General features: G+C 48.9%; 6 protein-coding genes and 2 long non-coding RNA genes across 17 annotated transcripts; 3 read left to right on the top strand and 5 right to left on the bottom strand.

The window, feature by feature from the left end:
* The first annotated feature begins 62,801 nt into the window (after positions 1–62,801).
* On the top strand, positions 62,802–70,191 carry LOC120372437. The gene is made up of 3 exons (XR_005584964.1): positions 62,802–63,205; positions 68,123–68,391; positions 70,079–70,191. It is a non-coding gene; the product is annotated as an uncharacterized LOC120372437 (long non-coding RNA).
* On the bottom strand, positions 65,974–82,406 carry LOC120372438. 2 transcript variants are annotated; one of them, XR_005584965.1, is made up of 3 exons: positions 82,044–82,406; positions 79,053–79,128; positions 65,974–66,409 (listed from the first exon to the last, which is right to left on the bottom strand). It is a non-coding gene; the product is annotated as an uncharacterized LOC120372438 (long non-coding RNA). The 2 variants fall into 2 exon arrangements; XR_005584966.1 differs by lacking the exon at positions 65,974–66,409 and adding an exon at positions 77,802–77,909.
* Positions 82,407–103,128: 20,722 nt separating this feature from the next.
* CRYGS (crystallin gamma S) lies at positions 103,129–111,150 on the bottom strand. Its single transcript, XM_039487574.1, has 3 exons — positions 110,771–111,150; positions 107,609–107,851; positions 103,129–103,475 (listed from the first exon to the last, which is right to left on the bottom strand). Exons 1-3 carry the CDS (start codon positions 110,789–110,791, stop codon positions 103,203–103,205), a joined length of 537 nt encoding a protein of 178 aa, XP_039343508.1. The 5' UTR covers positions 110,792–111,150; the 3' UTR covers positions 103,129–103,202.
* On the bottom strand, positions 107,715–137,287 carry TBCCD1 (TBCC domain containing 1). 8 transcript variants are annotated; one of them, XR_005584500.1, is made up of 10 exons: positions 136,759–136,865; positions 135,799–136,187; positions 133,523–133,678; positions 131,391–131,757; positions 129,972–130,158; positions 129,316–129,813; positions 125,716–125,873; positions 116,724–116,980; positions 108,216–108,359; positions 107,720–107,851 (listed from the first exon to the last, which is right to left on the bottom strand). XR_005584500.1 is itself a non-coding variant. In XM_039487571.1 (8 exons), the coding sequence occupies exons 2-7, from the start codon at positions 136,132–136,134 to the stop codon at positions 125,744–125,746; spliced, it is 1,674 nt and encodes a 557-aa protein (XP_039343505.1). In that variant the 5' UTR covers positions 136,135–136,187; positions 136,996–137,287; the 3' UTR covers positions 116,342–116,980; positions 125,716–125,743. The 8 variants fall into 8 exon arrangements, 5 of the variants coding, with proteins under 5 accessions (XP_039343505.1, XP_039343506.1, XP_039343503.1 ...); XR_005584499.1 differs by lacking the exon at positions 108,216–108,359 and having other exon boundaries at positions 107,715–107,851; XR_005584501.1 differs by lacking the exons at positions 107,720–107,851; positions 108,216–108,359 and having other exon boundaries at positions 116,342–116,980; positions 129,316–129,437; positions 129,632–129,813.
* Positions 137,288–137,566: 279 nt separating this feature from the next.
* DNAJB11 (DnaJ heat shock protein family (Hsp40) member B11) lies at positions 137,567–159,893 on the top strand. The gene is made up of 10 exons (XM_039487573.1): positions 137,567–137,783; positions 138,851–139,007; positions 147,058–147,155; positions 148,509–148,641; positions 150,347–150,489; positions 151,072–151,154; positions 153,067–153,124; positions 154,887–154,998; positions 155,394–155,553; positions 159,518–159,893. Exons 1-10 carry the CDS (start codon positions 137,716–137,718, stop codon positions 159,580–159,582), a joined length of 1,077 nt encoding a protein of 358 aa, XP_039343507.1. The 5' UTR covers positions 137,567–137,715; the 3' UTR covers positions 159,583–159,893.
* A 5,741-nt stretch (positions 159,894–165,634) lies between these two features.
* Positions 165,635–170,016, bottom strand: PROCR (protein C receptor). The gene is made up of 4 exons (XM_039486917.1): positions 169,698–170,016; positions 168,774–169,013; positions 167,419–167,700; positions 165,635–167,122 (listed from the first exon to the last, which is right to left on the bottom strand). The coding sequence occupies exons 1-4, from the start codon at positions 169,750–169,752 to the stop codon at positions 166,896–166,898; spliced, it is 804 nt and encodes a 267-aa protein (XP_039342851.1). The 5' UTR covers positions 169,753–170,016; the 3' UTR covers positions 165,635–166,895.
* A 30,651-nt stretch (positions 170,017–200,667) lies between these two features.
* Positions 200,668–249,877, top strand: PFKL (phosphofructokinase, liver type). Of its 2 annotated transcripts, none has more exons than XM_039488392.1 (22): positions 200,668–200,829; positions 216,823–216,896; positions 219,640–219,717; positions 223,908–224,097; positions 224,980–225,145; positions 225,410–225,454; positions 225,976–226,084; positions 230,011–230,106; positions 230,203–230,295; positions 231,135–231,260; positions 231,754–231,818; positions 234,483–234,546; positions 235,668–235,814; positions 236,133–236,203; positions 238,347–238,434; positions 241,417–241,569; positions 243,693–243,857; positions 244,889–244,950; positions 246,756–246,867; positions 247,316–247,415; positions 247,933–248,038; positions 248,550–249,877. In XM_039488392.1, the coding sequence occupies exons 1-22, from the start codon at positions 200,736–200,738 to the stop codon at positions 248,695–248,697; spliced, it is 2,352 nt and encodes a 783-aa protein (XP_039344326.1). In that variant the 5' UTR covers positions 200,668–200,735; the 3' UTR covers positions 248,698–249,877. The 2 variants fall into 2 exon arrangements, with proteins under 2 accessions (XP_039344326.1, XP_039344327.1); XM_039488393.1 differs by lacking the exon at positions 200,668–200,829 and adding an exon at positions 214,252–214,339 and having other exon boundaries at positions 248,550–248,697.
* A 21,682-nt stretch (positions 249,878–271,559) lies between these two features.
* CFAP410 (cilia and flagella associated protein 410) lies at positions 271,560–282,311 on the bottom strand. The gene is made up of 7 exons (XM_039489979.1): positions 282,095–282,311; positions 279,525–279,543; positions 278,462–278,508; positions 275,262–275,491; positions 274,236–274,407; positions 273,650–273,743; positions 271,560–272,805 (listed from the first exon to the last, which is right to left on the bottom strand). Exons 1-7 carry the CDS (start codon positions 282,256–282,258, stop codon positions 272,677–272,679), a joined length of 855 nt encoding a protein of 284 aa, XP_039345913.1. The 5' UTR covers positions 282,259–282,311; the 3' UTR covers positions 271,560–272,676.
* Between the last annotated feature and the right edge of the window lie 3,167 nt (positions 282,312–285,478).

Raw genomic sequence — 285,478 nt, 5'->3', positions numbered from 1 at the left:
ACCCCTTGGAGAAAACCACTATTTACCTCTCTCCATTCTGAAAATTGACCATTTATTCCTACCCTTTGTTTCCTATCTTTTAACCAGCTACTAATCCATGAGAGAACCTTCCCTCTTATCCCATAACTGCTTATTTTGCTTAAGAGTCTTTGGTGAGGGACCTTGTCAAAGGCTTTCTGAAAATCTAAATGTACTATATCCACTGGATCTCCTTTGTCCACATGCTTGTTGACCCACTCAAAGAATTCTAGTACTTTGGTGAGGCATGATTTCCTTTTACAAAAACCATATTGACTATTTCCCAACAAATTATGTTCATCTCTGTCTGACAATTTTGTTCTTTACGATAGTTTCAGCCAATTTGCCCAGTACTGAAGTCAGGGCTTATTGGCCTGTAGTTGCCAGGGTCACCTCTGGAGCCCTTTTTAAAAATTGGCATCACATTAGCTATACTCCAGTCATTTGGTACAGAAGCTGATTTAAATGCTGGGTTACAGATGACAGTTAGTAGTCCTGCAATTTCACATTTGAGTTCCTTCAGAACTCTTGGGTGAATACCATCAGGGCCTGGAGACTTATTACTGTTTAGTTTATCAATTTGTTCCAACACCTCCTCTAATGACACCTCAATTTGGAACAGTTCCTCAGATCTGTTACCCAAAAAGAAAGGCTCAGGTTTGGGAATCTCTACTGAGCATGTAGCAAAGAATCCTGTGGCACCTTATAGACTAACAGATGTTTTGCAGCATGAGCTTTCGTGGGTGAATACCCACTTCTTCGGATGCAAGCATCCGAAGAAGTGGGTATTCACCCACGAAAGCTCATGCTGCAAAACATCTGTTAGTCTATAAGGTGCCACAGGATTCTTTGCTGCTTCTACAGAACCAGACTAACACGGCTACCCCTCTGATACTGAGCATGTGTGAACTGAGATTTTTCAAAGCCTTATAACTTGACCAAAATTGGGTTGGGGGTATGTGAATAGTGAATAGCACATCTCTGACACCAGTGCAATCTCCCTGCCAAATTTCAAGCCCCTGCTCCAAGCATGGAAGCATTAGACCTTCTCAATGAAACAGTCGTAAGAATTTTTTTAACTTGGATAAAAGAACATATTTTCCTCTAATCTCATTCTTCTAAATGGCTGCCATTTTTGCTGAAAATTTCCCCGAAATTCATGCTGAGACCGATGCCTGGCATGGAAAATTCCAGCCCAAACAGTTCAATTTTGGCAAAGTTATAGCAACTGAAAACAGGGTCTTATAATGGGAAGCCTTAGGCGACCTTAACTATAGGGTTGCTGCAAACTCCGCCTACAATTATAGCTTAGATTCTAAAGCATCCATTGGGATAACAAACATATTGACAGTGATGGTATTTGTCAATGCTAATCACAACAAAATCAGAAACTCTTATGACCAGCAGGGACAGATTTTGGACCAATCCAGAACTGCACTCAGAGTAGCTCAGAAGAGGGGGGAATGCAAACGTGACTGTAACCTACCTTTATGCCTCCTACCATCAATCTCAGCCCATCTGTCCTACTGCTGAGTTGGCCTCCTAATGCAATCTAGAGCTTCTCTAAATATTCCTGTTGCCCATGATCCCCAGGGGACATTCCAGTCCCCAGTGATTGACCGAAGGTAGTAGCATTCAAGCCATGCCCCCTTCCCCTTGGCCACATCCCACATATTGAAGACTGAGGAGGCTGTATGCACCCTGACAATTCTTCTTGCACAAGCTGGCTCTCCAGCTGCTATGGGCTGCCCCAGTGATGCAAATCAACTGTAGTGGAGGGGAGGAAAATCAACTCAATACAAAATTCAAAAGTCGCCTCCACCACAGGTTTTGCTGCTGTCTGGGCGTGAGTCAGCTGTGCTCTCTGTAAGTGGCTCTGGCAGATCCTCAGCTTTAAATGAGTCTGAAGCTGCTTCTGCCTCACTCCTCAAGGCTTTTCAGAATACTGGGTTCCTTCAGCTTCACAGCAAACCTTTGGTGCGCTGTGCAGACAGTGAAAGCAGACGCCACTTACTTGAGTGGGCTTCTATTCAGGCCTTATCTGAGTGCCCGCTAGCCTCCCCATTCAGCCTATCTGCAGCTCTAGGTCTTCAGCAGTCATGCTTGCATTCATTGCATCATTCCAGGGGGCACTGGATTTTGCCCTTAATGCATTTGTATCAATTATTGAAATGTTCACTGCTGGGCATTGGGAGGGAAAAAAAAAAGGGAAATATTTATCCCAATGTGGATCTGCAGCTGTACTGATAAGCTGATGGCAGGGAATGGTTAGTGAGAACCCAGGGGAGATGCGTAGGTGACAGTAGGCACACACATAATGTTCCAGTGGAGGCTTCAGGGACATTCCCCTTCCTTGGACATCGGAAACTCCATTAGAACTTCTAGTCTCTCAAACCCATGGAACTTTCTTAGCAGTGCCCACTGTACATTTTTCATGTGGCCTACATGTGCGTGGGGCAGGGACAGTTTTCTCTACGTATAATAGACCTGTGGGAATAATACGTAACAAACACTTACCTGACAGTACATTTCACTTCTTTTTCCAATACCCAACTGAGTCAATGGAAGGACTCCCCTTGATTTCAGTAGCTGCTGGATCAAGCCTCAGTTGCAAACAGATCATTGTGTTTTTTTCTCAAATCAATTATTCCTTAAAAATTATTCCATCCAGTTTTTCCTGAATTTCATTTACTCAGTTGTTTGGTCTATGAAATTGAACTCTATTCCTTACCCTGTGACTCTGTTCTCTCATTAAATTGGTGTAACCCTCACAATCCGGTTTTAAATTCTGTCTCGGTGGGCCTGGAACGTCCAAGCTGCACCATTTTTGTGCATTTAAAACTTGATCATCCAAAATTTAGTGGATGGTGAAAATAAAAGAGGCGTGATCACAGCCAAAACAAATTCCATTAAAAATTGGAGTGAATATCTGCAACATTTATTTTGCAGTATACCCTGGCTCTGATATGTGCTTAAATGCATGGAGGGTACAGTAGAAAATTGCTGTAACATTACAGATGGACAGATCAGTTTAAGCAAATGAAACCACGGCCCAGTGCTTTGCCCATTTCCTGAAACAAATGTAACATTATATTGAAGATTGGGAGCCCATCAAACATGGCAGCCTCTCTTCAGGACCCATTACTGCTCCTTTCAGTTTCCTGGCACCATCTTACGAAGTGCATACACCATGTCCAGCACAATGGGGCCCTAACATGACTGGCTCGCTGGACTCTACCCTAATATGCACAAATATTGAGCGAATTGTAGCAGGAAAGAATTAAGCTGATCCAGCCCAGATAAGTGGCCCAAAGAAGAAAGGGTAAAATATGCCCTAAGCCTGTGGTTCCCAGTCTTTTCTGGAGTGCAACCTCATGTTACCACAGAACAGTTCAGGATGCCCCCTGCCATGTAATCATAACAAAAGGAAGAGGGGTCATGACCCCTCCAGGACCTGATCAAAACCTGCAGGTGAAGACCCCTCCTAAAACACTTCACTAATCCAGAAATTGGCCTAGCTCCTCCTCAAACCCAACCTGCCTTCCCTGGAATCACAACCTGAGCAACTCAACCACTGCCTCCCCATCACAGACACTGGGCACCTGGGTTGGCTTGTTAAAGAAAAAAGCAATTCAGACCAGTCAGGAGAGAAAATAAAATAAAATGTTTTAACCCTTCCTGATGCAGGGAAAGGAACCACACAGCTATGATGGGCAAAAGTTACCATCATAAACTCAAAGGGCCTGATCCTCAGCCCTAGATCCGGCTGTGAGCCCTCTCTCCAGAGCTTCCAAGGCTGGACTAATCTGCTGAGGTTTCCTGTTATATTACTGCTTCCTCAAGTTCTGGGAGAGTCCCAAAAAATCAAGCAATGCCCACATGGGGGGAAGAGAAAGGGTGTTCTCTACCTGCTTCCATTACAACACACCTAGATGCCATTTGTAGTGACAGCAGGGAAACAATTTTCAGACAGATGCATGATTTTCAAGTTACTGGTGTCGTTATTGCTCTCGGTGGCGTGAACATCAACTCTCCTTGATCCTGCAATATGTAAAGTTAAGTCAACTTGCTCAGCAACTATGGAGATCTGCCACTGAAGGCAGTGCTATTACACTGGCAGGGCTAGGTCACAGGGACTCCAATATTAGTGTTCCTCTTGAGCTGTTTATGTAACCCACTGATGAGTGTGTGCCACAGGTCCCCCTCTCCTTCATAGATTCCAAGGCCAGAAGGGACCACTGTGATCATCTAGTCTGACCTCCTGCATAACACAGGCCACAGGACTTCCCTGTGTTAGTTCCTGTTTCCAGTCCTATCGCTGTGCTTGAACTAATAATCTTGATTTTAACATTGCAAGTGATGGAGAGAATCTACCCCACCCTGGGTGAATTGTTCCAGTGGTAAACTGCTTCACTGTTAAAAATTTGCACCTTATTTCTAGTTTGAATCTATTTAGCATCAACATCCAGACTTTTGTTCCTATTATACCTTTGTCTGCTAGACTGAAGAACTCTATTATCAAATTTCTGTTGCCATGTACATGTTTATAGGGTATGTCTACACTTCAAAACAAGACCCACAGTAGCAAGTCTCAGAGCCAGGTAACTGGCCTAAAAATAACAGTGTACATCAGGGGTGGCCAACTTGAGTCTGAGAAGGAGCCAGAATTTACCAATGTAAATTGCCAAAGAGCCACAGTAATATGTCAGCAGTCCCCCCCCCCATCAGCTCCCCACCCCGCTCCCAGTGCCTCCCAACCACCAGCAGCCCTGCCAGTCAGTGCCTCCCCCTCCCTCCCCGCACCTCCTGATCAGCTGTTTCGTGGCATGCAGGAGGCTCTGGGGGGGGAGGAGCGAGGGCACGGCAGGCTCAGGAAAGGAGGTGGGAAGGGGTGGAGTGGGGACAGGGCCCATAGAAGCACCAGAGGTTGAACAGTGAGCACCCCCCGGCACATCGGAAAGTTGGCACCTGTAGCTCCAGCCCCGGAGTCGGTGCCTATACAAAGGGCCACATATTAACTTCTGAAGAGCCTCATGTGGCTCCAGAGCCACAGGTTTGGCCACCCCGGTGCAGATGTTCCTGTTCAGGCTGGAACACAGGCTCTTAAACCTTCCCGCCTTGATTGGTCTCAAAGCCCAGACTCCAGCCAAATGGGAGCATCCACACTGTTATTTTTAGCTATGTTGCAAGCCCCATGAGCCCGAATCTGTTGACCCGGGCTCTAAGATTTGCTACCATGGCTTCTGCTGAGGAGCCTGCACGCACACATACAATCACTTGGATCTGAAAACGTGTTCAGAGTGACCTAGACAAATTGGAGGATTGGGACAAAAGAAATCTGATGAGGTTCAACAGGGACAAGTGCGGAGTCCTGCACTTAGGAAGGAAGAATCCCATGCACTGCTACACACTAGGGACCGAATGGCTAAGTAGCAGTTCTGCGGAAAAGGACCTAGGGTTACGGTGGACGAAAAGCTGAATATGAGTCAACAGTGTGCCCTTGTTGCCAAGAAGGCTAATGGCATATTGGGCTGCATTAGTAGGAGTATTGCCAGCAGATCAAGGAAAGTGATTATTCCCCTCTATTCTGAACTAGTGAGGCCACATCTGGAGTGTTGCATCCAGTTTTGGGGCTCCCACTACAGAAAGGATGTGGACAAAATGGAGAGAGTCTAGCAGAGGACAACAAAAATGATTAGGGGTCTGGAGCACATGACTTATGAGGCGAGGCTGAGGGAACTGGGGTTATTTGTCTGCAGAAGAGAAGAGTTGGGGGGATTTGATAGCAGCCTTCAACTACTTGAAGGGGGGGGTTCAAAGAGGATGGACCTAAGCTGTTCAGTGGTGGCAGATGACAGAACAAGGAGCAATGGTCTCAAGTTGCAGTAGGGGAGGTCTAGGATGGATATTAGGAAACACTGTTCACTAGGAGAGTGGTGAAGCACTGGAATGGGTTGCCTAGGGAGGTGGTGGAATCTCCATCCTTAGAGCTTTTTAAGGCCCGGCTTGACAAAGCCCTGGCTGGGATGATTTAGTTGGGGTTGGTTCTGCTGTGAGCAGGGGGTTGGACTAGATGACCTGCTGAGGTCTTTTCCAACCCTAATCTTCTATGATTCTATGACTCACATGCTCACTGCAACTTCAAGTTTTCACGCCATAAGAGTGAAATTTGTGCAGACTGCTTGCAAAAATACATTCTGAGACCACAAGTTACATGGCATCCTCTAGGAAACTTGAACTCGTAATTAATCTACTGCAAGTGTCCTAGACCCAACAACTCCACATTGCCTCTGTCCAGCAGAGCCAAAATAGCAGCCGTCAAGCCATACCTCCATCACTGCAGTCTCTGGGACAGCTCAGAGCACCAATGCAAAGGAGGCTCTAGCATACGACACACTGAATGCACTCTTTCCCAGCTGAGCAACCAGGAATAGCACATTTCCGCTCCATAGCCTCCATGATAGCAGAGTGGAGCAGGGGCCTGACTGCAAAACACTCACCGGACTATTGAAATAGAGCCTTTTACTATTATGCCATCTGAAAAATGACAATGGAATAACTGCCCTTAAAGAAATCACTCCAGCAGCCTGTACTCAGCGCAGGTGGAAACTTCCTGCCATAACCAACTATGGCTGTGTAAACAGACACAAGGGTCACCAACAGGGAATTGAACTTGGGACCATCAGTGCCAAAAAGCAACTAGACCCCGCCCATTGAAAGAAAAGAGAAGAACTCCTTCAGCCAGCCTATAGCAGTAGTTATTGGAGGAGCCACGAGAGAGGCCCATGATCACATGCCTTCCGCTCCCTGTTAGACATGCTCATCCTGAGCATCTGAGGTCAAGAGGAGTCAGGTCCTATCAAAGAGTCACCTGGTCATCACCTGGTTGCATCCCTATCCTGGGTCTCAGGTTACGAAGAGCACTTGCCATAGCATACATGCAGACAGCAGGAGCAGCCTCACCTACCCGAGAGGTCTCAGCCAAAGTCACACACCCCTAGTCTCACCACCGAGGTAGTGGTGCAGCACGCGGGGAAGCTGATGCACACACAGTATTCATGCAAAACAGTAAAACTCACATAGGCTTAACAGTAAGACTCAGATACAACATAAGGGAAAATCCCCACTTTGTCACACTTCCCCTGAACAATCTTACTCTGGAACTCTATTTCCTCAGTCTGTGCATTGTCTATCAAAACTGACAAACTTCATGCTAGCTACTGTGTATAAGAACGCACTCCTTAGAGAGTTAATCAGGAGTCTTTTAATCCTGGAATTGTTGGCACTTCCTCATAGACTTTATGGCCAGAAGGTACCATCATAATCAGCTAAGTCTGACCTCCTGCACATGACAGGACACAGAACCTCACCCACCTACTCTTGTAGTAGGCCCAGAACCCCTGGCTGAGGTACTGAAGTCCTCAAATCTTGATGTAAAGACTTAAAGTTACAGAGAAGCCACCATTTAGTCTAGTTCAAATGAGCAAGTGACCTGTGCTCCATGCTGAAGAGGAAGGCAAAAAATCCCCAGTGTCTCTGCCAATCTGTCCTGGGGGAAAACTCCTTCCCAACCCCAAATATGTTGATCAGTTGGACCCTGAGCATATGGGTGAGATCCACCAGCCAGACACCTGGGAAAGAATTCTCTGTAGTAACTCAGAGCCTTCCCCATCTAGTGTCCCAGCTCCCATTGTAGGAGATATTTGCTAACAGCAGTCGCAGATTGGCCATATGCCATTGTAGGCAGCCTCATCATACCACCCTCTCCATATATTTAACAAGCTCAGTTTTGAAACAAGTTAGTTTTTTTGCCCCCACTGCTCCATGTGGAAGGCCGTTCCAGAACTTCATTTCATCGTGAGTATGTGGAACATTAATAAGAGAGGAATTACCAGACCAGATCAAACCCGTGGACCACCTAAGCTATGATCTGTCACTGACAGTGGCCAATACCAGCTGCTTCAGAGAAAGGTGTAAAAAATCCAATAATAATCCATTATGGAATCATTTGCCCAGGGTGAGGAGTGGTTTCTTCCTAAACCCCACTGCATGAGGATTTGTATCCTTTCCAAAACTCTTCTTTTTAATCCTTAATATTGCAACTCTGGATACTCATGTTATCCATATAAATGTCCAGTCCTTATTTGAAACCTACTAAGCTCTTGGCTTCAGTGGACAATGGAAATGAGTTTCCTGGCTGCTTGTGTGTTATCTCTCTACTTTAGAAAGGCTTTTTTACTGTCTCACATGACCTTCTATAAACAAACTAAAGAAATACAGCCTAGATCAACTTACTATAAGGTGAGTGCACAAGTGGTTGGAAAAGCGTACTCAGAGAGTAGTTAAAACAGTTCCGAATCCACCTGGAAGGGCATTTCAATTGGGGTCTCATAGGAATCTGCCCTGGGTTCAGTTTAAATGATTTGGATAATGGCATAGAGAGTACACTTATAAAATTTACGGACGATACCACACTGGGAGGAGTTGCAAATGCTTTAGAGGACAGGATTAGAATTCAAAATGATCTTGACAAACTGGAGAAATGCTCTGAAACAAATAGGATGAAATTCAATAAGGACACAACACTTAGGAAGAAGTAATCAATTACACGCATACAAAATAGGAAATGACTGCCTAGGAAGGAGTACTTCAGAAAATGATCTGGAGTTACAGTGAATCACAAACTAAATATGGATTCAACAATGTCATACTGTTGCAAAAAAAAGCTAACATAATTCTGGGATGCATTAGCAGGAGTGTTGTAAGCAAGACATGTGAAATCATTCTTCCACCCTATACAGCACTGATAAGGCCTCAACTGGAGAACTGTGTCCAGTTCTGAGCACCACACTTAAGTAAAGATGTGGACAAATTGGAAAAAGTCCAGAGGAAAGTAACAAATATGATTAAAGATCTAGAAAACATGATCTATATGGAAAGACTGAAAAAAATGGGTTTGTTTAGTCTGAAGAAGAGAAGGCTGAGGGGGCATATAAACAGCCTTCAAATATTTAATGTCTGTTATAAAGAGGAGGAGGATCCATTGTTCTCCTTAACCACTGAGGACAGGACAAGAAGCAATGGGCTTAAATTGCAGCATGGGAGATTTAGTTAGACATTCAGATAAACTTCCTAATTTTCAGGGTAGCTAAGCACTGGTACAAATTACAAAGGGGTTGTGGAATCTCTCTCGTGGGAAGTTTTTAAGAGCAGGTTAGACACACATCTGGCAGGGATGGTCTAGATAATACTGAGTCCTGCCTCAGTATATGGGTCTGGACTAGATGACCTCTCAAAATCCCTTCCAGTCCTACGACTCTGATTCTATGTGGAAAAAAAACAATAAGGAGTCCGGTGGTACCTTAAAGATTAACAGATTTATTTAGGCATAAGCTTTCGTGGAGCATCTGAAGAAGTGGGTTTTTAACCCATGAAAGCTTATGCCCAAATAAATCTGCTAGTCTTTAAGGTGCCACTGGACTCCGCATTGTTTTTGTGGATACAGACTAACACAGCTACCCCTTGATATGTGAAAAAAAGTATTTCCTTTTATCAGCTGTAAATTTGGTCACTAGGGACTTTAAGTAGTATGCAGTCTTGTGACAAAGTTCCTCCTCTACCTTGGTGGGTCCTGTGCTTATTGGCGGATTTACTCGCCTCACAGATTCACCATGTGGATTGGGAAACAACCCAGAGACCTCCCCCTCTGGTAGAAGCCACAGTCCAGGTGAATTCCTCCTGTGTCTGGTCAGGAGTTGGGAGGTTTGGGGGGAACCCGGGCCCACCCTCTACTCCGGGTTCCAGCCCAGGGCCCTGTGGACTACAGCTGTCTATAGTGCCTCCTGGTACAGCTGCATGACAGCTACAACTCCCTGGTCTACTGCCCCATGGCCTCCTCCCAACACCTTCTTTCTCCTGGTGTCTGATAATGCTTCCACTCCTCAGTCTTCCAGCAATATGTCTTCTCACTCTCAGCTCCTCGCGTGCACACCACAAACTGAGGTGAGGTCCTTTTTAAACTCAGGTGCCCTGATTAGCTAGCCTGTCCTAATTGATTCTAGCAGTTTCTTAATTGGCTCCAGGTGTCTTAATTATCCTGCCTGTTTTAATTGGTTCTAGCAGGTTCCTGATTACTCTAGTGCAGCCCCTGCTCTGGTCACTCAGGGAACAGAAAACTACTCATCCAGTGACCAGTATATTTGCCCTCTACCAGATCCTGTACCCCACTGGTCTGGGTCTGTCACAATTGGTAGACATTTGAAATCATAGCCACTGCTTATGGTTAGGGTGATGTAACTTCTTACATGGCATTTCCTTGAATAACAACACCAGAGTCAGTTACTAAACAAGTGTTACTTTGCACATGATCCCACATATACCAACTAGACTGAGTCACAACTGACATGACAATTCATGCACCTCTAGATACATTTGCCTATAGGTTATCTCCAGTTGAACTTCCCTTGATTAAATTTCTTGTTTGAATGGAGATTCTGCTTAGTGGGGATGATGGAGCCCCCCCCCTGCCTTTGCCACAAGGCCCTGCCCCCTGCTCCTCCTCTCCCTCTGAGGCCCAGCCCCCTGGTCAGGCTGGAAGCTGGAGATGGTTCCATGGTAAGAGCTGTCCAAGGAGCCCAGGTCAATATGGGGAGCCCCAGACCCTCCATCTGCCTTGGGTGTCATGCTCCAAGGGGCAGGGACATGGGACAGGAGCTGCTTTCAGGTACCCCAACTCCCTCCTCCCCCCGCGCGCAGGGCAAGTGGAGGATTCAGGGCTCCCCACAGCAGCCCAGGCTCCCTGGGCAGTTCTTACCATGCCCTGGCTCCGTCTACTGGCCTGGCCAGGGGGTCAGGCCTCAGGGGGAGGAGGAACAGGGGGCAGGGCTATGGAGGGGGAGCAGGGCTATGGAGAGGGGATGGGACTCCTGCATGTGTCCCATTTTTGCATTTGGAAAAGGTGGTCACCCTACTAGAGCCTGAGGTGTCTGACCCTGGTATCACCACCTTACACGTCCCACCTGGGCAGGAGGCCTGGGACGTGTAAGGAAGAGGCTGTGAACTTATCTGAGTCCCAGAGACTGTTATTTGCAGTGTCCCCATGCCCCTCATGTGGGGTTCCTTGTCCCTTTAGCCTTTTCATTTTTCCCCTTACTTGTTTCCAGTTAATGTTTAATAAATTGTATGTGGCTTAAACTAGGGCTGTCAAACAATTTAAAAAAGTAATTGCGAGATTAAAAATATTAATCATGATTAATCGCAATTTTAATTGCACTGTGAAACAATAATATCATATCCCAAAATATTTAAATAAAAGGTATTTTCTACATTTTCAAATATATTTATTTCAATTACAACACAGAATTCAAAGTGTACAGTGCTCACTTTATACTATTATTTCTTATTACAGATATTTGCACTGTAAAAAAAATAAACAAAAGAAATAGTATTTTTCAATTCACCTCATACAAGTACTGTCACGCAATCTCTTTATTGTGAAAGTGCAACTTACCAATGTAGAATTTATTTTTTTACATAATTGTTCTCAAAAAGAAAACAATGTAAAACTTTATCACCGACAAGTCCACTCAGTCCTACTTCTTGTTCAGCAAATCGCTAAGACAACCACATTTGTTTACATTTACTGGAGATAATGCCACCCACTTCTTATTTACAATGTCACCTGAGAGCGAGAACAGTTGTTCACATGACACTTTTGTAGCCGGCGTTGCAAGGTATTTATGTGCCAGATGCACTAAACATTTGTATGTCCCTTCATGCTTCAACCGCCTCTTCAAATCCTGTTTCCCCATCAGCCAGAGGGGGGAACTGAACTTGGGTCTCCCACATCCCAGGTGAGTGCCCTACCCACTGGACTAAAAGTTATAAGGTGGGCACCTCGTCTGGCTGGATTTTTAACGGGGCCCAATCTAGTAAGCTGCCTCTTGGCACCCCTGTCAGATTAGGCTCTGCAAGCCAGCCAAACACCCGTCTTCCCCTGGCTTGTCAGTCATCCTGGAGCTGAGGTGGGAGATAGGCGTCCATGTGCTTAGAGGATGGCAGCAGCCCAGAGGTAGAAGCAGAGGCTGCTTTCATCCTGAAAATTTAGGCAGCAAGTGAGTTTGGGCGCCTACAGTTTCAGTGGGAACTTGTGGCTCGCAATGATCTCGCAACTAGGACTGTGGTGCCTAACAGAGCAACTGGAGTGCCTAAGTCCTTTTGCTCATCTAGGCCCACCAGCCATCCTGTAAAGGGACTGAGGTCAGGAGGCTTTGGGAACAAAAGGAGGTGAGCATGTCATTAAAGACTGTATTTTGATATACACACACACACAAGGGGTTGAATAAAGGTTGCATAGGTTTCCTCAATTCTTTCAGGTCCTGACATGTGAGGGCTTGACTTTGCAACCTTAACAATATCCTTTTAGTGTCCTTTGTGTGTGATCAGAAATAGCTAGATTCGGGATTGGGGTATTTTTGTAATTCATGTTTGTTTCTCTGTGTTTGTGTGTGTGTGCGAGCAAGTGAGTGATCTGTGTGAGTGACGGTGTATGGTGTGGTGTATGTGGTGGCTATAAAGTAGGGATGTGGACGATCGAGGGACGGAAAGCCAACCATGTCCAAGAACTAAGCTCAGCAGTTAGTGGAGAGGCCTTTGGTGTTAGAGCCACCAAAGCTTATGCTGGGGGCATCCCCCATTGCAGGACCCCACTGGTGACTCCTACCGCACTGCAGCTGGCCTGGGGGCATGGCTAGGGAAATGGGAGACATGATCAGGGCTTCCCTGGGCTCTTGCAATCCCCAGCGGCAGTAGCAGCCTTGTGGGGCCATCGTCAGCCAGCAAGATTTAGAGCCACCAAGGAGACTAGCCCAGTCGAGGGGAGGGCAAAGGGGGTGAACGCTCGCTCCTGATTCATGTTGTGTGCTCCTCAGTGCAGCCAAGGATCGGGGATATAATCATTCCAAGAATAAATATGCCTCTGTAGCTTTTTCTGCCCATGGACTAGAGCAGGACACATGGCGTAGAACACGTCTGCAGAAAATGCCTCTTAACGGGGCTCTGTCAGAGTAAGGAAAGCTTGCGCTTAACTTACCATGGGCATTAGGAGTTACACTCAGGTCCTTAGAAATCTAACTGCGTAAAGGCTGCCAAGTCTCTCTAAGCATCCGCCCCCCCACACACACACACACCCCTCATCTCATTGCCAGGAGATGTGCCCATGTGCTCTCGGAGCAGGACATCACCGTTCCACGCACACCCAGGGAGGAGACAGCTGCTCAGTTATCTGTGCTAACTGTCATTGTGTGCCCAGCTTGCATGATGCTGGGATATGTAAATCAAACAAAAAATGACCCCGTTTCCGGGCTCACTTGAAATGTAGTGTCTCCGAAGCGCTCCATTTAGGTTTAATAAAAGCGATGGCATGTTGAGTAACTAGCAGCAGATGGCTGAAAGAGCTTCACAGGGCTGCAGGCAATACACTTTGTTGCCACCTAATTATTTTGTCCTGTCCAAAACAGGACACGGTACCTACTCATCACACACCGGAGGGGACAGCCCTCGGCATTTTGAACTTGATCATTGCTATGTGCTCATAAAGGTTCAAGCAAGTGATGGATGTTGCAGGCTTTGGGCCCGTTCCTGCTCCTGTCACAGGCCACAATAGGTCAGTGGGAGCAGGACTAGGCCCTTTCCTCCCGACCTTGTGTACAAGACAAGTGACCAGCTGCAATATACAATTTCCCCGGAGTTCTCTGTGCAATGGACTATGCTCACCCCTGGGAATTCAATGGAGGCTACACCATGGATTAATCTAGCCCAGTGGTTTTCATTCTAACAAGGAGCAACAGACAACTACTCCCTGTGCTTCAGACTCCATACTAGACCCGGCCTTGCTAGCAATTTGGGAGGCTCCCAGCCGCAGCGGGGCTCCAAGCTACCTTGAAGGGAATGGTAAGGCCATACGTTGATAACTGTTCCACTCCGGCCGCATGCAGGACAAGAGGATGTCTCGTATCTAGGCTATCTACCTCGATCTCTATAGTCAGCATTTGTCACCCAGCTGTACCCTCCCCCTTCAGCTCAGGGACAGAAGGCTGGTTCAGGAGTCTGAGAGCTTGCCAAGGGTGATGGCCCTGCAGTGACCAGTTGCTCTTCTTGGGCTAAAGGCTGTCTGTCTTCCCAGGACCAGACTGTCAACTGTACTGAACCTGTGAGTGGGGGCTGCGCAGCATGGATCCCTGCACTCTAAGGGATGCCTGGATAGAGCCACCAACTTGATTTCATGTAGCAATTGGAAAACTGGGCCCCAGGAGAGCTGAAAATTGTCACATCCCGAGAACTCGTCTCTGCCACAGGTGTCCTCCACAGAGCGCTAACTGCATGAATCGGTCATGATTTAGCAGGGTTGCTGAGAGAAAAGCACATTGACACTTGTGACACTAATAATAATTATAATAGGATGGAAGGATCTGTTTTAAAATACTGTGAGGCGGTATTTCATAGGCTGTAGAACTACAGGGCACCGCTCTTCAGTGAGGAAAGGGAAGCACATTCTTATGATTAAGGCACTGAACTAAGACCCTGGGTTTAGTTCCCTGCTCCATCTCAACCTCTCTGTGTGACCTTAGACAAGACACTTTAAGGCCCAGATCTACAAAAGGATTTAGGTTCCTAATGTCCATGGATTTCATTGGAAGTTAGGAGCCTAAATACCTTTGTGCACCAGGGCCTTAATTTCTCTGTGCCCCAACTCCCTACTGAGAGAATAATGTTTCCTTTGTCTATTTAGAGCATATGCTCTCTTTGTGGTATGCACTGTCTGTTACTATGTGTACGTACAGCACCCAGCACAACAGTTCTTGAGATTCAAATCACAGTAATTCAGCAAGCTGCTGCAAGACGATGGGAAAAGAGCTCTTTTATCTGATGGTCATTTCAAATGAGGGTGTAACCCATGTAGTGCACGGAGTAAGGAACTTGCTGCGTGTTGATTAGGGCCAAGCACAGCTGTTTGTACATTTCTGGGAAGTTTATATGGATGATGCTTGATCTTGCCAGGCATGGCGCACTCCTTTGCGGTTCTGATAAGGTGAAAGGTGCTAACACCACACAGGAGTTCTGAGCACCCTGCAGGATCGGGGCCATGGACATGGAACTGATATAAAAAAAGACTCATATGCCAATCTGGCTCGTGCATGTGTTTTTAAAACCACAAAAGAGCTTTAACCATTCTTTCCAGCGCCAAATTTAAACAGCTGGGACTCTATCGCTGGTTGTTAATAAGTCCCATCGCCATGACACCGAATTTAAACAAGCTCACAGAATATGACGAGGTGATAGCTGAGTGCCCTGTGGCAACGGGGGTCCCTCCGGTAAAAAGTGGGAAGTGATCGAGGCTGGAGTGTCAAGCCTTTCCTCAATAGAACTCAAAATAATTGTGCTGTTGTTTGGCAGGCAGTAAAATTCATGGTGGACTATTACATCAATGGCAATATAATGGGGAACACTGCAGATTTTAAAAAAAAGCCAGCCAGTTCACAAAAAGAGGCCATTGGCAAGGATCCCTGCAGAGTTCCTAATGGGTTTGATTTGTGGTAAGAAAGGCTGACACCTGCCAGAAAGAACAGACAGAAGGGAAAATAAGAGTGAAAGGAGGAGAGAAAGAAAGGGAGGAAAAGAGAAATGTAGAAGAGAGGGAAAGACAAAAGGAAGAATTGGAGAGAAAGGAAGAAAGAAACTGCCCATGGATTGATTTGTGTATTTAGATACCCAAGTTTCATTATTTCTGGTCTATTTATTTTCACACTAATGAAAGCTCCTGAAATCACCTGGAGGCACAGCCACTTCTGTTAAGCCAGGAGGTCACTAGTTGGTTATGTTAAGAGAGTGGAATCTCTCTGCATTTATCAGTGCAAGCAAGATGCAAAGAGGGATCTCAAATTTAGGAAATGGCTTCAGTTTTCAATCTTTTAGAAGCTGAGCTGCCATTCATATGAGTATCTCCAAGGGAGGGTGGAAGTCCAAGAATCAAGGTGGTTGAGCACATCATCCCATCACTGCTGGAAACCAAGTGTTAACTCCAGATAAGGACTCCAAACAGTTTGGTCATCGCACCCATGAGCAATACGCCACCACTGGATTCCCATTTAGGTCCTATTTTGAAAACCTAATTGGGGCATCAGTGGGGTGGCTTTCACTCTGGTATTATTAGTACTATGATGGATATTGCTATAGCAGGAGATCTGATTTATAAATCTGTATTAAACACTCCTTTATGTGATTGCTGTATGACTAGCTTCTACTATAGTGTCTACTATAGTGCCCAGCTGTACAGTGCCAAAGGCATATCTGGAGATCTAGCTAAGGCAAACAAAGGCTTGTCTCAAAAATTAACTAAAAACTAATCACTCACACCAGTAGAGTCTAAGGCCAGCCTGGACAAGTTGGGTCACGTAGTCTGACCTCCTGCATAATACAGGCCAGAAAGTTTCCTGCCCCGCCTCCGTGATTCCTGAAGTAGAGGGGATTATTCTCCACACCCTGTATGGAACACTATGGAGCCCAGTGAGTTATGGTTGAAGTAGAATGTACCTTTAGAAAGGTATTCCAGTTTTGAATTAAAACACATTAAAGTGACAAGGGATTTACCACTCTCCATGCAAAGCTCTTCCAATGGTTAATTATCCCAACTGTTTAAAAGTTGTATCTTATTTCCTTTTGAAATTTATCAAGCTTCATTCCCTCCGTGGGATCTTGATGTGTCTTTGTCTACTAGATCAAAGAACTCTCTAGTCTCAGATATCTTCTCCCTGATAGGCCACAATCACATCACCTCTGAAACTTCTCTTTGATAACCTAAATAAATTGAGCTCCTTAAGTGTCCCTGTAAGATGTGTTTTCTAGATCTCAGGTAGCTCTTCTGTAAGCACTCTTCAGTTTGTCAATATTCATCTTAAAGTGTGGACACCAGAACTGGACACAGTAGTGATCTCACCAATTCTGTATGTGGAAGTAATATCACCTCCTTGGTCCTATTCAGTATTGCCTGTTTAAGCACACAAACAACATACTATTTCTTTTTGCCTTAGAATGGTGAGCACTTGTTAAGTTGATTATGTACAATGATTCCTAAAGCATTTTCAGATTCACTGCTTTCCAGGATACATTTCCCTATCCCACAAGTATGTTCAATCTTTGTTCCTAAACATTTGACCTTCCATTTGATGAAATTAAAGCACATGTTTTTTATCACATCTGGATTACCAAGTGATCCACGTTGCTCTGTGTCAGCGATCTGTCCTCATCATTACTTTGTCTACAAACTTTATAAGCAATGATTTTGTATATGCTCATAAGTCATTGATAAAAATATTGAAGAGTTACACCAAGAGCTAGTGGGGTCCCATTAGAAACACCCCGACTCAGTGATGATTCCCCATTAACAATTCTGTTTTAAGATCAACCAGTTAGACAGTTTTCAATCTATTTCATATATTAATAGATTAATTCATAGATTAATTTTACATAACTGATCATTTTTTAATCAGGATGTTGTGTGGTACTAAATAGCTGGTCAAAAAAATCCATCAAAATAATTTCTCTATGGAAAATTAGGTTTCCACTAAATATTAATTATTTATTTATTTATTTATTTATTTATTTATTTATTTGCAAAAGTGACTCCTTTGTTGCTGAAAATTTCAACTTTTCATTGTCAAAGAAAATGCCCCAAAACAAAAAATAATCTTGTTTTGGCCAAAACCAGAAATATTTTATCTGAAAACCAAAAGATTTTTATTCTGAAATGCTGTTGTGGTACTTCAAGAGAGTTGTAATTCAGAGGCCTCATGTCCCCATTTTTCTCTACAGGCCAGACTCCCAAGATGGACTTCATCTCCCATGAAGCATCATGGCCATGTAACTGTACTGCCATGATGTTCTGCCTCCCTTCACCAAGAGGAGACACTGTGGTGCATCATGGGAAATATAGTCCAACCTGGAAGCCTGGCCTATAGAGGAGAATGGGAGCATAAGACACCCAAGCTACAACACCCTGTAGGCACCACAGCAGCATTTTGGAATCTAAATATTTCAGTTTTCAAATATTTGTTGAAAACAAAATTTTCTATAGAGGAAAAAAACATTTTCTGACCCACTCTAGTCCAACATCTCACAGAAGTCTAAGCAGATTCCATCAACACAGTTACCTTTATCATCCAGGCTTGTAAAATTCTTAGAGAAGTATATAATATTTGACAGGATTTATTTTCCATTAATCCATACTAATTGGCATTAATTATATTTCCATCCTCTAATATTTTATTGATAATTTATCAATATTTTATTGATAATTTCATTATTTTACCTGGAATTGATTTCAGATTAACTGACCTATAAATATATGGCTCATCCCATTTGACTAAACTTTGACTTTCATCCAATCTTCTGGAATTTCGCCACTTTTCCAAGAGTTATTAAAACCATCAGGCCAGAGAGCTCCTTGATAAACCTTTTAAAAGTGTATGTGTGCAAATTATTCAGAACTGTTTGCTAATTTAAATTATTTTAACTTTACTAGCTGAATGACTAGGAATAGAACAAACATCATCATTAATATTGGAATAGAAAATATTTCATCGTCATCATTGATATATCCTCTAGTTAGATTCCACACACAGAACAGAAATATATATGGAACAATTCTTCCTTTTCTGCATCATTATTAACTATTTTAATATCTCCATTTGGTAATGGACTTATACTTGCTTAGATTCATTTTGTTCCTGATTAGAGCTGTGCTGAGAATGGAAATTCCATTTAACAGAGGATTTCTTTCTATCTTTGAGTTTTGTTCCAGTTTGGAACAAATTTCAAACTGATCAAAAGATTTCAATTTTTGACTTTATTTTATATTATAATATCTAATATACATTAGAATGTTTTCCCTTTTTTCATTTTGATTTTAATGGAACTGCATTTTCTGACAGAAAACTGTTACATCAAAGTTTTTCCAATGAGTTCTATTCCTGATACATTAAAAATGTCCTTTTTATTGTCCTTAACTCTGTTTGCCATAGATAGTTCATGGATATCTTTAGCTTCCCTTATCAATGTCATACATTCCTTAACTTCTAATTATATTCATTATACTCATTCTCTCCTTTTCCATAGCTGGTCAGGAAAAAGGTAATCACAGGATTTTCCTAATTTCCATGTTGTATTTTAATAGCCAAAGAATGACAATTTAATTTCAATCTGAATTACTTTTATTCAGAAAAATCAAACTGAAGTCTCCATGAAAGAGCACAGTGCATGTCTCCTCTTTAACTTAAAGCAGCATCTTTGCCTAAAAAATGGCAACTGCTCCTGCAGACTAGCAGACACCATAGAAATTTAAAGCTGTGAGAAAACAAGATCATACCAGTTATATATCTACACAAACCACCTTCATGCTGACTTTTATTTTGTTTATTACACTTAATCTTTTGGGAGGTCTGTGGCTGACACCACCTATCATCTAGGGCATTTGGCACTACCTCTTCTGCCAGTTCCTCATCTCCATTTTGAGATGCACCTTCTGTGGTAACATTTACACTTCCATCATCTTCAGATCAACAGAAAACTCCATTGTTTTCTTTTTCAGTAAGTGCACAAGACTGGATCATACCCTTCAGTCATAAATTATGTAGATCAGAAAAAAAAGAATAATGGAACTGAGGTTATATAAAGAGTTATTTGCATTGAAGGGATGAATCCAACTTTAAATTAATAGATTCCAAGGCCAAAAGGAACCACAGTGATCATCTAGTCTGACTTCCTGCATAACACAGACCAGAGAACTTCCCCAAAGTTATTCCTAGAGCAGAGCTTTTAGAGAAACATCCAATTTTTATTTAAAAATTGCCAGTGATGGAGAATCGACCATTACCCTAGGTAAATTGTTCCAGTGGTTAATTATCCTCACTGTTAAAAATGTGTGCTGTCATCATTATTTGGGAATTTGTGTATTAAAATTTCAGAACATTAATTTATTTAACAGAACCATTTAACAGCCAGTTAGTCATCACTCTAGAACTTGGTAAATTTATGCTACTACTATCTCCATTAAGCAATGGTTGTTAACATCCACTCTCATTACGCTAAGTCAGATTTGATGGAGATGCCCAGTTTTAAACAACTGTCGCAACCTAGAATATGCTTTATTTCAGTGGTTCCCAAACTTTAACAACCTGCAAACCCCTTTCACTAAAATGTCAAGTCTCATGAACCCCCTCCTAAAAATGAATATTTCCAGGGATTTTCTCCCTTACCTGAGGATAAAGTACAAAAGCAGGGATCTTGGAAGTATAAAATTTGTTTTTATGACATGCTTATTACACACTATTATTTATCATTACAGTATTTTATTACATTATGAAAACGGCAACACTCTTCCAAGATCTCACTTTTGCAGCTTGTATCACTTTGATTAAGCCTGTTATAAGACAAGGTTTCATCAAGGAGTATCAGATGTGAAACAGCATGAAGGTACCGTATTTAAGAAGCCAACTCAAAGAGTTCCTCCTACACAACATTCAGGTCTTGAGCAGTCCAAGCAAACAACGCATGTTACACAAAGCTTAAACTTGTTCTTCATAATAATTTAAAAAACAACACTAGCTGCCTATTTAATTTTAAAAAGAGCAAAAACAATCCACCTCCCTTTCAATTTCTTATAAGGCGTCTTGAAGTTTAAATCTCCTCAGTGTGATAGATATACTTGCTTTGATCTGCATAGCTCTTGGAAGTCCCTGGGGCTCCAGGCTGCTGGCCCTGTGGTGCCTGGGATCCCTAGGGACAACTCTGTCTGCCATTAGAGAATTTTTTCCCAAGAACCCCCTGTAACATTTTGTGAATCCCCAGGGGTTCACAAACCCCAATTTGGGAACCACTGCTCTATTTTAATTTGCATATATATATATATCTCACATCTCATCCCAAAGCATACTTTACATTATATACATCAAAACAGCAAGTTCTGGAGTGCAAGACAGCCACAAATAGGAATATGTGATACTACATGTCAACAAGTGAGGGGAAATTTGGTACAATATTAGCAGGGCAAACCACTGTTCTTACAAAATGCCTCATGGGCATGGAGGTATGTGCACCGTCTCTTTAAATCTGTACCCCTAAGCTGGGCAGGAGGGACCTTGGAAGGTTCTAAGAAGGAGTTCTGCACTGAAGAAGAGAAGGAGAGAGAAAGTAAATTTAGGGCCAGTACTGTTTTCCTTATTCTAATAAAGTTCCTTGTTCAGTGTGACAGTGTTCACAAGTCTGGTGATTTTATCACAAGTCTGGCAATATTTGGTGTTTTTCTTAAAGCCCTCGTTCCTGGAGTCCTCTGCTGATGTGAGAACTTCAACTTCCCTTTTTAAAACATGTGTTGAAAAGCTTGAACATGTGACCCAGTGGCACCCTAAAGCCTAAAAAGACAGAAGGAAATACAAAGAACCCTTTTTTTAAAAAAATCCCATGATTTTTTAAACCAAACTCATGGGTTTTGGATGCTTGGGGTTAGCGACTCTGGGGAGTAACAATGGAGATAGCTAATGGTCACGGAGATCAGAAGGGTGATGGTAGGACCCTGATCAAACCCTCTGCAATTCAATCTGGCTGTCACAGGGTTAACTGGAGTTACTGTGCTGTCCCAGGCCTGTAGCTTCTGTTGAAATGATAACAAAAACATTTTAGCTTTAACAAATGAGGTATTTTTCTGGTAACCTTGTGATCATGTTCGTGATTAAGTGGGTGTTTCTCCGTATTGTCCGAATACTTTCAGTAGGTAGCAAACGCTGCTCTGTATTCTCCCTTCAGAGGACCTAGGGTGTAGAGAAGTGACATTCAAGAAAAAAAGGGAATGCCCAGCCCCGATGAGACTGAGCTTGCTGCTTTCCTGAGCATTTGGCTCTGCTCAGACCCCAAGAGACAGCCCCACATTAAGGTAATAGGCCATTCCCCAAAATGAGCGGGTCTTGTGCTCTGCCAGACCTTACTCTGGTAAGGCACTTAGGAAGAAGGGACAAAAGTGCCATCTGAGTCTGAGGGCTCCCAAGCTCAGGTGCAGCTGCTAGGGTGCTATTGGGATCACACAGCTGTGCTTGGTCTGCCATGGCTTTCCCACAGAGAGACTCATCCATGTAACCCCTTGCAGCTTACCCATCCAAACTGAAAGAAAAATAAACACAGACAGACACTAACGTGAGAGAACAAATTATTTTACACAATGATCTTAGTGATGACCGATGGCATCAGCCATTAAAAGCCAGCTCAGTTCAGTGTCTCAGAGATGAGCCTACAATGCTATTCTCCTGGGTGTTGCTCTTTTCCAATTACTTTCATAAACATGTGAGATTTATTATTAAAACTGCCACCTGAGACAAGCATCAAGTTGTGAACACTGCTACGGTGAGAGTACAAATTGCATGTGAATTACACTAGATTTGTTACTCCGTCTCACCAGCCCCGTCTGTTGGTTTGTCTCATCCAACCGTTTATGTCTTCACTTTTAGACTGTCGGCTCCACGGGGCAGGGCCTGTCACTTACTCTACGCTTGTACAGCAATGAGTAAATTGGGACCCAAACTTTAGATGATATAAATGTGAAACAACTGCTCCCTCCTGACCCTAACAATCCTGGTGAAATGCAAATTTCACAAACACACACGCCCATCAAAACTAACTTTATTATCTCAGGAGCTGGCATATGACCGGTTTCACAGAAATACATTCTTTCAGCAGGAGAGGAGCACAGTTATGAGGTCTTCTGCCAGATTTTCAGAATATCTCAGTTCCACAGACCAGTTCTACATTTTGAATCCTATTATCTGGCTAGAGACCAGATGCTGCTGATTCCAAAACCCGTACCCAGCACATTAATAGCCAAAGCAGTATTCAGGGCATATCCTGGTCCTGAGAGCTTTGAACTCTGTCTAGGGCAGTGCTTCTCAACTTATTTACCATTGTGGGCCACATACACAGCTCTCTGTGTTATGTGGGCCGCATCCACACAATATATATACAACCTGTGTGACCCCTGAGGATGTCACATGGGCCTCAGCTGTGTGTTGATTGGGCCACAGTTTGAGAACCACTGGTCTAGGGTCTGTATGGCCCCCATCTCCATAGTTTGTGAGAGTCTCTCTCATAAAGCAGCATGGAGGTAACCAAGAAAAGCAGAAAGGTGGGTAAGGGGTGGATACCAGGGCTGAGCACAGGATTCAGATTTACGTCTAGTCCATATTTCAGTGCCCATAGTTAATAAACTTCAACATGACAGTGGGGAAAGTCTCCAAGTTGCGGAAGCATCTGCCATGCTGCCTTTCCCAGCTTCCCAGAGCAAAAGAATGTTTACAAACCCAGCACTCACAAGCTTTCTACCAACCCTTTGTAGGCAAAAACGAGTGTTTTGAAAAGATACATTTTCCCAGGTCGCTTGTGGCAAGTATGGCATGAGCCACGAGGCAATGCAACACCCGGGGCAAACATGATGGCTCCCTCCCCAGAGTCATGAAAGAGAATCACCATGGTCACCCCCTCGGAGCTGAGACCTGGGGTGCCTGCAGAGGCACTTAGCACACTCAGAGGGTGCGTGATTGCCATCTAGTGACTACTGACACATTCCAGCCTGCGATGCATTTGCTCGGGTGATGAATCCATAGATCCTAAGGTATTTGACAGCTTTCCAGTGCAATAACCATCGAGCCTAATGGCAGACATTGATATAATTACCCTCCTTCCCATCTTCCTATTAGGAGCTGTCAGTTTAAATGTCTCTCTCTTTTGGAGCAGTGAGGGCATGTGAGGATCAGCGCTTTTCACTCCACCAACCCCGCCCAGTTATTGGGAGATGAAAGATAGTGGCCCTCCAACTTTGGAGACATACAAACAACTATGTTTTTTTTAACCCTTACGGAACATATTAGGTGTTTCCCAGCTCCTGCCTCTGCTCCTGGATTGGAAATGGGTCCCAAAGGCTTCACTCTGATGAGATCAGTGGCAGAATGTATGAGGGAGACACTGGAGCGGGGGCCAGAGTCTAGCATGAGATCTCTGTTCGTGGGAAGAGAAATCACTGAAGGCCCATGCAAGCATTACAAAGCGCACAGCAAACGCAGCCCCGTGTTCATCTGTAAGCAGGTGAACATTCATAAATTCCAAGGCCAGAAGGGACCACAGTGATCATCTAGTCTGACCTCCTGTACAGCCCAGGCCAGAGAACTGCATATTAATCTCTACAACAGTCTGCACCCAATTCCCTTCCCTCCCCCCTTCCAAAAAAAAGTGAGTGAAAGGCACCAGTCTTTGCCATTACCAGCAGAATAAACAGACGTGAAGCCTCAGTCAAGCCATGCCAACTCATCAGAGACTTATCAGAGAGACGAAGTGTGGGACCAGCTTCTGCTGAAGAAGAGCTCAGTGCAGCTCAAAAGCTTGTCTCGCTCACCACCAGAAGTTGGTCCAATAACAGATGTTACCTCATAGATCTTGTGTCTCTAATATCCTGGGACCAACATGGCTACAACACCACTGCATATTTCTGAGTTATGCCATTCCATAAAAAAGGCTGGAAGAATTTTGAAAGAGTGAGAAAAAAACTCTCCTTTCTCTAGCTCCGGCACTTTAAAAACATGTCAGTTAATTAGAAATTTGATCCCAAATTCTCCAATCAATTTCAGGTGGGTAGATTTAGTTCTGGCAAAGTTGGAGGAGGATCAAAGTCAAGCATATTATTTCCCAGGTGGCCCAGCAGTACATAGGGCGTTTGCATGTCAGTTTCCATTTGGATGAGAAATCAGGGACATGGAGTAAGGGTATTTTCCTAGCGTAATCTTTTCATTTACAATAATGGACAGCAGTCCTCTTTGCCTGAACACCTGCAAGAGCAAACCAACATGCAGGCAGCTTTCCTTTTGCAGAAGTTTTGGGCGTTTCTACTTTATCCCAAGAAACAATTCTTTGCCTCCTTTTCTCTCCAGCAACTGGCACAGACTCTAAGCAAAATGCAAAGTCTCTCTCTCTCCTAACTTTGTCCAAGCCCTCCAGCTCCTGAGTTTGAAACATAGGAACTCCGTTATCTCCACATTCCTCTTCTTGCTAGGGGGCTCCAAGATTCTGCCCCCTTCTTTACCTGCCAATTGGGTTTTACAATACAAAGGAGCTTCAGGTTACAGCTACAGAATTTCTAATAGCCTGAATCAAAATTGTAGTGTGTATAAATTCCAGGGGTGGTGTCTGCAGAGCTTCATATTTCCTTGAACTCAACTTTTTGCCTTACGAAATTTACACATTCTATACGACCTGCTTAATGAAGAGGTTCACAAACTCCTCATCTAACTCAAGGATTTCTCCAGAGTCAAGAGGTTTCAAATGAACAGCAGTGGAATTAGCTATCCAACCTTCGCAAAAATATTCAGATGTTCTAGATCCCAGTGAGCTCAGAAGAATGAAATAAATCTGAGTTTCTACCCCTAATAGTTCTTGATATATTAAAAAAGTTAGAGGACTTTACCAAAAGTGAACAAGGTTCCTTTTTTCACAAGCTCTCAAAAATTCCTGGTTTGAATTTTTACAAACTTTTCCCCCAAAATGATCTGGTACCAAGAGATCGCAAATGAGACAGTTCAGATGGAAAAGAGAGGGGTTTTGGTTTTTGGTTTGGTTTTTTTTTAAATTAGAAGGGGAGTAAGAAACTCCTTCAAGTCAATGAAACTGCTCACATGAGTGAAGTTATGTGCATATAGAAGCATTTGCGGGATCAGTGCCTTAAAAGATAGGTAGATATGAGACAGGATATTTTTGTAAGGGTTGAATGAGTCATTTTGTGTGAAGAATCCTTTTAAGATTATGCATTTAATAGGATTCTAAGGAGCCATCAGTGCTAAAACAGAAATGTAACTGTTCAAGGAAATTCAAAAGACATTTTAGAACACACTGGATTATAAAGTCCTTCCACAGCTATTTGTCAGAGGTTTTTAAAAAACATGTTTTTAGGTATGTTTAATTACATCATATTTAGGAGGCAGTTGAGTCTTGAAATTACATTCTACAAAAAAAATCAGGGATTTAGCAAATGAATGCGAATGCTGTCTTTGGAATCCTATCGCACCAAATTACTTTGGTTTAAGCATTGCAGTTGTCAGCTGAGAATTTGTCATTTACCAAATGGTGTCCTTTAGCCACCTATAAAATATCATTCATATAATGAACCTGGGTATTTTACTGGTAATTAAAATCCAAAAGCAATTAGCCTTTTGTTTATTTCACTTGGGAATATGACTCAAAGCTAAATGACTACCAATTATATATATATATATATTTACACTCACACACCCAAACTCAGGCATAGGTCCAGATGTCTGAATGATGTCCTAATTAAGTTAAACAAAAACATTGCCATATATATATATACACACACACACTTTATTATGAGTTGTACTGTCCTTGTAATTCATTTCAAAGATCTAAGCAGATGGCAATTAGGGATGAAAGAATTGGTTCAGTGAAAAACAACTGGCCTGAAACTTTGCCCAGAACTCACACTGGAACTAAGATGCCAATCCTGGAACCGGTGCAGGGCCAAGAGAAGTCAGGGCTAAGAGACTACCCAGGTGGAAGCAGTTGCAGGATTGAAGCATAAGGCTGGTTTGAAATTTGAAAGTTTAGCTGATTGGTTCCCAAGTCCCAGTCCCACCAAAGTCCTAGAGACTTTCCAGGTCCTGAGCTTTTCAGTAGCTTTTAAACATCCTGCCTAGTGTTTTGTCTCCCCATCTCCCACCCAACTCTTATGTCTGCATTTCCTAGTTACAGTGAGGACCAGAAGCAGCATGTTCAGGGAGAAAACACTAGGTACCTAAGGGCTCTTTCATCTTGCAGAACAAGAACCATTGGCTAGAAGTAAACATCAGACAAATTCAAAGCAGAAATAAGGCACGATTGTTTTTAACAGCAAGGGTTATTAACTGTTAAGAACATAAGAACATAAGAATGGCCGTACCGGGTCAGACCAAATGTCCATCTAGCCCAGTATCCTGTCTACCGACAGCGGCCAATGCCAGGTGCCCCAGAGGGAGTGAACAGAACAGGCAATGATCAAGTGATCTCTCTCCTGCCATCCATCTCCATACTCTGACAAACAGAGGCTAGAGGCACCATTCCTTACCCATCCTGGCTAATAGCCATTTATGGACTTAACCACCATTAATGTATCCAGTTCTCTTTTAAACACTGTTATAGTCCTAGCCTTCACAACCTCCTCAGGTAAGGAGTTCCACAGGTTGACTGTGTGCTGCGTGAAGACGAACTTCCTTTTATTTGTTTTAAACCTGCTGCCTATTAATTTCATTTGGTGACCCCTAGTTCTTGTATTATGGGAATAAGTAAATAACTTTTCCTTATCCACTTTCTCCACATCACTCACGATTTTATATACTTCTATCATATTCCCCCTTAGTCTCCTCTTTTCCAAGCTGAAGAGTCCTAGCCTCTTTAATCTTTCCTCATATGGGACTCTCTCCAAACCCCTAATAATTTTAGTTGCCCTTTTCTGAACCTTTTCTAGTGCCAATATATCTTTTTTGAGGTGAGGAGACCACATCTGTACGCAGTATTCGAGATGTGGGCGTACCATTGATTTATATAAGGGCAATAATATATCCTCAGTCTTATTCTCTATCCCTTTTTTAATGATTCCTAACATCCTGTTTGCTTTTTTGACCACCTCTGCACACTGTGTGGACATCTTCAGAGAACTATCCACGATGACTCCAAGATCTTTTTCTTGACCATTGGAACAAACTACCACAGGAAGTGGTGGATTCTCCATCTCTTGATGCCTTCCAATCCAGACTGGAGGCCTTTCCGGAAGATGCGTTAACCAAACACAAGATACAGGGCTGAATACAGAGGGAATCGCATGAAATACTATGGTTACACAGGAGGTCAGACTATCTGATCAAATGACCCTTCTCCCTTGAAATATATGAAACTATGAAACAGCATGAGACAGGGTGCAAGAGAACTCCCTTCTTCCCTGCAAAGAGAAAATTAACTCCAGCTGAATTCCCCCATCTCTTGCTCAGTAGCTAAGAGTGGAGGTCTATTCCAGACACAGGAGTGAGAGAAAGTCTTTGGAGAAGATCAGGCTTTGCACCCAACGAACTGGGTTAAACTCCAGACTGAAGGCATGTTCTGTACCTTTTGTGGCTATGTTGATCTGTTTAAAGTTCTTGTTGTAGGAACTGCTTCTTAACCCTCAAGAACATATTTTTATTTTTAGGGAGAGACCTTGCTAATGTAAGGGGACTGTTGTCCCCTTACTAACACTTAGTGGGGGTGTTTTGGTTGGCGAGCTCCCAGTACCAAAAGGGGAAGGGTCAATGGGAAATCAGGACCCTGAGACTGACAGTCCCCAGGAACAATGGGGAGAAGCCAATGCTCCAGGTCAGCCTGATTGACAGGGCGGGCAGGCTAATCAAGGAGTCAGGAGGCCAGGAGGGTCCCATCCTTTGTGTGAGCTGGAATTGCCTGGGTCAGACAGCGTGGGGCCAAGCTAAGGAGAAAGCAGAGGCCCAAGCTGAGCTGGGGAGCAGAGCTGTGCTAGATCCAGAGAGGCCAGAAAAGCAGCCCAGGAAGCAGGTCAGTGCTAGGAGCAGAGTCACAGAAGCAGCCCACAGAGAAGATCTGTCCTGGGAGCAGAGCTGTAGCAAACAGAGGGGCAGAGCCACAGAAGCAGCCCAGGGAGCTGGAGGCAGAGCAGCAGCAGCCGTGCTGAGGCAGAGTGGAGCTGGAGCTGGAGCTGGGGCTGGAGCAGTCTGGAGCCGGGTGCAGTGAGCAGCTGGAGAGAGCGAGGGGGACCCTGGGCAGTGGGCCCAGCACAGGGAGATGCCCCAGCCAAGAGGCCTGGCAGGCCAGACTTGGAGGGGGGATCGTAACCCCGATGAGGTGGACGCAACGCTGGGAAGAAGGGTCCTGCCACCTAGAGCCTGAGAGTGTGTGGCCACCGCCAGAGCACGTGTCCGACCCGCAGCATCCCTGCAGCACAGCCAGGGCCTGAGAAGGGGCCTGGAACTTGTGAGGAACAGACTGAACTTCCCTTACGTTCCAGAGACACTGTGAAAGATATAGGTTCCACAAAAGAGACCAAAAGGAAGATGAAACAGTTGTACAATTTGTAGCCATTCTAAAAAAGCTAGCAGAACACTGTGAATTTAAAGAAATGTTACATGATGCCCTGCGTGACAGGTTAGTGTGTGGCCTGTACAATGAAGCTATACGGAAGCGCCTACTGACAGAGGCTCAGCTTACCTTACAGAAGGCTGTTGATATTGCTGTCTCCATGGAACTGGCTACAAGGGAGGCACAATACATCGGTGCACCCCCTAGGGTGCAAAAAGTGTCACAAGAACGGACCCACAAAACTGTGCAGAGTCAAGAATGTTACCGCTGTGGTAAGCCAGGACACCAGGCATCAGAATGCTGGTGTAAGGACCTGGTGTGTCGACACTGTGGCAAAAAGGGACACATTGAGTGTGCCTGTAAACAAAAGAAAAAGAGGCCTGTGGTCTGGCCGACAAAAAGAGGAACCTTGCATACTCTAGAGCAGACCCAGGATGATCAAGGAGACACCTCATCACAAGAGGAAGTGCCACTGCATGTTTTGTCTTTGGCAGCGGGCTCACATGAATACTGGGTAACCCCCTTATTGGAGGGCAAACCTATACGCATGGAACTGGACACCGGTGCAGCTGTCTCGCTGGTCTCTGAGACTGTGTATAAAGAAAAGCTACAGCATCTTCCGCTTAAGGCAACAAAAACTGTTCTGAAGACGTATACGGGAGAAGCTGTGCCCATGGTGGGCACTATTGATGTTAAGGTGGAGCTCAATGGACAGGTGGCTAAATTGCCACTGTTTGTGGTGAGAGGTAACTACCCAGCCTTAATGGGTAGGTCTTGGCTTGGGAAGATTCAGCTGAACTGGGCAGAAGTGCACCGGATGACTAAAGAAGAAACCAGTCTAACCCCTATTCTAAGGAAACATGCTGCTGTTTTTGGAGATGATTTGGGAAGTATGAAGGGAATCACTGTGACATTGAACATTAAACCTGGCAGTCCACCAAAATATCTGAAAGCCCGAACTGTGCCATATGCCATCAGGCCAAAGGTTGAAGCAGACCTGGAGCGCCTGGTCACCAATGGAGTCCTAATACCATTTACTCATAGCTCATGGGCCACTCCTATCGTTCCAATAGTGAAGAAAGATGGCTCTCTCCGGATTTGCGGTGATTTTAAAGTCACTGTCAACCCAGTGTTGTGTGCAGAGCAATACCCGCTTCCCCGCATCGATGACCTCTTCGCAGGCCTGGCTGGGGGACAAAAGTTCAGTAAGATTGATCTGAGTCAAGCATATTTACAGATGCATGTCGATGAAAAGTCCCAAGAGCTGTTGACTATTGTGACTCATAAGGGGCTTTATCGATACTGTCGCCTACCCTTCGGAATAACATCGGCTCCCGCCCTGTTCCAGAGAGCTATGGACCAGATCTTGTGTGGCTTGTCAGGAGTTCAGTGCTATCTGGATGACATCCTGGTCACTGGAAGAAATGAAGAGGATCACTTAAAGAATTTAGAGGCTACCCTACAAAGATTGGAAGAGTATGGCCTACGAGTTCGCAAAGACAAGTGTGAATTCTTCAAGCCCTCTGTTGAATATTTGGGACACATCATCGATTCTGCAGGTCTTCATAAGGCCCCTGCAAAAGTTAAAGCTATTGTGGAGGCTCCCCCACCACGAAATGTAAGCCAGCTGCGCTCGTTTCTAGGACTACTGAACTATTATGGAAAGTTCATCTCACAGTTAGCCACACTGCTAAAACCACTTCACGAGCTCCTTGGGCAGAACAAGGCCTGGAAGTGGACTGAAGCCTGTGATGTTGCATTTAACAAAGCTAAGGATGCATTGTTAAATTCTGAAGTTCTAACGCACTTTGATCCATCCTTACCCTGCAATTGGCCTGCGATGCCTCCCTTATGGAGTGGGAGCAGTCGTGTCACACATTATGCCTTCGGGAGAAGAGAGACCTATTGCTTTTGCTTCACGCACTCTAAGCAAAGCAGAAACTAACTACGCCCAAATCGAACGGGAGGCATTAGGAATTGTTTTTGGAATTCGGAAGTTTCATCAGTATCTCTTTGGGCGAAAGTTTACTCTTCTTACAGACCATCGACCTCTGACATCAATTTTTGGACCCTACACAGGCATTCCCCCATTAGCTGCTAGTCGTATGCAACGTTGGGCATTGTTACTTTCAGCACACACATATGAAATTAAATATCGGAAATCCACTCTGCACGGCAATGCAGATGGCCTCTCGAGGTTGCCTTTGCCGGTCAAACATCAAGATAGCGCCCAAAGGAAATCTTCTACTTTGAACAGGTAGAGAATACACCCATCACTGCTACTCAGATAAAGAAAGCAACTCGCGTTGACCCAGTATTGTCCCAAGTTATGGACCTGGTGATGCATGGAAAATCTCGACAAACCTCTCCGGTCTCATCCGACCTTGTTCCCTACATGTCCAAACGGATGGAGTTATCGGTCCAATCTGGTTGTTTGTTGTGGGGGAGACGTGTCATTATTCCACCACCACTGAGATCACAGATGTTAGAACAGCTACATTCCGGTCACTGTGGAATAGTGCGCATGAAGGAAATTGCACAAAGCTATTTTTGGTGGCCTGGATTGGACAGCGCTATTGAAGAGAAGGCAAAAGCTTGTATGTCATGTCAGGGTGTGAGGAATGCACCCCAGTGGGCACCCCTACACCCATGGGACTGGCCTGAAAACCCGTGGCAACGTATTCACGTTGACTTTGCTGGCCCCCTTGAAGGAAGCAAGTTCTTGGTGGCAATAGATGCCCATTCTAAATGGCCAGAAGTCTCTATAATGCAGTCCACTTCTGCAGAGAGTACTATCCAAAAACTACGAGGACTCTTTAGTCGTTTTGGTCTGCCAGAACAACTTGTGAGCGACAACGGACCGCAGTTCGTTTCTCAGGAGTTTCAAAATTTTATGAAGACAAATGGGATACACCACATCACGTCAGCACCATATCATCCGTCCACCAACGGATTAGCTGAAAGATTTGTGCAGACAATGAAAAACGCTTTGAAATCAGCAAGGGGACAACACTCCCTTCAAAAGCGTCTGGATACCTTTTTACTTTCCTACAGAAACACCCCTCATGCTACGACCCAGGCATCCCCAGCCTTTCTAATGTTGGGACGACAGCTGCGCACTTGCTTTGATCTGCTGAAACCTTCTGAACCCCAACAAACTGTGCAACATCAGCAGCAATATCAAGTCATCAGACGGGCACCCAGAGCAAAAGACCGAACCTTTAGCCCGGGACAGCCAGTTTTGGCTCGGAATTATACTTCCAGAGCTAAATGGGTCCCGGCCACAGTCATCACTCAAACAGGACCTGTTTCCTACACAGTCCGGACTGCAGAGAATGTTACCTGGTGGCGACATGTAGATCAGCTGTTGCCAGGTCATGCCAGTCCTCAGGACCCATCTGCAGTTGAGGGGTCTGACTTCACCTCTTCTGGTGAGGCAGTGCTCCTGTGCCACAGAGCAGGGTGACATGTTTTCCTTTAACCTTTCCCATTTTTTCCCTTTTTAAAAAAATTGATTGCTGTTTAATAAACTGTATTTGCTTTGAACTGTATGTAATGATCAGTGGGTCAGGGAAGTGTCCAGTGCAGAGAAAGCACCCCAGAGTGGGGACACCATAGCCCCTGCCCTAAGTGACCACAATAAGGTTGGGGGTCGATCCCCCAAGTAATCCCGGGCCCAGACTTGTTGGGATTATGATGGGTGGGAGGGGAGCCCTTGAGGTCAGGCAGGCCTCGGGGTAAAGGGAGTAGGAGTGAGGACTGAGATCCTTTCACTAGCCCATTTCACCGTGGTAGTGTATAGCCAGGAAAGTTCCCCACAATAGCGGGACCATTCCCCCACTTACACTAAGGTGGTTTTGTTTTCTGTTGAGTAATCTCACCAGTTTGCATGCAGAACAAAAATACTGCCCCAAACGCTCTTCTTGCACTGTAGGATGTCCGTCCCAGCTGGAATTAGGAAATATGGGAAACCTTTTAAGAAACCATCAGCCCAATTTCTAAATCAAAGCATTTTGACTAATGTCATTGATGGGCAAACTTAAAAAAGCTCAGTTTGAAAAAGGGCCATTTACAGTGCATGTGCTTGAACAGTTGCTCTATTTCCATGGCCTCCTAGTCTACACTAGCGATGGAAGTTGGTCTAAGTTATGCTACTTAAGCTACATAAGTTACGTAACGTAAGTTGACGTAACTTACATCGACTTAATGCGGTGTCTACATCATGTTATGTCAATGGGAGACGCTCTCCCGTTGACTTATTGCATCTTGACCAGACCTGCTAAATCAACGCCTGCTGCATCAATTGCAGCGGCGCAGATTTAGCCCGTAATGTAGACAAGTCCCATGACTTCACTGTTATTACTATAAAATGATCCTTGTGTGATCTTGGGTGTAAGGAAATGCTGCGAGGGGGACGATCCCAGAGCCCAGGCTCCAGCCTGAGCCAGATGTCTGCATTGCAATTAAACAACCCCTTAGCCCAAGCCCTGAGAGCCCATGTCAGCTGACACAGGTCAACCATGGAGTTTTAATTAAAGTGTAGACATACCCTGAGTGCGTTCAGATTCTTGGCTTCTGATTACCTCACATGGACAGCAATCCCCTTCTGTTCTTTGCATCTCCATTCACTCCCTTTCGAATGGCCTGCTTACCAATGGAGAAAACACTGGCAAAGGCATCTTTGACACATATGATGCACTGAGTCGCAGGCAGATTGCCACTTGACTCACTGCCTGAATGGGTACATTAGGTACAGGGTACATCACTTACAGGTGGTAATTTGGGTTCCAGGTTAGCTCATACACAACTAACAATATTTATCAGTCAAAGGAAAGAGTTTTCATCAAAAAAAAAGTGAATCATCTCTCATTAAACCACAATCCCCCAACAAACAAGAAAGCTAATGCATCTGTGCTGTTTAGATGGGAACGGAGCATGGCAAATACACCTTTACTAGGTGTAGCTCCCCATTCAAGGGTACGTCTCTGCATACGCTGAATACCAGCTGGCTTGCTGCGCTGCCTGCTGATGTTCTTAATTGCTCCATGTGTCGCTCTAAGGAGGTTCTTGGAGAGAGCTGCTTATTTCTATTTCACCTTTCAGGACTGAGCCATTATTGCTCCTTTTGCATCTCGCACCTTTCATTGTTTCCGATGGCTCTCCACACTCCCGAATCTTGGCCAGTTCACATCACCCAAATGCCCCTCCTGCAACAAGCGTCTCCACCCCTTTCTTCACACCACTCCTGAATCATTCTCCCGCACCCTGCATGCCACAAAGCTCTTCCTTCAAATCCCTCCTCAAAATTCACTCCTTTCAGCTGATGGAGCACTGCCCCGGACCTCACTCCACAGCTCTCCCCATGTTTGAATAAGCTAGATTAATTGATTAAAAAAAATACCAAGGGGTCCTCACAAGATGGGCATGTAAGAATAAGCATACTGTACCCCTTCTCACTACTGCAACACGCTTTCCCCTCTCCCAGCCTTTGTGCGTCATCAGCCCTTGCTGTGTAATTACTAATTCGGGCCCCAAAGAGCTAGCTCCATGTGAGATGATCCCCACTGGCTGTACGGAGCCCCACCGATAGCTCTAGGGTTCTGCGTGGGGGCACAGATCCACCAGCAGAACACTCATTGCAGGACTACGGCCTGGAAGGGTGGATCCTGCCATGAGGTATCTATTTGTAAAGTGCCATGTGCACCCTGTGGTGCTGGATCAATCATAGCAATGTATAGAAACTGTTGCTCTCAGATTCTGAATACATAATACCTGAATGCATATCGGAGCAGAATAATTCTGCACTAAATAGGCATGTACCTACCTTCCTGGGTATGAAAGGACTACACAAGCTACTTTTGGACCTACCAGTTAATAACTAGATAGTACCAAATACCTGTGTATACCCTGTGTATACCAATGGTGCACCACATACAGTACCTGTGAACATTCTTATAGAACTGCCAAGTACCTTGTACCTGTGTTCTTACCTGTACTGTACACACTAACCTGTGTATTTTACCTGTGTAGTTAACTGCAAATTTGCCGATAAAAATCAAATGGCCAATTTCTGCTCTCAATTCCCCTGATGCGACTCTGAATTGCACAGGTGCAGCTGGGAGTCTAATGCGAGTCAGTATGAAAAAGGAAAGGAAACACTGGAGATTCTGAAACCAAATGTAAATGCTGTTTAAGGCTGGTGCTTCTGGTTGATCCTGAGCACCCAGCTAGAAGCCAAATCCCTCCCATCTGAGACAGAACTGAGACTCAGAGGGTATGTCCACACTGCAATGTAAGCCCAGGGTTTGAACTCAGGTTCAAGCCTAACCTCCCTTCTGTCTATACACAAATCACTCTAACCCAGGTCTTGCACCCAGGGTCCCAGGATCCCACAGGGGTGGATGGTCCAAGCCTGAGCCATGCCAGGATCCAGTGTTCAAGCCCTATTGCTTTGCAATGTAGATACAGATCCACTAGATTTGTGCTCTGGGAGTCTGCCAAAAATCCCATAGGCCAGCTTTCTTTTTCCTCTAGACAGTCAACTCTGATGGACAGTCAAGCTTTCCCACACTGCATCATGAACAAATGGCTAGAGCAGCCACATTTTGGGAGGGTGCTAAGAAGTCTGGGATAAAGGTGGTTGAACTTGGACCTACATGATGCAGAGTAGATGGTGGAGATCCAGGGTTCAGCAATTCCTAACCTGGGGTTACAAATGAGTTTAGGTGCTCGAGCCCTAGGTTAACAAACCCAGGGTCTGTGTTGACAGAAGCGGGGTTAGGCTTGAGCCTGAGTTCAAACCCTGGGATTACCCAGCAGCGTAGACATACCCAAAGGTAATCATTACACGGTAAGTGAGGGTCGGGGGTCATCAAAGATTAAAAGTGGTCAGTGGGAAAAGTCAAGTAGAGCTGGTTGCTGTTGGGTTGATGCTGATGTTGAAGTCCATTCCTATCTCAAAGACAAGACAAAACAGACATGTGGACAAGGGAAAGAGAAAAGGAAGTGCAGTTTCTGTCTTTCTCATCTTCACTCTAGTTGCTGGGAAATTATTGGAACAGCCCAGGACCTTATTAGCACCTTAACAACTGGTCAGTTTGACCCCTTCTGGTTAAGGTATTCGTTGGAGCTTGACTTTCTGGTTACAGAGTTGCCAGAAGGTGGAACATAATAATGGTCCATCTAGCCAGTGTTCTGATCAGACAGTACCAGCTGCTTCAGAGGAAGGTGCAAGAAACCCTGCAGAAGACAGTTGTGATACCCTAAAGTTCCTTTCTGGCCCCCATTAGTTAGATATTGGTTCATGCCCTGAAGCATGAGGCATTAGAGCCCTTCCAAAACTGAGTTTTGTTTTTTAAATCCTTATTAGTGTAACCAGTGTCGGGATGAGCTCTATCCTGACATCTGGTGGTGAATTGTGGTGAGTTGTGGAACAGAACTTCAGGGGCTGATCTTGTTTGCATAGGCACACCCACCCCGCTTAGCATGAGCCCACAGCAGCCCAAATGGTCACTTGGGCTGCTGTGGGATCCCCAGTTTCTCTGTTATTGGGGCAAGAAGAATAAAGTGTTGTTACCTTGATTATGTGAATCAAGTACAATGAAACTGTTCTATGACAGAGGGACTCACCATCAACTAAGTAGCACTCACTAGACAAGGGACATGGTTTCCAAAACCCAGTGAATTGAGAGTGGCTGGGGACAGGTATTTATACCTGATGGTATAAGCCCTTTTGAGAGCCTGAAATACCATGCTGACCCCCCCCCCACCCACTGTGGAATATCAGAGCTAATTTTCAGAGGGGTAGCCGTGTTAGTCTGGATCTGTAAAAGCAACAAAGAATCCTGTGGCACCTTATAGACTAACAGACGTTCTGCAGCATGAGCTTTCGTGGGTGAATACCCACTTCTTCAGATGCAAGTGGTGCCACCACTTGCATCTGAAGAAGTGGGTATTCACCCACGAAAGCTCATGCTGCAGAACGTCTGTTAGTCTATAAGGTGCCACAGGATTCTTTGTTGCTTTTACAGAGCTAATTTTAGTTCCATTTGGAGTCCAGTTACAGGCTGCTGAGCTGAATTCACTGTGGGGATACTGGTGCACCAGCATTGAGGCTCCCTTACTACAAGCTGAAATTGCTGAAAAGCTAAAATCCCTGAGTCCTGTGGGGAGGGGCTGCAGATATGTTGCTGAGCAGCTGGCGAAGCACAGCAGTTTGTGGAGTAGCTCGTGGTGAAGGCTGCAGCAGAACCCCATGGAGCGGTGGGGCAGTCGGCCTTGGACCATGTAAGGTGCCCCTTAACACTGCTGTGCCCCCCCCCCCAGGCTGGGAGGTAAAACTCTGCAGATAAACTTTTGAACTCTGGGGCTGCACTGACCAGGGACAGAGACTTTTGGGGTGTTGGACATTTGGGACTTTGGGTGATTTTTTGGGTTGCTGGACTTAAGACCCTGAGGGGAGAAGGACACTGCCAAACTTACTTGGGGGTGGGTCTTTTGTTCATGGTTTGTGTTATGAATCCTATTTGTGGTGTTTCCCCATCATAATGCCACATTGTTTCCCTCCTTTATTACCAGGATTTTGCTACACTCAGACTTCGTGCTTGCAAGAGGGGAAGTTTGCTTGTTAGAGGTGCTTGAGGGGTGGTATGTAATTGTCCCAGGTCACTGAGTGGGGGCTCGAGCCGGTTTTGCATTGTGTTCTTGAAATGGAACCCCTAGATACTGAACCTGGCCCTTGTTGCTGCCAACTCAGATGGGCAGAAGGGTTACATTAGAATAAATATGTATGCTCCTGTTAGCCATATAAATGTCCCACCCTTTTTTGAAACCTGTTAAATTCTTGTTCTCACATGTCACATGTCTTGTGTCAATGAGTTCCACAGACGCAGAGGATATGAGGGAGATTCCCAAACCTGAGCCAAACTTTTTAGGTGACAAATCTGAGGAACTGTCCCAGATTGAGGTATCATTAAAGGAGGTTGTGGAACAAATTGATAAACTAAACAGTAATAAGTCACCAGGGCCAGATGGTATTCACTCAAGAGTTCTGAAGGAATTCAAGTGTGAAATTGCAGGACTACTAACTGTCATCTGTAACCTATCATTTACATCAACTTCTGTACCAAATGACTGGAGGATAGCTAATGTGATGCCAATTTTTAAAAAGAGCTCCAGAGGACACCTCAGCAATTACAGGCCAGTAAGCCTGACTTCAGTACTGGGCAAACTGAAACCATAGTAAAGAACAAAATTTTCAGACACATAGATTAGCATAATTTTTTTAGGAATAGTCAACATGGTTTTTGTAAAAGGAAATCATGCCTCACCAATCTACTAGAATTCTTTGAAGGGTTCAACAAGCATGTGGACAAGGGGGGTCCACTGAATATAGTGTATTTAGATTTTCAGAAAGCCTTTGACAAGGTCCCTCACCAAAGGCTCTTAAGCAAAGTAAGCAGTCATGGGATAACAGGGAAGATTCTCTCATAGATTGGTAACTGGTTAAAAGATAGGAAACAAAGGGTAGGAATAAATGGTCAATTTTCAGAATGGAGAGAGGTAAATAGTGGTTTTCTCCAAGGGGTCTGTACTGGGCCTAGTCCTAGTTAACATATTCATAAATGATCTGGAAAAAGGGGTAAACAGTGAGATGGCAAAATTTGCAAATGACCCAAAACTACTCAAGGTAGTTAAATTCCCGCAGACTGCGAAGAACTACAAAAGGATCTCTCAAAACTGGGTGACTGGGCAACAAAATGACAGATGAAATTCAATATTGATAAATGCAAAGTAATGCACACTGGAAAATGTAATCCCAACTATACATATAAAATGATGGGGTCTAAATTAGCTGTTACCACTCAAGAAAGATCTTGGAGTCATTGTGGATAATTCTCTGAAAACATCCACTCAATGTGCAGTAGCAGTCAAAAAAGCAAACAGAATGTTGGGAATCATTAAGAAAGGGATAGATAATAAGACAGAAAATATACTGCCTCTATATAAATCCATCGTATGCCCACATCTTGAATACTGTGTGTAGATGTGGTCACCCCATCTCAAAAAAGATATATTGAACTTGGAAAAGGTTCATAAAAGGGGAACAAAAATTATTAGGGGTATGGAATGGCTGCCGTATGAGGAGAGATTAATAAGACTGGGACTTTTCAGCTTGGAAAAGAGACTGCTAAGAGAGGATATGATAGAGGTCTATAAAATCATGACAGGTGTGGAGAAAGTAAATAAGGGAGTGCTGTTTACTCCTCATAACACAAGAACTAGGGACCACCAAATGAAATTAATAGGCAGCAGGTTTAAAACAAACAAAAGGAAGTTTTCTTCACACAACACACAGTCAATCTGTGGAACTCCTTGCCAGATGATGTTGTGAAGGCCAAGACTATAACAGGGTTCAAAAAAGAACTAGATAAATTCATGGAGGCTAGGTCCATCAATGGCTATTAGCCAGGATGGGTAAGGAATGGTGCCTCTAGCCTCTGTTTGCCAGAAGCTGGGAACAGGTGACAGGGAATGAATCACTTGATGATTACCTGTTCTGTTCAGTCCCTCTGGGGCACCTGGCATTGGCCACTGTCGGAAGACAGGATATTGGGCTGGATGGATCTTTGGTCTGACCCAGTATGGCCGTTCTTATGTAGATATTTTGTTTTATCGGATGGAATTTGTCAGGTTCCATTTTCATTGAATGCCCCCTAGTCCTTCTGTCACAAGAAAGGATAAAGTGAATCAGCCATTCATTATTGTGTACTCCTCCACCATGTTCCCTCTTACTGAGTCCTCTCTAAGGTCAACGGTCCCAGTCTTTGACATCTCTGTCCATATGGAATTTTTCCAGGCCTCTGAATCATTCTCCTCAGCAGCATCGGCAATCCCTCAATTTGAGGATGATCTCTAGCACAGATTTACATATGGGTCCTAAGATGAGTCAGGACTCCGATCTTGGCACGACAGATCCGACCGCAGTAGCCTGTCTCTGAACCTTGAGCATAATAGCCCATGTGAGGGCATCACTCAGAATCACTGCAATATTTTAAGATGGCAAATCCATAGAGGTTTGCACCACTTAATACATTAATAGGAAAATAAACTCAATTTCCCCAGGTTTTCCCAGGTGTGATCTAGCCACCGTGGCGATCGCAGCCTTTTTCTGCTTTCCTCTGCGTCATGTGCTTGCAGAAACTCTCCTAGCTATTCTTAGCATGCGCAGAACCATGCCCAACCTTGTCATAGCAAAATCCAGTCTCATGGCTTAAAGAAGCCATTTTCATTCTCTGTTTTTCTTTTCTTCCTGGGCTTTTAATTTCAGAGTGGCCTCCCCTATTGTCAGATATGCCACAATGCATCACAAAACTGGAGCATGGGATGAGACCCCTTCAAAATTCTTCTGTGCTTTGCCCCATTCTTTTCTAAAATGCCCATCAGTCCCATCTTTCTAATGTTGGGAATAAAGCAGTAGTTCAAAGCACAGAGGTAAGGAGCAGAAAGCAACTGGCTGTAGTAAGAGCATTATGGGTGAACATCCCCCCTGTGCAGAGCCAGCATAAAGCCAATGCATTGACTAAGCCCTATTTTGAAGGCTTAAGTGCAGCTTAAATGCCACATAGACCTGATGCTACCACTGGGGTGAATTTTACCTTCGGAGAGGAAACTTAACCGCAGGTTACACCATCAAAGCGCAGAGGGAGAATTCCTGTTTGTCTGGCTCCACAGGAATCCCAGCAGCGCCCATCCCAGCGCTCCACAGGATATCCCTATCCAAGCACTTTGCCAGCACACAACCCAACATTAGCCTTTAGCAGCCATGCTCCCGCCTTTCTGTGTTCTCCTTCCACAGGCCCCAATGGGTTCGTGGAGATTATCCAAATAAGAGATGCACCCACACAAAAGAAACCAGTAATGGGCAAACCATACATGAGTCCTAGAGTCTGGTACCCTGTTTTTGTCAGAACGCCCGTCATGTCGGATCCTGTCCTCTTTTCTCTGGCTTCAGGCACCTCCGAAAAGCTCGTTTTGCACTCTTCTTTGACGGAACAGGCAGTAAAAGGAATCCAATCAAATAATCAAAAACTAAAGAAAATAAAAATACATGTGCAGAGCCCCTCTTTCGAACACTCCCCCTTCGAAAGGATAAAATCATTTCAATTTTGTTCTGTCTCATTCACTTCCCTGCCCCCTCCCTTCCTAGGTATATATACATATCTGTATATTTATAGAGGGCTTTTTTATTATTTAGTTAATATGAATTACAGGCCTCGAGCATCCTCCCCTCTAAACCCAAAATGAGGAAGCTTTTTTTTTTCTCTCTCTCTTTTTTTCCCCCTCTTCTTTTCCCCTCACCAACACGATTTACATTCTCAATGTAATGTATTAAAAAGTTGACAGGGCCGAAAGGATTCACATGATGTCGCTAAGAAACCCAATTTCCATGATGAATTGCCCGGAGCCCCTGAATCACAAACCATTTTTTCCGCTGCTCAGAAGTTGATTTTTTTTTTTTAAATCTTCTTAAAGCTTCTCTCCTAATCTTCGGCTAGAAGAGATGGGTGAAAGGATTTTTTTTTCTAAACTAAGGAAAGTATTAGCATCTTGGTTGTTGTGCATCAAATTTGAAAATGCAAGGTTAGTAATATTTCAAATCGGCTACGGTCCAAGCCACTTGATAAGTATGCTCTCTCTCTCTCTCTCTCTCTCTCTCTAAGTTTCTGTTGGCAGAAGTGCAGAGCTATTGCAGCAGTTCTGTGTGCGTGCATGGTTGAAGGAAGATTCATACACCTGCCCTTCCCCCTCCTTCAGATACAGCTGGTTTCCAGTCTAAGAAATACACTAGTCTGCACTTGACTGGTCTCAATTCAACAGCCCAACCCTAACACCAGTCCATATTTCCACTTGGAACAATATTGACCTCATTTGTAGGGGCTGGGTTTGGCTCCTTTTGCTAAAACACTTTGCCCCAGAGGGAACCCCCCCTGGTTATTTCTCTTTAATGAACTCCCTTGCTACCAAACAATGCACAAGGTGAAAGCTAGTCACTTTGCCCCCTCCAGGGAGACACCCAGCCAATCCTAACTACAGCTTCTTTCAGGAAAACTCCCTGCCTGCTTCTCCTCCTTCCCCAGCACACAAAAATCTAGAGCCAATTGGTGCAGCTGCCTGACAACGTGGACAAAATAAAGGCAGTTTTCCTTGCCCAGCACTGTGATCATTGCACCAAGGCATTCTCATCCCCCATCAGCTCTAAAACATGCATAGAAAGGGCCGGGACTACTCAAAACCATCGCAGTTTCCCCCAACATGCAGACAACAATGTGCATTCAGAGCTATGGCTGCTACCAAACACCCTGGGGTGGCCTCAGGTCTAGCCAAACCTCTAATCTGTCGTGAGGAACGCTCTAGTCCCATCTCGAGTGCTTGGCCTCGATCCAGGAATCCCTGGATGAAGTGCTCTGGCCTGTGTTAGGCAGGAGGCCAGATTAGATGATCACAATGGTCCATTCTGTTTTAACATGAAATTATGGCTACACTTTGACCAGGGGTGTTGATAGAATATTGGTTGGTCTGTTTTTTTAATCTCCCAACATTCTCTCGGTCTTACCCAGACTGAGCCTTGGCCGGCCAGCCCTGGTCCAAGCCTATCTTACCTTGAGCCAGCCATTTTGCTGCATCAGCAGCCTTGAATGGGAAAGCACCACAGACCTGGGTATCATTGCCTGGCAAAGACATCACCGCTCCTGTCCCCTTATCAGCATGTGAAGTAAAGTAGGGGATCCTGCAGCAATGGCAGCCAGTCAAACAGGAGCAGAGACATTGCAGAGCAAGCCCAGCTATCCCTGCTGTGAGCCCAGGGTGTCAGTCACAGCTCATGGCTGCATTACCGGAGGCGGTGCATAGGGCTAAGAACCAGCATGCACACATGACCCTCATCCATCACTCCCAGGAGAACAGCAAATACCACCAGAGCTCTTCCTTCCCGCATGCAGGCCTAGAACCAGATGGACAGAGCGAGAGAGCCTGAGATGCCAAGGTAGCACCAGAGCTACATCACCACCACTTCTCCATAGCCCATGCTGGCGAGATTGTCAACACCGAGCACTGTTCTCTGGAGTGAGGGGCTGGCCAGTGCCTCCTTGAGCCTAGGGAGGCGATGGCCAGGGACCCAGTGTCCACACCCCAGCATTGACCAGCCACAGTGATAGGAATCCAACCAACAGATGATGGCCCAAAGCACCTGGTGCCTCCCTAAAACTCCAGCAAGAAGGATCCTGTCCCCACTCGATTTGCCTTTGGTAAGGAGGTGTCTGTTGGTTATGTGTTTGCACAGTGCCTAGCAAATGGACGACAAAGCGTAGCACCTCTAGGCACTGCTGCAATAATAATGAATCCCTGGTGTCACCTCTATGCATAGCACCTCCAGGCAAGCCCCTCCTGGCTCCTGGGGGAAGAGGACATGGTTGGGGTGCATTTGTGCGCCATCTACCCTGGCTGCTGAAACCGTTCCTGGGAGCTTCAGCCCTGAATCAGCTGATGTTGGGGATTGGCCCAGCCACCAGCCAGCCAGCTCCAAGATTTGGGGCCACAACATTGATATAAAGCTCCTTTGCCAGCAGACTGGTCCAGCACAAAGCACAGAGCAAATAGCCTGGCCTTCTGGATGCACCAAAGCAGAGCGTTGTCCACACTGGAGCCAGCTCATCCACAATTTTACATGCAAATCCCTCACACCGAAAAAAACTCAGCTCTGTCCCAGATGCTGGCGGCCCCGAATCACCAGTATGCCATCACTGGCGCGCTTCTGCTGCACGGGACTTGGCAGAGGCAAAGGGTGGAAACACAGACCTTTCTTTGATCTCGCCCAGCTACCGCATGAGCATTCATGCAGTCTTTCAATCATTCAGCCTTAGCACAAGTCTCATGCCACTAGCAGCCTCAGGGTCCTCCTACTGGCCGCATCTCTCCCAGGTGATGTGTAAGCCAGGCTGAGCTATGAGAGCACAGCTGGAGAAGGGCACATGCAGGAGCTATCGATGCTCAAGGACCACTGATCATTTTACTGTCCCACTAGGCCATTGATAGAGTCATTTGGAGTCAAATCGCCTGGGGCATCAACCTTCCTGGGGTGACATCCTGACATCAGGCTGTGAACCTCAGAGGAAGAGAAGAGAGGTGGGAGAGAGATACACCGTGTAACTAGCCAGCCCCCTCCCCCAGAATCACTCACTGCCTGAGTTAACAAACCCACTCTCACTCCCACAATTAGCCATTGTAATCCCTCTGCTCCCCCAGGGCTGGCATGTTACACTGTGGACCATGAGCAGAGCCATGGGACCCAAAAAATTCCCTGGCCCTTGCTGTGGGTCTCCTCCAAGCTCACGCTCCAGGTCAAACTTTCCCCAGTAGCAGAGCCAGCTCCCCCAGAGGTTCCCTCTCAATGGCCAGACTGCTATTTAACTCATTCTTCCCCACTCTCTGCCCACTCAGCCACATAATACAAATACCAGGTCAGATCTCTGCCAATGTGAACTGGCTCCACTCCATTCTCTGCTGTGCTGCGCCAATTACACCTGCTGGGAATTTGGCCCACAAGTAAGCGAGCAGAAGAGAGAGGGGTACTAATATAAACAAGTATCCAGCCACCCACCATCTGGAAACCCTGCCCCCAACACATCCACCACCCAAAATAGACAATCCCCCCAGCTACTCCGTGAACATCTGCCTTCCCTCTCCACTGATATTACCTTTCAAGATGCTCCCCCCTTTGAGTGCTGACCTTTGAATTTAAAAAGCATCCTCTTCATCCCTAATCCACCTCCTAACTGCCTTCATCCCCACATCCAAAGCACAAATCCAAAATACAGGCCAAATAAATAGCATCTGTTATGGCCTTGATCCATTGTTTTATTGACAAGCAAAAAGATTTCTAATAGATTAGTGATGTGCAATTTTCCTGTGCAGGAGCCAGGCTGGTTCGACCCAGTCAGGATTATCTATGTGATTTCAAATTCTGTATTTAATGGTTATTTCAATTGGTTTCCCTGGTACTGAGTGCTCACTGGTCTGTAATTCCCAGGATCACCCCTAGGCCTCATCACAGCAAACCACATTAGCTACCTCCCAGAATAGCAGCTGATTTCAATGAGAGATTGCATTGGAGCTATGCAGGACTGATGCTGGGGAGCCCCTCAGGAGCGTCCAGCTGGGCAGGCTTAGGAACTCCTAAAGCTGAGCCCTGCTCCTGCAATCACAGATCCAACCTTAGTTTAGCCCCCAGTTTGCGGTTAGCCAGAGGGGGCGCTATTCAGGGATCTCCTGTGCAGAGCGCCGCAAGCCAGATTTAACACTGGCAGTATGGATACAAAGTCAGGATGAGACAAGAGCAGAACGACTGGAGTTTGTTCCAGTGACACTCTGAAAGGATGAATGCCTGGATGTCTATCCAAGCTACCCAAGCCTATGGAGACTCCTGTCAGACCTCCCTACATAATCCCACCCCACCCCACAGGAACTGGAACAGACTTTCTCCCCACACAGCCCTCTTCCTCCCTGTTGGTGTCTGTCTAGTGCAGAGGCCCAGTGATTTGCTACCTCACCCTCTCTACAAGCCCTGTGAAGCTGTGATGCTCATCACACTGTTCTGTTTCAATCCCTGGCTGGCATACATGATCACCTTCTCCCACACATCCTGGAGAGTGCAGCCCCAAGCCCCTGGCACCTGTTTGTAGTTTGAAGGGGATAGGCCAGTCCCAGTGCCTTCACCAGGGCAGACTTCAAGCATTCAGAGGACCCTACTGTACAGCCCTGAAATTGGAGAGCCCTTGTAACAGGGCATGTAGGAGCACCACCAGCTTGGAAGTCTTGTGAAATGTCTACAGTATCCAATGAACCTTAGCTACTCTCTGGGCATCTCACACCATGGGGCTTGGTGTTTTTGCAGAGGTGCAGTGCTTTGAATAACTCCTGAGCAGCTCCCTGCACTGGGCTGGCTGAGAACACTCGCACCGAACTGCTGCCTTGCAGAAGGCACCATCCCTCTGCTAAACCCTAACCGCTGTGCCAGGGAGCCCTTCAGGCTCTTACAGCCCTGCAACAGCTTCTTTCCTCACCCCATATACCAGCTGTGCCCTAAGAAGCTTGAGAGAGACAAACACCACCCCATCTGTGAGGCTTGGCTTCCCACTAGGATCACAGTACATTCCAGTGCATCCCCTGTGCAGAGGGGAAGCCTTGCGGGCTAGACTGGACCCACTCTAGGTTATCATTAGTCTTTATCCCAGTAGCACCCCAAGGATCAGGATCAGGGCCCCCTTGTGCTATGTGCTGTACGTACACAGTAATGGACAGTCCCTGTGCTGAGGAGGGCACAGGTTAAAATAAGACAAGAAGAGGCTTGTTTAGCAGAATGCCGCTGTGAGTGGGAGAGGCAGCCGTTGCACTGAGGGGGCAGAGATGGATTCAGGGAAGGTCTGTGGTGTATAAAGAGTGCCATGCTGAGGTGCCCAGAGCTGGGGATCTGTGAGCATAGTGGGCTGGAATACCTCTCCCTGGTCAGTCATGGGGGAGAAGTCCTCTCTTTGTGATTGAAGGGAGCATGGCATGCTGGGAAATGCAGTCCATCGTGGGAGCCATAGTTGTAGTCCTAGCTTTGTGGGCTATACATAACCAGCGCCCTTCTGGAGGAACCAGGTATGTTTTATGCTCTAATTGTTTCTCTGTATAATGTGTGATACAGCATGGCCAGAGGGCAGCAGGAGAGGGTTAGAAGGGAGCCTTATTCCCTGTAAGGGGAAGAAAGTTTGCTATAGATTAATTAGAGCACCTGAAGCCAATTAGAGCACCTGAAGCCAGTCACATGGTAAAAACCCCTGCTTCAATCAGACAGTGTGGGAGTTGGAGCAGAGAGGATTGGCGTTGGAGCAGAGAACAGTTTGAAAGGAAGCAGAGGACAGTTTGGAGAAGTGCTGCGGTGAGCTAAGAAGTCCAAGACCCTAGGTAAAGGGGCACCTGGCTTGTACAGAGGGAGGGCAGGAAGCCCCCCATAAGCTGAAGGGCAGGAAAGGGAAGTAGCCCAGGGGAAGGAAGTGTCAGTTCAAGTGGTTTACACTATCCTCAGGGCCTCTGGGCTGGGACCTGGAGTACAGGGCGGGCCCAGGTCCCTCTCTCTCCACTCCCCTCCTCTAGGACACTAGTGGGGCAGTTAACATTCCACTGCAGGGGCAAAAAATGGTGCCCTGAACCCCCACCCCAAAGAAGAGAAAGCGCGAGACCCATCAAAATAGTGCTGGCAATTTGCCACAAATTATATTGGGATCACGCTTCTGTGGGTGGGTTTGGCTGACGCAGTGGGACAGGTTACCCATTCCAAGGACTTATTCACTGGTCACACTACATCAGGCTGCAACAGCTGGAGTATTTGCTGAGAGAAGAACATTTGGTAATAGGTGGAATTTAGTTATAACATTTAGGAATTGTGTGACTTCTTCCCTTGGACCGAACAGGCACCAATCTCTTACAAGAAGTCTGTAAATCCCTGATCAGTTTGCTGATACAGACTAAAAAGGCTACCACTCTGAAACCTGCCAGAGAACTAGCACATTATATGTTCCTTTGGACAAGGCCTCTTATTCTATTTACTATTTGTCCTGGCAAATACACCTTCAGGGTCTGATCCTCCTCCATGAAACTGAGAGCTTTGTCATTGATTTCAGCATGCATAGGATCAGTCCTTAAGAGCCAGAGCCTCAAGGTATTTAGGCACTGACATCCTATTGAAACCAGTGGAATTGAGGCACCTAAATCTTTTGAGGATCTGGACCTAAATGCTGAAGGATAAAATTTTCAAAAGCCCTTAAGTGATTTATATGCTTGGGTTCCAGTTATTTTACTGTGACTTGGGTGTCTACGTCACTTAGGGGCTTTTGGAAATGCCCCCATAATTGTCAAACAGACACATTTGAAATATTGGGGTCTGGGGTGAGGCATGTGAGAGGGGGCTAGAGTAGGCCAGAGAGGCTGTGCAGGCCAGCAGCCAATCAGGAAAGGGCTTACTGAGAGCCAGTGAGGGCCAAGACTGGAGACAGCCAATCAGGGCTCAGCTTGGCCCTATATAAAGGTTGCCCAGAAGTGCAGCGGGGAATCTGTCCTTGACCTTCATGGGGGGGAAGGTCTGTCTCTAGAGCAGGAGATCAGCACCTAGGACAGCGCAGTGCTGGGCAGGCTCAGGGGAGTAGAAAGGAACCTCAGCCACTACCTGCCAGGCTGCAGGCCCTGAGGGAAGGGCATCTACAGCTAAACCATTTACTGGAGCAGCAGTTTGGTCTTAATGCTTTGGTTGTTCTGGAATCACCATATCTGTGAAAAATCCTGGAAAGCACTGATGAATCTGACAGGCCCTCTCTTACAATGTTACCAGTGAGAACAACAGCCTAGATAACTTGCACTCCTCATGAAAAACTTAGTGGGGAACATTCTTCCTGTATCCCCATGGAATTAACATTGGCCATAATATTAAACTATCCTCCACCAATCTATGGTTATGGGTGACTCAGAGGAAAAAAACCTGTAAAATGTAATAAATTCTCCCCATGTTTATTTAAGGCAAGCATAAAAGAAGGTGAGGACCACTGGTGGTACAGCAAACCCTTGATTAGTTGATACATGCTCTGGGACTGCCCTACTGAGAATGGTTTGAGAGATATGGGGGTTTTCAATGGGGATATTCCTTTAGTATCTAGTTAGGGCTGGCAGGGGTAAAATTAGGCCTTTCCAAGCCTCAGAAACTGTTTCCTCTGTGCTGAACTTGGAGCCAAATGGCTTTTCTTGCCTATGTGGAAGCCTTCTTCATTTCTGAAGAGCTGAGGCTGGTATAACAACTGCTCAGAAATGGCAGCTCTTGAATGGCTCATACGCAGACAACAGCAAGAACCTGTAAACATCTGTGCCATGCAACCTTCATCTGCCCTGGGCACAGGTTAACCGTCACCTTTCTTTGTTTGGAATTCACTTCCCACCCCACTGTCCAAATCCAATCACATTCAGCCCTTCCCCCAAGGCTCATCCATTCTGCCAGGCATTTGAAAATGGGGGGGGATGTAAAGGTGAGGAATTGCTGGGGGACGGTTCCCCCTCCTTCCCCACAGGGCATACACCAACAGCCCCTGCTGCCAAGCTCCATCCTTCAAGGGAAGCTGTTCTTTCTGCCTTGCTGCTGTCCCTGCTCTGGCCAGCCCACCCAGTTCTCTCCCTGCTACTGGTGCAGGGCTCTCCTGGTCTGCGAGTGCAGAGCTCAGGGACTACTGGCTGCTGCTGGCCGCTCTGCAAATGCAGCAGCAGCCCCTAGCGGGCAGCAGGGAAACTGTAGCAACTCCATTCGGTTTCCAGCTGCTCATGCTTTGGCGAAGCAGCATGTAGAAACCGGGTTGTTTGCACCCTTCCCAGAGGAGTTGTTACTGGGGATTGCATTCCACTAACAGGATAAATGGAGGGTACAAATGCAAAAACGTGGACCCCTGGGCTTCACTGGGTGTTATTCAGTTTGCTCCTGGTGGTAACACAAGATCGTTTCTGTTTATATTATGGGGAGCTAAGACAAAAGTTTCCTCCTCATTATTCTGTACCAGTGAAATCGCTCATCTAGTGGCTGCAGGTTGAAACTTCAAACTGGAAATAAGGTGCAAATTTTAAACACTGAGGATAGAACAACTTTCCCAAAGATGTGATGGATTTCCCGGTGCCTGAAGTCTTTAAATCCAGACTGGATTTTGCTACAGCTCAAGGCAACTGCACCTATATTCCCTCATCCTTGGTCCAGACAGGTCACCCATTCTAGGCTCCCGGCTCCTCAGCTGTCATCTCTCTGGAGCAGAGACTCATATCTCTCTCCCTGCTGACCAGGGTTTTTCCAGGTTGCAAAGTTCCCTGCCAACACTGAGTTCCCCAGCACGACAGACTGCCCAAGCAGGCCTGCTTTGCTTCGTCCTCAGAGGTGATACACAGCCTAACTGCCCACGCTGAGAAGTCATGGCACAGCTCTTTCTAAGCAAGCCCATTGGTTCTTAAGGTGAAAGCTTTACAGAGAAAACATATTAAAAATAATAAAAGATCCTACATGCATGCTAAGAAGCGTCCCATGGATCACCTGTCCCAACCCATCTCCACGAGGGCTCTGGTTGGTGTCAGTTCTTCCAGCCCTTCCCAGGAAGGATTGGGCCCCCCTTGGAGGGAAGGATCTGTCCATTTACTGAGTCAGAAAGCCAGCCCTGAGTCAATTTAAACTCCGGCTATTTATCCAAAAGTCCTTGCGGTGTTTGTTGATGGCTAGAGAATCCAGCTTGAACCAGTATATGTGAGCCTTCACAGGAGATGGTGCCTCTTTGGAGGGGATACAACTTGAGTGAATTTGCCCCACTGTTCTTAGTTCCTGGTCTGGGTGGGCTGCGGTCACCCTTCCCCATGGAATTACATACAGTCCCTGGCCCAAATCCCTGATACATACATTTAATACAGTAAGATCTTCCAAAGACATTGCAGGAAATTGCCAGATCTGTCACAGATGTCTTTGTACAAGAAATGCTGCTGCTCAAATACAAGTTATTGGGCTAGCTGCAGGAATCACAGGGAGAAGGTCTCTGGCCTGTACCATGATGGAGGAGGTCAGGCTAGATGATCCTAGTGGTCCCATCTGGCTTAAATCTATGAATCAGAGACTGTGGATCCATGAAAACTGGGGTTTGTCTGATACAGCCTTGCTGGAAATGATTCAGAATTCCTTTCTGAGGATAATTTTGGGAGTGTGGGGTGAAATGGCAGTCTCTCTGATTAGCTCAAAGTGTGGACAATTAGAGGATGAAATAGCAATTAGGGGTCTTAATTATTTGAAGACATTGAACAGTATGTCCAGTGCCCACTTACCTTTTAAATGGCTGTGAAAGGCAGCTCATAGTGGGCTAAATGTATGGATCTTAAACCTGGGCGGAATTGTTCTCAATCAGAGCCCTAATCCTTCCCTTGATCAGACATCGCTGGGGGCACAAGTAAGCTCTGCCACACCTGTTTATCCTGGGCCACTCTCTGCGTATCCTCCATGTTGTTACATCCAAATGTTCTTTCTCTAGGAATACAGTTCAATGGAGAATTATTTTGGTCAGCCCCAGTTGTGGATTCCTCCAGCTGCTCAATAGCACGCCTGCCATGGCGGATGCTCTGGCTTCAGTCTCAGCCCACGTCCCAGATACTTCCATCTTCTCTTCTGGATCACGTTGAAGAGAAGGGGCTGTGGCACTCTCTGGTGAATCTCAGCACTTGTTGTCTGTTCGTTCTATTTGATACCTAGCAGTTTCCAGAGGGATTTGCTTTGGATGGCATTGAAATGCCCATCTGCACCTGTGCTGGGTTTCCAGTTTTCACATCCAGGCATGGAAGTTGACTTTGTTTGAGCCTGTTGCTTAGAATCACTTAATCTGGACTGCTCCTCTCCTCAGAATCTAGAGGGTTTCGCTCTAGAGGGTTTCAAGCTGCTGTTTGCTTATTTAACTGTAAAATGGGACTTAGGCCCCTATCTCGCTGGTATCTCCAGCTGTAAGTTCAGGCTGGCATCAGCTAGAATGCCGTGTCAGTCTCGGCAGGCTGCAGTGGGCACTGGGTCAGGGCTAGAGGGACTCCTCGATGGACCTGATCCTTCAAGAGGTTTAAGCACCTGATCTGGTCTGTAGCATCCTCAACTCCCCACCTTGTGCTATTGGGTCTGAAAGCTGCTCAGCGGGGCCATCCAGGTGGCCTCCCATGATAAATAAGAAGCCCTGCTCTTCACATGCAAGTTCAGGGGCTGGCCCTGCATCTCTCACTCTCGCCCAGTTGAGTTTCCAGGATTGCTCACATGACCAACTGCTACCGCAGGTGGCCAGATCAGGCCCCCAGTAGACACACTGGAAAATGTTTATCAGAACTGACAGCCTCAGCCCTTGGCCTTTGCATGCAGCCAACAACACCCTACCCAGCTCTTCGGTCCAGGTGGGGATGGGATAGCGTGTCCAATACCCCACCCCCTCTGCGATCAAGAGCACACCACGAGCTGCAAGGGGGGAATATGGTGACATGTAACAGGCTAGCGCAGCATATTACCCTCCCCACCACTCTCCTACACACAAACAAGCGCTCCAAGAAGTTGTGCCTTACAGGAGGGGGTTTTCTGAGGCACCATGCCTTCCTGGGATGGTGCAGTTATGTGACTCATCTCGGGTGACCAGATAGGAGGTGTGAAAAATTGGGATGGAGATGGGGGTGGGGCGTAACAGGTGCCTATATAAGAAAAAACCCCGAATACTGGGACTGTCCCTATCGAATCGGGACATCTGGTCACCCTAGACTCATCATACTGAGGGCCAAGCCACTAGCCCTTCAGCAGCTCTTCTCATTGCAGCAGCTGATCTAGTAGCCCTCAGGAGTCCTGCTGCCTGGCCCTTGGCTGCGCATCTAGTGTGTGCGTGGCTTCACCCCTGCGCTCTCCCTACCAGCAGCCCCATGGGGAGGCAAAAGTACTGGCCCCACAGTAAATCCCCCGGGGTGCTGGGGAGCGGGGAGGGGCATTCTGGGGCTCTGGCACTGCCCTGGGCAGTGTGAAGCTGCTCTGCTCCTTACTCTGAGCTCTGAGCCACCCCTCTTCCTGGGACTCCCCACTTGCATTGGAAGAGGGGAGCAGTTTGCACAGTCCTTTATGGGATGTCGCATGCCTGAGCAACCAGCTCTGGAGAAGCCAGGGCGCCACCCATCCCTCCCCAGCTGCTCCCAGGGCACAACCTCTGCTCTCCTTCAAGTACCCAGAGCCAAGCATCTGGCCCATTTTCTCTCCTACCATGTGGTTTGCTTCATACACCAACCTGCTCACAGTGCAAGCTGGTGAGAATTTCTGTCATGACGGACATGTCTGGGCAGCCGGTCCACAAGACTCACTACACTACGCCTTAGCGCTTGCTATCAGTGAATATTCCAGCACACAGCGAATTATCTAGCTGCAGTAGCTGAGAGAGCAATCTGAACCCCATATGGTCCCCTGGGTGGGCTATTCCCACACATTGGAGTGTAGACTTCTCTTTGGATTGTGCAGAGTGGGTCAGCAAACCCCATCCCCCGCCAGCCCGCCATGCACTGCTTGGCCCCCAGAACGCCCTGATCCATGGAGGTCTGTGCATGTCTCAGGGGACAGCCCAGAAGCCTTGAGCAATTTGCATGGACCTTGGGTGACCTGTTTCTGAACTGCTTTCCAGGCATGTCCAGCCCTCCCCAACATCCACGGCTCCCGGAGAGCTGCAGTTCCCTGGATTCCACCATCAGCTGTCACCCCTAGTAGCACGCAGAGGTGGAGCATGCTGGTGGGAAACAGCTGACTGCTAGCAGATCAAGTTACCCTGAGTTTTGTTCTCTAGTTGCTTTATTTTTATGGTTCCCTTGAAATCATGACAAACAGTAGTAATTATTCCAAAGATAAATAGCAAGGATTACAAAATCCTCACATACAAAGCTAGTCATCAATTAAATCAATCAATCCCTGCTATAAAATGTCCCCAGAGAGACACCACAGAGACAGACAGATAAAAAACAGCCAAACATCTTAGTTGGAGGGAGGAGATGCTATCAGCGAGCAGCTTGGGTTGGGATGATTGGCATGGACAGCTCAAACCAAGGTGAGGGAAGCACGGAAGTACTGGGCCAACGTTGTCAACAATGGCCCTGGGTTTGGAGGCACATCACTTTTAGGGGGCCTAACCTGCAAAATCCAATGAATAAATAACATCACCACACTAGCCTGGTGTTGCTGCCATCCCATTGTTTGCTCTGCTGGTGCGTTCCACCCCTTGCGTCTATCTGATCTATCTAGCTCTTCACGGCATCGACTATGTGCTATTCTGTGTCTGTACAGCACCTAGCACTGCAGAGCCCCATTCCTGGCTAGCCCACAGACATTACCAGAAGAAACATGATTATTAATAAAATAATAATAATAATATTTAAATCATGCTTGTGGCTAATGACCCCAATCAGGGATCATGTCCCCGTTATGCGAGGCACTGTACACACCCAATGAAAGACAGTCCCCAGCCCAAACACTTTGTCATTTATACACTTCTAAGCTCTTCTTTAACAATTCCCATTATTTTGGCCTGGGGCCTGAATTTGAGAAGTGCTGAGCAACCACAGCTCCAGTGGAAATCAATGGAAGCTGGAAGTTGATGGAAAGACCCATTAACTTCAATGGGAATTGGACGGAGTCCTTATTTCTCACTGCTCTTGCCCATCACCCCCTTCCATCCTACTCCCTTGGGATCGGATCCTGCCCCAGGGAACCCAAGTAAAATTTCACCATTGAACTCAAAGGCTGGACCCTCGGGTCTGCCCCACCCTATTGGGTAGCTGGGGGTATGCCACGTTCTACACGTTTCAGTCCCTCGGCACTGTGCAGTTTGTCGCTGTGCCTGAGAAACGTGATCAGAGAAATGAATCATGCACTAGGCAGAGGAGCATAGAACCTCTCTCAGCACAGGAATCCCCGCCCCAGCCACGTGCTTTGGATGGAAGAGGATCATTAACTGTCGAAAGAAGAACTGCGACAAGGAAACCCCTGGTGGTGTGCAGCTCTCCGCAAGTGAGAAGGCAGCTTCAGACCTTGACTTCCTCTGGTCTAAGGAGAGAGGCCGTCCCCTTTGGACTCAAGCCCCAAGCAGCTGGTTCCAGTGAGCAATGCTCAGCCAGCAGTGTTCTGCCTCCTGACTAGACCTAGGGAAGTGAGGCACATGCCGTCCCAGAAACAAGAAATAAAGGGCCTGATTCTGCTCTGACGCTGTTGTAAATCATCATCGTCAGCTGCCAAGACTCATTTTCTAAAACAGGGTGAGACAAACTCAGTGACCGAGGCTCCCAGACTGGTTCTGTTATTAGGTCAGCCATTATCAGCTGCTTCCAGTGTTTCATCCTGGCTATTAAGACAGCCGAGGAGAGTCCAGACTCCTGTTGTAACTGCTAGAAGGTAAATAACACAGGATAATAAGGGCATGATTTGGGTACAATTGTGGGTTCCCCTTATGGCCTTAGTGCTCAGCCAAAGGATCCTATGGGGAATCACTGTTGTGTCTCTCTAAACTCACTGAAGACTCCTCTTTTCTCCTCCACCCTATCCAAGTGTTTTCTTCCTGGGCCACTGAATCAGAACCTGCTCCATGTAACAGTAGCTTGTGTTTTTCTAGGCCAAACTAACTCCTTGATCGGAACTCAGAGTCAGTGGCTGAGCTGTTCTCCTGGTACCACATAGACCCATTGTAATGCACCACGTTTGCTCCTCAGACAGGGACGTTTCTCTCCTGTAACCAGACGAGTGGAGAGCTTGCCCTGCTCTCTAATACCTACACATCTCTAAAGCGCCACACCAAACACTGCCAAGATTGGCAAAAGTGACTCGTGGGTCAGGCAGGAGGGGCACCATTTTGGGGTGCCCAATCAGAGATAATGTAAAGGGGCTTGATTAACAGACAGCGCTGACACCTGCCTTCTGAGAATCAGGACCCGTTAGAGTGTCTCAGTTTGAGTATCCAATAATAGAGGCTAGGGTGACCAGATGTCCCGATTTTATAGGGACAGTCACAATTTTTGGGTCTTTTTCTTATATAGGCTCCTATTTCCGCCCTCCCCCCACCCCCGTCCTGATTTTTCACATTTGCTGTCTGGTCACCCTAACAGAGGTGCTCACCTCCAGGAACATGTGCTGTCAGGAAGACAGAGGGAAAGTTTGGGAGACAGGAAATACCAGTGTTAAGGTTGAACATGTGTACTTATCTCTGCCATGTGCCACCAGGTTCCCTTCTCTGCAACAGCCAGACATCTTCCCTCAGTGCCAGCTTCCTGGGCCACTGGGATCCCCCACACTGACTTCCTGCCCACAGCCTAGTGGGACTTGAGTGACCCCTAGACACCACAGTCAGTCCTCAGCAAGGGAGAGGAGCATGCAGCTACCTGGCCCCCAGCAGGTTCTGTAATTCTGCTGCATATCCTGCTATGAGAATGTAAGTACATTTTAATTCTACTTTTTGTGTCAGAAGATGTTGTCAGGAAATAGACTCTATTATAGCCATTCCCCTAGCAATGTCATATCATCTCATTTACACAGCCACTCCCCTACTGGCATCACCTGATCTCATTTACATTGCCTCACCCATAACAACATTACAGCAGCTCATTTACATAAATATGCCCATCCAACATCATCTCATTACATGGCCACATGCACACCTTTACCCAAACTCATTTACATAGCTATTCCCAAGCTAACATTACACCAGCTCATTTACATAGAATCATAGAATATCAGGGTTGGGAGGGACCTCAGGAGGTCATCTAGTCCAACCCCCTGCTCAAAGCAGGACCAACTCCAACTAAATCATCCCAGCCAGGGCTTTGTCAAGCCTGACTTTAAAAACCTCTAAGGAAGGAGATTCCACCACCTCCCTAGGTAACCCATTCCAGTGCTTCACCAACCTCCTAGTGAAAAAGTTTTTCCTAATATCCAACCTAAACCTTCCCCACTGCAACTTGAGACCATTACTCCTTGTTCTGTCGTCTGCTATCACTGAGAACAGTCTAGATCCATCCTCTTTGGAACCCCCTTTCAGGTAGTTGAAAGCAACTATAAAATCCCTCCCCCCATTCTTCTCTTCTGCAGACTAAACAATCCCAGTTCCCTCAGCCTCTCCTCATAAATCACGTGCTCCAGCCCCCTAATCATTTTTGTTGCTCTCCGATGGACTCTTTCCAATATTTCCACATCCTTCTTGTAGTATGGGGCCCAAAACTGGACACAGTACTCCAGACGAGGCCACACCAATGTCAAATAGAGGGGAATGATCATGTCCCTCGATCTGCTGGCAATGCCCCTACTTATACAGCCCAAAATGTCGTTAGCCTTCTTGGCACGAGGGCACATTGTCGACTTATATCCAGCTTCTCATCCACTGTAACCCATAGGTCCTTCTCTGTAGAACTGCTGCCTAGCCACTCGGTGCCTAGTCTGTAGCAGTGCATGGGATTCTTCCATCCTAAGTGCAGGACTCTGCACTTGTCCTTGTTGAATTTCATCAGATTTCTTTTGTCCCAATCCTCTAATTTGTCTAAGTCCCTACCCTCTAATTTGTATCCTATCCCTACCCTCCAGCGTATCTACCACTCCTCCCAGTTTAGTGTCATCTGCAAACTTGCTGAGGGTGCAGTCCACGCCATCCTCCAGATCATTAATGAAGATATTGAACAAAACCAGCCCCAGGACCGACCCTTGGGGCACTCTGCTTGATACCAGCTGCCAACTAGACATGGAGCCATTGATCACTACCCGTTAAGCCTGACAATCTAGCCAGCTTTCTATCCACCTTATAGTCCATTCATCCAGCTCATACTTCTTTAACTTGCCGGTAAGAATACTGTGGGAGACCATACCAAAAGCTTTGCTAAAGTCAAGGAATAACATGTCCACTGCCTTCCCCTCATCCACAAAGCCAGTTATCTCATCATAGAAGGCAATTAGGTTAGTTAGGCATGACCTGCCATTGTGAATCCATGCTGGCTGTGTGGTTGTCTGTGTGGTCTTTTCAGACTGTAAGCAATTTGGGGCAGGGACTGTCTCTTGCCATGTGTCTGTACAGTGCCTCTCACAATGGGCCCTGGGCTCAGCTGGGGCCTCTAGGCGCTAGTGCAATACATAATATACTAATCTAGAAAACCCTAAGATAGACAGACAGATACATATTCCAAGACTTTCTTCCTCTTGTTTAGTCTTGATTTCCTCACCTTCCTTTTGAATGTAAAAGTAGAAGTGGGCTTGGTGTGCTGACTTAGAGCCTTTATAATGCATCTTATCATGTAGTGCAATGGGGCCCTAAAAATGTTAATAAAAAGTTTAAAACACCAAATCGTACATGAGAACCCAGGCTTGAAATATGGGCCTGTTTGTTTCCTTCGCTGCTCTGCATGAATATCCCTGCTAATTTTTTTAATGCTGCTGTAGAGTATAGAAGAATTGCTGATGACACATTTTCTTAACACACACATTACACCAAAGGAGATTATATTTTAGGCTCTTTTAGAGACTATAAAATCAGATTCAACGTAATGAAACAACAAATAAAAAGGGGTTTTCCTTTTCTTTTTCAATTTCTTGGCATTTTTCCTCTTGTGGTTTTATTATTCTTCCTCCCTTTCTTTCTTATATTATCTGTATTTCCTGCTCATTTCAAATCAACGACATGTTGCTGGGACGACTAAGTCTTCTAACCTTCTTAACTCTGCCATTGTTACTGCCTGGCGCGTATTTAGGAGGAGTGGTTTAATTTCTTTTAGAATACACAGCGCCTGCCCCTTGGAAAGATATTAGAAATGGAGAAGTGGGGAGGGGAATCTTTTATTCTATAAATGTATGTTATTCAAATCATCTTTTTTATTTCCTTTAAACCCATCATTTGTATGCTGTAGGTCGCCACTTTAAAAATCCAGTTGTCTGTTCTTGAAAGGATGGCTCTACGTAATGATGTCATCCATATTCAGCTGGATTCACTGCAGAGGAATGCTTATGCGCATATGGGAAAATGTGAGTTGGAGGCTCAGATGCCATTTATGACTTGCAGTTTTCCCTAAAAATATCCCTATTAAAAGAAAAATGGACTACCCTCCCCAACATCATCTAGGTTTACAAGAATTACAGAGCTAGGTTTACCTACAGAGAGCACAAACATTTCCTATAGATTCATGCCATGCTAGGTTAAAATTGTTCTCAGACAGTCTATATCTATAAATATAGAATCTATAAATGATATTTAAAATGTTACAAAATTGTCTGGTTTTTGTGACATTTCACATTTATGCTTTGGTGAAATATAGGGTGAGATCCTCAGCTGGTATAACGCCAGGCAGCTCCATAAGAATATAGAAATTACTATATTAGATCAGACCAAGCTCCCATTTAGCCCAGTCTCCTGTCTCTAAGAATTACAGTCTCAGCTGCTTCAGATAAAGACGGTTCAGGAATCCCAGAGGAAGGCGGCTATGGGACTCCTGGGAAAATGTCTTAAGGTCAATGGAACTATGCTGATTTACATCTGCTGATGTCATTCGTTTCAAATATATTTCAAATTAGGGCCATCACATATATTTGATATATAATAAAAGCTGGTCAAGTTTGATCATTACAAACATTTTAAGTTCTGTCACACACATTTGCCTCGACTTTACCAAAATATGTCTGCAAGAAGATCTATCGCTTTCCAGGTGGGAAGACTTGAATCCACCTCAGAAATGTGGACTGTTATGTGGACATGTCGTAAGAGACATCACAGCTTTCCTACACTCTCCAGTTAATGTCAGTGAAATGTGTCAGCATTCATTACAGTTTTACTGTATTAAAAATCTAATTGTACATGTGTTGTTCATGCAATCTCCAGTTACTTCAATGTCAACTTGATGTCTCCCTGATGTATTTATTGTACCTGGATCAATGCTCTTTCAACAACTAATTGATCTTTTATTAACATGTTATAACTCACTTATTAAATCTAAATTAAAGACTTAATTGAGACACTTAATCTAGAGTGTCTCTGTATTTCATCCTCATAAGCATAATGTATCGTTTAATTAATTGACAGAGCTGATAATAGCATGTCATCTGTCACCATGTTCACTGACCTGGGAGCTGGTTTTCAGCTTGAGGGTTGATATAAATATGGGGCTCACATACGAATAAATGCTCCCTGTGTGGGTGTGTTATAATACGTAACATACCATGCACATTTATTACGTTGATTTCCCACACCCTCAGCAATAAATTAACAAGCTGTTTAAATCACGAATCAATAACAGAGCCTATTTAATGACTTCAAAGTACAAAATAGCTGAGGAACGTGCCATGATAAAGAATCACAGAAAGAGATGTTTCTTCTAACACTGAACAAGGGACTTTATTAGAATAAGGAAACAGCTTCATCACTAAAGTAACTCTGTCTCTCCCTCTCTGGCACTGAAGACTTTCGTACAGCCTTGCTTGGACCCATTCTTGTCTGACTTCCCACTCCTGATTAAGAGAAATAACATAGGAATCCTCACTATACAATACGTTCCTCCTTTATTTACCTGTCAGGACCTGAGGCCAGACTTCTGTTTCTGTTGCAGTAACTGATGGCATATTCTTAATCAGCACCTAGCTAAGTGAATTCATGGTACTGCAGTATGTGTGAGGGATGCCAAATTGTTGCAGGAGAGAAACAAAACAGTGAAGCTAGGTCTCGGAAAGTGAAAATCGTAGTGATAGGTAAACGTCAAAGGTTCCTGACTTAGTGGAAGGTCACCTAGCCCCAGAAGTCAGAGTGAAAAGCTCAGAAAATCACCCACAAAATGGACAAGGTTTTCTGACTTGAGCGGTTTCATAAACACTTGGAACATAGTGTGATGTTGCACTCCATATGCTTTATGAAAATATGCTTGGAATGTGACTATAATGTAACTGGAATATGCTTTATGCAAAAGGTCCCTTGTAAGGTATCATTACAATGCTTATAATCTTCTGAGTGTGTTCATCATATTTGTATGTATGTATCATTCTTGTATCTAAAACTAGAAATATGAAGTTAAACTCTGAGGTCCTATTGTAATTATGCAAAGTGTGGGCCATTATTGGTGGTAATTTACTTTGTTTTGTCGTTATTACTTGAAACCACTTAAATCCTACTTTTTATTCTTAATAAAATCACTTTTGTTTATTATTAAACCCAGAGTAAGTGATTATTAGCTGGGGGAGCAAACAGCTGTGCATCTCTCTCTATCGGTGTTATAAAGGGTGGACAATTCATGAGTTTACCCTGTATAAGCTTTATACAGAATAAACAGATTTATTTGGGGTTTGGATCCCATTGGGAGCTGGATATCTGGGTTCTGGAGACAGGAATACCTGCTGAGTGGTTTTCAGTTAAAGTCTGCAGCTTTGGGGGCGTGGACCAGACCTGGGTCTATGTTGCAGCAGACTGGCGTGTCTGGCTCAACAAGGCAGGGTTCTGGAGTCCCAAGCTGGCAAGGAAACCAGGCTCAGAGGTAATTTCAGCACATCAGGTGACAGTCCCAAGGGATTCTCTCTCACCGAACCTGTCATACATAGCATCACTCAGCTCCAATCAGGCAGCCCTGGGGCTTCCACAAAAAGCTTGGGAGCCTATTTCCCATGGCTAATACCAGGCGCAAGGACTATAGATCAATCCTCTGGTATTGGCTCACCCAGCTGACCTGCCAACCCATCCCCTCCCACATCCTGGCCTGTGTGAGGGGCATCAATGCCTCAGGAGAGTTGCCAACTCTGGGCCATGTCAACAATCACAGTCCCATCCACATCTGTTACGCCTGTAGCTTATACAGGGAAAAGTCTGTCCTGTGGTGCTGAAAAGTGGGTTCAAACCCTGCTGCTAGCCCGTGTGGAAGTCAATCAAAAATATACATCTAGGTATAAAGGCTGTGTAGGAGACTTTGGAAGGGAATTAAATTAAATCAAATTAAGGCCACTTTAAATTTGAATCAGCGTGTCCACACAGAGGTTTAGTGGCTTCACCTGTCCCCACCTACACCAAAAGCTGGGCATCAGGCCAGCAGCCAGACCTTTCCACCATCCAGAGCCACAGCAAAGGTCTAATGTGGTCAGGCAGGGCATGCCTCCGTTCCCTCAGCCCCTGCATAGCCCCCAGCCACAGTCGAGCACTGGGGCATATCACTGCCAACCTGGCCTCATAGCTGAGCTTCACAGCTCAAGGCTCGCCTCTGACTGCACCCATAAAGCCATGTGCTGTATGGACATGGCACTAAAAGGAGACTACAACCCGGGCCTGAGGCCGCTGGGCCTGGCAAAGTGAGAGGGATGACCCAGAAAAATGCCCTCCTTGGAAATATGAATGGGGCCCATCCAGGTGCAAGCACCAGCAGCCAATACAAACATGCTGTACCTCAAACTGCACCCATGGCAACCTCACCATAGGCCACCCCAGCCCAGCTGCCTTGCAAGGACTCCAACAGCCAGCTATTTTCCCACACGCCAGACAACCATGGCTGAAGCAGTCTGGCCACACACCAGCCAATCAGGATCTGTGGGGCCTGACCCAAGCCAGCCAGAACCCCTGCAGAGAGCCTCAGGGAATGGATGGATGCATGAACCCAGGGGAAATCACATTGTTGCTACTGCCATCTCCAGAAGACACTCGACAAGGGCCCATCCCAGGAGCGGTGCCCAGTAGGATAAGGGCCCCAGGCCTGAGAGAGTGAGAGCCATTTCCCAGTGCCCAGTCAGTACCAAATGCCATAGGATGCCCCCACCCGGTCCCTTCAGGTCACCTCCCATCAGCACTGAGGCCTCATACCGGAGCAGTCAGAGGCTACAATCTATCAAGGGTCAGAGCTCTTGTGTTGCTAAAGGCATCGTCACAGACGTGCTGCCATAGTAACCAGGAACATGTCATGAGTTGGCAGGTCTCAGGAGACAGACACTGGCAGGGGAGCTGGACATCAGGGAGCTGCATAGGGTACAGGTGCCCAGTGCTTGGTGGGGTCTGGTAGATTCACTGTCTGGCATGTTACTGGGAGGAGTCCCCCTACTGAAATGATGGCAGAGACTCTGCTTATTCCAGACAGACAGGAATCTGAGAGAGGGTACAAAGCCCCAGATCCCACACAGGTGCACTAACATGCCAGAGGACTGCTCCTGCAGTGGGATAGAGCGACTGCTCCTGCCCGGCCAGCCCCAATCCTAGCCTGGGCACAGGGCTGGGCAGATGGTGGGTGACTGCATGCATCAGAGTCTGAATGCTGCTTCTGGAGCACTGTCAGTGTAAGAACAAATAGTTCAGGTGCAGCAGGTTAGAGCCAGTGCTGGTCTCATTGCAGATTCTGGGAAACAGAATTAAAGGTATGTGGCTTATGGGTTTTGTCTGCTACAATGACCATGAACTGAGTGGAGAACAGTAAGAATGTGCCCATGCCAAAAGGGGAAGGAGCTTCTATTAAACCCACCATCTTTGTTCCCCTGTTCACACACCAAGGTCACCCATTTGCAAAGAAGAGGAACCTTTCTCGCTAACTCCCAAAGCACAGTGCAAAATGCTCCTTTATTTTTTGGGGGGATGCAATTACTCTCAGGCTCCCAAATTCCAGAATGCCACATTTGCTCCGCGTACTCCTGTGCCCCCTCTGTCTGGCAGCATTACCCGAGAGAGTTGTCATAGCTTGCAACCAAAACATTTATGTTCTTCTTGCACCACCGCACAAATACTGTCTCAATAATTTTCCCAATCACCCCAACTGAGGGGTTTGCATATTTACAGCCCCCTGATTTATACCCAGTTTGGCCATGGCGGGGGGGGGGCTGTTTCCTTGGATTTTTTCACACTATTGTGAAGTGTGATTACAGACTGGCTTTGCTCAGTGTGGGTCTGTTCCCAGGCACTGGCACTGCCTGCAGCAGCATAGCCGCCGGTCACAGCTCTACACCTCTTCTCAAATTGCAAAGCTGGTTCACTTACTCCAGCTGGCGAGAAATCGTCCTTAACAACCAGCTCTGCAGTTACATGCCATCCAATCTGTCAGTGCTGCTGTAACCTACCAGCCAGCATGGGTTACAAGCACAGCAGGTCCACATGGGATGTGATTGTTACAGCTCCCAGCTAGAACACCTGGCTTTGTAGCAACTCCTGCTCTCAGCTCTGGAGGTCCCTGGTTCAGCCCCTGCTGTTGGACAAATCCTTGCTGTGGAATTCCCATCATCACTGGCCAGGGCTGGTCCTGCTGCCGCACAGGGGGCTGGACTGGATGACCTCTCAAAGTCCCTTCCAGCCGGACATGTCTACAGTTCTATAAGATGATGACAGTTCCACTTCCAAGCCCCATTGTTCCCTATTTTGGCTGTTGGTCATGCAGTGGAGAGGTAGCTGATGAAGATAAGTGCTGGACACCAAGGAGGGCGCCTCTGGGAGTGCTCCCTGACAGCCTGTCCCATGGGTAGTTGGGGGCTTGTTGCTTTGGCTGCGGGGGGACAGCCTGGATGCTCTGCAGCCAGCAGGGGAGCCCCTGACGCTGAAGGGTCTCCAGCAGTCTCTGCTTCTGTAACCAGCGTCATGGTCTGCTTCTCTCTCCCATGCCCCAGCAGGAGGGATCCAGCCTGTTGGCTCCGGTTTCAGTTGTCCACCTTTTCTCCCCTCCCTCCATAACTTGCTGTTGTGATCCAAGTACTTGCTCCATCCAAAGCGGCCTCACCCAGCAGCCCCTGAACCCCACTGGCCTCTGCCCATACTGCAGCATGGCACGTGGGCCATAACACCCATCCTATGCTCACCCGCCCCACAATTCACAGCCATGGGGCTCTGTGCTACATAGACAGGTGGTGGAGCAATGTGAGCTGTTTCCAGGGGGGTTCATCCTGGTGTTTAACCGCTCCGGGTCCCACAAGCTGGGGTAAAGTTAAGCCCCCTTGCTTGGCCACTGCCCTTCAGTTTATGGGGTGCTGTTAAAGTGGCAGGGGATTTCACTGATTGGCTCTGCTCATGCCACTCATGGGCTAATTGAGGGTCTCAGCAAGCAGCTCTGGCGGCTCAGGTGTCCGCAGGGCTACTGGCAGCCTGACTCTGACCTGAAAGGATGATCAGAAGGAAAGAAAAATGCAATTTATGGGCCCATCCATGGATAGTGTGCTGTGTCCCCAGCTTGGTAACTGGGGGTTGTAATGCTGGGGGTTGGACTGAGGTGGCATGTTTTAGTGGCTTTGGGTCAAAGCTGGCCGGTCAGGTCCTGACAGACAGCCTGGTGAGGTTTATTCCTGGACCAGATTGGGTGGCCCTTGATATCTCCAGCTTGCCATTTGCATCACTGTTGGCCTATGCTCCAAAGACAGGCTGGGGCAGCCCCTGGCGGCAGCAATTATTCTTTGTTTCCCCAGTGCTGCCTAATACTTCTGTGCTAGCTGAAGTTCCGACCCAGGTGCTGTTCTCCACACCCCAGTGCCTGCATCCCCTCCCCCCTCGCAGTCCCGAAGCAATAAAGAATTTCATTTTAAAAATGGAAAGATTTAATTTAAAAATATAAAATGGCAAAGGGAGGGTTTTTGAAATAAAAAAAAGTAATGGCAAAGAGATGATGTTTGGAACAAAATGTTCTAGAGGAAAGCTGTTCCCTTGGGGTTTCTTTTCTTTAAGCTTTGCATATTACAATTTGAAATTTTTGTAAAGAGTTCCCCATTTGATATTCTCACTGGTTGCCTGAATTTAAATATTGCTCTCACCTGAGATTAATACAGGCTTCACCCTGAATTACTTCCTAGCTCTGAAGTACAGCTCAACTCGCTACAAATTCACTTCTCTTTTAGAGGCATAAAAGCTTATGAAATATATAAAATCTTAAAATCGCATGTGTGCCCACATAGAGCGGGGTGCGGGGGGGAGATTGGGTTTGGGGGATTTTTCTTTGAGATGAAAACATACTTTTCCTTAAATGCAATCACACCTCTGTTAGCACAGGACGAGGGGACCCACTAAAGTCCATAGCCAAAGATTTCAGCCAGAAAAACTAGAATCTCATTTAAATTGTCCAGTGCAGAGGACAGAGCAGAATGCAATCCAAGGAAATTATTCTTTCTCTGGGTAACAGAAAATATCAAATTTCTCAGGAGCAAAACAAAGTATCCACAGCAAATTAGGTTATAAACAAAGATGAGAATGCAAGCTCCTTATTATGCTAAATCAGCATTAACCAAATCCACCTGCTGGGGGAAAAGCACCTTGTTTTGCATCTTGAGGACCCATTAGTTAATTGCTATTTAAACCCAACACTTTTTATATAAGTCCTGTTTAACCCTTTAAAAATCACATTTTTAAAAAACAAGTAATTAGTCCACAATGACTGCTCTTGTATTAGTCCACAATGACTGTGCTCCTGTAGAGAGCTGAAATTGAGGCAACAGGGTTTCTTGCCATTCTCTGGCAGGAGAGGAACAGCTGACCTCTTTCAGGATGAATGGCTTCCTTTTTGTTTATTCCTGGGTCTGCTTTTAGCTAGGAGGAGCCGCATAGCCCAGAGTAGTCCTCATGGCAAACTGTCAATGTTTGTTTTAATTCCATCTTGCCTACAAAGAGAATTAAGCCCCCATGAAATGCAAGTTGTTTACTTTAGACTGATAGTGTCTAGAGACCCTGGGAAAAAGCTCACAGTTATGGTGGCCATTGTACTAACACTTATAGCCCCACTTCTTGGTCCTTTCTTCTCTCTTGGGCCACCTAGCTTTTCTTTTTCCATTTCTCCACTTTGATCTCTGTTTATTCCTCCTATATGCACATTCTATCACTGTTCTAAGGGCTGAGGAAACAGTCCAGACCCCAAACAGACAAGATAAACAAAGGAACAGAGGCAGAAAGCAACTTGTGCAAAATCTCACAGCAAGCAGGAAGAGCTGGGACTAGAACCAATGTTCTTTGAGTCGTGGGCCCTATTCACTAGATCACACCTTGTGTTCTTTAGAGTTTAAAGCAGCTCTAACTGGGGGGGTCAGACTGAAGGAATGTGGGAAATGGCATCTGTGTGTGCTTATTCAGGAAAACTGTATGAAATCTACAATGAAGATGATTTCTGAATAGGCCAAAATGAGACAAATGGGGCAGGGGTGTTAGCTCCTTAGTCTTTCATACCAAATTCCAAAAAATGATTGCTTGATTTCAAGGTAACTCTGCAAGTGGGCTCTTTTAATTTCAACTTTTCTTTTATGAGAATGCTCCAGATTTTCTGGAACAAACTGCTTTTTTTTTTTTTTTGACTGGCTGTATAGACTGCCAATGAGTTATTAGTACTCGCCTAAGAATTGAGTTTAAATTAATGGAGATATCCTATCTCCTAGAACTGGAAGGGACTGTGAAAGGCCATTGAATCCAGCCCCCTGTCTTCACTAGTAGGACCAAGTACTGATTTTGCCCCAGATCCCTAAGTGGCCCCCTCAAGGATTAAATGCACAATGCTGGGTTTAGCAGGCCAATACTCAAACCACTGAGCTATCCCTCCCCCCAAAGAAGCTCAAAGCCTTCTTTGATCAAGCAATTAAATTTGTTTCATGACAATGAAATTTGGCTCAAGTAGAATTTATAGAAAGGTTAGGTCATCCAATCAGAGAATATACACAATACCATGTGAATTAGTTGACTAATCTCACCTCTCAAACTGCAAATTCTGAAATATCACATACTTGAATTAATATTTGTGACAGTTTGTAAAAAACTCAAAATGCTAGCATAGATTTGTACAAACTAATCAAGCAATTCTGAATAAAATATCTGTAGTGGTTACAGTCATCTGAGGATGACTATTATGAAGGCTCCCAAATGGTGTTGAAATTTAAGATGTGTAGAGATTTGAAATTACAGTAATCCTTGGATTTTACACTCATTTTACATTTAGAATGTAGGCTCTAATTTTAGCATATTTACTCTTCTTTGGACTGACTGAATTTTCTATAAGATTGTGCTGATTAAAAACATAATAATTTTTGCAAAAGAAACATTTTTGAATAACTCCCTTTTTTAAATGGATTCAGCCTGAGATTATAACAGTTCAGGAGACCTCCTAGCTATCTATCCAAAATTCCTAGAGCCAAAAATTCTCTCTCACATACATTTTCATTGCTACTTGTAAAAAAGCTACATTTGAAGAAATGAGATATAATTAAGCAAAATTAGTAGTGACTATTGAGTCTCATTGATATGACCATAATCAGAGTCAGGACATTCTGAAGCACTGCAGTGTCTTAGTGACATTGATGGTAATTCAACCAATCATCTCTGTTCTTTTTCAGTTGAGTGGTGTGCTGCAATTCTAAAGATTGAAATGTGTGAGTGGAGTGAAGTGAAGGAGACCATCTATGGCTCAAGACTTTCTCATTGTTAGATGATGTGTACACAAACAGAACAGTGGGATCAGCCGCTTGTGCAGGGGCTAAGTCAGTAGGCTTCACCCTTCTATCAGCTTCAGCCATGTTCCAGTGATGTCCTCCTCTCAGAGACTGCAGAATGTAAAGGCTTTAGTAGTACTTCAAAGGCAGAGTCTTCCATCAACCTCCTCTCTGTAAGCCCTACTGCAATGTGCCACCACACGTACAGGGGAACTGGGGGGAGCTGGCACAGGCAGCTGGACTTTCATCCCCAGGCCCCAGGGATCCATGTCACCTTCCAGTTAACCTGTGTTCCCAGGATTCCCCTCTACCCTCTTCTCAGAGCATCTACACTCTGTGCTTGGTCCTGCAGTCCTTCTGGGGCCATGGCTCACAGCCCTCTAGCTCCTCCAGTTCCAGACCTTCATTCCAGCTCCCACTCCTCCTTTGAGACATTTTAAAGACTTAAACTATAAAAACATACTTCATTATGAAAAGGAAGTCAATACAATTTATACTGAGAATTTGGCCTAGACATACTAAGGTCATGCTTTAGATTAAGTTCCATTTATATATAGTTTATACAGGTTAATAGATGTTATAAGCATGTTACAGAGATGGGTAGCATGTGTTATAGTTATATGCACATCAGTCAAAAGATGTTTTAGATGGTTGTAAACCCTAACTACCAACAACCTGTTGGACTCTAGGACAACATAGAACAATTAACTAATCATTTATGAAAACATCTATTGATAATATAATCCTTTTTAAACCATTTAAAATGGAATCTTAATAAAAATTGTGGCCCATTCAAAGATGAAAAGAACAGGTGTATATACCCCATCCCCTTCCTTCAGGCACGTAATGGTCACTTTCCCACCAGCATAGCAGAAGGCTTTTGTTGAACAAATAGGCCCAGTTCCTCAAAAGATATTTAGGCACGTTTGAGGAGCTGGGCCATAGTTCACTTGGTGGGGAAATTTGAAATGTTGCTTTTGGTGAGTGGGGGGGGGGGTTGATATGCCTAGTTTAAAAGAATTCATATCATGTGCCACTTGATCTTCCATAGGATGCTACACTATACAGTAGGTAGAACCTCCACAGTGCGTACAAAGGGTTAATGAAATATGCCATTCCCCTAGAGATCAATCTATTAGGTTGAAGCAGCAAAGAGCCTTGTGGCACCTTATAGACTAACAGACGTTTTGGAACATGAGCTTTCGTGGGTGAATACCCACTTTGTCGGATGCATGAAATGCAGCCGACGAAGTGGGTATTCACCCACAAAAGCTCATGCTCCAAAACGTCTGTTAGTTTATAAGGTGCCACAAGACTTTGCTGCTTTTACAGATCCAGACTAACACGGCTACCCCTCTGATACTATTAGGTTGGGTTCATTTTTTATGTCAGTCTAATGAAATCAGTGGAGTTACATCCAGGATAATGTCTTCATTGCCTCCTAGTCTTCCAGTCTGTCCCAGCCTAGTTAGTTGGAAGTCAGGTCTAGGTTCTGGATCTCCTTGTTGCAGTGCTATTTCAGACTCACCAGCCAAGCACAGTCATATCTCATTGTGGTTTTTATTTTTCACATGCTTTGTTGGACTCAAGTGGTTGGTGGAATTAACTGGACAATCACGTCTTGTAATATTTAGTTTATGATCAATGCTGGACTTGGTCACGGTCCTTTTCTTTTTGCAATTGTATTTTATATGCAAAATTTTATATATTTTGTTTAAAAATTATCCACTGCTGGGAAAGAAGGACTTCTGTTTAGCTGCTCAATTCTGCTAGCTGCAATAAATTTCTCTGCTAGCAATGCTTGTCTGAATCGAATATAGTTTATTTCGTTTTAAGAAGTCTTTTTTTTTTTCATTTCAGGAAAATGAATGTTAGCGCCAGATAAGAAACTATAGTCTGCTTTCAAGAAGGTTACAAGAAAACTGCATCTTGCATTACTAATCCTTTATCTTTCATGTTAACAAAAAGATTACTGACATATTTTTGAATGAAAGAAAATAAAATAGCAAATGCATCTAAAGAACTGTGTAACTTTCATGCAACACACAAATCAGTTGTTAAACGTGGAGAAAAAAAAGAAGAGGAATGAAGGGAAAATTCATAATACATTTTCCTTTGTAAAGTGAGCAAACCAACTTTCTGCAATAGGAGAAACTACTGCAGGACTAGAAGATGCCCCCTTCATAGACAAAGAACAATTATATTTTTAACTAAAAACCCAATTCTGATTGCTTGTGAGTTCAGGATAAGACCTGACAGCACTATAGCCTTTTCTTGGGGCAAGATTTTGCACAAGTCTTTATGAATATTCCAGTAGGAGATGGCAGAAGAAGTCAGGCACAATGCTGGCTACATAAAGCCAAAGCAAGTGGGCCTGATTCTCCATTGCCCTGAACCTCTGGGCTCACTGATATCAGAGAGGCTATTCCTGTACTTAGGTGCTTTGCTGGATCCTGGCCAGACTTCTCAGCACCTTGAAGGAGCAATTAGAGTGAAGGCAACAACGTAAAAATATCTGTTTCAGATAGTAGAGTGTTAGGAGCATTCAATTAATGCAAGACAGACTGAAAGAGTGTAAAATATTACAAGATGGGCTAAGGTAGGTAGAAGACAATGTTATGATGTTATCTGTACTATTTGAGAAATATACATGATCATGTAATTAGAGTAAACCATAATCCATACCTTAATTTGGGCATTTCCTGACTTTTATGCACAATCTTAATATTCTGTTAATGCAGAGTTTTTTTAATAATGAATATATATCACCTCTAGGAACAAATGGGAATGCAACAGAAATTCCACCTCTGAAGGTCACACAATTCAAATTCTTACACCATAACAACATAACCCAGGGCCACATTGCACATCCTCCATATTGTGTATACCAGCACAGAGTGAATGGTGATGTGGTATGTTAACATATAAGTAGGGCCAGTACAGGTCTGCAACAGGGCAGACTTACCTGATGAGTCTGAACTACTGGGTTTCTTAAAGCCACCTTTTACTCCCTATTCTGAGGCAGCCAAGGACCTGGCCAAGTAAGGACCTGACCCAGTGTAAGAAGAGCTAATATATTGTGTCTCCATATCCTCTCAGCTCTGGAACCATATTAGCAGCATGGCAGAGCTGAGAGCAGGAGGAATTACAAGAGAAGGGAGGTATTATCATTCAAGACTTTCCTCCCCACATAACAAAAGGCGAAGATGTGGAGGCAGAGGATCCTGGTTCTGCCTCAGTCCGGCTGTTGGACCTTGAACAAGTCATAGAATCATAAAGATTAGGGTTGGAAGAGACCACAGAAGGTCATCTAGTCCAACTCCCTGCTCAAAGCAGGGCCAACATCAACTAAATCATCCCAGCCAGGGCTTTGTCAAGCCGGGCTTTAAAAACCTCTAAGGATGAAGATTCCACCACCTCCCTAGGTAACCCATTCCAGTGCTTCACCACCCTCCTAGTGAAATAGTTTTTCCTAATATCCAACTGAGACCTCCCCCACTGCAACTTGAGACCATTGCTCCTTGTTCTGTCATCTGCCACCACTGAGAACAGCCTAGCTCCATCCTCTCTGGAGCCCCCCTTCAAGTAGTGGAAGGCTGCTATCAAATCCCCCATCACTCTTCTCTTCTGCAGACTAAACAAATCCAGTTCCTTCAGCCTCTCGTCGTAAGTCATATGCCCCACCCCCCTTATCATTTTTGTTGCCCTCTGCTGGACTCGCTCCAATTTGTCCACATCCTTTCTGTAGTGGGGGCCCCAAAACTGAATGCAATACTCCAGATGTGGCCTCATCAATGCCGAATAGATGGGAATAATCACTTCCCTCGATCTGCTGGCAATGCTCCTACTAATACAGCCCAATATGCCATTGGCCTTCTTGGCAACAAGGGCACTCTACTGACTTGTATCCAGCTTCTCATCCACAGTAATCCCCAGGTCCTTTTCTGCAGAACTGCTGCTTAGCCAGTCGGTCCCCAGCCTGTAGTGGTGCATGGGATTCTTCTGTCCTAAGGGCAGGACTCTGCACTTGTCCTTATTGAACCTCAGATTTCTTTCAGCCCAATCCTCCAATTCACCTCCAAGTCACCTCACCTCTGTACCTGCATCCGCTCCTGCCCCATGTACCTATAGACCATGAGCTCTTTACAGCAGTGTAAACTGGCCCTGGTGGCTTCTGCTGTTAGTTAAACCTGCTGTATTCATGAGGAAATAATTCAAGCCTTTTCCCCCTCAGGGATTTTGTGATCTCAGCCCACATGCTCTCTTTGACTGTTTGTATTATGCTTGTGTCTGGGTGCCCCAGTTGAGAGCAGGGCCCCATTGCACTTGGAACTATACCAGTGCCTCACAAGACAGCTGCTTGGTGGAGGATTTGACACACAAGTAATCAAGACTGACATGGTACAGGATGCTACCACTACCTTTCCAACAATGTTCGCCGCACACAGCCAAACACCACTGGGAACAGATGTATGTAAGCAGAACTCACCTGCCATAGCCCCTTCTCTACCTTAGGCTGACACACGTGATGTAGCGCTAACCAGAAATATAGATAAGGCTACATGTGTCACCAAGCATTGGCCTGCTAAACCCAGAGTTGAGAGTTCAATCCTTGAGGGGGCCATTTAGGGAACTGGGGTAAAAATCTGTCTGAGGATAGGTCCTGCTTTGAGCAGCAGGTTGGACTAGATGACCTCCTGAGGTCCCTTCCAACCTTGATATTCTATGATTCTAAGATCAGGCCCCCTCTCTCCCAAAAAGCATGTGGATCTGTGCTTCTTGAGAGCCACATTCTGTTTGGGATGCTCTTTCCCTGGGCTTAGCTCTTTTCACCTCCCTAGAAACTAAAGGCTAGATCCGCTGCTCTGTTTTTCCATAAGAAAATATGTCCAACAGCTCAGGCATACACCGGTTCGTTAGGAAATCCACAATTGAATCCCCTGACCATTCCATTCTTAAACCCCTTTGATCAAGAATTAGTTAATTACACTGAACCCAGTCTATTCCTCGTTACGAATTTTGCCATGTCCCCCAGATATACAATTGCAGGCTCTATGCGTATTGTGTCCTTTGAAATGCATTTATGAGCCTTTGAAGCTCTCCCCCCTTAATGACGCATTGTTCGTTAATAAGTTGCCTGTAACGGTTCCCCATTAGGAGCTAGCTGGCCGCGCCGCTCCATGGGTTGGATAAGTAATAATAATCCAAATGTAATTGATAATGTTATAGAATAAATGGGAATGTGGGCTGCATTAAGAGCACATTTCCCTTTGCTCCCTTTCATTCCATTATTCCCCTTCCCTCCGGAGCACCCTCAATGATCCGTCTGTTTCCTTGGCGCTCACACACCCCGTGCCTAGCAGACAGCTGTCACGTGGCCTGCACTCAGCGGTTAACCGGGCCAAATATATTTTTGTTCTTTTCCTTTTCCCCCTCAATGAGTCCCACCTGCCCCTTCATCTTCTCTGAACTCCTCCCTCCAATTTGCTGCCATCCTGCTGGCCTGGAGGGGCCTGAAACAAAATGCAATCCCAAAGAGTACTTTGAAAGGGCCCTGTCCCATGGTGTAGGGTCTCCATACAGAGTCCGGAACTGCACTGGCCATTTTTACTGTCCCCCCCCCATACACTATTAAACACTCATACTAATGTGATCCTTGGATTCGTAAACAATGGAATCTTGAGTAGGTCTAGAGAGGTTATTTTACCTCTATGTTTGGCCCTGATGCTACGGTTGCTGGAGTCCTGTGTCTAGTTCTGGTGCCCACAGTTATGCAGGATGCTGATAACTGGGAGCGGGTTCAGAGGAGAGCCAAGAGAATGGCTAAAGGATGAGAATAGATGCCTTAGAGTAATAAGGCTCAACAAGTGCAATCCATTCAGCTGAATAAAGAGCAGGTCAAGGAGTGACGTTATTATGGTCTATCAATATCTACATGGGGAACAAATTTTTGATAATGGGCCCTTCAAGCTAGCAGAAAAGGGTATAAGATCCAATGGCTATAAGGTGAAGTTAGACAGATTCGACTGGAGAAAAGGTGTATGTTTTTATGGTGACAATAATTAACCATTGGAATAATTTACCTAGGGTCGGGGCGGGGGGGACTCCCTCACTGGCAATTTGTAAAGCCTGATCAGGTGTTTTTCTAAGAGATCTGCTCTAGTTCAAACAGAGAAGAAAGGGGACTCACAGGGGGGTCTCCACTCACTCAGCATCCTTGGGTGATGCTGGAGACAGCCTCCTGTGCTAGATTCAGGGGTAAAAGCAGACATGGGGGGGTGTCTGGGCTTCTGCCACAAACATCAGGCTGTCGGGGTGTGCTTACGAGGCCTAAGCCATCTTCTGGATAGAACAAGCCAGCTCATGACCAGCCCATCAGTGTGCAGGGCTGGCTTTGCCACCCCAAGCAGAAAAAAAAAAAAAAAAAAAAAGAAGCCGTGATCGCGATCTGTGGCAATTCAGCAGGAGGTCCTTCGCTCCGAGCGAGAGTGAAGGGCCCTCCGCCGAATTGCCGCCAAATACCTGAAAGTGCCGCCCCGCTCCGGAGTGGCCGCCCCAAGCACCTGCTTGATAAGCTGGTGCCTGGAGCCAGCCCTGTCAGTGTGCCCCTCTTAACTCTTCTAAGGCCTGCAGAGCCTGTAGCAGGCCATGGTCCTTTCCCTAGTCCTGCCCCTCCATGCACTCCTCTTGTCCACCCCTCCCCTGCAGCCTCCTTGCCTCCAGTCTGTCATACTCCCGCCATGCCCTCCTGCTCACTTGCACCCCATCCCACATCCCCCTCAGGGCTTAGCCTCCACCACTCTCCAGTGGTCACCCTGCCATCACTGGATTTTTTCCTACCTGCTGGGAAGGATTTGCACTGCCTGGGAAGGGGATGGCAATGTGCTCTCCAGGGGGATGATAGCAGGAGGGCAACTGACAGCTCCATCCCTGGGGCAGGGACTGCTGAAGATTCTGCAGGGTGGGATGGTGACCCCAGTGTTACTGCCACTGTCCTAATGCTCTCCCTGGGCAAAGTGATTTTGGCCCTGACTCCATGGCTGGCTGAGACACCCTGTGAGGGGGCAGCATGGTGGCTGGAGAGGGGTTCCTGAAAATCCATGGCTAGGAAAGGTGCAGTGAAAGACACAGACCACCAGAAATTAACTGCCAGCTGCACGCACTGGGAATCCAGCACACTGGCCCCTGGCATTTGCAGTAAGTACGGCTGGGTGGGGACAGCTAAGGGGGTATTCCAGCCTCTGCATACACATTGGGGGTGCACTGCTAGCTGTGTGCTTTGCGAGACGGGCAAATTGGTGTGTCAGTTTGTTAGTGTGTTTTGACTTACTTCGCCAGCCAGCAGCTCAGCTGCACTGTATCCAGCCCTCCCTCTGCTTGCAACGGGTGGGTCTGGACACGTTACTTATCTCCACAAGCATGTTCCTATGCTAAGGGTCACCGCACCGCATGCCCTGCCAGTACCAATGTACACCAACCCACCTGCTACCCAGCCAAACTCCTGGTTCGTGGAAATCCATCTGACTTTGAGACATGTTGATTTTAAGCTACAGCTAGCAGAAAGGAGCAAGAGAGAACTCCTGGGAAGTCTCCAACAGGAAGCAGCCAGTAATTGGTGTTTCCAGTAGAAAAGAAAGGTGCAGTTTGTCTCTAGGGAAGGTGCACAGAGACCAGGAGTGTCTGGAGCTGGCTGTAGGAAAGAGTAAAGAAGAGGATTAGAGCCCAGAGATAGCAGGGTGGTAATGTTGACAGGGGTGGCTCTTACAGGGATGCCCTCTTGGCCCAGACCCCCGGCTGCTGGAAATCTGGAGATTCATGAACTTCAGCAGAGTTGGTCTCTGTGGTTTCAGTGCAGAACTGCTGATCTCTGCCAACTGGAACTGGGCCCAGGGCTGGAGGTATGGGTGGGGGTCCAAGTCTGGCTCGGAGAACTGGCTTTGGGGACTTTGGATAGGACTTTCCCTGATGTTAGTCAGCATTAAATGGGAGCACCCGTCCTCTGTATCCCCATGTATGCATCCCTGCTCTTCCTCTGCAGTCTGTCTGCACCTCTCATACTCCCCATGTGCCACCCCTGAGCCTCCTCAATATATGCCCTTCCACACTCCATCCTGGTCACCTCCACCTTGTCCCCCTCAGTCCTTACCCTCTGTGCCACATCCACTCCTCTCCATCCCCCGGTTGTCATTTCTAAGGAGGTAGCAGTGTTTGATAGAAGAGCAACAGGGCAACGGACTATGGAATAAAGGAGCCAGCACAGGCAACAGGGCTGAGGAGTACAAGGGTCAGGACACCACAGAGATCTGGTCTCTAGAGAACCTGCTGCGCCCACGAGGCAAGATGTCAAAGGCCTAGGAGGCAGGTGGACTCATTGTAGGTCCTTAAATGTCCCACTAGCCCTCTGACACCCCCCCCCCCGCCCCGACTTGCCTACCTCCCATTCAACATGTAAAGCCAGACCCATCCTCAACCGGTGTAAGTTGATATATCTCCTTTGACTTCAGTGGGGTCAGGCTCATCTCTCTCTATATATACACTTATTAGATACTACCACTTCTACACATATCCAGTGGATGGATTCTACAACTTAATGGATTCTAAAACTACAGCATCAACTCAGGAAAGAGATCTGAGCTCCTCAGTGAAAACTTCTCTGTAATGCAACAAGGAGGCTGCATAAAGCATGGGCTAGACAATAGCCCTGACATTAGAGAAATAAATGGTACTCCCTGGAATTCCAGTTGCCTCCCTCTCCAAATTGGTCTAGCAGAAGGAGCGGAGGTCCTGAAACAGTCCAATAAAATGATCCAAGGCATGGGAAGACCCCCTTCCAGAAGGAGAGATGAAGATTAGGACCCTTCAGTTTATACAGGAGATGTATAAAATAAAGAATAGTGTAGAGAACATAACTGTTTACCTTTCTCAGAAAACCAAAGGGAGACAATCAATGAAACTGAAAGGTGATGCTGTTGAAACTGATAAAAGGAAACAGTTCTTCCACAATGCATAGCTAGCCAGAGGAACTCATTGCCACAGGATATTACTACCACCAAGAGCTTGTTTGGATTTGACATTTATATAGATCATTGACCATTAGGTTAGATGAGATAACACATTTATAAAGGATGTAAACCTTCATGCTTCAGGGCATAAGTCAACTAACAACTGCCTGGGCTTAGGAGAAACCTTCCCCACCGGGTGGGTTAATCTAGCATTGTCCTGTACTGGGTTTCTTTCATTTCCTTTGGAAGCATCCTCTATTAGCCACTGTCTGAGCTATGCTACTGCACTAGAGGGACCTCACGTCTGACCCTGTCTGCAATCCCCGTGCATTTTCTGATGGAAAAAAAATCACACAAATTGCTGTAATGAACAACTAGTTAGTGAAATGATGTTCCAAAAGAAAGAATGGAAAAACAACAACAATTAAAAGGATATTTTGGTATAGATTCCATAGGAAATAGTGTTAAAAACAACAGACATGAATGTAATTATATAAAGTGTATGTCCACCCCCACAAAAAAAATGGAAAAAGTACACACACATTTAAGTGCAGAAAAAGCTGTATTCATTTGCACCTCTGCTGCTTGGACTTGGAGAAGGATCTGTGAGAACATCTAAGGCCTTGTCTTCTCTGGGACTTTCAGACACTGATGCTCTGCCATTGGTGTGGCTAAACCAGTGCTACCACCTAATATAGACAGGAAAAGGTCCCAGTAGCACTTAACCTTGCTTGACACCAAGCCATATTGCATAAGTGCTAATCACAGCTCATGTCAGATTGACCTGTCTACTCTGGGGGTGTCCCCAGGCACAGATGGTCCAAAGGCTGGCTGCCAGTGGCTGCAACCAGAGCATCTCCCCAGTGTAAAGCTGCTAGGCATGACTCAGCTGTGGAGAGCCAGGCAGGTGGAGAGGGTGACGCAGGCGACGGAATGCTCTGTGGAGATCTGCCACGTGACTCAGGAATTCGGTTGCCAGATGCCAATGCAACTTCTCACTACCATCTATCTGCCAAACTTCACTGGAAACCCGCACTACAGTTGGTCCTCATGCCAGCCCTGGCACTATCTCGTCAGTATGCCCAGGCTTTGCCAATCCAGGCAAGAGGAGGGCTTTAAATCTAAGTGATTCAATATTATTCAAACTAATGTTCACACAGATTTAATTATTGCCCATAATTTAGCTTTACTGTTCTCCTAACACCAGGGTCTGCAACCTTTCAGAAGTGGTGTGCCGAGTCTTCATTATTCACTCTAATTTAAGGTTTCGCGTGCCAGTCATACATTTTAACCTTTTTAGAAGGTCTCTTTCTGTAAGTCTATAATATATAACTAAACTATTGTTGTATGTAAAGTAAATAAGGTTTTTAAAATGTTTAAGAACCTTCATTTAAAATTAAATTAAAATGCAGAGCCCTCCGGACCGGTGGCCAGGACCCAGGCAGTGTGAGTGCCACGAAAAATCAGTTCGCGTGCCGTGCCATAGGTTGCCTACCCCTGTCTAACATATAACCTGTTCTGGCTGCATCTTTGCCAGGAGAAGAGAAGGGCAGCAGTGCCACCAAGTGGAGCCCTGCCAAATAACACTACGACATACAACTACAGCCCGTCAGGATGCAAGAGCAGCCAAAAAATGGCTCTTCTGTAGAGCTGCAACAAAACCAAAGTGCCTGGCTGGTCCTTCCTTCTGACCTTCCCTCACTGCTTCCTGGTTCACCCCAGACTGATTTATTACAGGACAGTTTCCCAAGCTGCTCCATCACCTCATCTTTTGGTAATTGCCTAACACCTCAGTTTTACTCCCTGTAAAGGTTAACGCTGGAGAAATATACCTCTATCATCTTCTAGGCTGGTGAGCAATTCCGTGGTCCAGAGCTCGCCACGGAAAAGCAGGCAGGCTGTGGGAACCTGAGGAGATGAATTTAAAAGACAAATGGTGATTCATGGATCCTGCCGTGGAAATCTTCAAAAGCCAAAGGCCTTTTCAATTATTTTAAGCCATTTGGAATTCTATGCAAAGACAGAATAAGAGCCTGCCTGGAATTTCTTTGAATCCCTGGACTGAAATTCAATCACGAATCAGTGTTGAATTGTTTGGTTAAAATCCCATCAAACTCCCCTCTCCCCTCTGTAAATAATTGTCCCTCTGAGCTCACCATATTCCCTGTTCTTTAATTGGTCTTCTAAGTCACATGGTTTCATTTCTGATTGATCACCCACCCCTTATAAAAAGGAGTTATGCCTGAACAGAATACTTTTGGGCTTTGAGTCTCCTGGGAGGAGGGCAGCGTTCCCTCTAATTTTTTATGTCCATGTGCGGAATGAATTTTGTTATGTGCACCAATATGGAGGTGATGTGTGGTGGGGGTGGAGCCAAGGGGTTCGGAGTGTGGGAGGGGGCTCAGGGCTGGGGCAGAGGGTTGGAATGCAGTGGCGTGAGGGCTCCGGCTAGGGGTGAAGGCTCTGGGATGTGGCTGGGGATGAGAGGTTCAGGGTGTGGGAGGGGGCTCAGGGCTGGGGCAGAGGGTTGGAGTGCTGGGGGTGCAGGCTCTGGGGTGGGGCTGGGGATGAGAGGTTTGGGGTGCAATCTGTGCCAGGGCTGTGGTGGGGAGAGAGGACTCCTCCCAGCCCTCTCTCACCACAGCAGCTCAGGGAAGGGGGAGAGGTGCCTCTCCCCAGCTGCAGCAGTTCCAGCAGCCCTGGCCCAGGCCGAGGGAGGGGCTCCTCTCTCCCAGCCACAGCAAGTCCGGGGCAAGTCCGTGTTGCAGGGCTGCCCAGAGGATTCAGGGGGCCTGGGGCAAAGCAATTTCAGGGGCCCCTTCCATAAAAAAAAAGTTGCAGAACTATAGAATACTATATTCTCAAGGGGGCCTGGGGCAAATTGCCCCATTCCTCCCCCCCCTCCGGGCGGCCCTGCCGTGTTGGGGCCGGAGAAGGGGCGCCTCTTCCCCAGCTGCAGTAAGTCCAAGTGGATCAGGTCCGCATTGGGGCCAATGGGGAGGGGCAAATCTGCGCTGGGGCTGGTGGGGAGGGGTGCCTCTCCCCCAGTCACGGCACATCCATGCTGGGGGAGAGGCATCTCTCCCCACTGCAGCCCTGAGCCCCTGCACAGGGCTTAATAGGCAGCTTTACAGCCATGTGGCCGCACAGCTTACAGGGAACCTGGGTGGGGACTCAGATTGGACATTAGGAAAAACTTTTTCACTAGTAGGGTGGTGAAGAACTGGAATGGGTTACCTAGGGAGGTAGTGGAATCTCCTTCCTTAGAGGTTTTTAAGGTCAGGCTTGACAAAGCCCTGGCTGGGATGATTTAGTTGGGTTTGGTCCTGCTTTGAGCAGGGGGTTGGACTAGATGACCTCCTGAGGTCCCTTCCAACCCTGAGATTCTATGATTCTATGATCTGTAGCCATTGCTCACAGCTTTACATTGGGCTACAAGGAAACCCCAGAAGCTGCAAGTCTCAGAAGATCCCAAGACTCATCCAACCAATTGCAGACTAACCACAGATCACACAGAAATCTTCATCTGAGTCCTGACTGGAGGGGGCCAGGTGTCCATAAGAACCTGGAGCCACAGAGTCAATGGCGGATAGAACAGCAATTGGAGGAGGAGGAGGACCAGGAGAGGCAGGAATGGCAATTGAAATAGGAGTTTGTGCCCAGCCAACGCAGCTGCCCACTGAGTCTCATCTTTGAATTGAGCATACTACTGTGCCAGATTTTATGAATCAGGATCTGAGCCAGTGTGGCATAGGGCTACTCACAAACCCTAGTCAAATGTGGCAAGTGTGATAAAAGGTAGCGGGACATGTGAAATGCAGTCGCTAGGAGCAATTTCAACTGCCCGAGCTAGGTCTTCCTTTGCAAGCTTTGCTTTAAAAAACAGTCGTGAAAGAATGAATGGAACAGAAACACACACATCCAGCTCACTTGCCACTTCCCCAATTCACTGCCACTCTTCCTTCACTGCCGCACAAAATGACAGCAAGCAAAGAGTAACCACCTGCGGAACAGCCCACTTTCTGCTAGAGAAGGTAGAAAGGTTTGCTGTGGTGTATTGAAAACCGTGTTGTCACTAAGCTCCAGGGAGCTTTCCTGGTTCTGTCTGCAGGCTGAGTGCTTTGTAGGGAAGTGTGCAATAACTAGGGTTGCCACGCCTCCAGGATTGTCCTGGAGTCTCCAGGAATGAAAGATTAATCATTAATTAAAGATTATGTCATGTAATGAAACCTCCAGGAATATGTCCAAGCAAAATTCGCAAAACTTGTAACAAGGGCCTGCCAGCAGTCTGCAGAGAGCCAGCGTACAGTCAGGTGGAGTGAGTGGTGCCTCTGCCTTAGGGAGCAGCCTGCTTTGTCTCGCTCTGTTGGGGTGGGGTTCTTGTGTGTTATCATTCTGAATTCTAGAAATGAAAGTAGTGTTACAGTGCAACCTTTTAGCTAGAGTATTTATGTTTTTAATCTAATTCCCCTGTGTTTACACCAGGAAACGTAACATTTAGCAAAGCACAATCTTAAACCCTCTTCACCCTAATGCTCCCCCTAATTTAGCTACTTCAGCAGTTCTGGCAAGCAGCAACATTCTTGAAGGGATAGTTGGGTTTTGCCTGCTGTCCCCTGCTTGCATGAGTCACTTTGACACCCTATTCCTGTCTTAGCTCTTTCTCTGAGTAGAAACGGTTCAAGCAAGATGTGTTTTAATATAGCTATATGTAAATGTGTACATCTAGGAACAAAATGTACAGGATGGGGGACTAGCTCTGGAAGCAGTGACTCTGACAAAGATTTGGAGGTTGTGGTGGATTGTGACAGGGTGGCACTCACCTTAAGTGCCTCCTAGCAGCTGGGTGCAGTATTGCAATCTTTTTCCTGCTCCTGGCTCCTCCTGTAGGTTGCCAGCCTCACTAGGCAAATCTTCACTAGCTCAGCCCTCCAGCCGGGTCACACAGTCAATATGGACCCCTACCAGAGTAGCAGAAAGATCACCAAACTGCCCTCACCAGGTCTTCAGCCCCAGCTCTGGGTCCTTTAAATCCAGCCCATCTCTTGGACTTCTAAAGGAGCCTTGTTGCCGTCTCAGGGCTAAGGCCACTGCACTGCATCTTCTCCCCTTAGCTCAGGGTTAGAGTGCTCAGAGCCTCTCTTCCAGGGCCAGTAAGCACAGCCTATCAGCTGAGCCTCCTTCCTAACCACTCTGGTCCCAGCCAGAGACTGACCTGCTCAGCCCCTGCAGCTCCTTTTATCTGAGCCTGCTGGGCTCTGATTGGCTGATTCCACAAGGGCTCTCTAAGCAGGCCTGGAGGACCCATCTCTTCTGCTCCTGTCCCAGGGTAAGCTTAGTAGGACCGCAGCCCTCCAGCAATGGGGCTATGAAGGGTCAGGTGAATCCCGTCACATGGATAATCAAATGAACATGATCTCCCAGTATGGCCTTCTGGGCAAAAGGCTAATGCAATCCTGGGATGAATAAACAGGGGAAACTCGAGTAGGAGCAGAGAAGTTATTGTACCTCTGCATTTGGCACTGGGGTGATCACTGCTGAAATCCTGTGTCCAGTTCTAGTGTCCACAGTTCAAGAAGGATGTTGATAAATTGGAGAGGGGTTCAGAGAAGAGCCACGAGAATGATTAAAGGAATAGAAAACCTGCCTGACAGCGATAGACTCAAGGAGCTCAATCTATTTAGATTTCAGATGTACTGACCGGACACCAAATGTCCAGTTACCGTGGGTGAGGGTGGGGGGAGGTGCCAGGTCATCAACCCCTGCCAGCCTCTGCTCAGCTGGGGCCACCTCCTACCTGCATCTCATGGACAGGCAGGCAGCAGGCGCCACATCAGGGGGTGAAGCTCCCATCCCAGCCCTGGAGCAGAAGGAGCCCAGCTGGGGCAGGGAGGGAGGTGGAGAGGATCAAGTGAGGAAGAAGGGGGAAAGGAGAAAGCAAGTGATGGGGAAGGGGTGGAGAGGAGCAAGTGAGGGGTGGGGCCTTGGGGGATGAGACGCAGCCGAAGGTGGGACCTCAGGGAAACAGGCAGGGCAGGATCCCCTGGGAGGTGAATATGAGGGGGAAAGGAGTCCAGGAGAGCTGGCTGTATTTTAAAGAAGTCATATTGAGGGCGCAGGAACAAACTATCCCAATGTGCAGAAAGAATAGCAAATATGGCAGGTGACCAGTTAGGCTTAACAGAGAAATCTTCGGTGAGCTTAAACACAAAAAGGAAGTGGAAACTTGGACAGATGACTAGGAAGGAGTATAAAAATATTGCTCGAGCATGCAGGGGTGTAATCAGAAAGGCCAAAGCACAATTGGAGTTGCAGCTAGCAAGGGATGTGATGGGTAACAAGAAGGGTTTCTACAGGTATGTTAACAAGAAGAAGATGGTCAGGGAAAGTGTGGGACCCTTTCTGAATGGGGGAGACAACCTAGTGACAGATGGAAAAAGCTGAAGTACTTAATGCTTTTTTTGCCTCAGTCTTCACAGACAAGGTCAGCTCCCAGACTGCTGCATTGGGGAGCACAGTATGGGGAGGAGGTGAGCAGCCCTCAGTGGTGAAAGAACAGATAAGGTCTATTTAGAAAAGTTGGATATGCACAAGTCCATGGGTCTGGATCTAATGCATCCAAGGATGCTGAGGGAGTTGGCTGATGTGATTGTAGAGCCATTGGCCATTATCTCTGAAAACTTGTGGCAATCGGGGGAGGTCCCAGATGATTGGAAAAAGGCAAATAGAGTGCTCATCTTTAAAAACGGGAAGAAGGAGAATGTGGGGAACTACAGACTGGTCAGCCTCACCTCAGTCCCCTGAAAAATCATAGAGCAGGTCCTCAAGGAATCCATTTTGAAGCACTTGGAGGAGAGGAAGGTGATCAGGAACAGTCAACATGGATTCACCAAGGGCAAGTCATGCCTGACCAACCTATATTACCTTCTATGATGAGATAACTGGCTCTGTGGATATGGGGAAAGCAGTGGACTTTAGCAAAGCTTTTTATACAGTCTCCCACAGTATTCTTGCCAGCAAGTTAAAGAAGTATGGATTGGATGAATGGACTATAACGGGTCGGCAACCTTTCAGAAGTGGTGTGCCAAGTCTTCATTTATTCACTCTAATTTAAGGTTTCGCGTGGCAGTAATGCATTTTAACGTTTTTAGGTCTCTTTCTATAAGTCTATAATATATAACTAAACTATTGTTGTATGTAAAGTAAATAATGTTTTTTAAAATGTTTAAGAACCTTCATTTAAAATTAAATTAAAATGCAGAGCCCCCCGGACCCATGGCCAGGACCCGGGCAGCGTGAGTGCCACTGAAAATCAGCTTGCGTACCGCCTTTGGCACACGTGCCATAGGTTGCCTACCTCTGGACTATAAGGATAGAAAGCTGACTAGGTCGTTGGGCTCAACAGGTAGTGTTCAATGGCTCAATATCTAGATGGCAGCCGGTATCAAGCGGAGTGCCCCAGGGTTGGTCCTGGGGCCAGTTTTGTTCAGTATATTCATTTATGATCTGGATGATGGGATGAATTGCACCCTCAGCAAGTTTGCGGATGACACTAAGCTGGGGAGAGAGGTAGATAGGCTGGAAGGTAGGGATTGGGTCCAGAGTGACCTAGACAAATTGAAGGATTGGACCAAAAGAAATCTGATGAGGTTCAACATGGACAAGTGCGGAGTCCTGCACTTAGGACAGAAGAATCCCATGCACTGCTACAGGCTGGGGACCAACTGGCTAAGCGGCAGTCCTGCAGAAAAGGACCTGGGGATTACAGTGGACGAGAAGCTGGATATGAGTCAACAGTGTGCCCTTGTTGCCAAGAAGGCTAACATTATATTGGGCTGCATTAGTAGGAGCATTGCTAGCAGACTGAGGGAAGTGATTATTCCCCTCTATTCATCACTGGTGAGGCCATATCTGGAGTATTGTGTTCAGTTTTGGGTCCCCCACTACAGAAAGGATGTGGACAAATTGGAGAGAGTCCAGCGGAGGGCAACGAAAATTATCAGGGGGCTGGGGCACATGACTTATGAGGAGAGGCTGAGGGAACTGGGCTTATTTAGTCTGCAGAAGAGAAGAGTGAGGGGGGATTTGATAGCAGCCTTCAACTACCTGAAGGGGGGTTCCAAAGAGGATGGATCTAGGCTGTTCTCAGTGGTGGCAGATGACAGAACAAGGAGCAATGATCTCAAGTTGCAGTGGGAGAGGTCTAGGTTGGATATTAGGAAAAACTATTTCACTAGGAGAGAGGCGAAGCACTGGAATGGGTTACCTAGGGAAGTGGTGGAATCTCCATCCTTAGAGGTTTTTAAGGCCCAGTTTGACAAAACCCTGGCTAGGATGATTTAGTTGGGGATTGGTCCTGCTTTGAGCAGGTGGTTGGACTAGATGACCTCCTGAAGTCCCTTCCAACCCTGATATTCTATGAAGAGGCAGAGATGGGGCAGGGCCTTGGGGGAAGAAGCAGAGCAGGAGGAGCTTCCCTCTCTCTCTCCTGGCTAGGACTTAGTCACTTCTTAGGGTACGTCTACACTACCCGCCAGATTGGCAGGTAGCGATCAATCTATTGGGGATCAATTTATCGCGTGTAGTGTAGATGCGATAAATCAATCCCCAATCGCTCTCCTGTCGGCTACTGAACTCCAGCTCAGGGAGAGGTGGAAGCAAAGTCATCAGGGGAGCGGCAGCCGTCGATCCTGCGCCGCAAGGACGAGAGGAAAGTGAAATAAGATACGTCGACTTCAGCTATACTATTCTCATAGCTGAAGTTGTGTATCTTAGGTCGATCCCCCGCCCCCGCAGTGTAGACCCGGCCTTAGACATAAAGCATTGATTCAGCAATGACATGGTACCGTAAGTGCCCTTTTTAGCTCTTGTATACATCTAAATACATACATGGTGTAAATCTCAAGGTAATGCCAGGCACTCACAAAAGCAGCCTCCCCCAGACACCTCAGCCCCAAACTGGTGCCCAACTGACTGGTCACCAGGGTTCCCCCCACCCAATAATTGCCAGTCTCTTTGCCAGCTGAGTAGCTTGGTGCTGCAAGGTGAGGTCCCTGCAGAGGTACAGAACAATCCTGCTTCTGGACTGAACAATCGATGTCGAGCTCTCACCGAGTGCGGTTCATCAGTGGATCTCACCATGCTTTGCAAAGGAGGGCAGCACCGTTAGCCTCAGTTCACACGTGCACAGAAAGAGACGTGACTTGCCCAAGGTGACCCAGCAGCCTGGAGAATGATTCGGTCCCACCACCGTGGGATCCCAGATCTGGGCCCAACGCAGCTCTCCACCTAGTGAGCCAGGTGCTGAAGTACAGCATGGATCTGGCACTCCTGGGGCTTCAGGGAGGGGTGCCATGTACCGTGGGCTAGTCACTCAGAGGGTAGTGAAATGTCAGCTGTGCAGTTCAGCACACGTGTGGCCCTGGGACAAAAGTGCCTGGCTAGTAGTGATGCATTGCACCTTCGGCACTCCCACAAGGTCCACTACCAGCATCTCAGAGCCCTCATGTAGACAAGGCAGAGCATTATTGTAGGGGTTATAGAGAGCTGTGCATCTCTATGATGTAGATAGCATTGATGATTGGAGGTTTGGGAGTAAGGCTGTTCGTTTGGGTTGGTTGGTTGTCATTATGTAATGCCATCTGCCTCCTTTGGACTTTCAAAATATCAGGAATATCAAATCTAGTCTCCTTGGGTTTTGCTGGAAGACTTGTTGGGAGCCTCAGATAAGATCTAGACAGGCCCGTCACTGCTGCATTGAAAGTAGTGAATGTTTAACAAAGACTTCCTTTTTCCCATTTATTTATTAAGCATTTGAGTTAAATAGCGTAGCATTGGCAAATACGATTGGGGGAAGTGATACAACATTGTCTTCAATCCAAACAGTTTTTAATACAATCCGCAAATCTGCCATTTTTTTTTGCATCATTTCTGGTACTGTCTGCTTAACAACACAGGCCACAGTTCCCCCAGGCTCTGCACTGGCTTCCACTGAAAAGAGAGTCATAGTCAAGTAAATATCCAGATTCCACATCAATGATTTCTTCTCCAACAAGACACCAACCAGCAAGGCCCTGACATCTGCAACTGCCCGGTAGAGGGAGACAATAGAACAGCAGCAAACCTGACTGTGCTATTGCTAACAGCATGCACCCTGAAAGGGTGAGGAGAAGGGAAAACAGGCTGAGAAAGGCCTCTGCTTGGTGGTGCCACAAAGGAACTGAGCGGTCCCATCCAGCCAGGGGAAGGTTGGGGACAGACCCCAAAAAGAGAGAGTTCTGTACCTCATCACCCTAAATACCTGAGATATCAAGGAGTCTAACCAAGCCTTAGCTGTGGAAATATTCCCCCCCTCTGGAGATTTCAGAGGAGTCTAATTAATAAGGGCAACCAATTCCAGGAGTCAGAGAGCTGTCCACGGAGCAGACAATCCAGCCACTTTCCCCCATGAGCATGCCCATGTTCTGGCCCTGTTGGCCATGTGCTCACCTTTAGGCCAGGCATTCAGACCGTTCTCATGAGCACTACGCTACTGACCGGTGCCATCTGGTAGGTGCAGGCAGGCAGCTAGGACCTGATAGCTGTTTAAAGGTTCTTAAGGAAAAAGAAATTGTGAATGTCCCACTGGGGCCACGAAGCAATATCTAACAGTCCAGGCAGAAACCCAGAGCTATGATGCTCTGGCTCAGAGATAACCATGCCCCTTGCTGAGCTGCCACCAGCCATGAGAAGTAACAAATTGACAACATTCAGAGGAATATTCTTCATTTCCAACCGTATCACTCATACCCTCTGGCATAAAGCGCCTGCTGTCTTATTAACGTCTTTTACAGTTTTTTAGTGCTGAATCCAAGGTGAGACAGGGGAGGGGGAAAAGGAGTGAGTGGAGACCAGTTTCTTTTAGGAACTGGGAGAACACAATGGCAGCGATTTATTGTAGTCTCAGAAACAGGATTTCTTTGTTTCATTATTTTTATTTTACACAGGTAATCACAAGGGCTGATCATACCTATTTACCATCCCACTCCCTCCTGCATGGGCCCCACATATTACAGGAAAACCCATTTACAAGGGTTCTAACAAAAATAGGCTGGGACAGTGTTTGGGATCCACCTTTGGCCCCGATTGATTCTACAAGCTGTTCTGTATAGGCAGAACCCTGTGATGGCACGGAGGCCCCTGGATGTCAGTGAGGCTCTGCATGGCATAGGGGGTTCTGCTCACAGGGAGTAGCTTGTAGGATCGGGACCTTACTTACCATGAGTCCAACTGCACAGGGCTTAGAGGGAGCCATAAAAACCACTACAACTGATGTCCAAGAGCGCTTATGTGCATAACAATGTCACAGTATAAATGGGAATAGCGGGACGTTACGTGGGTCCCATCAGGAAGCTGGGACTCTCCCCAGCCCAGCACCATGCAGCTGAAGTTTCTAAACCTGACAGGTTGCCAGTGAGATTCATAGGTGTTAAGGCTAGAACCCGGTGGCCTAGTTTGACCTCCTGCGGACCACAAATCTGTCCTTGGTCCAGGACTGAATATTGCCCATGCTGGGACTCAGAGCAATGTGTGGTTTATAGGGAAATTCCAGATTTGGGAGCAAAAAGGAACTGTTTCGTGAGACTCCTTTGTTTAAACGGCAGCTCTTTGTGGCTGTTGAGATGTTTAGTAGGTGATCCGTAGTCCCGGTGGAGGCAGATTAGTGGGCAGGGCAGATGAGGTGGCCAGAAGTCCAAAGGCTCATTTATCCCACGGTGCTGCAGTTTGAGACATGAATGCCACCTCTGTATTTATATCTACGAGGTGGGGAGGTGTGGGACAAGCACTTTGTCCTGAGTCTGGGATTAGCCATGTTCTCAGTTATGCTAATTGTCCCAAATGAGAATCCATCACACTTCTACTCCACTCTCCCAACACCCTATACACTATACGTACTGCCTGTGGTGCACAAAAAAAATTCACAGGGTTTCAGAGTTTGTAAAAGTGTTGTTAAGACTATTTTTTGTATCCCACCACCTGTATAGTCAGGCTTCTTTCGTTACGAGTCCAACTGCACAGGGCTCAGATGGAGCCATAACAATGTCTGAGAATGATGTAAAATAGCTTGTCTCTGTTCTGAAAATGTCACAATTCTAAGGGCTGCTGTCTCCGACCTTTCAGAGATAGAATCAATGCTATGTGTCCAGGGGGAGATGGGAATCTGCTCTTTATGGCAGTAAAATTTCACACACGCACACACAGTACATTGGCCTAAGATTTAGGACAGGCAATAGTCCTGGAGCAGTGACAGGTTTCAAGGCTGGGATCTCACAATCAGGACTAGAAATGGGAGCTGGGAAGGCAGGAGCCCCCTGCATCCCTTTTAATGGTAAAAACATGTTTGTAGCCCTGCTCAATTAAAAGACATCACAGTGTTCTTAGGACCATAGGAGTTGCCATAATGGACCGGACCTGAGGTTTATCTAACCCAGTCTCCCATCTCTGAGAGTAGGCCAGGACCAGATGCGTCCAAGGAAGGTGTAGGAACCCTGCGATGGCAGAAGTGGAACAGTCTGCCTCCCACATTAGGTCCCATCCTGATCTCGAATAGCCAGAGATTGGCTTAAGCCATGAAGCCGAGGGTTAGGCATAGAACAGCTTGTGTACACAACAGCTATGTCAGGCCATTTGCAATGTAATTATAGTTGGTCCTTTTGGAGAACAGAGCAGTTAAACTCCGGGTATTAAAGTAGTCTGACCTTACAAATGGAGAGCTGAGAAGTACCAGTATGCTATCCCATGTGAAGGTCATAAAGACCCATTAAGACCATCCAGCCTGACTTCCTGCATAGCACACGGCAGAGAACTTCACCCAGAGGAGGCTGCAATGGTGTGAGTTATTCTTCTCTGCCATGTAAGTGAAGCAGTTTTAGAAAGAGGGCCAGTCTCAATTTAAGAATCCCCGTCATGTCAAACGTACTGCAAAATGCGTGACCTAGACAGAATGGCAGGGTGATGGGGCAGGGTGGAAAGGTTTTACTAACACTTATTTCACAAGATTTGATTGCGTGACTTTTGTCACTCATACAGAGGTAATGCAATTAATCCTGATCATGCCATGAAAACCTTCCCCGCCACCAAGGGTATGGCATATTACCGGCAGACAGACGTGTACTTGACAAGTCTGTTATTGTTCTCCTAAATATCAGAGAGCCAGGTTCAGGTTGTACTTTGGTGTGTGCTGCTGAGAAATCGGAGGTGTGCATTGTGCTGAATTGTCCAGTGGACTGACTACCTTTGCTTTCACACAGGTTAGGCAGCTATCAAAATAACCAAATTAGTCACTGACTGGGGCACATCTACACTGCAATGTAAGCCCAGGGTTTGAACTCAGGTTCAAGCCTAACCTACGTTCCAGCTACACACAAATCACTCTAACCCAGGGCTTGGACCCAGGGTCCCAGGACCCCACAAAGGTCCGAGCCTGAGTCAAGCCAGGACCCAGGGTTCAAGCCCAATTGCTTTGCAGTGTAGACACAGCCCCACTTGACTTATGCTCTGGGAGTCCACCAAAAGTATCCCACAATCCCGCAGGCCAACTTTCTTTGTCCGCTGGACAGTCCAGTTTAGTGGTTAGTCAAGCTTTCCCACACTGCACCATGAACAAAGGACTAGAGTGGCCACTTTTTGGGAGGGCGGTAGGAAGTCTGGGATATGGGTAGTTGGACTCGAGCCTACATAATGCAGTGTAGACGCTGGAGCCCCAGGTTGAAACCGAGGGTTCAACAATTTCTATTCAGCTGAGTGATGGAAACAAAGTCTATTCTCACTTCCCAAAGTTCTCTGCCCTCCAAGAGGATATTGAGTGACAACCCACTCAGCTAATGGCATGCAAGATCAAACCATCGGAACAATTTTCACTGGCTGATCAGTGATCTTGAAAACAAGATGTTGTTTCCTAGCAACTCCTGAGATTAACCCTTTATGGATGTGATGGTGTAGCTGGAGATCATCAGCATTCTAGTGTGAATTTTAGCTGTGGTAATGTGCACACTGCATGCACACACACGCGTACTGCATGGAGCCTCCATGAAACAGCTCGGTTTGTTCTAGTATCAGGCTATTGCACATATGTATAGCCCGGGCGGGGGGAGGGAAGGGGAGACATTCCAGCTGTGTTCCAAGGGGAAAAAGAGTTGATGCCTGCGGCTGACCTAAGCCAATGAGAATTATCATTTAAGAACACACAGGAACAATAACAATTTAGACCAAACAGAGGCACCAAAGATGTGTTATGATTTCTGCCAGGCTATCAGAACGTCTCACATGCCCAGTGGATTAAGGATGATGGAAGAGAGAAATGCCTCATGCCAATTAATTCCGGAAGTGTAATTAACACGTGGGACAGTTCTGGATGATCCCAAGTTGTTAATGAACCATGGCATCACTTTAATTTCTGCAATGCCCCCACCATTTTATTATTAAAGCCAAGAGTGGGTTCTGTCAAAAATATCCCTTAAAGGGAAAAAAAGGAAAGAGAGAGAGAAACAGGGAAGGATTCATCTCAATGAAATATGCTAGATTAGAGTTTGCAGGATAAAGAAGTAGGAGAGGGGAGAGGATATGAAATGTGAAATGTGAAATGTATGTGTGTGTGTGTGTGTGTGCGTGCATGCATATATATATATGCATGCACACACACACAGAATATATATATATTCTCTTTTGAAATGACCTCCTTATGCCCCATCCATCAGCCTGGGGTTGGCTTATTCTAACTAGCAGATTCCTTTCTTCTGTATAACAGGCCCATCAGCCACAATCTGCATGCCAATTATTGGAACAGACCCCCTGATACTGAAAAATGGAAATTAGCTGTCAAGCGAAGGCATCAGCAGCCCAGGTTTCGATTGCCTGCTTGCTTGCTTTCCCTCGGTCTGTGGCTCATATACATATGCACTCTGTTCTGTGGGCAGCCTTGACAAGGGAGCCCCCAGTGGAAAAAGTAATCTAAAATAAAATAATAACAAAAAAAACCTGAGCACATTTTATTGTTCTTGGTATGAGTTGCCAACATTTGGGGCACAATGCAAAATTCACCAGAGGGCAAAAGCCGTTCAGGGGAGCGGGGGGCGGGGGAGGCATTTTGATAATTGCATTTTGGTGGTGGGCAGACCAAGCACTCCAATCAAAGGACATGCAAAGGAAATGTTAACGTAAGGGCAAATGGATCAGGCAAGCAAATGGTTTGCACACTGGAATCAGACTCACCACATTCCCACTCAGCCATGCAAGAATCTCAGATTGTTTGGCGTGTGTGATGGGGAGCAGCTCTTGGGTGTTACAGGGGTGGCTTGTTACAGGCTGGCACTAGCCTGTTGGAACAGATTGCCACGGTCCTGGCTGCTCTGCCCCGATCAGCAGAACCATGGAGTGGCTCAAGCTGACTTGTTCGCAGTGTAGAGCAACACCCGTGGAACATTCTCTCTCCTGAGCATGGGGTTCCGTCTAGGGGCATTTAATATCCACATCTCTGCTCCCAGTCTCTCAGAAGGGCTCCCAAACATGGAGAAAAGATGAGACATCCCACTAGATTTATATCAAGCCCTTCTCCCTCTCCCGCCTCCAGTTGCAGCAATCCTCCAGCACAAGAAGGCTGCCAACAGCTACTGTGTTGATTCCTATCTTGGCCAGAAGGGGGTGCTCCTTCAAGTGATGGGGCATCCACCCCCCACTGGCAGAGAAGGGGTTAATAGAGCCCTAGGGAGGCTGTGCAGAAAGCAGCCAATAGGAGAAGGGCTGTGAGGAGCAGCCAATCAGGACCCAGCAGGCCCATATGAAAAGTGCTGCAGTGCCAGAAGCAGTCAGTCACTGTCTGGAGCTCAAGAAGTGAGGACTATGTCTTTAGCAAGCTGAGGGTACGTCTACACTACGGGATTAATCCGATTTTACATAAACCGGTTTAGTAAAACAGATTGTATAAAATCGAGTGCACGCGGCCACACTAAGCACATTAATTCGGCGATGTGCGTCCACGGTTCGAGGCTAGCATTGATTTCTGGAGTGTTTCACTGTGGGTAGCTATTCCGTAGCTATCCCATAGTTCCTGCAGACTCCCCCACCCCTTGGAATTCTGGGTTGAGATCCCAGTGCCTGATGGGGCAAAAATCATTGTCGCGGGTGGTTCTGGGTAAATGTCGTCAGTCACTCCTTCCTCTGGGAAAGCAACAGCAGAGAATCATTTCGCGCCCTTTTTCCCTGGATTGCCCTGGCAGACACCATTAGCATGGCAACCACGGAGCCTGTTTTGCCTTTTGTCACTGTCACTGTATGTGTACTAGATGCCGCTGACAGAGGCGATTCAGCAGCGCTGCAAAGCAGCATTCATTTGCTTTTGCATGATAGCAGAGGTGGTTATCAGCTGTTCTGTACCATCTACCATGCCATTGTAAATTGGCAATGAGATGATGGTTACCAGTCCTTCTGTGCTGTACCATCTGCTGCTGTCATAGGTGCCCCTGGCTGAGATTGGCTGGGGGCGCAAAAGACAAAAATGGGAATGACTTCCTGAGTCAATCCCTCCTTTATGGTATCTAAAAATAGAATCAGTCCTGCCTAGAATATGGCGCAAGTGTACTAGAGAACCAGTGTATCAGAGAACCAGAGAGCACAGTCGCTCTGTGTCAGATCCCGCAGAAATGATGAGCTGTATGCTATTCACAGGGGGTGCCCCTGCAACAACCCCACCTGTTGATTCCCTCCTCCCCCAGCCTTCCTGGGCTACCGTTGCAGTGTCCCCCATTTGTGTGATGAAGTAATAAAGAATGCAGGAATAAGAAACAGTGACTTGTTAGTGAGATAAAATGAGGGGAAGGCAGCCTCCAGCTGCTATGATAGTCCAGACAGGACATTAAGCAGTGTGGGGGAGAGGATCCCAGCATCCCGCTGCTATGATAGTCCAGGCAGAACAGAATCTTTTCTTTACACATGAAGGGCGGGGGCTGATGGAGCTCAGCCCCCTGTTGCTATGATGAAGACAGTTACCAGCCGTTCTGTACCATCTACTGGAAAGTAGTAGCACTCATGGGCTGATGATGAGGACAGATACCAGTCCTTCTGTACTATACCATCTGCCACAAGGCTGATGATGACGACAGATATCAGTCATATTGTACCATCAGCCACCAAGGAGTGGGGGTGAGGATGCTACAGTTCAGTACCGCAGCATCGCGTCTACCAGCAGCATTCAGTAGACATAGGGTGACATTTAAAAGAGTCAAGAGACTATTTTTTTCCCTTTTCCTTCTGGGGGTGGGGGGTGGGGTAAATTGACGAGCTATGCCCTGAACCACCGCGGACAATGTGTTTGACACTACAGGCATTGGGAGCTCAGCCAAGAATGCAAATGCTTTTCGGAGACTGCAGGAACTGTGGGATAGCTTGAGTCCTCAGTCCCCCCTCCCTCCATGAGCGTCCATTTGATTCTTTGGCTTTCCGTTACGCTTATCACGTAGCAGTGTGCTGAGTCCCTGCTGTGCCCTCTGTCTGGAGATTTTTTTTAAATGCTTTGGAATTTCATCATCTGTAACGGAGCTCTGATAGAACAGATTTGTCTGCCCATACAGCGATCACATCCGTACGGTCCATGCTGGAGCTCTTTTTGGATTTGGGACTGCATCGCCACCCGTGCAGATCAGAGCTCCACGCTGGGCAAGCAGGAAATGATATTCAAAAGTTCGCGGGGCTTTTCCTGTCTACCTGGCCACTGCATCCGAGTTCTGATTGCTGTCCAGAGCGGTCAGTGGTGCACTGTGGGATACCGCCCGGAGGCCAATACCGTCAATTTGCGGCCATACTAACCCTAATCCGATATGGTAATACCGATATTAGCGCTACTCCTGTCGTTGGGGAGGAGTACAGAAACCGGTTTAAAGAGCCCTTTATATCGATATTAAGGGCCTCTTAGTGTGGATGGGTGTGGCGTTAAATAGGTTTAACGCTCCTAAAACCGGTTTAAACACGTAGTGTAGACCAGGCTGAGAGACCTGCGGCACCTTGGACAGAGCTACTGCAGGCAGAGACCAGGGGAGTGAGAGGAGTTCCTGGCTGGCTGTTGGGAACGGATAGTTGCAGGCCCTGAGGAAGGGTGAAGAAGGTGCTGTAGCCATGGGAAAGTGGCCCAGGAAGACATAGCAGCAGTCAGAGGAATTTGAGGTGCCGCAGGAGGCTGCAGTCCACAGGGTCCCTGGGCTGGGACCTGGAGTAGTGGATGAGCCTGTATCCCCACACACTGACCACTGGGCAAGTGGCAGGATAACTGACTACAGTCACCACTGGGGAAGCGGCAGGACTAGGAGCTAAACTCCCCCGGAAGGGTGGACACGGACAGTGACATGGTTCCTGAGGCTGCAAGAGGGGCTGCAGGCGGATGGCAGAGATGCAGTGATGGGGTGCAAGCTGCGGACAGGGGGCATCAGCCTCTAGCTAATCCCCAGAATGAGCAGGAAGAGGTGCCAGTCCGGCAGTGAGAGATGCGACTGTGACGCTCCCTCTGCACAACCCCCACAGCACTCCTTACTGTCCTGAGAGCAGCGCAGCACCACGCTTACAAGGGGCCCTGGCGCCTGGACCCTGGCCCTGCCCCTGCTCGGCTCTTCCCACCGAGGCCCTGCCTGTCACTCACTCCCCTCTGCCCCCTCCCTGCCTTGCACGCTGCTCACTCCTCTCTGCCCTCTTCCTCCCCGCCCACCTGCGGCTTGCTCCTCTCTGCCCCCCCCCCCCCAACCATGCAAACAGCAGGCAGGGCCTCAGGGGGACAAGGCTGAGTGGGGGCAGGGCCTTGGGGTGGAGCAGTGGGAGGGGCCACAGTCCATGCACCAGGGCCTACAAAAGTTAGACTCAGACACATGAGAATACATTGGTCTGTCCCTCTTGTGCTCTGAGCAAGGTCACAGTGAAGGAGCAGGGAAGTCAAACAGAATCACCCCCCGTCCTCACTGGAGGAGCTGGAGTCTATCATTGATCAAGCTGATAAACCAAAATTCCAGCTTGGTTTTGCACTGATTTTTAATGCTGCAAATCCATGGCTCTTTTATGATGTCTTAAACATATTCTGTTAGTGTCATGTAGGACAATGAGCTGCCATCATCATATCAACTAGTGGGACATCCGCATCTGGAATACTGTGGTCAGCTCTTCTCAAAAAGGATATGGCACAAAAGGGGGTGAAAAGACAGGAGCCAAAACTGAGAGCTCTGGAATAATTCCCATATGGAGAAAGTAGGAAGATTGGGATTGGCTAATTTAGAAAGGAGAATATGGGCTTGTAATTACCCAGTTATTGTTATATCGGTATAAACTCCCATGATGATGTGGACTCTCTTCTGGTATAAGCGTGACTCTTTGGTGTAGCCCAGTGGTTTCCAAGCTCTGGTCCGTGGACCCCGGGGGCTCCGCAGATTATGTCTACGATTTTGAAAGGGGTCCACACCTCTATTCAACATTTTTTAGGTGTCTGCAAATTAAAAAAGGTTGAAATCCACTGGTTTAGCCTAAATCCCTTCCCATGCAACATGAGCTCAACCAAAAAAAAAAAAAAATCCAGTCTTGTACCAGAATAAAAGCGTCTAAATGAGGGGATTAGTCTGGTAGAACTGCATCAGTGTGAATTTAAATTAAAAAAAACTTCCCTATGTGGATGAGATCTAATAAAAACAAGCTGTCCCAACTAATGACTAGGAGACAGGTTGGGCTCTGCTATATACCCTTTCTTTTAATACAATGACACTTAACGAAAGTTAAAGGCAACTCATTTAAAATTGATACAAGGAAATACTTTTTTGCACAGTGCCCAAGTAACCTCTGGAACTCATTGCCACCAGATTCCATTTGGGCCAAGAGCCTAACAGGATTCGTGAAAGAATTAGATATTTGGTATGGATACTGAGAACACCCACAGTCATGTTAGGATAACGAGGTGTTTCTTTAAGGAGGAGGTGTATATATATATATATATATATATATATATATATATATATATATATATATATATATATATATATATATGCTAGGGGAATTTTAAACCCCATGCACTCTGCAGTGCCAGATGCCATGTTTCCCAATGTGTGGGGCCCACCTTATTGATGGGTGCAAAGATCTAGCCAAGACTAGGAGACACAAACAGACCTTTCAATTGTTTTCCAGAGTTTTCCCTTTCATTTTTAACAAAGTATGTCTCTAGCTATATTGGTTGCAAAGGAAACCTCCAAACCATGAAACAAATGTAATGGATGTAGGTATGTCTGCTGAATTTGCAGGGAGCCTGAAACTATAACTCTGAGCTGTGAGCTGTCCCTTCCACCTCAACGGCCCCTAACTCAGCTGCTAGTGATAGTACTTTTAGTGACAACACTGTTAATTATCTGGCTGCTCACCTAAGCACCTACGAAAGGAGAGGAAGGGGCATATTATGAAGATCTGCACCATCTGCTCTGATTTGGCCACTCATTTCTGGTGCTGTTTGGGGCTAAAGGGGGGGAATGACTGGTTTCTTTTGCCGCAGAGAAAGCCCAGCTTTCAAACTAGTGTTTAGGCATTTAAAATGTTAACACATTACTATGTTTCCACATGAGCTGTTCTCTTAATAATCATTCATGTCATCAGTTAGCAATGCAACATTTACATCATGGACTATTATCTGTAAGTAGAGCAAGCAACTGAAGAGCAAGCTTTTAAAGAACTCTGTACACACATCATTTTCTCAGCCCCCTGTTCAAGCAGTTTCAATGCTCTGTGATTACTTAGCTGAAAACTGGGCTTTTGCATTTGGAGGGGTGGACAAGGCCTTCCAGGTTCCACCCACCAGGGGGCGTCCAGCCGTTCCTACCTCTCAGTCTCCAAGGGAGGCCACACCTCCTTGCTACAATCGAACTAAATCACTGGGCTCAACCCAGGGGTGTTTGGGGTGGAATGCAATGGCCTGTGATGTGCAGGAGGTCAGTCTAGATCAGGGGTGGGCAAACTTTTTGGCCCGAGGGCCACTTCTGGGTGGGGAAATTGCATGCAGGGCTATGAATGTAGGGCTGGGCAGGAGGTTGGGGTGCAGGAGGGAGTGTGGGATGTGGAAGGGGGTGTGGTGTGCAGGAAGGGGCTCAGGGCAAGGGGTTGGGGTGCAGGAGAGGTGCAGGATGTACGAGGGGGCTCAGGGCAGGGGGTTGCAGGCTCAGGGCAGAGGGTTGAGGTGCAGGAGGGATGCAGGGTGTGGTGGGGGCTCAAGGCAGCAGGCTGGAGTGTGGGTGCAGGAGGGGTTCAGGGTGCAGGCTCCAGCCCGGTGCCACTTACCTTGAGCACCTCCGGGGTGGCAGCAGTGCACAGCGGGGCTAAGGCTGGCTCCATCCCTGCCCTTGCCCCGCACCACTCCCAGAAGCAGCCGGCACCATGTCCCTCGGCCCCTGGGAGAGGGGGAGGCAAAGGGCTCTGTGCACTGCCCTCACCTGCGGTTACTTCCCCCAAAGCTCCCATTGGCCACAATTCCCCATTCCCGGCCAATGGGAGCTGCGGGAGGCAGTGCCTGCAGGTGAGGGCAGCGCACGGAGCCCTCTGCCTCCCCCAGGGGCCACAGGGACATGGTGCTGGCCGCTTCTGGGAGCGGCACAGGGCCAGGGCAGGCAGGGAGCCTGCCTTAGCTGCGCTGCGCCATGGGGCTGGCAATCCCGCAGGCCGGATCCAAAGCCCTGATGGACTGGATCCAGCCCGTGGGCCGTAGTTTGCCCACCCCTGGACTAGATGATGTAATCATCCCTAAGATATCCTCAAATCTGCCTCAGTGGTTGCTGTTGTGCCAGGGTGAGGGACATCAGGTTGTGGGAACACACTGTGGGGGGAGCCCCAACAAAGGTATTGAAAGCTGCCATCTGTGTGCACAGGAAGCGAGCTGCACTATGTGTGTGTTGAGGAAACTGCATTTGTACAGGCCGGACCCTGCTGAGTGCATGGGAAGGGGATCGCACTGTGTGCATGGCAGGGCATCCTGTGCCTAGAGGCGAGTGTGCATGGAATGGACAGCACAGTGCTCCACTGCAGGGCCACACTGCTTTTCTGGACCCCCAACCCCCGCTTCTCCTGGGGTGTTGATGAAGAGGAAGGTGTGCTCCACCGCATGTACACAATGGTCCCCTTTCTGCACAAGGTGGAGCTCCACCACCACATGCAATGAGCCATGAGATTGGCTGGGCAGACTAGAAGCGAAGGGACCAGGGCTGCTCTACCTGTGTTTCTTGTCCTGTGAGAGAGATTGCCGGCTCCAAGGGACGTATGCGCGGCCTGTGGGCAGGCAGTGGTGACAGAGGAGGGTGAGAGCAAAGGAGTACAGGATGGGAAGAGAATGAAAGGGGAGAGAAGAGGGGGGTTGATGGGGAAGAGTGGACTGAAGGGCCGATAGTGTGGAAGGAGGAGACAACACAGGGAGAAGGGGACAGAGAAATGGAGAGAGGAGGAGAAATTAGACTGAATAGGAACACACTGGAAAAGCTGAGTGCAAAGGAGAAAAGCAGCAAAGGACTGTGCCGGAGGGACGGGGAATGTGCCACCCTTCCCTGGGAGCGACCCTTAGGAATTGTCCATGCACCTGGCAAGGAGCAGCCCACAGAGCTCAGCAGCCACTGGGCCCCCTCTGCGTCCAGCGCTCTGGGTTAAGGCGAAGGGCAGTGGATTACGTGGCTTGGACCCAGCTGGGCAGGACATGGGAGCCAGAGGAAGCCCTGTACAGGGAGGAGGGGTTTCTTCGGCTTCCTTGCTGTCCAGGTGGGGGAAGAGGCTGTAGCTGCTTTGGGCAGCCGATTGCGTTTCCAGCTGCAGCAGCTTCTCCTCACAATCGCCTCTCTAAACACATTGTGCCCACGGCCGGGGCCATACCACAGGCCTCCGTCCTCAGTTAAACTTGCCCACCAGGCCCTTCCCCTTATATCCAGTCCCTTACAACCAGGGCATGCAGCCCCCGCCCCCACTCCCCTGCTTTCCTGTCTGTGCTGCAGCAGAGCCCCTCTCCTCTGGAGCAGGACCCTTTCCCACACACCCCACCCCCAATTACTAATGTACTCACAGGGGGCCGTATCCCTGCAGCGCCTGACAAGCATCACTTAACCTGCCTCACTGCCACGTAATAACCTCATCTATCAACCTGGACGAGACTGCAGGGCCGTTGCTGGGAGGGGCTCTCTTTAAGCAGCAAATGTCATTATCCAAAGTCCCCGGTCCCCTTGCTTGATATGCAAAAAACTCGCTGGCTCCCCAGAGTCCCGTGCAGAGAACATGCCCCGCAAAATGGACATTTGTCATGTTATGCACACTGATGCATTGCCCAGGAAATGTAAATGATTACACCAGCGGTGGTGGGCCCAGCAGAGCCAGCCTGACACCTGGTGGCACAGCGAGAAAACACAGCTCTTCAGGAGAGGCCAAGACCAGGAACCAGGGAAAGCTGGACCTCTGGCTGGGGAAAACCTGCTGCATCTGAGAATGGTCCCTTGGGGGCTATTGGGTTTATTTAGCTTCCAAGGAACAGTTCACTCTTCCCCCGTGAAGGCATTCACTGGGGTCGGCCTTACCCGCACGGCTGCCGTAGGCTGAGAATATTTCTGTGCCACCCCCAAAGGGTAGACAAAATGCTGACAAGCGAATGTGAGTGTCGCCGGCAACTCTGGCCGCACAGGCTGCAATGTAAGTACATAGCCCCAGGCCTACAGAGATGGAGGGCACGTGCTCAGCTTTAACGACGCGAGCAGGCCCGTTTGGTCCGGGGCACCCCTGGAGGTCAGAGATAGGTGCTCCAGCAGTCGGCAGAGGCAGGGCCTACACTGTACGCTTATTGGGGGTGAGGATCTCCCAGTGTGTGTACGTGCAGCACCCAGCACGATGGGGCCCTGATTTCGTTTGGGGCCTTTCAACACCATTGGAACACAGACCATTAACCATGAGCCATACGAATGATTTCCCACCCAGGCTCTGCATAGGCAGGCCCTTGCTTCCACCTGAACTATGTCCTTTTCCTGCCATCCCCCCATTTCTTCCTTCCTTCCTCTTCCCATATCATTCGTTTCGCTCACCCGTTTGCTCTCTCGCCTTCATCTCCCTTTTCTTCCTCTTTCCCCAGCCCCTGTGCCTGTTTCCCCAACCCCACCTCTGTCTGGCTCGCCCTGGAGTCTGTCTCTCAGCTGAGTCTCCCTCCCTCCTGCCCTGGTGAGCAGCAGCCACGTCTGCATGGAGCTGGGGGTGTTCTGAAAAGCAGGCACAAGGCGTCTCTTGAGTGACAAAGAGACTGAGCTACCAAAACTCCCTGGCTGCCCCCGCAGGAAGTGGGGCGGCAGCTCTCTATCCCTTATTGGGATCCTTCCCCTCGTGCTCTCCCTTTCTTGGGTTCGCCTCAACTTCCCTTTCCTAGTTCCTCCACACATCTCTGCCCCCTGTGGGCAGCTCTCAGCTTTAGCATGGCTGGCGCTGTGGTGAGGGCCCAATCCTAGCAGGTACCTGCTGGCGGGACGGTGCACAGCGCTGTGGGAGGCTGGTACGACAGGCACAAGGCCCCACATGCTATCACCTTTGGTAGGTGACCAGTCACCACTCTTTGGAAGCAGGGCAGGTGACTGAGGCCAGGAACTGAATACACAGGCCCCCAAAGGCCACCCCAAGGTGCATGGCCATGGAGAATCAAGCCTGGGGCACTGGGGGCCAGGGCTCCCAGCAGGGCGAGCCAGGCAGGGGCTGGGAAAGGCAGGGACTGGCACAGGGCAGGGAGGGGAGCACTGGTGCCATGGGGAGGGGAGAGGCTGGCATAGGATGTAGGGTTGCCAACTTTCTAATTGCGCAAAACCGAACACCCTTGCCCCACCCCCTGCCCTGCCCCCTTCTCTGAGGCCCCACTCCTACTCATTCCAGCCCCCTCCCTCCGTCGGTTGCTCTCCCCCACCCTCAATCACTTTCACTGGGCTGGGGCAGGGGGTTGGGGTGCAGGAGGGGGTGAGGGCTCTGGATGGGGGTGCAGGCTCTGAGGTGGGGCCGGGGATGAGGGGTTTGGGGTGCAGAAGGGGGCTCCAGGCTGGGGCCGAGGGGTTTGGAGTGCAGGAGGGGGGGTCAGGACTGGGGCAGGGGGGGTGGGGGCCAGGCTCTGGGAGTGGGGGCGGGGTGCAGGCTCCAGGAAGGAGATTGGGTGCGGGTTCCAACCTGGGGCAGGGGGTTGGTTTGCAGGTGGAGGTGCGGGGTCTGGGAGGGAGTTAGGGTGCAGAAGGTTCCAATCTGGGGCATGGGGGTTGGGGTGAAGGCTCTGGCCAGGCGGCGCTTACCTCAGGCGGTTCCCAGTTGGCAGCACAGCAGGGCTAAGGCAGGCTCCCTACCTGCCCTGGCCCTGCAGCGCTCCCGGAAGTGTCAGGCATATCTGGCTCCTAGGCAGAGGTGTGGCCAGTCAGCTCTGCATGGTGCCCATGTGGCAGCTCCCATTGGCTGCAATTCCCAGACAATGGGAGCAGTGGAGCTGGTGCTTGAGGCAGGGGCAGCGCGCTGAGCTTCCCTGGCTGTTCCTTTGCCTAGGGGCCACAGGGACATGCCAGCCGCTTCCAGGAGCTGCATGAAGCCAGAGCAGGCAGGGAGCCTGCCTTAGCCCTGCTGCATCAGCGACCGGACTTTTAACAGTCTGGTCAGCAGTGCTGACTGGAGCCACCAGGGTCCCTTTTAGACCAGGCGTTCTGTTCCAAAGCCGGACACCTGGCAACCCTAACAGTGGGGAGGGGAGCACTGGTGCCATGGGGAGGGGAGGAGCTGGCAGAGGGCAGGGAGGGGTGAATGGTAGCAAAGGTCTAGCCCCTAGTGTGAGTGAGGGGTGGCTGCAGGGTGCAGCCAGCCGGGGGCCGACCACCAGACCGGAAATAAGCAGGACAGGCAGCATTGCATCAGCCACTTGCTTTATTCACAGATTCCATGCAGTTTCCCTGGCAAAGGGGGAGCTGCCCCACCCCTCACTCTGCAATGCAGCGGAAAGACTGGACAGTGGGGGACACAGCCCCCCAGTCAACGGGCTTGCGGTACTCCCCCTTCTCCAAGAGGTACTGCCTGCCCCGGAAGTTGGGGTGCTCATAGAATACCCAGGCCCCCTCCAGAACTTTGCAGGCATGGATTTCCCGGATGTGGAACTCGTCCATGACTGAAGGGCAGTCCTCCATGGATTCGTACATCTGGCCACCAAAGTCCCCCTTCTCAAAGATCTGAATGCGGTGCTGGCCTCCACTGGACTGGAACAGGAGACAGAGAATCACACATTGCTGGGCACAGCAGCACAGTTCAGGCACGTTCTCTCACTATACACAGGGAGCATAGGAACTGCCAGGCTAGATCGCACCTGAGTCCAGCTCATCCAGGATCCTGCCTCTGGGAATTGCCAGATGCTCCAGAGGAAGGTAAAGGACCCCACAACAGGCAGATGTACACTAATCTACCTCCCAAGGTTTCATCCTAACCCCTGGTAGCTAGGGATTGATTTACACAGTGGAGCAGGATGTTCTATTTCCCTCCCAGAACTACGAATAGCATCAGCTGTTATGCCACAAAACCCCTCGCTCATTGCGCTCCTGTGCAAGCCCCTTCTTCATGTCCCATTGGCTTTGGATGGAGGCTGCAGGAGGCCACTGGCCATGGAGACCCTGGGTTTGCATGGGACTGTGCTGTTTATGAGCATCACAGGTGGACAATTAAAGGGGCCTCATTACGCTTGAGAGGCAAGAAACCTCCCCTCTCCCCCTAACCCTGGGGAATGCACTGATGACGGGAACGTAGTGACTAGGAGAGGTGGGGGGGATGTAACTCCCAGGTGTATAAAAGGACAGGCCTGACCAAAACAATCGGCTGGCTTTCCAGTTCACCTGGGTTAGTTTGTTGCACCTCAAGGTGCCCTTAGGCTCCCCCAACCCGTCTTGATTTTTTTTCCTGTACCAGTATTGGCTCCTCCACTGCCCAGAGGCGTTAACACTTGAGCAGGCCCAGAGGTCTGATTCTCCCCCACTTTACACCTCATGTAGTCACTGGCCCATCTCCAGATGGTGCCAAATGCTGCCATCCTGCTATGCCAGCGTTAGGATCCCTGGGTGGAAAAGACTGGATATGGGGCCGGGTAGGGCAAACCCAGGCTCAAGTGGGGAGAGGCCAGGGCACTGCTGGTGACAGATGAGATGCACTTTGGCAGGCTATGCTTCAATGTTTTAAACTGATTCCCACTGCTTTAACCCTTCGGTTGCTGCAGGTTTCAGAACTGGAGCTGCAGTGAGCCCCAGGGCAGTAAGGGGTCAATGAGATGGTGACAGTCTCTACTCACATTTCACATGTGCAAGACATTATATTTGCTGAGATTTCAAGCACTGAATAGTCATAAGCGCTGCAAGGGTGTTAATCTGCAGCTTCCCATGCAGCCTGGCCCACCTCATCCCTCCCTCCCTGGCCTGTTACCACCACTAGCTCCAAGCTCAATGCCACCGTTTCCCATGGCGTGATGAACTGCCTCTCCTCAGGGCAGCTTGTTCCTCTTGCCCTCCCCCCCAGAAAGGAACGCTTCACTGCTGCCTTGGATGAGCTGGAGCCCCATGCCCACGTGGGGAAGTTTCCCATAGCTCACAGAATTACAAGTTAAATGCTTCCACCCACTGTTTAATTATAGAATATCAGCAGGGCTCCACCACTGTTAAAGCAACTGGAAGGGGCAGCTCTTTGAGACCAGTGGCAGGGGAGGTGGTGTCCTCTGGGCCTACCCAACTGTTCCAGAGCCCCGTGGGACAGTATGCTCCGGCTGGAGGATGCTGAAGCAGCTGCTCATGCCCCAGTCCTGGCTCTGGAATATGGAGGTGTGCAGTATTTAATGGGTTGGATTTCCCTCCTCTGGCAGGGGCAGTGCTCTGGGCACTAGCTGGCTGGACACTAGTTTACCCCTCTTAGTTTACACTCCTTGGTTGCCACAGGGCATCACTGTTAAGCACACTGATTGCCTCCAGCATTACACTGAGACTTGGCCCCCGCTCCTTCCACGTGACCTGCGTTTTTAGGGCTGTTTATTCCATACTTAATAGTTCATGGGGCAGCTGCACTACAGAGCTACAAACACATTTGAGCAGATGAAAACATTTCCAACCAACACATGCAGGACGATGCAAAGGGGTGCTGTATACCATCAGTGAAACACTGCTGAGCTGCGTCCCTTTCAAAATCAGCTTTGGCCTGTCCTTTTGATGCATCTGGCTTTTATTCCCTGCCAGTGGGGAGGGTCACATGAATGCCAGCAGCGGATGAAAGCTTCCCGGCTCTTCACAGCCTAGTCATGGCACCGGGTTCCTCACGCTGGCAGGCTGAGCACAAGCAGCAAAGCCTTCCTTTAAAAGAAGGGCAAAAAAAGCCAGTCTCCTTTGATAGCCACATAACTCCCAGTGTAGACTAAGGAAGGGGGATGCCCTGGGAAAACTGCCTGCCCTTCGCTCAGGGTCCCATTTGCCTGTATTCAGGGGTACACACCTTGATTACCCTGTCACACCCTGCCAGCCTCAATGCCAGGCTACCCCACATTCCCTTCCTCTACACTTTTGGAAGGGAACCCGCCTTCCCAGCCACCTTATGCATCAGCTGTTTCTTTCGCACCACTGTTGAGTGTTTGCTGCCCCTTGCTCACTCAGCAGGTTGCCCATGGGGTGAGCTGGTGCCAGCACCAGCTGCAGGACAGAGCTCACATCCACTCCTGTGTAAGAGCAGGTAAGCATGGATTCCTCAGTGCAGCAGGTACATGGCCTGGCCTTTGGAAATACTGGCTCTGTGCCCTGCGAGTGCTGCCAGGAGCTACTGAAATGCTTGGATGGAGCGATTTGCGACCATGGCAGAATGAGAAATCTTAGATCCAATGTTCCTGCACTTGGGGCAGGTGCCTGAGGTTATACGAGGCTTAAAATTCCCCTTTTGCACTCTCTAGTCTTGGGCAGTTGAGGGATCTATCTGGCTCAGGGCTGCGCCCCCTCGTGCTGCTCCCCATGCTCTGCTAATGATCCTGAGAAGCAAGAACAGCTCTCCATGAGTTGGGGTTGTTCTCACCCACTTCACTGCTCCTTTCTGCTGCGAGCATGTAGCAAAGAGGACTCCGCCCTCTACTAAAGGTCTTGTATCAAAACACAATTGGCTTTATTTAACAGCCTCACTGTCCTTCCCAGCCCCTGCTGCAGACAGCGAGCTCCTTCCAAGCAGCCCGCACATGTACCGTAAAGCAGCTGGAAGTCTGACTGACTGAAAGGGATGGAGTCTGTGTCCAGTTGAGTCACTGGGAAAAGCAGGCAGCATGCTGTCTCGCATCTCCAACCATACGTTGAATCCCAGGGAAGAGGGGGCAAGTGGTTTTGTTTTCAATTAACTAGGCAGATGGGGTGTGGGATTTATGCACAGGCAGGCACCTGCAACTCCTCAGCAGCAGAGTGCTCCTTGGGAACCATTCCCTTACCTACACCCCACCGCTGGGGGCTGGGGGCTAAGCCACTGCCTGGCAGCCATCTCCTCTCTCTAGTGCCAGCTGCACTGAAACTGAACGACCAGGAGATCGGTTCTAGGGGGAAGCAGACTGGGAAACAAGCTACAGAGGTTCAGACAAGCCCAGGCTGGCACAGGCCATGCAGGGGAGATTCTCCAGAGCAACTGAGTGGGGAGCACAAATCCCAAGGATGGAAATTCCCAGGGGCCTTGTGCCCCTAACTGACATAGGTGCTTAGGGAAATGTCACCATGTGTACACGCCAGTTGCTGCAAACTGTGTCTGTAAGGAAGAGGAGCAAACTCAGGAAAGCAGGGTACAGAGTAACCACCTCCCCTGTATAAATTGCAAACCCCAGCTGCCTAGAAGCAAACTGCAGCAACCTTATTTCCAAACAAAACTACACTGACACCCCAATTGTTAGAGGTACCCACTGAAACTTACCTACAACCTGCCCAAAGCAAACTGCTTTTCTCAATGAAATCAGTGGGGGAGTTTCTCTTATCTGTTGACATCAAATTTCTTTGCCTCACTTCATCGGGCCATGGGGAAGCTCAGAGCATTTCCCTCTGCTGTGGGTTAAACTGAGCTGCAGCAGCGTTTCAATAGAACTACAGCCACGTTCTACATGAAAACACTGCAGCTTTTCTGGGAAGGTTTTCTTACTCTCTCTGCCTTCCCAGGTTTGTGGTTTGTTCACTTGCCCCTCAGATTGCAACCTTCTGATGATGCAGAAATTGTCCCATGTGACCTGCTGGGATTCTCTTAACCTCGTTCTCAAGTATATCTGGGAATATCCCATCTGTTGTGTTACAGAGGAAGAGCAGCAACACGTGTGCTTTGAGGGAGACTGGGGAGAGGAAGGGAAGGTCAGACTTACTAAGTGAATAGCTTTGCATGAGCTGAGGCGGTCATTAAGGCCCATCCAGCGCTGGTACTCAGGGTACTCGCCGTGGGTCAGAACGTACATGTTCCCTGCAAAGTTAGGCCGCTCATAGACAACCCAGGCACCCCCCTCCACTCGGACGGAGTTGCAGCGGCTTAGGTAGGTGTGAAAATCAGGGCAGTCACTGTCACACTCATAGCGACGGCCCTGGAAATGCTTGTCTTCGTAGAAAGTGATCTGAAACACAAGCAAAGCAGAGAGAGGGGAGGTTCCTTCTTCCAAACAGATGGGGACGGCTAAGTCAATGGCTCTTGGGCAAAAGCAGCGAAGAGGCAGGCTGAGGGGGTGCGAACTGCAAGTGCTGTCACTGAAGCAAGCATGCGTTAGTTGAAACCATACCATTTTAACAAGGCTGACTCCTTAGCTACTGCCTTTAACATAAAGGCGCATCATTAACTGTGAAGAAATGACAAAACCGAATATTATCAGAATGGTTTGAATGACATTCAAAGAGGCAATACAAAAAATTGGGGTGGGGGGGAGGGTTGCTTTGGTTTAAATTGCTTGCAGTAGGCCCAATTCTGTGAAGCCTCATACCCACCAATAGTCCCTAGAAGAGTGAGTAGCCCGAGGGAAGGCCAGTTTTGTAACAAGAACGGCCGGGTTGGCACTGCTGTTTGCAACCCGAACACCACAGTTCTGTTCTCATTTTGATGAATGAAACTGCCTGTTTTCATTGGCCACACTAAGAGAAATGCAAAAAGTAAACAAACCATCAAGAGGGAAAAGGCTAGTTTGGTTCACATCTCGTCATTTTAATTATTTCAGGGATGGTTAGTAACAGAGGTAAAGACATTTAGGCTTGAAGGTTCCACCTCCAAATACTGTGTGAGAGCTACGTGCGTGCTTTAAAACTAAGCATGTGAATGTTTGCATGATCGGGCCTTATCTATTAACTGCATGATTTTCCCTTTCATAGTTCTCAGAGCCTCTATGTAGAATATACAGCAGCCTGTTTCCACTTCCTAAGCTATGCCGCCATAAAATGACCATTTTATTTTACCACTGGAAAAAAGGTTCAAAAGTGAAATTTGTAAAATACATTTGACTTCCCTCCCCCATCCCCAACTTGCTTTAACCAAGCAAATCGAAGTTTTGTAGTCACAGAGAACAAATTGCTGCTCCTGTTTGCAGACTGCTTCCCATCCCCCTTCAAACATGACCACAAAGAGAACTGAGAACCCCTGAAGTTTATGTCCACAGAGCAAAGAATGGACTAACAAAGATCAGTATGTCTAGCCTTAGTGAGAAGAGCTCATGGGAATGTGTAAGGAACATGCTCCTCCCCACCAGCCCTCCACTAAGCTCCTTTCACACACAGACTTCACTGCGGGTGGGCCCAGATCCTTAGTTCAAGCGAGATGGCTCAGCTCTAACCTGCAGGGAAGTGACAGGTGAATTCTGGATTGCAGTTCTAAACTCCTGACCCATCTCTGCAACGGCCTGACAACCCACACAGTGCTTGGAGCGCACCAGCCTGAAATAGCCATCACATGTGACATTCCAACCCCTCAGTCAACCAACCAACCCCCTAATGTAACTCTACCCCGTTAACTGCCAAAACACCAAGGTAGGGGCTCCACAGCACGTAATGCATTTGGGGTAATAGGTGCTTGTGTGGGCCCCATTACCACAGCATCTGAGCTCCTTACAATCAGTAACAACAGCCCATGAGGCAGGGCAGTGCTGGCATCACTATTATACAGGTGCTGAGCTGAGGCAGAGAGAGGCTAAGTGACTTGCCCAAGGTCACACAGCAAGTCTGTGGCACAGCAGGTCTCCCGAGTCCTAGGCTAGTGCCCTAACCACTGGACCATCCTGCCTCTTGGAGGGCACTGGAGCCTCCTGCTCCCCACAATTTAAGTTACATCAGCAACAAGAAAAGAAGTTAGTGAAGCAGCGAGTGAACCTCTGTCCTTTATCTTTAGTCAGTTACTGTCCACCAACAGGCTCAGCCCCAACACCACCAGCTGTCAGACAAAGCACCTTTCCCCCTGCTTAGAAGAGCTTAGGTCCCAGTAGTGAAGTAAGTTCTACATGAGCAGACCCACCTGATACTAGGGCAGGTCTCTGCCTGCCTGCAGCACCCCGTTCTCATGCTGCGATGGGACTCGGAGACTGGAGCGGATGTCAAGAATATTTTGCATGGCATGCCTGTGCGTGTCATTGTGCCCGTTTTAGTGCTCATGCTCTAGAAATAGTGGTGTAGACAGCACTTCAAAGCCGCAGTTCGGGCTCTGAAGGCTAGGGAAGGGTGTGGGCTTCAGAGCCCTAGCTCCAGCTTGAGTGGCACCTTCAAAGCGCTGTCTGCACAGGTATTTTTAGAGTGCTGGCACAAGCCCTGCTAGCCCAAGTCTGTCACCCCAGGCTGGGAGGCTCACTCCAAAACGCTGGGGTAAACATACCCTGAAGAAGCTCAGGTGTCTGGGCAGTGCCCTCTTTGGCAGTATGATACACTTCGCACAACTGGTCTCCCCCCACCTGTGATCAGAGAGTCAGGCATCAGCATCCCAGCAGTCACGCTGTACTTTCTCCTCGACAGCCTAACTACGGAGCATACACTGGTGCTGGCTGCTAGCTTTGGAATTCAGATGCTTTGCAGACAGACAGCGCATCTTCCCGCAAGCTTGCCACGCTCTCCATGGCACAGCAGCCCTCCCCAGTAAGACACCGAGGAGAGCATGAGGCACTAGGCACATTGGAAAGTCTCCCTAACAGCCACAGCATTCGCCTCCCACCTCCGCTCTCCTGATGTATCGTGGCAGAAAGAGAAATATCCAGCGTGAAGAAAAAGGGAGGAGAAACTGTCTTTGTCACTCAAAATACAGCCCTGTATTTTAAATAGTCATTTTATCAGTCTGAGCAAGCTTTTGGTTTGAAAGGCTCCTGTCCCCAGTGGAAAAGCTACGTACATTTTTGAAACACTTGCTTTTTATTCATTGATCTTCTTTCAGAGAAATAACAGACTCTTCTACCGCTGTGCAAAATTCTGCTCCATTACCCTAAGCTCCTTCTGCACTTCTGCCATGTTTGTCAACAAGAGCAGCTTCCTAAGGTGCATCTCTTCCCCTCGGAAAGATACATACACAAACTTACCCTGGTTCCTGTTTTGGACATTTTCCGTTGTAGGCACTACACCCCAGCTGCTGCAGGAATTCCAGAAGCAACTGCAAAGACCCAGAACCTGGGGGCCCCTTTTTATAAGGCTCCTTTTGTACCAGACATTCGCTTTGTCATGAGAATGGGATCCAAGAATTGAGTCAGTGATTCTAGGGCTAGGGATTGTTTCTAGAAAAGCAAACAGGATTAGGGAATAAAGGGAGGCTTCGCTGTGCCCTTTATTTTTTGGCTGTTGCAACATCAGAGCTGAATGGTCTGCTGAGTCAGAACACCAAAACTCGGCCAAAAACATTCCAACTAAGAAGCCCCCTGCCTGGGGCGATGACACAGTTTGGCTGCTCTCTCTGCTTTGAACATGCTAAAAAAGATTGATCGACTAGAATCCAAGAATCTTAGGCCCTGCGCCCCTCTGTAAAAAGGGACCAAGACTTGTGAGAGGACATTTTCCAACTGTTGCAGGGTGCAGTGGTGACAGGTTTCATTAACACATGCTCAGCAGAAGAATGGGAAGAGAGCTGGAGAGAATGGCCTTTGCTTAGAGGTCACTATCTGAAAGCAAGTAACAGGAATGTCTGTGCAGCAGTGATAACACTGAACCGGGCAGTGTAGTCTAGTGGATAGTGCACTGGACTGGGACTCAGTAGACCTACATTCTATAACCTGGCTCTGCCAGTCTGCTGGGTGACCTTAGGCCAGTCACTTCTTTCTGTGCCTCAGTTTCTCCATCTATAAAATGGGGATAGTGATATTGACCTATGTAGAGTGCTTTGAGATCTAGGGATCTCTAGATAAGACCTAGTTTTTATTTCTATAGCACCCTCCATCTGAGGGGCTCAAACTGCTGTTAAGAACATTAACAGACATACCCAGGGGAGGGATTTTTATCCTCATTTTACGATGAGGAACGTGAAGCACAGAGGGATTAAGTGAGGTGTCCACAGTCCCACAGGAAGTCCATGTCAGAGTCAGTGACAGAACTAAGATCGCCTGTGATTTAACCACAAGACCATCCTTCTTAGGAACTCCCTTACACTGACTCGATGCACTGGGCTAGGTAAATATTTACCACAATCAAAGCGGAGCACAAAGCAGGGAACACAGGGATGTAGATGTCTGTGCCCCCAGAAGTCACTCTGTTATAAACACCACTCCAGCTATTGCCGGCACCACTCCAAAGGCTTAGAGAGACAAAGACAGCAGATGAATTTGGCAAGCAGCGCCTGAACCACTCAGCTGTTATTTCAAGTCTGTCAGAACAGATCCATTTCATCCCAATGATTCCACATGCTGCTGTCTACACCAGCACACCTTTAAACCCTGCCAACTCCAGAGGCCAATAGGTTGAACTAGGTAATCTGCCCAATGGCATCCCATTCTCCTTCCTGCCTAATCCTTTAAGCATCAGGGTCTGTGGCTTACACACACTGGTTTTCTGCTAGATGTGAGGCCACTCACCACCATTAATCCAAGAGCTGTTTGTGAAGATTCCAGCATCCAGCCTAGGACCCAGCTCCCACTGAAGGGTGCTACAGTGGCTCGGTATATTAATCCCAGAACTGGATTCCCTTTTGCTATCCCACATCCCCTATTTAAATGCTGGGTAGGTGAACGTCAGAGCCAACACCTCCATGTCTTCCCTGGGCCTAGGACAGACATCCACTTGTGGGGGGGGGGTGGGGGGGGAAGGGATGGGGAGAAGAGGAGTTTGCATGAGTAAGTTGTCCTGTGGGAGGCAAAACTGTGACATTACAACACTATGAGGATGTGTTCCCAAATTAGATTTTTATCATCATCCTGCAAACGTGCAAGACAGATTCATCATCATCCACTTTGGATTGGGTAGTAACCCGAGGGTGTAGCTGGGTTTGTCTCACACCTCTAAGAGCCACGTCCAAGTCTTACCTTCACTTGTTACTCAGGCAAAACAAACACAACTAGGTTAACTGAACTGATTAACCCCTTACAGGTAAGGGGTTCTGTATCTCTGGCCAGGAGGGATTTATGTTACTGCCTACATAAAGGTTGTTACCCTTCCCTTTATATTTATGACACCCACTGATAGCTAGAAGAGTTTTGGCTGAACACCAGAAGACTAGATCACCAGCTGCTGTCAATCAGATGTCACTCCTCCACTGAAGTCAATGGAGCTATACCAATGAAGCATGTGGCCCCACTGTCTCTTCTCATTCCATACCTCAGCCCCCTTCTCCTTCCCACTTACTGGTTCCAGGAGCCTGATGGAAATGCTGACTCATGCATGCATAGTTCCAGAAGATATCGAGACTGGAGCATCAGATCTCGTTATTTTCCTTGTGCTCCACACGTTTGGTTTCTGTTTCACATTTGCCAGTTGGGTAAACATCTCACTATGCTGCATGTAATCCACCACGCAGCAGCTTGCCTGGTTTGCCTCACTAATTGTGAACTGGTCAATCAGATGTACTCCACGAGCCCTGCTCATGCCCTAGGTCAGCTGGCTCGAACTTGAGGGGCATCGGCTGAGGAGCTAAAAATTGCAGCGTAGACATTCAAGCTCAGGCTGGAGCCCAGGCTCTGGGACCCTCCACCCTCTCAGGGTCCCAGAGCTCAGGCTTCAGCCCAAGCCCAGATGCCAAGCTGACTCAGGCCAGCCATGGGTTAGTTTTTATCCCAGTGTGGACATACACCTGGACACTGGTTGTCTTTAGAGCGGATATTAAGGGCGAGACCCACTCCCGCTGATTTTCAACTGTGGGAAGCTGAAACATTGATGACAGGAAACGATGCTGAGATCAAACTACTGTCATGACAGGGATCTCACAGCTGATACTAAACTCACTGACCTCCAGGACTGAGAAGTCTCACCCACTGTTGCTAAGGGAACTACTGTTCCCCCCCACATGGAATATGACCACATTTACATGTCATTAGAGCACCGCAGGAGCTAGAACCGTAGGTGGCTGATTAAAATATGCTTTGTGGTGGGAAGAAATGAGTCAAAACAGTCAGACGCAACTCTCCAGTGCAAGTGTGTGGTTGCTCTCTCCATCCCAGGCTGTGTACAGGGAAGGGCTGGGGGGCAATAGGAGAGTGAGCCCACCTCACACGCACAGGGCTGAGCCCAGCTCTCCACTCTGGCCTGTTGACTCTCAGAATTCAGAGATTTACTGTGGCAGGCTCTTCTAAATGTGAGGGGGATGAGTGAGGCGCTGTAACAGGAAGTGGTTTTGTGAGGCTTGGGTTTATTTGGGGCAGCAGGATGACATTGGGTGGGGAGTTATTTGGGGGCTGGATGGCTGTCTCTGACTCCTTGCCACCACAAAGCATATTTTAATCAGCCACCTTGATGATCAAAATACAAAAGGAGCGCTTAAAGACGATAAAGTCATTGCAGAGAAACTAAATGGATTCTTTGCTTCAGTCTTCACGGCTGAGGATGTTAGGGAGATTCCCAAACCTGAGCTGGCTTTTGTAGGTGACAAATCTGAGGAACTGTCACAGATTGAAGTGTCGCTAGAGGAGGTTTTGGAATTAATTGATAAACTCAACATTAACAAGTCACTGGGACCAGATGGCATTCACCCAAGAGTTCTGGAAGAACTCAAATGTGAAGTTGCGGAACTATTAACTAAGGTTTGTAACCTGTCCTTTAAATCGGCTTCGGTACCCAATGACTAGAAGTTAGCTAATGTAACGCCAATATTTAAAAAGGGCTCTAGGGGTGATCCCGGCAATTACAGACCGGTAAGTCTAACGTGGGTACTGGGCAAATTAGTTGAAACAATAGTAAAGAATAAAATTGTCAGACACATAGAAAAACAAACTCTTGAGCAATAGTCAATATGGTTTTTGTAAAGGGAAATCGTGTCTTACTAATCTATTAGAATTCTTTGAAGGGGTCAACAAACATGTGGACAAGGGGGATCCGGTGGACATAGTGTACTTGGATTTCCAGAAAGCCTTTGACAAGGTCCCTCACCAAAGGCTCTTACGTAAATTAAGCTGTCATGGGATAAAAGGGAAGGTCCTTTCATGGATTGAGAACTGGTTAAAGGACAGGGAACAAAGGGTAGGAATTAATGGTAAATTCTCAGAATGGAGAGGGGTAACTAGTGGTGGTCCCCAAGGGTCAGTCCTTGGACCAATCCTATTCAATTTATTCATAAATGATCTGGAGAAAGGGGTAAACAGTGAGATGGCCAAGTTTGCAGATGATACTAAACTTCTCAGGATAGTTAAGACCAAAGCAGATTGTGAAGAGCTTCAAAAAGATCTCACAAAACTAAGTGATTGGGCAACAAAATGGCAAATGAAATTTAATGTGGATAAATGTAAAGTAATGCACATTGGAAAAAATAACCCCAACTATACATACAACATGATGGGGGCTAATTTAGCTACAACGAGTCAGGAAAAAGATCTTGGCGTCATCATCGATAGTTCTCTGAAGATGTCCACGCAGTGTGCAGAGGTGGTCAAAAAAGCAAACAGGATGTTAGGAATCATTAAAAAGGGGATAGAGAATAAGACTGAGAATATATTATTGCCCTTATATAAATCCATGGTACGCCCACATCTCGAATACTGTGTACAGATGTGGTCTCCTCACCTCAAAAAAGATATTCTAGCACTAGAAAAGGTTCAGAAAAGGGCAACTAAAATGATTAGGGGTTTAGAGAGGGTCCCATATGAGGAAAGATTAAAGAGGCTAGGACTCTTCAGCTTGGAAAAGAGAAGACTAAGGGGGGACATGATAGAGGTATATAAAATCATGAGTGATGTTGAGAAAGTGAATAAGGAAAAGTTATTTACTTATTCCCATAATACAAGAACTAGGGGTCACCAAATGAAATTAATAGGCAGCAGGTTTAAAACAAATAAAAGGAAGTTCTTCACGCAGCGCACAGTCAACTTGTGGAACTCCTTACCTGAGGAGGTTGTGAAGGCTAGGACTATAACAATGTTTAAAAGGGGACTGGATAAATTCATGGTGGCTAAGTCCATAAATGGCTATTAGCCAGAATGGGTAAGAATTGTGTCCCTAGCCTCTGTTCATCAGAGGATGGAGATGGATGGCAGGAGAGAGATCACTTGATCATTGCCTGTTAGGTTCACTCCCTCTGGGGCACCTGGCATTGGCCACTGTCGGTAGACAGATACTGGGTTAGATGGACCTTTGGTCTGACCCGGTACGGCCTCTCTTATGTTCTTTCTCTGCAGCCCCTTCTCTCTCACTCACTCTCTCCCTGCGTGGCACCAACCCCAGAGCCAGATCTGCTTCCAGTCAACAGCAGAGAAGGCCTTGCCCCCACACCAGCACTGGACATGGTTGCACTCAGGAGGGACTCCGCACCATGCAGGGGCCTGGCACACCCCTCTTGCGACTCTCCCTGCTTGTCCTGCTACTTGGCAGCCAGGCAGCTCTGTAACAAGCCAGCCTTGAAACTGCCAGAGGCAGAGCTTCACCCACTGAGCTGGGCTAGGGTTGCTCAGATCGGGGGGGCTGAGCCCCCTCAGTCCTTGGCCACCTCATTACTGAGAAATCTTTTCCTAGGAAACATGCTTGACTTGGCTTGGCTTAAAATTCCATTTATTGACATTTCACAGAAGCAAGGAGGAGGCAAAGAAAAAGAACAAGGCAATTTCAAGAAACTTCATCCTTCAAGTGCTAATGCCATCTCCACATAAAAAAAATACCTTGAGTTCATTTTACACACTGGAGAGAGGGGAAAAAAAATAAATCAAACGTTTTCTTTTCATTTATGAAAGGGAGCAACAAGCTCTTCCATAGACAGGTACACACAACAGCCCCCTGTCCCTGCAGCCAGTGTTACACCAGCGTGAGTGCCTTCGCAGGATACGTACATGACCAGAATTTTAACTAGGCACCCACCCTGCCTAAGAGGCCCACAGCAAGGCGCAGGCTTGTCTTTGCACCACCTTTCCTTACCGCGTAATCCTTCGCCTGGTTTCCTCCTGAAGCTGGCTGGAGAGTTGATGTACCCCAGGTCCTGGAAAGGAGCAAGGTGATGCAGTGATGTCTTGAACAGGACAGGAAAAAAAAAAAAAAAAAAAGTCCAGCTCACGCTGATGCCAAGGTCCAGATATCCTAATTAATTTGCAACACCACAGGAGTGTCTAACCAGCATGGCCCCAAAGTATTCACTGGAAACCAGTGTCAGCTTGTCACCATCCATCTTCACAACGCTGTAACAAAGCACAACGTCACTCCAACCATGCCATCACCAACAATTCAGTGACTTCCCCTCCCCAGGCCAACAGCTTGCTGGAGAAAAAAAACAGAGCACGATCAGTTTGACTTAGCAAACTATTCCTCACCCTTTGAAATGTGTGGTGATTGTACCCATACCAGGGGCAAGTGTTTGGCTCCTTGTGCGCCACCACTAGGAAATTCAAAAGATTATATGGGAAAGAATTCTTTGAGGCTTCAAGGAAGTGGCCACTAAGGGCTTGTCTACAGAGGGCTTAATCCACAGAATTAACGCACAATATTAATGCAATAATTAACACAAGCTGCACTAATAGCGTACACATGGGCTGGCTGTGCCTGCTTTCAGTCTGCATCTCTGTGTCCACATGGCAGGGGCTTGCTGTGCACTAAGTGCCTGGCATTCTCGGAGGGTATCCCATGGTCCTTTGCTTCAACGCTAAGCAGTGTGCATGCTGGGGTTGTTCTCGCTGCATGCGGTGGGATGCATAGAAGCCAGTGGAATTCCAGGACTTGGAGTAAATTCAAAAACATCTCATGCTTCAGCTCTCTCCAGCCCCAAATTCCTCTTTCTGGAGAGGCGAGTGCCGTTTGCAAATTGCTGTCAGCCAGCATGGACCCAGCAATGCTCCACACCACTATGCTGGCAACTGCACATAGGTAGAGGCTGTTTGGGATGTAGTTCAGCTCTCAAAGCTGGCTTTGTCTTTGGACTTCGCCCACCGTATTACCAAGTGGATGTGGCAGCTCCAGCAGCAGCTCCTTCAGCAGCAGGTTGGGCAGTGGTGGAGGAACAATGACAAAGATGAGGATGAGGAAGACAAGGACGACACAGAGCAACTGCTACTACCAGAGCTGTTGCTGGAGCAGGGTCACACTGTGCAACACCTTTTCAGGGCTTGGGAAACCAGTGGGGATTGGTGGGAAAGGATCGTTCCCTAGACCTGGGACAACTAGCAGTGATGAGAGCCCTTGCCATCCTGAAATTCTATCTTTGAGATAGCCCCAGAGCTGCAGTGGCAGCATACCAACATGCGGTGCCCAAACCCATAGAGATGCTAGTCACCAATGCCGGTCACCAATGCCATGTGCAAGCTGGTCACCTTCAAATGCTACTGATCCATAACCAGCCAATTCGTAATATTCAGGAGAAAGTTGATGGCTTTGCACATGTGGGGTTCCCAAATAACATTGAGGCAACTGATGGGACCCACATGCCAATTGCTTGTCTCCCGCACCATGGCTCAGAGTGTATAACCAGAGGGATATTTCTCCATGATGTTCCAAGGGCTGGTTGACCACAGTGGCAGATTCACAAATGTAGGGTGGTCTGGAAAGGCCCACAATGCTAGGCTCTTTCAACTCTAATTATCTGAATGAATAAAGAAGAATTTGCCCCCAGCATCATTCTGGACATTAATGATGTGGAAATTGCTCCAGTTATCATGGGAGACTCTGCTGCTGCCCTGGTTCACGATCCTATCGCCTCAGTAGCTGCAGAATGACAGCAGAGTGTGCATATGGCCGTCTGCAAGGAATGTGGCACTGTTTGTGGAATAGGTTAGAAACTGGAGGGGGGAAAAAAAAAACATGCTGCATATTATATTTTGCACAATATTTGAGATAATAAGTGACAAAGCCTTTCTGATGGGTGGGAGGCTGGGGTGCAGAAACTTGCTCAGAGGTTTGAGCAGCCAGCAAAATGTCCAATGGAAAATGGAAACAGCCAGTGCAGTACTGTCAGGGATGTCTATGGCTCCTGGAGTTTCAGGCCTGAAAACGTGCCGCTATACATCCAGCTGTTATCCCAACTGGGAATGGATTGTGAGCTGTGCAGTCTCTTTGATTGGTAGCAGATGTGGCAATTCTTATTTTATTTTGTCTGTGCCTTTACCCTTTTGTAAAAACCTCTGACTTAGTCAAAATGAATAGACTGCCTGCATAAAGTGCATCGCTGACTCTTTCTGAATGGATTTTTAAACCAGCAGAAATGAAGCTTTAATTAAACAATGAAGCAAAGCTTTAAAGTGACAGTGCAGTGGACAGCAGACTACAACAAGGGGTGAGTACACGCCTCATTGATGCCTCTTGTTCTTGGGGTGCCTGGTGCTGAATGGCAGGGCTCCAAGTTATCAGGGGCACTGGATGGTTCAAAAGTGCTGCATTCCCAGGTGCAATTGCTCTCACTACCCTGAGCTTGGGCCAGTCACTGCCCTGAAGCTTTCTTGGATCAGGACCTGGGCCAGGAATGCTGTTGACAAGGCCTGGGCCCTAGTGGAGTATGCCGTGACAGCCGGGATCGGCACTCTGGCCAGTTCACAGCATGTGCGGATGCAGGACGTGATCCAGGAGGATATTCTTTGAGATGAGACCGGGAGCCCTTTCATCCAGTTCACCACCGCTATGAACTGGTTCGATTTCCTGAACAGCTTAGTGTGCTCGATGTAGAAAGCTAGTGCTCTTCGAACATCGAGGGAGTGCAGTCTCTGCTCGCAGTTACTGGCATGAGGCTTAGGGTAAAAGACAGGCAGGAAAATGTCTGGTTGGTGTGGAAGTGCAATACCACCTTGGGGAGAAAGGCCGGGTGCGGCCTGAGTTGCATCTTATCCCTGTGGAAAACCGTGTAAGGTGGGTCAGAGGTGAAGGCCTTTAGCTCAGACACCCTCCTCGCAGAAGTAATGGCGACCAGAAAAGCTACCTTCCATGACCGATACAGGAGGGAGCAGGTTGCCAGTGGTTCGAATGGAGGACCCATGAGCCTGGAGAGGACCAGGTTACGGTCCCATGCAGGGACAGGCTGCCTGATCTGGGGATGTAGATGGTCCAGACCTTTGAGGAAGTGACCAACCATAGGGTTGGCGAAGATGGATCGACCAGACGCTCCTGGGTGGAAGGCCGAGATAACAGCGAGGTGTACCTTTATGGAGGACGCCACCAGGCCTTGCTGTTTCAGGTGTAGGAGGTACTCCAAGATGTGGGGTACCAGTGCCTCTAGAGGGGATGTCACACCAACACGAGAATCTCTTCCATTTTGCCAGATACGTGGCTCTAGTGGAGGGCTTCCTGCGGCCAACAAGGACCTTCCTTACTTGTTCTGAGTACAGAAGTTCCATGGAGTTCAGCCATGAAGCTTCCAAGCGGTGAGGTGGATGGACCATAGGTGAGGGTGACAGAGGCGACCGTAGCCCTGAGTGAGTGAGTAAGTTGGGGAGGAGAGGTAGAGGTAATGTGACCGGTGTGTCCACTGACCACTCCAGTAGAGTAGTGCACCAGTGTTGCTGAGGCCACGCTAGAACTATCAGAATTACCTTTGCCCCCCTCCCTGCAGACCTTTAGCAGGACCTTGTACATGAGAGGGAACGAGGGAAAGGCATAGAGCAGGTGATGTCTCTAGGGTAGCAGGAAGATATCTGAGGGAGTCTGGGCTGTGACCCTGGAAGGAGCAGAACAGTGGGCACTTCCTGTTGCATTGGGTGGCAAACAGGTTGACCTGGGGAAACCTGCACCTTTGGAAAATGAGGTGTATGACATCCAGCTGGACAGACCGCTTGTGAGTGCGGAAGGACCTGCTGAGGCAGTCCGCCAGCGTGTTCTGAACTCTTAGTAGAAAGGATGCTTCCAGGTGAATGGAGTGGGCTATGCAGAACTCCCACAGCCAAAGGGCCTCCTGGCATAGGGGAGAGGAACAGGCTTTCCCTTGCTTGTTGATGTAAAACATTGCAGTGGTGGTATCTGGTAGAACTCCTAAGCACTGGCCTTGTAGTCGGGCCCGAAAGGCCTGGCAGGCTAGGCACACTGCCCTCAGTTCCTTGATCTTGCTATGTAGGGACAGCTCAAATGTGTACCTGGCCAAAGGGATTTGGGACTGCACCTGTCCGTTGGTGTGGCCCCTGAGCAGCCATTCGTCGAGGTAGGGGTATACCTACACCTGCTGTCGATGGAGGAAAGCAGCCACGACCAGCATGCTCTTGGTGAACACTTGGGGGGCTGTTGAGAGGCCTAATGGTAGGGCAGACAGTGAATTGGTAATGCTTGTGGTTGACTATGAAGCGTAGGATATGCCGATGTGTGGGACGAATCGCTATATGGAAATACACATCCTTCATCTCAAGGGCTGGAGAGCAGTGCCACGACCTGGAGCTGTGCAGAGTCACTAAGCGGAGTCGGGACCAGGACCTGCTGCATAATGGGGATCGACACATGGATTGACGTTGTGACCGGGAGCACTGGCGCAACCTAGAGCAGCACCGGGACTTTATTAGCAGTGCCGAGGGCAGGAGCATCACTGGTTTGCCTCGAAACGGTGCCATATGATGTGGTACTGGAGGCCTGGTGCAAGGAGTGGGTGACCTGGGCACTGTCATGGCGATGAGGTCCCCCACGGTCTCAAAAGTGTCCGGGGTGGATGGTAGCTCCACCTCCTTGATGACCCGGGCTGGGGAGTCCAACGGCACCAGACTCGATGGTCCCCTTGCAGGGGGAAGTCGACGGTGCCGTCTCTGCATAATTCGGCATTGGGTGCTCCTCGTGAGGATGCGCCCCATTGGCCGGCTCCAGAGGGGTGGACCTCTGGGACAGAGAGCTGCTCCTCCCTTGCTTCTGGTGCCACTTCTGCACTGAGGAGTGGGGGCAGTGCTGGGCTGATCCCGCCAGTTCTGGAGCCGGGGTGCTACAGGTCTCTGCCAGAGTCCATCCAGGGTGCTGCTTCCACCACTGCCGCCGGGGCGCTATGCACTGTATGAGCTCGGCACCAGGTCCTGCCATGCTGGCAGAGGCTGAGGTCTAAGTGCCGCCTCCATAAGGAGCTGCTTGAGGTGAAAGTCTCACTCCTTTTTTGGTTCTGAGGCGAAACCCCTTGCAAATCCTGCACCAACCAGCTTGGTGAGCCTCCCCCAGACACTTTAGACAAGCGTTGTGGGGGTCACCCATTGGCATGGGCTTGCTGCAGGACGTGCAGGGCTTGAACCCCTGGGACTTGGGCATGTAAGCCCTCCCAAGAAAAAGCAGTCCGGACAGAGGATAAACCCCCCCCATCCCAACTGCTAACTACTAACACTAACTAACAATTAAACTAACTAATATGTATAGAGAACAAAAACAAAAAGTAGGGAAACATGGTAGAACTTGCTGAGCAAGACGCCGCAGTTCCAACAACCATCACTGGCGGTAAGAAAGAACTGAGGAGGTGCCGGGTCAGCAGACTCATATTGAGCGCCATGAAGGCACCGCTCCGGGGGCTCCACAGCCGACCCGATGGGTGTTCCTAAGGAAAAAAACTTTCCAACGACTGCGCGCACCTAACTGGAATCAATATGAGCAATCACTCGAAGAAGAACATGGCTGGGTCCTGACTAAGGGCATTGGATTGTCTGTGTGCCCACTCGCAGCACACACTGCAGCAGAGCATTCTGAGCTTGTACAACCTCCTTGAGTGACCTACGCATTTGTCTTTCTTCCTCCACAGTGCCTTTTGCCATGGCAACGCTGTCCCTAGCCACTGTGACACTGTTTCTAGACACTTCAACATTCTTCCATCTCTGACCTCAAATACAACTACCAGCTCTTCACCGGTTTCTTTTTATTTGGGGGGAGGGGGTCTACAATGAAAGCTGGCTATTTCATCCCAAATTCTCTGTTTCTTCCCCATCAGCCATGGATAAAGCCCCCGTCCTTGAAGTTCTGGCCACTGCAGGTGCCACTGCTGAGGGAGTAGGGAAAAAACTTAGCCAGGTGGATGTTAGGGGTATTCCAGACAGGCTAGGATATCCTTTTTAAATGTGTGTCTCTCATTCCCACCCCACCACCCCTGAGATTCTTCTGGTCTTGGTGTGCCCTCACAGCCAGTAGGTGGTGTGTGCTCAGGAGGGCTAGACTGGCTTGAGTTGCAGCTGTGCCTCGGAGGCTGGGGATGGGATTGGGAATTATATTCCCGCTCTGGTTTTGCAACTTGGCTGCACATTGGAGTTGTTTCTATGGTGTCAGAGGAGTTAGTGGGGAGCATATGGAATGAGCGGGATAGTAATCCATGTCCTGACTCTCAGTGATGTTACACTGAGGTGGGTGACTAGGCGACAGAGATAACAATGGCAAAGGGCAGACCAGTGACATACACCGTGAAGTGCTTCACCAAGCCAGTTCTCCAGAAGCGTGACAGGAGGAGTAGAGGGCATGCCAGGGCAATGACTGTGCACCTATCCCAGATACAGTGCAGATGGGGGGGGTGAGGAGAAGGGGGCTGGGGGGGGGGGGGAAATCAAGCAATTTCTCTGATTCTACTTTATCTCCCCTGCAGACATGCTGAAAGTGCAGAGAAAAACAGATCAGGTTCTGCACTGACTGTCCGAAGCACGAACTGCCCCAATCCTCTATGTAAGTCTGTGGAAAGACATTAAAAGCTGAATGCTATCCATAAGGCTGACCTCTTTCTGTGTATGAATGCATGTTTATACCTCAGCAGGGAGCTGTAGGCTTAGTGCTTTACAGGCATGCAATGCCCATGTCATCTGAGACTACCAACCAAATCCCTTAGCCCAGAGCCACTGTCTCAAATGGCTCAAAGTTGCACAACTGAGTGTTTTCATTATTCGAATATGCTGCGGGAGGGGGGCGAGGGAGCGAGAGATGGAGTTGCAGGGATCGGCAACCTTTCAGAAGTGGTGTGCCGAGTCTTCATTTATTCACTCTAATTTAAAGTTTCATGTGCCAGTAATACATTTTAAATGTTTTTAGAAGGTCTCTTTCTATAAGTCTATAATATAGAATTAAACTATTGTTGTATGTAAAGTAAATAAGGTTTTTAAAATGTTTAAGATGCTTCATTTAAAATTAAATTAAAATGCAGAGCCCCCCGGACCAGTGGCCAGGACCTGGGCAGTGTGAGTGCCACTGAAAAATCAGCTTGCATGCCGCCTTCGGCGCACGTGCCATAGGTTGCCTACCCCTGGAGTAGAGATTGCAGCTGTGCCATGCTGCCAGCCACTATTTTGAGCAGATGGACAGGGGTCTGGGGGGAAAGGGGGAGCTCGCATCTGCCAGACAGGATGCAGAAAGGAGAAAAGAAAATAAGGTAGATGGATACATGTCCTAAGTGGGATATGCTTGTAAATAGTTGATGGTCGAGGTTTTCACCTGAGACAGAAGCCAATTGCTCGGCTGGAGTAGACGTCATTTTGAAAACATGGGCTAAGAAAGGGAGGCAGGTGCTGGGAACTCGGAAAGGCTCCCAGCTCTCACCCGCCAAAAGAGGCTGTGGCCATGGGGCACTTGGATCAGAAGCTAGCACAGTGGTGTCGTATTATTGTAATACATTGTAAAGATAAATCCTATGAAGGGCATGTAATCTGCCTCTCAGTCTCAGCCTGGTTTCTGGCTCACCCACATGTCAAGAATCAGGAGCTTGATTCTGGCGGAGATCCTGACTCTGTGGGGAGAGCCCCTCACTGCCCTCCTCATGTTCCTCCTCTGATGATTCTTGCCACTTGTCTGCAGCCTACAGGGGGAGTATCAGGGTCCACAAGCTCCTCAGGCTTGGTAACAATGTAATTGATCAAAAGCCCATCTAGCGCCTCAAGAAATAGGTAGGATACAATTCCACGGCTGGACCTTTTTCTGGCACTTCTGGCTTTAATCTAAGTCCTCCTGAGCTGTTTACTCTTTATCCCACACTGGTCAGCATCCTGGTTGTGGCCCCTTATGGACCCCTACTTAGCAATGTCCAAAAAGAGATCCTTCATCTGGTGGCTGGCCACAAGAACTTGCTGCACTGACCCCAAGGTGGCAATGAGATCTGGGGCACAGCAAGGCTCCAAGTGGGTGCTCAAGGCATGTTTTAAAGGCTGCCTGAGCGTGAAGGAATGCCAATATATTTGAACCCAGGAGCAAATGGGCAAACTCTGTTCCCATGACAATTTTTAAACAGGGGAAAGAACATCCAGTCAACTTGATCCCAGAGTAGTGGAAGGCGCACAGATAAACAGACAGATCAGTAATGGACACATGCACAGCAATGTGGGATACCAGCTGAATAACTGCCGAAGTACCGCAAGGCAGCACCGTGTCCACACAATCAACTGCACTAACTCAATTTTCATCGAATATAATACGCTTTGAAAGAGGATTCCAGAGTTTGCAGTATAACTGCGCTCTAATGAATTGCGTAGTGAGTGCACGGGCATTTTCACACTGACTCGAGCTACTGTGGATTAAACCCCCACGTAGACAAGCCCTCAGGTACCTGGTGAGCGGCAGGAGATGAGGACAAGTAAGGGCATCAGAACAACTAGGCTGTTCTAACTGATTTGGTTTCAGACTATACCTGAAGCACACATCGTGTCTATGCAGATATATGCAGGCTGGTTTGTCAGACAGATACTATACACAGACCAGAGGCATAAAAAAGTGAAGCACTTCAACCTCATTTCAAAATTATTCTGTCAGAAACTGAAATCAGAGATCCATACAGAGCTCTTCAGCCAGAAAGGCCATGGGGACGGAAGGAAGAATTAGAGTGCACAAGGGAGCAGATAGACGCTCAGAGAAGGTTTTGGCTCCAAACTGAAAACCAAAGCCAGATCTAAAGCTGTTGGGAGGAGGCCCATGGGCACAATTTCACACTCATTGTTTCCATCTGGATACCACGTGCACACAAATTTATGTAAAGTAGTATTATAATTTCTCTATCATGTAGCAGGAGAGAAACTGTCCCAGTACTCACCCTTCCTTTCCTTCTGTTAAAGAGCAACCTATCCTGCTGCTTGCTTGGAGCCTGCTGCAGGAGGCACGAGGCTGTCCAGCTGCTGACGATGTCCTGTGTGAATTAGCCATTCATAGAATTTGTTCTCCACCAGCACCTGGAACTGCTTCCTCTGATCCCTGAAACGCACCAGGACATCAGCAATGTAGCAAGTGAAATACAGTCTTGTAAGCATTCACACCACACTTCCAAACATCTCTCCATCTTCACCAAAATAAGCAACAGATCTACACTTATCATGCCTAACAAAGCCATTGGATTTGCTTCCCATATTGCCCACATGGGAAAGATTGAATTCACCTAATAAAAACTATTAGTTAGAATACCCCTGAAAGAGAGACTGCTGGTGTTGAAATAAGCCATGCAGACTTCCCCACGCTGCTGTTACTATACCTCTGCCCTGTAGGACTTCTGCCCTAGGATTCTCAGAGCACAAGACAGGCAATTCTACATAATTAAGGCTACGAGTCTGTCACGGAGGTCAGGTATTCGGTGATTTTATATGTGACCTCTGCAACTTCAGCCCCAGGCGATGGATTTCTGGTTTCCATGATTTATTGTTTATTGCCCACGTCCTGTGACTTATCAAAAAACCTACATCATATAAAACTTAAGTCTATACATGTCTGCCATTTGTAACCCAGGCAAAATGTAAATAGTAATCTCCAGAGGAGAGAGTGACACATTAACCCCATGCTACTTACCCAACACTTCAGACGTGAGTTATTTAATACCATTGACATGAAGTTCTGCCTTTACACAACAAGACACACACACACACACACAGGCATTGGAGGAGTCAGGATTCAAGATAGACAGATGTAATGCAGTGCAATAGAAATTCTGAACCAGAAGACTGTCAGATTCCAAGGCCATTTTCCAATCTATTCAAGTCTTGAAATCTGCACTGAGTGCAAAGAGCACCTCGATCAAATGTAGTATTCATGGCAAGGGACTCTTCAGGCCCTAAACAAAAGAAGGTGGTCTGGAAGAACTTGACAAAAATCACAGACCAATGATACTACTCAGTCTCATTGGAACCCTGGCTTCATCTAACTAAACTGAGGACTGAGACCATCCAAAATTAAACAATTCAGAGAAGCTATAGACTCTCTCCATGACTTGGCTTACTGACCCCCAAATATAGACGCCACAGGCTGAGCCCAGAACAGGGAAACAAACAGCTAAAACACAAGCTATTGTTGCTTCCTTCTCTTCTAGCCTTTAAAATTGAAAACCAGAGTTCTCCCCTTTTGTGGGTTTGTGAAGGAGGTTATAAGAACGTAAGAACGGACATACTGGTCAGACCAAAGGTCCATCTAGCCCAGTATCCTGTCTTCTGACAGTGAGGCCACTGTCGGAAGACAGGATACTGGGCTAGATGGACCTTTGCCATGCCAGGTGCCCCAGAGGGTATTAACAGAACAGGTAATCATCAAGTGATCCATCTCGTCATCCATTCCCAGTTTCTGGCAAACAGAGGCTAGGGACACCATTTCTGCCTATCCTCCATGAATTTATCTAGTTCTTTTTTAACTCTGTTATAGTCTTGTCCTTCACAACATCCTTTGGCAAGGAGTTCCACAAGTTGGCTGTGCGTTGTGTGAAGAAATACTTCAGTTTGTTTTAAACCTGCTGCCTATTAATTTCATTTGGTGGCCCCTAGTTCTTGTATTATGAGAAAAAGAGTAAATAGCACTTCCTTATTTACTTTCTCCACACCAGTCATGATTTTACAGACCTCTATCATATCCTCTCTTAGCAGTCTCTTTTCCAAGCTGAAAAATCCCAGTCTTTTTAGTCTCTCCTCATACGGCAAACATTCCATACCCCTAAGAATTTTTGTTGCCCTTTTCTGAACCTTTTCCAAAATATCTTTGAGATGGGGCAACCACATCTGCATGCAGTATTCAAGATGTGGGCATACCATGGATTTATATAGAGGCAATATGATATTTTCTCTTTTATTATTGATACCTTTCGTTTTCTGAGAACTATCCACAATGACTCCAAGATCTCTTTCTTGAGTGGTACCAGCTAATTTAGACCCCATCATTTTATATGTATAATTGGGATTATGTTTTCCAATTTGCATTACTTTGCAATTATCAACATTGGAAGACAGTTTATTGCAGTTTGTTTGCATCAAAATGATACCAAGAGTAAAATCCTGAAGACAGGACCGGCTAAATTCAGAACTGTCAATATCTGGAGTCCTGCACTCCTATCCAGCCAGTTTGGCATCAAAAGAATATGTTTTAGTTTATTCAAAACTTAACAGGCTAGGTGTTGAAAAAGCAGTAAAGTGTAGATTAGTACAGTATGCAAGATCAGCTACAAAAGTAAAGTAAGGCCTAGTTAGTAGACTGGAGACTTGACTGTGTTAACATGTTTTACTTACAGAACTACAAGCTTCTCATTTTGTGTTTGAGGAGTTAATACATAGAGTAAACCCCATAATATGCGTGTTCTTTCATTTCATAAAATCTTTGCACAATTTTTCCTGTATTTTGTGAGCTTATAACACACACACACACACACACACACAGATTTCCTTCACACAGAATAACATGGGAGGAGTTTTCAATACAAAAGCAGATACCAAATGCTACCAGCGCCTCACGCCCACAGTGCACTCATGCATAAAACACAGACTAGATCAGTGGTCACCAACCAGTCTATCATGATTGACTGCTCGATTATGGACACTCTCCCAGTCGATCGCGATTGCTAGAAGTCTGGCAGTACAATGGGACGGCTGCTAAGGCAGGCTCCCTGCCTGCCCCGGCCACACACCGCTCTTGGAAAAGGCCAGCAAGCCCCCGCAGCCTGGGGGGAGGCAGGCTCCCTGCCTGCCCCGGCCGCATGCCGCTCCTACCTGCAAGCACCGCCCCCACTGGCCGGGAACAGGGCACTGTAGCCAATGGGAGCTGCAGAGGCAGTGCCGTCAGAGAAGGGCAGCGCGTGGGGCCACAGGGGCGTGTTGGCCCCTTCTGGGAGCAGCATGGGACCGGGGCAGGGAGCCTGCCTTAGCCTCGCTGCACCACAGACTGGGAGCTGCCTGAGGTAAGTGCCGCCCGGCGGGAGCCCATCCCCCCTGCCCCCCCAGAGCCAACACACCATACCCCCTCCTTCACCCAAAACCCCCAGCCCTGAGCCAGCACCCCACACTCCCTCCTGCACCCTAACACTCTGCCCCAGCCCCCTCCTGCACCGAAACTCCCTCCCAGAGCTTGCACCCCTCACCCCCTCCCAAACCCTACCCCAACCTGGTGAAAGTGAGTGAGGGTTGGGGAGAGCAATCAATGGGGGTGGGAGGGTGGAGTGAGCAGGGAAGGGCTTTGGAGAAGGGGCAGGGTAGATCCTGGGTTGCCCTTAAATTCAAAAAGTGATCTTGGGTATAAAAAGGTTGGAGACCACTGGACTAGATAAACAGACCTCATGCAAGGGCATTTTTGTTCAGTGATGTCAAGTCAAAGAGATTTGTACCTGTATGGACAAGTTGAGTTTCAGAGCATTAAATATACATTCCTCCCCTTCTGGAGGAAGCCAATTACTCACTTGGTTAGTCCTGCCTCCTTCACAGTTTTTTGCCAAACTTGAATCTTCTGCTCTCGTTGACTCAGTGCCTTCTGGTATGCATGTGGCAGCCCCCCAGGCGTTTCTGTCGTGTCTCCTTCCATCTCAAAAGGAATAACAAAGGTATAAAACTCATTGGGGGGTAAGAGGCGGAAGACACTGGCATCACTGTTCTCTTTGCACACCAGCATTGGACTGTCCCAGTAGTTAGGCACTGTAGCCAGGCCCATCCGAGCCATGTGGTCTTCAAGCATTGGGTAATGGGTGTGATAAGGGGCAAAAGTTACTGCTTGGTTACCCAAGAGAATGAGAGGGTGTGTAGGCGTGAGAATGTTGAAGGTGCAGCCTGTTGTAGAAGAGAGAGACAGACGGTGGCAGATGCCAATAACTTTGACATTATCACAGCTGTGGAGGTGAATGGCTGTCTGCACAGGGCCCAGGACAAAAGTGCTATTCCTGCACTTCTCAATGGTCACAGATCTGAAAGAGAGAAAGATCACAAGTAAGCCAGGATGCCCAAGAACAGGACAAGGCCACACACTGTTCAAGTGGGGTTGCCATGTCTAATGGGAACCAAGAAATATCTATGCAACCCACCCAAAGACATTTCACTGCATCCCAGGAGAACGTAAACTCACCGTAAAGGGGAGAGCAGATATATGAAGGACTCATTGCAGCGATGGATCTTCACATGAGCACCCACCAGGGTATCCGAGCTCTTGGCCAGCGTCTGTTTGTAGACTTGGCTCATCACCACCATGCGGTGAATCTCAGGAACCATATGGGCATTGCAGGCAATCTTTGCTCTCTTGGTTGTTCCTTCAACTGCAAGGCAAAAAAGTTACAGACATTAGCACAAAAAAAGTCTGAATGTATTTCCTAAGCAGGCAGACCATGACATCACATTTCACCAGGCAGCCACAGAGTAAATATCCCATCAAAAAAACAGTCACCCTGATGCTTGGGATTTAGATCCCAACTCTCTTTGCAAAATTCCTCCTTGAACATAAGGGCTCTTTCTGCCAAATTGAGAATTACAGCAGTCTGCAGATTTGCAGCACTGTGCTGATGGAATAGGAACATGTCTGTTCCAATGCATTCTTACCAAGTGGTGTGCTCCCTGTAGGTATACAGCCCTCAGGATGTTACCACAGGATGTTCTTCCATTCTGTCTGATGGAATGGATTAAGACTAGTTTTCTCTCTCTCTGAAAACCTATAATCGCATGTTAAATGAGATCAGGAGTCTTCATTCTGATGCCCACAGAAAGATCAAAGATAGCTTGGGTATGTCAACATGTGCTGCAGTCACACCTCCCAGCTGCAGTGCAGATACTTCCACAGACTGCCCTCTGCAACCCTGGGCAAGTCACTTAATCTACACTGAGCCTCAATTCCCATTTGTCAAATGAGAGTAATAATACTGACCCACCTCAGAGGAGTGTTTGAAGGTAAATCCATTAACGGTTGTGAGACACTCAGATGCAACAGTGGCTGAGGCCATGAAAGTACCTGAACAGCTAGAGGACCACCCCATTCATCTGTTAGTCCCCACTTAGGAACAGAAGAGTAGTAACTTTAGTCAGGACTGAATCACATTGACAGAGCTATATGGAGCAGCTTATACAGCAATTCCACCTAACCCTGGGTTTAGCTTGTGCAATCAATCATTTGCTTTCTTGGCCATTAATGTTCACTATGCAGCAGAATGCACCTTCCAAACAAATATGTATTTTTAAGAATAAGAAAGCCTGCTAGCAACAGCCAATATACACCACACAATATCGGGATATCAACTTGAAGCAGGGAGGGGGGACACATGCAAGCTAGAGAACAGAGAGGGAGTAATGAGTGTTAAATAGGAGAGTTTGGAAACAGGAGGTGAAGGCATTTGACATGACCAGCTCTTTCAGCTGTGAACTCCCCCTTCTCTCCTGTAAGCCAGAGGACAGGCAGGAGAGCACCAATGCCCACAAACCAGACTCCTGATCAACAGGAACAGAGGAGAGTGGAAAGTTGATCCTAAAACTAAAGAGCAAAGCCAAGGCTTTCAAATACCTTGCTGTGCCCACGCAAGTTTCTTCCCAGACTTGAGGCAGGCAGATGTCCCAAACGGGCTCCCAGTCAGGCAGGCCCTCAACCAGACCTCTAGCTTGGAGAAAGAGAAGGCTTTGGTAATCTTCGAGTAGCCGTTCTTCACATGCAAGGGCTGCCAGAGAGCAAGCTCATGAAGAGGATGGACAGTCCTGGTTTTGTTCACAGTCCCCTCAATGAGAAAGCTGAGAGCTCGAACAGCTTCAGGGGAGACCAGGCTACCGTGAGTGGAATGGGAAGAGGCCGAGAGCTGGTCCGGGTCCAGTAGCAGTTCCAGCAGATCCAAAAGGTGGTTCTGCACAAACGCTTGGTGGGTGTAATCATTCCAGTTCTTAGAAATCAAAACAAAAACAAACAGAGGCGCTCTTACTGGGCTGAGACACTTTCCCAATGCAATATCCATTGCATCCTGCTCAGATCCCACCCACAGTAGCTCTAAATGTAGAAATCAGTAGAAGTAGAATACAGATTCCTTCCCCGAACCATTGATTCTGCAGGCCTTCTCTTACCCCCACAACAGACTCCCCCAGCAAATAAAAGATACTGGATCCACTAGCCATCTTCAGAGTGGAAGAGGTTCAGTAGTTCTACTTGCTGTGGCCATGACCAACCAGTCACTATATTAGTTAGAGTGAGAGAAGGAAATGGATTCCCTCTCCACTCTTCACGAAAAGGTTCAGCACACAGGTGCTTGGAAACGAGGGTGGGAATGAACTGTAACGAACACCTGATAGTCTAAGCCGCTATGAAGGTAATTATGGTTCCTATTGAACCTGAATGCTTAGAATAGATGCACTCAAGTACTAACTCAGGAGGACTTGTGAGAAAAACCTCAGATAAGCCATTATGAGGAAAAATCCCATTAAACGTTCATCTCAGAGGATCATTATAGTTCAAGTGCTGAAGGTCTCCATAGCAAGGGAAGACTAGAATATGAGACAGCCAATGATGAAAACTCTAACAGACATCAGCTTATGCTGGACAGGCCTCACTGGACCACACCAAGGAGTTACAGTCACCTGGAGTGCCCATTCCAGACACCTAGAAAGTTAGCGTCAAGCAGGGGGCATTTCCTCAATAGTTCACAAAAGGATCACAATGAATATAATCCCCCACCCTGTGGGGGAAATGAAGCTTCTGAAATAGATAGGACAGATCCATTATCTACTCATGAAGCTTCACAAGATGGGCCAGTTTAGTTTTGAACTTGAACTGCAGTTAACAAAAATCATCCACTATAGAATGATGCTGAATGCCCTGAACAGTACGTGTAAAGAGGACCATTCAGCACAAAGCCCTGGATAAGCACTTTCCCCCTCTTGTCTATTATAAGTCTCTGTGTTGAAAGTCCGCTAACCCCTATTTTTAGTTTCAGATGCTCTTGAGTTGCAGTTCAGCAATTCTTGTTCCACGTGACACTACAACATGTATGGTATTGATGTCACACCTCTGACAAAAATCCTGCTGACACTAGCAACTGGACTTTTTTCAAGGTGTGGGTCAGCTAAGTGTCTACTGTGTTGCCCTCAGTTTGTAATTCACTTTCTAATATGGTAGTGCAGCAGGATAGGCTTACCTGGCTAACTTCAGATACTTCTGAATGTGAGATACAAGACTTAACCACTTACATTTGATTATATTTGACTAATCTATTTCTCACAGCTTTGTGTAACTTATTCAGACATTGCACTAAGAATGGCTACCCTAGAAGCCTGAACATGTAATTATGGAGGAGCAGCCTCTGAAATAAATGAACATTTTCCGCTTTGTTACACTCCTCTAATTTAAAGAGCAAAGATGGGGGGGGGGGGAGAATTTTTTAAAAAAATCTATCACAGATTGAGACCGGATGTGAAAGTTCAGTCTGCTGCAAGTTTTTATGGGCAAGTTAGATTTTTGAAAATTAATGTTACAGTAGCCATCTCATTTATTATTTAGCTCAATTGATTAAGTGCACCCCTAGGTGCAGACACAAGCCTTGGGCAGGAGTTCACTTCCCCCACAAAGCAGATCTGCTCCCCACCCCACTTTAAGGTGAAGATTTTGCAGCCCCTCCCTCACAATAACCTCTGTGGGGACAGGGTTACAAACAATACCTTATTTTGACAGGTGGATTTTCCAGTCAGGTTGGCAGACTGAGATTTGTCCCTGGGACTTGGCCACTCTTCTCCAATCAGAGATGTCCGCAAGGAAATCTTGTTTAGCTGCTGAATGTACAAGAACAGCAGGAACTGTAGAGTGTCTACTGACAGCTGGCCAAGAAGGGAACACAATGTTAACACATACCAGAACATGACCAATGCATTCAATAATTCAACCAAAGAGCCTATTCTTTTAGAACGTAGACAACAAGGTAGCTACAATATCACAACTGACTGTGGCTCCCCTACACAAATTGGTGTGTGGTGTTACTATCAGCTATTAAACAAGCCTCAAGAAAGCTCTAGCTTACACACACACACAAATATTAGATTTATGGGCTTGACAGGTGCTTGCTTAGTTTCTACAGGGTTTCTGTTTCTTTGTTTTTAACTCTACACCCCTTCTTTACAAGCCTCACTGGTAGCCACATTACACCATGTAAAAAGCTCAGCCTCTCTCACTGTCTACATCACAATATTTGCCACTGCACATGCCACTGGTAACCTTGGGAAGACACTCATTCTCAAACCTTTTTTCCACTTGCCCATAATTTCCTAAAACTCTTCTCCTTGGGCTCAATATGCAGAGTTTGGGACACCATCAAACAAAAGCACTAGGCCCGCCAATGAAAAATGGCCACATTATCAAGTGTCAAATTAAAAAAAAAAAAACAATTAAGTGTAGTCTTTAATGAGTGTGTTAGAATGGTTTTCAAATGGATATAGTTTTTCACCCTCTACTTCAAATGGCTGACCTGTGTTCAAATCGTGCCCCCTACATGATGTACATTTCAAAGATCAGTGTGCAAAAAGGTGGTCATAAAACAAACCTGTTTTGCAATCTTGACTACTGCAAGTGCTACCAAAGCCCCACTAGATAATAGCACATAGACTTTGTGGATGAACACAAGACCCAAAGGGCCAGTGCAAATGACTAATGGACAGCTACTCCTGGCTTAGGGAGCTTGCTGTTTAAGCTCAATTGATTTCAGGACTATCACATGGATCTTTTATATGTGCACTCCTTAGCATGTCTCTTTGCACCACACACGAATTTGTCAGAGAACAGCATTACAATTTCAGAAGACCACTGGCTTTTCCAGTACAGACCAAAGGAAGTGAGGTCAGGTTCCTCCCACAAGAATAAGCCCTTCCACAAAGGCCACAATCAACAAATATTGAAAGTGTTTAAAGTTTATCAAAAAGTGTGGAAAGAGTTCTTTAACAGTGACATGCAAAGGAAAAATATTGGACTTGTGCCAGACGACAAAAGTTTTCTTCTGCTTTCCACCATGCCCCATTACAAATTCAGGTCCTGTCTAGCCTTACAACAACTAGAGAATAAGCAAAATGACATTGCAAGAGGCAAGAAAAACAGGAGTGGATTTTTAAATCAGACTGTTTAAATCTCATTTCTGGTAAGACCAACTAACATGTTAAAGGATGACTTTTCTGAATGGTCCCACCCTTTGTAGGAGAACATACATTCCGAGACCTTCTTTCTTTTTTTCCCCCCTTCTCCCTACAAGTCAGCCGGCAAAACCAGGGGAAAAAAATAGCTGACAATCCTGATAAAGTGAAACAGAGAAAAAAAATGTAGATGTTCAAATCTATTTTATAGATCATAAAGCAGAAAAAAAGGACTAGGCTAATTGAAATTGTTTGCAGGTCACCTTTACAGATGTCTCCTTTGTGCACATCTTCTTATGTTGTGCAGAAAAACAGTAGTGTGTTAGGAATAAACCACACTTGGGATTTCTCTGCTTTTGAGGGTTTAAGCAAGACCCTGTTATTTTTTATGTCCAATGTTTTACTCTAGAAAGGTGTCTGTTAGTTATACCAACCATATGCAATCTTGCTGAACAGCATTTGTTCTGTAATGCTACTTTGGCTTTTAAAGTGGAAAAGTAGCAATGTGGCTCTGAAGGGCAGATCTGGTTGCTGATATTTACCCGATTCAAACAGAAAACTAAGAACTTGAATGGTAGAGTGATCTGCATTCACAGGCACAGTTAGCAGAATGATTAGGGCTTCACTGCCATGAAGAGTGTGAGAAAAAGGCTGTTGGAGTTGTGATTGTACAACACTTCAGATCAAAAGGCTGGATGTGATCCCAAATGACTGTGCATGAGTAGCAAAAGGCCCTAACCATACAACCTTGATTGGCACTGCCCATGCTCCAGTGCCTAAAACTATTCACCAGAGAAAGATTACAACATTATATTACATGCCTTATTCCTCTGCTTCTCTAGTTCCTCTTCTGACGTGCAGCTGGACACCACCTCTGCCCATTCCAGACGTTCCTCTGGAGTCCGTTCCACTAGACTATCAAATATCTCAAAGTAGAGCCAGGCCAAATCCTTGGCTAACTGCAGCTTCCCACAGGCAATGTGCCGCCACATAGGCCAGAAAAGGCGTGGGTAACAGCCCTCGCTGGCCCGCAACCGGACATACGTGGACATCTTCCGGAGATAGTGCATGCTGAACTTGGATGGAGGGGGGATCTGCAAAGCCCCCACTATGAAGGGTTCCGTTTTCACCCAGAGGTGCACCATGGACTGATCCATTTTAACCAGCTCTGGGGAGTCCACAACTGGGGTGAACTGCCTGCCCTGCAGATCTGGCAAACAAAACAAAACACCAGACATTGATCCGAAAACACTCAGCGCATTTGCGTCAAGGCCAGAGTGAGCAATTTGGGACAAGGGCTAGCATTCTGTACCGAGTTTGTACAGCGCCTAGCGCAGGGGGCCCAGGACAGGCTTGGGGGTCACAGGCCCGACCAGGCCAAAAACGACCAACAAGGGAACCATGCTTGGAAAGCCTCTGCTACGGGGGGCAACCCATCATAACATGTGTTTATAACCCACTCCCACAGACCCAGGGGCCCCGGCCCGCTGGGGACAGCCATGAGCGCTACAAAGGAAGCCCAGGCCACGCACCACCAGCCCCGCACCCAGGAGCGGGCCTGAGGCGAGAATGATTCCCGTCCTCCCGCCTCACAGGGAAGCCGGCCCAGGCGGGAAGGCTGCACGCACCCCGCGGGCACGGAGCCCCAGGAGGGGCTGCACTGGGGGCGGCGGCGGCTGGCCGGGCCGGAGAAGCTCCAGGGGAGCCTGACCCACGGCTCAGACCTGCCCCGCCCCCCACGAGGCGGAGCCCCGCCCACCGCGCCCCGAGCCTGCGTTCACCTGCGCGGGCCGCGCGGGCCCCTAGGCAGGGCCGGGGGCTCCGCTCCGCGCAGCGTTTGAATCCCCGCTCCCTCCAAAGCCGCACGTAGCAACCACGCATGCGCACTGACCCGCCGCTGCCAGCAGACCAGCGAAACGTTGCCTAGCTAGTCCCCACCAACACCATCGAGCCATTGGCTAGACGTGCCCCGCCCAGGCCCCTTCCGGACAGCCGGCAGAACAGGCTCCGTCCTATACCCGTAAGCCCCACGTGCCTTCTGTTCTTCCTCGCGGGCTGCGCCCTGCTTCAGGCAAGGTAACGCCTCAGCGCCCCGGCACGACCAACGTCCGTCCGAGCTGCAGCCGGCCTGGCCTCCTGATTTACATATCACCGTTATCAGGGATGGTATGATCCTACCAATGGGCGGGGACACAGGGTCCCTAGGACATAGCAGCGCCTGCGCTTTCCGTCACAGTAACGAGGTTCTGATTGGTGCGTTTGAGGAGCGTGGAGTCGGGGCATATTATCCGCTCCGTGATTGGCCGAGAGGCACGAGCAGCCTGTGACTGGCTACCTTCCAGACCGGCACTCTCTGAGAGATCCCTTTTAGTTGGTTTCTCATAGTGATGTCACTGTCCTTCTTGGCATTCTGATTGGACACTGGGGTAGGTGATGCAGATAGCAGCGATTGGTCAGGAGGCTCACTGCTGATGTAGAGGGATGTGATTGGTCAGTCCGGCCGGGAGGTTGATGAAGTGTTCGACTGTGATTGGTGAGGTGTCACTGGGGTCGCGTGCTGTGACACAGTCTGATTGGCCCGCTCTCTTCGCCGGGCTCTGTTTCATATCTATGGTTACCGGCGACTGAGTCTCCGCCGCTGCAGGACCCGGCCGAAGACCCCCCCTCCCCCGCCAGGCGAAGCGAGCCGTGACCCGGCCTCGTGCAGGCTCGGCGGGGAGTGAGGCCTCGCCGCCGTCATGGCCCCGCGCTCTCTCGGCCGCCTCTGCCTGCTGCTGCTCTACCTGCTCGGGGAGGCCAGCGCCGGGTGAGTGCGGCCGCGGTGGGCGGGGATTGCGGGGGCGCCTAGGTCCGCTCCTCGTAAGGGGGCGCGATCCCTCAGGCCGACTCTGAGCCCTTCAGCAGCGACCAGCCCCCGCCCCTCGTGGGTCTCCCCGGTCTCCGCCCACGCCATTCCCCTCCTGCGCTCGCACTCACCCCGCCCACCCCAAGCAGCGACCAGCCTCCGCCTATTCCCGCCGCCCCGGTCTATTCCGGGCCCCATTCCCCGCACCAGGCCTCCGGCCATTCCCCCCACACACAGAGCCCCAGTCCGTTCCGGCCTCCGCCCATTTCCCCCTCCGCCCCCCCCCCCCACAGCTCCCGACTATCCGGGGCCCCATTCCCCACACTCGGCCCCCGCCCACCCCCAACACAGCCTCCGACTATCCCATCCCCGGCCCCTGCCCATCCCCCAACCCTGCCCCGCTTAGTCTCGAACTATCTTGGCCCCCAACCCCACACACAGCCCCGACTATCCTGGCCCCTATCCCCCCGCCTCCGCAGCCTCCAACTAGCCCATCCCCCACACCTGGCCCCTGCCCAGACCCCAACTATTCTGGCCCCCCTGCTCCCACATCTGGTCTCCCATCCATCCTCTACACACAGCCCCCTGACAATCCCAGCCCCCCACCGCTCCCACACCTGGCCCTGCCCATCCACCATATGCAGCCCCTTACTATCCTGGTCCTCCCATCTTCCAAACTTGGCCCATGCTCATCCCCAGCCTCTGACTATCCTGTTACAGACACACACACGCACCCCTGTGCACACAGCCCCCCATCAGTATCACCATCACACCCCCCACACACACACACATTGTCGTGAGCCAGTCACTGAATATCTCTTTGCTTCCATTCCTCCTGTGTAAAAGGGTGTTAATAGTACTTATTGAAACTCTCAGGTGTGCAAGGAGAATGCATTCGTTACTGTTTGAGTTGTTTGGATGCTGCAGTGTTGGTGGTGTCATATGAGTGATAAATGTGCAGCACATGTGGAATAGTTCTATGTGACAGAGGCCACAATTAGATGCTTATTTTGCTCTGTATTTCTCAGGAGGGATTTCTATAAGATTCTGGGGGTGTCCCGCAGTGCATCAGTAAAAGACATTAAAAAGGCCTATCGGAAACTGGCTTTGCAGCTTCATCCGGACCGAAACCCTGATGATCCACGAGCACAAGAAAAGTTCCAGGATCTGGGTGCTGCCTATGAGGTCAGTGAGTTAATCAGATATCTGCTCCCAGTACTAACACAAACATGGTTTTCCTGTATTGTTGGCATCTCTGCCCATCTCATCATTTTGGTGAGGGGTGAACAGGTGCTCTTTACCAGTGATGTCCTTGGAGCTGGCATTAATCAGGAGGAGTCAGCAATGATTACATTGCACTGTTGGTAATGAATTGCAGCAACAAAAGTTAAAAGTCAGACAGGTTTAATAACTAGAAACTGCAGTGGAGGTGATAGCGAAAAATCATAAAGAGTCTGGTGTGTGTTAACCTGATTGCTGTCACTCTAAGGCAGGCCTGCACAACATGTGGCCCGCGGTGGGGTGAGTAGGTGGTCTCACTGTGCGGCCCGCATGGAGTGAGTAGGCAAGCCAATGGCCGGATGGCTGGCTGGCAGGTGGGCAGGGTGGTGAAGGGGCCAGTGTCAGGCTGGACTCTGGAGAGTGAGCCTGTGGCAGGAGGCTGGGGTAACGGCAGAAGGTAAGAGTCCAGGCAAGTGAGCTGGCAGTGGGGGAGCAGGGCTGAGGAGGCGAGCGGGGGGGCAGGTGAGCTGGCGGCGGGAGGGGGCAGCTGAGGAGGCAAGCAGGCGGGGGCAGTGGTGGTGGGGCAATTGTGAGGGAGGTTTTTCTGTTACACGGGCAGCTGAAGAGGGGAGCGGGGCGGGGGCAGGCGAGCCGGCGGTGGGGGAGGGCTGGCTGAGGAGGCAGGTGGGCGGGGGGGACACGACTGTGGAGGGGGCAATTGGGAGAGGGAGGTTTTTCTGTTGTTACACGGGCAGCTGAAGCGGCGGGGGAGGGGTGGCTGAGGAGGCGAGTGGGGGTGCAATTGGGAGAGGGAAATGGCAGAATACCCCGTGGTCCCAAATGTTCAAGTAATTGCCCCAGGGTGGTAAAGAAAATTGGGTCATTAAGGCTTGACAGTCTCTGGGGAGAATCACTGCTAATCCCAGGAACAGACAGGCTGCTGTGTTTGGATCAGGGGTTCATGTGGCTGTCATCACTGCAGGAACTGCTTCCATGGAAAAGCCACATTAGGAGGACCCTTAAATGTATATTTAGCTTCTTTCTGTCTCGCAGTCAGAAGAAGCTGGCCCCATGTGCACACACCCAGTTCTCTGGACTCAATCCCACCACACTTTGGGAACCTGTGCGCCTGAGTCTGTTCCCAGCAGTGCAAAGGCAAAGTGAGGACAGGATCAAATCAAATGTCTATCCCCACGTTAGAGAAGAGAGAACTATGACATACTGCACATGAATCTGAACCACTTCATTAGCTGAAGAGTTAAGCTGCAAATTTTAGAGGAGCCCAGTTAGCCCATCAACAAATCTCATTTACAAATACTCGACAGCTTCCCTAAAAACCCAAACGCAGGACAGTCTAGAACAGTTCAGGGATCCAACCCCACAGCCATATCATTCTTCCCTGTTCCTCACCATCCCCCCTGCCCTGTCCCCAAGAATCCTAGCCACATCACACCCGATCCTGGGCCCCACCTCTTCCTCTAGAGCAGCCCCTGCCGCACACCCAGGGCTCAACAGAAGGGCAGTTTAAATAATTTACAGAGTCAATGTTATAAGCATGACACAGGTTTTTGTGATCCCCCAGCAACACCCAGAGGCCCCTGTCCAACTCAGCCAGACGCTTGGTGTTTGGGGCCAAGCCATTTTGGGGGTAGGAAGCTAGGAAAATGTTCAGAAAGGGAATGATGGATATTTGTGAAATACCTTAATTGCAAAAGCTCTTTTCTGAAGGTTACCAAACCTCCCAGAGAGAGGCCTAAGAGAGCTCAGGGGATCTGGTAATTTTTTGGAGAAGTTACAGGGAAGTTAAAAATGGATCTTAGTTGTAAGTTAGGGTCAGCCTGAACTATGGAGTGGCTACCACTGGCCCATTACATCCGGGTGAGAGTCTCTATAGCAGCATTGGGCCTGATCTGGCTCCCATCCCCTCTCCAAGGGTTGCAGCTGTCTGGAGGTGCCTGCCTTCCATGTCTTCCTCATTCACACCTCATTCATTCAACAGATCGATTACAAAGTGGGGGGAAGATCTTATTCTACTTCTAGCAAAAAGACTTTTTTTTACCTTAATTATACTAACTCAGGCGCCCACTATAACATATTACCAAGGTTCAATACAAAGTCATATAAAAGTTATACAAAAATGCATATTGTAGAGATTTATCTACAACTGCATTGATTGACTGCTGTATGCAGTAATATAGTGACCACTGAGTCTTTGAATGAGGCTTTATACTTGGGGGGGCGAGCGGCGAGTGGGGGTCAAGCGGCGAGTGGGGGACAAGCGGGTGGGCAAGCGACAGGTGGGCAAAGAGGCGAGCAGTGAGCCAGCAGAGGTTCTAGGGGCGGGCATGGGGAGGGAGGAGGTGAAAGGAGGCGAGTGGTGGGTCGGGGACTGACTAGGAGGGACACAGCAAGCAGCATCCCAGATCAAAGGGCACCGAGGTCTGGGAGGGACACGGGGCCAGTGGCCGTGGGACACCGGCCTGCAGAGGGCGCTCCAATGGCTGGATGATCTAATTCCCAAGAAGACCAGCAGGAGGCGCCGCCGTGGGAGCCCCGCTTGCTTACACAAGTGCTGGGGGAAGGGGTGTTTCGGGGGATTCAGCATGGCCGGGGGTTTGGCCCTCAGCTATTTTCTTTGGAGTAATATGGCCCTCACCGCTTTACGAGTTGTGCAGGCCTGCTCTAAGGTTTCTAGCAGTGGTCACAGGCCAATTTTTGGATTCCAATTTTCTAATTTTCAGAGTTAAGTTATCCTCTCTTGCATGTTGTGGGAGAGAGGGAATGTCTCCTTTGATGGAGTTTGCAGATTCCTATATAGGGTTCTGAACATCTTGTTTCATTTTGCAGGAGATATTGCAGTAGTTCGCTTTCTGAGACCAAAGCAGCTTGATTGCTGTGGATGCTCAGGATGTGTGAGGACAGCGGTGGCTAAATTTTTTGGAAAACAATAGCTTATTCTTTCAAAGCACCAAAACTTTGGTGTAAAGTTCTCTCGCTGGGGAAGGGAAGCTAGTGCATGATGGACATTTCGATGCATTCTTTTAGAATCTTCAGACAGGGTATGCTATTCTGGGATTTCATAGTTGCACTTGAAATAGATCATTTAAAATGATTTGTAGTTCCTCGGCCCTCTCCCATCCCTAGCATTTGTTCCTAGGCTAGTAGGATATAGGTTTGAAATTTGATTCCTGGTTGTCCTTAAGTCTGGAGCTGAAGCATACTTCTAAGTCTTCAGACCTGCCAGTGTGTAATGGAAATTGTCAAAATATGTGACAAATGACCAAACTCTGTGATACCTGGCTTTTGTTATCTGTTGCTTATGGCACAATTAATGTTTCAGTCTTAAACTGGTTTAAGGGTGCTCTCATTATGTGAGTTAATTGACTTAAGAAATGTAAAGAGAACATTAAGAGATTATTTGATTGTGGTGTATATAAGTACCTAGTTGGAGAGAACTGTTTCACTAATCTGGGAGACAAAGTATTGACAAAATCCCTTGGCTGAAAACTAAAATTAGATTAACTCAAGTTAGACATAGAATCAAACTAATAGCGAAGGCAAGATGTTTCAATGGTTAATTAACAAATATGGTGCTTTCTCACTTTTAAAGCCTTTACATTGACTGAATGTCTTTCTAAAAATACGCTCCACTTCAGCCACAAAATATGGGCTTGATTCAGGCTTAATTACTGGCTGAAATTCTGTGCCCTGTGCTACACAGGAAGTCAGACTAGATGATCGTAACGGTCCCTTCTGGCTTTCACATCTATTAAACCCATTTTGAAATCTGTATTTAATTCACGGAGTGAGAGAACATCCTTAAAAATTATTGTCTGGCACTTATGGTGGGACAACACAGGTATTCCTCTTTTTGGCTGTTGGTGGCCCAGGAGAAGGGAGTGAAGTGTGTGGGGCGGGGGGGCTTCCCAGGCCACTGAAGAGTTTAGTGAAGGGCTAGCTGCCTGGGCCTTTTGTGGCATTCCAGGGAGAAGGAGAGGTGGGCCCTGCCATCCCAAATGCACTTTATGCAACCCTCACATTCGTACTACCCCCCGTATTTAATATTGGATACACCTCAAATTAATGCAGGCTGGACACGTGTATCTTAGGTGACTGTCTAGAGACTATCCAGCTGCTGTTCCTCCTGTGCTCTTGTGGTTGGTGCTGTTTCTCTATCCCTTTCCATTCAAGCCTCAAGGGAACAGAGAGAGGTCACTGAGGAGGAACTGACAGTAATTTTCAGGTAGAGGGGGAGTGAGCAGCTGTTCTGGGCAGGCAGATTATTTAGGTGTAAGAATCTATTTATTTGGGGTATGTATGTCTGTAAAACTTCTGGAGTAGATACTGTGCTGGAGAACAGATACGGATCACACTTATGTTTCTGCAGTGGTTTAATGGTGGCCCTAATGCTGTGCAACTGATTAAGATCTGCAACTGTAGCCATTGCACATCTGGTGCGTTCCTCACTGTAGAAGCACTGTTGCACAAGTACATAGTTGTGAGTGCATGAAAGAAGATGATGTAACTTTTGGTCAGATAATACAGGGAAGTTTTCTACTGGTCTTGCTGAGTTTGGACCTCTTTTTAAAGCAAACTATTTACTCACTTTGAATGGAAATCCTTAAGTTATCCTGGGAAGTGGGGGGGTTTCTCTCTCTCTTGCAAACAGGAAATAGTGAAATTCACCACTTCTTCTGTGTGAAAAATATTTATCTGTTTTCTTTCCAACTTAAAGTTCCAGATCTCTGAAAACTTATGCACATGCTTAGCTTTACATTCATGATTAGTCCAATTTAAAATCAATGGGACTACTAGCACGTGTAAGGCTTTGCAGGATGTGGGTCCTGACACTTTTGACGCCACTTTGTATAGTTAATTTTACTGTTTTACCTCTTTCTGTGCATCTCTGACACAATAGCTTTAAAAAAAATGGGAAAATTGTGATTGTAAAATCACAAAAAGCATCAGGGAGACTCGGGGCACATGTAGTCTTTGAAACATTAAACTCATTAATTTCTTTTTTAAGTTGATTAGATTTCAAGTTAACCATATTGCTTTAAGGTACCATGGTGACACAACTAAATCCCATTAAGGAAACATAAAAATTCAGGTTCCATCACCAGTATTGACTCTTACATGTCCATTGTGTTCTTAAATATTTTTGCAGAACTAAAATTAGAAAATGTTATATGTGCAATGCAGCGGATTTAATGTTGCTGTTGGGCTCTTAGTTCTTGCACTTCCTGACTGTGCAATCTTAGTATTGCATCAATGCAGTGTTTCTTGTGGGTGTTTCCAAACGGTAATGTGGGGACATCTGAATGGCATACAGAATTTACAAACTCACTCGCATCGGACCTTGTTGTAAGTGCCTTCAACCAAGCAGTGTATATTTGTTAGCTGTGCATGTATGCACAGCCCATCTTCCCTCGCTGTACATGTAGAATAAGGACTATTTGAAAATCTCCTATTTAATTAAAACAAAACCACACAAAGCAGTAGCCCTCATTGAGACGTAGGGCCTTGCCATATTTCATGTACCAGCCATTTTTACTATAGCGATGTCTTAAAAAAATAAAATTGTAGGAAAGGTGTGATTCTTGCCTCCTCGCCCTAATTTAAAACAGCTTAACCAGTAGTGTTCCAACTTTACAAACTATTTCAGCTCTGGGCAGACAAAGCATGGAACACTCCAGTCTGGAAGGTTTCTATTTTGGAAAGTGTCAGAGGGGTAGCTGTGTTAGTCTGTATCCGCAAAAATAATCCCTCACTCTCATGGACCTTGGGAGGCAGGCAAGTCCTCACTTACAGACAACCCCCCAACCTGAAGCAAATACTCACCAGCAACTACACACCACACACAGAAACACTAACCCAGGAACCAATCCCTATAACAAACCCCATTGCTTACTCTGTCCCCATATCTACTCTAGCGACACCATCAGAGGACCCAACCACATGAGCCACACCATCAGGGGCGCATTCAGCAGGGGCACATCTACTAATGTGATATATGCCATCATGTGCCAGCAATGCCATGTACATTGGCCAAACAAGACAGTCTCTACGTAAAAGAATAAATGGACGCAAATCAGACATCAGGAATGGTAACATTCAAAAGCCAGTAGGAGAACACTTCAATCTCCCTGGACATTCAATAACAGATTTAAACTTCATCTTTAAAAAAAAAAAAAACAACTTCAAAAACAGACTTTAAAGAGAAACTGCGGAGCTACAGTTCATTTACAAACTTAACACCATTAATTTGGTCTTGAATAGGGACTGGGAGTGGCTGGCTCACTACAAAAACAATTTTCCTTCTCTTGGTATTGGCACCTCCTCATCAATTATTGAGAGAGGACCACATCCAACCTGACTGAATTGGCCTTGTCAACACTGGTTCTCCACTTGTACACTCCCTTCATAGAATCATAGACTTTAAGATCAGAAGGGACCATTATGATCATCTAGTCTGACCTGCACAACGCAGGCCACAGAATCTCACCCACCCACTCCTGTATCAAACCCCTAACCTATGTCTGAGCTATTGAAGTCCTCAAATCGTGGTTTAAAGACTTCAAGGTGCAGAGAATTCTTCAGCAAGTGACCCGTGCCCCACACTGCAGAGGAAGGCGAAAAAACCCCAGGGCCTCTGCCAGTGTACCCTGGGGGAAAATTCCTTCCCGACCCCAAATATGGCAATCAGTTAAACCCTGAGCATGTGGGCAAGACTCACCAGCCAGACACCCAGAAAAGAATTCTCTGCAGTAACTCAGATCTCACCCCATCTAACATCCCATCACAGGCCACTGGGCATATTTACCGCTAATAGTCAAAGATCAATTAATTGCCAAAATTAGGCTATCCCATCATACCATCCCCTCCATAAACTTATCAAGCTTAGGCTTGAAGCCAGATATTTCTCTTGCCCCCACTGCTCCCCTTGGAAGGCTGTTCCAGAACTTCACTCATCTGATGGTTAGAAACCTTCGTCTAATTTCAAGTCTAAACCTCCTGATGGCCAGTTTATATCCATTTGTTCTTGTGCCTACATTGGTACTGAGTTCTCTTCATGTGCCGGTATATTTATGCCTGTATCTGTGATTTTTTCACTCCATGCATCTGAAGAAGTGGGTTTTTTACCCAGGAAAGCTTATGCCCAAATAAATCTGTTAGTCTTTAAGGTGCCACCGGACTCCTCGTTATTTTGGAAAGTTATGTTTCATGCAGCTCAAGGTCCTTAGGGTTGGAAGGGACCTCAGGAGGTCATCTAGTCCAACCCCCTGCTCAAAGCAGGGCCAATCCCCAAATGGCCCCCTCAATGATTGAACTCACAACCCTGGGTTTAGCAGGCTAATGCTCAAATGTGCTCCAACAGGTATAGTAAAGATTTATTTGTTTAACAGCCTAGCTATAGCTGCTGGTAATTGTTCTAATATCAAGATAAGTTAGCAAACAAAAGCTATATTTAGTGGCAGTTAAGGTTGCATCAGGGTGTATGCTACCCCCTTGGAACCTGAGAAGCATGGAAATATGAAGTTAAGAGGAAATACTGGTGCCTTCCTTTTCAACTTCATATTGAGTATAACACTGTCAATAACACACTCCAGTACTCTATAAGGCTTTTGCTTCCATCTCCAACAGATACCCAAAAGCTGTATGTATTGCAGCTTCTTCAAAGTCCCACCCTGATGCAAAACTTTAACAGCCACCTCACATACTTTTGGATCAATGGATCAGTACATCTGATTGTCACACATTCCATGAATTTGGGAAGTTATTCCACCTTAACACAGCTGAGGTTTATAGCTCTCGTTAAACTGAAAACTTTTGACTTAATGGTAATAATGGAGTCATGACCAGCACCACCATAATACAGTCTTCTCTCAGTGCCTCCATTGTCTCTTGTTCCTCATTTAGGAATAACATCAGGGTTCATTTCAAAAGCCTTGTCTAAATAACCTAGTTCACTTACGCACTAGTGTTTATTGTCCCACATCCTCTGCCCTTCCAGGTGCTCTCAGACGAGGAGAAGAGAAAGCAGTACGACACATATGGCGAGGAGGGATTGAAAGATGGTCACCAGGGTTCCCATGGAGACATCTTCTCACAGTAAGCTTTCATCCAGGCAAACTACTCTGCAGGCAGGGAAGACTAATTTTGTCCATAATATAAAGACACCAATACTACTTCACGGACTCCAGCACTGACCAGATGCTTTGTTATTAGTAGCCTCAATCTCCTCATTTTTCCCTGGTCAAAGATAAATGAATCAACAGTGTGTATTCAACACTCGTATCCTAGCTGCTGCTTTCACACACATCCCAGTCCCTTCTTCCACTGAGTAATGGGCATGAAGACCATGTTTGTTCTCTCTCTCCCCCACAAACCAGCATTGTTCACTTGGCAGATTTGCTAGTGTGAGTGATGTATAATAGATTGTAATTGCATTAAATATGCAGAATCTTTCTTGCATCCTCTGGGGTGTGCCTGGTGTTTATTACACTGCCACAGATAATGGTTTGGGGTTTGTTTGGTTTTTTTTAAGGAAAACTGTACAGTATCTTTTCCCGGTTTTTACTGGTTTAAGTACAGCAAAATCTGACCTCTTCATTCACTAGCACTTCAAACAGCACCTCTTGCTTCAGGGTAAACCTGTGGATTATTCATTTCTGATAGAGATATCTTTGCTACAGTTGTCCTTTAGGGTGTCAGTATCTGCTGGTGTGGTCTGCTTGAAGGATGAGAGCAGCCCCTATTGACTAGTTTGACTGAATAAAAAGAAAGGCCATGCTTGGTTTCTGTCTCTTCCTCCACTAAACACTCTGTCTGCTAGGGCTGGATTCCCTTGAAGCCAGTTGACGCATTCCTCAAGAAGACCCCTCAGTGTCCACCCTCAAATAGTGTCCTTGTCTGAACGTTGGTACTGCATAAAAGGATGTCCTAGGGCTCTAGCCTAGGATTTAGGAGACCTGGGTTCAATTTCCTACTTCACCACAGGCTTCCTTTGTGAGGATGCAAGTCACGAAGCCTCTCAGTGCTTCAGTCTCCATCAGTAAATGAGATTAATAGTGCTTCCTGCTTCACAGGAGATAAATATGTTAGACTGTGAAGAACTCAGATACTATGGTTATCGGGGCCATGTACCTTAGATGTGGTGCCAGAAATTTATTCCTAGCTGTGATGACTTTAAATAAGGAAATCTCTCCCAAAATGACTGATTTCTGTTTGTCTTTGAAAGCATGCAACTTGTATTTGAAGGAATATCGGCCAAGAATAAGCATTTGGTTTGACAATGTTCAATTTGCTGTACAGTGCATCTTATATGGTGGTGAGAAGAGGCTTCAAGGAAGCGTATTGCTGCATTCGATCTCTGTGTTCTAACAGAGATCCTGTTTATGAAACCACATAGCTGGAGTGAACTTAAACTTCTTCCTGAATTAATGAATGTCCATTACTCCGTAGCTTCTTTGGGGACTTTGGTTTCATGTTTGGAGGAAGTCCTCGTCAGCAAGACAGGAATATTCCACGGGGAAGTGACATCATTGTGGACCTGGAAGTTACACTGGAGGAAGTGTACTCAGGAAACTTTGTGGAAGTAAGTGTAACAGTCTATTTCTAGGAGCCTCCCCGTTGAACCCTGGAGCTTGCTGCTGACTGTTGGCCTAGCTGTTGGTGGGAATAGTGCATTCTTAGAAAGAAATGGAAATGGGTTACTTCCGAACAGTGTGTCTGAGGAGGGGTGAGGTACAAAACAGACATGGGTGAGAGGCGATGCTGGAATTTCTTATGCTCTACATCCTCCTGTTGCTGCCAAGTACCTGATACTGTTCTGGGAACCAAAAGCACTGTGGGGAAGGGGATGTTTTCAAGTAGGTCACTTTAAAACCCAATAGAAAGCTGCAGCAAAGAGATGAAACATTAAACAAGATGTAAATTTATTTAGTCTCTTGAAGTCAGGTCCTCTCATATCAAACCCTGCCTCTTTCAGCAAAGTAGTTGCCACCATATTAATCTAACTGAATTTTTACATGGCCAAGCATCTCCGTCACAACAGACGTCTAACATTCTGTGTTTAGCAAATATACGGTGCTTTCATTTAACTAGTTATGTCTCTAATGCTGGCAATCCCCAGTACTGAATTAAATGCAAAAAAGCTGTATTAATCGAGCATTATAGTTGAGGGTTCAAGTGTGTAAATCAGGCAACTGAAAATTATGGTTCCCAAAGCAATGCCATTAACTTAAAGGGTATGTGTGTCTACACTGCAGTCAGGTATGATTGCAGCACATGTCGATGTACCCAAGCTAGCCATTGAAGTATGTCTTGGGTGGGCATGGCTATCTTCACTGCTAATGTTACTCAAGCTATCTTTGATCTACCTAGATTACACATGCTGTGATCACACCTTCCAGCTGCAGTGTAGATATACCCAGTGTGTGTAAATAGCAATGTACCATAGTATATATGAACTGTATACCTTAATACATAAAATAGGGCCAAATTGTGGTAGATTTAGGAACTATAACTTTAATTTCCTGAATCTCAACATTGTATTAACAGTTTTCATGTTTCATTTCCTCGGGTTCTTCAGTGTAAAAAATTATTTGATTTCCCATCCAAATAATATGGAAATGGACACAAATGCACATCAGAAGTACTTGAATCTGGACACAGAAATCCTGTTAGACCTTAAACCCAGTAAAAAACAGGTATAAAGACATGTTTTGAAATAAAGCCAGGAGCTTAGCACTATGGCATACCCCTGTTAAAAAGAAGAATCATCATGTACTGCACTTGCAGAGCTTGCAGTCTTCAAGTGTTGTCTTCAGTGACAAATGCCTCAGCCAGATTTAAATCTTTAAAATAATCTTGTTCAGAGATGTAAATATGAAAAAAAAATAAAAAATCTAAAAATATCTTTAGAGAAAAAACTCTTTCCTAGTTACTGTAAACGGAATGGCATTTTAGCCAGCTTCCCAAAATAATTCATCAAAGGCATCAGATGTTTCAGCCTAATGTTACCTTTTTTTATTAGAAAGGTGGATAAGCATTGGGAAGCAGGCTTAAAAGGAACATGACTATAACAGTGACACCGTGGGTTCTCAGGTAGTGAATTGAAGACTGTATTCAGGAAGGCATTTCCAAGATCAAAGGCAATTATTGTTTTGGGTGCAGCACAGATATCTTGGAGCTTGTTGTCTAGAATGTGTTTCTTGAAGGAACCATTCTATTTGCAAAGCCTCAAGATCATTATACCGTGTGACTGGTTGATATGAAACTGCTGGATGTGTTTCTTGCAGGTTGTTAGGAACAAGCCAGTAGCCCGGCAGGCTCCTGGCAAACGGAAATGCAACTGCCGGCAGGAGATGAGGACCACCCAGCTAGGCCCTGGGCGTTTCCAGATGACTCAAGAAGTTGTCTGTGATGAGTGTCCCAATGTCAAGTGAGTGTTGTGTTTCTGCCTTGTACTGCGATATGGATAGCTAATCACAACTGGCCACTAGATGGGGGAAGGACATGCATGTGTGACCAGTATGACCCACGTGGCTTATTGGGAAAGAGAGCTGGTTTTATCGTATACTTTGCAGTCATGGCAGGAATGAGAAGCTGGATTAGGTGAAAGGTTTTTTAATTTGCATTTTTAGCTCCACTCTCCTTGACTTTACACCCATCTAAAGAGGTCATTCTGCGCTGCTATGAAAGGGGCTGAAGTAGAACAGGAGTACAGTTCCCCATTGTGGTATGTGAAGGTGGGGACTGCTGCAGTAGTGATGTACATGGGATCTTGGGATGGTTTCAGTAGCTTAGCTCTTTTCTGTCTATAAGGGCTCACCAGTGGAGACAGAGCAAGAGACACCTTTTGCCCTCCGCTCTGGGTAATGTGCAGTAAATGATACAAGCAGCAGGAGAAAAGCAGCAGTCCACAGTGGGAGTAGCCTGCGCTAGTCCAATAAAATGAGTAAAACCTGTCTTCTTGCTGAACACAGCATCCACTCTTCTACTTTGTTTCTCTTTATCTCCCCAGGCTTGTGAATGAAGAGCGAACACTAGAGGTAGAGATAGAGCCAGGCGTGAGGGATGGCATGGAGTACCCCTTCATCGGGGAAGGTATGGCACTACCACCATAGAGATCAGCTTTGGTAACACTAGGATGATTATGAAGAGGGCAGCATTAAGGAATCTCAGTGCTTCCTGTGGGGCATTGTTTTAATCTTGCTCCTTTTTAAGCAGTTGTTTTGTCCTATGCATTCTCTCAATCTAGAGACTGCACCCTACAGTCAATTTTAGTAATGTCCTGCTTAAAGAGTTCAGCCCCCTTGCTTTTATATTAGACATCTGGCAACAGAAAGGGAAAGCATTCCTATCAGAAAGGGGACCTGTGACATATGTCTGCCATAATGCTCAGCTCTATTTGAAGTGTGTACACAAGTCCCCTGGCCCAAGCATGCGGAGTCTTTCTCCATTGTCACTTGTTCAGATCTGACAGAGTGAAAGCAGGAAGTCAAAAGGGAAAACAGAGCAGAATGCTAAATCCTATATCACTGTACCCTATGCCTGAGCTCACCCTTGACGTTCCAAGGGGGCTGAAAGGTACGTGCTTCAGAAACAGACCCAGTTTCTGCCTACAACCTGCTTTGTCAGCAAGTCTCCATTATGCAAAAATTCTTCTTCTAGCCATTTAACAGAATTAACTAGTATCATGACTTCATGTCCCAATAAACCCTTGGTTGCCTTTAGTCATCAATGTGAGCTGTAGTGCTACACAGTATCTCAACTATAGCTGTGTAGGTTTTGGATAATCCACATTGTCACAGTTCATGGCAGCGGCTCCTGTGCTCCTCCAGTGTGGTCCCTCAACAGCACCCACTTAGAGGTTTCCAGCTTCTCAAAAGTCATCTCTCTAGGGCAGAGGCCCGCATCTCATTTCCCTCCTGACTGAGAGATCTCCAAGGCTGCACAGTTCCCAGTCTACACTGTGATGTCTGCAGCAAGCCAGACTGCCCAAAAGACCAGCATCTGCGCTTTGCTTTCTCTCCAGAGGTTATGACTAGTCTGTTCCCCATGGTTATAAGCTATCACACAGCTCTATCTAAGAAAGCACAGTTATTGTTAAGGTGAAAGTATTACAGAGAAAAAATCAAAACAATAAAAGAACCTACCCAGATGCTAAAAAGCTTACCAGGAGTCACCCCAGTTCCAGCCTCTGGCTCTGGTAGGTGTCAGTCCTTTAATTACCCATAACTGGGTTGTCTCTGTGGTTACAAGTTAATAACTCTCAGATTCAGAACCAGAACCCAGGCTGAGCAGTTCAGCTGTTTTTGTACAGTTCAGGCCTTTGATCTCATCTCTGGGAACAGGTAATCGGCAGACAATGACCTGCTCCTCAGGGCGTAGCTTCAAAAGGCTGAGTTTTCACATAACCTGAGGGGAGGAATTTGCATCAACCTCTCCCTAGGTATTCCCCAGGAAATACACTTAACATTTATTGTCCCTCCATGTCCATTCATCTGGCACATTTTTAATATAGTCCTTTGAATTTCAAGGTCTCACATCTGTCTGCTTTCTCCCCCTACTCCTACTCCTCCTCCTCCTCCCTCCCCCCCCCTGCAATCCAGAGAGGTTACATATAATTGCAGCTGACAACCACAATAATACATAAATCATTCATTTAATACAATGGACCTCAAAGATATTTAAACTTTATTCAATAAAGTGTCCTAAGGATGTGACAGGACATTGCCATATCTGTCACACACACATTCTATAAGTGAGTCTTCTGCACTAATTTCATGCTACAATGTTCATTGAGACATGACTGCAAAAGCCTGGGGTCTTCCATCTACGAAGTTGCATGTAGGTAGGGAGTCCTTCGTAAAAATGGTGTGGATTTTTTTCAGCTTAGACGAATACAAGACCAAGCCATCTAGTGAGCTGAGTCTGTCAGACAAGCTGGCTAATTGCTGGTGAAGCACCAATTGATGACTTAGTGTAACACACCATTTCTAACCTACTTCCACAGGTGAACCCCATGTAGATGGGGAGCCAGGTGACTTACGCTTCCGAATAAAAGTTCTCAAGTAAGTAACCTGCCTGGCTAATCTACTTCTCTCCTGGAGGGATAGCTCGGTGGTTTGAGCATTGGCCTGCTAAACCCAGGGTTGTGAGTTCAATCTTGAGGGGGCCACTTAGGGATCTGGGGCATAAATCAGTACTTGGTCCTGCTAGTGAAGGCAAGGAGCTGGACTTGATGACCTTTCAAGGTCCCTTCCAGTTCTAGGATTAGTATATCTCCAATTATTATTATTATACTAGACAGAAAATTTACCAGTGTCTTTTGTATCAATTTTGCTGTTCAAATGGCACCTCTGTTATCCATCAGCAGCATCAGTGAGGCGAGAGAGCCAATCCTCTGATGATTTTGTGGAGAGCTGGAGGCAGGACTCTGCAGAGCAGAGTGTCATATGTTAAGGGAGTTGGAATACTTTGAGATTATTGCCAGCTGTTCAGAGGATGCTTCCCTTTTGCTTTGTTTGGCCCCAAATCTAAGATTAGATGGTAGCTGCTGGATGAATCACATGATACTTTGGCACTCCTCTCCACCTCTTGCCCTGTGAATGGAAAGTTTCTTAGTAATACATGTCGCTAGAACAGGAAAAAGGAAGCTGCTGGATGAGTCATGTGGGACTGTTTGACACAGCTCTTGTGTCCCAGATCCCTCTTTGTGCCAACTGTCAAAGGGCAAAGAGGTGCATAAGAGTTACGGGGATCCCCTCATCTGTGATATACATACTCGTTTACTAGAGAATATAATGAAAGGTCTCTAATGAACCCAGTGTCGCACTGGTCATTATAACCATTGTGAGATGTATGTATGAAAAATGTGAGAAGTTAGGTATGTATGAGACAGTGCAGAGTGCAATCCAGAGCAGGGAGGGGTTGTGTCACCACTTGCCCTGCAACCCTGGCTGCCTTACAATGCTTTACCACTGTAGCTCCCAGCCTGGGATGCTCACAAGCAGCTACCTGCATGCAGGTTGCACCCTGAGTTTCTGTGTGCTAGACAGCCCTGGATCAGCAGCTCTGACCCCAGCAGCCTGTCTACAGTCACACTGTGCCTTCCACCAGCCTTGGTTACACTTGCTTTCTCTGTTATATGTTACATGGAGCTGTGTTCTAAGGTGTAAGTAGTAAGCGACAGTGAACTGTTCCTTTGGGACCAGCAGGCCTGGTAATTCCGTGAGTGTCCAATGGATATGGGGCTGGACACTGCAGGGGGACACTTGGAGTATGCGGGGGCTGGAGTGTGCCTATCACACCTCTCCACTCCTTTCAGTTCACAGGGCAAGATTCTTAGTAATGCACATCCCCTAGCACAGGAAAAGGAAGCTGAATCAGACTTACGAATGTCTTCTCCATTCTTCTGAGATTTATGTGAATTTTCCAAGCCTTTTCATAAATGGAGGGAAGCAAGCAACCTAGAGGTCCTGAATAATTGACTTTTCAGTTCTGTGTCTGAATGGAAATATTAAACAAAATCGGTTCCTTTTGAATTTTTCTCGCCAAAATGAAAAATTGAAAAGCTTTGTTCAGGTTGAAATGAAACATTTCAAATGTCAAATCGAAACAACATCTTTGACATTTTTATTCTCAGTTCTTTTTCAGCCAGAGCCATTTGTTGAATTCAACCTGAACTCATTCATTGTTTCAGTCCCATAAAAAAATGCATATTTCTGTGACTTTACTATTTCCCAAAACAATTTTGCTCAGCTCTAGTCCTGACTTTTGCAGTAGAGGTGGGAAGAGAGGTCAGTGGTTCAAGTTCCTATGTTCTGTTCACAGGCACCCAGTCTTCGAAAGAAGAGGAGATGATTTGTATACAAACGTCACTATCTCGCTGGTCGAGGCACTGATAGGCTTTGAAATGGATATTGCCCATTTAGATGGGCACAAGGTGAGGCAAGAGTTTACTTTCATGTTCTCTACAAGCAAAATTATTTCAGTAATGAATTCCCTGTGCCCCACAGGGACTTGTCCACTCCTGGTTGCAGCTGTTGGCCATAGACAATCTTGTCTCATCCAGAGATTAAAAAAAGACCCATTTTGACTATCTGGAGTCTGCTCCAGAGGCTACAAGTGAGGATACAGTACCTGGTTAGCCTGCAGGCTAGGGGGCATGTGCTGGCATATGTTATCCTAAGCTCTGTGTCAGTGTTCTTACATATCCTGGTACTGAATATTACTGGCTTTGTGGCAGATTCAGTATTGAGCATGCCTTTCTAGTATTGCCATAAAGGAAATTTATGATAACAGGATACTCACTGTTCTCAAATTTCCCTTGCTTTGTAGGTTCATGTTGCCCGGGATAAAATCACAAAACCTGGAGCCAAACTGTGGAAAAAAGGAGAAGGTCTTCCCAACTTCGATAACAACAACATCAAAGGCTCACTAATCATTACTTTTGATGTGGACTTCCCCAAAGAGCAGCTGACAGATGAACAGCGGGAAGGTTTGTGCTTTAAAAACCTACCACAACATCTCAGCATTTTCTGAACAATGATAGAGTTTTGTCATATGATTTTAAGATAACCGCCTGCAGGGATCAGGAAGGAATTCTCTCCCCCACCGCTGCATACAGCATAATATAATTAGCTAGGTGCACTGTGGGCAATTTGTTCTTTCCTCTGAAGCATCTGGTTTCAGTTGCTGTACTTGGAAGGCTACCAGATTAGATTAGATGGACCTCTGGTCTGATATTTGTATAGCATTGACAAATCTGGAGCTGCTTCAGAGCTCCCATCCAAGGGACCGATTGCACCCTTGTTGGAGATGGGTTAGAACTGGACTTAGCCCTGCACTGGCTTCACCCTTGTTAGAATGGTATCTCAGATTTAACAGCACAGTTTCCCAGCATCTGCCTCTACTTCTCTTTGGAGTTGGGTATTGCTCTGATGTTAAGGTGAAAGCTGCTCTGCTGCATCAGGAAATAGACGCTTTCTCCCCACCTCTCCTTACCCTAAGCACATAGGCCAAGTCTACGCAGGAATGCTCAGGAAAGTTAAGGAAAATCAGCTAACGCTATGAAATCAACATGCATAAATTATAGCCCATTAACCCCCACCTCTGTGATGCTCTCACACAGGAGTAAAGTGGACTTAGTTTGCTGCAACTTAATCCTCTTTAGAGGGTGAATGTCTGACCTAAATTGAGGGTGGCAATTGGCAGGGCAGGTAGCTCTCATAAAGTTGGGAGCAGGACAGAGAAGCAGCATCTTTAGCCCCCACTTCTTCACAGCTTCTGAACCACTGTTAGAAGAACCTCCCCACCACCCCCTCCCCCAGTACCTGCGGTAGGCGTTGCTCCTGTACTCCAGGCAGCAGCAAAAAGGAGCTGCTCTTCCACATATCCCTCCAGCGGGGATGATGGAAACCAAGTTCTACCACTTACCGCGCGGGTTGACGCGGAGAGTTCGACTTCTCGGAGTTCGAACTATCACGTCTAATCAAGACACGATAGTTCGAACTCCCCACGCGCTCCGGTTGACTCCGGAACTCCTCCACCGCGAATGGCGGTGGCGGAGTCGACCTTGGAGCCGCGGACTTCGTTCCCGCGGTGTCTGGACTGGTGAGTAGCCCGAACTAAGGTACTTCGACTTCAGCTACGCTATTCGCGTAGCTGAAGTCGCGTACCTTAGTTCGACACCCCCCCCGCCCCTTAGTGTAGACCAGGCCTAAGAGAGGAAGGAATTGGATCCTGGCACAGTTAAATATGGATGCTCAAGGAGAGACTCTCTCTTCTCCCACTTCCAAAGCAGCTTAGAGGGAAGCATCTGGACTACCTTTGGGCTTGCTCAAGGCCACCACACACATTTTCCGAAGACACTGTTTGCCAGGAGTCTCCCTCCTGGGTATCTGCCTCCTAGTGTAAGAATGGCGGAACTGCATCTCCCAGAATTTATAGAGTGGAAGCCAGCCCCTTAGTAGTGTCATGTGCCACCATCAGAGTGTAGAAATGCTGCCTTCAGAATATTCCAGTTGCTTCATTCTTGACTAGTCAGTGGGGGAGCTCCTGACAGCTGCAGCACCAGCTTCCTTTCAATCCTGATTTTAAAGCTCTCCATCACTTTTTTAGGTGTGTGCTGCAGCTTTGGCTCTCTGTCCAGGTGTCTTACTGTTTTCTCCAGGAGCCTTGTCTCCAGTGCATTGTTGCTTGCTCTGATCTGTGCTGGGCTTTCAGGGCCCCTCTTTCTCTTCGGCGTACATGTCAGAGGAGGAAGAAAGGCTGCTCTGTCAGTGTAGCAGAACGATGTCCCTGACCAGGATTGGGTCACAATGTGCAGGGACATGAAGAATGCTTGCAAATGTCACTCCACACTTAAAAAGCGTGGTGATGGGAATTCAATCCAACCCCTCCTGGAGAGAGAGATTCTGTTGGTTTGGCACAAGGGTGGTGCAAAATGCCCTGCAGAATAAATCCTGAGTCAGTGAAGACTGGGTGCTGAGACTTGGTACTAGTGCACACTCTGCTGCCTGCCACAAAGTCTTGTAGAGCAGTTCCCATCTAGAATGCATGGTACATCTTCCCCCAAAGCAAAGAGATCCTCCAAGTGTCAGCCCCCATCTCACGTATAGCACTTGAAGGCAGTGACATTGCATTCCAGCCCATCTGAGGAGGTGGAGCCTTCACTAAAGAGATGAAGGGAGGAGGAGCCATTAGGTCTCCATCAAGAGCCCTGGAATTCCCTCTCCTGTATTAGTGCACTAGAAGCACGGGGGGTGATGGTGCTTTTTGGTTACCAGTTGTGCTTGGCAACCTTGTCTAGACACTGTCCTATGCAAGGCTGCCACAGAGCACTCAGTGGCACTTTTCCTGTCCCTCAGTGAGGGTGGTTGACTGTGCAGGCTGGATCTCTCTGCTCATAGGAACTCTAGGATACTTCCCTACCACCACAGGGTCTGATTTGTTGGAGGGAACAGCACTACAAATGTTGTGTCTTTTGGGCTGGTGTCAGTGCTGCATGGTTGAGCAAGATATGTGGAGGTAGGTGGAGTGTAACTGCACTGGCTGGGGCTTCGTGTTCTGAGATGACTGATAATGGACACCACTCTGGAGGATGTCAGAAGATTAACCCATGTCTCTCCCCTGGGCTACTGGAGTCATTAGGGGATCGACGACATAAATTGACTGTCTGTCTGAATGGCAGCTGTGCTGCCTAAATATTCAGGAAATACTTAGTCCTGTACTTTTCTGTTTATCTAGCGAGGGAAAAAATTCCTTCCTTTTCTCATTCTTGGCCACTGGCCCTGCTGTTTGTAATGTTAAGTGCACCTTCTTTTGAGGCATCTCATGAGCTTCTTTTGCTCCAGCAGCGAGAATCCTGCCAGAGGATATCTCTAAAGACAGGAAAACAATCTCCTTGTTCTGCTTCTCTGATGTCCCTTTGACCAGATTCTCTGCCACCTACCGGCCAGAGATTGCTTTCTAGAGGGTTCCTATGCTTACACCTGAGCTCTATACTTACATTGCTTCTCTTTGAATTGGCTTTATTACTCTTTTGGAGCTTTAACTCCTGTGCAGCTGAAGGAGCAGTCTGGAATGTTCAGAGAGGAGCAAGCAACGTGCAGCACTCCACAGGGTTAAAAGTCTAAGTGAAGTAGCATTTCTGCTGCTTTCGTGACAGGAAGCTGAGCTTCAGACCAGCAGAACTGTACACACTCTTTCCTGTCTCTCTTGCTCCCACCCATGTCTTGCAGCCTAGGCCACTAAGGCTACGTCTATACTACCCGCCCAGGTCGGCGGGTAGCGTTCGACTTCTCGGAGTTCGATGTATCGCGTCTCATCTAGACGCGATATATCGAACTCCGAACGTGCTCCCGTCGACTCCGGAACTCCACCACCGCGAACGGCGGTGGTGGAGTCGACGGGGGAGCCGCGGAGTTCGACCCTGCCGCATCTGGACGGGTGATTAGTTCGAATTAGGGTACTTCGACTTCAGCTACGCTATTCCCGTAGCTGAATTTGCGTACCCTAATTCGAACCCCCTTTTTAGTGTAGACCAGGCCTAAGTGGCAGAGATGCAGGTGGGCCTGTCTTTCCCTTAGTGATGCAAGTAGGTGGGATATTGTGTTGCGAGTGCTAACCAGTGCATCTGACACCTCATGCCAGTCAATCAGATCCCAGCCCTCACTTTCAGACAAGACATGAATATAGACAGGACATCAGAAGACATCAAAATAATCCATTGAAATAGTTTTAAACATGGCTTTGCTAAGTGTGGTATCAATATTAACACGTAAAGAAAACAGTCTAGCATTTTACTGGGTAAGTGGATTGTTCTAGCAACACAGGAGGCCAGAGAATGTATCCTGGGCTCAACTTTTCTCCCAGGCCAGTAGGATGTGGTAGTATGTGTGGGAGAATCTTGAGCATCTCCTCTAGCTGCCTGTTTGGTAACTATTCCTTTTCTCTTGTAGGTCTCAAACAGCTGTTGAAACAAGGATCTGTGCAGAAGGTGTACAATGGACTGCAGGGATACTAACACAACAAATTGGACTTGATTGCAAATGAAAAGTGAAATCAGTGATATTTATCTGCAATCTTCTGCCCATTGTAGAACAAAAAGGAGGGAGGGTGGAGAGATGGTTCAAGCAGATTTTTGCAAATGGTGAAGGGGGTCAGATGGCTTAAGGAAAATATTTCCTTTTTCAGGGCATAACTGGTGCTGCCTATAGAGTTCCCGGTAATGGAGCAGTGAGAAAAGCCCCTGATCAAAGAAAATGGGGGCAGGGGGTGTTAAACTCAGTGCAAATTGGAAATTCTGGTTTTTAAATATATTTTGATGTTACTTTTCTTGACCCTCTCAATGTATTTTCCTCGTTTCTCTTTGTGTCTCTCACGTTGATCTTCCCCTAACATTTCCTCTCATTCTCAGCCCCTCCCCACGGAGCCTAATGGGCCGTATTCTTTCAGAATACACAACTCCCCTGAAAGAGGTCAGTTTCTATTAGAAGTGAACTGAGTCAGGGCCTTGGGAGTAGCTATAGAGCCATTGGATGGAGTTCTGGAGGTGGTGGTGAAGATGGCCTCTTCTGACTCTCTTAATGCCAAAAATAGTCTTTTGCCCGCAACATTCACACAAAATTTCAAGCCAGAACTGAGTCTGGTCTTTGAAAATATCAGCTATCGCCTTGCCCTTTCTTCACTTTATAGAGCTCTAAAAAAAGAACCCGTCTCTTCCTGTGCCCAGTCTAGAACTGTGCTGGGAATTCTTCCCACTCCCCCATCTCCTTGCACGCACAGGCTTGGCTGGAATAGTTTGGTATCTCCTGCACTTAGTCCTCCAAGAGAACAGGTGCAGCAGGGAGCACTGTAATAAAACTGCTCAAAGTTTAATGGCAATTGACTGGCTATGCAGCTAAGTAGAACTGGCTTTATTGTAGCTGCAAGCACTTGGTCTGTAAAGAAGGCTCTGTCCTAATGAAAATAGATGTGTGACATACAAGCTGTGCTACGTCTGACAGCTAATACAGGCAACAGCTCTGCAGCCTCTGAGCTGGAGAGGAGGACTGTGCTGCTGGGCTGGGATAGGTTTCTTGGGCCTTTTCTGGTGTCCTCTGTGAGGCTGCCCATGGGGGTGTGCCATTGTGTGTTCCAGCACACTGGGAAGCCATAGCTGAAAAAGCCTTGAAGCACATCCGGATGGAGAAACTGGCTGTGTGGTACTTCATTCCATGCAGGTAAAGGGTGAGAAATGGCAGCCAGCTATTCCCACCTGTGGGCAACTCCCCCTCTTTTGCTCTGCTCTGCTGGGGGTAGTGCTGACCCTTACTTTGGGAGCATGGCAGAGACCAAGCAGCAGAGCAGAACGTACATGTGTGCATACACACTTCTGCAGTGCTGCTTTCCTTTCCCCTGAAAAGCCAACACCCTCCACCCCTCTCCGCACTGTAGCCCTGTGTGAGACTTTGGGGGCTTGTTGCCAGAGGCAGAAGAGTTGGGAGGATTCAAGTTTAGTTTTCTTAAATATATCTTGAGTAGCACAAACATAAAGCGCTTGGGAGGAGCTCAGTGCCCCTTTTCCCTGTCCTGCTGCTCCCCAGTCCCCTCTGTGGTGTTAGCATTTCACTCTGCTGTTGTCTGTTTCTCCCACCTGTTGCTCTGGGATCTGTTTAAAACTAGGTTTTTCCTCACCATCTTCCACTCATAGAGGCAACTCTGTTTTTGCTCTCTGTAGTGCAACATTTCTCAAATGTGGCCACCAGGGGCTTTTTGTGTGGCCCCAACAGCCTCCTGGGCGGTGATGGGGGAGAAAGGGGGGCAAAGTGTCCACCTCTTCCCCCTCCCCTGGGCTGCTCTGCCCTGCTGTGCCTCTAGAGACAGGTGGAGCACAATATTGCAGGACCAAGGTGAGCTTTCAATCTACCTTGGGGGCAAGGCTCGGGCTTCAGCCTAGCGGGACTTTGGGAGCCAGGCTGTGGGACTTCGGGCACCCCCTGGCTCTGTCCACTGGTCCCAGGCTCCTGCCACTATGTGTCGGGAGCCAGCCCTGGGTGCTGACCCCTGCTGCTGGCTGCGCAGCCAGCAGGGGCTCTTCAGCTGCACAGCCCCTGGCTCTGACCACACAGCAGCATATGCTGGCTCCAGCCGTGCAGGCTCCCCACACACCTCCATCACCTTGGGCCTCCACTGCCTTCCCCAGCCCTTCATTCATCCCGCCACATCACCCTGGGCCCCCACTGCCTTCCCCAGCCCTGCATTCATCACCCTGGGCCTGCACTGCCTTCTCTTTCCCCCCCACCCCCCCCCACCCCTTCCAGGGCTTAATTTGTCCTGAGAAAAGTGATATTAACAAACATACAAGTATCACTTTTCCCAGCAGACTTACTAGCTGGCTGGGAGGCTGTGATAGGTGATACTTGTATGTTTGTTAGTATCACTTATCACAGCCTCCCAGCTAGCTAGTAAGTCTGCTGGGAAAAGTGATATTAACGAAACATACACCTGTCACTTTTCACAGCATTATTTTTATTATTGAGTCTGCAAAAAAGACAAACCTACTTAAATAATTACAATGATGTGGATGTGTATATGAGCATATTTATTTGGTTTTCCTAAAGTTAAATAAGTATTTTAGGAAAGTGTCAGTGTGGCCACCTGCAAAAGTTGGTGGCCACACTCTGAGGTCTAGTGCACGGTATAGTGACAGATAGTGGAGCTATGCAGAGACCTGCCAACCTCACTAATTCCCCTGTGAGACCCCTCCACTGGAAGCGTCAGGCAGTTCCACTGGCCCTCTCCACACTCTGTTTCCAAGCAGGCACTTTCTCCATTGTGTGCACTGATTTTTTTTCTTCTTCTCAGTGCCCCCCGGCAGGGCCAGGGCTTCTGAGCTGCTGCATGCTCCTGCACATGGCCTAGCTGCATAATGCCAGCACCAGTACCGGCAGCCTGGACCTTTTGGGCAGAAATTCAGCAGCAGGAGCTGACATTTTGGAAGCAGGAAGCTAGAGCTCCTTGGCTGGGTTTTTCCTGTTCTGAGTGGGGCGAAATACAGCATCCAGGAGTCTCTCTGAAAGACTGGTAAGTTAGAGAGGCAGGAAAAATTCAAGGTGCAGGACCCCCACCACTACCACCCCTTTCAAACTTCTGTGGTAACCAGGTTTGGGCATTTTGTTGGTTGGCCCAAATTTTCCAGGGAGGACCTTAGCCTGGCCTGGTAGTGGGTGTTATCCTGAACTCCAGACCCCTTGACAGCAGCTCTGAAACCAAAGAGGAGTAAATAAAATACCAACCCCAAGCCTTCCAAACCATATTTTAAAAAAAAATCCACATCAGACAATGGGCTTTCAACACGATCTGAGTTAATCTTCCCACAACTTTTAAGTGCCCCTCCTTCCATTGGACTCCGGCAGTGCAAACCTCATTTCGCCAGAAACTGTTACCTCTTTTCTTGGGGGATGCGGAGGGTTGTTCATTCAAGACAGGTTTTGCCCATGTTCAGGGACAGTATGTTAGACCCATTTCTGACAGATTTCATCTCAGGCTTTTTCACTGTCCTACAGGGAAGCCTGTTTCCATGTGCAATTTATCTCTGCCACCAATGCTACCCACCCGCTACAACATTGTGTTCCAGGGGACTCAGTATTGCTGGACTGTTTTGCCTATGGGGTACTGCGATGGACCCACGATATTCCATGCTGCTGGGAGGAGTATGTTGGGAAAAGGAGGATTGTTGCAAAGGGCAAAGATAGTTCAGTAGGTGGATGAGATCTTGATAGTGAAACTGAAGAAGAGCATGAAGGGTTAGTGCAGCAGTTACTGGGTTGCTGCCAAGCACACGCCTTGAAATGTAACCCTTCTAAAGCCCAGATCAAACAGAGAGAAGTGCAGTATCTGGAAAACAGACTCGGCACCAAGCAGGGAGAAGATCAGTAGATAAGGAGAGAGTGAAATGTAACCTAATGCCAGTGGATACTAAATCCTTGCAGTCCTGTTGGGGGCTCACTAACTTTCGCTGAGAATTTATGGTGGGATATGCAGAAAAGGCAGAACCCTTGTATGAGGTGCTTAAAAGGGTGCAATGGATCTGGACAGAAGCAGCAACTAGTTCATGGGAAAGCTTGAAAAGGGGGTTAATGGAAGCATCGGCTTTGGCTGCCCCCAACAAAGACTTGTTGCGTACTATAGCAGAGCACTAACAGTTCCAGAAAGCTAACTGGGAATCTGAGCAAACTGCTCTAACTTGCTGCTTACTGGACACTACAGAAAGCCCAGGGAATTATCGGGGCAAGTAAAGTAATTGTTAAAAGCCATCATGCTCTGGGAAAACTACTAAGTCAGGAAAATGTATCCAAAGGGCATGTGAGTGGATAAGGCTATACAATGGGTCTTTGCTCTCATGACAGAAAATGTCCAATTGCTCACCCTGAAAGAACCTGAAATATCTGTATGGAGTCTGACCCTAACTGGTCAGGAACCTGTTTGTGAGCCCCAGGAGGAATCTAAAGCACACGCTGTCTTTACGACAACTCCGGTTGAACCGGAATTGGAAAAACAATCTGTCTTGTGGATGGTAGCTTATAATATAAAGAAGGAAAGTGAATTACAGGATTCAGAGACAGAAGACAGGCAAATACTTAAATCCTTTCAGTACAAGCTAGAAAAGGGACGAACAGTTTGCAGATGTGTCAGCAGTTGTAGAAGTGTTGGAGAGGATGAAAAACAAACTGAAGTAATTATTGGAACTGATTCGCATTAGATTATGTTTATAAAGGTACCACCATTTATCTTCCGTGGTGGAAAACTATGACTTTTACAGGAATCGATTGATCTTAAATTAAACACAAGATCTTTTGGCAAGGAATTGGCAGCCAATTTTAATAAGTTGAGACTGGTTAAAATAAAATCACATAGAGGAAAAGGTCCATTACAACGGGGAAATGAACAGGCAGATAAGCTCACAAAGGAAGCGGCGATGGGAAGCTGTGCCATTGGCAGTAACCACCCAGGCACAAGCAAAACAAGAACAAAAAACAACCAGGAAGGGTTGCTATTATTACAGGACATTCAGGCAAAAGTTGAGTTGGTACAGCCATGGAGTGTAGAATGCCTCTCAAAGTGGAAGGGCATTCCATTGAAAAAAGAACAAAGCTTAATTATAGCAAAACCAAACAATGAATGGGTTTTAGCAATCTTAGCAAATGCAACACCTCCTTTTGGGATGGATACTTGGTTCTGTTGGAGGGGGGACACCTGAAATTAGAAGAGGCATTGGAGAAACTTTAAAAGATGGGCTGGTGGCCTGGAATGAAAGAGGATTTGACTGTCCATATTCATAGTTGTTTAACGTGCAAAACAAGAGCCTGCTAGAAGGAAAAGGCAAGGGGAATTAATGCATCAGGCTTTAAAGGGTCCCTTACAGCACTTGCAGGTGGATTTTGTGGGACCCTTGCCCACCACACCTCGGAAGAATAGATTGATGTTTGTAATTGTAGGTAGCTTCAGGAAATGGGTGGAAAGAGAGTAGACTGGTAGCTGCAAAAGTGTTAATAACAGAAATATTTCCTAAATGGAGTTTACCACACAGTATTGACTGTGATAATGGACCAGCTTTCATCAGACAAGTGTACCAAAGTGTGAGTACATGGACCGCTATTTTCCTACCATTACACATCCCCTTCCACCCTCAAGCTGGAGGGCAGGTGGAAAGAATGAACAAGTCCCTTAAAATTGAAAAATCCAAACTGTGCAATGAATTGGGAACAAACTGGGACATGGTGCTCCAATTGTATTTTAAATCTTGGCCGGCACATTTACATTTCCCAAAGGAGTCACTCCTCTCTCCTTTAGAATCACTGTTAAAGCAACTGCAGTGTAACAAACGTAGAACCCCCGTGTTGCCAAGTCTTATGGTTTTATAGGTAGCCTTGCAAGACCTGGTGTTTTTCCTAACCCCCTCTTCACCCCTGGAATCCAGAGATTGTGAGAGAGCCCAGTTTTCATTTAAAAACAACTTTCAAGGTCACGTGGTTGCAGGGACCCACTTGAAAACATGACCGCATGCGCACCCCTTAGAGAAATGAGATGACAAGTCAAACGAATCCAGCATTTATTAGAGTTTTAGGTCCTGTGCCTTTTTTGCAGCCTGACTCATGCTTTTTAGGGTTGTCAATTTTGGTTGGACATATTCCTGGAGGTTTCTTTACATGACATAATGTTTAGATTCATCTTTCATTCCTGGAGACTCCAGGCCAGTCGTGAAGGGTTGGCAACCCTTTTCTTTTGACCCCTGCGAATGTGGAATCCTTCATGTCTTCATCCAGCAGGTTCACTAAGCTGCATTGCTTCAACATGGTTCCTCCAAACAACTGAATCCTCTCTTTGTGAGGCAGAACCACTCTCAGGTTGGCAAGGGAGCAGGTGGGCTCCTGAGCTGACTCAGGGTCACCGCCAGGCAGTGTCAAGAACTTGTTAGCTGTTCACACAGCCCCCTCCGGATGCACAGCACCAGCTTTAGGGTAACAGAGCACAGACTGAACCATCCCTGACCAGGCTGAGTGCCAACAGCATCAGGACCCAAGCACACCGGCACCTAGATGGCCACACCCAGCGCCACTGGTTGCAACCACCCGCCCCCTCCCCGTGCCCTCGCCCAGTCAAAGGAGAAGCACTGGGAGCGTCTGTGAGGCCTTGCCTAGGAGTCAGGCTTGGCTCTCCCCCGCCACCAAAGGGGAGGGGCTGGCTAATGTTCCAGCTGCCCTCTCCTCGCCCAGTGCTAGTGCCTGAGCTTGCCCCACCAGGCTCGGTGGTGCCAGGTTTGCCCCTGGGAGTGTGTTGGCTTCCTCTCTGGCATGGTCAGACCTGCTCCTTCGCAGCTCAGCCTCAACTGGCCTGGGTGCTGAGATGCCCCCATGCCACGCCACTCTCCCCATTTCTGGCCCAGAATGGGCAGCTCCTCTGCCAGAAATCTGTGTGTTAATGGAACAGTCCTCACCCCAGACCATGCAAAGGTCCTGGCCGCGTCTCCAACCACATCCCCTGCCCCAGAAGGACCGAGGCCCTCGCTGGGAACATTCCAAACCAGGCCTAGGCAAAGCCCCCCAAGGATGGACACAGGGCCCAATCCTGCCATGGCCCTAGGAGGGCTCCTTGGTATCTGAGTCACTGCTCGGGGCCCTGGGTTCCCCTAGAGGGACAGGCGAGGAACGGGAGAGGGCAGCCGGACGGCTGCTGGCTGGGGCTGGGGGTGACGACAAGAACAGGATGTGGGAGCTGTGGATGGGTGTTGCCCCATGTCTGGCACATAGCAGGGGAGCTGGTACTTTAGGGGCGGTGATCCACATGCAGAGCTGATCAGCTGTGGGGACTGAGCAGCGTTCCCCTCCCCTTGCCGGGGGGTGGCAGCTGCCGAGCCCCCCCACACGCTGTACCATGAGGGCTGGCTGGGGCGTGGCCTCCTCTGGTGCCACTACTCCACTCTCCCGTGCAGAGGAAGACTCCTACGGCCAAGGCTGCCAGGGCGAAGGCTCCCAAGGTGATGCCCAGCGCCAGAGGGGCGTGCGAGCGCCTGTGCTGTCCTTCTGTAAGACAAGAGGAATGGGCTCAGAGCTGGGCTTTGCTCTCAGGGGCCGTGCACGGTGGGGGCCAGGCCTGGTGCCTGGGACTGATCCAGGTTCCATTCCCATGTTTCCTCCTCTTCCCCTGGGCTGGGGGCCCGAAGGGAGCCACTTCCAGTGTCATAGGGGGTTCATATCCCTGCTGCTGGGCAGAGGGTCCTGGTGCCAGCATGGGCTGGCGCAGGGACTGCTGGGCTGCAGTGCCGTCCCTATGCAGCACCCCTGGGAAACCCATACCCACTGGTCCCCCCCTCACGTACCGGTCCTGGCGCCATCCATCTTGCTGTGCCGCCTCACAAACTCCATGCACGTCGTCTCCAGGAAGGACTGCAGCTTGGAAGTGGTCTCTGGGTACCGGCTCACCTGGGCATGAGCGAATGTGGCCAGATTGTCCTCCTCCTTGTGCCCTGGTAGCACCCAGCTGGCATTGGCCACTCGGAAGCTCAGGAAGTCGTCTCCATTGAGTGCCACCTCATAGAAGCTGTGGGAGGTGCCATCGGGGGAAAGCTGGCAGCCCAGCTTGCAGCGCAAGTACAGGGGGTCTGTGAGGGGGCAGAGCCGGAGGGGTCAGGCTGGCATGGCCCAGATGCAGGGGTCAGGAGGGCACAGGGAAGGAGGGGTCATGGGGGAGCTCCCCAACCCCTCCTTGTTTTGCCAGAGCAACCCTCCGGCAGATGGGGGCCAGTCAGCATCCTCCTCCTCACTGCTATCTGCTCCCTGGGCTCAGCCCCATCTCCCCGTCCCCTCACTTCTTTCCTCTGATCCCACCCCCTCTCCCTTTGTGCTCCCCAGATCTGTCCCCCACTCGCTTTCCTTTACCCCTTTTCTCTCTCTTGGCCTGATCCCCCTACCCTCCTCCTTCCCTTCCCATTTCCCACTGCCATCCCCACGCCCCCACACCTACTCTCTCTACTTCCCTACCCCAGCCGGTGCCACACACTGCCAGGTAACTGATGTGTCTCTGTTCCCCTTTCGTGGTACTCTCAGAGTTCCTGGGAAAGCTGGGTGGCAGCTGCCATTTTGTTCGCCGAGTGGGCGCAGTCTGGAGCCAGGAGACGCACACAGCGCTCGCTCCCAGAGACTTGACTCTGGGCCACCTGGCTGTTTCCTTTTGGCCAAGGTCACTGCTGTTGATAGGCTATGGCAGCCCCTGGGGGCTGAGCAGGGAATGGGGCCAAACTGAAAAATGTGACAAAAAATCGGGTTCAATCTGAACCAAAACCAATTTGCTTGTGGAATCAAACAATGCAAGGGAAAAGATTGTTTCAAAAGGGATTGAGTTGGCTCGAAACCAAGGCATTTTTCAACCAAAAACAATTAGTTGAAAAACATTCGCCTAGCAATCCTGGTAAAGCATAACACCCTCTCCCCTGCTGCACCTCCACCTCCCTGCCCCCACGTTATACACAGTGCCCGGGGGTGGGGGGGGTCAGCACAGCACACTGCCTGGCTGACCCATCTATGGGTGGCAAACACCATGCATGCCCCCCTGTGCCATCCAGCTGATGCAAACTCTGTTTCTTCCACTTTGCTGCCACCCCCCCGAGCCATGTCACCAGCACCAGGTGTCAGAGGGGCCCATGCCCCCAAGCGCCGCTCCCGCTCTAGTACTCACACTGCACCTTCCTCTCCTTGGTGATCACTCGCACGATGGCATGGAAGGAGTGTAAGTAAATCTGCAGGCTGCGCTCCATCTCCTGCCACTGTGCTGGGGGATCCAGCGGGAGCAGCTGGCTGGCATTGAAGCCCTGCAGGCTGTGGGTCAGTACCCCGTTCAGAGTGGCATTCCCCAAAAATTCAATGGTGCTGCTGTTCGGGAGGTGGGCGAGCTGAATCATGGTGAAGGTGTGCAGGGCTGGGAGGGACAGACACCCAGAGAATCAGAAAGTCGGAGGGCACCGGGCCACCCACATCCCCCCCGACAGCTGACTTTGGGCTTCCTGTCACACAAAGCCCTCCCTCCCAGGGGGCCGGAGGCATTCCTCCATCACTGCAGCAAGCCCCCAGCCTCACCTGCTGGAGCACTGGCCAGCTGCTCGGGCTCGCCCACACTCAGCCATGCATGGGAAAGAGAAGCCCGCAGGTAATTCCTGCAGGAGGGCTCAGCAGATGCTGGGATTTCCCTGCCTTGCTTCACTCATCGCAGGGCTTCCCTGCCAGTCCCTCAGTCATGCTAGCACCGCTGGTATCTCCTTGCGGGGGCCGTTTCAGACTGGCCGGCACCGGCCTTTCCTGTGGTGCTTCGAGTGCAGGAAAAGCATTTAAGCTGTGAAGGGACCTGCCACTTCCCTGTGTCACAGGGGCTGGAGGGAGATGGGGGCTGTTACAGTGTCTGCAGGGAAACCCTGGCCTGAGAGTAGACCCCATCCCATCCCTCGGCCACACCGCTGGGAATCACACTCTCTCTCTCTCAGCTGGGCTGATCAGAGTGAGAGGTTGTCTCCATGGCCAAGTCCTCAGAGCCGCTCGGGACCAGGTGGCTCTGCAGCTCCCTCAGGGTGCAAGAGCCCTGCATAGGGGTGCTGGGGACCCCTCTTACCTGCCCCATCTCCCTGGTGGCAGAGAACACCGACAAGGAGCAGAAGTAGCAGCATTCTCGCAAGCTGGCTGTGGGGCCCAGTCACTGCTTGGTTCTAGACTGGTGTCCCTGGTGGAGGAGATGTGGGGTCCCAGAGCCTGGCAGAGCAATGGCAGGGGCCCCGTGTCTCACGCCTCTGTGCCGAGCTGTGCAGGGGATGTGAATGCAGGGGCAGTGCTGTGGAGCAGTCAGGGCTGTGGGAGGGAGCTGGGGCTGGCAGGGAGGAAGAGGGCGGGAATGTTAGTCCAGCTCTGTTATTGCAGCTCTGTTCCATTTCCGCAGCTGCTGACACCCCTTCTCTGCCAGCCCAGGGCCTGGCTCCCCTCTGCTGTCCCCACAACACGGCTGGGCTGGGCACTGCAGCTCACACACCCAGGGCTGATGTGCACAGGGGGAGGAAGTATTCCGGGGCCCTGAGCTCTGGAGACCCCCCTGAATATATGTAATGAGTGAAATGGGGCCCCAGCAAATATGATGTACCAGCTCCCACCCAGCACCTTCCCCCGCAGGGGGGGAGTGTTTGTTAACCCCAGCTGCCAGGCCAAGCTCTGATAGGCTGAACAGTGCGCTGGGAGTCAGGACTCCTGGATTCCACTCCCAGGCTCACATTGGGGTGATGGACAGAGGCAGGACTCCTGGGTTCTGCTCCAAGCTGTGATGGGGAGTGTGGACTAATAGGTTAGAGCAGAGGGACTGGCAGGCAGAACTCCTGGGTTCTATGCCCACCACAGCTGCTGACTCCTTGTGTGATCTTCGGCAAGTCACTCACCTCTGTGCCTCAGTTTCCCCTTGTAGAATGGCTGTGGACCCAACAAGGGGATGTGAGGCACAGGGGTGGGCACACAGGCTGGCTATGAACTGCACAGTGATCTCTGGATGGCCTTCTCCAGAGAGGACAAAGAAGCCTGCTCCATGCTTGAATCCTGCCCATGCTCTGGCTCTGTGCGGAGCACCACGGAGCTGGCTGGCTCAGGAGTCACCCCCTGGAGCAGCCCAGCCCCTCCCTGCCTTGTCAGCACAGCTGCTCAGCTCCCTGCGGGGCCCCGTCTCCTCTCTGGCCTGGGCCGGGCGTTACATTGCTCACCCCTCTGGCACTGAAAGGACAACACGGCCCCTCCTGCAAGGGCAGGGCACACAGATGTGATCCTGTTCCCAAGGAGGGGCCTGGGGCTGCAGACCCCCGCCCTGGGCGCATACGGTTATCCACACACAGGGGGTGACCAGACAAACCGAGGCGCTGCAAGAAGACACCGGCTCCCCCTGGCCTGGAACAATCGGGATCTTCCCCACGTGGACATTCTGCCCCCCTCACCCCCACCCCCACCCCCAATACAGGGGGAGCTGAGGCTGCAGTGCAGGAGGCTGTAGAAAGTATTTTCAGCCTCTGGACACAGGGCTTTAACCACTACTGCTCCACAGCCCAGGCCTGCTCCTCTCCAAGGGGGCCCGTCACGCCCAGTGGGCTACAAGATGGGGAGCAATCGGTGAGGACTGGGATCTGCCCTGGGCTCACCTCTCTCCCTGGTGATCCTGCTGCTGGCTGGCCCATTGCCCTTTGCTGTGCCATGGGCGGTGCCTGCTCAGAGCTCTTCCAAGATGTGTCATTGCAGCTGGGCCTGAAGCATGACTGGTTTTCTGGCCTCGTGCTCTCTGGCTCCCATTCAGCTGTGACCTCCATGGAGATCCCCCTGCCCACCCCACCGCTCCAGCGGTCCCTTGCCTGGGGATATACCTCCCAGCACTGGCGGGTCAGAGGGAGCCAGCCTCAGCTTTCAGTTACAAAAGCTAAGTTTCTAGCCCTCTGACATAAACATACAGCTAAGGGTAGCATAAAATCCCTCTTTACCCTGTAAAGGGTTAATTCCTCTTTTACCTGTAAAGGGTTAAGAAGCTCAGATAACCTGGGTGGCACCTGATGAAAAGGACCAATAAGGGGAGAAGATACTTTCAAATCTGTGGGGGAAGGTTTTGGTCTGGGTCTCTTGGTGCCAGCCAAGAAACCAGGCAGGGAAATTCCATCTTCTTAAGTATATCTGAACTAAGCATCTAGTCTTGCAGAAATAGGAAGTAATAGCAGAAAAGAAATGTGTTAGATTAATTTTTGTTTCCGCTTGTGAATTTTCCTGTGTTAAGAGGGAGGTTTATCCCTATTTTTGCAACTTTAAGGTTTTGCCTAGAGGGGAAATCCTCTGTGTTCTTGAGTCTTTTGTTATTCTGTAAAGTACTTACCACCCTGATTTTACAGAGGTGATTCTTTTGCCTTTTCTTTAATGAAAATTCTTCTTTTAAGAACCTGATTGATTTTTCATTGTTCTTAAGATCCAAGGGTTTGGGTCTGTGTTCACCTGTACCAACTGGTGAGGAAAGGGGGTGAAGGGGCTTGGGATATTTTGGGGGGAGATAGGGCTCCAAGTGGCCTCTCCCTGAATGTTTGTTTAAATCACTTGGTGGTGGCAGCGATACTAAGGCAAGGAAGGAATTTGTGCCTTGGGGAAGTTTTTAACCTAAGGTGGTAAAAATAAGCTTAGGGGTCTTTCATGCAGGTCCCCACATCCGTACCCCAGCGTTCAGAGTGGGGAAGGAATCCCTCGTAGTTGAGAGAAGAGCCTGAGCCTGTGACCCACACGCCCCTTGAGACTCAGCAGCCAGAAGGCAAAGGGAAAGGACACAATGTTTATTATTTTGAAGCCAGTCTCATGACTTTTGAAGCCTGATTAGTTCTTTGGGAATGCCTGGGATTCGCAATAGAGCTGTCTCCATGGCTGGGGAATGGGGGAGTCTGGGGCAGGTTCTACTACCTCTGCAAGGGGGGCTTCAAGCTCGCCAGGCTCCCAGGGGACACAGACCCTGCAAATAACATTTCTATGACTCCAGCCAGCTGAGGGGCCACATTTCAACCCTTTGAGTGGCTGCTTTCCCCACTGACCCCCCCCAACCTGCGAGGGGAAGAGACCCTGCCAAAGACCCACCCCCCAGGCCTGCAAGGTGAGCGGTAAGAATGGCAGGAAGAGTAGAGGTGATGCCAGAGGGGGTGCAGAATTGATGTGGAGCTTGTGGCAGGACAGATGTGTGAGCAGAACTGATGGGGAGCTGGGGGGGCAGGACAGATGTGGGTGCAGAACTGATGGGTAGCTGGGGGGCTATGACATTCCCCTCTGGTGTTATCTGGATGGGTGATCTGCTAGGTCACTCCAATCCTTGACTCTGGGAGCCAGCCTTACCCTGCACTGCTGTGAGAACCCCCACTCCTGGGCTGTTCACGCACAGCCTCTGGCATGTAAGCTGCTCCCAGCTACTTGCAAGTGAATGGCACTAGCCAATATCTCTGGTCCCAGACACAACCCTAGGAACCTCCATCTTGCAGTGTCCAGTTATGCCCACTGGATGCTGCAAGCTTATATGAGTTTGTCAATTTAGTAAAGAAATTGATATGTACCAGGCTTGTTATCCCAAGGGAAGTCTCTGACGCACTTCAGACCAAACACACTGCTTCAGATAGAATAAACAAACACATGTATTAACTATGAAAGATAGATTTTAAGTGGTTATAAATCAAAGCATAACAATTTGGATTTAGTCAAATGAAATAAAAGCAAAACGCATTCTAAGCTGATCTTAACACCTTCAGTGCCCTTACAAACTTAGATGCTTCTCACCACAGGCTGACTGGTTGCCCTTCAGCCAGGCTCTCCCCTTTGAGCAACGCTTCAGTCACTTGGTGGTGGTGTCTGTAGATGTAGGTGGAAGAGAGAAAGAGAACATGGCAAACGTCTCTCCCTTTTATCATGTCCTTTCTTCCCTCTTGGCTTCCCTCATCGCAGTTCCAAACTGACTAAAGAAAGGGGGCTGACTCCCTCTTTTGTTGCTGCCTAGGCCAGCGTCCTTTGTTCCTGTGAGGCTGGGCTGGGTTTGTCCCATACCTGCCCTGATGAAGTGTGAACTGCCCCTCTGTTCCTAGAGAGTATTTGCCTGGGATGCTTTAAGCCATGAGGATACATTTTCAGCCTCATAACTATATACATGAAATTATAACCTATAACATAAGATTATTGTAACAATTACTATAACATCATGATAACAACCATGCTCAGTGCATCATGAGCCTTCCAAAGACACCCAGCATGAGAAACTTTGCATTGGATACCCACATTCATTTTACAAGGATGAACATTGTGGGGGGTGGGCTGGGTGTTCCCCTGAGGATCAGAGCATCATAAGGGCAGAACGGATGGGAGTGCAGAACTGATGGGGAGCTGGGGGGCAGGACAGATGTGGGTGCAGAATGGACAGGGAGCTGCGGGGCAGAGCAGATGTGGGTGCAGAACGGACAGGGAGCTGGGGCGGGGGCAGAACAGATGTGCTATCTCTTTCATAGCTGTAGAAAATGGCAGTCACCCCCACTTCTTTCAGACCAAGTCCAGCCCCAAGTGGCAATGCTAAGCCCCAGCGGGAAGAGCTGTATGAAGGAATCCTGGCAAAGCAAAGCAACCAAAGGGAACCCCTAACAGACAGACATGTAGGGGCAGTATGACCAACCCCAAAACATTCAAAGCAGATGTATCCCCTCCCCCATTCAGCTCTCCAGCCCCATTTGAAGGCAGGAGTTGGAATATGCCCATCCTCAGGCTGGACACCTGCAGCTGCCATTTCTGCCATGATGAGGGGGTTGCCTCATTAAGGGTTCCTGGGCCAGCATCCGAGGTTGGCGCAAAGCCCCCATCCCACCCTTCACAGACACTTGGCAATCAGATAAGTCTCGGCCAATGCCAAGGCACTGCTTGGCTCGCCCCATCAGACACGGTGTAACCATGCCTTAGTGGCTCATAACTGAGAATGCCAAATTTGGGACAAACTGCTGAGAAACAACCCAAAATTGGTGGTTATCCTTTTAGAAGATATACCAAACCAGCCACAAAAATAAACTCCTGTTTCACCACACTGGCTAACAAGAAAACATAAAGGCAGTTTCCTTAGGCATTCCAGTTCTTATAAACCTCTACCTCGATATAACACTGTCCTTGGGAGCCAAAAAATCTTACCGCGTTATAGGTGAAACAGTGTTATATTGAACTTGCTTTGATCCACCAGAGTGCACAGCCCCCCCCACACACCCCGGAGCACTGCTTTACCACGTTATATCCCAATTCGTGTTATATTGGGTGGTGTTATACCGAGGTAGTGGTGTATCACCACCAAAAACACTGGATTCAGAGATTAGTGGTTCTTTACAACCCATCTCATCAAATAATAGGTTCTTCTGATCCCAAAGGACCAGCCTCACACCCAGGTCAATTTAAAACTCTGATCTTACCCTAAAATCACACAGAAGAAGGAAGAAGAAAGAAGAAGGAAAGAAAGATGAGAGTTAAAATTGGTTAAAGGAATCAACTACATCCAGTAATGGCAAAGTTCTTGGTTCAGGCTTGTAGAAGTGATGGAATAAACTGCTGGCTTAAGTCAAGACTCTGGAATACATCCCCAGTTTGGATGGGTCATTCAGTCCTTTGTTCAGAGCTTCAGTGTGTAACAAAGTTCCTCCAGAGGTAAGAAGGAGGATTGAAGACAAAATAAAGATGCAGCTGCCTTTTATAATCTCTTGCCATGCGGCCTCTGCTTCCTTTGTTTCAAACACAAGCTGCCCAGCACATGGCTTGGAAGCCTAGAGTTCTGTCCATAGGCAGGTCCCTGCATGCCTTGCTGAGTTATAAGACATATCTCAGTGGGTCAGTTATATGGCTGATGGTCCTTAATGGGCCATCAAGCAGGCCAGGCAGTGCTGATGCCAAACTGTCTGCGGGTGTCACCCAGAAGCATAGCACAAGTTTGAAATACAGACAGACATGTATATCTATAACTCGTAATACAAAGGTGATGCAAACATATCAACAAGATTATCATATCTGGCAAATGATAACATTTTTGCAGATATCTTACATGGCCTATCTGGCTGTGACCGGTGTCCCAGTGGGGGATAACTATGGTTACTCAATTAGTGTGAACTGCAAAGAATGGGGCACACAATCCCCATAAAGCTGGTGGATATTCCAATACTTATAACTTCACATACAAAAATGATGCATGCATGCTGATAGCATAATCATAACCAGCCAATGGTAGCCTTGTCATAGACACCTCACTCGACAACCTCTGAACAATATTTGCTGCAAATATATAACAGTAGTTGCAACAATGGTCATATTTTAATCAGATCACGTCATACCCAGTGATGGGGATGCAGCGGCCCCTTGCTCCTGGAGGCAGCGCTGTATGCTGAATGTCTTGAGCTGCTCTGTGCTAGTCCCCCTGGACCTCCTGCTGCCCCCCAGCCATTGGATGCGGGCAATTACCCTGCTGCAGATAAAGGCTTGAGAAGCAAGCCCGTAAAGAAGGGGAGCTGGGTGACATTGTGTCTGGTGCCCTTTGCGCTGGGCATGTGCTGTGGGAGCAATCTCTGTCCACTGCCCCCTGGGGCCCTGGCAGAGCATCATTCACGACATCAAACCATCCATCAGCCCTTAACACTCCCACCTCATACTTTAATCCAGGCCTGCGAGAGCACGTGTGCTGCTGCTCCCTGGCAACCTGCCCCCTTGGGTCTTCCATCTCAGCAGCCAGCACCAGCCTGGGCATCGGACCCACTCCAGTCTATGTGAATCCTTGTTAATAACTGCTTATGCCCTGGCTTCCCACTGGGCCTTGACCCAAGGGGGCTCCCTGCAGGGGTGAGACCTGGGAGCTTCTCCCCCCTCACACACACACACCTGATAGTAACCTGCCTGCACTTTGAAAAAACCTACGATATGTTTTGGAGAGAGGGACTTTTACATAAAGTGGCATCCATGGTGTAGCAGAAAGAGAAAATTAAAGACTTAGAGATGGATTATGTTTGGCTAAGGACATTTCTGTGTTGTAAGGCAGGGCCCCAACTAGCAAGTAGAAGGAAGGCCTAGAAAATAATGAGTTATGCGTCAGAAGGAAGGAAGCAGGGGGGATGTCTGGTTTAAAGGGGAAGGAATGAAATAAGTGATGGTTTCTAAAAAGAAAGAGTCTGACCAATAAGGGTGGCTGCAGATGGTTTTAAAAAAGACAAAGAGACTCTGTCTTAAAAAGCACCAATGTGGCCCTTCCCACCCAGGGGCGGCTCTAGGCACCAGCAAAACAAGCTGGTGCCTAGGGCGGCAAAATCTAGGGGGCGGCAAAAGGCTGGGGCCCCAGCTCATCCTGCCGCTGCGAGCCGAGGAGCGGCCTGTCCCCTGCAGCCGGGGGGGGGGGGGGGCGGCAGGCTGGGCCGGCAGACCTGCCGCAGTCATGCCTGCAGGAGGTCCACCGGAGCCCCGTGAGGACTGGACCTGCCGCAGGCATGACTGCTCAAGCGGAGCCGCCGGACCCGCGAACCGTCCGCAGCCGCGGGAGGTCCAGCCGAGCCACGCGGGACCAGCGGTCCCTCTGCAGTCATGCCCGCAGGAGGTCCGCTGCTCCCGCGGCTCCGGGGCGACTCCCGCGCATGACTGCTTGGGGCGGCCAAAAAGGTAGAGCCGCCCCTGTTCCCACCTCACTAGCAGCATTCTCTGCAAAACCAGGGCCTGCATGACCCCAGGGGCTGGAGAAAAGCTGTTGGTCAGCAGGAAGAGACAGGGAGGAAAGGCCTTCTTGGGCAGAAAGGGGGCTGTAAATCTGCTCTGGATTAAGATTGGAAATAAGGGTGAACTGTCTCAAATTGAAAAGAATCCTGTGGCACCTTATAGACTAACAGACATATTGGAGCATGAGCTTTCATGGGTGAATATCCACTTCGTCGGATGCATGTAATGGAAATTTCCAGAGACAGGTATAAATATGAAGGCAAGAATCAGTCTAGAGATAATGGGGTTAGTTCAATCAGGGAGGATGAGGCTCTCTTCTAGCAGCTGAGGTGCTAGAAGTTGTCTCAAGTTGTTTTTTAGCTGAAGTCAGTAATTGGCAATGACATCACTTGTTTGGTAGGAGCAGCGGAAGCACCCTAAAAGGCCGGGGGTGGGGGGAGGACGGGGACACCTGCGCTAGAACCATGGTCCTGCCTCCCCGCACCGCCCCTTCCCCCTGAGGCCCCACCCTAATGCTGCCCCTTCTCTTCTCCCTGGCCCTCGCATGGCCCCATCCCCAAAAAGAACGAGGAGTACCTGTGGCACCTTAGATAATAGCCCACCTTAACTGATTACTCTCATTGTAGTTGGTATGGCAACACTCATTGTTCCATGTTCTCTGTGTATATACATATCTTCCTACTGTATTTTCCACTGCATGCATCCGATGAAGAGGGTTTTAGCCCACGAAAGCTTATGCTCAAATAAATGTGTTAGTCTCTAAGGTGTCACAGGAACGCCTCGTTCTTTTTCTGAGCAAAAGAGTTATACAACGCCAAGTGGGGGAAACCTTTTGCACCCTCTATTCTGTGACCAACAGAACTCCACAGGGGAGTATGATTAGCCCCACCCTTTTTGTCATCATGACAAATGACCTTCCAAAGAAGACGCATACAGGAATAGGCATCTCATGATTTGCTGATGACTGTGGCATATGGATGAAATGCAGAAACCTTCAAAGTGCCATCGAAAGCAACAAGGATGGATTTCAGAGTACAGAACGGGGAAACAGGTGGGGCTTCAAGTTCTCCACTGACAAAACTAAGGGAAAGATCTTCACAACACAGATGATTCAAAAGAGGTAAAAATCTATCCATTTATCTATCTATCATACATACATATATGACCAGCAGATAAGTATAGCAAAAAAGGACAAATTCTTAGATGAGATATTTGATAACAAGCTCACATGGAGGGATCTTACTGAAAATATTATAAATAAGTGCAAAGGAAGAATCAAGTTACGTAAAAGTATCTGTGAAGGACCCGCCACTGAATTGCAGCTGAAGAATGGAGTGGCCCGATTGAGCTGTCGCTGAAGGGCCACCGATTGGCTTTATCTCTTTTTTTTTCCACTTTGCCGCTTGGGGTGGCAAAAAAGCTGGAGCTGGCCCTGCTCTGGAACCTCCTGGGGCGCGGATAAGAAAAGGCTGATAATGCTATATAGAGCGCTAACCCAACCTGTAATTGAGTATGGCTGCTAGGACTTTAGGTCAGCATGGAAAACAAACCTGAGAAAACTAGACTGTATCCAAGCACAGTTATATAGCGTATAGCCTTCATTATATGCCTCTGTGTGTACTGCAGATAGCAGCTAGAGCAGGGGTCGGCAACCTTTCAGAAGTGCTGTGCCGAGTTTTCATTTATTCACTCTAATTTAAGGTTCCATGTGCCAGTAATACATTTTAACGTTTTTAGAAGGTCTCTTTCTATAAGTCTATAATATATAACTAAACTATTGTTGTATGTAAAGTAAATAAGGTTTTAAAAATGTTTAAGAAGCTTCATTTAAAATTAAATTAAAATGCAGAGTCCCCCAGACCGGTGGCCAGGACCCGGGCAGTGTGAGTGTGACTGAAAATCAGCTCGCGTGCCGCCTTCGGCACCCGTGCCATAGGTTACCTACCCCTGAGCTAGAGAAATGTCTATCACTCTTAGAATGAAACGCCTAGAGTTCCCCTTCTGGCCCAGTATACTAGAGACTATTGAAGATAACCCTAAACTAATATACACTGACTGATGGGAATTAAGCAGAGACTGGGCAGGACAAAAACTCAACATTCCTCATGTAAGTATGGTAAAGAAGTGGATAAATCTCAATGAAAAGAAAGACTTAAAAGAAGCCAAAATCTATAGCTGTGGGAAAATACTCTTTCACTAGAACTCCTCCCTGCCTTCCCTTCCTGCCACCCCGCTCCAGAGAGAGACATACAATTATATAATCAAATAAACAAAAGGAGAAGAATGATAAATATACACTATATAAAAAACCGATATATCTGTGATAAATTGGGATGTGGTTGCCAACAGTATACTGGTGGCTTCAAAGAGGAAGGAACAGGTGGAGTGGTAACAGCTTTCTGAGTGCTCACATTCAGGCACTAACTAACTTTATGTCTGTCTTATGGCTGAGCGTACAGGAATATTGCTGGCACTAACTTGGGCCTTAGATGTGCAGCCAGCTGCCCTGGCCATCTTGTCCAATTCCTTATCGGGGTGGCAGGCACCATACAATGGCAAGTCTGACAGCAGAAATGATACACGTAATGAAATATTACTACTAACAACCAAATTGGCCCAGTTGGCTGGCATGTGACCATAGTAATAACACGGATCCCAGAGCATGTTGAGATAGCTGGCAACAAATTGGCAGACTAAGAGGCAAAAAATGCCATTAAGCATGTACGGTACAAGCTGACCTAGAGATCCCCTTAAGCAAACTGGAATTGAAAGACTTAATCAAAAATGAGCTAAGAAAGATATGGGAAGAATGTGGTCACATGAAATGAAGGGGAAAAAATTCTGTGAAGTACACCCAAGGGTTGAAAATATTGATATGAGCCAAGGCCCGGAGGGGAAGAGGGAAGTGACTCTGTTCAGAATTTTAACAGGTAAATGTGAATTTAATAATAATTTATTGCTAATCAACAAAAGTAAGGATTGGCTATGCAAAACATGTATGATCCAGGAAACAATAGATCACCTCTTGTGGAATTGTAAAGCCTGTCCCAGTGAAAGGAGATATTTTTATATAGAAAATGCAGAAGCCTTGGAGTAACAAACATTTCTTTGCAGCACCTCTCCAGAATACATTAAAACCTGCCAAGAGTGACCACTCATTGGAGTTAGCAAAAGTGGTCACTTGTAAGAGATGGTCTCTCTTCAAAGGTTTGCTGCCTTCAGAGCTGGGCAGCCAGAGAGCGGAATCTGCTAGCCGCGTGCCCAGTTCTGAAGGCAGCGCCGTGGCCAGCTGCAGCAGAGAAGTAAGGGTGGAAATTCCATGCCACCCTTACTTCTGCGCTGCTGCCAGCAGCAGCGGTGTCTTTAGAGCTGGGCACCCAGCAAGCAGCCGCTGCTTTCCAAGCATCCATCTCTGAAGGCAGAGCAGAGAGTGGCAGCTGCTGGACAAGCATCCGGCTCTGAAGGAAGAAAGAAAATATGGTCACTGGCCGCAGATGCGAGATGGTTGCTCTTCAGAGTTTCTTCACAGTCAAATGATAGGGGAAAAATTTCTGTGGCCTCTGCAAGTAGTCACTCCTGAGAGGTGGTCTCTCTTCAGAAGGGTCGTTAAGGCAGGTTTTACTGTACAAGGAAAATGGACCCCAATTTAAAAAGCTATTCTGCAGTTCTTTAAGAATACTGGGAAAGGTGAGGGAATGTAAGTCATAACTACAGAGTCCAGTGAATAGTGGCCAGAGACTCAGGAAGTGAGTAACTGCACCACAAGCCCAAGAAGAAGATGTTGATGAGATGAAGGGGGCTGCAGGGAGAGAGGCCTCAGGGAATAGCGGGCTGGGTGCAGCCCATGGTGGTGTGCCCCCGCCCGCCCCCGCAGCCGATATAAATGTAAGCCAAGCATAAAAGTGCCAGTGCCAAGACAACAAAAGCATTAAAAACAAGATTATCGCAAAAGCAAAAGTAACTTCAATATACAGTATTATTGTTAGTTGCACTGTTTGTATGAATTATATTTTGTTCTTAATATTTACTGAGAACTGTGTGTGTGCCTCAGTTTCCCCTGCAGATGCCAGTTGAAGGTGTTGGGGGACAAAGAGATCAGGTGCCCTCTGGCAGAGAGAAGAGACCTCCTTCAGGTGAGAGACACAGGGACAGAGCTGAGGAGGCTGGGAGAGAGACCCAGGAAGAGCTTGGAAACCCCCCCCCCCAAGATGGACAGTTCAGAGAAAGAGACACCCACCCCCAAGTTTTCTGTTTCTGTGTTTTCTGTTTCTGCTTTAAACTGTGTTGTTCTCTCTCTCTTCCCTTGAATTTACTGTCTGGTCTGTCTGGCTGCTCTGTTGAGCTGTTGCAGACAGGACCTTTGACTTTGCCTGTTGACTGGGCTGGGGAGACTCAGAACATGGCCTGGAAGTTGTGAAAGTGGAAGCTGGCTGCTGCATGCAGAGAGAGGAAGGGAGGGAGAGAGAGGGAAGCCAGAGTCCTGACTGAGAGAGATGATGAATGCTCCAAAGCATCCCAGATCCCCTTCCACACCCGCCTTCTTCCCAGTCACTCACAGCATGCCACACCTCCCCTCCTCTCACCCTGGTCTCCTCCACCTCTTCAGGAGCTTCCCTCATTCAGGCCATCTCCTCTCTCTGTTCTCTTGCACCTTCACAGTGGCTGATTTGGGAGAAATGAAGTAAACTGAGAAAAGTGAGGATGGAGGAGCTTGAGCTTTTGAGGTTGGGAAGGAGGTGAGCAGTGTGGGGAGAGGGCTGGGGGCTGTGGGGGGGGGGCTGGCTGGGGCTGTGAGCTGCATGGCGGCTGTCTGAGCAGCTGGCCTGCAGTCTGGGGTTGGAGGTGCAGGGGAGGGTTTGGGGGGTTGGGGGGGAGAGGGAGAGGGAGGGGGGGGGAGGGGCAGGGAGGGGGGGGGGCAGGGGAGGGGGGGGAGCACAGGTTTGGAGGGGGGACAGGGGGGCAGCAGGGAGGGTCAGGGGACAGAGTCGGTCCTGGGAGGGGGGGGTGGGTGGGGGGGGGCAGGGGGGGGGGAGGAGGGGTGGGGGGGGAGGGAGGAGGTTAGGGGGGGGGAGGGAGAAGTAGGGGGGGGGGAGAGTAAGGGGGGGGGAGGGGGGGGGCAGGGGGGGGGAGAGTGGGGTGAGGAGGGGAGGGGGGCTGGAGGGGGTGGGGGGGGTGGGGGGGGGGGCGGGTGGGGGAGGGGGGGGGGAGGGGGGAGGGGGGGCTGCTGGGGCTGGGCTGGGGGGGCAGTTGGGGCCCAGAGCCCAGGCCGAGTCCCAGCCAGAAGTCAAAATCCCAGCCCGGGGCTGCTGCCTGCAGAGCTGGGAGCTTCTAAGCCAGCCCCCAGCAGCCGGGATCGGGGGCGGGGGGGGGCTGCAGGCGCGGCCTGCCAGAACCCTTTAAATCTCAGCCGCTGCTGGGAATCTGGCTGCTCTGGGGCTGGGGCCCTGAAGAACGCACTGCAACCGCACGCTGCGCTCACCATAACGCTCAGCCGGCCAGGGGAGCTGAGCTGGGAGCTGGAGACCCTTTTAGATCCCAGCCGCAGCAGGCGCAGGACCTCGAGGAGAGGGCTGCGCTGCCCGGGTGACAGAGAGAAGCCCAGAGCCCAGCATCCGGGGAGAGGGGAGGGGGCTCTGGGGCTCGGGGCAGCCCAGGGCAGCCCAGAGCGCCGCAATCCCAGCCCAGCCGCTCTGGGCTCTGGGCTGCCTGCCCAGAGCCTCTGCCCCCAGGCGGCTCAGGATTGCTGGGGCGGCTGAGGCGCAGGGCTCGAGGCCCCCAGCCTGCAGGCAGCCCCCAGCCCGCGCGGCCGGGAGAGCAGCTGCTGAATCACTGCTAGCTGCTGAGCCCAGCTGCTTTCAGTCAGCGCCGCTTTGCTGCTGGCTCTGGGGGCTCTGCACTGCAGGCTGCCCCCAACCGGCCCAGCCCAGGCCAGCAATCCCAATCAGGAGGGCTCTGGGCTCTACAGGCGGCGCCGCAGGAGGCCTCTTCCCCCCTGCCTCTGCGCGGCTGGGATTTAAAGGGGGGCCTCCAGGGGGCGGCGGCGGCGGGCGCTCAAAGGAAAAAAAAAAACATTGGTGGGGAGCCTGCTGCTGTTTATTCATGGGGCTAAAGCCCCAGAGCCCCATATAAGTCGGCGCCTATGGCTGGGTGGGGAGCAGGAAGTCTCCTGCATGGGGAGGATGAAGCCTGCAAGACACAGGATTGGAGCAAACTCCTGTGGCTGTCCCTGACACAAGGTTAGGAACCAGAAAACTCTGGGGAGGAGCCCTGGCAGATGTTGTTTGTCACAAAAATCCCAGAAAGAGGCTGGGGAGAGGCCTGAAGAAAGGCTAGTGGTAGGAGGGAGTCCAGGAAAGCAGCTGCAAGGTGTCTTACGGAGCAGACCGTGGCTGCTAGGGTCCCTGGACTGGAACCTGGTGTAGTGGGAGGGCCTGGGTTTCCCTACCAGCCACTGGGAAGGTGGAGTGAAGCTTCATGATATAAGGGAATCTGGATATTTGAAAGCCCTGCCACAACAGGGTGAAAGAAACACGGGGCTCAGAGTTGGAGCTGAAGCAGGGCCGGCTCCAAGCACCAGCTGAGCAAGCCCCCCCACCCACCCCTTTGCCACTCCGGCCATGCTGCAGGTTTTTTGTTTTTGGTTTTTTCCCTGCTTTGCCACTCCAGCTGTGCCATGTTGTTGTTTTTTTCCCCTGCTTTGCCACTCCGGCTGCACACCCCCCCCCTTTTTTATTTCTTTTATTTTTTTTGCTTGGGGCGGCAAAAAAGGCAGAGCCGGCCCTGGGCTGAAGAGGCACTAAAACGTGACTTGGCTGGAGGGCTGAATCATGAGAAGAGGTGGAATAACATGGGGCCAGAGCGACCAGCAGGGGGCACTAGAAAAGAAATAGCTGCTATGTCACATACAGCCACCGTGGGGTGCACTAGTCAACCCTCCTCCAGAAATGGTGTACTCGGATCCCAGTCTGAGAGTGGGAGAATTGCAAAATTCCACTCTCAGAAAGGTAAGGGGTGTGCACAGAGACCAGGAAGGGGACAGAGGTACGAGCCAGCCCCATGACTGTGACCCTCAGCTTGGACAATTCACCTAGCAGAGATCTAGTGCCCCAGAACAAAGATTAGTTGCTTAAATTAATTTTGAAAGTGATTAAGATTTTGAATACATTACTAATGTCAGAATTTGCTTGTGAGGCTGGCAGACCAGGGGCCAGTTCATGCCAATGCTCCTAGGCCTCACTGAGCACTGACAAATGCATAGCTGGAAACCAGTCTGGTTCACCTGTGTGTTAGTGTTGTTAACTAGATGTTAAGTTGATAAGAACACATTTAGTGTTTAGACCTTATGAATAGCTTTTGTGCAACATCAAAGGACAAAGACTTTTGTCGATTGCCTGCCCCACTCACATGAAGAGGAGGTGGGCTCTGACGCTTGTTCTTTCAGTTTGAACTCTGGGCGAAGGCCATAAAAATGCCTGACCAGAAGAAACTTTATTCCTGTGCTGCTTGAACTCTGAGGGGCAAGGGTTTCTAAGCATAAGCAAGGAGTTTTGAGCTGTTTACCTTGGGTTAGCCCTAAAGGACATATAAAGCATGTGTATTATAGCAGCTGCTATCATCTTTCAGAACCTGAGACTGTATCTCATTTGTGTATGGATCTTCACCTGCTTTAACCTTGTAAATAACTCTCAATTCTTTTCCTAGTTAATGAATCTTTAGTTAGTTTATTATAGGATTGGCTACAAGCGTTTAGTTTGGTAAGAGATCTAGGGTGCAATTGACTTCCTGGGGTAAGTGACTGGCCCTTTCGGACTGGGAGTAACTTGAATATTGTTCTGATGGTGTAAGAGACCATCTATCACATAGGCAGGCTTGCCTGGGGGGGCAAGATAAATCGGAGTGTCCAAGGGGACTGTCTGTGACTCCGTGTTAAGGCTGTTATAGGGCTTGAGTTCACTCTTGTTACTGGCTTGGTGAAATCTAACTCTAGAACACACCGCCAGTTCGGGGTTCATGCCCTGCTTTCTGACCATCTGCCCTGGGAGTGGCACTCAGGGTCGTGAGCCACTCCAGATAGCGGGAAAATGCTCAACAGCTGTTGTAAAACAGATCATCGATTGAGTGCAAAGATGGAATTCAGCATTTAAACTGACCCCTTGCAGGGGCCTCTCAATGAGAAGAGGAGAATTTTCCCCAAACACTGACATTCATCAGATGGATTGTTGGTAAACTAGGATGCTTTAAGAAAAGTGTGTTCAGCACCATTAGGAATTCTGCTAATGCCCCTTTGCCGGATCAGAGAGAGGGCATGCCTGCCCTCCTGATTCACCCATGTCCCAAGTCCCCTGCTAGGAAGGAAGAGAGTGGATCTTTAGGGCATGGAGGGTGGCAGCAGGGAGAAGAGAAGTATGGGCCAGGGCAGTGAAGAAAGGGTGATGGGTTAGCAGTGGAGTGGGGGGATTTCACTCCTTCTACAGACCTTAAAAGTTTTATTGGCCTCCCTGTGAGCCTTTGGAAGCTCACTGGGACTCCCACAGCAAGCCTTGGGTGCTTCTGGGGGCCCCCTACCCGCTCCTCACACCATAATTTCACAGCAGGGTACTTCACAACCCCTCACCGCTAGAAGCTGATCCCCATGAGTCTAGACAGTCCTATTGTGCTTTGTGCATGGCTGATGATCCAATGAGCTCATGCAGAAGGAACAAATCTCCGCAGGCTGGTGGGGTAGAGGGGTTGGCCTCATCCTGAAGAGCATCTGCCAGCTCCGTGCCACAAAAACCCCTTTGTCAATGGATCCCCTGCTCTTTGCAAACAACGCCCGTCTCAGACCTGACAAACTCGCTGTGTCAAATCCATTGCATACAGGGAATGGCCCAGCAAGGGTAATAGCTCAGGTCTCTACTGAACACTTGCAGCTTATGGATGTTCATAATCCTGGTGTGATGTGTGTACGGGTGATATTTAAGGTCTTTTAAGGAATAATGTAACTATATTGAAAATTGTGCCCCGATGGTCTTAAGGTTAAAAGGAGACACCAGGCAGTAATATTACTCGGTGACAGCCTATTTATGCAGAGGGCGTGGCCACCCGTCCCTGGTCAGCCAGCACCGTAATGCCAGGCTCAGTTATCTGGCAATGCTCCATCCCAGAACCATCAATGGAAAACCATCAAAGACAACTGCAAACAATCAAAACCCTTGGAGGTCAACAAGGAATACTACAACCAGGGTGACCAGATGTCCCGATTTTATAGGGACAGTCCCGATATTCTGTGCTTTGTCTTATATAGGCGCCTATTACCTCCGACCCCCATCCCAATTTTTCACACTTTCTATCTAGTCTCCCTAATTACAACAGACAGGGGTGGCCCTGTCTATTGATAAAGACAAAAGACTGCTTCAGTACAACTAGATTTGGCAGGATTTGATTTTAATCACTATGTCAGTAAAGGGCAGTTTCAGCTGACCCACTGAAATCAATGCAAAAGAAATAGTATTTTTCAATTCACCTCATACAAGTACTGTAATGTGATCTCTTCATCATGAAAGCACAACTTATGAATGTAGATTTTGTTAGTTACGTAACTACATTCAGAAACAAAACAATGTAAAACTTTAGAGTCTACAATTTCATTCAGTCCCACTTCTTGTTCAGCCAATCACTAAGACAAACAAGTTTGTTTACATTTATGGGAGATAAATGCTGCCCAGAACCCACCCCCCAAAACTCCGCCCCCACCTGCCTAAGGATCTGGAAGGGAGTTTGGGTGGGGGAGGAGGTCTGGGGTAGAGGATTGGGGTGCAGGCTCTGGGATGGAGTTTGGGTGCTGAGTGCAGGCTTGGCTGGGACAGGGGGTGGAAGTGCAGGAGGAGTGGATGGGGTTGCAGGCTCTGGGAGGGACGAGGGGGAGGGGTGCAGGCTCTGGGAGGGAGTTTGGGGCCAGGAGGGGGTGTGTGGGGAGGAGGTAGGGGGATGCAGCACTTACCTGGAGCTCCAAGACGGGGCGGGTAGGGAGGGGTTCCTCATGCTGCTGCCCCGAGGCACCTCCCCCACAGCTTCCCATTGGCCATAGGGGTGCTCAGGGCTGGGGCAGCACATGGAGGCACAGCCCCACCCTGCCCCGGGGCAGCAGGGAGGGACTGGCAGCCACGTGGAGCAAGCGTGCAAGAAGCTGTTCATCTCCGCTGTGCTGCCGGTGGTGGGCAGGGCCCCGATCCATTTAAAATCACCTGGGGCAGGGCCGGCTCCAGAGTTTTCGCTGCCCCAAGCAGCGCACCGAATTGCCGCCGCCGCAGCAGGGGCAGTCCGTGTGCCCTTAGGGTGGCAGGCGCGTTTCCGCGGCAGTGGCAATTCGGTGGCAGCTTCTATGTTTAGCTGAAGCCGCCCCGGACAGCTAAACATAAAAGCTGCTGCCGAATTGCCCTCACCGCGGAAACGCGCCTGCTGCCCTAACAGCGCATGGACTGCCCCCATCGCCCAGGGTGGCAATTCGGCGCGCTGCTTGGAGGCAAAACAACAGGGACTGCCGCCCCTTGCAGAATGCCGCCCCAAGCACCAGCTTGCAATGCTGGTGCCTGGAGCCGGCCCTGATCTGGGGGTTCCCCGGGGGCGGGGAGTGCCTGGGGGTGGCAGGTAGGGCCAAGGGAGAGACCAGGCCCCCAAATTGCTGGAGCCCTGAGGGCCACATTGGGGAGGTTCTCAGGCCACAAATGGCCTGCAGGCCAGGACTTTGAGACCCCTGGTTTAGATATTAGCATCCAAGTATTTGGGTACATCACTCATGAAAAGTTATACAGAGAGTTGGTTATGGAAAGCAAATATATCAATGAGTGAAGATTGTCCCTCAGTAATTGAGAATTTAAGGTTGGTTGTCCTTTTCGAAAATACAATCCATGAGGAAAATATTTCAGTTACTTTCCTGACTGTGCTTCTCATCGGCACTTCAGCTCATCCCTCCTGGTATTACCAATGTCCGGTGATGTGTTCTATGTAGATGTCCCTCGACCACCTGATGGCGTCCGACACCATGAATTGCCGCATCAGCCAAGCATAGCGCTGACCGATTCTGCATTCTCTCAACACTCACTTGTCACTGGGGTCCCATGTGCCCAGGGCTCCAACGATAAGCACGTGTGTCTGAACCTGGTAACCCTTAGCTCTCAAGATTTTGGCCAGAGGGGCATATTTCTCATAAGAACATAAGAATGGCCATACTAGGTCAGACCAAAGGTCCATCCAGCCCAGTATCCTGTCTACTGACAGTGACCAATGCCAAGGTGTCCCAGAGGGAGTGAACCTAACAGGTAATGATCAAGTGATCTGTCTTCTGCCATCCATCTCCACCCTCTGACAAACAGGACACCATTCCTTACCCATCCTGGCTTATAGCCATTAATGGACTTAACCTCCATGAATTTATCTAGTTCTCTTTTAAACCCTGTTATAATCCTAGCCTTCACAACCTCCTCAGGCAAGGAGTTCCACAGGTTGACTGTGCGCTATGTGAAGAACTTCCTTTTATTTGTTTTAAACCTGCCGCCCATTCATTTCATTTGGTGGCCCCTAGTTCTTATATTATGGGAACAAGTAAATAATTTTTCCTTATTCACTTTCTCCACACCACTCATGATTTTATATACTTCTATCATATCCCCCCTTAGTCTCTTTTCCAAGCTGAAAAATCCTAGCCTCTTTAATCTCTCCTCATATGGGACCTGTTCCAAACCCCTAATCATTTTAGTTGCCCTTCTCTGAACCTTTTCTAATGCCAGTATATCTTTTTTGAGATGAGGAGACCACATCTGTACGCGGTATTCAAGATATGGGAGTACCACGGATTTATACAAGGGCAATAAGATATTCTCCATCTTATTCTCTATCCCTTTTTGAATGATTCCTAACATCCTGTTTGCTTTTTTGACTGCTGCTGCACACTGCGTGGACGTCTTCAGAGAACTATCCACGATGACTCCAAGATCTCCTTCCTGATTAGTTGTAGCTAAATTAGCCTCCATCATATTGTATGTATAGTTGGGGTTATTTTTTCCAATGTGCCTTACTTTACATTTATCCACATTAAATTTCATTTGCCATTTTGTTGCCCAATCACTTAGTTTTGTGAGATCTTTTTGAAGTTCTTCACAATCTGCTTTGGTCTTAACTATCTTGAGCAGTTTAGTATCATCTGCAAAATTTGCCACCTCACTGTTTATCCCTTTCTCCAGATCATTTATGAATAAGTTGAATAGGATTGGTCCTAGGACTGACCCTTGGGGAACACCACTAGTTACCCCTCTCCATTCTGAACATTTACCATTTATTCCTACCCTTTGTTCCCTATCTTTTAACCAGTTCTCAATCCATGACAGGATCTTCCCTCTTATCCCATGTGCCATAGGTTTTCTCCCCCACTTGGAGCTTTTGGGTTCCAAGATGGGGACCTGCATGAGCTCCTCTAAACTAATCCTAGTCTAGATCTGGTCCTGCTGCCACCAGTTACGTTTAAAGTGGATAACACACTGCCTGTTCCCCCAAAACTCTCCCTGGGGAACACAGATTCAATCTCCCTGAATCTCAACACAAAGGGAAGCAGCCCACTTCCCCCCTCCCTCTCTCTCCTAGCCTACTCCGGAGAGATACACACCGATTCAACTCCGTGAATCAAACCCAGGAGGAACTCACTCTTCCCCCCTCCCCTTCCCCTGAATTTCCACACGAGAAGGAATTAACCAAGTCCAAAGAAAAGAAAAGAGTTTATTAAAAGAACAAAAGAAAGTACACTATCTCTGTAATACCAGGATGGAACAATACAGAGAGTCTAACCTATAAATCTGGAGAGAATTCCCCCTCCCCCTTCTTTCTCAGTAAAAGCAAAGTAACAGCAATCAGGAATAAAGAATTTATCCAGCAAACACACAATTGCAAATGTAGAAATAAACTTATAATACTAGTACGCCTTTCTAATACTCACTAGACTGAATAGATGAAAAATGCTGCAGAAACCTGGGAGGACTTGATTAAGATGTCTGGACTCCCTTAGCTCCCAAGAGAGACTTTAACCCTTAACTATCTGTTTATGACACCATGACAACTAAATTTACGTAAGACCCTTTAGTGATGGACCTTGTCAAAGGTTTTCTGGAAATCTAAGTACACTATGTCCACTGGATCCCCCTTGTCCACATGTTTGTTGACCCCTTCAAATAACTCTAATAGATTAGTAAGACATGATTTCCCTTTACAGAAACCATGTTGACTTTTGCCCAACAATTTATGTTCTTCTATGTGTCTGACAATTTTATTCTTTACTATTGTTTCAACTATTTTATATTGTTTCAACTAATTTCTCCACCTTTTGAGCTCGGGCATCATGGAAGGCCAGGATCCTGTTCTCGAAGGGCACTGTGACGTCCACCATCATGATCTTCTTCTGGTCCTTGTTGGTGATGACAATGTCTGGTTGCAGTTGGCTGTTGGTTCCAGGGATGATGGAGTTCACGGCCACCTTCCCTACGGGTGGCGAGATGGCTCTGACTAGGCGATTTTGGTTAGCATTGTGTCACAGCTGCCAGGCTCTGGAATGGGGCTTGCAGCTACACAGGACGTGGGGTAGGGTCTCATTGGCATAGCCGCATCACTTGTCCAGATTTCCATGGTGGACAGCTCCATTCAGCGGAATGCAGTTGAGCTGGGCTCTGTGGATGAACCTCCAGTCAGCAAATCAGGTGAAGCTGCCCCCGGGGAGGAAGTGGTTGCTGGCATCCCACTTGCATGTAACCTCAAATGCCTTGCCCTGGTCCAGCTTCCATTTCAGGTTTTCCACATATAGGCAGCAGAGGGAATTCTTCAGGGTCCTCTCCAGCATGGTTCTAACTCTCAGAGTGACACTGTGTGCTCTGCATTCTTTACCTGTGGTACCAGGACTCCCAACTCCTGGGGTTCCTCACACCACATCCAGTGGCAGCTTATACACATCTCCAGTTGTTGATTAGCATTGTGGGCATAAGTCCAGAGTGAAGCAAAGTCTTCTCCATCTCTTCCAAATTTGCCTTCCAATGAGCTACTCAGGTAGGTGGCAACATCTTGGTTGGAGAGGTCCTTGCAATTTGCTTCTTGAAGACATCCTACATAGCACTTTCTGCAATGTTCCTCACCATGGCATCAGGGCACGTCAGAAGACGGGAAGGCATGAGTGATCACCGCAATGTCACAGAGATCACCCATACAAGGGACGTTGGCGCTGCCCTGCCTGTGCGAGATGTAGAATCATAGAATATCAGGGTTGGAAGGGACCTCAGGAGGTCATCTAGTCCAATCCCCTGCTCAAAGCAGGACCAATTCCCAACTAAATCATCCCAGCCAGGGCTTTGTCAAGCCTGACCTTAAAAACCTCTAAGGAAGGAGATTCCACCATCTCCCTAGGTAACCCATTCCAGTGCTTCACCACTCTCTGAGTGAAAAAGTTTTTCCTAATATCCAACCTAAGAAAATAATAGAGATATACCCATCTCCTAGAATGGACCCTAAATGGTCATTGAGTCCAGCCCCCTGCCTTCACTAGCAGGATCAAGTACTGATTTTGCCCCAGATCCCTAAGTGGCCCCCTCAAGGACTGAACTCATAACCCTGGGTTTAAGCAGACCAATGCTCAAACCACTGAGCTATCCCTCTCCCCAATGTACACCTGTTTGTTACTGGCTCTCTGGGGAAGAAACATTTACTTCTTCACTAGCTGCCTAATGGTGTTGTCTGCCTTGTTAAGAGGTGCCTTCATCACGGCAGATCCCCTCAGGATGAATGAGATACGGGAAGATCAAGGCGTTGATCTTCTGCCATGGTGCCAGTAGGGAGGAGTCAATCCTGCTCACATCTCATAGGATCTCCATGATGATATCTTCAGGTGTCTGCTGGACATGAAAACCCGTGACCATGCCGAGATGTTGGTATGCTTGCCCATCCTCGAGGAAGATCATGGGTTCACCCTGGATCTGAAACAGTGTCATCTGCACTGCATCCCTTCTACTGCCATTGATATAACATTTATATGCCCCTTCATGCTTCAACCACCATTCCAGACATACTTCCATGCTGATGACGCTTATTAAAAAAGAGTTAATTAAATTTATGACTGAACTCTTTGGGGGAGAACTGTATGTCTCCTGCTCTGTTTTACCTGCATTCTGCCATGTATTTCATGTTATAGCAGTCTTGGATGATGATCTAGCACATGTTGTTCGTTTTAAGAACACTTTCACTGTAGATTTGACAAAACACAAAAAAGATACCAATGTGAGATTTCTAAATATAGCTACATTACTAGGCCCAAGGTTTAAGAATCTGAAGAGCCTTCCTAAATCTGAGAGGGATGAGGTGTGGAGCAAGCTTTCAGAAGTCTTAAAAGAGCAACACTCTGATGCAGAAACTACAGAACCCGAACCACCAAAAAAGAAAATCAACCTTCTGCTGGTGACATCTGACTCAGATGATGAAAATGAACATGCGTTGATCTGCACTGCTTTGGATCGTTATCAAGCAGAACCCATCATTAGCATGGACGCATGTCTTCTGGAATGGTGGTTGAAGCATGAAGGGACATATGAATCTTTAGCACATCTGGCACATAAATATCTTGCAACACCGGCTACAACAGTCCCATGCGAACGACTGTTCTCACTTTCAGGTGACATTGCAAACAAGAAGCAGGTAGCATTATTTCCTGCAAATGTAAATAAGCTTGTTTGTCTCAGAGACTTGCTGAACAAGAAGTAGGACTGAGTGAATTTATAGCCTCTAAAGTTTTACATTGTTTTGTTTTTGAATGCAGTCATTTTTTGTACATAATTCTACATTTGTAAGTTCAACTTACATGATAAAGAGATTGCACTACAGTACTTGTATGAGGTGAATTGAAAAATATTATTTCTTTTATCTTTTTTACAGTGCAAATATTTGTAATAAAAATAATATAAAGTGAGCACTATACATTTTGTATTGTGTTGTAATTGAAATCAATATATTTGACAATGTAGAAAACATCCAAAATATTTAAACAAATGGTATTCTATTATTGTTTAACAGTGCAATCAATTATAATTAATTTTTTTAATCACTTGACAGCCCTACTTGTTTTATTATAACTTCTCACAAGTGCTGTGTGAGGAATGATGATTTAAGGTAACACTGGTAAACTGGGGATCACTGCACCTCTGGGGCAGAGGATGTGCTATTTCTGTGAGTAGCTAGTGTCAGGGGCTGGATATCCCAGGGGAATGATTCAATGGGACATGGATTCACATATTGTTAATTTGCAAGGAATAGTCCAGAGGAGAGTGCTTGTGGGTACGTCTACACTACAGGATTATTCCGAATTTACAGAAACCGGTTTAGTAAAACAGATTGTATAAAATCGAGTGCACGCGGCCACACTAAGCACATTAATTCGGTGGTGTGCGTCCATGGTCCGAGGCTAGCGTCGATTTCTGGAGCGTTGCACTGTGGGTAGCTATTCCATAGCTATCCCATAGTTCCCGCAGTCTCCCCTGCCCCTTGGAATTCTGGGTTGAGTTCCCAGTGCCTGATGGGGCAAAAATCATTGTCACGGGTGGTTCTGGGTACAGCCTCACCCCTCCCTCCCTCCCTGAAAGCAGCAGACAACCGTTTTGCGCCTTTTTTGCTTTGTGAACTGTGCAGACGCCATAACACAGCAAGCATGGACCCTGCTCAGCTCAATACTGCAATTGTGGATGTTTTAAACACCTCGCGCACTCTCGTGCAGTATATGGTGAAGCAGGACCTTCAAACCCAGGCGAGGAGGAGGCGGATACGGAAGTGCGGCAATGACAGTGATGAGGACGTGGACACAGAATTCTCTCAAACCGCGGGCCCCTGCGCTTTGGAGATCCTGATGGTAATGGGGCAGATTCTATCCATTGAACGCCGATTTTGGGCCCGGGAAACAAGCACAGACTGGTGGGACCGCATTGTGTTGCAGGTGTGGGACGATTCGCAGTGGCTGCGAAACTTTCGCATGCGTAAGGGCACTTTCATGGAACTTTGTGACTTGCTTGCCCCTGCCCTGAAACGCCATAATACCAAGATGAGAGCAGCCCTCACAGTAGAGAAGCGAGTGGTGATAGCCCTGTGGAAGCTTGCAACGCCAGACAGCTACCGGTCAGTCGGGAATCAATTTGGAGTGGGCAAATCTACTGTGGGGGCTGCTGTGATGAAAATAGCCAAAGCAATCACTAAGCTGCTGCTACGAAAGGTTGTGACTCTGGGAAACGTGCAGGCCATAGTGGATGGCTTTGCTGCACTGGGATTCCCTAACTGTGGGGGGGCGATAGATGGAACCCATATCCCTATCTTGGCACCGGAGCACCAGGGCACCCAGTACGTAAACCGGAAGGGGTACTTTTCAATGGTGCTGCAAGCACTGGTGGATCACAAGGGACGTTTCACCAACATCCACGTGGGATGGCTCGCGTCTTCAGAAGCACTACTCTGTTTAAATGGCTGCAGCAAGGGAATTACTTCTCAGACCAGAAAATAACAGTTGGGGATGTTGAAATGCCTGTCGTTATCCTGGGGGACCCAGCCTACCCCTTGATGCCATGGCTCATGAAGCCATACGCAGGCAGTCTGGACAGTGGTCAGGAGCTGTTCAACTACAGGCTGAGCAAGTGCAGAATGGTGGTGGAATGTGCATTTGGCCATTTAAAGGCGCGGTGGCGCACATTACTGACTCGCTCTGACCTCAGCCAAACCAATGTCCCCTATGTTATTGCTGCTTGCTGTGTTCTCCACAATCTCTGTAAGAGTAAGGGGGAGACCTTTATGGCGGGGTGGGAGGCTGAGGCAAATCACCTGGCCGCTGATTACGCGCAGCCAGACACCAGGGAGATTAGAAGAGCACACCAGGAAGCGGTGCGCATCAGAGAAGCTTTGAAAACGAGCTTCATCACTGGCCAGGGTACGGTGTGACTGCTGTGTTTGTTGATGAACACCCACCCCCTTTGATTGACTCATTCCCTGTAAGCAACTCACCCTCCCCCTTCGAGTACAGCTTACTTATGCAAATAAACTCACTATAGTTTAAAAATCATGTATTCTTTATTAATTCATTATAAAAAGAGGGAGAGAAGTAAGGGTGTGGTTTGGGAGGAGGATAGGAGGGATGGAGAAGGCCACTAAAAAAATTTCACAGTAATGACAGCCTTCTGGTTGGGCTGTCCACGGGGGTGGAGTGGGCAGGTGCACGGAGCCTCCCCCCACGCGTTCTTACACGTCTGGGTGAGGAGGATGTGGAACATGGTGAGGGGTGAGGGTGGTTATACAGGGGCTGCAGTGGAACTCTGTGATCATGCTGCCATTCCTGAAGCTCCACCAGATGCCAGAGCATGTCAGTTTGATCACGCAGCAGCCCCAGAGTTGCATCCCGCCACCGCTGATCTTCCTGCCGCCACCTCTCATCTCGGGTGTCCCTCCTGTCCTCACGTTCACTGGCATCTTTCCTGTAATTTGATACCACCTCCTTCCACTCATTCAGATGAGCTCTTTCCTTGCGTGTAACTTCCATAATATCCGAGAACATTTCATCTTGCGTCTTCTTTTTCCTTCGCCTTATCTGGGCTAGCCTTTGGGATGGAGTAGGGAGGCTTGAAAAATTTGCAGCTCCATGAGGGAGAGAAGTATTTAAAATGATACATTTTACAGAACAATGGTTATACTCTTTCACAGTGAACAGCACTATTCACCTTACATAGCACATGTGATTTCACTACAAGGTCGCATTTTTCATCTTAATACTGAGTGCCTGCAACTCTGGAGTTACAGATCTCACAGACACAGGTCCAGGCATCAGAATTCAGCTTGCATGCGGCCATGGTAAGCCACTGTCTTTCGGCTTCTGCAGTGATTTACCCCTCCCCCCAACGCATGGCTAATACCATGCAAGCTCACTGCTAATCACCACCCTTCCGCCCCCCCCCCCACTGCGTGGCTGGTAGCTGGGAAGATCCCCGCTGACCAAACGCGAAAAAGATCATCGGTATTTCACTCCTCCTCTCCCCCTGCTTGGCTACGTGCAGGAAAGGATTTTTTTTAAAGCTGCTGCAGTCCACGAACCCAGTAGGAAAATGGCCATCTCTGTGTCCCCTTACTTAAATTCCTGATTTTCAACCAGGTTACCCTGAACGATATCACTTTGCTGAGGATAACACAGCGAGATAAAGAACGGATGCTTCTTGAATGCCAGCAATCACCGGGACCATACGTTGCTATGCTTTGCCATGCAATGATACCTGATTACTTGCTACATGCATGGCGTGGTAAAGTGTCCTACCATGGTGGACGGAACAAGGCTGCCTTGCCCAGAAACCTTCTGCAAAGGCTTCTGGAGTACCTCCAGGAGCGCTTCATCGAGATGTCCCTGGAGGATTTCCGCTCAATCCCCAGACATGTTAACAAACTTTTGTAAGTAACTATACTGTCTGCGAATGCATCTCAAGTCCTCAGGGCAAATCAATCATTAAAAAACGCTTGCTTAAAAAACAATGCTTGATATTTGCAAAGGTACACTCACCAGAGGTCCCTTCCATGGCTTCATTGTCTGGGATAGTGGCTTGGGAGGGCAGGGAGGATAATTCCATCAGGGTGAGAAAAAGCTCCTGGCTGTTGGGGCTCATGGAGTGCTGTGTGCTTTCTGCAAGCTCGTCCTCCTCTTCCTCCTCCTCATCTTCCCCGTCCGCATAATCCTCAACCATGGCAGAGATTACAACCCCCACCTTGGAATCCACAGACAGGGGTGGGGTAGTTGTGGCGCAGCCCCCTAAAATTGCATGCAGCTCAGCGTAAAAGCGGCATGTTTTTGGCCCTGCACCGGACCTTCCGTTTGCTTCTTTGGTTTTCTGGTAGGCTTGTCTGAGCTCCTTAACTTTCACTCTGCACTGCAATGAGTCCCTGCTGTGGCCTTTATCCGTCATAGACTTTGAAATTCTTTCAAATACTTTTCCATTTCGTCTTTTGGAACGCAGTTCTGTTAGCACTGAACCCTCTCCCCATATAGCGATCAGATCCAGTACCTCCCGTGCAGTCCATGCTGGAGCTCTTTTTCAATTCTCAGGAGACTGCATTGTTACCTGTGCGTGGTCACCTGTGCTGATGAGCTCTCCACGCTGGGGAAGCAGGAAATGAATTTCAAAAGTTCGCGGGGCTTTTCCTGTGTATCTGGCCAGTGCATCAGAGTTCAGAATGCTGTCCAGAGCGGTCACAGCGGTGCACTGTGGGATACTGATCGGAGGCCAATACCGTTGATTTGCGGCCACACTAACCCTATTCCGATATGTTAATCCCGATATTAGCGCTACTCCTCTCGTTGGGGAGGAGTACAGAAACTGATTTAAAGAGCCATTTAAATCGATATAAAGGGCCTCTTAGTGTGGATGGGTGTGGCGCAAAATCGGTTTAATGCTCCTAAAACCGGTTTAAACGCGTAGTGTAGACCACATAAAGTGAGCACTATACATTTTGTATTGTGTTGTAATTGAAATCAATATATTTGAAAATGTAGAAAACATCCAAAATATTTAAACAAATGGTATTCTATTATTGTTTAACAGTGCAATCAATTATAACTAATTTTTTTAATTACTTGACAGCCCTACTTGTTTTATTATAAGTTCTCACAAGTGCTGTGTGAGGAATGGTGGTTTAAGGTAACACTGGTAAACTGGGGATCACTGCACCTCTGGGGCAGAGGATGTGCTATTTCTGTGAGTAGCTAGCGTCAGGGGCTGGATATCCCAGGGGAATGATTCAATGGGACATGGATTCACATATTGTTAATTTGCAAGGAATAGTCCAGAGGAGAGTGCTTGTGTGGCTGAAAGGCTGGTGGTCTTTGGGTGCTAACACCCAGCTCCAACGGGCCAGTCTACCGCTCACTAGAGCAGAGGTGGCAAACTATGGCCTGCCCGTCCTCCCTGGCCCTTGAGCTCCCGGCCAGGGAGGCTAGCCCCCAGCCCCTCCCCTGCTGTCCTCCATCCCCCGCCACGTGGGCAGTGCTCTCGGCAGTGGAGTGGCAGTGTGTCTAGCTCTGGCCAGGCGGTGCGGCTGCCAGACATGCTGCTCTGTGCAGCATGGTAAGGGGGCCAGGGGTTGGATAAGGGGTGGGGGATCCCAGAGGGCAATCAGGGGACAGGGAGCAGTTGGATGGAGCGGAGGTTCGGGGGATGGGCGGTCAGGGGACGGGGGGGTTGCAGACGCGGGGGAGGCCGGGGGGGCCTGTCAGGCGGCGTGTGGATAGGGGTCAGGAGCTGGGGAACAGGGGGGTGGGATAAGCGTGGGGGCCCAGGGGGCCTGTCTGGGGGCAGGGGTGTGGATAGGGGTCGGGGCAGTCAGGGGACAGGGAGGTTGGGTGGGGTGGGGCCCTGGAGGCAGTTGGGGAGGGGGTCCCGGGAGCGGACAGGGAGTGTGTGTGGGGGGGTGGATGGGTCAGAGGTTAAGGGAGGCAGTCAGGGGGCAGGAAGTGGGAGGGGGCAGATAGGGGGTGGGGGCCAGGCTGTTCAGGGAAGCACAGCCTTCCCTACCTGGCCCTCCATAGTTTTGCAACCCCAATGTGGCCCTCAGGCCAAAAAGTTTGCCCACCCCTGTGCTAGAGGGACAGGGTGACAATGTGACATAGTCCAGGGTACCACAAGAACTATCAAAAGCTCCTCTGGGTAAGGCTATTGGGAATGGAGGGTGTGACCAGGACGAAGGTGGTAGATGGAGTGGAAGAGGCCTTGAGACCTGACTGGGAGAGGGTGACTGTTGCCCTTGGTGGGGGTGGTTTCAGGGGAGCTGGACTGCAGGGGCCCTGGAGAGGAGCAGAGCAGACAGCATGTATGGTGAGGAGGAGGAGGCATGTGGGACGGTAGTAGTAGTCAGGGGAATAGACAGGAGGGATTGAGGAAGCCAATGGCCTGGGCAAATGCCAAGGGGGAAGATGCTCATGGGGGAGAGACTGGCTGAGGCTGCGGGAGGGAAGGGCCAGCAGGGTGTAGTGCAGCTTCAGAGCAGGCTGGGGGCTGGCTCCTCTTGTGAAAGTGTTGGGGGTTTCTTTGAGGCTGAAGTCAAACACAGTGATTGCTTTGTTCAATTGCTCACCCACAGGTGATATGGTGGCAGTGCTGAGGGTGGTACTGAGTGGGGCCAGGTCTGTAAGGGGGACAATGTCTGGGACTGGGTATAACTGCTAGGCAGCAGATTGCTGAGGTCGAGGTGTCTCTGCAAAGGGGCTGGGTGTAACTGGCACGGAGAAGTGGGTTGGGGCATCTCTGGTCAGGAGGTTGGGGGTTGCTGGGGCCAGGGTGGACTGAGTGTCAGTGGCAGACAGAGAGTTGGTGGGGTCAGGGTGTCTCTGGACAGGGTAGGGGTGCATGTTACTGGCAGGTGGGGATTGCTGGGGCCATAGTGTCTCTGCAGGGGAGTGTCAGTGAGGGGCAGGAGGAGGTTCCTGGAGTGTATGTGGGGCTGGATATCATTGGAATGCAGGGGGGTTGCTGGGGCAGAGGTATCACTGCAGGGAGGTGTCAGTGGGAAGCAGGAGGTTGCTGGGATGTATCTGAAGGGGGGCTGGGTATCATTGGAAAGCAAGGGTTTGCATGGGCTGGGGTGTCACTGCAGGGGGGTGCCAGGGGGTTTGGGACTGCCTCTATATGGGGGCGGGGGTATCATTAGCAGGTGGTGTTTGCTGGGGCAGGGGTGCAAGTGGGAGACATGGGGTCAGTGGCAGGTGGGGTTCCTGGGGCAGGGATGTAAGTGAGAGGCAGGGGTCAGTGGCAGGTGGGGTTGGTGGGGCAGGGATGTCACTGCAGGGGCTGTCAGTGGCCGGGGTGGGGTCAGGGCTGTCTCTATATGGGGGCAGGGTGTCGGGGCCAGGTGGGGTTGCTAGGGAGGGGGTGTCACTGCAGGGGTGTCAGTGGCGGGGGTCGGGGCTGTCTCTATGGGGGCAGGGTGTCGGGGGCAGGTGGGGTTGCTGGGGAGGAGTGTCACTGCAGGGGATGGTCAGTGGCCGGAGGGTGGGTCGGGCTGTCTCTATGGGGGCAGGGTGTCGGGGCCAGGTGGGGTTGCTGGGAGGGGTGTCAGTGGCGGGGGGTCGGGGCTGTCTCTATGGGGGCAGGGTGTCGGGGCCAGGTGGGGGTTGCTGGGGAGGGGGTGTCAGTGGCGGGGGGGGTCGGGGCTTTCTCTATGGGGAGGCGGGGGCTGGGGTGATTCCACACGCGGGACTGGCAGTAGCCGGGTGTCCCGGCCGCAGCAGCAGCAGCAGCAGCGGGGCGGGGGCCCGGGCAGGGCGGAGCGAGGCTGAAGGTCGCGGGGAGGCGGCGCTCGGCTCGCTGCTGCCCGTGCTGTGCTGGCGGCTGGGAGGCGCAGAGCTGGCGGGATGGCGGCGGCGGCGGCGCTAGACCTGGAGATGCTGCGGATGGCGGGGGCCGGTATGGCCCTGGCGGTGCTCACCAGCGGGGGGGACGCACAAGGTGAGCCCCCCGCTCCATCGCTCCGGGGGGGGGCTGCGTCCAGCCCCCCAATCCCCACGCCCGCCCCGGGGGGCTGCGTCTCGGGCCCCCCGCTTCCTCCCCTCCCCGGGGGGCTGCGTCCAGTCCGCCCCTGGGGAGGGGGCTGCACGGGCGCCTCCCGGGCTCGCTCCTCGCGCGCTTCCCCCTCCCCCGAGGGGGCCCGAGGGTCTCGGTTCGCACGTGCCCAAACCCGAGTCACGTGTGCTGTTGGTGAACGTGCCTCGAGTCATGGCGACCGGCCTGAGCAATAGATCCCAGAGGCGAGGTTCCGCTCTCTGAGCAGCCTCGCGAAGGAGGGGGCGCCACTGTAATCGCCCCCAGAGCGCTCGATGGCCTGAGAGGTCCATCGCAGAGCCTGTGTGCGGGCCAGACATCGCCAGTCGATCCCTGAGCCCTTCCCAGCCCAGGTGGCATGGCAGTGCCTGGGTCCTGGAGGGCAGAGGCAGAGGGGGACATGCCAGGGGCCCTCCCCGGGCAGAGGGCCTGGCCACTGGCACAGAGGTCAGGGCAATGCAGGGGAGCCAGGTGGGGATCCCCTCTCGCACTGACACCCACAGGTGCAGCACCCAGGCCTCTTGAGTGCCAGGCCTTGCCTGTCGCCATGGTGCCCTGCACTTGGTCACATGGACTGTGCACCTGGAGCTGCGAGCACTCAGCACCTCTGAGAGCCAGTCCCAACTACCCTCAGCTCTGCCATAGGGCTGTATTAGCCCCACAGCTGCTGTGAAGGGCACAAACCCAGCAGGGTGAAACGTATGGGGGACGTTGCCCCACTGCCCCCGGCGGCTGTGCCTACTGCCTGCCTGTGGCCTGCCTGTTTGTCTAGTGGCCATTGTGGGGTTACGCTGCCCTACTGGCTTCTCTTATATAGTTGCCAAGTGTGTGAGCCAGACCAGATGGTGGCCCAGGAGTAATCTGCAGTGAAACTGACTAGGGATTGGAAATAAAGGGAACAGTCTTCAGCTGTCCCTACCAGGAGATCAGTGTATTATCACTTTGTGGAACAGTTATTGAATCTGTGATTAGGGTGATTGTAGTACTGGGTGTTTACAGTGATAGCAGAGATTTCAGAGTAATGAAAGATCTGCTCAGTTACAGTCAGGATGTAAAGAAACGGAGTTCCTATATTGTATCTTTTTTTTTTTTTAAATGTAATCTTCAGGAGCATTTGGCATCTTAAATGGTTATTTTTTTTTTAATCTGTTCACCTTTTATATGGGTAAAAAATATCAGGGCACTAACATGCCATTTGCTACCATCACATTGTCCACTCTGCTTGCGTGAGCTACACCTTTCCTGCGTCTGTCTGGTGTATTTCAATGGTCAGTTCTTTGGGACAGGGACTGTCTAGTATTCTGTTTGTTCAGTGCCTAGCACAATGGGGCACTGGTCTTGGTTAGTCCTTGGGCACTACTGTAATAACCGTGATTGATAATAATAAGCACTGAAACATCAAGAAATGGCAAGAGTGCATCTAAACTCTACCCCTTATAAGAGTTTATAATGATATGAGCACAGGGTGCTGTTCTTATTAAGGCATAGATTCCTTTGATTTAAAGGAACATTGCTTAACACAGCAGCAAGGGCATGGGGAATCTGCAGCCTGCTACTGTCTGCTCTGACTTCTGCAGTCCAATGCCCAACTTCCAAAATGAAGAATGAGCTTTAGTGTCTGTATCTGCCCCATGCATCCTCATGTAATAACAACAGCTGCTCCACACACGGTATTTCTAAAATAAGGGGAATATTAGGGTGCCAATTCCATCTTCACAACCGCAGCCCTGTGAGCACTAAAGTGGTTTAAAATAAAGATCTAGAACAGATTTTATAATGGTGACAGTATCATTTATATTTTCATTCTCACACTCCAAAGGGGTGGAACCAGTTGTGCCCAGGCATTCCAGAAATTTCACCTTGTGACAGAGAACAGTTCTAGAAAACTTGAGCTTGAAAAGTGAAAGTTTTGGAAAACTATCAGCAACTGAAAACATGGGGTTACTATACAAATGTTTATTTTTTCCCCTTGTTTTCAGTTGACTCCTCCCTCCATAATCTGTTGTCATTTCTTATTGAGTAATCTGTCTAAGTTAGATTGTAAAACTTTAAGGCAAAACCTTTGTCTTTTCACTTGTCTAAAACGGCCATCCACACCAGCAGTGCTATATAGATCATCATAATACTGCTAGTTATGTCCCTTGGGCCTGGTCTACACTATGGGGTTAGGTCGAATTTAGCTGTGTTAGGTCAATTTAAAAATGAATGCGTCCACATAACCAACCCTGTTCTGTCGACCTAAAGGGCTCTTAAAATCGACTTCTGTACTCCTCCCCAGTGAGGGGAGTAGTGCTATAATCGACTTTGCTGGGTCGAATTTGGGGTAATGCAGATGCAAATCGATGGTATTGGCCTCCGGAAGCTATCCCAGAATGCTCCATTATGACCGCTCTGGACAGCACTTTGAACTATGATGCACTAGCCAAGTACACAGGAAAAGCCCCGGGAACTTTTGAATTTTATTTCCTTTTTGTCAGCATGGCGAACTCAGCAACATAGGCGACCGTGCAGCCCCCCCAGAATTGTAGAGTGTAGAAGGTTTCTACGCTCCCCCTATCATCTCCGTGCCTGAGGTTATCACAGATTAGAAGGTGAAAAAAAGCACTCACAATGACATGTTTTCCAAGCTCTTGAAGTCCTCCCGCACTGATAGGGCACAGCTTAATGCATGGAGGTATGCAGTGGCAGAGGCCAGGAAAGAATTAAGTGAGCGTGAAGAGCAGAGCGGAGGCAGGACACGATGCTGAGGCTAACGGGGGAGCAAACGGACATGATGAAGCGTCTGTTGGAGCTGCAGGAAAGCCAACAGGAGCACAGCCCCCCATTGCATCCACTGTATAACCGCCTACCCTCCTCCCCATGTTCCATAGCTTCCTCACCCAGATGCCCAAGAATGCAGGGTGTGGGGGAGGCTTCAGGCACGCAGCCACTACACTCCAGAGGATGGCCCAAGCAACAGAAGGCTGTCATTCAAACAGTTTGGTTTTTAGTGTGGCTACAATAAGCAATGTGGCCTTATCCAGTGGTGAGCTGGAGTCAGTTCACACCGTTTCACAGGAACCGGTTGTTAAATTTAGAAACCCTTTTAGAACTGGTTGTTCCAAGACAACCGGTTCTAAAAAAGCTTTAAAATTTAACAAAAGCGCGGGCAGCTGTTACCCCGCCCCCAGCCCCAGCTCACGTCCCCCTCCTCCCCTGAACACTCCGCCCTCCTTCTCCTTCCCCTCCCCTGCTTCCCGCGAATCAGATGTTCGCGGGAAGCCTGAAACCAGCAGCAGGCAGGTAAGCTGAGGCTGGGGGGCGCGAGGAGGGCTCCAGGGAGGCGCAGCGCGGTGCGGCCCTGTCCGGCTCCCCTGTGCCCTGGCCTGGCCCTGGCCGAGCGTCCCAGCCCGGTCCCGGCCAAGCACCCTTGGCTCTGGCCCCAGTGGCTCCGGCCCAGCTCGGGCTCCACAGCACCGATCCTGGCCGAGTGGCTCCGGCCCGGCCCGGGGAGTCTCAGGCCCCGCGGCACGGCTCCCGGTCCCGGCCCGGCCCGGGAGTCTCGGGCCCCGCGGCGTGGCTCTCGGTCCCGGCCCGGCCCGGGGAGTCTCGGGCCCCGCAGCGCGGCTCCCAGTCCCAGCCCTGGCCCCAGCCCGGGGAGTCTCGGGCCCTGCGGCTCCCGGTCCCAGTCCCAGCCGAGCGGGCCCGGCCCGGCCCAGGAAGTCCTGGGCCCCGTGGCTCTTGGTCCCGATCCCGGCCGAGCAGACCCGGCTCTGGCCCCAGGCAGTGTTGTAAGGGGGCAGGCAGCAGGGAGGGGGTGTTGGAAGAGGGCAGAGGAGTTCGGTGGGTGGTGGGGGGGTGGATAGGGGTCGGGGCGGTCAGAGGGCAGGGAACAGAGGGATTGAATGGGGGCAAGGGTCCTGGGGGGGCAATCAGGAAGGAGCAGGGGTTGGATGAGGTGGTGGGGGGCAGTCAGGGACAGAGAGAAGGGGTGGTTGGATGGGGCAGGGATCCCAGGGGGCCATCAGGAATGAGGGGAGGGGTTGGATGGGGCGGCAGGGGGCAGTCAGGGGACAGGGAAGGGGGGTGGATGGATCAGGGGTCCTGGGAGGACATCAAGGAACATGGGGGGTTGGATGGGGCACGACCCCCTGGAGGGGGGCACGACCCCCTCATGGGGTGAGGAGGAGGGAACCTGTTGTTAATATTTTGGCAGCTCATCACTGGCCTTATCCTCCCCTTCTTCCCCATCCCACCAGGCTACCTTGTCCGTTCTCTCATTTTTTTCCTAATTAATAAAGAAAGAATGCATGGTTTCAAAACAATAGTTACTTTATTTTGAAGGGGGGAGGGTGGTTGGCTTACAGGGAATTAAAATCAACAAAGTAGGCGGGTTTGCATCAAGGAGAAACACACACAATTGTCACACCAAAGCCTGGACAGTCATGAAACTGGTTTTCAAAGCCTCTCTGATGCACAGTGCACCTTGCTGTGCTCTTCTAATCGCCCTGATGTCTGGCTGCTCAAAATCGGACGCCAGGTGATTTGCCTCAATCTCCCACCCTGCCATGAATGTCTCCCCCTTACTCTCACAAATATTATGGAGCACACAGCAAGCAGCAATAACAATGGGAATGTTGGTTGCGCTGAGGTCTGACCAACAGCGCCAGTGAGCTTTTAAATGTCCAAAGGCACATTCTACCACCATTCTGCACTTGTTCAGCCTATAGTTGATCTGCTCCTTACTACTGTCCAGGCTTCATGAACGGATCCCCCGAGCTTGTCGCTGGGGAGCAGGAGAGCAGATTGCAGGAGAAGTGCTGGAGCCGTACACCAGGCCCTGGAGGTTGCTAGGAGCCTGGCAGGGAAGACATTCCCAGAACCCCCAGCCAAGCTACATGTCCAACGAGGACGGTTACCAGTCCTACAGCAGCACCCAGGAGGACTAGTACGGATCCCCCAAGCTCGTCGTAGGAGAGCAGAGTTGCAGCGGAAGCAGTGGATGACGACAGTTAGCAGTCCTACTGCAAAGTCTGCTGCCAGCAGCACCCAGGTGGACCAGTACGGACCCCCAAGCTCGTCACTGGAGAGCAGGAGAGCAGAGTTGCAGTGGAAGCGGTGGATGACAATGGTTAGCAATCCTACTGCACCGTCTGCTGCGAAGGTAAGGAGCTGCTGCTGTGTAGCAATGCCAGCTGCTGCAGGTGCTTCTGTGTCGAATGGTTGGAGGTCTGGGTAGGGCAAGGTACCTCGGCCAAGACAAAAGAGCAAGAGCCCTGGAGCTATTACATGTGTCAACCACAGAAGTGCTATGGGGTGTTACAGCGCCAACTGGACTGGAATGTACCGCTGCAAGACTTCTTCACCAGTGACAAAGGACAGGAATATGATGCACCTAAAATCTAAAAAGGCCCGCACATTTCCCAAAGTCACTACCCTTGACAACAGAATGTCAGTGATTGCATTGGCTACTTGGATCACAGCAGCCCCCACAGTAGACTTGCCCACAACAGCAGCGGTGACAGTGAGCTGAGCGGGCGCCATACTTGCCGTGGTATGGTGTCTGCATGGGTAACCCAGAAAAAAAGGTGTGAAACTATTGTCTGCCTTTGCTTTCACAGAGAGAGGGGCGACTGACGACATGTACCCAAAGCCACCCGCGGCAATGTTTTTGCCCCATCAGGCATTGGGAGCTTAACCCAGAATTCCAATGGACAACCGAGACTGTGGGAACTGTGGGATAGCTACCCACAGTGCACCGCTCCGTAAGTTGATGCTAGCCACAGCAGTGAGGATGCACTCCACCGACTTAATGTGCTTAGTGTGGACATACGCAATCGACTGTATAAAATTGATTTCTAAAAATCGACTTCTATAAAATTGATCTAATTTTGTAGTGCAGACATACCCTAGAAACCCTCCCAAACAATTCCTCTTTCCTTATTGTTTACACCCTTCAAATACTTGTAGTTATCATGTTCCCCCATTAGTAGTCATTTGGCAAAGTTTTGTACACTTAGATCTCCTAATCTGGCCTTAATTCCTAATTTCTTGGCTTCTTTGTGCCTCAATTTCTGAATCCTACTGTTGCAGTAAAATTTATTTGCATGCAATATGAACATGTTGAGCACTATGAGCCAGATCTTCAACCTGTAAATCAGAATAGATCCCTTGATTTCAATGAAGTTACGCTGATTTACACGAGCTGAGGATCTGACTCAGCACGTTTATTGTATAGATAATGCACCTCCTACTATTATAAATATCACAACCCCTTTTTACATTCCTCTTCTTCCTTAGTGACAATGGCAGCGATAGGTTGGAAAACAGAGGTCTGGTGGTGCCTAAATTAACCTTGCTAAGCTTTGTTGTAGGGTGTTGGGACTGATGAAACCAGAGAAGGAGGAGCCTGCCTGCCTGGTAGAAAATACCCCATTTCCCCAAATACCGATTCAGGGAAGCACTTAAGCACATATTTAAAGTTAGGTCTATGAGCATGTGCTAAAATGCTTTCCTGAATCGGGGCCCTAGCGATCAGCCCAGCACTTACTGATATCCTGCCAATGTATTTTCTCTTTCAGATCCACATGGCTGGGATTACTGTATTTTTCCTCTGTGCCATTTCATTCTCAGCCATAGGCTAAACCTGTAGAGAGCTTGTTTAAGTCTCATGTGGATTAGTTTGTTTTACGTGCTGCAGTCCAAGGGTTAGCTAAAAAGTCAACATTACATCAAAGCAACAGGACTCCACTGGCCATCACATACACACCCCAGCTCCCTCTCCATCCTCCACCGCATCATCTCAGGATATACAACCCATCCTGGACAATGATCACACACATGGGTGGCTGCCCAGGCAGGCCAGTCCCCAAGACCACCTGCCAACCTGAAGCACTCAGCGCAACTGCACAGCAGCAACTGCACACCGCACCAACCAGCTCAAAAAAACTAACATGCAACATGCAAATGCCAACAAACTCCCCACACATATCCACACACACCATCACAGGACCTAACCAGATCAGCCAATCACACACACCATCACCACCCATCAACCAACCACACCCACCAAGAGGGTGTATCAGATGTGGTAGTGTTAGTCTAAAGCAACAAAAAAAAATCCTGTGGCACCTAGAAGACCCTTATAGACAGACAGACGTGAGAGTGAGGTGTGGTGAATCTTCTTCAGATGTAATATATGCCATCAGCAATATATGCTGCAATGCCCCTATGTAGCCAAACTGGACAGTCTCTAAGGAAAAGGATAAATGGACACAAATAAGACATTAAGAATAACATACAAAAAACAAAACAAAACCAAGAACAGAAAACCCTGGCCCCACACAAACACAGCAGATTTTAAGCCATCCATCCTCCAAAAAAAAAAAAGGACCAGACTCAGAGAGAGCCAGACTGAAACCTTCCAATTCATTTTTATTCATTATTTAATTTACTAAACAAAGACTGTGAAGACTTTGAAAATACAGAACCAGAGAACCAGTTTCTCCTCCCCTCACTCCTCAGCTGCTGCTGCCACAGGGCCCCCTCCTCCCTGATGATTGATCTCTCTCGTCTATCTCTTGCTTTGCTTATATATACACACCTGTCCCTGGTCCTGGAACTATTCTGCTGCTTGCAAGAGAAGTGGGTATTCACCCACGAAAGCTCATGCTGCAAAACATCTGTTAGTCTATAAGGTGCCACAGGATTCTTTGCTGCTATTACAGTCTGCTAAGTGCTGGAATTCTGGGACAAGTTTCAGAGGGGTAGCCATGTTAGTCTGTTTCAGCAAAAACAACACGGAGTCTTGTGGCACCTTAAAGACTAACAAATGTATTAGCCCACGAAAGCTTATGCTGTAATAAATTTGTTAGTCTTTAAGGTGCCAGAAGACTCCTCGTTGGAATTCTGGGAGGGGCTGTGCCCTGAAGGAGATCTTTCTAAGACTCTTCTGGCCTGTAGACAAGTGCTTGCACAATCTGTTCTTGCAACTTCACTCCTACTTCACTGATGTTTGTCTGGCAGGGCAAAGAGCATGTTAATGATGAAAGTACAGTACATAGCTGTAGTTAGGCACAGTGGATCCAGTCCTGTAAACACTAGCAGGTAAGTACGGGTCTCTCGCAACTTATGCGCATTTAACATGCGCGATTTCAGCTTTACGCTGAAAGGCCTGGAGTCCCAGAGGGGGCGTGGCCTCAAGATTTAAAGGTCCTGGGGCACCAGCTGTGGCTGGGAGTCCCAGGGCCTTTAAATCACTCAGGGGGCTCCCAGCTGCAGAGGTGGCTGGTAGCCCCTGGGGCGAATTAAAGGGCCCGAGGCTCCAGCCACCGTGGAGCTTCGGGACCTTTAAATGCCCCCACTCCCGCCGCTGGAGCTGCGGGCGGGATTTAAAGGGCTCCTCCGGGCTCCCCACCAGGGCGGGAAGCCTGACAGAGCCCTTTAAATCCTGCCCGCAGCTCCGGCGGCGGGACGGGGGGAGGGCATTTAAAGGGCTCCTCTGGGCTCCCCACCAAGGCGGGAAGCCTGGCGGAGCCCTTTAAATGCCCCCCCCCCCATCTCACCGGCTGGAGCTGCGGGTGGGATTTAAAGGGCTTGGGGGTTCTGACTATACGCGGTTTTTGCTTTACGCGATAACCATGGAACGGAATCCCCGCCTAAGATGCGACAGACCTGTAACTCAACTCACATGAATAGCCCCGGAGAAGTTAATAGACGTAGTAAAGCCACTCACGTGTGTAAGTGTTTGCAAGATCTGGCCCGGTGTAACTAAGCCAGTGGTTTTCAACTGTGGTCCACGGACCTCTGGGGATCCACAGACCTCCATTTGAAAATTTGTAGGGGTCTGCAAATGAAAAAAGGTTGAAAACCACTGCTCCAGATAACAGCTAGGCACTGGCAGGTGACAAGTTGTTATTGCTGCTCCTGATTGAGAACTGCACTTAAGCTGTTTACCTTCTTTTCCCCACTCTAATCCATTAGTCTGTCTGTCTCATTCACCTAGATTGTAAACTCCTGGGGGGATGGGCTGTCACTTCTGTGTTTGTGCTTGAAATGATGAGGCTCCAATCTGGTTGGCTTCAGGTACTACTGTAATGTTAATGTTCATGTGACATCACTGTGTTCTCCGATAGTCTGAGCTGCTTATGTCCTAGTTTTGCTGCCAGAGTCAGTAAGAGCACAAAGAACAGCTAACTAAGGTCGATTTTATAGAAGTCGATTTTTAGAAATCGATTTTATACAGTCGATTGTGTATGTCCCTACAAAGCACATTAAGTCGGTGGAGTGCGTCCTCACTACTGTGGCTAGCATCAACTCACAGAGCGGTGCACTGTGGGAAGCTATCCCACAGTTCCCACAGTCTCAGTTGCCCATTGGAATTCTGGGTTAAGCTCTCAATGCCTGATGGGGCAAAAACATTGTCACAGGTGGTTTTGGGTACATGTCGTCAGTCCCCCCTCCCTCCGTGAAAGAAACTGCAGACAATCATTTCACGCCTTTTGCCTGGGTTACCTGTGCAGACTCCATAGCATGGCAAGCATGGAGCCCGCTCAGCTCACTGCTGCTGTTGCGAGCATTGTAAACACTTCACGCATTATACTGCAGTATGTGCAGAACCTGGCTAAGAGGCAGCAGTACGAGGACGATTGTGATGAGAACATGGACACAGACGTTCCTGAAAGCACAGGCTGTGGCAATTGGGACATCATGGCAGCAGTGGGGCTGGTTGATACAGTGGAACACTGATTCTGGGCCCAGCAAACAACCACAGACTGGTAGGACCGCATAGTGTTGCAGGTATGGGATGATTCCCAGTGGCTGCGAAACTTTCGCATGCGTAAGGCCACTTGCCTGGAACTCTGTGAGTTGCTTTCCCCCGCCCTGAAGCGCAGGAATACCAAGATGAGAGCTGCCCTGACGGTTGAGAAGCAAATTGTGATATCCCTGTGGAAGCTTGCAGCGCCTGACTGCTACCAGTCAGTTGCGAATCAATTTGGAGTGGGCAGATCTACTGTGGGGACTGCTGTGATTCCAGTAGCCAATGCAATCACTGACATTCTGCTGTCAAGGGTAGTGACTCTGGGAAATTTGCAGGTCATAGTGGATGGCTTTGCTGCAATGCGTTTCCCTAACTGTGGTGGGGCAATAGACGGAACGCATATCCCTATCTTGGCACCAGACCATCTTGCCAACCAGTACATAAACCACCAGGGGTACTTCTCAGTGGTGCTGCAAGCACTGGTGGATCACAAGGGACGTTTCACCGACATCAACGTGGGATGGCTGGGAAAGGTGCATGACGCGTGCATCTTTAGGAACTCTGGGCTGTTTGAGCAGCTGCAAGAAGGGACTTACTTCCCAGACCAGAAAATTACTGTTGGGGATGTTGAAATGCCAATAGTTATCCTTGGAGACCCAGCCTACTCCTTGCTCCCATGGCTCATGAAGCCTTACACAGGCAGCCTGGACAGTAGTAAGGAGCAGTTCAACTATAGGCTGAACGAGTGCAGAATGGTAGTAGAATGTGCCTTTGGACGTTTAAAAGCTCGCTGGTGCTATTTGCTGACTAGGTTAGACCTCAGCGCAACCAATATTCCCATTGTTATTGCTGCTTGCTGTGTGCTCCATAATATCTGTGAGAGTAACGGGGAGACATTTATGGCGGGGTGGGAGATTGAGGCAAATCGCCTGGCTGCCAGTTTTGAACAGCCAGACACCAGAGTGATTAGAAGAGCACAGGTAGGCACGCTGCACATCAGAGAGGCTTTGAAAACCAGTTTCATGACTGGCCAGGCTTCGGTGTGACAGTTGTGTGTGTTTTTCCTTGATGTGAACCTGCCCCCTTTGTTGATTTTAGCTCCCTGTAAGCCAACCACCCTCCCCCATTTGATCACAGCTGGCAAAGGAAATAAAGTCACTATTGTTCTGCATTCTTTATTAATTAAAAAAAAAGGGGAGAGAACTGACAAGGTATCCTGGGTGGGGTGGGGTGGGGTGGGGGGAGGAGGGAAGGACAAGGTCACATTGCTTATTGTAGCCACACTACAAATCAAAACTGTTTGAATGACAGCCTTCTGTTGCTGGGTGCCTGGAGCCTCCTCACTCCCCCCCCACCACATTCTTTGGCATCTGGGTGAGGAGGATATGGAACTTGGGGGGGGGGGGGGCAAGCGGTTGTACAATGCATGCAGCGGTGGTCTGTGCTATTGTTGGCTTTCCTGCAGCTCCACCAGACACCTGAGCATGTCCATTTGCTCCCCCATTACCCTCAGCATTGCATCCTGCCTCTTCTCATCACAGTCACTTAATGCTTTCCTAGACTCTACCACTGAATGCCTCCATTCATTCAGCTGTGCCCTATCAGTGCAGGAGAACTGCATGAGCTCGGAAAACATGTCATCGCGAGTGCGTTTTTTTCCGCCTTCTAATCTGCAATAATCTCAGGGATGGAGATGATGGGGGAGCATAGAAACATTTGCACCTGCAGGGGAATAAAAAGGGAGAGTAAAATTTAAGAAGATACATTTCTGAGAACAAAAGGGAGACTCTTTCACAGTGAATCAAGCAATTCACAGCAGGCAGCACATGTCCTTTAGGTACAAGGTTGCATTTTGCCTTTTATATTGAGTGCCTGCTGGTATGGTGACACATTACACATGGCTTGGCAACAGAATTCGGTTTCCAGGCAGCCATGGTAAGCTTTTTGGTATGTGAGGTTGGCTTCTTATTCCTTCATAACATGTGGGAATGTTTTAAAACTGTAGTGCCCTCCTTTCCCAGAGCAAGCAATAGGTTGGTTTCACTTTTAAAGGGAGGGGCTGTGGTTTTTGGGTGGATGTGCAGCACACACCTCCCCCCACCCCTTCATGTGACTATTTGGGATGATCCCTTCACCCCTCCCGCCCGCCGCGTGGCTATTCTCAGGGATGATCCCTTTTAGCCAAGCACAAACAGCCCAGCATGAACGGGGTCCTTTTACTGTTCCCTTACAAAAATTCCCGTATTTCAACCAGGTGACCATGAATGAGATCACTCTCCTGAGGCTGACACAGAAAGATATAGACCGAAAGTTGCTTGAATGCGACCCAAACCCAGGACCATTCGCTGCCATGCTTTGTGCTGCAATGATTCCAGACTACTTGCTACTGGCTTGGCGTGGTAAAGTGTCCTACCGTGGAGGACGAAATAAGGCAGCCCTCCCCAGAAACCTTCTGCAAAGGCTTTCAGAGTACCTCCAGGAGAGCTTCATGGAGATGTCCCTGGAGGATTCCCGCTCCATCCCCAGACATGTTAACAGACTTTTCCAGTAGCTGTACTGGCCACGAATGCATCCAAGTCTTTGGGGCAAATCAGACATTAAACACTATTGCTTTTAAACCCTGTACTGTAGTTACAAATTTGCACTCACTAGAGGGGCCTTCTCCACCTTCAGGGTTGGGGATCCTGCCTTGGGAGGGTATTGGCTCCAGGGTGATGAATAGGTCCTGGCAACCGGGGAGAACGGATTCACCGCTTGCCTGCTGAGCATACTCCTCCTCCTCTTCCTCCCACACAAAATCCTCCTCCCTGTTGTGTGAGACTTCCTTCTTGCAGGTGTCCACAGACAGTGGTGGGGTAGTGGTAGGATTCCCCCCTAGAATGCCATGCAGCAGATCATAGAAGCGGCATGTATGGGGCTCTGACCCAGAGGGACCATTTTCCTCCTTTGTCTTTTGGTAGGCTTGCCTGAGCTCCTTGACTTTCACGCAGCACTGCTGTGTGTCCCTGTTGTAGCCTCTGTCCATCATGCCCTGTGCGATTTTGGCATATATATCAGCATTTCTTCTTTTTGATCGGCGTTCTGCCTGCACAGATTCTTCTCCCCATACAGCAATCAGATCCAGTGTCTCCCATTCGCTCCATGCTGGAGCTCGTTTGCGATTCTGCGGGGACTGCATGGTCACCTGTGCTACTGAGCTTGTCACGCTGACCAAACAGGAAATGAAATTCAAAAGTTCCCGGGGCTTTTCCTGTGTACCTGGCTAGTGCATCGGAGTGGAAAGTGCTGTCCAGAGCAGTCACATTGGAGCACTCTCGGATAGCTCCCGGAGGCCAATAACGTTGATTTGCGTCCGCACTACCCCAAATGTGACCCAGCAAAGTTGATTTTAGCGCTACTCCCCTCGCCGGGGAGGAGTACAGAAATATTTTAAGACCCATTTAGGTCATCGCAATGGGGTTGCTTGTGTAGACATATTCATTACAAAATCAACCTAACATGGCTAAATTCAACCTAACCCTGTAGTGTAGACCAGGGCTAAGGCGTGAACAAACTGTTCCATTTCTAACCCTTTTTTCCATTTGCCTTTGCTCAGGGTAGCTGGCATGCAGGGCACTCTGTGTGTCGAGGAGCCCCAGGAGGGCTGCAGCTCACATTTCTCTGGATTGCAAGGCAGTGGTAAATCTCTGGGGTTGTTTGACCGTACAGCACTGCTTCTCTTCATAAAGCCCCATCTCCATTTTTCTTTCTTGTGGCATCTTTGTGGGCAAGCTTGTAACTTTGAGCAGTGCTTTTGCATGTCACCTGTAAACAAAGGTTAGAAGGATCCTCTTTGGCAGATACTTGAGAAATCCTCTTGTTCCATTTCCTGCAGCATTGGGGTTCTGTAGAATCTGAGCTGTCACTTAAAAAAAAACCCACAATGTTTCTAGCACCAGTGTATTTTGCCATAGCTGGTAGCCTAAGCCCCTTGGCTGGTATATGCCAGGTACATTTTCAAGGCCTGCCCCTTGATAAAGGGGGATTGTATGTCTGGGCAGGGATTCATCTGGCCAGCTGTGTTTTTGCTTTGAGTGACTGGCTTAATTTTTTTAACAAAGATGAGTGGTTTTTAATGCATTTTAACACACACAAATCTATTGGGTCAGATTAATCTCTGGCAGTGTCACTGGAGTTGACCCATCATGAATACGAATGAAAGTCTGGCTTGTTTGGCAGTGTGGTCTCCTGAGCCAAAGTTAATACAGCCTAAATCTTCATAGGAAGCATCAGGACATGGAGGTTTGTTCAAAGAACTGCTAGCCATCCTGGTTCCCCATTGGCAGAACTCTAACCCCAAGGGACAGACAGGGAAGTTTGTTCGGTATGAAGTGGCAGTGCCAAACACAGGACTGCCTGATGTGAGGAGCTGCTGTGGGATCTGAAACTGAAATTGCCCAATCAGGTGGGAAAACAGATGAGACTTGCTACATTATCTCCCAAGGGCCTGAAATAGGCTTGGGTTGAAAGGAACCGTTTGGTTCCTCCCACATAGAGAAAGGGAGGAACCGAACGGTTCTAGCGCTGTGATAAGTAACAGGAAAAGGGGATAGATGTGAAGGAAGAGCGTTAAGGGGAACCTGCTCTACACTACGTAACATTAATCATGGTCAGATGTGGTAACCTAGTGTGGAACCAGCCATGGAGAGGATTATCTCTCAATCAGTTAACAGCCTTTCATCGCCAAGCAGTTGGAGTCAATCTGATTTAGGTCAAAAGTCAAATGATTCTGGAGGGCTCATCCTAGTCCATTGTGATATTCGTTCACAAGCACCACTCGCTTTGGCTGTCTCTAATCAGGAGTTGTCTGAGCCTGGAATAAATAGTAAGGCAGTTTCAGATCATCTGACTTTTGGCCTAAATCAGATTGATGCCAACTGCTTGGAGATGAAAGGCTGTTAACTGACTGTGAGATACTAGATAATTAACTTTTTGTGCATGATTTGCATCAAACTGCATTAGGATGGTGACTGGAATTTAATTAAACACACACAACAGCATGTGAAGTTTATTGTACTAAAACAACCTTACATGTTTTAGATACCTATCAAAACATGTTTCACATTTACAGCTAATTTTTAAAAAACTCTGATTTTTATCCGCCCTCCTTCTAGTCCAGCAATTTCACAGGTGGTCACTTTAATTTTGGTTGTAACAAATGGGTTTGATTGTTTCTGTCTGGTGTACTCCCCACTCTCACATCTTTTCAGATGGGGGAGGAATTGCAAAGCTTTAGGTGAGACACTTTATGGTGAAATTTGCTATGGTTGTCAGTCTAATAGCAGTAGCTGAAAGAAACTAAAAAACAAAAACAACAAAAAACAAGCAAACACCCCTCCTCCCCCAAAACCCCCCACCCCTTATTCCTAAAATTACTTTCTCATTTCCTTGGTCCTGCTCTCATGTCTCTCTCTCCTTCCTCACCTTAGCTTTCACATGTTCCTTCCTCATCTGCTCTTGTTTATTCTCTCTCTTTCTCATTTCTACTTTCCTTCCCCCCCATCTTCATTTCAGTCTCTTCTCTTTTTCTCCCAGAAGCCATCTGGGGTTCTCCATTTAACCCTGCCGGGCAGGCAAGACATTAGTCACATGCTGGGGAATACAAGAGCTAACACCCACTGTCAAGACAAAGAATGTTCTGAGGGCAAGGTTTATAATTCTTCCCAAGGTTGAAGCTAGCCACTGGGAAGGCCTGGTAATCTGTATAATCACAGTGCACAGTGCAAGAGGAGTCTGGGGGGACTGAGGTACTGTGAGCCTATTTATTGTATTGGGTCTGGTTTAGCTGTAGATGAGGAAGTGGTTATTTATAATGTGTTACTTTCTTGCACGTGAAAGCTACTTACTTGTATTAAGTGTGGCTGGCTCTCCTACTCCTGGTCTATGTATCTGTTGTTGAATTGCCTTAGTCCATCATTTTGATGGTGAGAAATAGTAATAAACCTATACTCTGACTCCCCCAACTTTGTGATTGCTATCGAGATTATAAATCGGGAAGCTTTGATCTAATAGCAACCTGAACCATATTGAAACTCAGGACTATAAGGACCGGTCCCTGTTTTGTGGCCCCTATGCCCAAGTGCTCAGTACTGCCTGTGGTTTATTTTGTACTCCCTTTCCAGGTATGAATGCTGCCGTCCGTGCCGTGACTCGCATGGGAATATACGTTGGCGCAAAAGTTTTCCTGATCTATGAGGTTCGATTCAATATTTTTTTCTGTCATTCTCAAGGGGTAGAGATTGTATAGCTTTGTCCTGTAAATGGCTGAGTGCCACCTATGGAACTTGGAGGGGGAAATAAACTGGGGCTTGGTTATGCTGTGATAGTGCAGCATCCTTTCACCTAGTGACCTCTGCTCAGAGCCTGCCTGTGACAGGGAAGGATGATCGCACCCCTGCTTTGCAAATGATTACATGGAGGCAAAAGAGGAGAAGGGACTTGCCCTAGGTGGAATCCAGGAGTCGTGGCTCCTAGTCTCCAGTGTGTTAACGTCAAGTTGACGTGACTGGTGGCTTCTTCCCGGGGGAAACCTCAAATTGGGATAGATGGGTTAGCTATAGCTTGTGGCAGGTTCATTGGCAGAGCTGTTGGGCAGGAGAAGCCCTTTCTCTTAGCTCCTTGGTATCGTGATCCCTACAATCATGGACATTTCTTTTCAAGGGTCTCCTCTTCCCTCCCCTCTTCGCTCCCACGGTCTTGCTCAGCTTCATTTGTGGTGACTTCAGTTTAAGGCAGAGAGTTGCCAGGTTCTTGGCACAGTTGCTCCTGGGTGCGCAGCCGGGTTGTGTGGCCGCATCCAGTCGGGATTGACAGAGATAGATTAAGCTTTTGTGGGTCCATGGGCCAGAGCAAGTGGGGGGCCTCTCCCCACCCCCCATCCCTCCACGCCCCTGCTAGGGAAAGGGGGTTGGGCACGGAGGCATGCCACCCCACCCCCCCTCACCTGGTGCGCCTGCTGGGCAGAGGGGGTGGGGGCTTCCCGTTCCCCAGCAGGAGCACTGGGGCGGCAGACGGAGTGGGGCAAGCCCCTGTGCTCTGACCCCACTCCCCGGAAGGAGCTCTGGGTGAGCTGGCAGAGAGGGTCAGGGCCCCTGGGGATGGGCCCCATTGGCCCAGTGGCTAGTGTGCCACTGAGGACGGAGGGTTTTCTCACTGTGCCGTTACAAATGGAAGGTGCAGGTCTTGCTCACTTTGCCAACAAGGGCTGGCCCCAAGCTTGCAGCAGAAACCATACCCTAAATAAATACACGTGCAGCCAACATCTAACCTCATTGGTGACCCTGACGTGGGAGGTTTAATTAAGGTCGGCTATCTCCGCTGTCTGCCAAAGCTGAAACTGCTCCCTAAATAAACACACATGCAGCAACATCTAACCACGCTTCGTTGTTATGATCCCTGCTCTTTTTCCCTGGACTCCTCCAGCCCCGAACAAAGTCAGATCTGGGCTGTTGAGCTTGTGCACTAGCAAATGCATGTAAAAGTGGATGAAACACAGCAGCTGGCTATTTTGGGGAGGGGGCAATTTAGAACCTCCCCTTTGCCTTCTTTCAGCCCTCTCCCGTCCCAGTCACCCCTCCTTTCCCCACAAGGAACTGGATTACAAATGCTAGTTGCTTGGAGAGCTAGTGAAATTTTAACAGCCATTCACCCCTGCAGCTGTTGCCCAGTAACAGTCAATGGGAGGGTGTGGGGAGTGATCCCCGCTTGAACTCTCGGGACGTCCTGAGCTTTGTTCTGTTCCTTCTGTGCGAGTTCCTTCTGTGGGACTGCTCCATGCTGCTTCCAGCCACCCCAGCAGCCAAAGCATCTCATAGCAGCCTTTAGTTTGGGTGGATTCTGTGCAGCAAAATATTAGTGCTCCTGGTCTCCTCCTGGCGCTCATGAGAGTCACTTCCCACTGCAGGACCATGGAAACGAGGCCCTCTTCTGGTGTGAAGTGGCACAGTGCCATTTACTCCATTGGCTTTACATAGGCTGAGGATCTGGCCCGTAGTTTTTTATTTTAAATGTTTGAACTAAGCTAACTTCTCCCTTCCCACCACACTAGGATGGCCAGGTGCCTGGTTTTCGACCAGAAAGTCTGGTTGAAAAGGGGGCCTGACAGTGTCCAGTCACTCTGAGTGGGAGGGGGTAGGAAGGCACCAGGTCATCACCGCACCAGCCCCTACTCAGCTGGGATTGCCTCCTATATGAATCGGGCAGCTGCAGCTCTCGACCCTCTCAGGACCCTCTCTCCTGAGCAGAGTTGGGGGAGAGGCAAAGAGCAGCAAGCAATGGGGGAATGGGGGAGAGAGACGGGAAGAGGAGCAAATTGGGGGCAGCGCCTCAGGGAAGAGGTGGGGTGGGGCAGAGCAGGGGAGGTTCCAGCACTCCTGCTTCAGTGTCCGGTTTTTAAATATTATAAAGTTGGCAACCCTACCCCACACGCACAGTGAGATGTGAGGGTTTCCATGCCCCATTCGCTCCTGTGGGAGAAAGGCAGGGACGGGGGGAGCAGGAGAGGGGAGGCCAGCTGTGTCCCTCCTGGTCTGTTTCAGCCCTTAGTGGGCACAGGGAGATGCTCTGTGGCTGAGGGAGGAATTTCTGACTGCCAGTAACTGACGCCAGGTCCTGAACCCAAACTGTCAGTCACCTGGGGTGGCATTACCTTCCTGCTGCCTTGGACGCGCCTAGCAGGCTCTGTACTAACCCCAGTGTGCGGTCGCCATTATGGGGCTCACACCAGGGTTACCTGCAGTCCTGCCAAGGAGCTGTTTTACAGTCTCACCCTCTCGTGAGGTGTCTGCCTCACCGATCCCTCACCCAGGGCCAGAGAGACGCGTAGCCAAAATGGACCAGTGATCAGCTGCACAGGAGCTGCTGGGTGTTGGCTGGCTGGCCAGGCCCTGCTTCAGCGAGGCAGTCCTTTCATGTCTGCTCCTTTGCTTTTCTGTTTGCAGGGTTATGAGGGGCTGGTGGAAGGAGGAGAGAACATTAAGCGAGCAAACTGGCTGAGCGTCTCGAACATCATTCAGCTGGTAAGCAATTTTGCCATTGCCCTCTGTGAGTATAAAGGCCTCTCAGTCCTTCCCTTTTAACTTGTGCAGCTCACGTGCATCTCTGACACATCTGCCCAGTGTTGCAATTTCCTCTGGTCTGCGGGGGTCAGAGCTGGAGAGGGTTTTCTGAAATGATTTAGTAATAACATATAAAATCCTAGTCTTTGCTCCCCATGGTCCCATCTACACTGGGCTCACACTGAGTTTGCCGAGCTCGGTTTTATAGCTCAGTTTGGCTGGTCACGTTGGGCAAAGCTAAACCATGTTCTAGTCCAGTTCGATGGATTCTAGATGCTGGATCCATCTAGCACATGTTGAACACCAGGGCACACTCTTTAGCCTGGGGATAGAGGCTGTTCTTCCTGTCCTAATGATTGCAGCTGCAGGCCCAGGGCATGCTGGGAGTAGTGGGTGATTGATTATACAGCGCTGTGTGTGCTCCGTCCTCTGCTAGTAGGAGACAGTGTGGAGAAAGTGGTTTTGGAAAGAGGCTGTTCCCCTGGAGGGGAAGTCAGTGTAAGCCATCCAGCAGCATAGCAAGGCCGGAGAAACAGTGTTAGCTGTGCCCTTTTCCTCCTGAGAGCAGAAGGGAGCCATCTCAGGGGTGACACTTCATTACACTTGCTAAATGGCTGCGTATGAGTTCCATCCATGTCTGTGCATGCCCCTTTCCCAAGGCCCCTGAGGCAGGGAGCAGGTCTCCTTTCTCTGTCCCTCTTGGTAACAGTGATTCACGTCCTACTGAAACACACCTTTGGGTTGATTTGACTCCATTGTATGATTTAGACACCTCCTTCCCCCTCACACGAGTCGTCTCTCCTGCCTTCCCACTCAGTCTGTGCTTCTCACATCAAGGTCCTGCAGCAGCTTTGGTCTTGACTGCACAGCCAGACTAATCGAGGACTGGTGCACCGAGTTGTGGTCGATCGGTGTGATAACACAGTTTTGGTGTCAGCTGTGTAGACAGCCTCAAACTGTGTTTAAAAATATGCTTGGCTCTTTAAGGGCCCATTGACCCTACACTGTAAAGACAGCTGTGTCAGCAATACCACTGTCCCTGCCACAGTTTGCTCTGTAGCGTAGATGGGACCTAACTGTGTATATAACTGTGTCCCTGAACTGGGCTGTAGGCTCGGACAGACCTGGGCCGTAGCGAGATTCTGATTCACGGTGAACACAAGGTTAGAGCCCATCTACATTGCAAAGTGGAAACTCTGCCCCTCACAGTGTACTTGTAGTGTAGATGGGACCCCAGCTTAAAGGGGACCCGCTGATGGGAAATGAATTGGGTTTAGGCACTCTGGTCCGTGTCCCTGTCTTGGTTCTTTCTGACATGTAAAAGATGTGGTTCTGAGTTGTGTGTTTGCTTGCGGTTTTACCTTGAAGTATCTGGGCTGTCGCGTCTGAGCTTACCCTGGTTTGCTGGAAGTCTCCTTGGAGGTCTCACATGAGGACTGAGGCTTTCTGGGTCCTTCAGTGAACAAGGGGTTGTTGAATCTGTAATAAAGGCACCTAAAGCCATCTTGTCTCCCACAGGTTTCTGAGGCATTTGAGTTCAATAGGCTTTAACAAACCAAAGGGCCAGATCCTTAGCTGGCACAAATCAGCATGGCTCTATTGAAATCACACAGACAGTCTCCCCTGTAGTCAGTGGGGAGCGCTGATTTACACCGGCTAGGGAGCCAGCTGAAGGAGATATAAACAGGTGCTGCTGGCATGGTGTCACAGCCCTGCTAGAAACACAGGAGAGAGGGACTGGAATGTCGAACGTCAAAAACAAGCAAGTAGCCAATCCTCCCCCAGATACGCTTCCAAAACCAACCAGCTTGATGTATCTTCCCAGTGGTTTCTCTCCTTCGAGCCCTATTGCTTCTCCTTGCTAGGTCCCCTTCTAGGCCCCGCCTACTCCACAAAAACAGCCACATTTAAACACGGCTGTGCAGCGTGAAAACACACAACCAATCAGGGCCACAAAAATACTTCCCAACGGCATGTCAGCGTGGTTCTTTGCATAGCACAGAGGCCCAGGCTAGAGCGTGGTTCAGCCCCACACACCCCCTGCAAATAACCTGGTTCTGCCATGACCTGGTGTAACAGACTTTGGGGAAGTGGGGGTCCTGGAGCAGGGACTTTGACTCTTACAGAAATACCATCTTAGCCTGTGTTTAAGGGGCAAGGGCTTCAGTGGGGTGGGGGAGGGCTCTGCCTTGGAAACACTGGCTTTGTCTGCCCCAGTTTGGGTCACTGACCGAGATGGGATGCTAGCCCCATTGGTTCCCAGCTTGGATCTACCAGGCGCCCAAGAAAGCTGTAACTGCTGTGTAGCCTGGACCGAAACCAGCCAGCTATGCCGGCCACTTGGGAGCATCCCTCAGTTCCTTGAGCCTTTCATTCCATTCTCTTGTGTTTTCTCCCCTCTCCCTCTAGCATCTTCCCTGATTTGAGCAGTGTGTCTCTCTGCTCACAGGTAATGCTCTGGTACTGCATGCCCTCCCCACTCCTGTCTGTGTGCTGCTGTTCCACAGCCGCTGGTACTCAGCATGCTACGCCTTGCTTCGCTTGGCAGTGCCGCCCGCTCAGCCGTGGGGAGTGACCTCAGAAGCCTGGCTCCGGGGGAGAGGGGTAGGGATGTCACATTGGTGTCCCTGCCACGTCTGCCTGAGGGACCTGGCACGTCCCCCTGCGTTTACGCCAAGCCGTTCCAAAGCAGTAAAGCCAACCATGGTAGCGAGCTCCTGAAATCTGTGGCATTTTGTCTCTCTGCCTCCCTTGTCTTCCCTCCTTCGCTTTCCTTCTCCGAAGCCCTTCTCTGTTGTGCACGTGCCAGTGTTTTTACCGCCATGGGTGTGGGATGTGCTACTGAGCCAGGAGCTGCTGTCTATGCAGCTGAGAGTGTGGGGTGACGGGGAGAACAGGCCAGCTCCTGACTCTCCCCCATGCTCAGGGTTGGGAGTACGTAGCAAGGCAGCAGGATCCATGGGGATAAAAGTGAGTTAAGGTACATCAGCTAAACTGTAGCAAACCCCAGGCGCAAATGCAAGCCAGAGACAGGCAGGCTCCTTGCCAGGACATGCCCCTGAATGAACCAGAAGCAATTTGCATGCTGAGCTGTGACCCAGAACAAAACAGGGCAATCTCTCACGGGGATGGGCCAGGTGCCAAGCCACCAAGTGCCCAAGGGAGCGTTTGTTCTCGCCAGCACCTTTTGGAGAGTCTGCTTCCGAAAGGAGAGCCGTCTGGCAGCGAGACAGGCCATTAGTGGTGCAAAGGGGTGGGGGCACATTAACTCCCTTCGGGGCAGAAGGGTCGCAACCACTTCTTTGGGCTTGATTTGCAATCGGAGCCGGAGGAAGTGCCTGAGACAAATACAAAGGCTGCAAAGAGGCTATGAAAGCTGTGGGTCTGGTGCCCCGGTGATGAGCTTGTGGGAGGCCTGTCCCAGCTGGCTCAGTCCGGCTCCCAGGAGGACAGCCATCCTCACTCCATATTGTTCCATTGGGAGGCGAAGAGTCGAGGTCTCAGCAAGTGGACGCGAGGGGCACGGTCAGGGAGGGGGTGGGTGGCATATTTTAAGTGAAACTGTTACGTTGCTGGTTAACTCTGCCCCAGCTGTTTTCTACCCTGGGACCAAAGGAGACTGGGAAGATTTGAAATGGAAATGTTGGGTGGATCCTGCCCGAACTACGCTGCTGTGGTGTGGGGAGGGGTGGCAGCTAGCCATCACAGCACAGGCTGGCTCCAGGCAGGTGGTACTGGGGAAGGACAGGTGGAAACGCAGAGCAACATCTTCCCCTGGCTAGTGCATGCTGCAGCGGGCAGCAGAGGGGACAGCTGGCCAGAGCCTGCCCCCAGCTGGGAGACCGCAGCCCCTCCAGCCAGTGCAACGTCAGCAGTCACAAGTGTTGGACCCCTCCAGAGCTCTAGGTACGGTTGAATCTTGGCCTGCTGGGGCATGGGCCGGAATAAGGTTCCTCCACCCTCTTTTCTCCCTTCTACCCACAGGTAACCTGCTCGCCCTTCCTCACCCTTTAGCTGTAGGGGCTGATTCCCTGGTGGATTTGCCCCAAGAGCTTGTGCTCCTGAGGGTCGGTCCCACCCAGTTGGCCCCTTGCATCCACCAGCTGTGCAGACTGTTTGTTTCCTCTCTCACCTTGTTCTGCTGTTTGTAGGGCGGCACGATCATCGGCAGTGCCCGCTGCAAAGCCTTCACCACGCGAGAGGGGCGCCTCCTGGCTGCCCACAACCTGGTGCAGCACGGCATCACCAACCTGTGTGTCATTGGGGGGGACGGCAGCCTGACGGGGGCCAACATCTTCCGGACGGAATGGGGCGGCCTGCTGGAGGAGCTGGTCAAAGACGGTACGTGCCTGCACAGGCTGCAGTCTGAACTGCAGCGTAATACAAGCGCTGTGCTAATCCCCAGGGCCAAAGCCAAAGGAGGGGTAGCTTGGGCATGAGATGTCATCAGATTCATAGATTTTAAGGCCAGAGGGACCATCAGATCAGTTAATCTGACCTCCTGTACATCACAGGTCATACATTTTACTCAGTGCGTTGAGCCCAATAACTTGTGTTTGGCTAAAGTGTCTCCCAGAGAGGCCTCCAGTCTGGATGTGAGGACATCAAGAGATGTCCCTTGGCCCTCTGTTCCAATGGCGAATTGCCCTCACTGTTAAACTTGCCTGGCATCAGCTTCGAACTGTGGGTTCTTGGTCTGCCTTTCTCTGCGCAAAGGCACATGTGGGCTTAGGTGCAAAATCTAAATCATGAACGTGAGCCTGAAGCCTTGAAATTATATCAGAAAGGAGTTAGTCAGGATGCAGCTCTCCGTTTGATCCAGGAAGAAAGTGGGGTGTGATCGTGAAGTTGGTCTGATGGCTTTAAAGGCCTAACAGAGGAAATCACCATGAAATTAATCACAATTTCTAGGCTGGTCTTTTTTTATACAACTCTCTTTACTGCAACTTGTCAAATCTGCTTTTCTGGTGGATCAGTTGGGAGCTGCATGGCTGCTTCCTGCTGTCTGAAGCAAATGGCTTGGAAGACTCAGGACAATGGCCTTTTCCATTCACACTGTTCAAGCAGAACAGGGATACCTAGATGTAACATGTATTGTCAAAGTAACGGCTTGCTTTGCATGCCTATAAACAGGGCCTATTCTGCCCCACAGCCGGATCAGTGTCTTGCTCTGCAGGGAAAGTCGGGAGTTGATTGCTGCAGCCTCTCTGTGTTTAACCCCAGGTAAGATCACCAAGGAGGTGGCTAAGAAATACTGTCATTTGAACATCGTCGGCCTGGTGGGCTCCATCGACAATGATTTCTGTGGCACTGACATGACAATCGGCACGGATTCCGCACTGCACCGCATCATGGAGGTGATCGACGCGATCACCACCACGGCCCAGAGGTGAGCGGGGAGTCCCTCGCAGCTGGCTCCCTCTCACAGAACGTACAAGAGGGTGTACCAGCTCGGCAGGGCCAGCGCCAGAGCTCCGTACTGAACAGTAACACGGCGCGCCTGGCGCTGCACAGCTCTCGCCTCTGACCCAGATTCTTGGGGGTTGTGATGGGGGGGAGGGGGCGTCTGATGACCGAACATGACTCTGACCAAGGAGCCTTGCTGTAGAGAGACACTATTCCCCAAATTCTGATCCTCGTTCTCTCTTTGCAGCCACCAGCGGACCTTTGTGCTGGAGGTGATGGGCAGACACTGTGGGTAAGGAGAGGCCCCCACTCTTCGGAGGTGGGAGGGCGAGGGTGGCTGGCTGGGAGAGGGGGAGAACCGGGGGTGTGTGGTGGGGATGGTTGCTGGCAGTGTCGGGAGGGGAAGAGAGTGGGTTTTGGGTAGGAGGGGAGGAAGCAGGGCTGAGGGCAGTGGGAGGTTTGGGCTGTGTGGACCGCACTGCACAACAAGCAAAAGAAGTCCCTAATTAGCAATGCGCCCTGAGGCAAATGGGAACCAGGCAGTGGTTTGATCTGGTGGAAAGGAGACTGCTGCCAGCCTCTGTGGTTACTAGCAACATAACCATAGTGTGTGCAGGCACAAGGCATATTGCAAGCTAACCATGCCACTAACTCTGTCAGGTGCTGTCGTGGGGACAAGATCTCTCATGCTTACTCCCAAGCCATGAGAGGCCTGAACTTGTTTCGATCCAAGCCACACGGTTCTTCCCTCCATTGTGTGCTGTTGTTGGCAGGATGACAGTCATGGCTGCTAACCTGAGTCTGCCTCCCTAGGTACCTGGCGTTGGTGTCTGCCTTGGCCTCGGGTGCTGACTGGCTTTTCATCCCAGAGGCCCCTCCTGAGGACGGCTGGGAGGATTTCATGTGCGAGAGACTTGGGGAGGTGAGTCCTGTTTGGGACGCGGCAATCATCTTCTGTCAGCTGGGGAAGTGAGCTCGGTTTGGTGGGGAATCCAGAGAGAAATGCCACTCCAAGCTTCTACTCTTCTTCCTTGGTCTCTCCTTTTCATCTGCCCTTCTCTTAGTCCTGCCACTTGGGCAAAAAGGGTCTTAATGAAGTGACGCCCCTATTTCAAAGCAGGAGTCTAGTCTTAGCATCAGCAGTCAAATGTTCTCAGCCAAACACCTGATAAATTTCAATTCAAAACCCCCGTGGGACCAGAAGGCTGCTCCGGTGCTTGGAAAGAATGCTCATGGAGCGTGTGGGCAAGGCTGACTCAAATGCTTAATATTTCGTCTTCACTGGTCCTTCACAAGCCATGATCTCTGGTCATTTGTTCTGTTAACTGTATAATGGGCACCCCTCAATAGGGTGCACATCTGTATTAGGGCCCCAATCCTGCGCTCTGCTCCATGCCAGCAGATCTGCCTGCCCGCCCGGACCCCACCGAGTCACATGCAATGATGTACATGTACATGGTTGTGTACAACCCTTGTCTTTTCCACTAGAGTTTCCACTACGGGCTCATTTCCTTGAAAACCAGCTTCTGTAATTGTTTTGGGTTCGACAGCATGATGGTAACAGTGTCTTCGGACAGAGCCAATTGATGGGGCGAGCCCCCCGCTTCTCCCTTTAGGGTTTCCACAAGTGGGCATGCTCTGGGCCTGGCCTTGTTCTTGTGCCCTCCTCTCTGGGCCCCGTACTGAATGAGGGAGGCAACCTAGTGACAGAGGATGTGGAAAAAGCTAATGTACTCAATGCTTTTTTTGCTTCTGTCTTCATGAACAAGGTCAGCTCCCAGACTGCTGCACTGGGCAGCACAGTATGGGGAGGAGCTGACCAGCCCTCTGTGGAGAAAGAAGTGGTTTGGAACTATTTAGAAAAGCTGGACAAGCACAAGTCCATGGGGCCAGATACGCTGCATCAGAGGATGCTAAAGGAGTTGGCGGATGTGATTGCAGAGCCATTGGCCATTATCTTTGAAAACTCATGGCGATGGGGGGAGGTCCTGGATGACTGGAAAAAGGCTAATGTAGTGCCCATCTTTAGAAAAGGGAAGAAGGAGGATCCAGGGAACTACAGGCCTGTCAGCCTCACCTCAGTCCCTGGAAAAATCATGAAGCAGGTCCTCAAGGAATCAATTCTGAAGCACTTAGAGGAGATGAAAGTGATTAGGAACAATCAATGGATTCACCAAGGGCAAGTCATGCCTGACTAACCTAACTGCCTTCTATGTTGAGATAACTGGCTCTGTGGATGAGGGGAAAGCAGTGGACGTGTTATTCCTTGACTTTAGCAAAGCTTTTGATACGGTCTCCCACAATATTCTTGCCAGCAAGTTAAAGAAGTATGAGCTGGATGAATGGACTATAAGGTGGATAGAAAGCTGGCTAGATCATAGGGCTCAACAGATAGTGATCAATGGCTCCATGTCTAGTTGGCAGCCAGTATCAAGCGGAGTGCACCAAGGGTTGGTCCTGGGTCCGGTTTTGTTCAATATCTTCATTAATGATCTGGAGGATGGTGTGGACTTTATCCTCAGCAAGTTTGCAGATGACACTAAACTGGGAGGAGTGGTTGATACACTGGAGGGTAGGGATAGGATACAGAGGGACCTAGACAAATTAGAGGATTGGGCCAAAAGAAATCTGATGAGGTTTAACAGGGAAAAGTGCAGAGTCCTGCACTTAGGATGGAAGAATCCCATGCACTGCTACAGACTAGGGACCAAATGGTTAGGAAGCAGTTCTGCAGAAAAGGACCTAAGGGTTACAGTGGACGAGAAGCTGGATGTCAGTCGACAGTGTGCCCTTGTTGCCAAGATGGCTAACGGTATTTTGGGCTGTATAAGTAGGGGCATTGCCAGCAAATCGAGAGACGTGATCATTCCCCACTATTCGACATTGGTGAGGTCTCATCTGGAGTACTGTGTCCAGTTTTGGGCCCCACACTACAAAAAGGATGTGGAAAAATTGGAAAGAGTTCAGTGGAGGGCAACAAATATGATTAGGAGACTGGAGCACATGATTTATGAGGAGAGGCTGAGGGAACTGGGATTGTTTAGTCTGCAGAAGAGAAGAATGAGGGGGGATTTGATAGCTGCTTTCAACTACCTGAAAGGGGGTTCCAAAGAGGATGGATCTAGACTGTTCTCAGTGGTAGCAGATGACCAAACAAGGAGTAATGGTCTCAAGTTGCAGTGGGGGAGGTTTAGGTTGGATATTATGAAAATCTTTTTCACTAGGAGGGTCGTGAAACACTGGAATGGGTTTCCTAAGGAGGTAATAGAATCTCCTTCCTTAGAGGTTTTTAAGGTCAGGCTTGACAAAGCCCTGGCTGGGATGATTTAGTTGGGGATTGGTCCTGCTTTGAGCAGAGGGTTGGACTAGATCAGTGCTTCCCAAACTTTAACAACGTGTGAACCCCTTTCACTAAAATGTCAAGTCTCGCGAACCCCCTCCTAAAAATAAATATTTTGAGGGATTTTCTCCTTTACCTGAGTATAAGTTATAAAAGCAGTGATCTTGGAAATATTAAATTTGTTTTTGCAACATGCTTATTACACACTATTTATTATTAATTATTATTTATCATTACAGTATTTTTATTACATTATGAAAACGGCACCACTCTTCCAAGATCTCACTTTCATAGCTTGTATCACTTTGAATAAGCCTGTTAAAAGACAAGGCTCCTATGTTTCATCATGGAGTATCAGATGTGAAACAGCATGAAGGTATTTAAGAAGCCGCCTCAAAGAGTTCCTCCTACACAAGCATTCAGGTCTTGAGCAGTTCAGGCAAACAACGCACGTTACAACAAAGCTTAAACTTGTTCTTCATAATAATTTTAAAAACAACACTAGCTGCCTATTTAATCTTAAAAACAGCAAAAAATATCCCTTTCCATTACCTATAAGGAGTCTTGACGTTTAAATCTCCCCAGTATGATAGAGATGCTTGCTTTGATCTGCTTAGCTCTTGGAAGTCCAGGCGCTCCGGGCTGCTGGCCCCATGCTGCCCGGGGTTCCTAGGGACAACTCTGTCTGCCATTAGAGATTTTTTCCCTGAGAAACCCCTGTAACATTTCACGAACCCCCAGGGGTTCATGAACCCCAGTTTGGGAAGCACTGGACTAGATGACCTCCTGAGGTCTCTTCCAACCCTGATATTCTATGATTAGGAACAGCTTGGGCCAGATCCCCAGCTGCTGTGAATTGGAACCGCTCCACTGCAATCACTAGGCAACACTGATTCCCCCCAGCTGAGGAGCTGTCCCCTGGTGAAGGCTGAACCGGGCATTTCTAGCAGAGCCGGTGCATGAAGGGGAGTGTATGTGCCAACAGGAATTCAAGAGGGTTGAGCCAGTCTCTTTAATGAAACAAAATACGACGCTGAATACAAATCCATCTGAAACGTGCCTTGGGAGGCCCAGAGAAGACTGGCAGGTAGGGCCCAATCCCACAGAGGCAGGGCCCTATTGAAGTTAATGGAGCTCCGTGGGGAGGAGGGGGCTGCTTTCTAGAGTTCTGCAGACCGGGGCAGCGCCGTGCTGCGTCCCTGGGGTGCAGCAGCACGTTGCTGGACAGCAGGATTCTGGCCTTGAGCTGCAGTGGCTGGAGAAGATTTTGAGAGATCTCCCCGACTTGAGTGAGGGATGTCACTGTGTTTTAGCAGAGGGCACAGAAACACACAGTCACGGTGCATCCTCTCCATCAGTTTACCAAGGAACTTGCGGTTCCCTGCTCCAGGCAAGGTAGCAAATGATCAGTGCTGAGCACCAATGGGCTCCTTGAACAGCTAGCAGAGCTAGTCTGTTTGCTCCTGCCAGCTCTGGTTAAGTTTGGCTGTTTCTTTCCCTTGCGGCAGACGCGCAGCAGAGGGTCCCGGCTCAACATCATAATCATCGCTGAAGGCGCCATCGACAGGAATGGCAAACCCATCTCCTCCAGCTACGTGAAGGATGTAAGTGACGTACTCTGGGGCGCGTGCTCCTTTGCTGGGGGGCTCTGGAAGTACATTGGCCTGTAACAAACCTGCTCTCTTTCCTCTGCTGAACAGCTGGTTGTCCAGCGCCTCGGCTTTGACACCCGCGTGACCGTCCTTGGTCACGTGCAGCGTGGCGGGACCCCCTCGGCATTTGATCGCGTGCTGGTAGGTACAATCGGTTTAGCTGAGAGGGGATTTGTGTGCAAGCAGGCCCTGTGTGTGATCTCAGCGACGGGTCTGGTGTGCCTGCATTTGGGATGGTGAAGTCCCAGCATGATGAGCAGGAAGTGGGCCCCTGGAAGGTTCCCAATGCGAGGTGCACTCACTTACAGGCTTGGGGGAATGCCTGGAGTCACACATACAGTGCAGCATTCGTTGGCGCTTGACCCTGTTGTGCAGAACAGAGACCGGCCCCCTCCTAATCCACTGCTAACTGTCCTAGTCTTAATAACCTAGTAACGAGCTGGAATCCTCAATCATCTAAATTAGAGAAACAAACCCACTGAGCCACAGAATCCACCCATCTCTTCCCTGCCCCCTCGGAGGGGCCGTGCCGGAGCTTTGTCCAGTCGCCCATGGCTTTGATACCTGTGTGGGGAAGTGAGTTAACAAGTGGGAAATGTAGCTGTGCTGTCTGGTGCTCGAGCACAGAATTAAAACCACCCCTGCAGGAGTTGCAGCAGCACCTGTCTCCGTTGGTGTATGTGTGGGGCAGGGGCTCGCTCCCTGGGAGTTTCTTTGGCATGTGGGTGTCTGGAAGAAGATCTGGGTGGCTGCAGGATCTTTCAGCGGCAGTGGTCAGGTACATTTGTGCCTCACCAGCTCAGTCTCTCCTTAGCATGTGGTGTGTTTTGTGTAGCCAAGCCCGCGCAATGCTCTGATTCCCACTAGCGTGTCTGTACGAGGTTCCCCGCTAGCACGGCTGCCTCTGACAGGTGGGCTGAGTCGTGCAGCGGGGCACGTGGCAGCAGCGGGCCCGCACTAGGTTTCTGTGTCCTCCGCAGAGCAGTAAGATGGGGATGGAGGCCGTGATGGCGCTGCTGGAGGCCACGCCTGACACGCCCGCCTGCGTGGTGAGCCTTTCCGGGAACCAGTCTGTCCGCCTGCCCCTGATGGAGTGCGTCCTGGTGGTGAGTCTATGGGGCAGCAGCTCTGGGTGGACAAGTTTTACTGCCTCCCTCTCTTTTATACTGTACTCTGCTGTGGCACATGACAGCAATTGGCAAGGGAGAAACAGCACTCGAGAGTCCAGAACAAATGGAGGATGGCCCTAGAGATCTGCGTATCTGGGGGTCTGTTCTAGCTATGCGCAGGTGGGGTTTTATGTGTCATTAGCCATTTGGAGTCTCACACACACACATCCCCTGTATCTCGAGATTTAAAGTCCCAGTACATCCCTTCTGCTGTCGTCCACAGCCCGAGTCTGTGTGTGGGGGGGAGAGAATCCATTTCTGGCCTCGTTCTGCCCTATTTGCCCCCTAGCTAGGCTCGGGGGTTACTAAGAGATAATCTGCCAAGTATCATTTCATTTTCACCCGTGTCTCACATTTAGCTGACTTCCCTTGAATTACGTGGGTTTTTCTTTCTTACTGAGACTTCCCCATCACTTTCCTTCCCCCCCAGACAAAGGACGTGCAGAAAGCGATGGATGAGAAGAGGTTCGAAGAGGCAATCCAGCTCCGGGGGAGGTGAGGCACCCTGATTATGGTGGAGCAGCAGCTCTGCAATAGCTACGGTTGAGTCACTCACCTTTTTTAAGATGACTATTCTAAGTACTGTACAATGCACATGCTCACTCAGATTGCTTTGAAACTTGCTGTGGCTCATGGGGATGTGGCATAGGGTCAATGGTGCAAATTTGGGGTCATTTGAGCAAGGGGTTTCCAAACTGCAGTCCCTCTGCCCCCCCAAGGAAATCATGTATTTACAAAATCACCTGGTTCTTCTAATGGTTTTTGTGCACATCTGGGGCCCAGGCGATGGCTTTGATCCTCCCCAAACTGATCTCACTCCTTGGGATTGATCTCAGCTTGTGCACTGCACCCCTGGCACTTTGGGGGAGAGATGCTGACAGTTACTGAGAGTGAAATTTGGAACTGCAGGGGGGTGAGAGCTAAACTGACGCGCCCAAGGGAGTGAAATGTGTGTGCACGAGGCCCAGGGCAGGGACAGGGACTCTGCATCTCCACTCTCCCGCCCCTCCCTGCCTTCAGCTGGTCCTGGCCCTTCTCGTGGCACTGGGGGAGTGAGCAGGCGGAGGGAAGGTGGGGGTGGAAGCTGTGCAGGGAGAAGTGGGGTGGGAAGGGATCAGAGCTGTGCAATGGGTGAGGTTGGGGAGGTTTTATTGCTCTCCCCCCAACTCCCTCACATCCCTGCCCTTCAGTTCTGTCCCCCTTTCAAAATACCCATCCTCCCCCCCAGCTCCATGCTAGTCCCTGTGCTGTTCCCATGTCCTCTGCCCAGCCCCTCACCCTGCGGGTTCCCTGCCAACGCCTGCTGCCTACAGAGAGGAAGGCTGTGGGGGGCAGAGAGAGGGGCGACGAGCAGATGGCACAGGGCAGTGAGGGCGCTACGTGCAGCCAGGGCATACTGGGGCTGGGTAGTCGCTGCCACGGAGCCAGAGGCCGGGCGGAGGGACAGCTGGGCTGTGGGACATGGGGAGGGGCTGAGAAGTTGTTTTGAAAGCCAAGGAAATGGACTGCAGCAGCATCGTTAAAACATGGCTCTGGCCGCCCAGTGGGGTGGGGCCCTTCTGGAGGCAGCTAACCCTCTGCCTCCGCAAAGAGCGGCTGGCGAGTGAGAATGACGCCAGCCCCGCACTGCAGCTTCCCCTGCCCTCTGCGGGCGAGGTCCCAGCCTGCTGCCCGCCCCCGGAGCAGCGCTCTGTACACGCAGGGGACACAGCCCACGAGCCCTGCGGGGGACAGACAGACAGCCTCGCTTTGCTGAGACGACTCTCGGGCTCAGGCCAGGCACGGCGAACAGGAGCCACCTACCCCGGCCTGAGCCTGCTCCACACAACCCCCCCGACTTGCTGCTCCCTCCCCTTCGCCCTGACCCCGAGGAGCCCTTCTGAGATACTGCCTTCGCTGACCCCTTGCTAAGTCCAGAGACCACTGCCACGTCTGCCAGCGGAGCGCCAGCAGTCCCATGCTGCAGTCCCCGTGCCTGCCACTGACACACCCTGCAGCTCCCAGCGCTCAGGGCAGCCCTGAACCTCACAGTACACGTGCACTGTCACTACAACAGCTCTGCCAACCTGCTCCAACTGCTCCCTCCTCCATTCACTACAGCTGCTGCTAGAACAGCGACCGCAGCTGGGGGGCATGCAGAGAAATGCTGCAGTTCAGAACTGTGCAACACAACACAGACAATGACAGGTTCTCTTGGTCATTCTTCGTGGCTGCTTCTCATCCCGTCAGCCTGCGTGTGCCATTTGCACTGGCTATTGTCAGTGTGTGTGTGTGTGTGTGTGTGTGTGTGTGTGTGTGTGTGTGTGTGTGTGTGTGTGTGTGTGTGTGTGTGTGTGTGTGTGTGTGTGTGTGATGTTCCTTAACCCTGTATTGCCTGGTTTGTGTAGCAGAGCTCATCATTCTGGAAGGGCATGAGGCACCATTCGGCAATGTTCACTCGTTAGCAAAGTGCAGGCAGTTAATTAGCAGCACAGCCCATGCAATCAAATCTGCACGTGGAGCTACTCAGCATTTCTGTTAGAAAATCCTGAAAGCAAAGTTCTTCTCACTCAGCTGCCATGACTTAAAATCTCGTTCATAAGGCGGGAACCTGGAATTCTGATGAGTTTAACACTAACTTAACCAAAGGAAAATGTTTTTGCCATTTCCCAAGGCTTTGTGAGTACTAAAATGTACCAAAACTGCCTCAAAAAAGATGAAATTGGGAGGGGGTTGCTCTAAATGGGAGAATTAACTGGGATCTGGGAGAGGGAGATTCAAAGTAGTCCAGTGTTCATGCACAAGCAACGAAAAACACTAGTTTAAATTCTGGAAGTACGATAGCCTAATGACATCAACTGTCCAGCCTTTCCCTCCTTGGGGAATGCAGACGCACAACTAGCCGAGATACGGGGCTCACTCTTCATTAGCTACACCCTGAGCTGGAGTGAGTCGGCATAGCTCTACCCCTTTTTCCCCCCCTCCCCTCTGAACACCCAGTTCCTACAGTCTGACACCCAGGCACTGTTCTCCTGGGTACATGGCCCTGACCCCTCCCTGTTTAAATCTGTGATCTCCGGCTTGGTGCTGATCGCTAACTCTGGAGTGGATCCTGCGGGTGGGGTTCGATGTGATTGTGGTGTGGGGTGACTGGCTCATCGAGAGTGGTTTTCTTTCCAGGAGCTTTGAAAATAACTGGAACATTTACAAGCTCCTGGCACACCAGAAAATAGCCCATGAAAAGGTAAGTCGGGGGAAGGGGGGGCACGGGGTGGGGGGGAGAAGGTGCAGAGAGTGCTTGGGCTCTTGGGTCTAATCTAGCATAAACTGCAAGTTATTAAAAACTAAAAAAAGGTGTCCACCCACCCGCGTGCACCAATACATCTGCATGCATACACAGACACACCCACACGCGTGCACGAACATGTCCACATGCACGCACCAATGCACCTACCCGCGTGCACTGACACACATGCATGCACGGACTCACCCACCTGTGTGCACCGACACACCCACCTGGGTGCACTGACACACCCGCATGCATGCACAGACACCCACCTGTGTGCACCAACACACCCACCTGGGTGCACTGACACACTCGCATGCATGCACGGACTCACCCACCTGTGTGCACCGACACACCCACCTGGGTGCACTGACACACCTGCATGCATGCGTGCACCAACACACCCACCCACACACAGACCTGGTCTCAGTCTCACAGCCAGATCCCCCAAAAGCATCAGGAGGCAGAGGCCAGGTTCACTCTTAGCTCAGGTAGCTTTTCAGTGACGGAAACCCCTCCTGTTAAGAAGGATGGAGACCTCGCTAAGGGGGCGGCGAGGGGCCTAGTGGAGAAGCTGCATGCTGGCTGTCCCTGGCAGCATGTGGTCCTTGGAGGGGGCTGGGCGGGGGAGGGGGAGCCAAGTGTGCTAGGGGCTCCCTAGGGACAGGCAGAGCCGGTCAGTATCTGATCCTGCTCTCCCTGGAGCTCCCACAGACAGCAAAGAACAGGCCATGGCGCAGCAAGACCTACTCTGCACTCTTTCCTGCATCAGTGGGGAGCTGGGGAGCAGCTGCAGCAGGGAAGGGTGGGCTGCCCCTCCCAGCACCCCCGGCTCACAGCTGAGCGCCCCCTCCCACAGTGACAGGGCTGATCCAGAGAACTTGTGGTCACAGTGATCCCTGGAGCCTCAAACCCAATGGGTCAGGGAGCAGAGTGCCCCTGGTGCCATCCAGCTGATGTGGCTGGAGGTCGCCTGGGCTGGGGCTGGCTGGCGGGTGTGGCAGTGCCCCAGGCACACGTGTGCTCTCCCTGCTGCGGCTGTCTGCGCCGACTGGTGCTGTTTGTCTCCCTTCTGGCAGACTCACTTCAGCCTGGCGATTCTGAATGTTGGCGCCCCGGCGGCCGGCATGAACGCAGCTGTCAGGTCGGCGGTGCGCATTGGGATCTCCCAGGGGCACACGGTCTACGTGGTGAACGATGGCTTTGAAGGCTTGTCGAAGGGGCAGGTACACCTCTCCAGTTTGACTGCAGGTGGGGGCAGCTGGGGGCAGACATCGGCATGTACCTCTGGGGAACCTACTCGGGTGGGTTCGTATTAACACCCCTGGCGAGTATTTGCCACGTCAGTAAGCCGTCAGTAAGCTGGCCCCGTCCAGTGATATCGGCAGGCTGAGCTCAGCCAGCACAGAGAGCATAAGCAGCCACATTCCATCCTCATGCGCCCCCTCCAAAACGTGCCATCATCTCACTGCCCAGAGACAGGGGATTTGCTGACGGGTGTCTCAGGCTGTCGTCAGCATGAACCAAGACATTGCTCCTTGCAGATCCGCAAGGTGGGCTGGCACGACGTAGCAGGCTGGCTGGGACGCGGCGGATCCATGCTGGGCACCAAGCGGTAAGTGCCACGGACGGGCTGGGTGAATCTGAGCAGTGCTTGCTGCTAAGCACAATGAAAAGCGTCAGGGCAGGAGCAGAGGGACAGGGGCCAAGCACAAGCTTCTGGAACTCCGTGACAAACTGAGGTAGGGCTGGTCTCACACGTACTCTGAGCAAACACCCGTTAATCTCCTTGAAGCAAAACCTGTGTCTAGAACTGGCCTGCCTGCTGCCTGCTCACGCCTGGGGTCGCCCCACGGCAGCCTAGGGGTCACTCCAGGGTTCATTGGAGTCAACATCTCCCATTGCTGTTGAGAGGAGAAAAGGCCTCGTGTGAAAAAGAAACTTTCCCAAAATGGGAGGCGGGGGGAGCAACTGGCCTCTTGGGATCCTGCTGCAGGGTGCATCCCTTTGATCCGGCTGTGAATTCATAGGGTGGCTGCAGGCACCTGTGTGGAACGAGAGCAAACGCTGCCTGCTCAGCCGCCTGTGTTGTCCATCCCTTTTGCACAAGGCGCAAATCAGACCCTGGGGTCAGTTGTCAGGTGTCCTGGTGCAATGGCCTGAGATCTCTGGGCCTAGGTGGGTCACCAGGCTTCTCTCCTCCCTCCTGTCTCCACTCTGCTCCCCAGGCACGCGGCGTGATGTGGGCTCTTGGGTGACAGCTCTGGGGAGCCTGCCTGAATCCTGCACGGAGCTGTGCCTGGCAAGGAGCGTCTGCTTCAGCACTAGGCGCACCGCAGCTCTGCAGAGCTCGGCCGGAGACCCAGGCCCCGGGACAGTCCCCAGTACCTGCTCACTGGGCTGTGGCTATGGTGCATCCCAGCATGGTCGCCGGCCCTCTCCCAGGCTGCCAGAGTGTCCTAGAAAATAACCCAAGTGAGAGAGTAAACTCACCCGGCCCACTCCCTCTGCGCTACCTGGCACTGGAGTCCAGGGCCGAGCTCGCTCCACTTGCAGGGTGGGGCTGGCAGGACAGCCTTCGGTAAGCTGGCAGATTGGCTTCCCCGCCATCCTTATCGGTGTCCTCCCAGCCCAGACAAACTGAGCTGTGAGTGCAGCTGCTAGCAGAGATTAGGAGCAGGTGAGTTTAACAATCCCTGCGGTCTCGCTGCTCCCTGGGGTGCTAAGAGTGCAGTTCATGCTCTGGGACCCAGTGAAGGGGTGTGCTGTGTGTCTGTCTGCTCGTGTTCTTGTGAGAGAGACTCTCTCTCCTAAGGTGTCCCAGGCAATAGCCAGATACCACTGCCCTATGCAGACCTCTCTGTTATAGATGTGAAGGCCAGAAAGGACTGCTGTGATCATCTAGGTCAGGGGTAGGCAACCTATGGCGCGGGTGCCGAAGGCGGCACGCGAGCTGATTTTCAGTGGCACTCTCACTGCCCGGGGCCTGGCCACCGGTCCGGGGGGCTCTGCATTTTAATTTAAATTTAAATGAAGCTGCTTAAACATTTTAAAAACCTTATTTACTTTACATACAACAATAGTTTAGTTATATATTATAGACTTATTGAAAGAGGCCCTTTAAAAACCTTAAAATGTATGACTGGCACACGAAACCTTAAATCAGAGTGAATAACTGAAGACTCAGCACAGCACTTCTGAAAGGTTGCTGACCCCTGACCTAGTGTGACCTCCCATATAACACAGGCCAGAGATCATCACCCAGTGGTACCTGCTTCAAGCCCGTATCTTGTGGCTGAGCTAGAGCATCTTTCCAGACAAGTTTCTCACCTTATCATTGCTCTGTTCATCCTGAACAGAACATAAGAACGGCCACAGTGGGTCAGACCAATTGTCCATCTAGCCCAGTATCCTGTCTTCCGACAGTGGCCAATGCCAGGTGCCCCAGAGGGAAAGAACAGAACAGGTAATCATCAAGTGATCCATTCCCTGTTGCTCATTCCCAGCTTTGGCAAACAGGCTAGAGACACCATCCTGGCTAATAACCATTAAGCACTAATGACTGGGTGGCAGGGAGAGAATTCTCTTGCCATCCAGTCAGGGCTGAGATTTCAGGTGACTGTCCCTTGATGAAGTGGGTTCCTTCTCACTAGTGTGTGTTCTTCCCTGGGTGTGGCCAGCCGAGCTCCCGGCTGTAGAGCCAGTGTGGTGTGTGGGGTACGTTCTCTACTCAGCCACCCCCTTGTTTCGCTTCACAGAACTCTTCCGAAGACCTCCATGGAAAAGATCGTGGAGAACGTGCGGAAATTCAACATCCACGGCCTCCTTGTTGTTGGAGGCTTTGAGGTGGGGTGAGGCTGCCACCCCCTTCGACCGTCTGTTGGGCAAAGGGGGCTGGTGAATTATTTTGTATGACAGCAGAACCTCAGAGTTACGGACCCCTTGGGAATGGAGGTTGTTTGGGACTCTGAACGGTGTCTTCACCGCCTACCTGTAAGCGGCTGCCCCGCACGTGTGGGTGGGGACAGGCAGCTGGGTCTAGCCCCCTGGCTGAAAGCGTGAGGAGTGAGGCACCCTGGGGCACCGTGGTGTCAGTGAGTGTGCAGTGCAGGCTGTGGCCCCTTAAAACTGAGATGCTCCTCCAGAGCGCAGCGTGCTGGCAGCCGCTCGGCCTCCGACTCCAGCAGCTCACACTCCAGGCCAGGCTCTGGCCACAAGAGAGCAGCTCCTGCCCCAGCGCCTTCCTTGTAGCATCAGCAGCTCGGGCAGCAGCAGCTTCTTTCCTAGGCTCAGGCTGAGCTTGCAAGCTTGTCTCCCTTCTGACCGAGGGGATGAAACTAGCGACCACAGCTTACAGGAAAGGGGCACAGACTCCAGTGCTGTTCCTGCTTTGCCGGCTCAGGCTGCCAGCAGGGGCTCACTGCTGTGCCTGCAAACCTCAGCATCTTCACCTCCTAGCTGTAAATGGCTGCCCATGCGTGGGGTGAGGGTGGGAACAGGCAGCCCAGATGTGCCTACCTTTAAGGTGCAGTGCAGGTACAGTACAGTATTTGCCCTTTTTTTTTTTTTGGTCTCCATTTCTGCCTGATCACGTTCTTCTGGTTCCACACGGTGACCACTCAGTCCATAACTCTGGTGTTTGGGTCTTTGAGGTTCTACTGTACTTGTATTCCAGCTGAGACCAGGGCCCCGCTGCTAGGCACTAGACATGCTGATGGTAGGAGACAGTCTCCGCCTCCAAGGGCTTACAGTTCTGAACAGACCAGGCAAAGGGTGTTCTAGCCCCATGTTGCAGATGGAGAACTGAGGCCCAGATGGATTAAGCACCTTGGCCAAGTCACACGGACAGTCTGTGGCAGAGCTGGGACTAGAACCTGGATCTCCTGAGTTTCAGCCTAGTGCTCTAGCCACAGACCCATTTCTGTGATGTGTGTATCCCAAACTGCAAAATGTGGGTGCTCAATATGGCCCTGGACATGCTGTGCATGTGCAGGAGCTGCCTGGGTACACCCCAGCCTCACGCTGTGAGGTAGGGACCACAGCTATCCTGCTTAGGGTCAGAAGATCACAAAAGGCTGAACCCGTTCAAGCTGGATGTAGCATGCGCTTGGCAAAGTGCACCTGGCGTGAGGTGAGACACGGGCCCTGGGGTCCGATGGGCGCTGTTGTAACCTGGCTTCAGGCACCCCCTCTTGGCAGGCTCCACCAGCTCCTGCTCTAGGCCACTGCATGCAGGATGCTTCTCTCCCCCTCAGGGGGCCCACAAGCCTCCTTTCTAAACCAGCTGGGGCAAAGCTGTGCCCCTACGCTCTGTGCCTGCAGTCTGGGTGTGAGTCATGGCAGCAGTCACTGCTCCCGTCAGTCATACGTAAGAATAGCACTGACAAGCTCTGCAGCTGATAGAGCCCCACAGCCTCCATGTGAGGCAGGTATGTGTTACTAACCTGTCCCCGTCCTGACCCCTCCACAGAGATGTATTTGGACCCACGCGCTGGATCTGTCTGCTTCTGGGCAGGCTCCAGCCACTTTCTCTGGCTCTGGCCTCTCAGGCTGAGATTCTGATGCCACTTCTAAGGAATAGGCCACTGTGGCCCAGCTGTCCTGAGTCCCCAGGACCAGTGCTGGCTTCCCAAGACAGCCCAGTCACTCAAGGACACCCTCCCTAGAGCTCCACCCCAATGGACACTCAGGTTTATAGTTTAACCCTTCAGGGACACATGACAATTGAAGCAAGTTGCATGGAGACTTTGCAGATGAATTTCTAAACCAATCGCACTTTGCTGATAGACAAAGCACAGGAGATACACAGATGTAGGCAAACAAAGAAAGCCCTGTACGCCACTCCCTCCCTCAGGGTCCTCCCAACTCAGAGCATCCCTTGGATTTTGGTCTGTGCCTTCTGGGGTCCCAATTCCCCCCCTCTGGGACCCCTCTCCTCTAGCTCAGCCTTCTCTTCCTGAACGTGGAGTTTCTTCTGACTCCTGAGATAAGTTCTCTTTACCTTGTTGCTCTCCATCAGGAGGTCCCCCTTTGCCCAGCGAGCATATTCCTTTTTAACAGCAACTCCTAACACTCCTTGTCTTTGTTCCTTCATTTCTGCTGGGGATTTTCCATGGCTTCAACCCCACCTCCTGCAGCCATCTTGGGGAACTGGTGTCTCCTCTGCTGCAGCCATCTCTTTGTTCTAGGGTGCCTCCCCCTGAATGGAAGGTTAATGACTCTTCATTGTTCCTGTTGTAGCCAAGTCTCAGTGGAATGTGACAGACCCCATTAGCAGATGGCTGATTCAATATACAGAGATAGTAATACAGAGAGTTCATAAAATCAGTTCTACACTGACAGGTTCCCCAAGCCACTGCAGCCACATTTTAGGAAGGGATGTTGAGTGATCTTCCCAAAGGCCTGCAGAGCTGGTGTTAGCACTGGGATTAGTAGTTGGCAGGCTCAGCAGGGAAAGCCAGTGGCTGAGCTCAGCACTATTATTATTATTATTTATTACTGATATTGTGGTAGTGCCTAGGATCCCCAGCCATGGCCCACGACCCCGCTGCGCTAGGTGCAGCACACACGGAACAGAGACAGTCCGTATCCCAAAGGCCTTACCCTGCGGAACGCTGAAGCAGGCAGTTGGGGAGCTCCTGTGGCTGCTGTATGCGCATTGCTGCTTTGGGGGGTAGATAGGAGATCTGAGTCTCTGCTAAGCCCCAGCACCCTTGTGAGCACGTCAATTCATGGAGCGTCAAACTGGCCTTGCTCTGGGGGTGAAGGTGAGGGTGGGTTATAGTCTCCGCCGTGTCCTTACATTTCTACTTGTGCTGCCCCCTGCAGGCGTACGAGGGGGTGCTGCAGCTGGTGGAGGCACGAGGGCAGTACGAGGAGCTCTGCATCGTCATGTGCGTGATCCCGGCCACCATCAGTAACAACGTGCCTGGGACCGACTTCAGCCTGGGCTGCGACACAGCCGTCAATGCTGCCATGGAGGTGAGGCAAGCCTGGGATCGGGGCGCGGGTGGGAGGCATGACAACAAGCTCCCTGAAGGGTGAGCAGGAGACATGTCACTGCTGGGAGATGAATTCCCATCGCAGACCCGGATCTGCAAAGGGGCTTGAGCTTCGCAGTGCCTAGCTTGTAGTTACCCAGATAACCCCGGGACCAGCACTGCAATCTGCAGAGCCCAAGGTTGGCAGCTAGGCTGCTGCTGCTTCCAACGTCATTGGGCCTGTCGTAAATATAAAGGGAAGGGTGACCACCTTCCTGTATGCAGTACTATAAAATCCCTCCTGCCAGAGGCACAAAATCCTTTTATCTGTAAAGGGTTAAGAAGCTCAGGTAACATGGCTGGCACCTGACCAAAAGGACCAATAAGGGGACAAGATACTTTCAAATCTGGGGAGGGGAAAATGGCTTTGTTTTGTCTGTTCTTTGTCTGTCTGTTGTGTGCTTGCCAGAGACAGATCAAGAAAGCAGGCAATCCAGCTCCATTAGTATTAGTAAGTAGGGAAGGAATGTGTTAGCTTACTTTTATTTTGGTTTGTGATTTCCTTTGTCTAAGAGGGAGGTTTATACCTGGTTTTGTAACTTTAAGGTTTTGCCCGGAGGGGAGATCTTCTGTGTTCTTGAGTCTTTTGTTATTCTGTAAAGTAGTTACCATCCTGATTTTACAGAGGTGATTCTTTTACCTTTTATTTAATTAAAATTCTTTTAAGAACCTGATTGATTTTTTCATTGTTTTAAGATCCAAGGGTTTGGGTCTGTGTTCACCTGTACCAACTGGTGAGGATATTATTCTCAAGCTTCCCCAGGAAAGGGGGTCTAGGGGTTTGGGGGATTATTCTCAAGCCTGTCCAGGAAAAAGGGTGTAGGGGTTTGGGGGGATATTTGGGGAAGGTAGGGCTCCAAGTGGCCCTCCCTAAATGTTTGTTTAAATCACTTGATGGTGGCAGCGTTACCTAATCCAAGGTATAAGGAAGGATTTGTGCCTTGGGGAGTTTTTAACCTAAGCTGCTAGACATAAGCTTAGGGGGTCTTCATGCGGGTCCCCACGTCTGTACCCTAAAGTTCAGAATAGGCAGGGAAACCTGCCAGGGCCAGAGAGGGAGCAAGCATGACTCTGTGGTCCAGTGCATGGGGCATCCCCCTGCAGGGTGAGTCCCAGCATCCAGGCCCCTGGCTCCAGGCGCTCTCACCCACACCCTGACAAATTCCACAGTGCAGCTAGGAGCCATCAGCACAAAAACCTGCCACCCGTTGAACAGGGAAATGTGGGGAAGAAGGCAGTGCCTTTTGGCTGCCCACCCTCCCCTGCATTTCCAGCGTGAGTCACCCACACAGCCCCATCCTCCCCCTCTCCCCTCTACACACTGTCTGGGGAGCACTTGCTCACTCCCCGCGTAGAGCACAGAGACCCCCCCCTTGCAGCCCAGGCTCCTACTGGGGCCAGCCTCGACAGCCTCCTGCACCCTGAAGCAGCCCCTTCCTCCTCCCATCACTGTGTGGGGCCTTGTCCTCCCTCCCCGCGCTGGCTAGACGCTCTGCTCATCACCCTGCTAAGCCAGCCTGAGGCCTGGCCCTGGGAACCATGCTGGCCTTCTCAGCCAGAAAGGTTCCACCACAGACAGGCCCAGGCCTGTGTCACCAGGTTACGTGCAGTAAGGGGAGGGGACAAAGGGGCACTTCCCCTTCCTCTTCCCGCTCGGCCTGGGCCCTGCGCAGTGCCCCCGCCATGCTCCATGGGCTGCCAGACAGCAGGGACCTCCCCAGCACAGGGCTTGGACCCCAGAGCTGCCCTGACTCCGAGCAGACACCTGCCGATGAGTGGCAGAGCGCTGCCTGGAAGTGGGGATCAAGGGCTCTGTCCTGCTGGGTCGTGCATGCAAGTTGGGTCTAGTGTTTCAGGGGTGCTGTAAGGGTTGTGAAGGGCCAAGCTATCCTCGGCTGCCAGACTGGAGGAGGAGAGCCTGTCTGCTCAGGATGACAGCAGACATGGCTCTGACTCACGGCTGGTTCTCCTTGCCAGCTGTCCATGACCCAGGGGTGGGGATCCCATACTTGCTCCAATTCTGATGTCCGTGCTAACGAGCCCTCTCTTCTGTCCCCGGCACAGAGCTGTGACCGCATTAAGCAGTCAGCCTCTGGCACCAAGCGCCGCGTCTTCATCGTGGAGACCATGGGGGGTTACTGCGGCTACCTGTCGACAGTGACCGGCATCGCCGTGGGAGCGGACGCCGCCTACGTCTACGAGGATCCTTTCACCATTCACGACCTGAAGGTGAGCTCGCTCTCTGGCTCCCGCGGAGATACGCCCAGCTCTGTGCAGAGCCTGTCCTTCCCTGTGGGCGTGACGTGGGCCACACGATACGTACAGGAACAGGAAGAGCATGGAGCAGGTGGCTTTGCTCCAGCGTTCCCTTAGTGTGTTTGGGGCAGACATAGTATGTGGGGCAGACGTAGTACATGTAATTATTTTGCAGCGCCATTAATTAAAGGGAGGAGAGATAGCATAGGATGGCTCCTGGGAGAGAGAGAGCCGTGATCTCTGCCTCACTCGCTGGACCGAGGAGATCTAAGTGTGGGGGTGACCAGTGGGAATTCGGTGATGACATCAGCTGTAGATGTGATGGGGGAGGAAGGACACGGTGCTGGACATGGGGCTGGGAGGGTCTGATAGGGATCCCTGGGCCCACGAGGTAGCAGAGGAAAATGAATGGCTGCCTTTCATTGCCTCATCAGATCTGAATCTGAGCGCTGGATTCACAAAGGCCCCGTGGCAGAGGCTGGTGTGGTAACCTCCCATCATGAGGATGGTATCACCTCCTGCTACAAGCATAGGCTCCCTGGGTCCCTCTGATGCAGAGAGTGAAGGGTCTCAAGAGCCTGGGCCGTCAGGGAGGCGAGAAAATGATTCGCCAGAGGCCCTAGCAGTACAGCTCACCCATGGAGGCAGTGGAATGAGCCCTGGTAACTCCCTTCCCCCAGGCAATATCCAGGGGCCAGCCAAGGTTTGTTCATGGCTGCACTAGCGCAGGGCAGAGGAGATGCCCCCATCGGATCAGCTTCCTCTCCCTGCCTGAGAGCACATTGCAGCCGTTGTTTGGGCCCTGCCGGGAGGAGGAGAAGATGATGCCGATTGGATGAGGGTGTTTCTGGGTGGGGGTTGCCCTGCGCCGGAGGTTTGAATGGAGGGAAGGCAAGAGGGGGGCTAAGGGCCTTCTCTGGGGCGGGAAGCCCCTGGCTGGGCAGGTGATGGGTGATGGGACGGTGCCGAGTGCTGTACTAGCACCCCCCGTGTCTGTCTTGTAGGCCAACGTTGAGCACTTGACTGAGAAGATGAAGACTGACATTCAGAGGGGCCTGGTGCTCCGGTGAGTCAGCCCGGGGCTCTTCTCTCTGTGGCAATGCAGCTCTGCAGGCTGCACCACCGCTGTGAAACTAACCCAGCTTCCACGGTCCAGCCCACAACCAGACTGCGCGGGGCACCGGCCGGCCCCCTCGGCACCCCCTGAGCGCCAGGCTGGAGAGCTGACGCAGAGCTGGGCGGGGGGGGGGCTGCTTAAATCCTGCTTGAGGGGAGGGGTTAGTAGTTTTAACCCTTTTGCTGCTGCTGAGGAGAGTAGCCCATGGAATGCACGTTTGGAGCGTAGAGGGTTTAGGGGTGTGCCGGCTGAAGGACAGAGCCCTGACCCTCCAGGCAGCCCGGCTGCTGCCCATTGAATGGTTACACGCGCACACAGGAATCGGGGAGGGACTCTCAAGGGAAGCCATCACTTATGCAATGGTGGAGAACATTGGTCTTGGTGCGGCTGTGGTTGAACCACAAAGAGTTGAAATGAACTAGTTTGAAGACATGAGCTTGCGGCTGGGAGTCAGCCCCATCACAGAGCAGCACCCCAAGCGCCGGGCTGTTTTTAGGGGGCTGTGACAGCTTTAGCTATTTGAGGGCCTTCAGTCCGGCCTTCAGACGCTTTTATTTCCAAACCTGGCAGTTTTAACCCAAATCAGCCTAGTGAAGCCCCCAGTGCTTAGAAACTTGGGCAGGAAATAACTGGGACGAACCAGCGTGGGAGAAAGCATGTGAATGGAGGAGAGGAAACGGGACCGCAGGAGCAAGGGGTGAGACCTGTGGGTGGTAGAGGTCAGCAAGTGAGACGTGGCTGTGCCGTGCGGTGTGGTCAGTGCGGAGACTACCTCTCCAGTCCTGGCTGAGACCACCATTGGGGAGCTGCCACTATCTAGCACAGCTGAGCAGTGACTGTTTCACCAGCTCCGGTGCCTGGCGGGTGGAAGCCTGGGGAGAAGTTCCTCAGAGTGGTGCCCAGAGGGTTGTCTAAGAACGGGATGAATTAGATGTAGCCTCCAGGAGGGAAAGTTCCCAGGCAGGACGATTTCTTTGGTTAGGCAGAGGTGGCAGGCCCATCCCGTGAGATGTTTGAAGCAAGGCTCCACAAAGAGCTGGCTAACACACAGCGGGGGCAATCCGGAACTGGTAGGGCGAGGGAGGGCTAGATCTCGCTGGGCTCTTCCATCTCCAATGCCTAGGGCTTTGGCCCCAAGCCAGGGCTTGACACGCAGGGCAGGGGGAGTTTCCTGCACTAGGCTATTGACCTGCCAAGCTTTGGTAACTGTGGAAGGTTTCAGAGACAGCCTGGCCGGGGGTGGCAGTGACCAGGTCGTGCTGGAATTTGAGATCATAGATTATTGTTCTACGCCAGGGGTAGGCAACCTATGGCACGTGTGCCAAAGGTGGTACGCAAGCTGATTTTCAGTGGCACTCACACTGCCCGGGTCCTGGCCACTAGTCCGGGGGGCTCTGCATTTTAATTTAATTTTAAATGAAGCTTCTTAAACATTTTAAAAACCTTGTTTACTTTACATGCAACAATAGTTCAGTTATAGATTATAGACTTATTGAAAGAGACCTGCTAAAAACATTAAAATGTATGACTGGCACATGAAACCTTAAAGTAGAGCGAATAAATGAAGACTTGGCACAGCACTTCCGAAAGACTTGGCACAACCTTCGGAAGTGCTGTTCTAAACACTGTGCAGCTCCCTGCCCGCTTTGCCCATGGCGCAGCAAGCTTTGGGTAGGATCCTCTGCCCCCCACCATGGCCTGCTGAATCACGGGAGGCAGGCCCGCTAATGCACTCTCCTTTGCCTTCTGCCAAGCAACGAGAAGTGCCATGAACATTACACCACTGAGTTCCTCTACAACCTGTACTCCTCTGAGGGCAGAGGGATCTTCGACTGCAGGATCAACGTCCTGGGACACCTCCAGCAGGTAGGCGGCAGCCGCCTCGGCTGGGCTGGGAACCCTCTGGGCAGGCGGCTAGGGCCAGAGATGGGCTCCTGTTCAGCTCAGGAGGAGAGGCTGGGACCTAGTCACCTCTAGACCCTGCCACTCCTTTGCTTTCACTGTCTTCCTGCACTCACGGCAGTGCGGAGGCCTCCGCTCGCTGTGCTTAGCTGGTCTGAGTGTCGCTCTGCAGGCCGCCCTCCTCCGAAAGCGCAGCACATGCCGTGCTGCAGCTGCCTGGGCTGTATGCTCTGTGTATGGCCCAGAGGCGGATGGCCATTTCCAGGGCACCCGCTTCCCGTGTTACACAGTGATGAGTAGATGCCACTACTGCCCTCCCTGCCTAGTGCCTCCCCCCCACGGCTGTGAAACAAGCTCCCTCTGTTCCTGGCTTAATTCCGTGCCCCGTGGGGCCACCCGTCTCCGTTTGCAGGGCGGATCTCCGACCCCCTTTGACCGTAACTATGGCACCAAGCTGGGGGTGAAGGCCATGCTGTGGATGTCAGAGAAGCTGCGGGAGGCTTATCGCAAGGGTAGGTTGAGCATTGCAGCAAGGGGAGGCCTTGTCTGGCACGGGGAACGTGGGCGAGGATGCAGTGCTTGCCCTGGGCTCAGAGAACGCTCTGCCTGCCAAGGCATTGACACTGAGCCCCTGGGGTCCATCGGGCAGGCTTCTCTCCACCGCCCCCCAGCCTCTGGGCATGTGTCCAGCGGCTGAGCCAGGCTGGTAACTCTGGCCCCACCAGCCCTGGGGATCCGCGGGACCCACTCAGCATGGGGAAGTGCCTGTGCAATTTCCCAATCTGCCCCAGCCGTGGCCTGCAGAAATAGCCTCTAGAGCCTCTAAAGGGGAGCAGAGGCCACACAGCTCAGTCAGTCCTGGCCTGGAGTGGCTCATTACGAGGTAGCCCCAGCTGATGGTGCAGCGAGCCGGCCCCTGCATTCTGGAAGCCCCTTGGCTGAGGCTGAGTCAGCGCTCTGCAGGGGAGGCGCGGGACCCTGCATGGCTATGTCCATGTTGCTGCTAACGCCCCACCTGTGGTCCCACAGGGCGCGTCTTTGCCAACTCGGCAGACTCAGCCTGTGTGATCGGGCTCAGGAAGAAGACGGTGGCCTTCAGCCCCGTGACGGAGCTCAAGAAAGTCACCGATTTTGAGTGAGTACCGGGCTGGGAGCAAGGGGGGTTCCCGTCTCCCAGTGCGCCTGCCTGCTTGGGAGCCGGGGCCTCTGCCAGCCAAACCATCAGCGATATGCCTCTCACGCGCTGGCGGCAGGGACCGGAGTTGGCCTGAAGCAGTCATGGGCCAGGGCGGCAGTGTTCCCAGCATCTCGGACAGAACTGGCTGGGCGACGCCACAGCTCAAGAGCAGAACTCACTTTTCCCTTTCAGCCTGGTTTGATCTCCTCAGTCTGACTCCCTCAGAAAACCTGCTTTCCACCCACCGGGCTCCTGGTGCATTTCAAAGCCTGGGGTTCCTGGGGTTTCCAAGACACGGCCAGTTTCCCTTTGCAAAGCCATCCGCTGCGGGGAAAGCATGTCTCACGGGCTGGAAAGGCCAGATGGGGGGGATTTGTCCATCTCCTGGGAGCACGAGTCTCTGGGCTAGACCCTTCACTGCTGCAAGCCGGCTCCCTGCAGGGCTGATCTCTGTCCCTCTCCCCCGCAGGCACAGGCTGCCACAGGAACAGTGGTGGCTCAATCTGCGCCTGATGCTGAAGATGTTGGCCAACTACCAGATCAGCCTGACTGAGTACATCTCTGGCAAGATGGAGCACGTCACCCGGCGCACCCTCAGCATCGAGAAGGGGTTCTAGCACCGCCCCCCAGCTGCAGGGACGCGGTAGTGCCCCATCCCCCGTGTCTGTATTGCCTTTCCACACAGTATTAGCTGAACCCCAGTCTCCGGTGCCAGGAGGGGGGCTACCAGGTGCTTGTGCTGGGCACGCTGGCTAGCGTGACTCCCAGGATCTCCTGCCTTCTGGGGATTTCAACCCGCCTCTGAGATTAGTTGACACTTCTCTCTCCCACCTGGCCTGCAGAGCAGGTCTGTGATCTGCCTCTCCTCTGCTGGATCTGGGCTACAGGATCCCAGGCCTACTGATGGTTCGGTGATCAGTGCGTTGGGTGCCTGGCTAGAGCCACCTTACAGGAGCCTGATTCTCAGCAAGCTCTGTGGACAGACTCTCAAAGGTACTGAGGTGCCTAACTCCCACTGGTTTCAGAGGGACGTAGGTGTCTAAAGATCCTTCAGGGTCTGGGCCCAAGCCAGGCCCCTGTAAGGCTCTTCTGGTGGGCTCGTCCCGTTTGAAGAGATCGGCCCAGGAGGCTGGTGTCTGGGGGAGGAGCATCCAGTCCGCGCAGGGCAGATCCTTTAGCTCACACTCGGATTTTGTTCCCGTTACTTAATGTCTTCAGTGTCTGATGAATTCTTCATGGTTCACTCACATGGCCAAAGGTGTTAGTGTCACCTGCAATGAACCGGAAGGGACCAGGGATGAGAGTCAGCTCTCCGCAGGCACGTCCCAGTGGCTTTCTCTCACCATTATGTAGGCACCCAATAAAGTCCCCTTCTGTTCTTCTCAACTTGGCAGATGTGTTTCACCTGCATGTTCCTGCTCGCCTCCTCTGTTGGGACACTTGCTAAATTGCATTTCTTCCTGGCAGCCGGAGTCTTCTCTGGGCGCTGAGTGCCAGCCCAGCCCAGCTGTGTGCTGAGCAGCAAGCACCCAGAAGATGTTGTTTCACACGAGTGCTTGGCTTCCGTGGTCTCCCACGCAGGCTCCTAGCATGGCCGAGGTGCTAAGCTCCCTTCCCGGCCCTTGCCGATGTTCTTCGTGAACCACCATGTCCAGTGCACGCTGTGGGGTAGTCACCATGGCTGTAGCCAAACCTTCTCTGGCTGTGCTGTGTCCCGGTGTTCTCTGTGCAATCTGTGTCTTGTGCTGTCTGTGGCGCTGCTTGTGTCTCCTAGCGATAAAACCTGCTGAACCCGAACCTGTGTCTGGAAAGAGGTGCTTGCGCCCCTGCCTGTGTGACCGAGCACCCGTGTGGCTTTTCTCCATGGGGGCTTGGACCAAGGGAGAGCATGGCTCCCAGCTCTCCGTGTTGGCGGAGTCTCATGGCGCTGAAGTGGAGAGAGAAGGGCTGTAGATCGTAGAGGGGGTGAGCTAATTTGGAAAACAGGCCCCTCTTCCCCTGCTGTCACTGGTTCACTGCCCCCGCGCTGTGGTGATCTTGTCCATCCAGGTACTGAAACCCCACCCAACGAGGCCTCAGCACGGTGTCTGGCTCGCTGGGATGCAGGGCAGCGATGCAGCATGAAATCCCAGGCAAGGCCATGGTTTGGCTAAGCGTCAGCTGCACACGCAGCGCGTAGACGGCATCTCTGCAGCCCACCATGGGCCTTTGCTGAGTGCTAGGCATCTGCTCTGAGCACTCTGTGCAGCTGTCCAGGAATAATGGGCAAGGCCCCATACCACGGAGTACCCTTCCCTGTAAGAGTCCAGATATCCAGGAGCTTTCTGAGTTCATACTTACAGCTTCTTCACCCAGAAAACAAGCTGACAGAGCGTGGGCTCTTTCTTTGATTGGTGGAGAGATGAGAACGCATTTAGAGTCTTCGATCTCTGATCATCGCACACAATGACCACTTGCTTTCAAACACACAAGAATTAGCACTTCCCTGCTAAAGTTCTTCATTTGCATTCCATAAGGCTTCTTGCTCATTTGATGGGTTATTTAGTTACTGGGGTACACACAATGTAAATATTTATTACATCATAACAGGATACAGATAAGTGAAAATGCATGTAACATCCCATTAGTTTTCATGAAGCTTAAACACCAAATACACTCTGATACAATTAACAACTGTTTTAATCTACCCTAGGGGTCTCAAGCTCAATTTACCTTGGGGCCAGGGCCAGTCCTCAAATCCTCCCAGCGGGCCAATGTCACTCATGCCATCGAGAAGCCCCCCCCCCAAATTCCGCTCCCCCAAACTCCACCTCCCACATGCCTAAGGCTCTGGGAGGGAGTTTGGGTGGGGGAGGAGGTCTGGGGTAGGGGATTGGGGTACAGGGTGCAGGCTCTGGGAGGAAGTTTGGGTGCAGAAGGGGTGAGAGGTTGGGGGAGGAGGCTCTGAGGGAGTTTGGGGGGTGTGGGGAGGGGGTACAGGGTCTGGGAGGGGAATGGGGGGGTGCAGCGCTTACCTGGGGCTCCTAGGCGTGGTGGGCCAGGGGGCCTCCGTGCGCTGCTTCCCCCAGGCACCACCCCCGCAGCTTCCCATTGGCCGCAGGGGTGCTTGGGACACATTGGGGGACCCCTGATCTACGCTAATACACACATGAATTGGCCTGGAGCTTTGGTGTGAGCTGGCACCAGGTCTGCCAGCATCACAATGAGCATCATTTCACACATGGGGAAACTGAGATCCAGAGAAGTTGTGACTCTCCCAAGGCCCTAGAGCAGGTCACTGGAAGAGAATAGAGCCCACATCTTGCCTCCCAGGCCAGTCCCCTGGCACCAGGACCATGCAACCTCAGAGGCTAATGATTCTGCACCATCTGTGATGTGTTTTGAGCTCTAAGGCGTTAAGGTTACAAGTGTGTGCAATCATGCCTTTGTGGGCCACAACTGAGGATGCCAAATTCAGGACAAACTGCAGAGAAATAGGGCAGCTACACCGCAAGACAGGTGGCTAATCCCCCCCATAGGCTATACTAAACCAGCAGGGATAGCTCAGTGGTTTGAGCATTGGCCTACTAAACCCAGTGTTGTAAACTCAATCCTTGAGGGGGCCATCTGGGGCAAAGATCAGTACAGTGCTAGTGGAGGCAGGGGGCTGGACTCAATGACCTTTCAAGGTCCCTTCCAGTTCTAGGAGCTAGGATATCCCCATTAATTTAAAAGTAAACTTCTGTTTCACCACACTGGCTAACAAGAAGTCATAAAAGCAGTTTCCTGAGGCATTCCAGTTCTTATATCACCACCAAAACCTCTAGATTTAAAGGTGAGTGGTTTTTTACAACCAGTATCATCAAATAGAAGTTTCTCCTGATCCCAAAGGACCAGCCACATACCCAGGTCAATATATAACTCAAATCTTACCCAAAAATCACGATGATGCCAGTCCTTTAGTATAAAAAATCTAAAGGTTTAAGAAAGAAAGGTGAGAGCTTAAATTGGTTAAAGGAATTTAAAGGAATCAGTTACATCCAGTAATAACAAAGTTCTTGGTTCAGGCTTGTAGAAGTGATGGAATAAACTGCTGGCTTACATCAAGTCTCTGGTTGCTTCCAAATCATTGGAAGGTCCTCAGTCCATTGGTTATAATGCTCCCATTAGTACAGTCCAGAGTTTTGGGCAGGAAAGAGACAAAATGGAGGTGTTTCCAGTGCCTTTTATAGCTTCTGCCATGTGGAGAGAATCCCATTGTTCTTACTGTGGAAAAGTACAGTAACAAGATGGTGGTTGGAGTCACATGTCCATGCATTTTGCCTAGTCACAGCAGGAAATTCCATTAAGTGTAATAGGCGTCTCTCATGGTTCATTGTCAGTTAAATGGTCTTTTGATGGGCCACTCAGTTTGAATAGTCCCCAAGCATGGCAGGCAGGCTGCCTTTGGCGGCTTGTCTGCGGGAGGTCCCCGGTCCCGCGGATTCGGCGGCACGCCTGCGGGAGGTCCGCCAAAGCCGCGGGACCAGCGGACCCTCCGCAGGCATGCTGCCAAAGGCAACCTGCCTGCCGCCTTTGCGGCGACCAGCAGAGCGCCCCCTGTGGCTTGCCGCCCCAGGCACGCGCTTGGCGTGCTGGTCCCTGGAGCTGTCCCTGATAGTCCCTCCAAGGTGTGCTGGCCAACCACCTTGTGGGCGCTACCCCAGGAGCAAACATTTAAGATCGAGGTATAGAGCCAATATTCATAACTTCAAATACAGAAATGATACATGCATACAGATAGCATAATCATAACCAGCAAATCATAACCTTGTCATAGACATCTTACATCCCACATTTGATACAAGATTTGTTGCAAATATATAACAGTGGTTGCAACAGTGATCTATATGAACATATTTTAATCAGCTAACATCACAGTGTGTTTCAGTGGAGTTCAGCAAACACCCGCACATTGGCTTTCACCTTTACAACAGTTATACATCCTGAAATACTAAGAAGTCTGGGAAGGATTCTGGGCCAAATGCCAATGACGCCTTCATCACTCACCATTGTCCTCCCAGCTCACTGCTCTCCCACCTTAATTCTGACCCTCACAATTTGCAAAAATACACATGGATGTCAAAATACATTCCTAGGAAATGATGAGCTCTGCTTCCTCCTAGAGAGCAGATAACACATGCGTCCTATGGTTGGAAAAACATATCTGGGCCAGAAACGTGTAGAGTATTGTGGGGGCCTTGTGGGGACAACTCGAATAAACATTACCCAGCAACTTTCCTTCTCACTGATAGATCAGATCACCAAATAAAGTCCTGGCCACAGATGTGGCAAGATCCCAAATAAATAAAGCACTCAGGCAGGAAGCTCTGATGGGGACCAGACCAGATACTTAGAAGCAACAGCCTGTTCTCTGAAAGTGCACAGGAAAAAAATATTACAGGGCTCAGCGATCTGGCATCCTTCCTACTGCAGCTGTCACTGCATAAGCACAAAGAAGGGGGACCTAGGACAGGCCTGCTGCTCTGAGCACAGCTCCAAGGAGCCTGTGGGGATGAGCCCCACATAGGGGGTGACACAGACGGAGCTCTGAGTTGGCTGGAGAAAGTCTCAGTGGAGATTCTGGCCCAGCTCTGCATAGGGATTTCGGTGCCCAAATCCTGCGTGGTGGCTGCAAGCCACACAGCCCCTGTTTGGTTGCTCAGAGCACGCCTGCCAGATTGGACCCTGCTCCAAATCCAGCTGGAGGAGGAGGTGAATAAATAAATAACCCTTGGAGCAGGGGACTGGACGCTGGGTCCGCCATCTCCTAGGTGGGTGCCCCAACCACTAGCCCTAGCGGTGTTCTTACACTGTTGGCGGTATCTCTCATTGGCTGGCTTAGGCAGCTCCCCACCGAGCGTACTGGCTGTGTGAATCCCATTCACAGGTGCCCGTCTCTCTCCATGCATTGTACAGGGAACCTGGGTGGCTTTAGCAGGGTCCTGGCCCTTTAAGGGAGGCTGAGCGCCCAGTTCCAGGGGTCAGGAAGAACCGACGCAGGCACTGGGTAAGAAGAAGATGGTCCGGGGGAGTAGTCAGTGTCTGGGAGAAGAAAGGCATAGGGCTGTCCCAGGCTGCTGTTTCTTTAAGGGCCAGGACTAGGTGTTTTGTAGGGGTGGGAGTGGGGGTGCAAGGCTCTGCTGTCTCAGCCAGTGCACACAGGGGGTTGCTGGTGCTTAATAAACCAGATCCCAAGCGAGGGGGAATATTACTTTAAAGACATTTTGCTGTAAGTTATTTCTGGGGCCTCAGAGAGAAACTGAGGCAGAGTGTGTAGGGGCATGAAGGGGTGCCCTGGGATGGCACCAGTGTACAGTGCCTGACTCAGGCTTTCTGGAGCCCAGTGATTTTCAAAGTGCCTAAAGTTGGCATTGTGATGCTCAGTGCTGCCTGGTATGGCTCACAACCAAGAGTGCTGACCTCAGATGGTGTGATCTAGCATTAGATTTCACCAAGCCAGCAACAAATGTGAACTCCGTAAGTCTCCCCATGGAGTCACAGGGTACGTCTACACTAAGGGATTATTCCGATTTTACATAAACCGGTTTAGTAAAACAGATTGTATAAAATCGAGTGCATGCGGCCACACTAAGCACATTAAATCGGTGGTGTGCGTCCACGGTCCGAGGCTAGCATCGCTTTCTGGAGCGTTGCACTGTGGGTAGCTATTCCGTAGCTATCCCATAGTTCCCGCAGTCTCCCCCGCCCCTTGGAATTCTGGGTTGAGATCCCAGTGCCTGATGGGGCAAAAATCATTGTCGTGGGTGGTTATGGGTAAATGTCGTCAGTCATTCCTTCCTCCGGGAAAGCAACGGCAGACAATCATTTTGCGCCCTTTTTCCCTGGATTGCCCTGGCAGATGCCATATCATGGCAACCATGGAGCCTGTTTTGTCTCTTGTCACTGTCACCGTATGTGTACTAGATGCCGCTGACAGAGGCGATTCAGCAGCGCTACACAGCAGCATTCATTTGCTTTTGCATGATAGCAGAGACGGTTATCAGCCATTTGGTACCATCTACCATACCATTGTAAATTGGTAATGAGATGACAGTTACCAGTCCTTTTGTGCTGCACCATCTGTTGCTGTCATAGCTGCCTCTGGCTGAGATCTGCTGGGGGCACAAAAGACAAAAATGGGAATGACTCCCTGAGTCAATCACTCCTTTATGGTATCTAAAAATAGAATCAGTTCTGCCTAGAATATGGGGCAAGTGTACTAGAGAACCAGTGTATCAGAGAACCAGAGAGCACAGCTGCTCTGTGTCAGATCCTGCAGAAATGATGAGCTGTATGCCATTCACAGGGGGTGCCCCTGCAACAACCCCACCTGTTGATTCCCTCCTCCCCCAGCCTTCCTGGGCTACTGTTGCAGTGTCCCCCATTTGTGTGATGAAGTAATGCAGGAATAAGAAACAGTGACTTGTTAGGTTTCAGAGTAGCAGCCGTGTTAGTATGTATCCGCAAAAAAAACAGGAGTACTTGTGGCACCTTAAAGACTAACACATTTATTTTAGCATGAGCTTTCGTGAGCTGCAGCTCACTTCTTCGGATGCATAGAATGGAACACACAGACGGGATATTTATACATACAGAGAACATGAAAAGGTGGAAGTATGCATACCAACAGGCAGAGACTTGTTAGTGAGATAAAATGAGGGGAAGGCAGCCTCCAGCTGCTATGATAGTCCAGACAGGACATTAAGCAGTGGGGGGGAGAGGAGCCCAGCATCCCACTGCTATGATAGTCCAGGCAGAACAGAATCTTTTATTTACACATGAAAGGTGGGGGCTGATGGAGCTCAGCCCCCTGTTCCTATGATGAAGATAGTTACCAGCCATTCTGTACCACCTACTGGGAATGATCAGGAGTTTTTTACTCAGGTGCTCCCAGCCAACCTCACCAGAGGCCAGCCAGGAGCACTCACGGGCTGATGATGAGGACGGATACCAGTCCTTTTGCATTGCACCATCTGCCACAAGGCTGCTGATGATGATCAGCCACCCATGGGGGGGGGGGCAAGGATGCTGCCGTTGACTGCTGCAGCATCGCGTCTATCAGCAGCATTCAGTAAACATAGGGTGACATTTAAAAGAGTCAAGAGAGGATTTTTTCCCTTTTACTTCTGGGGGTGGGTGAGGGGGGTAAATTGACGAGCTATGCCCTGAACCACCGCGGACAATGTGTTTGACACTACAGGCATTGGGAGCTCAGCCAAGAATGCAAATGCTTTTCGGAGACTGCAGGAACTGTGGGATAGCTTGAGTCCTCAGTCCCCCTTCCCTCCTTCCATGAGTGTCCATTTGATTCTTTGGCTTTCCGTTACATTTGTCACGCAGCAGCGTGCTGAGTCCCTGCTGTGGCCTCTGTCTGGAGATTTTTTTAAAATGCTTTGGAATTTCGTCATCTGTAACGGAGCTCTGATAGAACAGATTTGCCTGCCCATACAGCGATCACATCCATACGGTCCATGCTGGAGCTCTTTTTGGATTTTGATTTCGGACTGCATCGCCACCTGTGCTGATCGGAGCTCCACGCTGGGCAAGCAGGAAATGATATTCAAAAGTTCGCGGGGCTTTTCCTGTCTACCTGGCCACTGCATCCGAGTTCTGATTGCTGTCCAGAGCAGTCAGTGGTGCACTGTGGGATACCGCCCGGAGGCCAATACCGTCGATTTGCGGCCACACTAACCCTAATCCGATATGGTAATACCGATATTAGCGCTACTCCTCTCGTTGGAGAGGAGTACAGAAACCAGTTTAAAGAGCCCTTTATATCGATATAAAGGGCCTCTTAGTGTGGACGGGTGTGGCGTTAAATCGGTTTAACGCTCCTAAAACCGGTTTAAATGTGTAGTGTAGACCAGGCCACTGACAGTCCCCTTAGTCTGTCCAGCCTATCTTGCCACCCAGGCAAACTGGACTTTGTAATAAAACATCACTACACCAAAAATCACACCACAGTCAGGTTGCTTCCAATCCCAAGAGACCAGTCACTTATCCCAGATCAATTGGTATCCTATCCTACACCAAAGAGAACACCTGTAGCCAATCCTGTAACAAACTATATAAAGGGTTAATCATTTGGAAAAAGAAATGTGAGTTATTTACAGGTAAAGCGAAGATATCCACACCAATGAGTTACCATCTAAATCCTATGAGTGACAGAGCTGTAGTGACCCATCAATTCAAAGTGTCTTTCAGGGCTGCCCCAGGAGGAAGCCACTGGGGCTCTCTGGCTTCAGTTTAGCATTCTGGCCCTTCGGAGTTCAAACAGCCCAAAAGATGCAGGTTTTTCTTGGCAGGAATTTTTATTCCCTTCCCCCAGAGTTCAAGATAATGGGGCCAGTTCACATGCACGTCTCCTCTTCATGGAGTGGGGGGGATGCTCACAGTAGTGCTTGTATGGAGAAGCTCCCCCAAGTTTGCGATCTCTGGGCTGCGAGCAAGGAGAAGTCCAGTCCCAACTCAGTACCTGATGGGGTTTTCAGAGGATGGCAGACAACATCTCTAGCCGGCATTGCAGGTCTGGGTTAATGATGACTCAAGATTGTGGAGAACCAGGCTCAGGGTGGAATTATTCAATCAAAGATTATCAGTTGGAGATTAGTACAGCATTATACAGAAAGAATAGCTACATGACCACCCTTTGATGTGATGATAAAGGGCTGGCTACGTGTCTCCTTCACTATATGTGGAGGCATGCGGTAGATTTCATTCCCCAACCAAGTCCCCATACCAGTGTCATTATATAGGGGTTCCAAACGAAGAAAATCTCTTTGCCAAAATAAACCATGTTTTGATGTCATTTCTATATGATTTTACACCCAAATCAGGTAAACAGCAAATGTAATTATTTACACCTGAGAGGGCTAACAAGAGACTATAGTTCAGTGGGTCTTTCTTCCCCCCAATTATTCTTTCCTATCTGCTGTAACAATTATCCCTTATCACTTTCCCCGGTCTATAGATGCTTAAGCAAGCAATACGTACATCAAGGGAATGGTTTCCTAGCCGTTCCATGGACATAGAGGCACCCAAGATGGTTCAGTACCGTTTAACACCTAGAATGCCTGAAACGGGTACCTTTCCAGCAAGGACAGCGTTCTGGGCCCTAGAATTCAACATACTCTTTGTTAAGATCCTAAAGAATAGGGAATGAATAAACAAATCAAATATGCAGAAAGTAAAGGATGAAAAGGGTTAATATTTACTAACATATACACCCCGGTTGCTATTGTTGGCTAACCATAGCAACACCTGCCTGTCACTCAGGGCCATAACATGGGCGTCATCTCTGGCTCAGACCTCTCCCTAGGTGCTCCCATCCAGGCTATGGCTAAGTCGTGCAGATTCTTTCTGCACAGCATCTCCAAGATACGGCCCTTGCTGGCCAGCCACACAGCTAAAGATCTCATCCAGGCAACACCCTTTTCTCTGGCCTTAACAAATGCAGTCTTGCCCTCTTCGTATCCACTCAGAATGCTGCTGCCAAGGTCATTTTCCTGGCCCATCGCTTTGACCACGTCACCCCTTTTTTGTATCACTCCAATGGCTCCCCCTTCTCTACGGCATCAGATAGAAACTACTTGTCTTCACTTTCAAGGTCCTTCACAGCCAAGCCCTATGTCATGGCTTTCAGAGTGCAATCCAGAGCAGGGAGGGGTTGTGTTACCACTTGTCATGCAACCCTGGCTGCCTTACAATGCTTTGCCGCTGTAGCTCCCAGCCTGGGATGCTTACAACCAGCTACCTGCATACAGGTCACACCCTGAGTGTCCGTGTGCTAGAAAGCCCTGGATCAGCAGCCTGTCTACAGCCCTACTCTGGCTTCCACCAGCCTCGGTTACAACCAGCGCGGTGACCGCAACACACTCGCAATCCTGAATATCCCCAAAACTGAGTGCCCGTGGAGCCGGCCCTGGACATAGGTTAAGTGATGCCAGGAAAAAGAATAAAATTAGAAAGGGTTACTAGCAAACAAAAGTGTAAACATGCACCTAAAAGTCTAATATTTAACCTAGCAAGTTACAGGCTTTGTTCCAGATAGCTTATCTCACCAATTTCCCTTCTTCCCAGCCATGGCTGACTTTCCCTCCGTCACAACCTTCCCTAGCAGTACGAGGTGCAAACTGCCCTTGTCTTCCTGGCTGAAAGAGCTGTGCCTAAGCAGATTTCTCACCTATATTCAGGCTCCAGAGACTTCAGTCTTCCTCATTGGTTGAAGGACCCAGGGCTCTCAGCATGCAAGAGCTCTGTTCCCTTGTGTCTGGCTAGTGATGGATACCAACAATGGCTTCTGGCTTTGCTTTTATCTTCCAAAGTTCAATGACTTTGTTTCAAGAGGCAGGATGCTGTCATGCTGTTTTTTTCCCTTTCTGTGGGCTTCCCACCCACCTTTATCTAAATGGGGCTTCCATTGTTTCTGGTCACACCTTGTTTAATTTCATAGGAGACAGGTAGATGGCTGCCTTCCCTCCTAGCTGAAGGAGACCCATTTCTCCCTTTGGTTGGACACAGACTGGGTAAAGCCTAATACCACTGGGTATCCATAATTCCTTATACAGTGTTAATACGGAGATTTTACCATGATATTAATCCCCACTGTGTCATAGGCTTTCATAAAAGACTTCACTCAGTGCACCTTTATAATAAAGCAATAATGCATACAGTTGATTCGGTTGCTTATCACTTGAGGTGCAGCCACACTGTCTCCCCCTGGATCTCTGGTACTTCTGGACCTTAATGGGCAGTGGTGCCTGCAGCAGGTTATGTAGGGTGCACACCATTGACGGGGGGGAAGGCAGCTTGCCTGGGGCTCCCTGTTTGAGAGGGCCCCCAAACTAAGCAGTGTTCCAACCCCATGCACCAGTTGGCAGCACTGCTTACTGAAATTTGGCCCAGTGGCTCCTCTATCACGATGCTGGAGGGACAGCCAAGCCAAACCTGAGTGACACCACGCTAAGCTGAAGTGAGAGCGGTTCAGTTGTGCACACCCTGTGGAAAATTTCTGGTGATAGCCCTGTTGTTGTGGGGCTAGCCAGATAATCAGAGTGCCTGGTGTAATGGGTTCGGTCACAGGGAGTCCCTTGGGACTGTCCCCTGATGTGCTGGAATTACCTCTGAGCCCATTTTCCACTGCCAGCTTGGGACTCCAGAACCTGCCTTGTTGAGCCAGACATACTAGCCAGCTGCATCACAGACCTAGGTCTAGTCCACGCCCCCAAAGCTGCAGATTTTAACCAAAAACTGCTCAGCAGGTCACCTATCTCCAACACCCAGACACCCAGTTCCCAATGGGATCCAAACTCCAAATAAATCTGTTTTGCTCTGTATAAAGCTTATATATGGTAAACTCATAAATTGTCAGCCCTCTATAACACTGATAGAGAGGTATGCACAGCGATTTGCTCCCCCAGGTATTAATCACTTACTCTGGGTTAATTAATAAACAAAAGTGATTTTATTAAGTATAAAAAGTAGGATTTAAATGGTTTCAAGTAATAGCAGACAGAACAAAGTAAGTTACCAAGCAAAATAAAACAAAACATGCAAGTCTAAGCCTAATACATTTAAAAAACTGAATACAGGTAAATCTCACCCTCAGAGATGTTCCAATAAGCCTCTTTCCTAGACTAGACTCCTTCCTAGTCTGGGCCCAATCCTTTCCCCAGTACAGTTCTTGTTAGTTCCAGCGGGCATCTTAGGTGAAAAGCAGGGGATTTTTTTTTAATGACTAGGACCACCCTTTGTTCTGTTCCACCCCCTTTTATAGCTTTGGCATAAGGTGGGAATCCTTTGTTTCTCTCTGGGTTTTCACCCTTCCTTCTAAATGGAAAAGCACCAGGTTTAAGATGGATTCCAGTATCATGTGACATGTTCACATGTCCTGTGAGATTTCATTACTCAGGGCTTGGCTACACTTACAAATTTGCAGCGCTGCAGCAGGGTGTGAAAACACACCCTCTGCAGCGCTGCAAATTGCGGCGCTACAAAGCGCCAGTGTAGTCAAAGCCCCAGCGCTGGGAGCCGTGCTCCCAGCGCTGTCCGTTATTCCCCACCGGGAGGTGGAGTACAGACAGCGCTGGGAGAGTTTTCTCCCAGCGCTGGCGCTTTGACTACACTTAGCACTTCAAAGCGCTGCCGCGGCAGCGCTGCCGCGGCAGCGCTTTGCAATGCAAGTGTAGCCAAAGCCTCACTGGCTGGCACACTGTACAGGAAGGCTTACAAGTAAACAGAGCCATTTACAACCAATTGTCCTAGTTAATAGGAGCTATCAAGATTCTAAGCCACCCTTAATGGCCCACACTTTGCATAATTACAATAGGACCTCAGAGTAATACTTCCTATTTCTAGATTTAGATACAAGAATGATACATTCATACAAATAGGATGACCACACTCAGTATATTATAAGCTTTGTAATGCTACCTTACAAGACACCTTTTGTATAAAGCATATTCCAGTTACATTATAGTCACACTTATAAACAGATTTCCATAAAACATATGGAGTGCAACGTCACACTTGGGAGGCCACACTTTCCCAGGCCTCAGCTTCACAGGGTGCTTTATGTGTGCTCGAGAAGGAGTGAGGACTGAGGAGACACTGAACTGCATTGTATTCTAAATGGATCTGTTACTTCCCAGCTGGCTCTACTTGTATCTCTCGTCATTTACTTAGACTGTCAGCTCTTTGAGGCAGGGGCCTTCTCTTGGCTATCTGTATGTACAGCACCTAGCATAAGGAGTTTGTGACTCTCGGGTCAAGATGGGCTTTACTTTTGATCCATCACTTGGCATAGGATCCTGGATTCACCCTACTGGATCCCCAGGCTACAGCTTTGCCGTTCACTAACCTCTGTGGTTCCAGCCAGCTTTGGGCCCTGCTCACCTTTGAAAATGCAGTCTGAGGGAACAGCTTGTTCAAAGCAATGTCATCTTTATTCATTCACAGGGACATCACAACCAGGGAGCAAGGGCTCAAATAACTAAAGCCTAAATACTTATTGTCTTACATAAACTTAGCATTTGCCTCATGCAAGTACGTAGGCAGGCCTGCCTTAGCCTTAGTGGGGCCAAGTTGCAGCCTCCTTTTCAGCCCACCCTCTGGCTCCTGGCTCCCCAGAGTCCTAGATATTTAACTGCTTCCCCATTCTCTGTTCTGAGAGTTCCCACCTCAGAGTCTCAAAGTTTCAAACTGGAATTTCCCTCTACCCTAGGGGACCCATCAGTCCCTGATTCCACATTCATGGAGGTGAACCTCAAAGGAACTATCAGCCCCATGGTCCATTTGAGTGCCAGTGCTCTATCCACTAGGATATACTATCTCCTAAATGCAGTCAGCCCTAAGGGATTTGTGTGCGGGGTTGTTTTTGTTGCATTTAATGCTCATGAAAACAAAACTCCGTGCAGCAGAAGCCCCCAGCGTGAGCCACAATGGGCTCATTTTGCAAAGCCGCACTCCCATGCGCCAGCCTTGCTCAGATTCACTAAGCTGGGCCTACTTGTATGACCAAGGGACATGAGATCAGGCCCTGAACCTACAGAAAGGTCTTTAGCTCAGCCAGAGGAGAATGCCAGGGCACGTCACCTGCTTAGAGCACAAGCCAGGGGTACAATTCAGCCACTCTCAGAACAGAAAACGGGAGCACTTCAGCTTGTAACTGAACCAAAGAGTGGGGCTGGATTACAGAGATCAGTGTTGCTGTAACACTGCGGGTGAGACCTTCTTCACGAGAGCAGGGCACTTTGGCAATCCCCTCTGATCAGGTGAATGGACGGCTGACGGGGCTCGGTGGGGTCTAGGGCTATGGAAAAAATAACCAAACATGAACTGGTGAGGAGGGAGCTGTGAAGAGCCCTGGAGCTGGCTGCTGGGTTAGAGGATGGGCCAGCTGAAAACTTAAACAAGGAGCAGGGCAGGCAGCTGTTCCTGGTGCCTGTGAGGACAGGGTGGTGCTGGTGTTCATGGCCTGTTAGGAGGATCTGGGGTTGTGGGAACGAGCAGCAGCTAGTCCACTTCCCCAGTGCTGTGAGAGATGATCTCTGTGAGCTGGCCATTAGGGAAGGGCACAGCGGTGCCACAGTTCCAGGTTGTACCCCCAGATCCCATCACAGAAGGCCATGAGCACTTTGCAGCCCCTGAGGAGTGCCGTGGGGAAGTGCATATAAGGTGCCCTAGCGAGCTCCTGGGGCTTTCCCAGGCTCCATAGCTCCCGGGGCAGGTTACTGAAGTGAAGTTAGTTAAACAGCAATGGCTCCAATTCAGAGGGAAGCCTAAGACAGTCGAGGCTGGGGGCCTACCCCAGGAACACATTATGTATGTTAAACACACCTTAGCACCTAGTGGCAACAGCAATACGCAATGTTTAAATATGTGACTTACACACCGTCCCTCTTAGGCTGCCCACGTTTAGGTAACCTGTTCTAAACACAGCAGTCATTGGCCACGGAGGGTCAAATAGGGTTTCACATCATATTTGTCATTCATGTTACGTACCGAGATTTTGCGCACACCTTTTCCAACAGGATACATTTTTCCCGGGTATACATGGCCTAAAGTGACATAGTTTACTCCTAAATGGCATCAGAACCATTTAGATCTACTTCCTGTGTCACTCCCCTCTTGCACATCATCCCTGCATTTGTCCTGGGAGCATTCAAATCTTTATGATCCTTTATAATACAATAGCACCTAGAGATCAAGGCCCCATTGTGATCAGGGCTGTTACAGACACACAGTGAGAGAAAATCCCTTCCCCAAAATGTTTAGCATCAACACAGGTTAATAGATTCCAAGGCCAGAAGGGACCACTGTGATCACTTACTCTGCCCTCCTGTCTAAAGTAGGCCCTGGGACTTCCCTGAATTAATTCCCATTTGAACTCAAGCAGAGCTTTTAGAAAAACATCCAGTCTTGATTTTAAACTGGCCAGTGATGGAGAATCCACTGTGACCCTTGGCAAATTGTTCCAATGGTTAATTACCCTCACCGTTAAAGTGAATATTATTTCTCATCTATATTTGTCTGGCTTCAACTTCCAGCGATTGGGTTGTGCTAGACCTTTCTCTGCTAGGCTGAAGAGCCTGTTACCAAATATTTGTTCTCATGCAGGTACTTACAGATTGTGATCAAGTCACCCTATAGCCTTTTTGTTAGATTCAAGGAGCTCAGTCTATGTAATTTATCATTAGAAGGCATGTTTTTCTACTCCTTTAATCATTCTCATGGTTCTTCTCTGAACCCCTCTCCATTTTGTCTACACTCTTTTTGAATTGTGGACACCAGACCTGGACACACTATTCCAGCCATAGGCGTGCGCAGCACATTTCATTAGGGTGTGCACTCAGGGAATTTTTTAAAGGCGAACATTTATTGAATACGCAATCATAAAGGACATTATTTTTATTCATTAAACTAAAGAAACTAAAACTTAACTAAACTTAATTTTTTTTAAATTAACAACTAAACTTTACTTAAAAAATGAGACACAAAATACCAAATTTTTGCTGTAGTGATAACCAGGCGTATACAAAGATATAGTCAATTTTCATGATCTTTATCTTTAACCAGATAATGAGCTAACCCGAATTGACCAAAACAGATTAAGGTTTCTTCATCTTCCTATCCTAGAGGACGAGATGACACTCACCAGGTGTTATGGACTTAAATTCCTCAATCACATCATTGTAATTAACTGACAAAGCCAATTCTTGTTCAATGTACAAAATCATGAGTGAGTCGAGGCGCTGTTGGGACATTGTACTTCTTAGTTTGTTTTTTACATGTGCTAGTTTAAAAAAGGCTCTTTCACAGGTAAGACTGCAAAGCATTGAATAGATTTGTAAAAGGCCTGGAACATGGAAGACTGATCCGAGTCCTTTAGCCAATAAAGCCACTCTCTGGTGGTGTTCATAGTGCCTCCTTTAGGAACAGATCTGTCATAACCCCGAAGCAATCTGATTTCAGCTTCCAACTCATCCAAGGACACTTTAAATTTTGTTGGCAATGAGTCTCATATCGTCCCTGCCAATGTCTAAGCTCAGCAGTTTTCCCATTGCAGTCACAATTTTATAAATCTCCTGTTCAAATCGCTGGTCAATGCTGGTAATCATTGAGTCTAGGAGTGGGTAAAATTAAGTTATTCTCTCCTGCTCCTCTTTTGTATCAAAGTGATGCTGGGACTCAAACGCATCATCAATACGAGTGGACGTTTTTCTCTTCTTAACTGGGGGAATCAATATATCATTCTTTACACACATTTTGACACTGTCATTGAAAATAGATTGAAAATATTCTGGGCCACTTCTCATCGCAGCCAAAGAGTTACGCAAGCTCTTCATCCCTGTCATTGCAATAAGGAAGTTGAGATCTGGAGCCTGAAGAGACTTACTTGCTTTTACCACCATCTGGAGATTAGGCTGCATCATGTGAAGGGCAAAGATGAACTTGAATGAATTTAGTTCATGGATAAGGCTTTTATTTTAGTGTCAGCAAGGCGAGTTATTTCAATAATCTCTTGTAAAGCTTGTAAAATGATGGAGCAGTTTTGTTTTACAGCAGCCACTGCTTCTGCTCTGCATGCCCATCTTGTGTTTGATAGTGACTTCAAAGTCTTCAACTGGGATCTTACTTCTTGTGAAATCTTCTCCATTACTGCATGTCGCACAGGACTCCCCTCCACGAAGGAATAAAGAGTCTGAATAACACAAAAAAAATCAAAGACAGTTCTGTTTTGTTTACTTGAAGTGCATGCATCTACTAGGATGAGGTTCAAACAATGCGCATAGCAGTGTACATAGAGTATTTCACTGTTTCTTTCTATACATTTCATTTGAACTCCCGCAGTACATCCAGATATAGTAGATGCGCCATCAAAACAGACAGACATCACTGATGACCAGTCAATTTTACGAATGCCAAGGACATCATTTAACTAGTCAAAAATAGACTGAGCATCAACTGTTAATAGTCCCTGAACAGACACAAAATGTTCAACTGGACTGTTTTTCATTGTCAAAATACCACACAATGGACATCTGTTCATGGTGTCCACTGTCCGTAGTGTCATCGGCAATTATTGAGACCATTTTTCCATTTAGTGAAGACATAATTTTTTGTTCCACAACATCGTGCAAGGCAATAATTAAATAATTTTGGATGCGATTATTCAGATAGGTAGCGTTTTGAGGAGATTGTTGCATGTGCTTTGCCATTACGGGATGATATTTTTGGAGCATATTGACAAGATTTAGAAATAAACCTTTCTCAAAACTGTCAGCTTTTCATTGTGACCTCTGAATGGTCTCCCACCTTTCGCCAAACACAGAACAATGTCAATCAGTCGCTCCATTACACTTCGGTTATGGCACCGTTCTTCTTGTTTAGACAGATAAGCCTGCTTGCCCTCATCCAACAATACATCAATAGGTTTCCCTTCATTAAAACTTGACCATGAAGAACAGCTCAACACATGAGATTTTGACAGTTGGTGGTTTTTAAACCATTCATTAGCCCTATGCCAGTTTCTGAATCCCTTATCAATAAATGCTGGATCCGTGTGACCTTTGTTTGCTGCATCATTAGAAGAAAAGAAACGGCAGTAAAAGCAAAATGCTGCGTCCTTTGATGGGCTATACTCTAACCACCTATACTTTCCATACCAATTGGACTGAAAACTTTTTTGTTTATTCCCTATTTTACTTCTAGGAAACATGCTCAATCTAGGCCAATAAGGATCTCTAGATAATCAAGACCAGTGTTCTAATCTAATTTTTGGAATATCACACACTGGGTTATCAGATGGAATGTTTGATGGCTTTGAATAGGAACTACACTGACCTGAACTAAGAGACAAAGTCTGTTTCTGTTGGTCATTACTCACTTTATTGCATGCACTGGAACTGGTGGCGGCATTATCTTCATGTAAGTTCTTAACCGAGGAGTCCAAGGTATTTGCACTACTATCAGCACATTCATTATAATTCAGTTTGTCTGCTCCTTTTCTTATCTTAACAACGAACCAATCCATATTTTAAAATTAAAGGGAGTGTCATATGATTGAATTAAAATGTAAAGCCATGGGCTTGTTATGCTATTTCAGTAGAGTACATGTGACAAAGATTACAAACACTGTAGACACTGCGCTGGGCACACCTGACACGGCCACTTATATAGGTCAAAGAATTTTCTAGAATAGTAGTCGGAGTGGGAGGGGAGGACCAATGGTAATGCAGTGCCGTAGTAGTGGGGACGCATGCTGTGAGCAAACGTGGCCTTTCTATACCTTTCTACAACATCTATATTACGCAATTTGGCGCTTATTGCATAATACAACAATCCATATTTTAAAACTAAAACATTGTATCATGCAATTAAATTAAAACGCAAAGCCGCTTTTTTTTCTTTTTTTTGAGACATTAGGACAGGGGTGGGCAAACTTTTTGGGCTGAGGGCCACATTGGGGTGGGGAAATTGTATGCAGGGCTGGGGCAGGGGTTTGGGGTGTGGGAGGGAGTGCAGGGTGTGGGGTGGTGCATCTAAGGTTTGGCCAAAGAGTTGCACTGGGAGTTCAAGTTGGGCTGATTATTTACCATAACCCTCAAATCTTTTTTGGAGTCACTGCTTCCCAGAAGGGAGTCCCTCATCCTGTAAGTATCGCTGACATTCTTTGTTCCTAGATATATACACTGACCTTTAGCCATATTAAAATGCATATTGTTTGCTTGCACCCAGCTTATTAAGACATCCAGGTTGCTCTGTATGATTGACCTGTCCTTGTCATTATTTCACTCCCCCAATCTTTGTATCATTTGCAAACCCTATCAGTGATGAGCTTTTTTTCTTCCAGGCTATTGACAAAAAAGCTCACATAGGATAGGGCCAAGAACTGAGCCCTATGAGACCTCACAAGAAACACACCCACTTGCTGATTCCCCATTTACAGTTACATTTTGAAACCAAGCAGTTAGACAGTCTTTAATCCATTTAATGCGTGCCATGTTGACTCTGTATTACTTAGTTTTTTAATTTAAATGTCTTACCATCCAAGTCAAATGCTTTACAGAAGTCTAAGCATGTTACATCAATACTATTATATTTATCAACCAAACCTGTAATCTCATCAAAAAGTTAGTTTGACAGCGTCTATTTTTCATAAACCCATATTGATTGGCATTATATTAGCCTCCTTTAATTCTTTATTTATTGATTCTTGTATCAGCCTCTCCATTATCTTGCCAAGGATCGATGTCAGAGTGACAGACCTATAGTTACCCAGGCCATCCTGTTTACTATTTTTAAATATTGGCCCAACTTTAGTTCTCCAGCTTTTTAGAACTTCCTTAGTGTTCCAAACGTTATTGAAAAGCAACCTTAATAATCCAGCAAGCTCCTTGGCCAGCTCTTTTAAAACTCATATGGAAATTATCGGGACCTGACAAGACAAACTCAGGGTGAGGAAAAACAGAGGCACAGAGAAGCAAAGTGATTTGCCCAAGCAGAGTCAGGAATAGAGCCCGTCTCCAGACTTGCCCTGTACATTACTGCTCAGGGCTATTTGCTGTCAGAGTTCAGGGGGGAGGAAAATAGGTGGAGATAAGCAAAGCTGGAGCATCATTCCATTTACTCACATCACCTGATTGCTAAGCCAGGTAGAATAGACTGGACTGGGGAGAAAGGTCAGTACATTAATCCCCATACACCATTCAACCCCACAGCACATCCTGGAAAGAACTCTTTGAAAACCATTCCTAAACCAGATGAAAAATGCCATTGCCTTTTGAACACAGTGCATGCCACAGCAAGAGTTGTGTCAAATTCTGCAGAGCGCTGGGCAATTTCATTAGAGTACAGCATTCTGCACAGTAAGGCCTCTCTGGACTTACAGTATCCCATGCACACATGCCCCCCAGTTCAGCAGTATCATCTGCCAAAGCAGCTGAGCAGTAAACTGTGCAGAGCAGTGAGCTGGAAAAGGGTGGGTGACACTGGCTTGGCTGGAAAGTTTTTATTGCAGAGCTGTGGATTTTCTTTTTTGAAAAGCACCATTAACACTAGGCTCCATAGAACAGACAATTATATATTTATGAACAGCAGTAATTAGAAAAGAGAATTTAATCTTTTTGGCTACTTAGAGAATTACAAAGAAGATGATAGCATCATTTTATGGCTCATGTGTTCTGACCCGTAGCTGTTTCAGACTCTCCTAGTGCGGGGAGAGAAATAACAGAACTGATTTCAGTTGCACAGATTACAGGACAGTTGTGAAGGAGATTGAGAAATGCTGTTCAGCTCTGCAGGAAAAAGCATGGAAAAAATGGAAATGCAGGATTGGAGCCTTTGGAATGGACCCTGAGAACAGAGTGCACGAGTGTGGACTAAAGACCTAGATCCTTGAAGGTATTTAGGGGCCTACCCCCCACTGAAATCGATGGGAATTAGGCCGCTACATACCTTTTGAGGATCTGGACCTAGATTAGCAAAGTCAAACACTGTTTTCCTATACAAAGGCCAGGTTAATGGGCCGTGTGCAAGGGACCTCCCTGACACTGGGGACCAGAATCCTCTCCCCAAGCCTGGCAATGACAGGGAAGGACATCCATGCTACATCTACTGTGGTGAGGTCTGGCCAATGGAACAATGCAGTATGTAGACCACGACCCTGCTGTGGAGAGGGGCACTGAGGAGCAGAGTGGTGTTAGTGAAGCCCGCATTGCAGGTGTTGTGCTAGTCCAGAGGTAGGCAAACTACGGGCCACAGGCCAACCGCCCTGCCAAGCCCCTGAGCTCCTGGTGCAGTAGGCTAGCCCCCGGCCCCTTCCCCGCAGCAACTCGCTCGCTCCGCTGCCGGCACAATGCTCTGAGCGGCGGGACTGTGAGCTCCTGGGGCAGCGCAGCTGCAGAGCCCAGTCTGACCCGGTCTCTGTGCTGAGTGGTGGCGGCAGCTGCATGGCCTGGCTCCAGCCGGACGGCGCGGCTATAGCACCTCCAGCCACCAGTGCTCCAGGCAGCACGGTAAGGGGGCACAGAGCATGGGGGGTTGGATAGAGAGCAGGGGAGTTCGGGGTGGTGGTCAGGAGGCGGGGGTGTGGATAGGGTTCGGGGCAGTAGGGGGGAACAGGGGGTTGAATGGGGGCAGGGGTCCCTGGGGGGCAATCGGGGAGGAGCGGGGATTAAATGGGGCAGCAGGGGGCAGTCAGGGGCATGGGTTCCAGGGGCAGTCAGCTGACAGGGAGAAGGGGTGGTTGGATGGGGCAGGGATCCCAGGGGGGCTGTCAGGAATGAGAGGAGGGGTTGGATGGGGAGGTGGGGGTTTGGTGGCGGTCAGGGGACAGGGGTGTGTGGATGGGGCAGGAGTCCCTGGGGGACCATCAAGGAACAGGGGAGGTTGGATGGGGCAGGAGTCCCGGCAGGGGAGCAGATAGGAGATGGGGGCTGGGCCACAACCCCCTCCCCTGACCGGCCCTCCATACAATTTACGAAACCCGATGTGACCCTTAGGCCAAAAAGTTTGCCCGTCCCTGTGCTAGTCTGTAATCCGTTCAGCATTCAGCGCCCTGTGCTGTGTGTCCCAAAGAGAGGGTACCCATGTGGCACTGGGGCTGATGTCGCACTTGGAAGAACACATTATATTAAGTCAGCCCCTCACTCCATTGGGTGGCATCCCTGGCACAATGCAGAAGAACACAACTGCTGCCTTGAGCTCTGTGTTAGAGGAGACAAAGAGCCTCAGCTTTTTTCCAGCCAATTAGACTTAGTTGCAGCCAGAGGTGAAAGTAAGCCGGTACACCCCGGTACAGGGTACCAGCAAGAGCTAGTACATAGGATCAGACCCAGTAGCTGGAGCCCCAGGCCCTTTAAATTGCCGCCAGAGCCCCCGCCGCCACTGCTACCCCAGAGCTCCGGCAGCAGGACTCAAGCAGTGATTTAAAGGGCCCGGGGCTCCGCCATGGTAGCGGCGGCCAGAGCCCCAAGCTCCGGGGCTCTCAGCTACCTCTGCAGCTGGTAACTTTGGCAGTGATTTAAAGAGCCCAGGGCTTCCAACCACCACTACCGCAGCCGGAGCCCGGCTCTAAAGGCCCCACCTCTTCCGGTTGAGGCCCCATCCCCTGCTCAGGACTCTGAAGTCCAGTAAGTCCTTTGGTAAGTCCTACCGCTAAGTCACTTTCACCCCCGGTTGCAGCACTTGGTTTTAAAGCAGGATTCTCTGCTCCAACCCTGAGAAATAATCAAAGCAGCTCAGCACTATATAGATGTAATAGGTACCTGTGATATTTGCAACAACAGGGTTAGCTATTTACATGGCCAAGTTGGTAGGGCACAGCTGAGGCTGCCTGGATCCTTTCCCCTTCATAGGTGCAGAGTGAGGTTAGTATGTGTGATGCTTAACAGAATCACTTTGATCACCCCTATTCCAAGTACCCTCAATAGCACCAGACATGATTTGACAGACTCCATCTAATAGGGACAGCATTTTATTAAGCATTTAATGGTTCTGTACACTTTTAAGAAGTTCAGCCTCGTCAGTAAAGAACAATTCAACCCTCCTGTCTAAGCAGATCTCCCAGCAAACATCCCCAGCTTGTTTTTGTCTCAATTGCTACCAGTCAGAACACCTGGGCTATCTTTCTCTGCACTCGTAAATTTTTCTTAGCTGCTTTGACGACTGAAGAAGTGAATGGTGATGGAAAGCAGAGAAATTTCAGCATACAGGAGAGAGTCATTTACCACCCAGAATCTTGAATTTAGGCTCAGTTGCAACAAGATAATCTTTGGAGTTTACCCCTTTGACTGGACAGGAAGCTGCTGACTAGGAAAGGGTAGGAGTTGAAAATAAACCAACAGTTTGACACTGAGCTTCAAAAACTGCACCAAAAATTTAAGAGTTAGTGATTCTTTTTAGGACGTCTGTTCAGAAGTCTGTTTTTGTGAAACCTCATCTTTATTGGCAGAAGTTGCTTTCAGTCTCCTCCCACTCTTGACGGCATGGCATAAGCCCTCGCTGCGATACTACACTACCAGAGAGGCAGAGGAAAGGAACTATAGGGCTTTGCCCAAGCATTACTCTGATAAAGCCACTCTTGGAACAAACCTAATAGCTATGGCATTTGTAGCTGCTGGGCAGGTCTCTCCTCCACTCCCTTTCATCAGCACAAGCACAGCTATCTTTCTCCTCCCTTCTTCACCGGTTGCTTTACCCCAGCTCACCTTTGTTTTCTGACTCCCTTGTGAGTCCTAGGGGAGCACCGAGTTAGACTGCGTGGATTCAGCCATGTGAGTTATGAGCATAATAGAACCTGTTATGCGGGATGAAAGCACGCTGCAGGATTGGCTCGGAAGCTCCCAGCACAGGCATGGCATGCACAGCCAAGGGGGATGTCATGTGTTACAAGAGTTGGTTTCTTCCTACGGTCAGTACCACCCCCTCCCAGTCCACCCCAGGTAAAGTGCAGCAGGCTCTAGAGAGGATTTTACTGTAGCCTGAAGTGCGTGTGGGCAGAACTGGTGCTGCCGGTCTGGTTCTGGTTCTGTGGCCCCAGAAAGTGGCTGCTTTGGAGAATTCTGCAATGGGCACTATCGCTCTTCCTGAAGCTCCTTCTTCTGTAAGGCTTGGAGTCTCTTCCCCACTGTTTGGTGGATGATTTCCAGGCCCTCTGTGTCCAGCTCTTTCATGAGCAGCAGGATAGCATTGAGGATGTTGTTCTGTCAAGACAGGACAGACATTGTTTCTACTATAGAGGTACAGACTCTGACCCAGCAAGCTGATGGGTCATTTAGGGGCTGATTTTCAACGGTTACTAGATTGTTTTTTGCACCCTTCTAAATTCTCTGCTCCTCTGCCTGTTTGTAGGAAGACAGTGCCCTTCTACTGAGAAGGCCACTGCCTTTGGGTGCCAAATCCAAGGCCTGCGGAATAGACACCTGCAGCTCTGTGGACAAGTACCGCAGCTGACTGCAGGGGGAGAAACAAAATAGACCAAGACCGGTCTAGAACACATTCTGACCTTCCTTTACTCACTGAGGTGACGGCCGTGAGCCCAAGCCACACTGAGTCCCATCCAGGCCAGATACGTGCTCTGTGAAACTTACTCCCATAGAGTAGCATTGCCACCCACTGGCCACAACTGGTGAGAAAAATCAAGGCCATATTTTCTATATGAAAGATGGCTATTAAATTGATAGTAGAGATTAACCTATGGTTATCCAACGGGATCAGTCCTGACCCCTTTTCTTATTAATGGCATGACAGTATCATAGATTCATAGGCTAATCTCCAGTGTATGCTCCCCCCAACACCTAAGGATGGATCTCAGGGACTAGCTAGCCACAGCTCAACAGCACTTCTGCCACAAATCAACAGCCTGCAAGACACTTATCCCAAAGACATGCGACCAGCACCCACTTCTCACCCAGAAAGTTCTATGCAGCTTTGGGTGCACCCAAATCTGGTAGTACAAAGTTGTGCATTTTCTGGATCCAGAGATTTATTCTTTAAACTTGCCTGACACATTAGAAAGCAGCAACTTTAGTCTTTAAATACACTCACCCTCTTCTTCCTGCTGCCATCAGTCTCCCTGGGCGAAAAGGAGGAAAATTTATCTATGGCAACAGGCTTCATGCCAAGTTGCTCCCGAATCTTGCTGTGGGGAAAAAAAGGCAGTACACAAAATATGAGAGCACCCAATGCCAGAAGGAGCCTGCCCCCAGCACTGTCTGGAATGACAGAAACCAATTCCCAATGCTGGAACTAGAGGAGTGATGCTAACTGGGACCACAGACCTGAGTCTACATTGCACATTTGGATAACAGTGGCACATTTAAAAAGGGTAAGTGAGATGGACCATAATTCACAATTCAATATGAAGATCCCTCCCCTTTCATGCATACACATAGCTGTTGTACTGCAAAATAGGAAGCAGCCTCTGGAAGGACCTATTCCATATGCACAAGGCCAGGTTCTTAGCTAGTGTAAAATCAGCACAGCTCCATTGTCTTCAGCAGTGCTATGTGGATTTGACCAGCTGTGGCCCATGTATTTTGACATTGGTTGTCAGGAGTATTTTTGATAGGATCCCCCATGTGACATACAAGTTTAGCAAAGGAATCCCAACAATTAATAACCGAGCTCTCACTTTGTCTCCTCCAGGGTGAAATTCAGATGTTCACTCTTTGGCTCTGTTGTGCACTCAGTGGTACTTGATTCATTGGCCTCTGGGCAGCCATTCTCCAGAATTCGCTTAGCTGGGGGTGCAGTGATCTCCTCCCCATCTACCAGGGCCTGTGACAATTCTTCTTCTGTCACAGCTTCCAAAAACATACAAGCACATGTTAGAAGCCCAGTTTGATGCTCTAGGGAATTCTATCACCATGGAAAACAGACCATCGTTCTAATTTGGAATGTATTACTGCAACAAGTAGTATAACAAACTACACACGTGACAGCATGTACGGTCAGCTTGTAAGAGAGCAGGGATATAAGGGATTACCCCCTAACTATCAGCCTGTCTTCATTTCCCCCTTTCTTCTGCAGCAAAGCCTAAGGGGGAAGTCTCTGGCAGTCCTACCTCCTCCATATAAAAAGGGATACTGACGGAGAGGTCTCTTGGAGCCCTCCCCCTTTTTTCCCCAGCAGCAAGATCTGCAGATAGAGACTGTGGGATGCATAAGGTCTTGTTCTGACAGCAGAAAATCCCTTTACCAAACAGAACGACATGTCTACTTTCTTTGACAGTGGGAGCAGAGCCAGTTACAGCATCTGTGTTTTGGAAGAGCAAACGAGAGTCCCGTAACAAACTAGCTGGTGGCACAGTATCTGAGATAATGACTGTGAAGACATTGGTCACAAATTCCCTGTGTGGTATTGTTAACTATGCTGTGCAGAGAGGGTAAAGGATAGGACAGTTTGAAAACACTGGCTGACAACATAGGCAGAGCTACCTGCGCCATTCTGCACAGAGCACTGCTGAGGGGATTACTGTTGTGCTGTCCTTTCCCACACAAGAGCCAACAGAGAGAGTTCGTAAAGTACTCAGCTGTTCTAGGGTGTGTACACTGAATTTCCAACAAACCCAACCAAGACTCTCCCTAAGGGTCAGGGCAGTTCAGAACCCTGGTATTTCTGAAGCTTTCCACCACTGACTCTATCCTGAGATTCCCACCTTGGTTGTCAAGCTTCTGAAGGTTGGGGAGGTTGCGCAGCACTGTCATTCTGTAGCGGTGGGGGTCTGGACCACAGCAGGGATTCTCAGACAACCACAGGACCCTGAGCCGGGGCAGGCTTTTCAGATGGAAGAGCTCGTTCAGACTCGGGATGCTGTTCTTCCTCAGATAGAGCTCACTCAGGTTCTGGCACTGACTCATTGGTTCCAGGCTGGAGATACTGTTCACACTGGAGAGAGATTACACAGACCTCAGAAATGAATCTCTGGTTTCCAGCCTTAAAAATTACCAGCTCCACCCTCAATATAATTTTCAGGCAGAAGCAAGACCCTGCAACACTGCAGCTCTTCAGTCCCCGTTTCTGCATCATCCCTACAGTGGGAGCCTGAAATTCTCCTCCAAGATGGTGCAGTGCATTCTGGGTGCCCAGTTGCCAAACACAAATAGGTTGAGATAATATTTGGTAACAAAAAATAGTTTACCAACCAGAGAGAGGCCAATTGTGCTACTTTTAGGGCCCTAAAAATACTATCCAGTAGTCAGCTAGCAGAAACAGGTTCACATAAACATAGCCAGCTTGCTTTCCCCTTCTGAACGCCCCACTTCATCACACTGCTTCTGGAACTCCTCCCATCCTCTCCCTCCAGGATTTTTCTTTTAATGTTAGCACCATCACTCACATCTCTTGGTCTCGAAAGGACACTTTTGCTGAGACAGCACTCCTGAGCATGGAGGCTGAGATGGGCTCCACAGGCTCCTGCTTCCAAGGGACAGGTCAGTGGGAAAGAGAAAAGCAGTTTCCAAGAAGGAACTATGTTCATCCTGCTCTTATTTCTCTTTATAGCTTCTCCCCTGAGCCATGGCATCTTCAAAGCATGGAATGCTTCAGGACCCAAGCACTGAGTGGGGTGGCTGTGGAGCTATGCAGACACTCCGAGGCAGTGGTGAGCAACCTGCGATCCATCAGGGTAATCCACTGGCGGGCTGCGAGACAGTTTGTTTACATTGACCATCCGCAGGTACGGCTGCCTGCAACTCCCAGTGGCCATGGTTCGCCATTCCCAGCCAATGGCAGCTGCAGGACGTGCTGGCCGCCGCCACTTCCCACAGCTCCCATTGGCTGGGAACGGCAAACCATGGCCACTGGGAGCTGCAGGCAGCCGTACCTGCGGATGGTCAATGTAAACAAACTGTCTCGCAGCCCGCCAGTGGATTACCACTGTTCCAAGGTATGGCTGAGACCCAAAGGCAGGGGCTAATTTGGCAGAGACCTGTTTTGAAGAAGAAGGCAGGTATGTCAGTGGGAGAGGGGGAAGGCAACAATAAGCAGCTAATGTTAACGAGGCACTTTGAATTAAAATGCCAAGAGGTTTTTCTTTTTTAAATAGTGAAAGGGGCACAGGGTTACAGAGATGAGCAGACTCCCGGCTCCTCGCTTAATTCTGTAAACAGCTCTTGCTCACTACAACCATTTATTATATCCTCCTTCTGCAGAAGCTCCTCATACACACCCAAGAGCAGTTCTTGCATGCTCCACACACCAAACGGCTTTAAGGTTAAGATTTTAGAAGCTTCACAGATTTTTCAGTATAGTTTTGCAAGATCTATATTCCAAGGTGCCATAAGAAGCTGAGAGAGAATCCAGAAGAATTTCAACACAAATCTTCTCCAACCTGGTACAAGTTTCATGACACCGCGTGGGGCCAGCAGACCTACAGAACCCAGTCAGGAACATGGAATAGGATTTAGGTATAAGGGAGAATGTGACATTGCACTCCATGTTTATGGAAATATGCTTATGAGTGTGACTATAATGTAACTGGAATATGCTTTATACAAAAGGTCTCTTGTAAGGTATCATTACAGTGCTTATAATCTACTGAGTGTGTTCAACCTATTTGTATGAATGTATCATTCCTGTATCTGAAGCTAGAAATATGAAGTATTACTCTGAAGTCCTATTGTAATTATGCAAAGTGGGGCCATTAATGGTGGCTTGGAATCTTGATGGCTCCCATTGACTAGGAGAATTGGTTGTGAATGGCTTTGTTTACTTGCAAACCTTCCAGGGGCAGTGCAGGCCAGCCCTGGAAGAATGAAGGCTAGGGTCTCACAGGACATGTGACCATGTCACATAATCCTGGAATCCATTTTAAACCTGGTGCTTTTCCATAGAAGGAGGGGTGAGGATCCAGAGAGACAAAAGATTCCCACCTTAAGCCAAAGATATAAAAAGGGGGTGGAACAGAACAAAAGTGGCTGAGCTGGAACTAACAATGACTGTACCAGGGGAAAGGATTGGGCCCAGACTAGGCAGGAGTCTAGTCTGTGAAAGAGGCTTATTGGAACATCTCTGAGGGTGAGATGTTACCTGTATCAGTTTCTTAATGTATTAGGCCTAGACTTGCATGGTTTTGCTTTATTTTACTTGGTGACTTACTTTGTTCTGTCTGTTATTACTTGAAACCACTTAAATCCTACTTTTTATACTTAATAAATTAATTAACCCAGAGTAAGTGATTAATACCTGGGGGAGCAAACAGCTAGGCATCTCTCTCTATCAGTGTTATAGAGGGTGGACAATTCATGAGTTTACCCTGTATAAGCTTTATACACAGTAAAACAGATTTATTTGGGGTTTGGATCCCAGTGGGAGCTGGGTGTCTGGGTGCTGGCATAGGTGACTTGCTAAGCAGTTTTTGGTTAAAGTCTGCAGCTTTGGGGGCATGGACCAGACCTGGGTCTGTGTTGCAGCTGGCTAGCGTGTCTGGCTCAACAAGGCAGGGTTCTGGAGTCCCAAGCTGGCAGGAAAAACAGGCTCAGAGAATCTCAGCACGACAGGTGACAGTCCCAAGGTGATCTCTGTGACCGAACCCATCACAGAGACTAAGAAGCTTTACACTGCACCTCAAGAGTTATTTCCCCCCAAAATGAATCCTTGCTCCCCACCCCCTCAATACAGAATGCAGGTTTACATAATGCCAGGAAAGACTCAAATAGCCTTGGAAATAAATGCACTCTGCACCTCTGTCCCTGAGGGAACACAGCCTGACTCAGTACTGGAGATCAGGCAGGCAGAGGCATGGTCACAAGGTCAATAAGGAGTAAAGTACCAAAGGCATAGTGCTAGATTGTCGTCATCTACACTACACCGGATTTCCTCTGTTCTATCAGCTGCTGATCTCAGTTTGACACCCACCTGAATGTGATCACTTCAATGTTTGGTAGTTCACGGCATATTGAAATCTAGATAGAGAAAGACGCAATAAAGAACTGTACTTTTTCTAAAGATGTCGGTCTATAATCAGGTGCTTATTCATATAGCTCCACTAAAGTGCTAGTTGATTTGATACTCTAATGGGTTTAAGTCAATATCAGTCTAACCTGATTGTACACAGGGAGTTTTTTCTGGACCCAACCACTCCTCTTTTTCAGTCCCCAAGCACAGTGTAGCCAGTATCTATTCCATCTTCTCCCACCATGCCCAGAAACACAGATAATCAGACGCTCATATTGTGCATGGAAAATAAGACACGGTTCTGTTCCTCTCCTCCAAATGCTCAGAACATGTGACAAGTATTCACTGTACTGATACGCTTTTGGTGCTGTCAGATCCCCCACCAATACACACACAAAGGGCTCAGCTCTCCTCGCACATGACCTTCCCAACTAAGAGGATCTGTACCCTCAGGGTATGTCAGGTGGGAGGGTGCTTCTGAGTGTGGGTAGACAGACACGCACTAGCTCTAGCATGCTAAAAATAGCAACGTGGCTGTGGTGGCCTGGGCTAGCCACCCAAGGGTGACCCAGCATGTTGGATGGGTTTGTACTTGGGCCAGTAGCTTGAGTCACCATGGCCACACTGCTATTTTTAGTGAGATAGCTTGAGCAGAGCTAGCAGGTGGGTCTACCCATGCTAGGAAGCATGCTCCCATTGCAGTGTAGATGTACCCTAAATTAGTCCCCAAGCTCTCACAGCTGTAGAGAGGTGTAAGACTAGCGAGCTTTCTTACTCCCAAGCACACCAAAGGGATACTTGGCTCCCTCCATTCCCAAGTGAGGCAGCAGAGCCCACCCCCAACACTTGGCAGCAATTTGCTATGCACTGTATCAATGGCCAGTGCTCTACCATTGGGACTGACTGTCAACAAAAAGGGGCCTAGATCTCAAGGAATGTGTCTTAATCAGACCTGACTTTACGGAAATGTTAGAGATTTGTTTGGGGAAGGGGTGATTTTAAGAACTGCAAGAATAGTACTTACATCTGTGAGGCAGCTGCCCCTGCAAGAGAAAAATAAACCACTTTGAATAGTGACAAGAAAGCAGAGAATTAATTTAGAAATATTTTAAAGAGAGGCCTTACACCGAGTGAAAAGATGCAATGTATGGAAAAAGCCATGGCTGAGTGCAAGAGTGTGTTTTTAAAATCTATGTTATCTTAAAGAACTGGATTCTTAGAGGAGTCTTCATTTTTTTGAGCAACAGGGGATACCAGGTATCACAACATTTCCTGTCCCTCCCTCCCAATTTTGACCCTTGAGGAACCTCTGTCACCCCAACTGTCCTTCAACCACATGGGATGCAAGCTCAAATGGTGCTTTATTCCATAAGGCACTAAATAAAGATTCTGCAAAAGCCCAAATGGGGCATGACAGTTTTATTGCTTCCACTCTCTCCTGTAGTCTCAGCTGCATAAAACTATGCTTCCACACACTCAGTAGCTACTCCTTCTCCTTATGAGCATAATATGTGGCTGGAAGGTAAATACATTCCTTCCAGACTGCTAAGACAATTCAGAACCATCCGTCATGTCAGCAAGTGTGAACCCTGCCGACTGATCATACAGCCATGTTTAAACTGTTTTCTGTAGATCATTTTATAATACAGTTTGATCAGCTGATGTGGATAGGACCCAAGCTGCGTTCATCATGATTTGGTCCTATCCTCAGCAGCTAGCCAAAGAGTTCAGTGGGGGTTGTGTTTAACTACTGTTAGGAGATCCATGTAGTAGGCACTTTTCCCCTCCTTCCCCACATACAATATCTGGGCATTATGCATTGAACCGAGCATGAGTTTCATTTCATGTGTGGGATAATTGCACCAGCTAAGGCAACACTAAACACAGATATAGAAACCCAAGAATTCTAAATGCAAAACTCCATGTTTAACTCTTAATCTTTAAATTGTATTAAATACTCAAAGTTAGGAACATTTAAAGTTAAAGTTCAATTCTCTCAGCAACATCGATTCAGCCACATTGTCAGCCAAAGGAAGCATTTCTTGATTACTCATTATGCTGTTATGCTGGGAATTTAATACATTTAAAAACCTCAAAGGCAATTTGTCCAAGGAAAATCTGAATCTCAGATTAGAGAGTCTGACAAACTATGATTGTCACAAATAAGACCTGCCCTCATATGTAATTCTGCACTTTCAGGAGAGCACATGCTCTCTCTCCACAGTACAAAATAGGATGCAATTGATCTAGTGTAGCCAGAGGAGAATTTTCACTGCCCAGCTCACATTTTGCTAAAGCTTCATTTTTCTGTCATTGATTGAGTTTAAACAAAAATAAGCAAGAGACACCTCAGCCTCTGTTTTAATCTACCAGGCTGTCAATGCACCTAGGATTATTTAATTACAAAGCAGCAGTTAGTTTCACTGACAGTAAATCCTTTCATTTCACATATTTGATTTGGGCTTTTGCTTATCCTGCACTGGTAAGCAACAGTTTCCCTAGACTGACTGTTGTGTGTCTCTTTAGATAGCATGGAAACATGGCCAACATTGCTATGGATTTTTTTTTAAATTCATATCTTCCTAATTCCAAGGCCAGAAGTGATCATTGTGATCAGCTACTCTGACCTCCTCTATAACACAGGCCACTGAACTTCACCCCAAAAATTCCTAGACCACAATTACATACTCAAGCTTAACACTGAATATATATATAATTTATGATGCATTTGTTGAACTATTCTATTACAGATAAATAAGAATGTCAGTGTGAGTGAAGGAAATGTGTATATCCTCCTGGGTCTGCACTCTGTGAAGAAATAATTGCCAAATTGGGATCAGTAACTACTGGTAGCCAGCCAAGCAAGTGTGATCATTCCCATAATGCCAATTGTATTACACATGTTTATCCTCAACATGTTTTACAAACATTGCTGGGTAAACTCTATCCTCTTGGGTGCAAGGTAGCCCTGGGGAGAGGGGCTGGCTGGTCCATGGGAAGGGTTTGACAGCACTGGCAAGCATGGGTTCAGAATGAGACCCCATTTGGTCAGGACACTGAATCATCCCCACCCTGGCAGAGAGCATGAATGGCTGGGATTGCTGCTGGGCCTCTCCAGCAATGCCCCAGAATAACCAGCCAGCCACCCAGCTAATGGAGTCTGCTGGCTTCAGGGTCAGCCAACACACCATGAGGGGCAACGAATGGCCCTTCAGCCCATGGGCCCGTGCCCTCCCCCACCCTGTGTGCCCCTCCCCATCCCATGGGCCCCCATCCCGAGTTACCCCACCCCCCCGCTCAGCCCCTGGGCCCCCATCCCGAGTTACCCCACCCCGCTCAGCCCATGGGCCCCCATCCCGAGTTACCCCACCCCTGCTCAGCCCATGGGCCCCCATCCCGAGTTACCCCACCCCCGCTCAGCCCATGGGCCCCCATCCCGAGTTACCCCACCCCCGCTCAGCCCATGGGCCCCCATCCCGAGTTACCCCACCCCGCTCAGCCCATGGGCCCCCATCCCGAGTTACCCCACCCCGCTCAGCCCATGGGCCCCCCATCCCGAGTTACCCCACCCCGGGGGCGGGGCCGGCCCCTCACCAGCAGTTGAGTTTGCGGACACTGTCCAGCTCGGCGGCCTTGGCGCGGGCCAGCACCGCCTTGCGCGTCAGCTTCATGGCCCCGGCCCGGCCGCGCCGCGTCTCCCGGGGCGGGGGCAACGCGGCGGACGCGTCTCCAGGGGCGGGGCCGGGCGCGGCCGCCATCCCAACGCCTCCCCGCTTCCGGCTCCGGGGCAGGCAGCGGCTGCGCGGCCTCTGGTGCCCCGCCCACTGCCGGGACGGGGGCCGCAGAGGGCCACCCGCAACGCGGGCCAGAACGAGCTGCTCTAGGGGCGGGGCCAACGCTGCTGCTCTCTAGGGGCGGGGCTGCTGCGAGGCGGGGATAGCGGTGTGTGGGTGTCCCCTAGTATAGCGGGGAGGGGCTGCCTGGGGCAGGGAGTGGGGTGTTTGGGTGCCCCTAGTAAAGCAGGCAGGGGCTGCCCAGTGCAGAGGTGGTGCTGTATGGAGTTCCCCCATTATAGGGGGGAGGAGCTGGATGGGGGTGTTGGGGTGCCCCCAATATAGGGGATAGGGGCTGCCCGAGGCAAGGGTGGTGGTGTATGGGGTGCCCCCAGTAGAGTGTGGGGGGGATGCCTGGGTCAGGACCTCCAGTATGTTCCTCCCCCCCTCGCTGTAAGGGGTGCTCCCCAGAAGCCTCAAGTTTGGACAAATGAAGGTCATTGCTCAGTTCTGTATGAGAGTTTAGCTAAGGCAATTGTCAAACGTGAGTGCAATTCTCACTGCTGTCAGATGGCATAAACTATGCTTACTGCAGGGCCTCACATCATACCTAGGCACTTAGCTAACTTCTGCTTTGTTTAAAGGGGTGTAAGCGGATGTCACAATTAAGGGATAAGCTGTAGCAGCAGTAGATGAATCTAATGATCTGGGATCATATATCTCCAGCCAAGGAGGCTGTTCAAAGGAAATTGGAAGAAGACTAGGGATTGCTAACTCAGCTGTGACCTTCTTTAAGAAGTTTGGGGAAACTGTGGCATCTTGTAATGTATGAAGGTGTGACTGATGCACACCTAGTTTTTTCCATAGCTATTTATGCATGTGAATCACGGGAAGTTAGTGCTGCTGACAAAAAAAAACCCTGAAGCTTTTGAAATACGGTGCTGGTGAAGACTCTTGCATATTTCCTGGATGGAAAAAAAGACCAATGCCTATGTTGGAATATTACTGGAGAGAAGCAGCCCCTGATGTCAGAAATCAACAGATGCAAATTTACATACTTTAGTTACATTACGCCTATAGCTGGAAATAATCTTAAGAAAGTTATTATTGACGGAATGGTGAAGGGACATCATAGTAGAGGACAACCAGCGAGGAGATGGATGGACAGTGTACAGCAAGATCATTGCAAAGTTAGCTGCTGAACACTTGAAGTTAGCGATGGCTAACAAAGTCTTCAGAAAACTGTGTTATGGTGTCACTGATATTCAGCCATGAATAAATGGATTTCCCTGCTTGCCTAGTATATGATGTGTAAACTATAAAATAGTTACATTTCTCATATCTTAACTGCAATTCTTATTTTAGTGTCCCTTGCAAATTTAATAATTTGTACATATTGCATTTGTTTATAAGGCACTGATCAACATCATTTAAAATACCACTCCCAGCAGAGAGCCCCAAGACACTCCACTCATTAGCTGCCATGAATAGCACCTACCCTAACTCCAACCCTCTTCTTTCTACCTACGAGCCCTTTTATTTGTCCATCTTAATTTACTACCTAAAACATACTGAGGGAGTTTGTCGTAACTCCATAAAGTTGTCAGCTTCACACAGAATGGGGGGCTGGCTTAACAGCCCTGTAGGCTGAAGTTTTCTGTTGATCCATAGAACAGTGACAGCACAAGGAGCAGCATCATTGCAGGCTTCACACAGAATGAGAAGGGAAAGCTGGTCAGAGGAAAGTCCTGCTGGTAGCAGCGTACAGAGAGTTCTGATGGGTGGGAGAGGGTTTCTTTGGGAGCACAGGAAAAGCCAGCAAATTCAATTCCACTTTTCCCTTCAAAAATGCAAGAACTTTTGGAATCTGCATATTCCTGTTTATTGAAGCAGTGCAGTCACATGACCTCGCAGCTCAGCCTGGAGGAGATGACTAGAGGAGACACTCACTGCTAGCCATGATAAAAGAAGATAATTAATAGAAGACTCAGGCATAAATAAGATTTGCCTAAGTGATCATTTTCCACATGCTCTCTGCAGAGGATGAGCTGAGCTGAGGGCTGTTCCTCCCAACTTTGTGCCTGATACCAAAATTCTTCGTGTTGTTTCCTTTCATTAGAACCCTGGATAATGCCCTTTCAATTCTGGTATCTCTCATAATAGCCAACAGCGGCAGACTACTGATCACTTTGACCTCGGCTTTGTGTGACTTGGGTGTTTAGGAATAATGTACTTTCCATTTTTTCTAAAGTATGTTAAAAATAATTACACTTAGATTTTCCTTTCCCTGGGCTGTAACAACGTCTCAAAACAATCTTATTGATGTTCACATAGGGTCTGATCCAAAGTTAATTAAAGTCAGTGGAAAAACTCCCACAGGTATCAGTGAGATTTGGATCAAAGCTGCGGTGTTTCTGTTGTAGCTATTTTCTACATTTGGGGAGTGTGTTGACAACATGAGCAGACAAGTTCCTAGTTGTTCCTATTTTCTGCTAATTTTTTCTTCAGGAATACTCCAGGACTTCGCTTCCCTGGGGTGAAGGAGACCTGTAGGCTAGTTTAGGACTGGGTTGCCTCTTGTCAGAGAGCGAGACTATCAGATTTTGGTGGGGGGTTTGGGCTGAGTACTCTCAAACTCAGTGGTTCCCTTTAGATTAGGTTTGATGGTTTTAATGAGCACCTTGTAAGCCCTGCCCAGCTTGTTTGTGGCTGTTAATTGCACTGCTCTTCTGTTACTGTTAATCTTATAAAATATTTACATGATGCAATATACCAGAACTTCAGTCAGAGATGACTCCCATGCCATCGGTGACCACACAGAAGAGAGTGGTGCCATGGAAAGGGCCTTTAAATGGAAGAATGCGACGGAGAGTTGTGGAGGACAGAGCCCATTCTAAGCATATTGAAATCTTTCAAGAAATTAAATGCTAGCCTGTAGCTCTGAGCCACTGAGAAGAATGGAAAAACACAGAAAAGAAAGGAAAGTTTTCTATCCTGCAGGAAAGTAGGACAGAGTCTATAAGTGGGCAGGATCTCTCTCTGATACTGGTTTCAGAGTAGCAGCCGTGTTAGTCTGTATCAGCAAAAAGAACAGGAGTACTTGTGGCACCTTTGAGACTAACAAATTTATTTGAGCATAAGCTTTCGTGGGCTAAAACCCACTTCATCGGATGCATGCAGTGGAAAATACAGTAGGAAGATATAT

The sequence above is a fragment of the Mauremys reevesii genome, linkage group 9 (assembly GCF_016161935.1).
Source record: "Mauremys reevesii isolate NIE-2019 linkage group 9, ASM1616193v1, whole genome shotgun sequence".
Taxonomy (NCBI): Eukaryota; Metazoa; Chordata; order Testudines; family Geoemydidae; genus Mauremys; species Mauremys reevesii.
The sequence above is the reverse complement of the archived record's forward strand: the minus strand, read 5'-3'. Positions and strand labels throughout refer to the sequence as shown.

Excerpts from the sequence above, each read along its gene's own strand:
- CRYGS (XM_039487574.1), bottom strand. The coding sequence starts at position 110,791 with ATGTCCAAAACAGGAACCAGG. Across the intron at positions 107,852-110,770 it reads TGTCCAAAACAGGAACCAGG|ATCACTTTCTACGAAGACAA; the intron begins GTAAGTTTGTGT and ends CTTGTGTTTCAG. Across the intron at positions 103,476-107,608 it reads CATGCAAAGCTATTCACTTA|TCCAGTGGAGGCCAGCACCG; the intron begins GTAAGTCTGACC and ends CTCCTGTTCCAG.
- TBCCD1 (XM_039487567.1), bottom strand. The coding sequence starts at position 136,858 with ATGCGTGGTTGCTACGTGCGGCTTTGGAGGGAGCGGGGATTCAAACGC. Across the intron at positions 133,679-135,798 it reads TAGAGAAGCAGAGGAATAAG|CTGTCAGTAGACACTCTACA; the intron begins GCATGTAATATA and ends CTTCTTGGCCAG. Across the intron at positions 129,814-129,971 it reads TATCTGCTCTCCCCTTTACG|ATCTGTGACCATTGAGAAGT; the intron begins GTGAGTTTACGT and ends TCTCTCTTTCAG.
- DNAJB11 (XM_039487573.1), top strand. The coding sequence starts at position 137,716 with ATGGCCCCGCGCTCTCTCGGCCGCCTCTGCCTGCTGCTGCTCTACCTG. Across the intron at positions 137,784-138,850 it reads CTCGGGGAGGCCAGCGCCGG|GAGGGATTTCTATAAGATTC; the intron begins GTGAGTGCGGCC and ends TGTATTTCTCAG. Across the intron at positions 148,642-150,346 it reads ACTCAGGAAACTTTGTGGAA|GTTGTTAGGAACAAGCCAGT; the intron begins GTAAGTGTAACA and ends TGTTTCTTGCAG.
- PROCR (XM_039486917.1), bottom strand. The coding sequence starts at position 169,752 with ATGCTGCTACTTCTGCTCCTTGTCGGTGTTCTCTGCCACCAGGGAGAT. Across the intron at positions 167,701-168,773 it reads CAAGGAGAGGAAGGTGCAGT|ACCCCCTGTACTTGCGCTGC; the intron begins GTGAGTACTAGA and ends GCCCCCTCACAG. Across the intron at positions 167,123-167,418 it reads GATGGATGGCGCCAGGACCG|AAGGACAGCACAGGCGCTCG; the intron begins GTACGTGAGGGG and ends CTTGTCTTACAG.
- PFKL (XM_039488392.1), top strand. The coding sequence starts at position 200,736 with ATGGCGGCGGCGGCGGCGCTAGACCTGGAGATGCTGCGGATGGCGGGG. Across the intron at positions 225,146-225,409 it reads ATCACCACCACGGCCCAGAG|CCACCAGCGGACCTTTGTGC; the intron begins GTGAGCGGGGAG and ends CTCTCTTTGCAG. Across the intron at positions 230,107-230,202 it reads CCTCCAGCTACGTGAAGGAT|CTGGTTGTCCAGCGCCTCGG; the intron begins GTAAGTGACGTA and ends TCTGCTGAACAG.
- CFAP410 (XM_039489979.1), bottom strand. The coding sequence starts at position 282,258 with ATGGCGGCCGCGCCCGGCCCCGCCCCTGGAGACGCGTCCGCCGCGTTG. Across the intron at positions 274,408-275,261 it reads TCAGAAGCTTGACAACCAAG|CTGTGACAGAAGAAGAATTG; the intron begins GTGGGAATCTCA and ends TGTTTTTGGAAG. Across the intron at positions 272,806-273,649 it reads ATGGCAGCAGGAAGAAGAGG|AACAACATCCTCAATGCTAT; the intron begins GTGAGTGTATTT and ends CTGTCTTGACAG.